Source organism: Schistocerca americana, chromosome X (genome assembly GCF_021461395.2).
Source record: "Schistocerca americana isolate TAMUIC-IGC-003095 chromosome X, iqSchAmer2.1, whole genome shotgun sequence".
Taxonomy (NCBI): domain Eukaryota; kingdom Metazoa; phylum Arthropoda; class Insecta; order Orthoptera; family Acrididae; genus Schistocerca; species Schistocerca americana.
Genome location: NC_060130.1, coordinates 784,546,869 through 784,768,061, shown reverse-complemented (window position 1 = coordinate 784,768,061; position 221,193 = coordinate 784,546,869). Strand labels below are relative to the sequence as shown.

At 43.6% G+C, this 221,193-nt stretch overlaps 1 protein-coding gene across 1 annotated transcript; it reads right to left on the bottom strand.

Moving 5' to 3' along the window:
• Positions 1 to 21,317: 21,317 nt before the first annotated feature.
• LOC124556318 (voltage-dependent calcium channel gamma-7 subunit-like) lies at positions 21,318 to 219,883 on the bottom strand. Its single transcript, XM_047130290.1, has 7 exons — positions 219,673 to 219,883; positions 192,873 to 192,878; positions 135,586 to 135,703; positions 39,789 to 39,913; positions 28,136 to 28,443; positions 27,681 to 27,790; positions 21,318 to 21,336 (listed from the first exon to the last, which is right to left on the bottom strand). The coding sequence occupies exons 1-7, from the start codon at positions 219,881 to 219,883 to the stop codon at positions 21,318 to 21,320; spliced, it is 897 nt and encodes a 298-aa protein (XP_046986246.1).
• Positions 219,884 to 221,193: the final 1,310 nt, after the last annotated feature.

The following is a 221,193-nucleotide window of genomic DNA, read 5'->3' as shown; positions in this document are numbered from 1 at the left end:
AGAGATAAAGTGAGGCATGTAAGGGACAGTACCTCTATGAATAGAGAAATAATTACATAACAAAGAAGAATGTTGCATGTGTAGTTACAAAACTTAACAGTTGATTTAGATCCGTGTTAGCTCAAAACAACAAAAATGAAGTAATCTTGATCAAACATTGCAGCACTACCATAAATGTATACTCAACAGCAACTCAGGCAGCAAAGGCAATGGAACTTTTGAAACTTTAATATATCAGCAGTGTGTGTGTGTGTGTGTGTGTGTGTGTGTGTGTGTGTGTGTGTGTGTGTGTGTGTGTCCGTCCATCAACACTTGTAAACTCAGGTGCAATTATGCACAATTTTATATAAGACGGTTTAGGAAATATGCTAAATTTAAAGGAATAAACTATGTTATCAGTTAGTAACAACAATTTTATAAAAGTGAACTGGCTTGATCTACCTATTACTTTAAAATGTCCCAAAATACATTAGCTGAACACAGAGTAGCTCTTATGGATATTTGACAGAGGTATGATCTTAACAGATTTTTATATTTAATAAAAATATTTACCAAGTCAACAGACATTACAAAACAATAAAATTATGAGTCATTCTCTCATCCAGTTTCCATTGTAACTGACATCAAAGAGACGCATCACTTCATTAGGCGTGGGATGCATTTTAGGAGAATAGAAAGATGCTGCATAAGCCAAATTTTTCTGCATCACTGGGAGTATTCGATCCAAGAGGTCAGTCAAGAGAAATTGTTGGCATAGTACTTACTTTGAGAGAGACAATGTTAACAGTGACCTGCTTGCTGCTTTGAATTCAAACAAATATGCAGTTGGTGAAGGCCGGTGAAGAATGGTCAAGGAAGAAGAAGAAGAAGAAATTCAGTGTTTGTTGAAGCTGAAAACTGCGTAAAAAAACATTTTTGAGTATGTGAACTACCAACATAGATTCATTTGCTGTCTATGTTATACTTTATAATATTTATGATAATTATCACAGAAAGGAGTATCTGATGCTCAGCAAATTATTGGTTACCCTTAAGGAAAATGGCCTTTTCCAATATAGTCGCACCTCATTATCACATTCCTGCACGTGTGGGCATTTCTGTGTCCACAAACTGTTAGTGGAGAGAGAAGGTGGTGATTCCAAATACTCAGGCAGATGTATGACATTTATGATATGGTGTGTCCTGATGCAACATAGGTCAATGCTTGCCACATTCACAAGTAGTGCTCTTCAGGTGACAAAAACAAATGGGGCAAGAGAGGCAGACTTATTATTTTACATGCAAGCACATCACAAGGTTTTTCCCCAAACAATCTCCTGCTCTTTAAATTAAAGAATACAAGGAATTATCTTGAGAAATGAATCATGGTGTGTTTACTAAGTTATTAAAAAAAATTGGCTCTGAGCACTATGGGACTTAACTTCTGAGGTCATCAATCGCCTAGAACTTAGAACTAATTAAACCTAACTAACCTAAGGACATCACACACGTCCATGCCCGAGGCAGGATTCGAACCTGCGACCGTAGTGGTCGCTCGGTTCCAGACTGTAGCGCCCAGAACCGCACGGCCACTCCGGCCGGCAGTTATTCAAAAACTCACTAATACTAAATCTTGGCAAACCATCAACAATGTTTTTGATCATGCTCCTTATCAATCTGTTGTTACTGACATCTATCATGACAAAGCAAAAGAAGGACATGATCAGTTCCAGCATTGCAACATTGGAGGTAGTTAAATATCTCTCCATAAATAATGGTTCACCAAATACAAAATCAAAGAACAGGCAAAAACATTGGGGCATACTTTCATCAGGCTGCTGCTTTGTCTCTGCCATTTAAACATAGCATAATTAGTATGGTCCAAAATTAAAGGTTATGCTTGAACATTTCACCCCATCTGCAGTGAATGCACTCACAAATGTAGCTATTAGGAAAGTCACATCTGAAGATAGGAAGAAAGCTGTCAATCATGTGCAGTACATTGTAGAAGAAGAGTGACACCATGAAGCTCTTTTGGAAAATCAAGAGGAAGATATGAATATTTTACTAAATAATGACAGGAACAGCAATTTTTCAGAACTCTATGATACTGAGTGGAATTTTTCTTGTCACCACAGAAATGATTGGATTTTAATAAGGCCATTATCAGTCACTGTTTTTTGTAATGCTGTTCTTCTTACTCCTAATACCAGAAGGCTAACATTAAAGGTAAGCATTCTCAGCTAGATCAACTTTTATTTTACTTAGAAATAAATAGCCTTATCAGGAAATGTAGTAATAGATTAATTTTAAATGTAGAAATGACTTTCTCACAACAAAACTGAAAAGGCCATTGCTTAATTCTTGATATGTGAGTGAAGCGTTATGTGTCACATATAACATAAATTGTTTATAATGTTAGAAATCTCTTGACAGAGCTCCCAGCACTTCACACTTTTTTTAAAGATCAAGTTAGCTTCTGATTATTGATTGTGATGAGACAGTACAAAATTTGTCAAAACAAAAAGCAAGGAAAGCTACATAAGTGTATTTACATTTTTATTCAACATAATTTTATAATTTTTGTTCAAATTTCTGCTATAACTTCTATGACACTAACACACTTCTATAGCTTTCACATAGAAAGCAGGAGGTTGTGGAGAGATTACATAAAAGAAGATGTAGTTAAGGAAGTTTACCTGCTCGTTATGGGAATATTCAACTTACGTACAATCATGTTGGTATCCCATCAGTCCCAGCTGTCTTTCACGTGTTGTGTTTACATGTATCCCATGGTCAGTTTTTTTGATATGAACTTTTGATATTCATCCAACGATTGGAAGGAGGAACTGAAATAAAATCTGCAGTCATTTTTACAAAATGCAGTTTAGTATTTCAGTCTTATCTTGGTCATCCTGCATTTTGGTACCATCATCATCATGAAGTGACTGGTAGATTGCTTTTATTAACTTACTGTCTGCCCCCTTAGCTGACTGGTCAGCACGTCCGATTGCCATGCAGTGGGTCCAAGTACAATTCCCTGCTGGGTCAGAGATTTTCTCTGCTCGTGGAATCGATGTTGTGTTGTCCTCATCATTCTTTTTATCATTATCAATACACACAAGTTGCTCAATGTGGCGTCAACTGAAAAGGCTTGCAACTCAGTGGCTGAACTTGACCGGGTGGAGACTCCCAGCCATCAATGCCATATGATCGTTTCATTTAGTTAATTACTGACTCATTGTAAGTCCAAAACTTCATAGGATTTATTGTCTAACCGGTAGATAGAATTTTATTTTTTAATTAATTTAAAGCTTCATGGATAGCTCCCCGTGTACCTATTTTGGCTTTGTTCAGTTTTTATTTGTCAACCAGACTTTGGTTTTGATTATTCTCTACTGAAGTTCCCTTTATTTTTGGAGCAACATGGCTGTTGAACTAAGGCAGATCTTTACAATCCATCACAACTTTGCTTGGCATAAGCTGCCTGTGGTCATCAAACTCCTTTGTTCAAGGGCCAATACTGATACTGTGAGGAGGCACCATGGGACACATATATACTGGTCTCATTATTAAAACGTTTCTTTTCATATTTCTCACAGTGTGATGGTGGTTGTATTCAAACACCTGAGGCTACTATTTTAATACACTGATCTCATACTAAAGCAAATACAAATTGTGCGATATCTCATTTGGTCAGAGAGATCTCTCTTTGAAGGGTCACAGAAAATAATTATATTCACAGCTGTCCTTTGTGCCTAGCTGATAGGTAAATACATTATACATAATTGTTTGGCTGGTAGCATAATTTGAAGGTGATTAAGGCTGAACGACTTGCTGTTCAATCTCATTTGCCGTTCACGAGGATCATGTTAGCAGCAGTGCTATTATAGACTAAAAAATGGACCTTTTTGCTACTTTCAAAGTAAAGGGTTCAACATGAGTCTGTCCTTCACTAAATGAGTGTATTGGTGTTCAAAAGTGCAAAGAGTTGCCAAAGAGATAATACATGGACATTTTCATGGAACATCAAAATCGAGTGTATTTACTGTATTTGCAGCTATTTGTTGTATTCTCTTCATACTGTTTCATACGGAACGATTAAGTTACTTTCTTTTACCTCCAGCAGGCTCCCATTCAATAACATATTTGCTGCTACGACTTCGTATTGGAAGCTATATGAAACTCAATGACGTTTGTTTGTCCCAACGATCAGTTGCATCAAATAATAAAATCCATGAATTCATCAGTACTACACTATGCAGAATGCCTCTGTAACATTAATGCTGACTGGTTACATATTATGAATCAGAGCACTGTTTGGCACATTTTTTATGACTGATGATGTAATTACTATGTGACAATAGTAACAAATTTGTGGATTTTATTATTTAACACAGTTCATTTTATAACACCCAATATGATGTAATTGTTCTACAAACCTGATGATATTCCTTGGACCAAAACTAGTTGATCAACAAAGAATATTTATCACTAACTTTTGGCAGTAAAGGTTCACATTTTTCAAACTGTGGGGAGTGCTGGATTCAGCTGCAATAATATGTAGCCTAACCGCAATCGTATTTCCTTATTCATTCTTAGACTGGTTGCCATAATATCACTCCTGTTGCTAACAGACCAGACGTACTTGCATGAATTACTGATGTGTTTCTCTACATGTAACGCAATCTTTCCATGCTCGACTGAAACAGTCAATGAGCATGTGATGATACTCATGGAAGTTGATACATGTGTTTTGATCTTCTTTGAATACCTTTTCCTTAAAATGTAATTTGTACACAGTTTTTAGTATTTATCCGTGAGGTTCTGGGAATGGGGCCAAACCACTTCGCCTCCTGTGGTGTTTCGGCTGTGATCGTCTAGCCACCTTCAGACTGAACCCGTGCGCGTGCACGCACACACACACAGACACACACACACACACACACACACACACACACACACACACACACACACACGCACACACGCACACACACACACACACACACACTCACACAGATATATTGATTGTTACAGAATTTTTACTCTGCAGTGGAGCGTGTGCTGATTAAACTTATTGGCAGATTAAGACTGTAAGAAAGGATCAACTAAGTCTTTTACAGTTGTAGAAGATGCTGGGAGGGCGTGATTCCTTGTATGGCCTCTTATAAGGTTACTAATTTTTGCCTACTGAGGTCAGGGGATGTTGGAGGCCGAAGTACAGGTTCTGTTTGACCTATGCATCTTGGATCGTATTGGCGCATTCACCGTTGTCTTACATCAGTACAAACATGTGCCGGTTCTCTATTATGTGTGTAACAGTAGTCCTCAAACTTACTTTCTCAAGAGCCATTACTAACATTGCAGAGTGGTGTCTCGAACTGCAAATTTAAGGATGTTATTATTAATTAGTAACCCACATAAATTAGTAGATATGTAATTGTTATGAGGCCCCAATAGACTAACTTAGCTGCTGCCCCCCCCCCCCCTCCCCCAAGTACTGATCGTTGAAAATCGGCACCATTCGGAGCACTTCGTGTCGGCTGTTCTCTACTTCAGATTGCTGCACCACTCAGCGACCCTAAAGCTGTGACACTGTTAAGTACCTGACGATGTGTTGATGAGTTGTCTGTGTTAGCGGATGATTGATTAATAATAGCAACTACACTTATACTTAAATGCATTATACAATAGGATGCACGATCACAAATATTTACTAGATGTTGCTGAGTGACATTCGTCTTCTACCTGCTGCTTTGTACTACAGCAGCCTTAATTTAATTTCATACTCTTTGCTACAAATATGTACCGTGTTTGATGATGACCGTCTCTGTAATGCACCCTCACGGATCCATATTAATTCCGTTCGGAATTCATACCATAGCAGCTGATCAGTTCGAGGCACACGCGCCCGTGAGTTGTCAGCACTGGAAGACAAACAAGGAAACCTTCCCCCTATGAAGCCCTTTACCCTGCAATGACAAATCCATCTGCCCCTGCACCCAGCTTCGTCCCTGAGGTGCCCAGTCAACTTTCCTCACTCCTACTATATTTCCTGCAGTATATTTTTGATTCGACCACTGAGTCACATACAGCAAACAATTGGAAGTGGTAAGTACTACTTCTGCCAACGGCCTTGCCTCAGTGGTAACACCGGTTCCCGTCAGATCACTGAAGTTAATCTAGGGCTGGGCTAGCACTTGGGTGGGTGACCATCCGGTCTGTCGAGCACTCTTGGCAAGCGGGTTGCACTCAGCCCCTGTGAGACAAACTGAGGAGATACTTGATTGAGAAGTAGCGGCTCCGGACTCGGAAACAGACATACGGCCGGGAGAGCGGTATGCTCACCACATGCCCCTCCATATCCGCATCCAATGACGCCTGTGGTCTGAGGATGACACGGCGGCCAGTCGGTACCTTTGGGACTTCATAGCCTGTGCGGGAGAAGTTTAGTTTAGTTTTAATTACTATTTCTTTAACGGTAAATTTAAGAATTAAAATTATTTAATTAATGTGTCTTGCGATGAATTTTTTTGGCTTTCTCGTCCACATTTGCACCTATTCAAATGCGTACAATCTATATTACGTCTTCTAAATGCAGAATCTTTGACTATCATGCGAGACAGGAGTCTCATTATAGTGGGATGGACTGTTGGGGATAAAAAAAGAAAAAATTACCTGCAAACCAACGAAAGGGACGCACTGCATTAGCACCTGCAGCGGTGCACCGATAGTTTTAATAGAGCGCATGCCGGTCGGATGTCAACTATGCAGAGTAAGTATGCTACACTGCAAGATGGGATTGGCCCAATCAGATATCGGCAACATGTGCTCTTAACTGTCAAGTGCAATATAATATTAAGTGCACTGCAGTTGCAATTAACATCTACAACGCGTTGGGTAAACTTATGTCCGTGCTAAGTCATTTACGCGATGATAAATGTATCGAGAAAACTTGAAATAAAACGTCGTCCTCACAAGTCTCCGTAATTTGAAGAGCGAAAATTGCACTTCTATAATTATTGGTCACTTTTGTTACTGACAGTATTGTTCTACAGTAGACACGCGAGAAGCTGACTGGCAACCCCAAAGTACTGATCGCTACATGTCGGTACTATTCTGAACATTTCTTGTCGATTGTGATCTGTTTTACATTGCTGCCAGTCTGAGCAGTCGAACAGTTGTGACACTATCGTTACGTGGTGAAGTGGTGTTGATTTCACCATGTGTGCGGATGACTTGGATTAATACAAATATCTGTCCTTATAAGTTTGATAAACTAAACACTAGTTTTCTTCTACTCACCGAATTGTATTACAACAACCTTAAATAATTTGATGTTATTTGCTACAGGAAAGTTTAAGTGCCCGTTTTCCCCACGCGCCGTTCGGGAGTGGAACGGTAGGGAGACAGCATGTGTAACGCACATTAATTAATCCGTGTTACGTCCGTGTCAAAATTTATACAATAGTAGCTGGTCGATACGAGCCGCGCATGCCCGTGAGTTGCAAGACTAATAACTAATAGAACAACATTCTCTGTCTCACATCCCGTAATACCGCAGTGACCATGCGAGTGACTCCTCTGCCTCCGGGGAAGGGGACCAATTTTACTTATCTGACGGTCGAATTCACCAGCGTCAATTAAAATTAGGTCTAAGCACGTCTTAAAATATTACTGTCTCTGTAAGTATTTTTGTTAGTGAGCAGGAAAACTGCACTCTTAAGAAGCTCTTAACGTTAGTTTTTTATTTTATTTTATTTTATTTTATTTTTAATTGTGCTGTGGACGAGTGGTTCTAGGCGCTTCAGTCCGGAACCGCACTGCTGCTACGGTCGCAGATGCGAATCCTGCCTCGGGCATGGATATGTGTGATTTCCTTAGGTTAGTTAGATTTAAGTAGTTCTAAGTCTAGGGGACTGATGACCTCAGATGTTAAGTCCCGTAGTGCTTAGAGCCATTTGAACCATTTTTTGTTCGCTGCTAAGTACATACTGTTATAAAATACGGCTGAGAACCGCGGTCCGCACGAATACTTAATTCAGGCTGCATGCTGCCAGCGGGTCACAGTTTTACGACTACCGATCTAAGGCTTTCGTACAGTTCTGTTTAATTTTGTTCGTTTGTTCTCATTACTCAACGTTCTTGGCTCTGAGCACTATGGGACTTAACATCTGTGGTCATCAGTCCCCTAGAACTTAGAACTACTTAAACCTAACTAACCTAAGGACATCACACACATCCATGCCCGAGGCAGGATTCGAACCTGCGACCGTAGCAGAGTAAGAACGTTGAGTGCCGGCCGCGGTGGTCTAACGGTTCTAGGCGCGCAGTCCGGAACCGCGCGGCTGCTACGGTCGCAGGTTCGAATCCTGCCTCGGGCATGGATGTGTGTGATGTCCTTAGGTTAGTTAGGTTTAAGTAGTTCTAAGTTCTAGGGGACTGATGACCACAGATGTTAAGTCCCATAGTGCTCAGAGCCAAGAACGTTGAGTAATGAGAACAAACGATCAAAATTCAACAGAACTGTACGAAAGCCTTAGATCGGTAGTCGTAAAACTGTGAGCTCACGTAATCTGAAATCTGTTTTTTTGTCACACTTACATATCTTTCTTAACATTTCTATTAACACCCAATGTTAGCAACGATCTCTGATACCTTCCTCTACATGAACTAACTCAACATGTTTGGTCTGTTTGTAACCAGGAGATCTAAGGAGTTATCCTCACGGGCTATTTCAGTGACTAATTGCTCAAGGTAAATTGTACAAAAAGCATTTAGAACAAAATCACACGACTCTCTCTATACCTACTACCCACCCTAATCACTTCCATTCAGTAGCTGTTGTGTTGAAATCTCTCACTAATACTGTAATACGATCAAGAAATAAACATGCAACCTTTTCCAAATTTAAGTTTTTGAGGACAGCCACAAATCACACACTCAGTACTTCTATTGTCCAGTTTCACTCGCAAGGGAAGGCCACGACGCTGGTATCAGATTTATTTAAAACTCTGTAAACCTTTAGTAGGCCATTGAAACAACATAATGTGCAAGTTGTCAAGATGCACTACTCTGGCAATTCCGACAAAATCAGGAGAGAAATTTCACCCGTCTCTTATGTGGCTTATGTATCTCTGAATAGGTGACTGACATCGTCAGGTGAGGACATCGAAAAAGTTCAAAGAAGGGCTGCTCGTTATATATTATCGCGAAATAGGGGAGATAGTGCCACAGACATGATACGTGAATTGGTGTGGCAATCATTTAAACAAATGCGTCTTTCGTTGCGACGAGATCTTATCACGAAATTCCAATCACAAGTTTTCTCCTCCGATTGCGAAAACATTCTGTTGGCACCCAGCTACATAGGGAGAAATGATCATCACGATAAAATAAGAGAAATCAGGGCTAGCACAGAAAAGTTTAAGTGCTCGTTTTCCCCACGCGCCGTTTGAGAGTGGAACGGTAGAGAGACAGCATGAAGGTGGTTCATTGAACCCTCTGCCAGCCACTTTATTGTGCATACCAGAGTTGTCACGTAGACGCAGACGTAGGCGGTAGAGTTCATGGTGGTTAAGTGGAAGCCGGCACAGTAGTTCAGCGAGTTGGGTCAGAGGATCAGCTGCACTCTGTAATAAAAACCTGAGTGAAGGAATCAACGATGAACTAATTTTTAATCTATAATGTCGGCAGGGAGAGAAATTTTTCAAAATGTCACCGAGGTGTGTTTTCCCTTGGAAATGAACATTCCCTACAAATGCCGCGAAACTGTATTCATTCGATGCAGTAGATGTCGTTTCAATTTATGTCTTCCATGTCTGTATGACAAATACCATCCTGCAACGTTTCATGTCGAGAGCACATCCGACGAGTAATTGTACGTTACTCTTGTGGTCTGGCACTGTGATTTACTATATTACTGAAAAACGTCATTCGCATAATTATTTATCTAGATTTTATTTGAATTTTGCAAGCCTGTCCCTCGTCCATAAAAACTGAATTAAAAATAGTAAGCAGACAAATAACATGAAATTCACTAAAACTTCATGAAAATGTGCGTGGTTTTTTTTCGTTATATTACCCCTTCAATGTCATATAAATTAAATAATGTGACCAGTGATGAAGAAATATTGGCTGAAAAATTTATGTTACCAAGATTCTAACCGTCGCCTCTTCCACGACCCTCTTCCTATGCGCAATCGCTAACCACTTTTTTTCGTGGACCTATCTTTTTAGTTAGCTAACTTCAATCACCAAAAATCAGTTCTGTCCTTACTTGGCTCCGCCACTTAAAATCTACGAAGAAAAAAAAGGAAATGAACCATCCCTCTTTAGGCGTTGCCCCTAACTATTCACAAAAAACGCTTGCCCAGAATGACTTCTTACAGCCTGCATCATCGCACAGATTCATCAGTTACGTAATGGGTGCGTAAAACTTCTCCTGCGATTTTCTCGAAATTGGCGTAGTAGTGCAACTTACTGCTTGCACGTTATGTTGTTTTAATGGCCTACTAGGTGTACAAAGTTTGAAGTAAATCCGTGATCTCAACGTCGTGGCCTCTCCTTGACAGTTTAATTAGCCATCTACCTTGAATTGTACACTCCACAGTTTCTGTTGATGCTCTTGTTAAACCGAGTGTAACCGGTCAATAAAAAGTACTGAGTGCAACTTGTGGCTGTTCTGAAAAACTTAATCTCAACAGTCACTAATTCCCCAGCAGGCAATGCTTGTTCTCAATAAATTTTCCAAGTTTTCCCTGAAATATTTCGTCTCTACATTGAGGTAGGGAGTCTATAGGAGTAACCCATTACCATATTTGATCCATTTTTAATACTTATCTTCAGCCAAATTACTTTGCATACACAGTCTGTACTAATTACACGCAAGATGGCGCCGATAAGAAAGTGTAGTGATATTTCACTCTCGTTAAAAAGGCAAAAAATAAACAGTTATTCGCGTAGAGAATGTGAAAGGCGCATGATCAAAGGTGTTTTAGGCGTAAAAGTGCAACTTATGGTTACACGAAGAATGCGAAAAAGTTAATATGAAATTCATCAGTGATGATTTTTCCCTGGACATGCCACGGCTGTTTACGTCACGAAACGGACAATCGTCTTAAGTGCAGTGGATTCGAGAAACGAAATTATAAATCTACAACAAAGTGACATTGAAACAATAAAAACAGATATATTGACTATAAAGAAAGAAAATGATAGATTAATGTGTAAAAATCAGTCCTATGTGTGCGAAATAAATCAAACGGAAAAGCAAGACCGGGAAAATACATGTGCGCCTACGAACCCTACAAACAACACAACCAGCGTTTCCGATGTCACGATAAACTCAGCAAGCCAAAAACTTGTAGATAAATATAAGTGGAGGATGAAGGCCTACAGTAAAAGAAAAGGCTGCAGTTATGCAAGGGGATGTAAATGAGTTTCTAATAATTTGCGATTCGTTGCTGAAAAATATCGCTGTCCCCAACTGCAAAATCGACGTCAGATCGAGAATTAGAATGCAACAACTTGGCAAACATTTTAATAATATGGTAAATTCAAAACAAACGAATACAAAACCCGATTCTTAAACCAAGACTAATTACAGTGCTGTCTTTATAAACGTTGGAACAAATTTAAGAAGCAGCAGCGAAGAAGAAATTATTAACGAAAGACGAAATATGATTCGTTCGGCAAGAAGTATCTATAAGGGATTCCGGCGGTACTTAGCGGAATCATTAAAAGGTCAGTGAGTGCAAATATACCTCTAAAATAAATTATACTGTCAAAGAACAGTGTTATCATCTTGGGGCAGTTTTCATAGACCCAAACAAATTTCTATGTGAAAACTGCCTGGGGAAAGATGGCATGCATTTAAACAGAATAGGATCTGTAACTGTTTACAGATGTCTGCAAATTAATCAGAAGTAAGGGAAACTTAATATGGCCTGATGGGGATGAAAAATCAATTGCTGCAGCTGAAAAAAAATATAAGCACCACACAAAAAAGGAGGCACTGCAGAATATGCACTCAGAACGCAGCCCAGAACACGTAAGACAGCAAAAGGAAAGTTGCATTAAAGCACTACATCAGAAATCCAATATATTGGTAACAAGAAACTGGAAGCAGAAGTAGTCCTAGGTGACATACAACCAGACATACTTTGTATCAGTGAACATGGTCTAACTGAAGGTCAGATCGTTAACTTGACAATAAAGGTCTATATCTTATCCAGTTACTTCTGTAGATCTAAACATGAAGGTGGTGGAGATTCCATATCTAATAAAAGAGTTAAGTCCCTAAAAACTGCAAACAGTAAAGGTGTGGGATTACTCACACCTAGAGAAAAAGACTTTGAAATTACAGGTGTTGTGATGTAGTGACTGATGATTTTAGATTTTTTTCTGTGTACAGATCACCAAGTGGCAAGATTAACATATTTCTGAAAAAAATTGGTAACTTACTAAGAAAGAATATGAAGAAAAACATCGTAATATGTGGAGACTCCAAAACTGATATGGGAAAACAATTGAAACCAAGACAAGATTTTGAAGAATTGTTAATCCAATACAATATTAAGACGCCAATATCCGCACTAACAAGAGTGACTTCTCAAAGTCAGACAGTTATTGCCAACATCATTACCAATATCAGTAGGTGTAGCTATGAGATATATGTAGTACAAACAGAAATATCTGATCGTCATGGACAGCTGATCTGCTTCCACATTAATAAAGACATAATATAAGAACCAAAACAAACAACCAAAGAAATCAGGAACATCAGTGAGCAAAATATTAATATATTTAGAACAATATTAAGCAGGGAAACCTGGAACGAAACCCTACAGGTGCAGAATGCAAATGCAAAGTATAATTCATTTGCTAAATTTTATGTAGCATTCGCCAAAGTAAAGAGACGAGAAAAGATGCAGGATCAGACAATGTGGATAACCAGTCTCATAACAGAACTGCAAAGAAAGCTGCAGGATCTGAGATGGGGGGGGGAAGATGAAAATTACAAAATGCTACGAATAAATTATAGAAAAATAGTAAGAGACGTAAAAGCAAGAGCAGTTAATGCCACCATAATGAACTCAAAAAACAGGCAGCTTGGAATTAATGGTGAACGAAATGAAAAAGCTTGATTGAGAAAATGAAAGAGATATCAGGTCAATGAAAATTGACAACATAGTGGTTACAGGCGGTAGAGAAATAGCTAACATACGAAATGATAACTATATAAATGTGATAGAGAACTTAAAATTTGAATGGAATAGTCCAATAAAGAAGGTTAGTTATCAAAAAAGCAAACAGAACCATGTTCTTGAAACCAGTCACAGAAGATGAATTGAAGAAAACTACACAAAAGCTGAAGTCTAAGGAATCAGCTCGTGTTGACGAAATATCTAATCATAGAATAAAACAAGTAAGTGAGGAAATAATCTCACAAATGCTGGATATGGCAAACAGGTCTTTTAGAGATGGAATATTTCCAGAGAAACTGAAGATAAGTAGCGTGGTACCAGTGTACAAGAAAGGGGATAAGAATGACCCCAACAACTACAGGCCAGTTTATATGATACCAGGTTCCCCATAAATCCTGGATATACTTATGTATAACAGATTAGTTGATTATCTGGACAAATACAACATTCTTATACCATCACAGAATGGTTTCAGAAAGAGTAAATCTACAGAATCAGCGATTGCTAGACTGACAGAATATATTATAGAGTCCTTAGACGAAAAACAAGTTGTATCTGCAATGTTTCTGGATCTCTCCTGAAATACTGATAAGAAAGTTGGAAAACTATGGTATCCGAAGGCAAGCAGGCGAGTGGGTAGAATTATACTCTTGCAACAGGAAACAACATGTAACAATAGGGAATGCATATCAGTCAGAAACCAAAGCCATCAAATATGGGGTGCCGCAAGGATCCCCAATCGGGCCATTGCTGTTTAATCTGCTTGTTAATGACATAGGTGTTGAAGAGAGAGAGAAGAAAATATTGTATGCAGATAACATGACAATACTGAACAGTGATCAAAATGTGGTACAGCTTGAGAGAAGAGCACACTTGTCTGCAAACACCACAGCTCAGTGGCTCCTTGAAAATGGACTTGTTACAACCTAAAAAAAGATTATGTATGCAGTGTTTAGAAATAAAGAGAAGGCTGTGCACATAGGTTAGAGGTGGATGAAATGAGTCTGGAAGAAGCATAATACGCTAGACTCTTAGGTATTACTGTGGATAACGAACTGAAATGGAAACAACATATTAATTCTGGCTGTAATAAACTCAGCTCCGTCATATTCATAATGAGCCAGCTATCACAATATACAAACAGCTTCTGTGCAGTATACCAAGGACTCTTCGAACCATACCTGTAGTATGGAGTGATAATGTTGGGAAAATGAAACATTCAAGAAATAAAAAGGTGTTCACATTACAAAGAAAAAGCAATCAGGAGCATATTAAGAAGAAAATGTCCAATGTAGCTTTGGACGAAACATCAGGGATAGAAGAGTTCCATGGACCATGGTCATACAACCCGGAAGAATTCTCTGCAGTTGTTACTTATAATCAGTGGTGTTAGAATGTAAGGATAATGATTAGGAAGTATGTGATAATAAATGTCTTCTATTTTTGACGTGTCATGTATTATATGTACACTCACTGTACGCTATGTAATCCTATCAAATAAAATTCAATTCAATTCAATTCAAGATTATCACACTAGATATTGACATATTATTTACAGCTATAAACATCCCTCCGGGCCGGCCGCGGTGGTCTCGCGGTTCTAGGGGCGCAGTCCGGAACCGTGCGACTGCTACGGTCGCAGGTTCGAATCCTGCCTCGGGCATGGATGTGTGTGATGTCCTTAGGCTAGTTAGGTTTAAGTAGTTCTAAGTTCTAGGGGACTGATGACCGCAGCAGTTGAGTCCCATAGTGCTCAGAGCCATTTGAACCATTTTTGAGCCATCCCTCCACCACCTGGATCAAACCCATTTTGTAACTTACATTCCAGTCAGAAATAAAAATGTCAGTGCTGTTTACTTCCAGTTTAACCCAGCTTTCTATTCCTAGTACTGGCATTACGAATATCAGAGTTTATAAGCAAGACTTTCTTGAGACCTCTCCATGGACTCTCCTGCAATTATCCGATTCTCTCATCTGAAATAATTCAGTAGTAAACGGGGTGAAATGCTCTCCTATTCAAAACCAGTAACTAATTTTTTATTGTGGCTGAGGAGTGGTTACTCTTTCACAAGAATCCATGTGTGTACACCATACATATTTGGCTACCATTGTAACCACTTCCTGTCTTTAGAGTGAATATAAGCTGTTGGGGGAGGGGAGGTTCTATAGGTTTCCATTTTGTAGTGGATGTTGAGAAATCCTCCTGTAAGGCATTAAAGAATCATCTGACCTCTTATTTAAGCCCTGAACTCAGCTACAAACCAGACGACCACGATCAGTTTTAGAAACAATGCTGCATAGTGCTAACTCAGCTTACAATTCACATGCAAAATGCAAAGTTACCTGATTTTACCAGTTCAGCCAGCTAATTGTAAGAATCAAGAATGGCCTCCGATTCCAGATGTTGGGCATTATTCGTGCCAGTGTGAGCCATGATTTGCAGTCAGCTGCACCCTGTACATTCAGACTTCTCCAGATCTTAGATTACACCCCCCCCCCCCACCACCAATAAATATATCAAATAGGCAACTGCCTTTCCCTGAGAAATTCCATCACAAACCTAATGCTGCCGGCCGGAGTGGCCGTGCGGTTCTAGGCGCTACAGTCTGGAACCGCGTGACCGCTACGGTCGCAGGTTCGAATCCTGCCTCGGGCATGGATGTGTGTGATGTCCTTAGGTTAGTTAGGTTTAAGTAGTTCTAAGTTCTAGGGGACTGATGACCACAGCAGTTAAGTCCCATAGTGCTCAGAACCAACCAACCTAATGCTGAAGGTCTCAGTGACTAGCAACCATACCTCTTTGTTGTCCAGAGCTTCCAAGGTAATCGCCCTCAGTCCTAACGCTCAAACGTATTCTCAGCAATAGGTATGACTTCAAATTTGGTTTTAAGGCGTAACGGAATAGCTATGCAGCCAGGACCCACTTTCACTTTCTACCCAGAGATTCACAATACTGTCACTTTTCATCATTCACATTGATTCATAGCAATGAACAGTCCTATCCCACTATCATACGTTTTCAAGATACTACACCCTACTAAAAAGCAGAGCAATATATTAAATCAAAAGGGAACTAGCATTGTTTGTGTGAAATCAACAAATTTCTGAAAATACATGAGTCATAATGGATATACAACAAGAATGATGCACCCAAAAGGAATTGATGGATTATTGTTGAGTTATGGAAGGGATTTGAGTGAAAAATGGTCAGGTGTAAGATGTCAACTGTTAGATAGCTATTCTAGCATAAGAGCTTTTCTTGTATGGGCACAAAGATTATATGTGGGAAAATGAAATATTGGCGTGATGTCCAGGCCATTACTGAGACTCATGGAGGAAGTGTGGTAAACAGTTCACTATATCAGCACTATTACTTCTTAAATTTTCAGTCATCTCATGTTATGGCTATTTGTAATAGATTCTAACTATCCAATACTTGATATTACATTTAGCTCTTCAGCACTGACTAATATTTCTCTTTATGGCAGCGGCAGAAGAGGTATAAATTACTAAAAGCGTCTTCAGAGGTATGAGACATATTTAGGTTATTTGAAGGATTGAACGCCGTGTGTTGAAACTTAAATGTGAGTTTATCTCTCTATCTGTCAGAAAAGTCACTGATCGTAGTAACTGATGGAAAGTCATCGAGTAAAACAAGTAATGTCTGGTGTTCGTCAGGGAAGTGCTATACGCCCTCTGCTGCTCGTGATCTACATACATGACATACGAGACAATCTGAGCTGCCTACTTGGATTGTTTGTTGATGATGTTGTCGTTTGCCATATTTTAAAATTGTTAGATCAATAAAACCAATCGCAAAATGATTTAGACAAGATATCGGTATGGGCGAAAAGTGGCAATTGACTCTAAATAATGAAAACTGTGAAGTTATCCACATGAGTACTGAAAGACACCTGCTAGATTTCGGTTACATGATAAATTACACAGATCCAAAGATTCTAAACTCAACTAAGTACTTAAGGATTACGATTGCAAATAGCTTTAGCTGGAATGATCACCTAGATAATGTTGTAGGTAAGCAGACCGAAGACTGCGAGTTACTGACAGAACACTTTGAAAATGCAACATATCTACTAAGAAGACTGTTTACATTACGCTTGTCCGCCCTCTGCTGGAGCATTATCACTGCGCGGTGTGGGACCCGCATCAGATGAGGCTGATGGAGAACATGGAAACAGTTCAAAGAAGGGCAGTTCGTTTCGTATTATCACGAAATAGGGGAAAGGGTGCCAAGGACATGATACGTGACCTGGGGTGGCAATCATTAAAATAACGGCGTTTTTCATTGCGACAGGATCTTATTGTGAAATTTCCGTCAGCAACTTTCTCCTCCGATTGCGAAAGTTGCGCTCACCCATGTAGGGAGAAATGATTATCATGATAAAAAAAGATAAATCAGAGCTCGCATAGAAAGCTCGTTTTCTCTTGCTCTCCGTTCATGTGTGGAACGGTAGAGAAATACCTCAAAGCTGGTTCAGTGAACCCTCTGCCTGGAATTTAATTGTGAATTACAGAATAATCAAGTAGATATTATGTGGATCTGGCATATGCTTTTAGTTTACTACAGTATGTCATTTTCAGTGTGAATTCGTGCAGAGCTTAACTTGTACCTGCAGTTTACTTCACTTTTATTTAGAATCAAATAACAGTTGCAAATAAGTTTTTACCTCTTTATTTCAGTCAACTTGAGCCATTTTGTGTGTACAAATGGAAGAAAATAGTAAGCTTAAAAATATCTTAAAGCACTAGCGTTGGGGGAGTTCTCAGTCATGCTATGAAACACTACTGTATGCTGACAGCTTGCCAACAAGCTTCAAAACATTGTAAACATCCAATCATTTTCATTTTATACATCACTGGAGTTTTCTGGATTATAAATGTCCAGAGCAGTTACTGTAAAATACTTACACAAATAGTCTTAATCTTTAAGCCACATTTACTGCATAACACAGTTTTTGAATGTGAAGTGTCCATTACTTGCTGTTTTTATATACAGCTTAGAGACATTTGTTTTTATAGTAATGTTTCAAGAAGTCTTTCATGATTATACTTGCAAAGATGATAGAAAACCACAGTACAACATTGTCTACTTATTGAATAATGCGACTAGAATACAGATAAAAGTAAATTCAACTACTACATTTGAAATACATACACATCATTCACAAACATTTTTATAGAAATAGTGAAGTATTTAGAAAATTCTAATATATATTTGATAGGTGTCTCATGTATAGTTAAGTATCAGAGAGTCATTGTAGGATGACTGACGCTATTCAAATGCCATATGAAAATCTTTTGTGATCCAATGGAGTCATTATCAGAGTTTCAACTTTCATGTCCAGTGATTTGGAAAATCTTATATTTGCCAATGCTAAACAATATTGTTTCAATAACATTTGACATTCAAGCATGATAATAAACTTACAGTGCTGGATATAATAACAAGTACTAGTCTTGGTGTGATATAGTTATTCACGCAACTGTGAATTTTTCAAATTATAATTTCTGTAAAAAATAAATAAATATTCATATCCAACAATGTGTAATAAAGGCTGAGTCCAGTATACCTGGTTGTCAGCATTATTCATTTAAATGAATGTTGTTATATTGTCTGAAGTCATTGGCTACACATTAATGAATAAGCCAATTCATTATCTAAAACAATAATTTTTTCCAGACCTCTTCTCCAGCACCTGATATAATATTCTCAAAAGGGTAACACTGAAAGAAACAAATTTTGAAATAGAAAATACTTTCACCTGATGATTATGTTGAAAGTAGCATTTATGAAGAAATTTTGTCAAGTACGTTATAATGATAAGAAATAATTGCTTCTATATGATGAAGTAGGTTGGTCACAAAAGCACTGTATGTAATATAAAAAAGAAAGGAGACAATCCTATAGTTATTTCTGTAATGCAGTGTGATGAAGTGCTTTTCACATAGACTCAGAATCCTTTACCGCAAATCAGTACTGGTCCAATGTTACTGGATACAAAATGCGAGAAACAGAAGATCAGGCCAGGTGCTAAATGATTTATGAATGTCAGGAAAGTAGAACTCATATGAGGTCATAGTTTTCAAATCTGAATGGTCTATATGTATGGAAGAAACTGGAAACTGACTGCAAACTGTACCTAATTGAAAGTAAAGGCTATGAAATAACAGATAGTATGCAGCAGATTATTGGTATTCATTCTTGTCAAATACACTGATCAGCCAAAACATAATGACCGCTGCTCACCGCGGTGGTGCTACAGGCACGTGACTTGGCAACAGAACTGGAACAGACACGGACTTAGATCACCCTAGCGAAGATATGGGTTGCAAATGTGGAAATCCACTGTATAAGCGACTTTGACAAAGGAAGATTATTATTACGCTGATCCTGCGAACTAGTATCTCGGAAACAGTGAAGTTGATCGAATGTTCACATGCTACTGCCGTGAGCATCTACGGAATGAGGTAGGGGGACAGTGAAACTACCAGTAGGCGCTAATAGGTTGGACTTTCACGACTCTTCGCAGAATGTAGGATAAATGGCGATTTGTGGCATCTCTGCCGAAAGAGCACAATGCTGGTGCACGCACAAGTGTTTCGGAGCACACACTTTATCGTACATTGTTGATCATGGAGCTCCGCAATGGTCCACCTCTACATGTTCACATTTTGACCAAACAATATCGTCAATTACGATTGCACTGGGCACGGGACCATCGGAATTGGACAGTCGATCAATGGAAAGGTGTCGGCTGTTCAAGTGAATCACAGTTTTGCTACACTGGGTCGCAGGTCGTCTCCACAATCGCCGTCATCAAGGTGAACGGTGGCTCGTAGCTTGCAGCGCGCCAAGGATGTAGACTTGGGAGCGGTATTATGCTATGAGAAACATTATCCTGGGCTTGCATGGGACATGTGGTGGTACTCGAAGACACGCCGATAGCTGCAAACTACCTGTATCTCTTCATGCTTGATGTCTTCCCCGACGACGAGGTCAGCTTTCAGCAGTATAATTATCCGTATCTAGGAGTCAGAACCATGCTACAGTAATTTAAACAGCATTATAGTGAGCTCACGCTGATGTCTCGGCCACCAAATTCGCTTGATGTAAATCCTATAGAACCCATCTGGGTCCATATCGGGCACCATCACCGCGTACGCAAATCAGCGGTCCGTTATTTACGAGAATTACGTGACCTGTGCGTAGATATCTAGCGCCATATACCACCACAAGCCTACCAACAAACCGTCGAATCTCTAGTACGCAGATTCTGTGATGTATTTCGTTCCAAAGACTGTCAAACAAGCTATTTCGCAGGTGGTCATAATGTTTTGGCTCATCAGCGTATGTTCTTCCACTATTGTAACAATATTGCAACATATTTTGGCACCATAGCAGTTATGTAGAATATTATCAATTCTTCTGACGAATTTTATGTGGAAACATTCATTCACATACTTTTAAAAATGTCAGTGACATACTTCTTCTTACAATCCAAATTTGGTATCTCATAAATAATTAAACACACAATAAAATATTAATGGAGGAACTGTTTCACCAGAGCATGAGTCTAAGTGGCAACTTGTAAAGAATACAGTATCAAAAAATGAGAGCCAGATACATGTTGTTTGTATATGACAAACATATTATGACTGCAGACTGTATGAGTTAGTAACGTAATTTCAGTGTTATACATTATCTAAAACAATGGATACTAGGGAAACCATTGTAGTAATGGTAAAGAATTTGATTGACAGAACAAGTAAAAGATCAAGAAAGGTATCATTCCAGTATGAAATCAGTGAATATGAGCTTGGAATGATATTTTGTAAGTCATTCAAGAGTAGATTGTGGACTTTTCATGTTTAACAGATGACTTAACTTCATTATACTTCTCAATTATTCCCTTTATTGACTTAGAGGTATCATTTTATTATGCATATGCAGTAGAGATCACAGAATTCAACCTTTCAGTTTCAAACATTCTATAAAATCATCCCTTTAAGTACAAAGTATTAGGCTAGGGTGAATTCTGTAACTGGTCTACAGTTAGCAACACCTTTATTATGCTCATCATCTCTTCCATTTGGCAAACGGTTATCCTTTCACATGCCACTGTCTAAACTGTAAAGAGATTTCCATTATGGTATGTGACAAAAAATATATGTGCCATAACTGTCACATACAACTCGGAACTACGATGTTTAAATTTTAATAAACTGTACTTTTGAATGGTTGGTTACGAAACTGCCTGAATTTTTTTGTAATATCAGGTGCGTGATGAATCAGATAAAGAATGAAAGCACTTTAACTGAGTCACTTTCATGGTAATCACTGAATGGTGATAACTGGTAGGAAGTACTTATGTACGTTATGTTGAGCAATTTTATTTTTCAGAGTAGATTGTCTTGAGGGTACTGTGGCAAGGTTTATGATTTATACTTAATTAGAATTACAGTGCAAGAACCACATTAGGTTTAAGGTTCATCAGATAAAGTCAATAAAGTTGCAAAAAAAAAAAAAAAGAAATTCTGTTACCCGAGTACGTGGACCCATTTATTAGAAACTTCTTGTCATTTTAGTCAAAGCCATAACCGTGCCTCTACTATCAATTTTTGATCTCATTGAAAGTAAGCTCATGACCAGACATTTTTTCCAATCATGAAACTCATACAAATCAAACATGGACCATTTGAGATTACAGCACTATGTGCAAAGATGTCCTAGTTCAGTAGAACACAAGAAATTCGAAACTTCCAAGAAGATTAAGATCACATATGGATTCAAGGCTCAAACCCGCACCTTTCGCAGGCAATGCTAACAAAAAGCTGGGTTCAATGTCCAATCTGGTACACAGTGCTAAAACTGTTAGGAAGTTTCACAACTAAGTACACTCCTAAGTAGAGTGAAAGTTTGATTCTTTAGACAAGGAATGCTCATTTACAGTCTAGCATTAGTAAGAATGAAGGTAATAGGTCTCATAAAGAAGCCTTTCCTGATGGGCTTTATCGGTTTCAAGAATATAACGAAGTTATTGATGTAATAATTACTGGCAGATCAAACAGACACGTAAAATTTTAAACAAATAGTGTTACATTTATGAAAGCACTTGGTCGTACATAGCTAAAATATGCTGAAATACTCTGTTGAATACATTTAGCTATAACATTGTTTTGGTCCGTACGATATCCATATGTTTAGCAGCGTGAATAAAAAATCGGAGATGGGCTCTGCTGAATAGAGTAGTAGACAGTAGAGAACATCACTGAATCACGACATAGTCACCTAAAATTTCTTCGGTTAACTAGCCGTGATATGGTGTTCATGTGAAGATGTAGAGTTATAATGAGATTAGACAAGAGTGTACCCTGGACCTAGGAATCTGAGTTGGAAGGAGGGGGGGGGGGGGGGTGGCAACTCGTATTAGTGAATGCCAAAGTAGTTTTGATATTTCACAACAAATAGTTCTGGGTGCATTTGCTACTATCGTTTTCCACTACATGCTGCTCTTTCTTCAAATTGATCTCAATTACGAAAGAAATTTCAGACATTTAGCTGCAGTGGGGCACTGAGCGAACTCTAGGGTCGCGGATGAAAATTTGTGTCTGATCGGGAGTGCAACCCGTATTTACCGCTTTACACGAGAGATCGCCTTAACCACATCGGCTACCCGAGCGCGTTCTCCGTTATCACACGCTACAGAATAGCGCCCCCTATCCATTACTCCACTTGTTCGCAGCCCAGCTGTCTTCCTGCAAGGCTTCAGATACTCGTGTGCATGTGCACTGAAACACCGCAACGCCGTTTGGTGTACGTATTATATATGAATGGTGTGTGTTCTTTCGGCCAAGCATCTGCACATGTAGCTGCACTGAAATATTGCAACGCCGTCTGGCGTATACTTTCTCTGTAATTGGTGTCTGTTTTTTCGAACATGCATGTCCGAAGCAACAGACATCATTCACATATAATATATATGCCAGACGATGTTTCGATATTTCAGCGGAGATGCACACCAGTATCCGAATTCTTGCGGAAATACAGATAAGCTGCGGGCGAGTGAAATACTGTAGCGTGTGGCACGTGGAGATCTGGATCGGACGAGAGACGTGCTCGGATAGCTGAGGCGGTTAAGGCAACCACTCGCATAAAGCGGGAAATCCGGGTTACACTCCTGGGATGGCAGAAATTTTCATGTGTCGCATTAAGTTCACTGAGTGGCCCACTGCAGCTAAATGTCTGAAATTTCTATCGTAATTCAGTATCAGTTTGAAGAAAGGTGGAGCAAGTAGTGGAGAAAGATAGTAGCAAGTGCACCCAGAACTATTTGTTGTGAAATCTCAAAAGTATTTTGCCACTCACCAATGTGAGTTGCCACCCCCCTCCCCTCCTTGCAGCTCAGATTCTCGGGTCCTGGGTACACTCTTGACCACTCTCATTGTAACACTACAGTTTCACAGGAAAGCCAGATTATGGATGCTTACCTGAATAAATTTTGGGTGACTATGTCGAGGTTGCCTTCACCCCCCCTCCCCCCTCCCCCATGGACTTTCCGACGATGGGGTGGCTTGCGTGCCTCAGCGATACAAATTGTCGTACCGTAGGTGCAGCAATTTCGGAGGAGTATCTGTTGAGAGGCCAGACATACGTGTGGCTTGTGAAGAAGGGTAGCGGCCTTTCCAGTAGTTGCAGGGACAGTAGTCTAGATGATTGACTGATCTGTGCAGGTACTGCAAAGAAATGAAAGCAAGTGGAAACTACAGCCGTAATTTTTCCCGTGGACATGCAGTTCTGCTGTATGTTTAAATGATGATGGTAACCTCCTGGGTAAAATATTCCGGAGGTGAAATAGTTCCACATTCGGATCTCTGGGCGGGGACTACTTAGGAGGATGTCGTCATCAAGAGAAAGAAAAACCGACATTCTACGTATCTGAGCGTGGAATGTTAGATCCTTTAACCGGGCAGCTAGGTTAGAAAGTTTAAACAGGCAAATGGACAGACTGGAACTAAACATAATGGGGATTAGTAAAGTTCGGTGGCAGGAGGAACACGACTTCTGCCCAGAAGAATACGGGGTTACAAATACAAAGTCAGATAGTATAATGCAGGAGCGGGGAAATGCGGGTAAGGTGCTATGAACAGCATAGTGAACGCATTTTCGTAGCCAAGATAAACACGAAGCCCGCGCCTACCACAGTAGCGCAAGTTTACATGTCAAGTAGCTCCGCAGGTGGTGAAGAGATTGAAGAAGTGTAGGTGAGATAAAAGAAATTATTGAGGTTGTTGAAGGAGACGAAAATTTAATAGTGATGGGGGACTGGAATTCGACAGTAGAAAAAGGAAGAGAAGGAAAAAAGTAGAGGAATCCGCCTGGTAGAATTTTGCACAGAACATAATTTAATCACCGCTGACACTTGGTTTGAGAATAATAAAAGAAGACTGTATACGTGGAAGAAATCTGGAGATGCCGGAAGTTTCAAACTGATTATAAAACAGCTAGATTTAGCAACCAGATTTTAAATTGTAAGATATTTACAGGGCCAGACGTGGACTCCGACCACAATTTATTGGTTGTGAACTGTAGAGAAAACCTGAAGAAATTGGAAAAAGATACGAAATTAAGGAGATGGGACCTGGATAAGTTGAAAGAACCAGAGGTTGCTGAGAGCTTCAGAGGGAGCTGTAGACAATGGTTGATTAGAACAGAGGAAAGGAAACCAGTAGAAGACGATTGGGTAGCTTTAAGACATATAAATAGTGAAGGTAGCAGAGGATGAAATAGGTAAAAAGACAAAGACTAATGGAAATACTTGGATAACACAAGAGATACTGAATATAATTGACGAAAGGTGAAAATTTAAAAATGCAGCAAAAGAAGTAGGCGAAATGGAATACAAACGTTTAAAAGATGAGACTGACAGGAAGTGCAAAATTTCTAAGCAGGAATGGTTAGAGGACAACTGTAAGGATTTAGAAGAATATTTCACTACGTTAAAAATAGATACTGCCTTCGCGAAAATTAAACAGGCCTTTGGGGAAAAGATGAGCAGCTATATTAATATCAAGAGCTCAGATGGGAAAGCTAATAGGTAGTAGAAGTATATGGACTCTCTATACAAGGGAGATGAACTTAAAAGCAATACTATAGAAAGAAGTGGACATAGATGAAGATGAGGAGGAGGGTCTGTCAAAGCTCTGAAAAATCTAAGTCGAAACAAAGCCCCAGGATTAAACGATATTCTGTCAGAACTGCTGATATCCTTACGAAAGCCGGCCGTGACAAAACTCTTCCACCGCGTGTGTGAGATGTATGAGACAGGCGAAATACCCTCAGACCTCAAGAAGAATGTATTAATTCCAATTCCAAGGAAATCATTTGCTGAAAGGTTTGAAAATGACCGAACAACCAGTTTAATAAGTCTTGGTTGCAAAATACTAACATGAATCCTTTACAGAAGAATGGGGAAACTGGTAGAAGCAGACCTCGGGGAAGATCAATTTATCAATTTGGGTTCCAGAGAAATATATGAGCAAGCGAGTAAATACTGGCCCTACGACTTATCTTAGAACAGAGTTTAAGGAAAGGCAAACCTACAGTTACAGCATTTGTAAAATGAAATTCTGAAGGTAGCAGGGGTAAAATACAGAGAGTAAAGGCTATTTATAGCTTGTACAGAGATGAGACGGCAGTTGTAAGAGTCGAGCGGCATGAAAGCGAGGCAGTGATTGAAAATAGAGTGAGACGGGATTGTAGCCTATCCCCGATGTTATTCAATATGTACACTGAACAAGTAGTAAAGGAAATCAAAGAAAAATTTCGAGTAGGAGTTAAAGTTCAGGGAAAAGAAATAAAACTTTTGAGGCTACCAATGAAATAGTAATTCCGTCAGAGACAGCAAAGGAAGAACAATTGAACGGAATGGACAGTGTCTTGGAAGGACAATATAAGATGAACATCGACAAAAGCAAAACAAGGATAATGGAATGTAGTCGAATTAACTCAAGTGATGCTGAGGGGCCCACATTAGGAAAGGAGACACTTAACGTAGTAGATGATTTTTGCCATCTGGGCAGCAAAACAACTGATGATGGACGAAGTAGAGGATATAAAATGTAGACTGGCAACTGCAAGAAAAGCATTTCTGAGGAAGAGAAATTTGCTAACGTCGATTATAGATTTAAGTTTTAGGAAGTCTTTTCTCTGGGTATTTGTCTGAAGTGTAGCCATGTATGGAAGTGAAACACGGACGATAAACAGTTTAAATAAAAAGATAATAGAGCTTCCGAAATGGGGTGCTACAGAAGAATGCTGAAAATTAGATGGGTCGATAACGTAACTAATGAAGAAGTTCTGAACAGAGGCAAGAAATTTGTGCCACAACTTGATCAAATGAAAGGATTATTTGACAGGGCACATTTTGAGACATCAGGGGATCACAAATTCAGTATTGGGGGGAAACGTGGGAGCTAAAAATCGTAGAGGAAGATCAAGACATGAATACAGCAAGCAGATTCAGAAAGATGTAGTTTGCAGAAGTTATTCGGAGATGAAGAGGTCAGGGTATAGTAACATGGAGAGCTGCATCAAAATAGTGTTCGCACTGAAGGCCAGAACAACACATGTCGAGGTTCAGTGATGTTCTGTACTGCCTGCTTCTCTATCCAGCAGTGCCCATCTCCAAAAAAATGTTCAAATGTGTGTGAAATCTTATGGGACTTAACTGCTAAGATCATCAGTCCCTAAGCTTACACACTACTTAACCTAAATTATCCTAAGGACAAACACAGGCACCCATGCCCGAGGGAGGACTCGAACCTCCGCCGGGATCAGCCGCACAGTCCACGACTGCAGCGCCTGAGACCGCTCGGCTAATCCCGCGCGGCTGCCCATCTCCGACTTTTTATTCACCTTTCTAAACACATTGACATCGTATGAGTCAAAAAAATGCTATAGTTAAATGTGTCGAAAAGAGCTTTTCGGCCCATTCTTAGTTATGAACGACTAAGTGCTTTCATAAATGTAACACTATTTGTTTGAGTTGTTTGATCTAATAATGATTATCACATCAATAATTTCATTATGTTCTTGGAACTGGATATTTAGGGAATACGCTTCGAAAACAGTCTGGTTTGAATGAACCACTGTGAACCTGAACGTAGGCCTAGAAGCGTCGGCTGGTCCAGTTTAGTCGAACGATCACACAATGGCAGCGAAGGAGCTAGGAGCACACTGCTGCCATCTACGAACGAGACGGAGGACGTGTGCTACTCTAGCACAGTCAGTAAGGACGATTTTCACTCAGTACGTTTATAGGAAGACGAGGAGCGCTGGAGAGCTGGGCGTTCCGAGACTATAGCCTCGTCTCGGCCTCGAGCAGAGGCTAGGCGCGCTCCTGCGGCTGCTGCAGCGGCGGCGCGCGCCACAGGTCGGCTCCGGCGGCGCCCCAGCCGCGCGGCGTGTCGTACTGCTCCAGAGAGCTGAACGTGCTCACGTTCACCGCCTTCTTCTTGGCGGGCGGCCGCAGCGTCTCGTAGCGGCCGGGGCGGAACGACTGTCCTCCGAACTGTTGCTGCAGCTGCTCCGCGAACAGGAACGGAGTGGGCGTCGGCGTCGCCGTCGCCGAGGGCTGCGCGCCCGCCGCGGCGGTGTCTTCGAGGCGCTCCGGCGCCTTCTGCTGGGGGCCCATCAGTTTGATCGGCACGGTGACGGCGGCCGACGCCAGCTCGTAATCGGCGACGGCGTCCGCGACGACGGCGGCGTCTGGCTGCGCGACGGGCGGGGCGCGCGAGGCCAGCGGCCGCTCGGCGTCGCCGTCGGCGGCGTCGGCGTCGCGGCGCGGCTGCGGGCTTCCCGCCGCCTCCTTGGCGGGGTTGGAGGAGCAGACGTCGGGCGCGGCGGCGGCGCCGGCCCCGGAGGCGGCGGCGGGCAGCAGCAGCGGCCGCTTGGCGTACAGGCCGCGCGGGCTCGTCCACAGGTTGCGCACCAACCGCTCGGCGCCGGGCACCGCGGCGCTCACCATCTCCTCGACGGACGGGAAGCGGCGCAGGTAGGCCGTCACCGACAGCAGCGCCGCCAGCTCCGACATCAGGAAGGAGGCGCACGCCACGAAGAACGACCAGCCGTAGCGGTAGTCGAACAGCGCCGCCTGCTGGGTGCCGCGGGGGCGCTCCAGGTAGGCGTCGCTCAGCACCGACGCGAACACCACCAAGCCCCCGCCCAGCGACAGACCTGAACACCGACAAATTGTGTCCCGTTTCCTCTTTCCAAGGAAAAGTCTCTCTTACAACGGGAGACGATTAGGTTTGTTTATAAATAAATAAATCTTCTGCTACCAGTCACGATTTTTTCTTTATTTTACTATTCGCACGACGCTTTTCGAGAAATAATTCCCATTTTCAAGTGCGTTTTTTGGTGTGTATTAAGCCATTTCTTTTGATGTTGTCAGTGTGTGGGATTCTGCTTCATTTTGTTGACTTTTACTGTAATACATAAGAAACACGCGATTTTTAGTTGGGTATCAATTCTTTTTGCTCTGATGAGTGGAACGGGGAATTGTATCTATGCTTTATAGATCTAGAAAAGGCATATGACCGGGTTCCTAGGAGGAAGTTATTGTCTGTTCTACGAGATTATGGAATAGGAGGCAAACTTTTGCAAGCAATTAAAGGTCTTTACATAGATAGTCAGGCAGCAGTTAGAGTTGACGGTAAATTGAGTTCATGGTTCAGAGAAGTTTCAGGGGTGAGACAAGGCTGCAACCTGTCTCCACTGTTGGTCATATTATTTATGGATCATATGTTGAAAACAATAGACTGGCTGGGTGAGATTAAGATATGTGAACACAAAATAAGCAGTCTTGCATATGCGGATGACTTAGTTGTGATGGCAGATTCGATTGAAAGTTTGCAAAGTAATATTTCAGAGCTAGATCAGAAATTTAAGGACTATGGTATGAAGATTAGCATCTCCAAAACGAAAGTAATGTCAGTGGGAAAGAGATATAAACGGATTGAGTGAAAAATAGGACGAACAAAGTTAGAACAGGTGGACGGTTTTAAGTACTTAGGATGCATATTCTCACAGCATTGCAACATAGTGAAAGAACTGAAGCGAGGAGTAGCAAAGCTAATGCAGTGAGTGCTCAGCTACGATCTACTCTCTTCTGTAAGAAGGAAGTCAGTACCAAGACCAAGTTATCTGTGCACCGTTCAATCTTTCGACCAACTTTGTTGTATGGGAGCGAAAGTTGGGTGGATTCAGGTTACCTTATCAATAAGGTTGAGGTTACGGATATTAAAGTAGCTAGGATGATTGCAGGTACTAGTAGATGGGAACAATGGCAGGAGGGTGTCCACAATGAGGAAATCAAAGAAAAACTGGGAATGAACTCTATAGATGTACCAGTCAGGGCGAACAGGCTTAGATGGTGGGGTCATGTTACACGCATGGGAGAAGCAAGGTTACCCAAGAGACTCATGGGTTCAGCAGTAGAGGGTAGGAGGAGTCGGGGCAGACCAAGGGGAAGGTACCTGGATTCGGTTAAGAATGATTTTGAAGTAATAGGCTTAACATCAGAAGAGGCACCAATATTAGCACTGAATAGGGGATCATGGAGGAATTTTATAAGGGGGACTATGCTCCAGACTGAACGCTGAAAGGCATAATCAGTCTTAAATGATGACGATGATGATCAACTCTTTTTGTGAGGTTAGTGGTTAAAATTTAGAAGAATTTGTACTTACAGTTTTCTAATGGTCCATTTCTATAGAGTCTCACACACACTTAACATCACACACAACTAGTTGTACACTTTACACATCGAAAATATCTTATATAAACAAAACAGTTACAAAGATCTTCTTACAGGTACAATTAAAGAACACACATTTCCTGTTGACAGAAACTGAAAAGAAATACGTTACATGTATGAATCCAAAAGCACCACGCCTAAGAGCACAGCCAAAATTTAAACTGTGGACTACCTGTAAGAAGATCTTTGTAACTGTTTTGTTTATATAAGATATTTTCGATGTGTAAAGTGTACAACAAGTTGTGTGTGATGTTAAGTGTGTGTGAGACTCTATACAAATGGACCATTAGAAAACTGTAAGCACAAATTGTTCTCAAACTTTAGCCACTAACCTAAAAAAAAATTGATACCCAACTAAAAATCGCGTGTTTCTTATGTATTACAGTAAAAGTCAACAAAATGAAGCAGACTCACACACACTGACAACATCAAAAGAAATGGCTTAATACACACCAAAAAACGCACTTGAAAATGGGAATTATTTCTCGAAACGCGTCGTGCGAATAGTAAAATAAAGAAAAAATCGTGACTGGTGGCAGAAGATTGTATCTACAGTCGCAGGCTTTCAAAAACCAATTATAATGGATCAAATCAGGGAGACGATTAGGCAGTGCTTGTCTGCGGGCTTAGGGAACAACGAGAATTAGTAAACGCAGACATCACCCGCGGGGGGGACAGTAATTAAAGTACAGAACGCACCACAGGTCGCGTATTATTTGGTTTACTTTGTTGGTTTTGTTAGCCACACGCGAACATCTTAAGATATTCGCTGAGCTAGTGGCAATATGTTACAAGTCAAAAGCACCTCTTTGTACCTGGTGAAATGGGTTCTGCCTGAAACCAAATACACTACTATCCATTAAAATTACTACACCAAGAAGAAATGCAGATGATAAACGGGTATTCATTGGACAAATATATTATACTAGAACTGACATGTGATTACATTTTCACGCAATTTGGGTGCATATTCCTAAGACATCAGTACCCAGAATAACCACCTCTGGCCGTAATAACGGCCTTCATACGCCTGGGAATTGAGTCAAACAGAACTTGGATGGCGTATACAGGTACAGCTGCCCCTGCAGCTTCAACACGATACCACGGTTCATAAAGAGTAGTGACTAGCGTATGTGACGAGCCAGTTGCTCGGCCACCATTGACCAGACATTTTCAATTGGTGAGAGATCTGGAGAATGTGCTGGCCAGGGCAGCAGTCGAACATTTTCTGTATCCAGAAAAGCCCATACAGGACCTGCAACATGCGGTCGTGCATTATCCTGTTGAAATATAGAGTTTCGCAGGGATCGAATGAAGGGTAGAGCCACGGGTCGTAACACATCTGAAATGTAACGTCCATTGTTCAAAGTGCTGTCAGTGCGAACAAGAGGTGACCGAGACGTGTAACCAATGGCACCCCATACCATCACGCTGGGTGATACACCAGTATGGCGATGACGAATACACGCTTCCAATGTGCGTTCACCGCGATGTCACCAAACACGGATGCGACCATCGTGATGCTGTAAACAGAACCTGGATTCATCCGAAAAAATGACGTTTTGCCATTCGTGCACCCAGGTTCGTCGCTGAGTACACCATCGCAGGCGCTCCTGTCTGTGATGCAGCGTCTAGGGTAACCGCAACCATGGTCTCCGAGCTGATAGTCCATGCTGCTGCAAATGTCGTCGAACTGTTCGTGCAGATGGTTGTTATCTTGCAAACGTCCTCATCTGTTGACTCAGGGATCGAGACGTGGCTGCACGATCCGTTACAGCCATGCGGATAAGATGCCTGTCATCTCGATTGCTAGTGACACGAGGCTGTTGGGATCCAGCACGGCGTTCCGTATTACCCTCCTGAAACCACCGATTCCATATTGTGCTAACAGTCATTGGATCTCGACCAACGCGAGCAGCAATGTCGCGATACGATAAATCGCAATCGCGATAGGCTACAATCCGACCTTTATCAAAGTCGGAAACGCGATGGTACGCATTTCTCCTCCTTACACGAGGCATCACAACAACGTTTCCCCAGGCAACGCCGGTCAACTGCTGTTTGTGTATGAGAAATCGGTTGGAAACTTTCCTCATGTCAGCACGTTGTAGGTGTCGCCCCCAGCGCCAACCTTGTGTGAATGCTCTGAAAAGCTAATCATTTGCATATCACAGCATCTTCTGCCTGTAGGTCAAATTTCGCGTCTATAGCACGTCATCTTCGTGGTGTAGCAATTTTAATGGCCAGCAGTGTAAAATAAAAAAAAAGCACCACTCGGTAGTCGTCAACATAAAGTAGGGGGAATGCCGGTGTCTGACGATGGAAACCAGTCAAAATAAATCAAATAATACGTGACCTGCTAGTGTGTCCTGTACATTAAAGAGAAATTATTTGATTAAATTTTACGGGAGTTATTTAGAAAGTTAGGTCCGATCGGTCGCGAAATGGAAACCACAGTGAAAATACTATTATCTTTGCATAGATGGGTTGGATAGTGCCTCCAGTATGCCTGTCGATCGCATCAAGTCGCCCTTTTCATGTCTGAGATCACAGTGAGCACATACAAATGCCTAGAAAATAGCGTCTCCCATTAAGTGTTAGTGCCTATGAGAGATTTCGCCTGATTTCATGCATCCCACACAACGTAACTGCCGTGCATTTCCTTCTTTGTGACAATTCCCTACCGCACTCTGCAGGGGCAATGTGAACGCTCCTGCAGCGTTTTCTGCATCTACATCTACATTTATACTCCGCAAGTCACCCAACGGTGTGTGGCGGAGGGCACTTTACGTGCTACTGTCATTACCTCCCTTTCCTGTTCCAGTCGCGTATGGTTCGCGGGAAGAACAACTGCTGGAAAGCCTCTGTACGCGCTCGAATCTCTGTAATTTTATATTCATGACCTCCTCGGGAGGTATAAGTAGGGGAAAGCAATATATTCGATACCTCATTCAGAAATGCACTCTCTCGAAACCTGGACAGTAAACTACACCACAACGCAGAGCGCCTCTCTTGCAGAGACTGCCACTTGAATTTGCTAAACAGCTCCGTAATGCTATCACGCTTACTAAATAACCCTGTGACGAAATGCGCCGCTCTTCTTTGGATCCTCTCTATCTCCTCTGTCAACCTGACCTGGTATGGATCCCACACTGATGAGCAATACTCAAGTATAGGTCGAACGATTGTTTTGTAAGCCACCTCCTTTGTTGATGGACTACATTTTCTAAGGGCCCTCCCAATGAATCTCAACCTCGCACCCGCCTTACCAACAATTAATTTTATATGATCATTCTACTTAAAATCGTTCCGTGCACATACTCCCACATATTTTACAGAAGTATCTGCTACCAGTGTTTGTTCTGCTATCATATAATCATACATTTCGATGGGAAATGTTTGATAAACCACCATACAGCCCGGACTTGGCTCCGTCTGATTTTCATCTCTGGCCACATGAACTACTGGCTATGAAGACAACATTTTAACACAGAAAAAAAGCTGCATATCAGCGTAGAGAATTGCCAGAAAGCACAGGCGGCTGTCTTCTATGATAAGGGTAGTGGGAAGTCGGTACAATGCTAGGACAATTGCCTCAGTCGGAGCGGTGACTATGTAGAAAAGTAGAGAAGCAGCTGGAAGTTGTAGCCAACTGTTGTAAATACAACATTTCTGATTTTCACTGTAGCTTCCATTTCGTGAGCGATCGGGTCTTACTTTCCGTATAGCTCTTGTAGTTTATATATAAACTGGTTATTTTAAATGGTATAAAAGCAGAAATAAAAACGAAAAATTAGTTCAAATGGTTCAAATGGCTCTAAGCACTATGTTACTTAACATGTAGGTCATCAGTCCCCTAGTCTTAGAACTACTTAAACCTAACTAACCTAAGGACACCACACACATCCATGTCCGACGCAGGATTCGAACCTGCGACCGTAGCAGCAGTGTGGTTCCGGACTGAAGCGCCTAGAACCGCTCGGCCACAGAGCCCGGCGAAAAATTATTAATATGAGCAGTGTAAGTAACGTGAAACTGTTTCCACAAAACATACGATTCCTTTTTAAGGGTGTTAGGACGTCAAACGGGACGACTTGGAGTAGGAGAGACACCACAGGAATTTTTAATTTCCACTGTCTATACTTTTAAAAATAAATTCATAAAACTTTGTTAGAATGACCAGAAAGGATTCAGGATTTACACTTATAGTGGTGGAAGTTCAAAAATATAAGAAAATAATTTATTTTTTTACATTTGTATTTCACTTACCATTGGCTGCATTTGTTGCAATAGGTACACTTTTCTTCATAAGTGAGGGAGATTCTTCGCGGAATTTTGTACAGCATACAAACCATACGTGCAGGTGTATGAAACTCGAGAATTTTCCAAATCTAATAAAAACTGCGGTAAAAATTGAGATAATTAACTACAAAATTTGAGTTTTTTCTAAACATGAAGTTTAAAATGTAACAGCAAATTAATTGTTTCATAAATTAAATAATTTCTAGGGTTTAATACACCTGTAAGTATGGTTTGTACGCTGTACAAAATTTATCAAAGAATCTCTCTTACTTATGAAGAAAAGTGTACCTATAGCAACAAACGCAGCCAACAGAAGTGAAAAAATGATGAACTTCCACCTGTAAAAAAAAATATTTTGTTATTTTTTTGAACTTACATTGCTATGATTGTGATTCCTTAATCCTTCCTGGTCATGCTGACAAAGTTTTATGAATTTATTCGTAAAAGTATAGACAGTGGAAAATAAAATGTCCTGTGGTGTCTCTCCTGCTCCAAGACGGTCCGTTTGAAGTCTTACTCCCCTTAATGAAAATAGTTGACGAAATATTGATAATACGTAGAACTGCTGTAGGTGGTGCTTGGGTAAGAGCTATGAGCAGTACTTCATCTTCGAAAAAAGAAAAGGAAGGAAGATTAGTGTTTAACGTCCAGTCGACATAGAGGTTATTAGAGACGGAGCTGAAGCTCGAATTGATTCAAGGATGAAGCCGTCCTGGAATTCACCTGGAGCGATTTTGGGAAACCACTATAAACCTAAATCAGGGTGGCCGGACGCGCGTTTGAACAGTCATCCTCCCAAATGAGAGTCTAGTGTGTTACCTACCGCGGCACCTCATTGGCCTCTTCATCTTTGATACTGTGAAATAAATTTCTTCTTTTGGAATCTCTTCGCTTTCCATATTTTGAGAGGTGGTTGTATGGACCAGAAAAGAACAAAATGTCCAGTGAATATGGGCTCTAAATTGAATTCCTTAAGAGCTGTGAGCACTTGTTCACCTTCGCTACCGTGAAACACATCTTTTCTACTGAACAAGTGCTCATCGATCTTTAGGTATGCATTTGAGACCGCATGTTTACTAGACGATTGTTTCTTGTATACTTGACTTTCTTGGATCGAATGATGGTTCCTGTCACATCACCGAAGATTGATCTTTCCTCTTGGGACATCCTATATAGTATAGTGGAAAGAATACACGATAAAACTTGTATGTGATTTGGCAGTACACGAGGTTCGAAATTTAGTGCACTGTGCAGCCATCTGGCCTTGGATCGCGTCAAACTGAGCTTCAGTGACAGATGCGTGCGCCTCATTCCGTGCTGCTTCAACTCTATACCAGAATTCTTCAATCAGACGATTGCCAGTGGTTGCGCGGCAGTCTCATGGCAACCCATATCCAAATGTTTTCAACGGATGAGAGATTTGGATCAGGTGCTGTCCAGGGAAACAGTCGAACACCCTCTCTATTGAGGTAGATGAGGACAGCACATGCAACGTGCAATATTGTGTGGTCTTGTTGAAAGATAATATCACTGAGATGTAGAAGATAACGCACAGCCATCGGCCTTTACACACAGGAAATGTAACGCCGCTGTCCAAATTACTGGTTAATCAGACCTGGTCAAGCAACGCTCCGCGAGCGAGAGACTCCGTCTGCACTGCTGCTTAGTGCTCCGAGAACAGCGGAGAGAGGAGCTCAGGTATTAGGAGGAACAGGGAAATGAAGGTTGCAGCCAGAAGCGACTAAAGCAAATCACTCGCCTTGTCACTTGCCAAGCAGTTCGCTAACAGTACTACTTGCGTTAAATGAAATTAACCTTCTGCATTTGCAATACTACGGTGTCTACGCCCTTGTCTAAGAAAGATAAAGTAGAGAAGCCACATCGTTAAGCTCCGAATGGGAATTGCCTTACTTTCTGCATAGTTTAAAGGCCATGCAAAGTACTTAATATACCATTATGAGCTTGAGAAACACTTCTTGCAACATCATTACAACACCAGCCACAAAGGCGATATGATGCAACTTGTCTTCTGACGAACGACAGTAAATGTTGGCTGAACTGAAGACGGCCATTAGAAAAAAACTGGGTGAAGAGAAAGTAGAGTGGTGACAAAATCCCTTATGGTCGACATCATCAGTTATTCGTACTCATGGAGAATCATTTGGTAACAGACATTGCAGACAAGATTGATGCTGTCAAATAAAAAAGTAATCCTATGGAAAAATCAGCTTCAAGTTCGTGATGTGGAACATTTCCCGTAACTCAAGGCAGTCATTTGTGGACCATACATGAGTGACTACGTTTCAGGAATTGAAAGATTTCATCATGAATGCTCAAAGAGATGCCAAGACATTGCACGACTGAAGACCGATTTTGATTTATTTGTCAGACCGTTCTCGCTTTTAGCTGCTAATGAACTTCATTACTTCCAACTTGATCTGATAGTCGTACAGTGTAGCGACCAACTCAACGATCTGTTTGTCCAATCCAGGAATTTATAAGACTTTTATAAAATGTTACGCCAAGAGCAACATCAGTGAGTTCAGCTCACTGTACTAGCCCTATATAATGTACTTATTTAATCAAGTAATAAAAGTTATTTCTTTAGCCAAAAAATAAAAAGTTGAAAATAAAAATACGTGACAAAATCCTGCTTGTAAAAGTACGCTGCAATAATCGCCTCTTATAAATAGTTCCACTATGTTTGCAAAGACGTCTTGAAAAGCTTCTGGCGCGTGCAGCCTTCACATATACCCGTCTTACTTACACACCTGATCGGAATAGCGCAGTGGTAGGCGAAGCAGGAGTGCCGAGCACACTCGGCTGCAATCGCAGAGTGCGAGCGCAAATCTTGGCCAGGCATGATCTAAGCGAACTAGAGGCTTAGTGTACTCATACCATCACGCCTGGTGCTGGACCCGTACGACGGTGACGAAGGAAATGTGTCAACGTTCGTTTTCCACGGAACCTCCACACATGGGTATGTCCTTCGTGACGTCGTTATATTATCCTCATCGGAAGGAGACCTGTATTTAACACCCAGTCGACAATGAGATCATTAGAGACGGATCGCAAGCTCGGATTAGTGAAGGAATGGAAAGGATGTCAGCCGCCTCTTTCAATGTAACTATTCCCCGGAATTTGCCTTAAGCGATTTCGGGAAATTACGCAAAAAGCAAAATCTCGACGGCTGGGCTGGGATTTGAATGGTTGTCCTTCCGAACGCGGGTACAGTGCGCTATCAACTACGCCACCTCTCTCGGTATATCAGAATGGATGCCTGTCTTGTGCAAACAAGTCCATTTCCTGATCCAAAGTACAGGACATGTTTGTGAGATCCTGAATAGCCGAGCGAATAATACGTCTGTCCTCTCGGGAGCTAGTTGCACAAGGCCACTGCGATCCTGCATGGCTTTGAGTACGTCCCTCCTGTAATAATCCATTTCATCATACTCACATGACAGTCGTGTGACCCCTAGCACCGCGAGCAGCAGTATCGTGGAATGATACGCTGCAGTTTCGATAGACCTCGTTGCTACCTCCGTCGAACTCCGACACGTGCTGCTAAACGTATCTCCTCCTTACACGAGGCATAATACGATCTTATCACAAACAAACAACATTCAAATGGTATTTATGATGAGAAACCCGTTGTGTAATTCTTTTTACACACGACGCAGATGGCGTTATTCCTACGCACATTGTACAGTTGAGGTGAAATGCTAATAATTTGTATGTCGTCTTCATTGCATTACAATTTTTATGGCTAGCAGGGTAGTTTCCGTCTAATAGACGAACAGAGTAAGAGCAAGAATGAAAGTAATCGAAAGGGGTCAGTTTTCTGAACTGGTTATCTCCAAAAGTGGGACCATTACCTACGAAACCTCTGAGACTAATAGTCTAAAATTCACATTTTAACTTTAGAATATAATGTCGACTCCAAAACTCCCTAAACTACTTTTATAACACACGTGAAAAGGACTACAGCTTGTTCGTAAGTGGAGGAATGAAGTGAATTGTAAGGGGCAGTGAAATGAAAACGAAACAGATGTAAAAAAAAAAGAAACAAAAACCGTAAGTACAGTGTTTATTATTTCAAAAGTGTTCGCCTAACTGTTAACACATTTATCCCACTGTGAGACAAGACGGTGGGTGCTTTCATGGGAAAATGTTTGTGGTGCCAAGGCGTGCACTACTTCCCCAGAAGCCGCGCGGTGTTCAAAAATGTTCAAATGTTTGTGAAATCCTATAGGACTTAACTGCTAAGGTCATCAGTCGCTAAGCTTACACACTACTTAATCTAAATTATCCTAAGGACAAACACACACACCCATGCCCGAGGGAGGACTCGAACCACCGCCGGGACCAGCCGCACAGTCTATGACTGCAGCGCCTTGGACCGCTCGGCTAATCCAGAGCGGCCGAAGCCGCGCTGTCCGGGGCGTCTTCTCACGGTCTGCGCGGTTCCCTCCGTCGGAGGTTCGAGTCCTCACTCGGGCATGTGTGTGTGTGTGTGTTGTCCATAGAGTAAGTTAATTTAAGGTAGATCAAGTAGTGTGTAAGCTTAGGGACCGATGACCTAAGCAGTTTGGTCCCATAAGATCTTACCACAAATTTACAATTTTTTTTTTTCTTCGCCAGAAACAAATCGACGACCACGAATGTCTTTCTTCAGAGCTGGAAAAATATGGAAATCGCACGGGGAGAGATCGGGATTGTATGGAGGATGTGTAAGGGCTTCCCAGCGAAACTTCTGTACCGTGGGCGGATCCACATTTTGCCAAGGTTGTTTCGACTACGCTGCACAAGTTTCTCAGGAAAGCTCTTACACATCGTGTATACAGTCCTGATCTCATGCCATTTCCGTATTTTTAGAGCTCTGAGGAAAGATTTCAATGGGTATCAATTTGCTTTGGACGAAGAGGTGCACACCTGGGTGCTATCATGATTCCGTGCGCGGGGTAGGCGCGCGGCCTAAGGTGCATTGCGACGGTCCTGGTTTGAGCGGTTCATCGCGTCGGAGGTTCGAGTCCTCCCTCGGGCATGGGTTTGCGTGTTGTCTTTAGCGTAAGTTAGTTTAAGTCAGATTAAGTAGTATGCAAGCCTAGGGACCGATGACCTCAGCAGTTTAGTCCCATGGGAACTTACCACAATTTTTCACATTTCCATGGTTCCGTAAGCAACCAGAAACATTTTTCCATGAAGACACTGGCCGTCTTGTCTCACAGTGCGATGAATGTGTTAACAATTATGGCGATTACTTTTGGAATAATGGACGGTTTACTTACTTCATATCCATCCGTCTCGTGTTGATTTGACTGCTCCCTATAATTAACAATGATACTTACCTATGAGCCTAGTTCATAAATCGTTCCTGTGCCTATACCGACTATAAATTGCAATCGGACGACCAGAACAAGGAACATGGGCTTCTTTGGCGACATATTAAATTGTTACATACCTCCGAGGATGTAGAGTCCACATGCGATGAGCATCTTGTGGTCACAGCTGCAGTGTCCCATCACGGCGAACAGCGTGGCGATTAGGATGAGTAGCAGACCCACAGCTTCAAACGGCATTGAAAGCCTGAAGAAAGCCAAAGAGAAAGTGTATATAGAGAGCCATATCACAAAAGACTGCTTCAATTTATATGTAAACTAGTAGTGGTGCTTCTTAACTATAACTTGGAAATACCTCAGTGTAACAATTTTCCACTACCAATGTATTCCACACGACGAATCTTCTGAGACGATTCTCACACAACGTGAGTAAAAACAGCTAGTTAAATTTCTGTGTTGCTTTCATCTTAATTGAAATTTGTAGAATTATGACTTGGGATGTTACTTTATGATATATTACTCGCTAGCTGTTTGCGAACTGTGTAAATTTAAATACAGCTCGAATAAAAACATGAATAACTTTGAAAATTCAGCGTAAACAATATTTTGTCCAGATATCGCAGAAAATAGTAGCCAGCGAATCGTTTTTTTTAAAAGATCTTGTTGTTTCGTTCAAGGACTGGACCCTTGACCGTTTCGATTAAAGAAAATAGTAACGTATATTATCTGAATTTACTCTACTAGCAGCCAAGTCCTCTGTTTCCATTGTTTCATATTTTATCCTGCTTGATATATTATGTGACATTTCTTCGAATGTACAGATGTGGACGAAAATAATAAAACGCCAAACCCACGAGACATCACCATCCCTAATACGGTGTTGGAAAGCCGTTGGCATTGAAAACAATTTCCAGTCGTCGTCGAATTGATAAATACATGTCCTGTATGGCTTTTAAGGGAATCTTATACCATTCTTCCAGCAAAATAGAGACAAGTTCAGATAACGATGATGGAGGTGAATAGCGATCACGCACCCGTCTCTCCAAAGTAGACCAAAAAGGCTCAATAATATTGTAATCTGGCGCCTGTGGTGGACAGAGAAAATGTGACACTTCATCCTCTGCTCACAAAATCAATCCTGGATGATGCGAGCTGTGTGAACAGGCGCCCTGTCGTCTTGGAACACAGCACCACCATTGGTAAACAAACATTGTACCATGGGACTGACTTCATCAGCGAAACTGGTCACACAGTCTCTGACAGTAATGCGACCTTGCAGAACAACCATGGAACCTCTGGAATACCACCATATGACTACCCAGATGATCATCAAACTTCTGTCATGTTTCACTCTCAGGACGTAAACTCGGCCAGAAGTTGGAAACGCTGGGGACAAAACTCAATCGAGTAAATGGCTTTCCTCCATTGCTCCATAGCCCAGGCTTTAAGGCATTGGTGCCAAGTTTTGCTGTTACGGGCATGTGCATCATTAATGAGTAGCTTGGAATTCTAGCTCGACCTGCAGTTCCCTGCTTATGGACTACTTTCCTGTTCTTTTGGTAGTGACAGGGTTCGCGACTGCGACATCCAGCTCTGCAGTGACTTTCACACCTGTCGTTCGCATATTTTTCGACACAGTCCTCTTCAACGACCGTCGGACTCGATGTACTTAGACCGTTGATGACTTGCAGCCGTCTAGAACGAAATTAGAACTAATTTAATACCTTCAGCTGCTGACGGACGTTGATATATATCAACGGGGACAGGTGAAAATGTGTGCCTCGACCGGGACTCGAACCAGGGATCTCCTGCTTACATGGCAGACGCTCTATGCATCTGAGCCACCGAGGGCACAGAGGATAGTACGACTCGCGTACGCCTCCTGCGAGACCCACATTCTCATCTGGTATGTCCACACACTACATTCGTAGTGTCCCACCCCAACACACTCATTACTCGTGGAAGACATTGTTACCAAGTCCCGTAAGAGTTCGGGGAATATGTGTGAATCCGCACTGAAGAAGGTCATGGCCGGTATTGCCAGAACTATATACTTATATGGATATGGTGTCTGTTCTTTCGGACATATCCGAAAGAACAGACACCATTAATGACCTGCAGCCGTCAGCCGGTACGGTAGCTCAGCGTGTCCGGTCAGAGGGTTAGCTGCCCTCTGTAATAAAAAATAAAAAAAAAACTGTGTTAATGGATCAACGCTAAACTTGAACAAGTGTCACAGGACACCCGCCCCGGATAAATACAACGATCCCTTATGAACAAAATGAGATAAAAAAGAAAGAGAGAGATGGATAGAGCGTCTGCCATGTAAGCAGGAGATCCCGGGTTCGAGTCCCAGTCGGGGACCATACGAGCATCAACAGTTCGCTCACGTTCGATTTCACTTAGCTCCGACATAATGCACTCACAACTACACAGAACATTTTTGTGACAACGGCTGACAGTTGCAAATTACTGAGGACATTGCACATGTGCTGTTCGTGGCCAAATACAACAGCGCAACTTTAATGCTCTGCTAGCGTCTGCATTTATGTCCAAGCATGCATTTCTCGCTTACATTTTTGTCCAAAAACCTGTACGTTAATCACGAGAATGTTACGAACTTCGAATGATTGTTTGTTTAGTAATATTCTACGAAAAACTGATCTATAGTCACTGTCTGTTTCACTTACTACAAGCTGAAACGATGAAGTACCGTGAATGGTACGTTTCTGAAATAGTAAGGCCGGCTTCGTAGAGAAACTAAAACAATCAAAACAAATACAGGAGAAGCTTCAAGGAAGATTTCCTGTCCACATTACAAATAAATATTTCTAAAGGGCACTTACATCTTCGTCCTTTTGCCTGCGACAAACTCTCGTGTGTTTTACCTAAAACGAACTAGTTTAAGTAAAGAAAATCACATAGCCCTCCAAAGTAGTAACTTTTGCAGAACTCGTCTTAAGATTCCAAAATGACGCTGAAGTCAGGTTAGCGAGGTGCTTTCAGCTAGTGTTGTGAGGAACACTTTTGCCAGTTAAAAGAATTAGGTCGTGTAAAATTTTAGGGATCGATGCATTCCCTTGGTCTCAGTTTTATTAGCTGACAGACTATTGGATTGATTCTTTGCGTCTAGGTCATCATCGGAGATAAAGTGAATCACTAACAAGCTATTCTGATTTGACAATAGCACTGGGGCGGGGGGATGAATATAGGGAGAAGAGAGCTTCATTACACTTCGCAGATCCGCCTTCCTCTCTGGAGATGCTTGATTGTGCCATTGAGGCGCTCTTTAACTGCTGATTCATTAATATGAAGAGTGTAGCAGATATAAAACCAAGTTTCAAGAGGAAGCTAATTTTGCTCTCCTTCTTCCGCCCAGGAAGTGATTTTAACTACAAGTGATTGTATAGTGCAATAACAACGGAATAGAGCAACATTCGTAATGACTTATGAGATCCACGTATTATTTTATGTTCTTAAATATACGTGTCCAGCACGTACATTCGTGTCTACATATGACAAGATTTTGAGAAAACTTATATGATCCACATCTTCGTGTCCCCCGTGGCTGGCAAAAGTGTACTGGTCGCTTGAGTTTTTAAGCAGGATCTGGCAGATAATATTGCAGAGTCAAGGGACATACAAGGATTGGACAAAAATACGGAAAAAACACGAGAAATGCATGCTTGAAAGTAAATGCAGATGCTAGCCAGCCCCGCAAGTTCTGCTGTTGCATTTGACATTGAACGACACCCGTGCAATGTCCTCAATACGTTACAAGTGTCAGTGTTTGTGTAGTTGTGAGTGCATTATGTCGGAGCTAAGTGAATTCGAGCGTGGCCAAATTGCTGGTGCACCTATTGTGGGTGCTTCTGTAAAGAAGGTAGACGAAGTGTTCGGTTATCAAGAGGAACCGTATCGACGGCTTATATTGCATAAAGGGAAAGTGGAAATACATAATTTCCCCTACAATTTCCTGCTTATGGAGCTGCCTTCCTGTTGTTTTGGTGCTGCCAGGGTTCCTGCAATGTCTTCTAAGTCATTTTTTAATGCTCACAATTAATAAAACCGTAAAAACTGTTTAATAGCATGGTATGCAAAGAAAATAAGTCTAAAACAGTTACTGTAGGGCTGTCCGCTAAGAACATCTACATAATTATCGAGTTCACCTTTCCTCAAAATATCGATGTATCTTGAAAAATATTAGCATTGTTTAATTTTTTAGACAAATGGTTCAAATGGCTCTGAGCACTATGGGACTTAACTTCTGAGGTCATCAGTCCCCTAGAACTTAGAAGTACTTAAACCTAACTAACCTAAGGACATCACACACAACCATGCCCGAGGCAGGATTCGAACCTGCGACCGTAGCGGTCGCGCGGTTCCAGACTGTAGCGCCTAGATCCGCTCGGCCACCCCGGCCGGCAATTTTTTAAACAAGTACTTTTTTGGCTTACCGCGGGCTATACTTACAGTAAATGTTAAGAATGCGAACGTGAGTGTTAACCAGTTATAGAGAACCAAATTATTAACGGTCTTTTCGATAGGTCTCGAAACGAAATAAAGAGTCGGTGATTACAAAAAAGATCAACAAGAACCTCTCGATATATCTTTTTAAACCCTACTACTTTCTCAGTGAACCTTTTTCGACCGGTGCTATAGCTTTTTACATATTTAAGAAAAACCGTGTTTTATAGTTTTGCGGATTTTTTGGACTATTTTCGTCATTGTTGATAGAGTTTCATGCAAAAGAAACTCGATTTAAAATTTAATTTATTTCACGCTCATGTATTTTGTTTTCAGGGAATAATTTTTGCAACTTCGCCATAATGCTTGGAATATGGTGCAAGCACGAGTTTCGAAGCACTGCGTTGCAAATTTAACATTATGCTATCGCAGAATACTTGGACTACCAGTGTTGTACTTTGTTGTGAGATTTGCCACAGATCTCCGCTTACTTTTCTTTACAGAGTGGGCAAGGATCCTACTTCAACTTTCTGTCATAAGCCGTGGACTTGCAACACCTTGTCGCCTATTCGTCGTCTCACTTCTTCCAACAACTTTCCACAGATGCTCACGACAGTAGTACGCGAACAGCCGATAAGCTTCGCTGTTTCCCAGATGTTCGTTCCCTGGTACCGCGTCATAACAGTCTGCCCCTTGTGTAAAAGTCTCTTATGTCAGCGGATATCCCTGTTGCAGCTAGTATCGTTATTAGAATGATTCCCCATTCGTCTCTGCTCCGCCTTTTACATGCATTTCTTACCGCGTCACATGCCCGCAACGCCACTTGGCCTTATTCAGTCTCGCGGGGAGCATATGTCATAATGTTTTTGCTTATCATTGAAGACATGTATGTTGTATACAGTAAGGGCGCGCCATTATAAAAGTGCTGAAAATTGCTGCATTTGTGACTGGATTAAGAATCTTTTCGTAGGGAGAATACAACACGTTATTTTGCCTGGAGAATCATCAATTGTTCAAATGTGTGAGAATTTCTAAGGGGCACTACTTAAACTAACTTATGGTAAGAACAACACACACACACACATGTCCGCGGGAGGACTCGAACCTCCGACGGGAGGGGCCGCGCAGTCAGTGACATGGCGGAGAATCATCGAGCGATGTGGAAGTATTATGTTGATGCATAAGTTCGTGGCGTTTTTCGTTTGTATTTTGGTATTCCGGTTGCTGTGTGTTTATTTATCGATTGTTATTTTTTATTTGTAGTTCGCTGTTGCTATTTGAGTTTACATATTCTCATTTTGTCATTTGGAGATAAGTGAGTGGAGCTGTGGACGCTGGGAAACGTAGTGACAAGTGGAGAAATCGGAACATTTACGACATATTCATCTATTTTAAGTCAATAGAGGGCTGACAGCAGCGGAGGCAGCCAGAAACGTTTGCAGCCGGCCGCGGTGGCCAAGCGGTTCTAGGCGCTTCAGTCCGAAACCGTGCGACTGCTACGGTCGCAGGTTCGAATCCTGCCTCGGGCATGGTAGTGTGTGATGTCCTTAGGTTAGTTAGGTTTAAGTAGTTCTAAGTTCTAGGGGACTGATGACCTCCAATGTTAAGTCCCATAGTGCTCAGAGCCATTTGAGCCAAACGTTTGCGCCCTGTATGGGAATAATGCCATTGGACAGAGCACGGCTAGAAAATCGTTTTCTCTTTTTAAGGAGGATCGTTTTGACAGTGACTCTCCACGGTCAGAAAGACCTTCGGGGTTTGACGAAGATGGTTTAAAAGGCATTAATGCACAATGAACCGCGTCAGTGTACTCGAGAACTGGCAAATGTGATCATTCCACCATCGTGTGACGTTTGCATGCAATAGGGAAGGTTCAAAAATAGGGTGTATGGATACCGCATGCTCTAAGCCAAAATCACAAAAATCAGCGGGTAGCCATACGTGCATCTCTGCTCGCTCGTCATCAGGTGGCTCGTGAACAACACCGAATATTCATATCCTGTATCGTTAATAACGACGTCTTTATGCTAACATAAGGAAAAGAAGGGACTGGATGAGCCCAAACAAGTACAAAGACCTGCAAACATCCACAAAGATAATGTTATGCGTGGGATGGTGGGGCAGCGACGGTGTGGTATACTACGCGTTGTTTCTCCGAAGTGTAGCCAGCCCTGCTGAGTCATTATCAACAACTGAAACGTCAAACAGACGCAGTCCGAGAACAACAAGGAAGACTGCGTGACGTCATGCTACTCCACGATAACGCCCGCCCGCATTCTTCTAGACTGACAAAAAACACGATACAGGAGTTGGCTTGGGAAGCCATCCGGCACTCCCCTTATTCACCTGAACTTGCGCCCTCAGATTTACACCTTTTCTGCTCTCTATCGAACAACCTCTAAGGAACTTCCTTTCCCGATGAAAATGCGCTCTGAAACTGGCTCGATGAGTTCTTTGCCTCAAATCCACTTGATGTCTATAGTAGCGGAATCGAAGTTACCCCAGAGTTGTCAGACTGTTGTCAGTAGTGACGGAGACTAAAGTTTCTATTTCGTGTACCTGTTGCGTTTATTGAACTTACGGAAAAACGCTATGAACCTGTGCGCCAACCCAACAACTTCGAGTGTGCCCCACTGAACTCTGTTGTGACTTTTGCTGTTCATGCTATGTGTTAATGGCCCTGCGGACACTGTCAGTAGTAACCTCTGACTTTTCGCAGATGACGCAGTTATCTATAATGAAGTACTATCTGGAAGAAGTTGGGTCTAGCGGCTCTAGGCGCGCAGTCCGGAACCGCGCGACTGCTACGGTCGCAGGTTCGAATCCTGCCTCGGGCATGGATGTGTGTGAAGTCCTTAGGTTAGTTAGGTTTAAGTAGTTCTAAGTTCTAGGGGACTGATGACCACAGATGTTAAGTCCCATAGTGCTCAGAGCCATTTGAACCATTTTTTTAAGAAGTTGTAAAAATATTCAGTCAGATCTTGATAGGATTTAAAAGTGGTGCAAAGATTGGTAACTTATTTTAAATCAGTCCACTCAGACAAATACCTGAGTGTAAAAAATTGTAGGAATATGAAATGGAACGATCAGATAGTCTCAATCGTAGATTAAGCAGGTGGCACACTGCGATTCATTGGCAGAATACAAGGGAAAAGCAATTAGTCTACAGAGCAGACTGGATACAAAACACTTGTGCGACCCATCCCTGTACCAAACATGACTAACAGAGGTACAAAGAAGGGCGGCACGAATGGTCGTAGGTTTGTTCCATCGATGGGAGACTGTCACAGAGATGCTGGAAGAAGTAAAACAGCAGACGCTTGAAGATAGACGCAAGGTAGCCTATGAAATTCAACTTAGAAAATTTCTGGAACTAACTTTAGGTGATGAATCAAAGAATACGTTGCAAGCCCCTGTCTCACTCACAGAGACAGCGAAGACAAAATTAAACTAATTACAGCGCTCACAGAGGATTTGAGCAACGATTCTCCCCGCGCTCCATAGGTGAATGGAGCGGGGAAAAGCCATAATAAATGTTACAGTGGGTAGTACCCTCTGCCACGCACTTCACAGTGGTTTACAGAGTGCGGACGTGGATGTCGCTGTAGATGTACAACTGCAGGTGACCAACTGCAGTGTGGGTAGCTGTCCTCGAACGAAAAAAGTTAACTGAAAACTGAACGTTGTTTGATTACACTAGCAGCAATCAATCACAGGAGTCAGTCACAGCAGTTAAATATATAAAGGTATCCACGCAGAGAGATTTAAAGTGAAATGGCCTTACACACACATCAAAATGGTTCAAATGGCTCTGAGCACTATGCGACTTAACTTCTGAGGTCATCAGTCGCCTAGAACTTAGAACTAATTAAACCTAACTAACCTAAGGACATCACACACATCCATGCCCGAGGCAGGATTCGAACCTGCGACCGTAGCGGTCACGCGGTTCCAGACTGAAGCGCCTTTAACCGCACGGTCACACCGGCCGGCCTACACACACATCAAAAAATGTTTTGCATCAAGCGGGTTTCCAGAACTCCTGACGATAGACGTTGACTGTGGATATTGTATCACAGACACAGTCGCTTTGACTGTTCAGAGATGTTACTAAATCCGCCCAAAGATGTAAACAACCATGCATGAGCAGCGCCTATTAGACGGAGCCGATCAGTTCCAGTTATTCCACTTATTCCAGGAAGGAGGTACACTGCACCTGTCGTCAGTAGTCCAACCATCCCTAGACGGTCGATGCCGCGGTTCCAGCGCGCCCGCATTGTTACTTTGTGCCAGGAAGGCCTCTCAACAAGTTAAGTGTTCGGGCGTCTCGGAGTAAACCACAGCGATGTTGTTCGGACATGGAGGAGATACAGAGAGACAGGAACTGTCGATGGCATGCCTCGCTCAGGCCGCCCAAGGGCTACTACTACAGTGGATGACCGCTACCTACGGATTGTGGCTCGGAGGAACCCTGACAGCAACGCCGCGATGTTGAATAATGCTTTTCGTGCAGCCAAAGGACGTCGTGTTACGACTCAAACTGTGCGCAATAGTCTGCAGGATGCGTAACTTCACTCCCGACGTCCATGGCGAGGTCCATCTTTGCAACCAAGACACCATGCAGCGTGGTACAGATGGGCCCAACGACATGCCGAATGGACCCCTCAGGATTGGCTCAAAAATGGCTCTGAGCACTATGGGACTTAACTTCTGAGGTCATCAGTCCCCTAGAACTTAGAACTACAAGGACATCACACACATCCATGCCCGAGGCAGGATTCGAACCTGCGACCGTAGCGGTCGCGTGGTTCCAGACTGTAGCGCCTAGAACATCTCGGCCACTCCGGCCGGCATCGGTATGCAGGGGGATCGTCTTATTAGCCAATAAACAGAGTGTAATAATACTTAGAAAGTTTATTTCTTGTGCAAACATACACTTTTTTAAATGAAGAATGCCTATTGACATTAACAAACTAAAGGAAGGGCAAATTAGAATGTCAGTGGTGTTTGTTGCAGGACTCTATGGGGAGTCGTTTACGAGATATCTGATTTTGAAAAGTCCCCACACTGACACTTGTTTGTGGCATTCAACCTGCGTCGTTGCTAGGCATGATGTTGTTATGTTTGCTTACAGTGTGCTTGTGTGTGCCTCGAGTGCACTGATACTTGCTGGACATTTAGTGTGTGACAGTCCAAGCGGCATGTCTTGAGTCGAAGATGGGATTTGCCAATGCAGAAAAAGCCGACATGCTCGTGATATATGGAGAGCGTGGGAAGAATGCAGTTCGTTGTTGTACGGTGTATTCGGCAAGATATCCCAATACACGTCGCTCATGACGCCTATTATTTATCAACCTTTTCAACTAGTTACATGAAAGTGGTAGTGTAACACCTAGACGTCCTTAGGTTAGTTAGGTTTAAGTTTTTCTAAGTTCTGGGGGACTGATGACCATAGATGTTAAGTCCCATAGTGCTCAGAGCCATTTGAACCATTTTTTTGTAACACCTAGAGAACGTAAAAGAAGGAAACAAGTGACGACAGAAGAGGGGGAATTAATGTTCTTGCTGCTGCTGCAGTTTATTCAAAATTTAGCTTTCGCGCTATCGCACGAGGAATTGACAAGAGTCAGGCAAGCCTCCTATGCATTCTCCTTAGGCACAGATTCTGTCCCTATCACATCTCTCTCCATCAAGAGCTGCATGGAAATTATCATGGGAACCGTGTTAGCTTTTGTACATGGGGGTTAAGACAGGATATTCCAGATGTATCAGGTATCTTGTTTAGTGATGAAGCCACATTTACCAATCATGGTCAGCTAAAAAGCCGAAACAAGCATTATTGGTCTGCTGAATTGCCCCGCTGGCTTCCTCAGATGGAACGTCAGCGTTCATGGAGTGTAAACGTGTGGTGTGGGATAGTGAACCATCAGATCATAGGCCCGTTTCTCATATACGGCACACTGAACGCTCACTAGTATCGCAGCCTCCTAACAGATCACCTTCCATGGATGCTAGGAGACGATCCTCTGCAGACTAGGAGGAAGCTGTGGACCAACAGGATGGCTATCCAGTCCATAGTGCACGAAGTACTGCAGCATGTCTTCACGAATTCTTTCCAAATCGTTGGACGGACGCTAATGACCTGTACCTGGGCCGGCCCGTTCCCCGGATTTGGCGCTTGTAAACTTTTTTCTATGGAGAAATTTGAAAGACGCCATCTACAAGGACACACCAACAACATCAGATGATATGCGACGACGTATTACTGCAACCTGCTCGAACATCTCGCTGAAATGCTAGCACATGTTAAGCAGTCGTTCCATACCAGACTGGTAATGTGTATTGCCGCTGCCGGTGGTCATTCTGAACACAACCTGCGATGGTCAGTTATCTCATTACTGGTCAGAATCCACATACGTACTGTATGCACTTGTGTTGTTCCTTAGTGTGTGCTACCACAGGTATTGTAAAAGTGTCGTGTGGGAACTTTTCAAAATACGATATCTCGTAAACGACTCGCACTAAAATCCTGCAACAAACTCCTTGACATCTAATTTGCCTGACTTTTAGTATGGTAGTGCGAACAGGCATTTTTACATTTTAAAAAGTTTATATCTACACAAAAAATACACTTGGTAAGTACTATTATAATCTAGGCGAAAACTGAACGTCGGCGACGAATCAGCTTTGCGAAGCCCTTTCACTTTGCAACCAGAAAGAAAATGTTAAATTAAATGAGCTGAATTATACACTAATAATAATGATAAACAAATTTTATTATTGTAATATACAAGGAATATACAAGGATTATTACGATGACAAAGTTACATTAAACACACACACATTAAAATGAACGAAACTTCCACATATTCGCCACACTGAGTTCTTTTAAGATTACGTCGTAGTTAATATCAGCCGCTATTTTCGCTTCACTTGATACTACTGACAAAGCAGATAGTCTTCCTTGGCTCATAGTGCTTCTTAAGTATATCTTAATCAATTTGATTTTGAGAAACTTCTCTCGGCAGAAGCTGTGCTGACCTGAACTGTGAGCATTATTCTGATTGTTATGTAAAGATTTGGATATACTACTTTCAAATCATTTTCTAATACGTACTGAGTAAGTTGTTTTGCGTCTTTGGCTGAGTCCTGTAGGTTGTATTTTAAAAGTTTGAGTTCCTCATAAAGTTAGAAAGGCTCTATGTCGCTATTTTCGCCTTCTCGAAGTATTATACCTAAATCATTACAATTTTTGCGAAGGTTGTCCTTGGATAACGATTTCAAATAATTAATATCGTAAATAAAACCAAATCGTTCAAAATATTCGTCGAGCACTTTCAATCGACATTCAGTATAGACTGTTATAGCGTCTACAAAAAGCTAACTCTGTATTGCATTTCAGCAATTTTTATAGGTTCAAATAATGGTTCAAATGGCTCTGAGCACTATGGGACTCAACTGCTGTGGTCATCAGTCCCCTAGAACTTAGAACTACTTAAACCTAAATAACCTAAGGACATCACACACACCCATGCCCGAGGCAGGATTCGAACCTGCGACCGTAGCAGCAGCGCGGCTCCGGACTGGAGCGCCTAGAACCGCACGGCCACCACGGCCGGCTTTTATAGGTTCATCAATATGTTCGTAACCGAACACTCGTTTTTCCTGTGATATTATTTTTTTTTTTAAATTGAAACTGAATTTCGTAACTACTTTTTTCTACAAACAATCGAGTTTCTGCAAAGCTTGTTTCAAATCCTTTGTTACGGAATTCTTGTATCCAGTCACGAAATGAACGTAAACTATCAATAGCGACTTTCAAGGTCACTGGAACCGATTGCCATAGTTTACTTTTATAGTTGACACGTACTAAAATCTCAAAAAAAAAAAAAAAAAAAGGTTCAAATGGCTCTGAGCACTATGGGACTTAACATCTGTGGTCATCAGTCCCCTAGAACTTAGAACTACTTAAACCTAACTAACCTAAGGACATCACACACATCCATGCCCGAGGCAGGATTCGAACCTGCGACCGCAGCAGCCGCGCGATTCCGGACTGTGCGTCTAGAACCGCTAGACCACCGCGGCCGGCACTAAAATCTCATACCACACGTGTATTGCAACAATAATCTCAGAAGTTAACATTTTTCTCATGACTCCTTCACAGTCGCTAAGAGTTTCAGAATCATCAGTTCTACTTTTCAGGTCACTCACACTTTCGATGGCATCATCAAATTCCAGAAATATTGGTTGTATAGCTCAGATTCTACTTTCCCATCGTGTTTCAGACAGTTTCTATGCAAATTTCAGTTTACTTATTATACGGCCCCTACGCTTGCTCGATTTTGTAAAACGCACAAACTTCATTGACGAAGCCGAAAAACGTTTTAGCTGTTGTAGAAGTGTTAGCGGAATCTACCAAAAGCAAATTCCAACAATGGTATCCGCACGACGTGAACAAAGCTAGTGGATTAATACTGAATATTCCTGTTCTAACACCTTTTGATAATGCCAACCACATTGGCACCGTTATCATATCCCTGTCCTCGACAGTTCTGAATGTCTAGGCCATTGTTTGCTAGCTCCTTTAAAATAGCAATTGATAAATACTCTCCCGTTGTTTCTGTGACGGCAGTAAGCCCAACGAAATGTTCCTTTAACTCTCCAGTTGAGGAATTACAAAACCTTAATATTATTGACACTTGTTCCACTTGTCTGCTCTCCTTCCCCAAACCAACCAACCAACCAACCAACTTGTTCCACGCCCGCCGGTGTGGCCGAGCGGTTCTAGGCGCTACAATCTGGAACCGAGCGACCGCTACGGTCGCAGGTTCGAATCCTGCCTCGGGCATGGATGTGTGTGATCTCCTTAGGTTAGTTAGGTTTAAGTAGTTCTAAGTTCTAGGGGACTGATGACCTCAGAAGTTAAGTCCCATAGTGCTCAGAGCCATTTGTTCCACACGGCTCGAATCCCTGGTACACTCGAGCATGAGCAGTTTGCTTGTTTGACTCTATTTACAATTTCGTTGATAACAGATATTGACATTATTGTAATTAATTCATTTTGCGTGTCGTGGCTTAGCTAATGCTGACAAAGTTGCTTTTCGTTAATACGTTGCAAGTGCTCTTTTAGTGTTAGATCGTATTTGGGTAACAATATAAATAGGTCTATAACATTTCCACTGTTTCCGCTATCATTCAGGTTAAGGGATTCTCGATGCCTTCTAAACCCCAGAGTGTGTGAAGTTAAGTATTTTATAATATCGATGAACCTTTCAAACAAATTATGCCAGTAATTTTGTCATTCCATAATCAGTCTCTGGTTTTCCTTATCTATTATTTTTCCGTATTTGATTCCTTTACAGAATTCCATCCATCTAATCATGCACTCCATGTGTCCTTGTCTTTGTTCATGCCTTTTCAATATACTACTCAGATCTTTGCAGTCACAACATACTTCTTTTACCATCTGTGTCTGCAAATGTGAAAAAAGTCGACATGGAAAGCAATAAGCTTTATCTTGAGATATGGAGTAAGCTAACCATCTGCGATGTTGCTTTCAACCGTTGCTCAATGTTCTAGTACAATGAAATTTAGTAAAATGTACTTTATTTGCGTCTTTGGGGTAACTTTCAGCAGGTTTCTCTAGGGTTTGTTGGGAACCATTTTGAATTAAATCATGACACAGCGAATCTGTTACTGGAAATACCCACTTTCCCAGATCTAATTCTATAAATGACTCTCTTATGTGAACGCTTTGCTCTTCATTATCACTTCTGAAGTCTTTCTTTGGCTCAGAATCTCGGATCACAGCAGTTTCATCAAACTCTGATGCTGTATCAGAAAGGGTAACAGATTCAGTCGACCCTGAAGCTGGTCCTGTTTTAGAAACTAAAGACACTTGGATAAGAGCTTCATTGTAGGCCTCTGGAGCAATTACAACTGAAGTTTTCTTGCGAAATTTCATCATACTTGAACTCGTAGCTTGGTTGATATAATCGTCTCGGCCTTTCTGTATGTTTTTGATGCACGGGATTCCCACTTTCTCCCTACGTCTCTAACTCTTGAGGGTCTTCCAGACATGATGATCTAAAAAACATATTGTGCTAAGTACGTTGATAAGTACAGTAGGGCGCTTAAAATACTCAGTGTCATAGAATAGAGCGAATAGGCTGTGCGATTTTCACACATGACAGAATATCTTTTTTTTCTGTCATGTATGACAGTAGCCAAATAAATACGCCAAGAAATGTATTTGTATTCTAACTTACCATAGGATGGGGTTCTTTTTAGTATGTATGGCTGAAATTGATATAACCACACCTTCAGAAATAAAAGACTTGTTCACTTGTTCCAGTTCAATAACTTGAAAAAAGAGTGAAGTGTCACTTGGTAGGATTGGTTTCAGAGACAATGGCCACTACAATGCTCCTGCCTGTACTCTCTCTTCCACTCAGCATTGTTGCATTTGCTTGTTGTTGGATCGAAGTGGCAACTTGGAAAAACTGTTCATACCAAGCGGACTGTGAATATGGTATTGTGGGGCGGCGGGTGGAATGAATGTAGTTACATAATGTTTGGTTTGTAATGTAGAAAAGATGCATTTCCCGGCCGTTTCACCATATGTGGGGCGACGGGTGGAATTATTATTTGTTTATATAAAATTTTGAATGTTTTTCCCGGCCGATTAGCAACATATGTGGGGCGGCCGGTGGAAAATTTACTGTTGTATAAATGTTTGAATGTAGAAACACTGCAGTTTCCAGGCCGATTAAGCATATGTGGGGCGGCGGGTGGAATTAATTGTTTTATATTTAAATGTTCCTATTATTTATGCTGTCTTTTGCCGTTCTCAACACTGGCTCTCTAACTACAATTTTGGCAACCAGAAAGTGATTAGCAAAACGTGAAGCCTGTAATTAGAATTCCTAGTGCCCACTTCATCTGAGAAATACACTATTAGCTACAGCTTATAGCTCTGAGGAATTAGGAGATTGTCTGGGATTCATAATCAAAAACTATCGTGAAAAAACGTTCGCTATATTCTGAAAGTCACAGATGAAAAAAAGGAATCCACACAATCCAATTACCAGAGCAGTTCAGAGTCTAATGCGCTGATGCAACTATAACTGTTCAAATTAAAGGTTTAAGTGAATGCTCGCCATAATTTGATGATAATGTTCATCAAACGCCACGCTAAATAATGGTAGAATGTTTGTCCCGCGGCGGCACGTGAAAATACGACATACGCAAACTGAAGATATATCATTAAAGTCATCCCAGAATTAACACTTCACTCGAAAATGATTTCATGGTTACGCGTATCCCGATTAACTTTATACGGCATCCGAGGCTGTTTATAGTAGACTTGGCTACTGTTTCTATGTTTCGGAGCAGTATATCGATACGTGGAACTGTTTCAGTGTTTCGAAACGGCTATGTTTCACTGTTTCGAAACAGTGGTGTTTCATTCCGCTCTGTGTCGGATAACGGGACCTGATTCGATCTCGAGCCAGCCACAGAAACTGTATCGTTGTTTCAAAATAACGCTGTTTCAGTCCACTTGTGCTTGGAACGGACTAACTGTATCGAAACAGTGATGTTTCATTTTGCTTTGTCTCGGACGAGATTCGGGCACGGCACAGATACGGAAATACGTTTAATATACTACTTCATCGAACTTTTTCAAGAGTGTCGAAATCCTTTTGACACACAACAGCATGAAGCTTAAGATTTCCGAAAATAAAGCTTCGTTTCTAATTGATTGCTCTATTCCGAAATGGCGTAATATACACTTTATAAACACTAACAAGCAATAAAATAAAGCACACTATTCGCATTCAAAATAATAAAAGTGTCAAAAACATTCAGTTAAATTACACATCTCCTATAACATATGCTTATCTGTTGATGTACAGTAATCATATTAAAAAACTCAAGTAAACCTACAACATTTTGAATTAGAAAAGGCGTAGAGTGGCAATTTTTAAACATATACGTAAATTGGATGCACTTGAAAAGCAATATGATTGACGGATCATTGATGATGTAATGGTGAACGGGAAGGGCTGAGAAGCATGGTGGATTTATAGTAATGATTCGAAACACCTTAAGGGACAAAAAAATTTTTCTCTTATATTTTGTCATTTATTCGAATTATGTGGCTTTATTTGTGAGTCTATAGTCAATGTGCCTATTCTCCACAATGATTTCTTTTGTGTGCATGGATTTTAGCAGGCCGGGTATATATTATCCATACTAACGAAATGTGGGATTCCCAGTAGCGTATCCATTGTTTCTGCAGTTTTTTCCCGCCTCCAGTACAGTTCGTGTTGGTTCTTCTGTCTTCAGCTATGGCGTTACGAAGTCCGGTGTGGGATTATGTTAAGAAGATAAATCCTGAGAAAATTAAATGTAACTTGTGCTCGGCAGTGTTGTCGTTTAAAAGTAGTTCAACTTCTTGCTTAAACAGACACTTGCGACATAAGTATCCAACAGTTAATTTAAGTGAAACTCGTTCGAAATCAGTCTTTATGAATCTGGGCAGTGACGAAACCAGTTCAGTTTCCACAGCAACTGTTCAGGAATCTGCCATTCCAGTGCCTGTGCGTCAAGATGAACAATCTGTGCAAGAAATACCTAGCACTTCCACCAGTTCAGTTCTGGGTAGGTGTGGTAAACAAACAAAGATTACTGGATTTGCATCAAGACCAATGCCTTCATCCAAACGAGCCAAAATAGACGAACAGATTTTAAGACTTGTTGTTAAAGAATACCTTCCATTTAATGTAGTTGAGAGTGTAGAGTTTAGAAAGATGACTTATTTATTAAATGAAAACTATGTACCACCAAGTAGAAAAACACTCTCCCACAGTTTACTCTCTCAAGTTTTCGACAGCACACTAGTGCGAGTAAGATCTGCAGTGCAAGCTGCATCCTACATCTGCATTACAACTGAATGATGGACATCTGTGAAAAATGAGAATTGTATTGCAGCGACTGCTCACTTCATTGATGAAAACTACAATCGGAAGTCATATTTGTAATCTAGTTTTAAATTCCGTGACAAGCATACAGCAGAAAACATTTCCAATGAATTACAAAAGCCGGCCGCGGTGGCCGCGCGGTTCTGGCGCTGCAGTCCGGAACCGCGGGACTGCTACGGTCGCAGGTTCGAATCCTGCCTCGGGCATGGGTGTGTGTGATGTCCTTAGGTTAGTTAGGTTTAAGTAGTTCTAAGTTCTAGGGGACTTATGACCTAAGATGTTGAGTCCCATAGTGCTCAGAGCCATTTGAACCATTTTTGAATTACAAAATGTGACTTCAACTTGGGGTATCACCAATAAAATTGTAGCTTGCACTACAGATAACGCACCTAATATGGTGAAGGCAGTGATGATGTGCAAATGGTGGCATGTACCTTGTTTTGCACATACACTGAATTTAATCGTGCAAGCAAGCTTTGAACCAATTACAGACACAAGGGCAAAGGTGAAGTCAATAGTGGAATTTTTCAAAAGAAGTCCTCAAGCACTTGAGAAATTACACAATATTCAGAAGCAAATGGGCGTTCCTATTTTAACACCGAAACAAGATTGCCCTACGAGATGGAATTCCACATATGAAATGTTTGACAGGCTTTAGAAAATCAAAGAGCCTTTGCAAAGCACCCTTGCCATCCTCAGTGTGGATTCACAAACAAAACTGTCCAATGAAGACTGGTTAGTTATTGAAAAATCTTGTGAAATACTATCTCCTTTTGAACAAGTCACAACAGAAATTAGCAGTGAAAGAAATGTAACCTTGTCAAAAGTTGTCTTATTAAGCAAAGGTTTACAAAGTCATTGCCCGAGACTAAAAAACTCAGATCACAGCAATGAAGCCACTAATACAGTAATTGCTAAACTTGAGGACGGAATCTGTACCCGCCTCGTTCAAAAGTTTGCAGATAAAGCAATTGCTTGTGAGGCAACATTACTGGATCCTCGCTTCAGGGAGCATGGTTTTCCAAAAACTGGGCATCGATTAAAAGAAACAAAAGATGCCATAATTAACAAGTGCTGTGCAATACGACAGAAACCCACTCGGTGTTCTACAGAAAATCCGCCACCAGCCAAACCAGTTTATGTGAGCACATTCACTTCTAGCAGTGGCAACATTTGGCAAGATTTTGACCAAGCTGTAGGTGGCTTGATCCAAAGTGTAGACAATCCACGTGCTGCAAGTATAGTTGAGCTTGATAAATATATGAAGATGCCACTGATACACAGATCACAAGATCCATTGCTGTGGTGGAAAGAAAATCATGTGTTGTTTCCTACACCGTTTGAAATAATGAAACGACGTCTTTGTATTATGGCCACCTCTGTTCCATGTGAGCGCAATTTTCAAAGCAGGGGCAAACAATAACAGACAGACAATCCCGTCTTTCAAGCGAAAAAGTATCAAAAATGATATTTCTAAACTACAACTTAGAATAGGCACAGCAGATCTACTCAGAAATGAAACAGGAAAATTTCAATTGATTTTGTTCTTCTCTGGACAGAGTGCACTGAATTTATATTTGATTGTATTTTGTTTAGTCCACTAAACTGTGCATGTAGCTACCTTACAAGAACATTTTTCTCAAATTTGTTGCACACAGAAGACACGTTTTTGCTCACCATTCAGTGAGTTTAATTTTTTTTAGTATGTTATTTATTCATTTATGTGTTTGAGAATAATTATCTGATTTGTGTATGTATATGTTTGTGTGTATATTTTTGTGAATGTGCTGTGTTTGGTTATTACACTATATGCATCTTGATACTTGTGTATGACAAAAAATTCTCAGGCAAATCAACAATTGTACTTCGATACTTTTGTTTTTGGCGTTCAGATACTGTGATAAAAATTGCATTTCTACAACAACGTAATTTCATCTCTGATTTCCTGGGCAAGTATACAATAAAATGGTAATACATCTGCTTGCTGTGACTACTTGAGGGAACTCCATGTACCCGTACCTCAAACAAACTTCTTTAGCAAGAACTATAAGTGGTGTAGAGGCAGATTTGCCATGATACAGGTATCACAAAGGCATTACACTGTAGGAACTGCTTTCAATTTTCGTCTGGATTTTATACTTCAAAGAAACATACGAATCTCTGCATTTCAGTTACCTTGAAATGTTTTCCTATTCTATCAAGTGTACTTACTATGAGATGTATCCAGCTAACTTGTGAATGTTTGATGAGAAACTGCCATACCTGACCATTGCGCTATATCCTCCAGTCTGTTACGGTAATTTTTTGATCTGTGTGTATCAGTCACTTTGCATCCTGCTCTGTGTGACAAACAATGGAAAATTTATCTGCGGGTAGTAAAAGTGTGAGAGGGATATTCATAAATGTTAATTCAGTGCCTCGCTTCCAGGATGCTATCTCAATAAATTATATCTCATGATATGCCTTTTCAAGAGCACATACAGATTATCACTCATAAAACCTATCAAAATTATGCACTAGAATACAGGGAAACGAGTTTGGCAAAATCTGTTATGTCAAACATATTAAGTCTGACCTCGGCCAATTGGAAAGTATTAAAGTCACATGACACGAAAGCAGTGCATTTGATGCTACACGAAATATGGAACTGCAAAAACGCCTAAGTGAAAGTTTCACACTTTCTGCGATATGATTGGCGGTCTCGCACCTGATTTGTGTTTTTATGACAATATTTATACAGTAGACACTCAAGATTATATAATGTGACGGCCTATACTATTATAAGACACAAACTGTTTCAGCCGGCCGAAGTGGCCGTGCGGTTAAAGGCGCTGCAGTCTGGAACTGCAAGACCGCTACGGTCGCAGGTTTGAATCCTGCCCCGGGCATGGATGTTTGTGATGTCCTTAGGTTAGTTAGGTTTAACTAGTTCTAAGTTCTAGGGGACTAATGACCTCAGCAGTTGAGTCCCATAGTGCTCAGAGCCATTTGAACCACAAACTGTTTCACTGTTTCGAAACATTACATTGTACTGTTTCATTTGTTTCGAAACAGTTAGGTGTTTCAGTTTGCCAATCTCTAGTTTATTGTAATGATAACGACACGACGAGACTCCCGACACAGGTGGTGTGCTATTCAGCGTCTGGAGAGAACTGGGGCCATTTATCCTCGCGCAGCGTTTTTATATATAAAGCCGCAGTGCGGACGCCTAAGGGAACGCCTGATCAAATCGGCTCTCCCGACTAGCCGCTGGGCTAGTAATGCACCACTTTAAGTTATTGAATAAATCATCGCTTCCTTTGCTGATGGCCGATGAAGCTCTCAATTTAAATGTGCATTCAACACACAGGTAAGTAATCATAATAAAAGTCTGACGTGGCTAAGTAAAATATTTTGGGCGAGAGAAATAATTTAATTACACTACACGCAGTAGACGAGCTCTGAACTTTCCCTTTGGAGATACGCTATCGCTATAGTTTTATAGTTATTCAGTTGAAACTTCTCACATCTTTATGATTATAGCGGATCTCCATTCTACTTAAATTTAAACATCGTAGCCTTATTTATTCGCCTACTTAATCTATCTTGCTTCCTTAATTTTTAAGACAAAAACCAGAAAATCATGAATTTCAACTAAAGTTTTAATTTGTAGGATCTAGAATACTGTTTCTACTAAATTATTATGAAAAAGGAATCTAAATATAAATTTTTAAGTCTCTAGCTCTTTTCTGCTGCGCCAATGATTTTTACAGAAAAACGTCCAAATTTCGAAAATGGTTAAAGTTATTGAACTGACATTCAACACATGTTGATTTAGTATTACTCCTGACATGCTAGAAACGTTTCAGGTTATTTGCTTGATTTTTAAAGTATTGCGCAACATTTATGAAGTCAGAGCTAGTTACAGCGGACTAGGCTGGCACACAATGGAAAGACGGATGTGAATTTTATACAGCGTGAGTAGGCTGCTTCCCTACAGTATAAAGAAAGCTAAGTGTTTTTTCCGTTTAACATGCATCTTTATTTAATATGGCAATCAGCTTCCTCTCTAAGTATGTAATTTAATAATTTATTTTGTAAAATTTTTTTGGTCTATATGAACGACTTTGCAAAAAAATAGTCTCCTTCGAGTTCCATGCGTTACTGCCGTCTAGTGAGCATGCGCCGATTCGCGACAGGTATATCCAGCGCGAATCGTTTATTGTAATAGGCCTGCCAGAACCAGCCTGCAGTCCCAAAGTTGTACGATTGGAGCGCTGGCGCAGAGGTGTGCGCCTTAGATGCGTCTTGTAATGGGGCTTAATGTTGCCAGACGATCCTTGATAAATAATATTACATTCGTACGGAAATTGAGACGCACAACTAAGTACCTAAAATTTTTACAGCTTCAACAACTTTTATGCGAGGCCTGCACAGGCGCGAGGCCGTCAGCGGGCGCCGACGTTGGCGATTTCTAATACCGCCGCTGACTACCAATATATTCTGCGAATACCACACATCAGTAGCACTTTACATTGCCGAAATATCTGCGGTGCAAGTCTTAGGTGATTCACCTCGTATATCTAGGTGCAGGGAAGGCAGATGTGGGGAAGAAAATTATGGAAATGTTTTTCAACCACTAAGGAAACCACGTCAGATTATTCGCCTGAGCGATATTTGTGCACTGGTCATCAATATGTGACCTTTACAAAGTTTTCTTATGGAAACAGAAAAAAGAAAATTTAAATCAAAAGAAAAAAGAACTGGACGATTTTGACACAGATTGTTGAGGTAAACGTGAGAGCTTGAAAGAATACTCAATAATCTCCAGAGGGAGGTGCTGTAGTGAAGACGTTGTGTATCACATAATGACATACTCTTGAAATACTTAAAGTGGTCGTTTCACGAGGAGTCAAGAAATGCACCGCTTCGCGCCAAATAATCTCACTAGAGGTGCAGACTTACACGGAAATGTATCGACTGTCTGTCTTCTCGCACTCCATCAACAAATGCATATGGAAATGGAAATGAGCGTTTGGCGTCATTGGCCGGGAGGCCCCTTGCGGGGCAAGTCCGGCGGCCTTGGTGCAGATCTTATTACATTCGACGCCACATTGGGCGACCTGCTCGCCGGATGGGGATGAAATGATGATGAAGACAACACAACACCCAGTCTCTGAGCGGAGAAAATCCCTGACCCAGCCGCGAATCGAATCCTGGCCCGTAGGACGGCAATCCGTTACGCTGACCACTTCTTTTTTTTTTGTCGTTGTGTTTGGTCGTTGCGGACGTCGCAACACATCCTGTCCCAGTTCGGTGGTTGATCCTTCCACTCAGTTTTTTATTACAGAGGCCAACCGGCTCTCTGACGGAACACGCTGAGCTACCGTGCCGGCTGTCCACTCAGCTATCGGGGCGGACAACAAAGGCATGTAAAATAATACTAGTATACTGTGTATCTTTCGTTACACTCCGTATGATGGCTTGCGGAGTACAGATTTTCGTGGCTCGTGAACATTATCTTTGCAACAAGGGGAAAGAAAAGTGTAGCCTCAATCGCTAGTTCCGTTGAAACGAGAGCAAGAACTCAACTAGGCTCTGAGCACTATGGGACTCAACATCTTAGGTCATAAGTCCCCTAGAACTTAGAACTACTTAAACGTAACTAACCTAAGGACATCACACACACCCATGCCCGAGGCAGGATTCGAACCTGCGACAGTAGCAGTCCCGCGGTTCCGGACTGCAGCGCCAGAACCGCACGTCCACCGCGGCAGGCAGGCCGCAATTACTGGGAACGCTATTGGTATATTTAAATTAAGGTAAGTACAGTGACTAGATAGTGTCTTAAATCTTTTTCGACAGCATATACGAAAATAAGGTGTCCATGCCATTATTATTTGCATCAGGCCAATAAGAAAAAGCAAAAAGCTGTGAGAGGCAACGAAGACTTCACCGACTTTCGATAATTATATAGGTGAGCGTGCAGTTATTACGTAATCAACTACAAAAACTCCTTTGTGATCGAGAAAACATAATTAGTAATACATCTGAAAATTTTCTATTTTTTCTCATCAATATAGTTGTAACGATAATGATTAAAGAACAAAAACTCTTGTATGTCATAGGATAGACACTACTGTTGCGGAGGAGAGCATTTACTGACTCTTGCTTGCTGATGAGTATCCATAATACAGTAAAACGAAATCGACAATCTTCGAGGGGTCCTAATGCTGTTTCTAGGAACAGTTTGGAGTTAGCCGGCCGCAGGGGCCGAGTGGTTCTAGGCGCTTCAGTCTGGAAGCGCGCGACGGCTACGGTCGCAGGTTCGAATCGTGCCTCGGGCATGGATGTGTGTGATGTCCTTAGGTTAGTTAGGTTTAAGTAGTTCTAAGTTCTAGGGGACTGATGACCTCAGACGTTAAGTCCCATAGTACTCAGAGACATTTAGTTTGGAGTTAGAAACCATGTCCGGAAACAGTGTCCGACGAAGCTGCAGGGCATCTAATTTATAGTGGCCAACGCCCGATAACCCATTTGGTAGCGAAATTTGTGTAAGCTCACGCATTGGTTATTAATTGATATCCTCAGCTGCCGACAGGTGCTGTTGATATACCTCGATGGGGTCCCAACCGGGACCCGAACCCGGGATCTCCCGCTTACATGGCATCTGAGCCACCGAGGACACAGATGAATATCGCGATTGCACGGACTTATCCCTTGCACACTTCCCGTGAGACCCACCTTCCCAACTGTCGACAATCTACATACGTAATGTCCCGGTCGGGGCACACATTTTCAGCTGTCCTCATCGAGGTATATCAACAGCACCTGTCGGCAGCTGAGGGTTTCAATTAATTATCATTTATTCTAGAGAAGCTGCACCGTCATCAATGATATCTGTTCTTTCGAGAATCTTCATATATACTCAGCGTTGGTGTTTTGACAGGCGTGGACGTGTTTGACACCTTTTAACGCCATGAATGCTGTCAGGCCGTTTGCGAGAAGTTCCGTTTGCAGCACCTCAGGGTACTACCTCACGTTTACTGTCGAAGTTGTAGTCTAATGACAGGCTCTGGTCCCTAAACCTCGATGCCCGTTGGTGTCTTTGGATGACGTTGCCGGAAATAGGCTCCTACCACAATTTGCCCAGAAAGACGCCATCTATCAACCCTCGAACTTTGTTGCAAATTTTTGTTGCATCTTGTATATTTCTAATAGTGGCAAGCCATCACTCGATCTTTCCTTCAGGTAAAACAGACAGAAAGACTCAGTATTGTATGATTACAACAAAATTGCAGAACAGTCATTGGAAGCAATTATTTCCGTAAAAATCTAAGAGTCTGTGTAGGGAGCGATGTGATGTGGAACAACAACACAAAATTAATAACGAGTAAGCCAGATGCCAGACTGAGACTCATTGGTAGAATCCTCAGGAACTGTAGTCAATGAACAAAGGAAGTAGCTTACAAAACATTCATTCGACCAATCCTTGAATATTACTCGCCAGTGTGGGATCCCTACCAGATAGGACTGTTAGAGGAAATGGAGAAGATCAAAAGAAGAGCAGCACGTTTCTTTACTTGTTCATTTAAAGAGATGGTCAGCCAACTCCAGTGGCAGACGCTGCAAGAGAAGTGTTTTGCATCACGTTGTGGTTTATCGTTAAAGTTCCGAGAGCGTACATTCCTAGAAGAGTCAAGCAATATAATGCTTACTCCTAAGTGAAAAGACCATGAAGATAAATTAGGAAGATTCGAGCCCACACGGAGACTAGACAACAATCGATCTTTACGCGAACCACACGCTAATGGCGCAGGAAAAGGGGGGAAGCGAAACTGATACACAAAGGACCCTCCGCCTCACTCCGTAAAGTGGCTTGCAGAGTATAGTTGTAGATGATGTAATTAGCACTGGTATTACGGGGTCACCATAAAGTCGCATAGTCATTTAAAAAAAATCATCACTTGCAAAGTATCCAAGATTGAGCATCAAATTTGGTTGTAAAACGTTTACCAGGTCTCAAAGATTTTATCTGTTATGCGACAATACTAATGTGTGACTTACTAGTGGATCGTAGAACATCAATGCGATATTCGAGTTCTGCCCACTCACAGGTCATCGTTGCAGCATCGATAGTTCTGATTCCTTCATTCATTCGTGCAAGAAGGCTAGCATTGTCATTGTGCTGTGTACACGTGATACTTGACATAATCCACAAAAAGAAATGTAATGGCTTGACACAGGGAGCGCACGGGGGCCATGCGCTGCGACCATCACGCCCCTTTTGTCTCTCAGGAAATGTGTCATTCAGCACATCACGCACGTTTCAAACTCCAGTGTGGGGTTGCATCATCATCCTGTACGATGATGCACCGTAGCAGATCTTTCATCTGTGTTGGCAGGAACTGTTCGAGCATGTCTAAGGAACATTTCCTGTTACGACTTTCTCAAGGACCAAATTGGACCTATAAGCCTATAATGCATTATACCCCCTAAGCCTTAGACTACTGTGTCCGTGTGTGTTGTGTGGGTTTCGGGGCATCAAATCCTACTGTTCTTGTCTCTTCAAATGACCAAAAATGTGGCACGTTGCTTCTTCTGAAAATAGCCACTTATTCAGTAAGTAGTTTTCAGCATCTATGGCGGTCAGCATGGAACACGCGAGTGCATACAGCAGAAAACGGTCGTTTGGCTGCAATGCTTGGACCATTTGCACTTTGTATGCAAAAGTTGATCATGCTTCCTGCAGTTCACGTGATGCACAATGAATTGACTTCCTGGGGGCTGTGTCTAAACGCAGCTTGCACTCTGTTAACACGTGTTTCAGGTACAGGGTAACGTCTACTTCGAGGAAGGTCTTCGACGAGGCCAGTCTCTTTAAAGTTTTTGAACCACCACATTATGCTTGTTTTTACTCGTGGTGACCTCCCATACTGTGTCGATAATACCACAGTATCTTCATCACAGATTTGGATTCTGCATAACAGATGACGCATTGCTCCTTCTCCTGGTCTGTCGCCGTTTTGATGGAGTGCAAGTAAAATCCGCAAGTAAGGACAAATGAAAAAAATCTTTGAGAGTTGCTAAACGATTTACAGCAAACCAAAATTCTCTAACAGTTCCCAAGTTATGAGTTTCTGGAGTGATAGCGGGACTTCATGGATGTTTTTTGGTTTATTCAGCACCAAGAGAAGTGACGAAAGACTGGGGAATTTTCGCCTTATACTATATGTTTGGACAACAGCCCCGTTAGGGTTTACCAGTGCATATGACTGAATGCTTCCTCACCAATGACACTCTATTGGTGTTGCTATCTCCTGCTGCGGTACGAGTCTGTCCATCGTCCAATTCCATGTATGCCAAACTTTACCTTCTAGTTTCTGTTGTCTTTATACAAACAGCGTTTACTACACATTTCCAGCAGCGAAATCTGCGCAATTTCGCAGCGTAGCCTAAATAAAAATATCGAAACTGTTACTTTCTTCTTCAGCCTACTCATCTAAGGAAATAAGAGAAATGTTGGAGAGGATATAAGTTAACTGTAAGCTCGGAGAAAGGGAAACCGAGAGTAAATATGCCGATTATATTGGGGAAACGAGGAATTCAGAAAAGCCTAATTAAATCATTTCTATGAGTGTGTGGCGTCTATTCTTTCGGACACAACACATTCGTGTAATTGACTCGCCCCAATGGACAATCAATCCACAACTTTCAGTGCGGTTGCACATTTACATCCGACCTCCTGAGAGAATCTAAAATTAGAGAGCTTGGAGGACATGGACAGGGACTGCGAACAATTGGCGCTGGATGAGAATGTGGGTTGGCAAGGGAGCGTAGCCAGATAGTCTGAGCAGTTGCGCTAAACACTGAGTTCGGATGGGCCAGTTGTTAACACAGCTGCCTGGTAAACAGGATATCCCGGGTTCCAGTCCCAGTCTGGCACATATTGTCACTCCACGCTGCTGATTCCTCATGAAGTCCTGATGCAGCTGATATCATGATTCACCTACCTTGGACTCACCACTGACCGTCACCTCACCCAGATCCCTCATCTCAGCTCTATCCAATCCAAAGTCCACAACCCCCTCTGTCTCCTAAACTCCTCTCTGGCTGGACATGGGGGTTGAACCCCTCTACCATTCTCCACACCTACAAATCCATAATCTGCCCCATCCTCTGATATGCCAGTCCCTCCTGGATATCAGCCCCCCCCCCCCCAAATTCGGTAAGTCCCCCCAGATCCTCCAGTACCACGCACTCCGCCTCGCCTTCTGTATATGCCTCCCATCCCCCACTTGGATCCTCTATGACCTGGTGCATTTCCCTCACCTGCTCCTTTTCCTCGAACATGTCTGCATCCTCTACACCTCCTGCTGACGTGATTCCCCTCATCCCCTGGTTACTCCTCTCCTCTCCAACCCCCACCTGTTGCCATGCCTTCACTGTTGTGTCCCCCTACCCTCCACCTCTACACCCTTCATCTTCTTTCCCAAGGTGGCTTCCATCAACTCCCTCTCCTGGATGATGTCCTCTCTCCCTTCATTTATCCCTCGTATCAACTATGATCCTCACCTCCCCCTCCCACCCGCTGTCCTTTCCCCAACTTCCTCCCCCCCTTCCATCTTGTTTTTTCTCCACCTTCCCACTCTTTGACTCCATTCTCTCCCCTTGGTCCTTTTTCTTTCCTATCCATTGCCTTCCCCACTCCTTCTCGCATTCGCCCTGCCCCCCTTTACCTGTGCCCTCTCCCTCCATTGGCTCCCTCCTTTTTTCCTTTCCTCTCCTCCCCCCCCCTTTTTCTCCTCATCAGTCCCGGTACTCCCCCCCCTCCATCTGCCGCCGTGTCTCCTCTACAGTGCTGTTTTAAGTGCATGTTCAGTGTTGTGCATCCCCCATCAGTGCTGCCAACGGAAAACATACTGTCGCTAGGTGTGTTTTCAAACTGCTGCGAACAGAAACCAACTGTCGCTGTGTTTTTTAATTGTGCCTGTTTATTTACTACGTGTTTTAATCAGTATCACCGACCGTTTGTTTTTATATTCTTCGCAATTTCTCGCCTTGTTCCATATTTAATCATTCATAGTTTTATCGCCTGTATTTATTTTTATGATATCTCCTAATTTTGTTTTTAACTTTTCTGTAGGTTGCTGAGCGCCATATTACGCTGCTGCAAGCCGCAACCCCCCCCCCCCCCCCCAACCCTCGGGGGGGGGGGGAAATCGAAATCCAATAACCAATAAAGGAAAAAAACGGAACTTTCTTGTTCCTGATAGTTATCTTTCCGTCTGCTACTTAAGAATAAACATTATTTGTTGCAAAACTGAAATTATCAATGTTTAATTCCGTTTGCAGGTTGCAGTAAAAATGAAGAAAACAATACAGATTTATCATAGAGCCTTAGAAAACACAATTCCCTGAACATAAAGGTACAATAAAAAAAACGCAAAACAAAAGCATATCAAACATCGCTTCAATACTTCGTCGAACTTACATAAAACGTGTTTCTGTTATTCATAAACAACTTTCGCATTTACCAGTAAATACAGGAAGCACTTGTCTATCCTCACGATGAAGAACGTTCTACTGAGTACGAAATAACAACAATAATTATACATATTTTTTATGTTTGTCGATGTAAACTGTACTTACTTTAGAAGTTACTGCTTCGGTTACATAAAAGCGCAGAAGTTATGCGAACGGCTAATTTTTATTACTTATAAAACTCATCTTATATTCTGCAACGACATAAAATACACACTGGACTAACACCGAATGATATGCGGTTCTAATTATGTGCAGAACATCATACTACCATTTACTGTGCCATTTATGTAATTTACAAAAACTACCGAACCGTAGTTTTGGTAGAGCTTAAATCTGCTGTTTACCGATATATACCGCATCCCCGCGATTCCAACAGCCCATCGCTAGTTTCTGAAGCTGTAAGGTGTCGGCACGTGGGACGAGACAGGTAAAGTTGGAGTGGCGCTCTGCGAGTTTCGTGTCGTTACTTCCTGCTGTTTCACGTTGAGGAAACATTTCGTTGCTTGAAAAACAAAATAAGTTCTGCGTTATTTAGATAACGTGCCACGTAAATAGAACTAATAACAGACAAGAACATTCCCTCAAGTAGAAAGCGAGATATGCCATATTGTAATTGTAGTGTTCAGTAGATGTCCATATTCGGTGGATTTTATGTTATCTTTACAACCTGCGAATATACGCTGTTTCTAAGGAACCGCACATTGAATGTCTTAAGGACGAATCGTTATTGGCACGATTTGTTGTAAAAAATTATGGGAAATGTCATATTGGTAGTCACCGAATTTTCGTGTTTAGTTATTTTCGCGTTATAGCTTGCGTGTTATGAAAACAAGTTGTTTTAAGGCAACAGCACATCGAAGATTTATGAAAAACGTGTCGTTGTTTTTAGGATTAGTTATAAATGTCACTTATTAATATTCAGGCTATTAAAGCATTTAGGAGACTGTATAGCAAAATACAAGGTCACTTAGCCGGCCGAAGTGGCCTAGCGGATCTAGGCGCTTCAGTCTGGAACCGCGAGACCGCTACGGTCGCAGGTTCGAATCCTGCCTTGGGCATGGACGTGTGTGATGTCCTTAGGTTAGTTAGGTTTAAGTAGTTCTAAGTTCTAGGGGACTGATAACCTCAGATGTTAAGTCCCATAGTGCTCAGAGCCATTTGAACCATTTTTACACGGTCACTTATTGCAGACAAGTAGCCTTACAGGTCGGGCTACCACAGCTAAAGAACTTGTACATAATGTGGAGGACAATCAAACAATTCAGAAACAAAGATGGTAAAATAGTCTATATTAAGCTGAGGAAAGTCCAAATATGCAATAACTGTTTATTGTGTTGACCCCTGTATGACGACCGGTTTCATACCCTGAAGGTATGTCTTCATGTCATATAAAATTAATACTTCATGTTCCACGACTTCCGAGGTGCAAGTGCTCGTAAAAACATGTCACTCCACGGTGAAACCATGGATGAAACGGCAGATGGGCATCCGATCAAAATCGAGCATGATGGGACTATTTTACCATCTCTGATTCTAAATTGTTTGGTTGTCCTTAACAGTACGTATTTATTGCAGAGAGCAGTTAGTAAAAGCACCACTTACGGAACGGAGGGTAGAGCGGTAGAGGGTTCACGTCTCGTTGTATCAAAAATTACACACACCCCCTTGCGATGTCTAAATTGCTGTGGGACTTTCTTGTGATGTTAATAGAAATAATTTCTGCAACGTTTGTTGATGTGTAAATTTAAAATGCTCAAATGTGTGTGAATGCCTAAGGGACCAAACTGCTGAGGTCATCGGTCCCTAGGATTACACACTACTTAAACTATCTTTAACTAAATAACGCTAACAACAACACGAACACTGTCGTGTACATAGTTCCGCGTACACAACTTTCCCACTAGAGCGCGCCCCGCTAAGCACAACAGCGCAGGCGCAGCGCTCTCGTCCGTCTGCGCACTACGAGATGGCGCTGTCTTAGAGACGGACCAAATTCTGCTTCCGCCGATCCTCGTATTAATATGTAACGCAGCCAATGAGATTTCTGCTAACGTAGAACCTTTTCTCCTCGCGGATCACACTCGCGCAGTGATACCTGAACGCTCGAGGTATTATAACGAGTGTACAGACCTCTGATTAGTCTGTCTGCATTAGTATGCATTTGTCTGTACCAGTCTACAGTCAAGTTTCAGTCTGTGCCTAATAAGATTATCATATTCCTGTACATAGCCATGGAGAGAAATGTATAGACACTTTGTCATGTATCATAGATATGTGAGAATAAGATTAACATACCAAGGCCAAAGGAACTACAGATTGTCAATTGTAAATAGCATCCAGAATCAAGTTAAGTACGGTTTATGATTGTTATTATTTTAATAAATGTGTGTGAAAATTAATCAAGTTCTGTTTAAAGTTGGTCACCGTCAATCTGCTACTCTAAGCGTGCAAGTGGCTTTTCTATCGTCTGACCTAACGGCAGAAGATAAACACGCCACGATAAGACCACGAGACATATTGCTGACACTCGCCTACTTCCTTAGAGCGACAAGTCAAATAATCTGATGGTGTGTGTACCGAAGGTCTTACAGTACGCACACCACACACACCCATGCCCGAGGGAGGACTCGAACCTCCGGCGGGAGGGGCCGCGCAATCCGTGACATGACGTCTCAAACCGCGCGGCCACTAGGCCCGGGGTGTAAATTTAAGTGCGCTCCCTGTCAGAAGTGAGTTTGTTCGATTTGGTGAACATTACTATGCTGATGTTACTGACTGAACATGCATGTTTCCTTTTTGAAATCTTCGTTTATGTATACCACAGACAGAACAATATGACTAGCATATAGACAAGGGAGGAAACATGCATTTTAATAGAGCTACCGTAGGAGTTTACGCTCATCTGTTTTCGTGAACAAACTGTATCGTTTGCGAACCAAATAAAGCCCACAACAGCCACTGGAGAGCGCTAACACACGTTAACCAGTTCGTCCCGTGGGCTGACGGAGCTGTCTCGTGACGTTTGGCACCCGCTCAGCGTACACGTCAACGTTAGCTGCCTCGTCCCACGTGCTGACCGCTTTACGCATAGTATTGGATAGCAGAGTATTTTGACCTTGCCTGATTAACGTTTTGTCATTTGAACGTTTCGCTGGACTGTGGTATATGCTTAGATGACTCGGCTACGATCTGGACCTGGATAGTTTTTCACCCCGTGATCTTCTCTGTCAGTCACCACTGGAACCACCACTTTCGTTCCGCCGGTTTCCTCGTCACCATCAGTGCGAGTAATCATGATCTGTGTTTCTGCTTTCGCAAAGTAGGATAGATAATTTAATGTGCCCCCTGAATGCTCGAATGAATTAATTGCTTGTGCTCTTGCTCAACACGGTGTAGTCCTATCAGTGGCAAATGAGAAATGGTCTGGTGCCTACAGATACAAAGATAACAATGGCGAGACATGTGTTCGCGTAACCTGAAGAAACACATCCCCTTATACGTCAACACTAGCGGACGTCGAGCTCAGACCACGTACGTTGGTCAAACCCGAATCTGCCGGAGCCGGCCTTGGTGGCCGTGCGGTTCTAGGCGCTACAGTCTGGAACCGAGCGACCGCTACGGTCGCAGGTTCGAATCCTGCCTCGGGCATGGATGTGTGTGATGTCCTTAGGTTAGTTAGGTTTAATTAGTTCTAAGTTCTAGGCGACTGATGACCTCAGAAGTTAAGTCGCATAGTGCTCAGAGCCATTTGAGCCAGCCATTCTACGGAACACTTAAGGATGGACTCTACCCGTAGACCCCGCTGCAGCTTCCTTGTGAGCGTGTTGTGGGCCGTGGTAGCACTCTTGTTCCGTTATTGATGAGGAGAACACGACAAGTGGCACATCCCGATTTCCCAGTAACCTCGCTCAGTGGAAAATGAGCCAAAATAAGCGATCAGTACCTCGAAATGTCCGTAGATTTCTGTGATAACGACGTTCAGTGTTTTCATGGTACTTTATGTGCCTTATAGCGAGCAATAAGTTGAACCGAAGAGTTGGAACAGGTGCTAGCGTCGCAGCCTCGAAGTTTTCCGCCTGGTGTTCGAAAGCCGATTATTAGTTTCACTTTTGTTTTTCATTTTTCTACCCATATCCGTAGAAGATTACTACACACATGTTTCCAGCGTATGTTAAAATAACGTTGTCCTTATTTATCTACTAAGTGTATGTCTGGTGAATGAATTAAAATAATAAATAAATTAATATAAAAATTATTTGAAATTGTTTCCGGTGAAATTCTTGCAGTATATCTTTCATTCATAATAAGCCGAAAGCACCAGTTTTTGGTAAAGTGATCCGTTATGCGTGGTTTATGGCGAAGTTATTGTCAACTCATGAAATCTTCAGCACTGTTAACGACGTTTCTTTCCTGGATGAGATTCATACGAAGAAATATCACTGTGGCAAACCTGCCCTCGTGCGATGCTCCTGGTGATCGTAATTTTTATGTTTCGAATGTTTTTACGATCTATATCGTCTAAGGAAATGCACCAAATCTTCCTCAAGAATAAACATAAGAACAAAATGTAAGAAGTAATATAAGAATTGATATAAGAATGAAATATAAGAGCCGGGCGTTGGGGCCGAGCGGTTCTAGGCGCTTCAGTCTGGAACCGCGCGACCGCTACGGTCGCAGGTTCGAATCCTGCCTCGGGCATGGATGTGTGTGATGTCCTTCGGTTAGTTAGCTTTAAGTAGTTCTAAGTTCCAGGGGACTGATGACCTCAGATGTTAAGTCCCAAAGTGCTCAGAGCCATTTGAACCATTTTTGAAATATAAGAATATGAAAATTTAAAAAGATTGTGAACTCTGAAAATACTATACGCGTGTCTCTTATATGAAAAACGTGGGACACTTAGTGTGAAACACAGTTGTAATCTTACAATTAATAAGACTCTCTTCTATCCCATAACCTGACGACAAACGTTCGGGTACTAACCTTCTAGAGACAAGGGCAGGTAAATGAAAAAAATAAATAAATAAAAACAATAATCGGGTTTCGAACACAAGGCGCAAAACTGAGAAGCCCCGACGCTAGGCACTGTGGCATCATCTCGACTTAACGTATCGTGCGGTAAAAGGCAGATAAAGTGTACCTCGAAAATTTTGACCGTTGTTTTCTCAGAAACGGTAGAGTATGTACGGATAAGCCGAAATGGCTCTGAGCACTATGGGACTCAACATCTTAGGTCATAAGTCCCCTAGAACTTAGAACTACTTAAACCTAACTAACCTAAGGACATCACACACACCCATGCCCGAGGCAGGATTCGAACCTGCGACCGTAGCAGTCCCGTGGTGGATAAGCCGAGACAAGTGTTCGTTTATTTTGATTCTCCTTCCACTGACCGTAGTTCTTGGGAACTATGGCATTTGCCGCCCTCTCCTCGCGAGATATTCGCGGGCACGATAGCACAACCCAACAAACTGCACAAGTAGACGAAATGAAAGCTCCTGTTTCTTTACACACCGTCACTAGTGAGACAGGAACAGATGGAGGTAACTCCGGCTCCTTAACCCTCTTCGGAACAGTTACAGGGTGCACACCAGGAAGCACCGGTTGAAGTGGAAAGCACTCCGAGTGAGTTTCCGGAAGAAATGGAGGCCTCTTTACCTCCGCCGCTCTCACCGGAAAAGGTTCCGGTGGACAACAAAAAATCATGCAGGAGGAGGAGCAGAGGTAATAGTGGCAAAGAACAGAACACGGATACTTTGCTGAACATCCCTGAATCGGAAAGCAGAAGTGAAAGAGAAAGTCAATCCTCGTGTGTTACGCATGACGAGAGCGTCATTTCGTCAAGTCCGGATCCGTGAACAAAACGAACACTGGAACATTCATCTTAACACGGCAAAAGTGCAGGATACGGCACCCGATAAGCGGAGAAACGAGGAGAGTGGCGAGTAGCTGCTACAGCGCACATTCGATGGCAGTTTCTAGCAAAGAAATTCTTAGTAAAGCGACACACGGACCCAAATAACGTGGCGATCAGGATAATCCAGCAGCTACCACAGGTCCTGTACCAAGAAAGATGGCATACTCATAAAACTCCTCTTCTAGAAACTACCATCAGCTCCAAGCATTATTACCATTACTACCGCGACACAACGATGTACCAGAATTAAGCCGCCTGTACGACCTAGCTTCTTTGGGAAACAAGGTATACTCAAAAACTTGTCACACGCCGCACCACGAAGGAATTATCAGAATGGCACGAAATCTGTAGATGTAATGTAAATATACAGACAAATAAATGATTATAATTTCAGAAAAATTGGATGATTTATTTAAGGAGAAGAGCTTCACAAATTGAGCAAGTCAGTAACACGTTGGTCCACCTTTGGACATTATGCAAGCAATTATTAGGCTTGGCATTGATTGCTAGAGTTGTTGGATGGCCTGATGATGGATATCGTGCCAAATTCTGCATCCCACCGATGTCCAGAGCGTCTTTGTTAGTCATCGAGGCTCAGTTCGAAGCGGTACTCACCCACTGGGCTACATATTGGTAATGGTCGGTTCTTTTCACGTTTAGGGTCCAGTTTAGTTTGCAAAAAGATAGAGGTTTCTATTTGCCGAGTTGCTGCAAGCCGTCACCATATATCAAGCATTAAAACTAAATGAATGCCTACGGACCGCTGTACTCTTCGGCGGTCACACCTAACTTGTATTTCGTTTGAAAACGACACGGCCGTCCTCCTTGCCCATCGTCCACGAATCCGAACTTGGGTTCCGTCCCTAACGACCTCGTCATCGACGGGATGTTAAATCCTAATCCCCTTTCATTTTTCTTTCCATATGGAATACTGTGGCTCCGTAACTCAGTAACTATGAAATCTTGATGAATATGTACAGTCTTACGGTAGCGCAGGACGCGGCAATTTTATCCAAAATTATGGTGAGTGACTCGCAGGACGCACAGCCAGCTATTCAGTGCATGGAACCACTAGCTCAAAATCTCGGTCTCATTATCAAGGACCTCCTCAAGAGACCCTCTACGAAAAAACTGGACTTTACTCCCAATTGAGCTCACATTCACCAACACTAACAGCATCACACGTAGTTGCATGTTCTCTGTTGCTGTTTGGTATAAATATTCTCCGATTTGAAGTTACTTGCGTTATGCTAAACTGGCAATCTATTTTGTACAATTAATGTATGTATCGAATTCTCACATTACTTTTTCTGTTTTGTTTGTGTTGCGTTTTCATGTTTTCGTCGAAATTTAATAGTGACGGTAGACTGATACTTGATTTGTGGAAACGAGTGTATACAGCATGTTTCTGAAGAAACCGGTTTTAAAGACTGATAGTATAAACAGTTATGAAGTGCAAAAAAGTGTTTGACCTGCTCTCAAACGCTTGTAACATACAGTAGTTTCGAACTGTCTGGAATGGGAGCGGTGCAGGGGATCAAAAACAACAGACTTATTATGTTGTATTATCAGTTTCACTTTACAACTCGTGTTCAAAAGTGCCAATGATAACTTCAGGGTGCTCGTACTTTAGCGCTCGCGTAGGCAGATACAGTAACGCAAATCCGGTGTTGGTGCTATGTTCTTTCACACAAGCACAACGTTTGAATCTCAGACAAGAAATTCCTTTCTTCTGTACAGTTTTTGCCTGCAGAATACACACTTTAATCAACTTCGTAAGCAACCTAGAGGACTGGCATGAAATTTATGTGCATACAATACCACCATGATCATACCAGAGGTCAGCCTACTCTTCGTTTTGTAATGTGGTACTAATTCTTGCGTTATGTTGGAAGTACACTTTAGTCCACATTTTAGTCCATGGTTGCCAAATAAACATTATTCAGATACTCCAACATGAGATTATTCGGGAATTTCAGCTGCCTTGTTTTGTAAAGATGACTGCATACGCCGGCCGCTGTGGCCGAGCGGTTCTAGGTGCTTCAGCACGGAACCCCACTGGTGCTACGGTCGCAGATTCAAATACTGCCTGTCCTTAGGTTAGTTAGGTTTAAGTAGTTTTAAGTCTAGGGGACTGATGACCTCAGATGTTAAGTCCCTTAGTGCTCAAAGCCATTTGATTTTTGACTGCATACAATAACTGAACCACTCAGTTTCTCATCAACCATGCTCCGTCATCCCATCCTTTTACACAAGAATTTAGTATATGTGTATCTCAAAGGCGTTGAGAGTAGAGCATCTATGTACGTTATGAGGTCTTCCTTTAAAGTGGCCCATACTTCATCATTTAACGTGGGTCAGATTCCTCCTCAAACATCCTGCTAGTTTTTTCGTTTATGTGGCTGCCTGTGGTGTTTCTGACGCGAAAATACGAAATACCGAACTCATTGCCATATATATCAGATACTGTGTCGGTATCAGTGTGAACCAAGAAAATAAAAGTCGTCTAGACTGTGATGTAAACGACGAAGTAAGAAAGTGAGAAAGATATACCTAACAAATATTCTGTCTGGCATTAAAAAGTCAAGGAACTATTGGATTTAAAATAAAGTACAACACTGCAGTCTGGCAGCTGTTAATTAAAAAAAATGGTTCAAATGGCTCTGAGCACTATGGGACTTAACATCTATGGTCAGCAGTCCCCTAGTACTTAGAGCTACTTAAACCTAACTAACCTAAGGACATCACACAACACCCAGTCATCACGAGGCAGAGAATGTTAATCAGACATTATTGTTTGTCAAGAGGGTAATGTTTGAATCCTTAGGGAGTACCCTAACAATGCTATCATAGGAACTATCACCAAACACTTTTAAAGTGGTTGATGTCATTTTATTGCTCATTGCTATCAGTTTTTTAAGTCTCCTTAACTGTTTCTTAAATGATAGTAAACCACAAAAAATACTTCTGGTGGATATAAACATCAAGATGTTACAAATCAACTGGTTAGACATTTACAACAACAGTGTTCATACAGTGTCTGTATATCACTGCAGTCAATTAAGAAAGAACTCCCCAAGTGCGATTGTGCTTTCGCATCAGCTGCTGAATATTTTCGAACAAATGAAAATTTCTGCCGAACCGGGACTTGAACACGAATTTTCCGCTTGTCGCGAGCAATCGCCTTTACAAATTCGCCTATCTGAGCAGGCTTCCAGGAGCGCCAGAGGAGTAGGCACAACCACAAATGTATTTCCTGCTTATCGCAGGTGGTTGCCTTTACCATTTCATTTTATTTATATGTTGGGTTCATGTTTCTGTGTACACTCGGATGCTGGAATTGTGGTGGTAGGAAGCAAAATGCCTCTTTTGCTCCGTAACAATAGAAAACTGAAGGAAATTTAACATTTTTAAAATTTCCTTCTGAGAAAAGCAACGAACTCCTCTTCCTCGCAGAGTAAGGTGTTCATCTTCAGTTGTAACCAAAGTATGTTTTCTTTTTCAAAATTTGAAACATTTCAGCATCTAATTTGAAATTAATCCTTCCTTGGAAGCAGTGAACGGCTCTGTTGCGTTTAAAATTGAAATTGTTGATTCTTCCTGACAGAAATGAGCCACTTTACCAACACATAAATTAAGAAACGAAAGAAGAAGAAATAAAATCATGTTACAACAGCTGGGAATGAAAAAATATTTGCCTTCTGCAAGCCAAAGGAAGCTCCAATAAGAACTGGCTAAACTCCTCTTGTGATAAAAAACGTGAAATGATAACGTCCAGTCCAAAACCTAGCAAAAGTGTTCCGCAAAACAAAAACACTCCTCTTCAGAGCACTAGAACTAGTCCACACTTAGCATAGCTCCAGGGCAACAAAGTAAAATCTAGTAGATTCCATCCCTGAAAGCTGATACCTGGATCAAGTATGAAGAGCCTTCTTATAACCACACCGTAGGACAGCCGACAAAAAGATGGCAAAGAATTCTCGATATATGTCAAACTTTTTAACTTTCAGTTAGTGTTCCTATAAGTACACCAAGAAAGAAACAGCATCACTAGTTTGAACGTCTATGACGGCATAGACCGCGTGGCCGAGCAACCGCAATTTCGTATTACGCTTCGCCTTTGGATAGAGTTTAATATCGGGCAGGATAACACTGCTGTCGGTCGCATTTTCAGGAATGGTCCGTCGACGAATGCCGCCATGATTCGGCAGAGTTCTCTCACTGCTTTGACAAAGCGACGGTGAAATCAGTGTTCCTCTGTGTCGGGGTCACCACACCTTCCACTTGCAGTTGATGCCCGTAGACTGAAGTCCACGAGTCGCTGCTTTGTTGTATTATTCACTACTTTGTCCCACAGCACCCGAATATCTGGTGGAAGCGCTGGGTGACAGATGATCTTGCACGTCTACTGCCAGTTCGCTGTAGGCAATCGAACTTGCAGCTTGTGGACTTGTGATCAACTGAGAATGGCAGCATAAAGTCGCCGAACCGTCATATGCCTGTCGTGGCCGTCCATAAAATGTAAATACTGGCGCGGAAGTACTCCCGTGCAAAAGACATGTGGGTACGGGATGCCCGACGCTGACACTAGAGCTCGCTCTAACTGCGGCCAATAGCTGGCCGGAAGTCCTGCCGTCGATCCATCCGAGTTGCCGGCTTGCCATGTGGCTGCGCGGTGGACGATCTGCGCCGCGCACTTGCGTTTCAAGTCGCCCTGTACGAGGCCCCCAAGTGACAAGGACCCCGCACTAACTTCAAAAATCTTCTGCCTCCAGGGTAGCCGCTGTACAACCTGCGAGACTGACCTGCTGAGAAGCTTTGGTACACCTAGGGATTGAGCAATGTGCTAGAGCTTGGACAGGATGAACTTAATTAGTGTCACGTTTCGAAGCAGGTTCTACATCTACATCTACATCTACATTGATACTCCGCAAGCCACCCAACGGTGTGTGGCGGAGGGCACTTTACGTGCCACTGTCATTACCTCCCTTTCCTGTTCCAGTCGCGTATGGTTCGCGGGAAGAACGACTGTCTGAAACCCTCCGTGCGCGCTCTAATCTCTCTAATTTTACATTCGTGATCTCCTCGGGAAGTATAAGTAGGGGGAAGCAATATATTCGATACCTCATCCAGAAACGCACCCTCTCGAAACCTGGCGAGCAAGCTACACCGCGATGCAGAGCGCCTCTCTTGCAGAGTCTGCCACTTGAGTTTATTAAACATCTCCGTAACGCTATCACGGTTACCAAATAACCCAGTGACAAAACGCGCCGCTCTTCTTTGGATCTTCTCTATCTCCTCCGTCAACCCGACCTGGTACGGATCCCACACTGATGAGCAATACTCAAGTATAGGTCGAACGAGTGTTTTGTAAGCCACCTCCTTTGTTGATGGACTACATTTTCTAAGCACTCTCCCAATGAATCTCAACCTGGTACCCGCCTTACCAACAATTAATTTTATATGATCATTCCACTTCAAATCGTTCCGTACGCATACTCCCAGATATTTTACAGAAGTAACTGCTACCAGTGTTTGTTCCGCTATCATATAATCATACAATAAAGGATCCTTCTTTCTATGTATTCGCAATACATTACATTTGTCTATGTTAAGGGTCAATTGCCACTCCCTGCACCAAGTGCCTATCCGCTGCAGATCTTCCTGTATTTCGCTACAATTTTCTAACGCTGCAACTTCTTGCTTCGTATTTGCGTGGATTCTGCAAAGATCCTTTGTAGTAACAAGGATTTGTAGCCCGGTTCGTGCCTGCATTTGTTGCAGACATGCAGTGACGTCATTTCCCATTATCGTGTGCTCTCGTACGACACAGCACTAAGATCGTTCGTAGTCAGTTCCATGCTCGCCAGTTTGGAGGAGGACTATTTTATGACGATTGAGTGCTGCACCCGAAGGGCGTTCTTACTCTCTGAGTTACTGTCGAAATCACATCGGGAACGGTTGCGGACCAGGATCCCTTTCGCCTGATGGATGCGAAGGACGTTTATTTTAATTTTACTGAGACGCGGGTGGAGGGTGGCATCGTGACATGCAAGGGTGCCGGGTGTATCTTGGAGACATTGTTGATAAAATGCAAACGCAAGCCTTTCCCAGAAAGATACTTCGCGACTGTAACTCAAAGCAGCAATCCTCAACTGTGGCTCTGCAAGGTTGGTCCATCACACGAGGATGGAGCTATAACTGCCCGCTTTTTGTATGCAGTGTTGCAACACAAGATGTACCTCCGCGTGGAGACCGGCTGCTACAAGATGACTTGTACTGAATTTTCAGAAACACTGAACTGTCAAGGAACTATCACCCTCCAGTTTCATTCAACATGCAAATCCACAGTGGTCACTGAAAGCCACAGGGTGCACTGCAACACTTCGCAAATCGTCTTTGAGCCACTTTGAGACGTAGTGATGTGTCGACAGAAGTGCCGACACAGTGTTAATTTGAGGGGGCCGATAGGCACGCTATCTAACGCAGACGGGCGTGAATTCTGGAACAGGATAACTATTGAATGGTAGCAAGAAAAGTACGTAGCTGCTTTATACTTAACTTTAATGACTCCTTGTGATACATCTCTCTTGACTATACAAATGCGACTCGTAATATACATGCACTGTTACAATTGGCGCCTTGCTAGGTCGTAGCCATGGACTTAGCAGAAGGCTATTCTAACTGACTCTCGGCAAATGAGAGGAAGGCTTCGTCCGTATTGTCGCTAGCAATGTCGTCCGTACAACTGGGGCGAGTGCTCTATCGTATATCGAGACCTGCCTTGTGGTGGCGCTAGGTCTGCGATCACACAGTGGCGACACGCGGGTCCGACATGTACTAAATGGACCGCGGCCGATTTAAGCTACCACCTAGCAAGTGTGGTGTCTGGCGGTGACACCACACATAGATCCTGTCGATCCTACTGGCACCACTATTAAAGATATGCGTGAACAGGAAGTTGGATGAAAGAGACGCAATGTGTCCGATAGTTCTCTAGTATCCAAGGTCTCCACGGGTTCGGGACATTTAGTAGGCATAGGATGCTGGTCGGCCGAGGCTGTGACAGAGTTGAATCGCCGCCGATTACTGTTGGCTGGGTCGTGGCCTAAAAGGGACAGGAGCCTTAATAATAAAAAAAAGGCTCATCTGGCACGTCTGTTATCTGCGCCAGACGGCACATAAATATTGAGAAATTGAACCACCCTGATACACGATTCCACATTCCATAAAAGTTGGATGTCTATTGGAGCAATCGCGTCTTTATAAAGAATTGCGGTTCCACATTTAGTGCTGAGGTTAATACTGAGGACAGCTTCATAGCAGTTATACTATCAAAACTCTTAGCAGTCACTTCTTGAAGTAAAATTATTTGTTTATTTATTGCTTAGTTAGCCTGACCAAATTAGGGTCTTAAGGCCCTCTTTCACATTTGACCAAGAACAACACATACGAAGAAAATTTACGTAAAAGTCGCAATAATAAATTGCAGTGTTAATAAAAATAATAATAATTGGCAGTAGTTATATTAATAGTAACACTAACAATGGTGATAAAATAATGGAGGAATTAAGAATGATATTAATTAGTTATTACATAAAAAACTCAATAATTTTCATTATTAACAAAAGTAATAATTTGCAGTAATAATAATAACAGCGACAATAATAACAACAAAATAATGGAGGCAGTGAGAGTGATATCGATTAGTTTAGCACTTTCGAAGCCTTTCTTGCTATTGAAGAAGTGGAAGGGATAATGAAAGAGGAGAGAACTGAAATGAAAGTGACGATGGTTGCTAGAAAAGAAGACAATTTCGATAGAGAACTCTGCAGGCAAGGGAAGGGAAAAGTGGTGGGGGAGAGGGGGGGGGGGGGGTTGACGAGAATGAGCTACAAGAAGGAACAGCTATTATGATAGAAGGTAGGCTATTAGTTGCCTTTTCAATTTTGAAAGGATTTTAATTTCTTTAATATTTGGAGAAAGATTGTTCCAAAGTCGAGTTCCTGATACAAAAACTGATTTGAGAATATGGCAGTGTTATGTAGTGGTACAGAGAGGTAAATTACTATGAAATCGCCGTACTATAAAAATTAATAAAAGATACTATTTTATACAGAGTTGAAATTGCATTAATGTTAAGTGTTAAGTGGAAAACACTTCGAACTATATGTTATTAAAGGCATATAACGTTGTGCACTCAGTATATGGCGTAAAGAAACAATCATTTGCTTCTATAAGTAAAACCGGCGTAAAAAAACAAAACTAGCGTAAAATTAAAAACTAGCTTAAAATTATTGCTTTGTAGAAAACTCACATGATACACTGGTTTGCAAAATTAACAGAGCCGGCCGGTGTGGCCGAGCGGTTCTAGGCGCTTCAGTCTGGAAGCGCGCGACCGCTACGTCGCACGTTCGAATCCTGCCTCGGGCATGGATGTGTGTGATGTCCTTTGGTTAGTTAGGTTTAAGTAAGTTATAGGGGACTGATGACCTCCAATGTTAAGTCCCATAGTGCTCAGAGCCATTTGAAATTGACAACTAACAGACACTGTAAGAATACCGAAAACAGGTCACTACTTTATTGCTAGGCCTTTGTGTAAACTTGAAGACATTTCTTCCGCGACAGACGACGACGGGGCATGTTTTCCTCCTCCTGCCGGGTCCACGGCCCGCGGCCGTCGACGTAACGTGCTGATGACGCGCTATCCTGCCCACCACCGTCCCCTGTCGCGTCGCTCGAGTGGCCGCTTCCGCCTGGCCGCCGCTAGGGGTGGAGCGCGTCACTGCGTAGTCGAATATACACGTGTGCGCTGTACAGCTACTCGCCACTCTCTTCGTTTCTCCGCTTATCGGGTGCCGTAGCCTGCACTTTTGCCGTGTTAAGATGAATATTCAAGTGTTCGTCTTCTTCTACAAAGACTGCACTGATCAATGATTTTTTCCTAGCTCCCAAATACTTTCTCATAGCTCTGTACTGTAGTTTGGCCAATCCATCTAAAACATTATTTGGCGCATTTCCGTAGCATGTACACTGGGTCGAGCCACGCACATCTGCTTTATTGCTCCACAGCTAATTCGCTGCTAATAATAACTTGTCGCTGTGATTCTGCGGTCAAACAATGTACGCGTTGTACAGAATTGCGAGTCAATGAAACACACAGAAACACAAAATAAAAGTCGAACCACATCTGAAATAAACGTGAAGCGGTCCTACGAGATTCAGTTAAAACAGACAGAAAATACCATTGTCAAATGGAATAATGTTACGTTGAGAGCGTTACGAGAATGATAGCTTAATCCCCAAACTAAATTTTAATCAAAGATAAGCGAAAATTAAGTCCATTTCGTAATCAGAATACACGAAATATTCACCAGCTCAAAATAGTTCAGAGTTCAACACGATTATTTACAGATTAACACTCGAGAGATAACTCATACTCTGTCTATCCTCAGCTCCGTAATACAAACGGGAAAAGTCAAGAATCCTATTCTGGAAAATATTCAGACCTCTCGAGATATAAAATTCGTTCGGAAGTTTAAGTATGGTAATGGCCGTTCTCCACCTAGAATCAATCTCCTAGACGACCGAATCACGCACGTTGCTGTAGACAGGTCTACCTTATTCCAGAACTCTCGTGAAAGTGTCAAGAACAGCTCCCTTGAGCTCTTCACCTGAAAAGACCCAGTCTCCACTTAACTCCCATAGTGTCTGCTTTTCCACTGGCTAAGGACCGACCCCACCAAAATACATTGTTCTTACGTGCTACAGACATGATTTCACTTATCTTGACCACTTTCCCTCAATAAAATAATAAATTACAACAATAGTTAAATAAAGAAATGTTATAAACATTCGGTCACACTCAGACCATTTATGATAAATATAAAGGTTTGTCCATGAATAAATAAGCCAGTATTCTTGAGCAAATGTGCTCACTATAAATGAAAACAGATTGTCGTTAAATATTTAAACAAGTATTCAGGTCTGCTTGTCTGAAGTATCTCTTGGCACTTTTTTTTACAAAGGTGGTGTCAGTTTAAAAAAACGATTGATGATTTTATATTGTTGTTGTTATTGTCGTTGTTGTTGTTGTTCTGGTCTTCAGTCCGAAGACTAGTTTGATGCAGCTCTGCTCTATCTTGTGCTAGCATCTTCACCTCTGAGTAACTACTGCAACCTACACGCTTCTGGCTCTGTTTAACGTATTCACCTCTTGGTCTCCTCTACGATTTTTTTACCCCCTCCCCTTCCCTCCAGTACTAAATTGGTGATCCCTTCATACCACAGAATGTGTCCTATCAACCGATCCCTTCTTTTAGTGAGGGTGTTCCACAAATTTCTCTCCTCTCCAGTTCTATTCAGTACCTCCTCATTAGTCATATGATCTACCCATCTAATATTCAGCATTCTTCTGTAGCACCGCAATTCAAAAGCTTTTATTCTCTTCTTGTCTAAGCTGTTTATCGTCCATGTTTCACTCCCATACATGGCTACAGTCCATACAAATACTTTCAGGAAGGACATCCTGACACTTAAATCTATACTCGATGTTAATAAATTTCTCGTCTTCAGAAACGCTTTTCTTGCCATTGCCAGTCTACATTTTATATCCTCCCTTCTTCGACCATTATCAGTTATTTTGCTTCGCAAACAGCAAAACTCATCTACTACTTGAACTGTCTAATTTCCTAATCTTATTCCGTCAGCATTCGACTACATTCCATTATTCTTGTTTTGCTTCTGTTCAAAAATGGCTCTGAGCACTATGGGACTTAACTTCTAAGGTCATCAGTCTCCTAGAACTTACAAGGGAACCTCCCCATCGCACCCCCCTCAGATTTAGTTATAAATTTACACAGTGGATAGGCCTTGAAAAACTGAACACAGATCAATCGAGAAAACAGGAAGAAGTTGTGTGGAACTATGAAAAAATAAGCAAAATATACAAACTGAGTAGTCCATGAGACAGATAGGCAACATTATGGACACGGTGAGCTGAGGAGCGCCGTGGTCCCGTGGTGAGAATGAGCAGCTGAGGAACCAGAGCGAAAATTTTAATTTCTTTATTTTCGCAAAGTTACGATCTGTCCGTTCATTCATTGACGCATCTGTTCACTGTAATAAGTTTAGCGTCGGTGTTTTGCGACCGCACCGCAAAACCGTGCGATTAGTAGACGAAAGGACGTGCCTCTCCAATAGGACCCGAAAACATTTGATCGCAAGGTCATAGGTCAACCGATTCGTCCACGGGAAAACACGTCTGATATATTCTATACGACACTGGTGACGGCATGTGCGTCACATGACAGGAATATGTTGTCGACCCACCTAACTTGCACACTTGGCGAATGGGTAAAAAGATTCTTCTACCTTGCCCGATTTAGGTTTTCTTGTGGATGTGATAATCACTCCCAAAAAAGTGATGAAAACATAAGGGTTTGTGACATAAACTGCAACAAATGAATGCAAAAGTTTCACAGTCGCACAGTTGTCCCTGTGCCCTGTCAAAACATATGTTTTTTACGTTTTTCAAATGTTTCCATGTGTAGACCGTCAAATCCTGCATATGTCCAAGCAAATCTGAACATGTGCTGAAATTTTGGATAGCGAAGTTGATTATGTGTGAGTACCTGAACTTTGATAACTGTCTGAAAATAAAAAATTAAACTTTTCACTCGAGACAGGACTTAAACCAAGGACCTCTCGTTCCGCAGCTGCTCACGCTAACCACGGGACCACGGCGCTCGTAAGCTCACAGACTTCTTGATGTTGCCTACCTTGCGCATGGACTACTCAGTTTGTATATTTTGCTTATTTTTTTCATAGTTCCACACGACTTCTTCCTGTTTTCTCGGTGGATCTGTGTTCAGTTTTTCAAGGCCTATTCCTGTGCCAACTTATAACTAAATCTGAGGAGGGTGCGATGGGGAGGTTCCCTTGTTAGAACTACTTAAACCTAACTAACCTAAAGACATCACACACATCCATGCCCGAGGCAGGATTCGAACCTGCGACCGCAGCAGTCGTGCGGTTCCAGACTGTAGCGCCTTTAATCGCTTGGCCACTCCGGCCGGCGCTTCTGTTGATGTTCATCTTATATCCTCCTTTGAAGACACTGTCCATTCCGTTCATCTGCTCTTTCAAGTCCTTTGCTGTCTCTGAGAGAATTAAAATGTCATCGGTAAACCTCAAAGTTTTTATTTCTTCCTCCTGGACTTTAATTCCTACTCCAGTCCCTTCTCAACCACTGCTTTCCTTTCGTGCCCCTCTACTCTTATAACTGCCGTCTGCTTTCTGTACAAATTGTAAATAGCCTTTCGCTCCCTGTATTTTACCCCTGTCGCCTTTACAAAGCTGAAAGAGAGTCTATCAGTCAACATTGTCAAAAGCTTTCTCTAAGTCCACAAATGCTATAAACGCAGGTTCGCCTTTCCTTAACCAATCTTCCATGAGAAGTCGTAGGCTCAGCATTGCCTCGCGGGTTCCTACATTTCTCCGGAATCCAAACTTATCTTTCCAGAGGATAGTTTCTACCAGTTTTTTCATTCTTCTGTAAAGGCTTCGTGGCAGTATTTCGCAACTGTGACTTGTTAAATTGATAGTTCGGAAATTTTCACACCTGTCAGACCCTGCTTTCTTTGGAATTGGTATTATTATATTCTTCGTGAGGTCTGAGGATATTTCGCCTGTCTCATGCATCTTCTTCACCAAGTGGAAGAGTTTTGTCATGGCTAGCTCTCCCCAGGCTATCAGTAGCTCTGACGGAATGTTGACTAGTCCAGGGGCCTTGTTTCGGCTTACGTCTTTTAGTGTTTTGTCAAATTCTTCACGCAGTATCATATCTCACTTCTCATCTTCATCTACGTCCCCTTCCATAGCCATAATACTACCCTCAAGGTTATCTTCCTTGCACAGACCGTCTGCATACTCCTTCCACCTACTTTCCCTTATTGGATTAGAACTGATTTCCATCTGGCCTCCAGATATTCATACAGGTGGTTTTCTCTGCCACCATGCTTAGCCATTTTGCATTTCCTGTCAATTTCATCTTTTATTCGTTTGTATTCCTTTTCGCCTGCTTTATTTACAGCATTTTTATATTTACTCCTTTCATCGGTTAAATTGAATATCTCATGTGTTACCCAAGGATTTCTACTAGCCCACGTCTTTTTACCTACTTGATTCTCTGCTGCCTTCACTATTTCATCTCTCAAGGCTACCCATTCTTCTGCTAGTGCATTCCTTTCCCCTGTTCTCGTCAATCGTTCCCTAATGCTCCCTCTGAAATTTTCTACGATTTCTATTTCTTTCAGTTTATCCAGTTTCCATCTCCTTAAATTCTCACCTTTTTGCAGTTTCTTCAGTTTTAATCTGCAGTTCATAATCAATAAATTGGGGTCATAGTCCGCATCTGCCCCTGAAAATGTCTTACAATTTAAAACCTGGTTCCGAAACCTCTGTCTTAACATTATATAATAAATCTGAAACCTTCTGGTCTCTCCAGGTCTCTTCCACGTATACAACCTTCCTCCATGATTCTTAAACCAAGTGTTAGCTATGATTAAATTATACTCTGTGCAAAATTTCTACAAGGCGGCTTCCTCTTTCATTCCTTTCCCCCAGTCCATATTCACCTGCTACTTTTCCTTCTCTTCCATTTCCTGTTATCGAATTACAGTCCCCCATGACTATTAAATTCTCGTCTCCCTTAACTACTCGAATAATTTTTTTATCTCATCACACGTTTCCTCAACCTCCTCCTCATCTGCAGAGGTAGTTGGCACATACATTTGTACCACTTTGGTGGGTGTGAGCTTCGTGTCTATCTTAGCTACAATAATGCATTTACTGTCTGTTCGTAGTAGCTTATCCGCATTCCTACTATTTTAATTCATTATTAAACCTACTCCTGCATTACCCCTATTTGATTTTGTATTTATAACCCTGTGTTCACCTGACCGAAAGTCGGATTCATCCTGCCACCGAACTTCACTAATTCCTACAATACCTAATTTTAACCTAGCCATTTCCCTTTTTAAATTATCACACCTACGTGCCCGATTGAGGGATCTGACACTCCACGCTCCGATCCGTAGAACGCCAGTTTTGTTTCTTCTGATAACGACGTCCTTCTAAGTAGTCCCCGCCCAGAGATCCGAATGGGCGACTATTTAACTTCTGAATATTTTACGCAAGAGAATGCCATCCTCATTCAACGGTACAGTAGAGCTGCATACCCTCGGGAAAAATTACGACTGTAGTTTCCCCTTGCTATCAGCCGTTCACAGTACCAGCACAGCAAGGCTATTTTGGTTGTTACAAGGCCAGATCAATCAATCATCCAGACTGTTGCCCCTGCAACTACTGAAAAGGCTGCTGCTCCTCTTCAGGAACCACACGTTTGTCCGACCTCTCAACATTTACCCTCTATTGTGATTGCACCTACAGTACGGCTGTTTGTATCTCGCCGGCCGCGGTGGCCGTGGGGTTCTAGGCACTTCAGTCCGGAACCGCGTGACTGCTACGGTCGCAGGTTCGAATTCTGCCTCGGGCATGGATGTGTGCGATGTCCTTAGGTTAGTTAGGTGTAAGTAGTTCTAAGTTCTAGGGGACTGATGACCTCAGATGTTGAGTCCCATAGTGCTCAGAACCAATTTTTGTTTGTATCGCACAGGCACGCAAGCCTCCCCACCAACGACAAGGTCCATGGTTCATGGGACAATTGTATTTAATATTTACATAAAGTTACCGGAAAATTAGTAAACTGTTCGTTAAATAAATATGCAAGTATGGCAAAAGGTGAGATACTCATAGGTCAATAAAGAAAACGGATACAGATGAGTGGCTTTCTGGGATGATAATTATCATGCAATGTTATCATCTGATATACTGTTTGTTGAAATCGCATGAAGAGTTTCAAAGCAGTTATTTCAGAAGTTAATTATGAAGATGTTTATTCGCTGCGAAATATTAACTTCTGTAGTCTTAAAGATAGTGGAATACCGTTGTCTCGCAGGATGCGGTTCATTTTTCTGAGATCGCAGAAGTATTCAGTTTTACTTTATTGTTTAACTGTGAATTATTATAGATTCTTGAAGAGCTGTAAAAACCATCTTTCAGCTTGTCTGACACTCCACCATTGTCTGTCCTGTTAAACACCAAAATTCACTGTACCATCCTTTTCCCCACATCCGGCCCTTTGCTGACGCCCTTGCCCGTACCGGTTGCTGTGGCTTGCCCAGCAGCAGCGCTTTGGCAGGAGCGGCGAAGCCGCTCCCTAAGCACCAGGCCCCCACAAGAAAATTCACTATATCTCATGCAAACTCAAAGCAGCCAAATCCTCGTCTACATAGGCGTAACGTTACAGCGTTCAATAAGTAATGCAGCACATTTCTTTTCTCGGCCACTCTCGGTTGAAGAAGTGCGGAGTTTTTGTGGGGCATCGTGGAAAATTCCCGCTTGAGTCCCTATGGCTTCATGAAATTCCGATAGGTGGCCTTGCTATGCTTAACCTTCAAAATGTCGCATGTAACAGAGGTGCGTTCCAGGCAGAGAGCTGTCATTGAGTTTATTTTGGTGGAAAACCAAATCATCGCAGATATTTGTAAATGCTTAAAGACTGTCTACGGAGACGTGGTGAAAGGTCTCTGTTGGATTCCTTTCATGTTATTTCTTAAAACTGTTGTCATTTACGGCATACATTCCACTTCTAAATTTACTGTGGTGTTTCTGACTATCTTGGAGGAGACTGAGCAGTGGAACGTGTTACTTTTACACATAAACAAGAACGATCTGCCACACTACTACACTTTAAATCACAGTTTATATGTAATTCATGTCACACAGTCTCATACGGAACCTACATCCGCTTTCTTTTATATACTGTATATGATAAGATACTGTCATCCCCCTTCCCGTCTGTGTGAGAGGATGAATGAGCAAATGTATTTCTAGTTGCGTTCTTGATGGTAGCAGACAAGCCTGTCTGCTAGAGAACAGTAGGACCAACGTCGGAACAGGTAGCTACGCTTTCTAAAAGCAGAGAGGTTTCTATTCTTAGTATGGTCCTGTCCGTCCCTTGTCATGTTCGTATAGGAAGCTGCTTCTCTGGTCACTTCCGTTTGTATCTGTTAAGCACCCTCGGTAGGGGCCCAGGCAGTTTGTCCACAGCGAGCGTCTGAAGCGGTAAGATCTCCGGCTAAGCGCGTCTCTGCTAAGTCTGTAGGACAATGGATTTCTTAAGTTCAGCCTAACTGAAAATTTAATCACCTTTATTTCAGGTTTAGATCAAAAAGATCTAATGTTATCTTAAATTGCAACGCAGTGTAATTCGAGTGTGAAGTTCAGAATATCTTGCAGTAGTTGCTTTGTCACTACTTTGTGAGTAAAGTGGAACCACGTGTGGATGATCCATAACTCTAAGATCATCAATCTTAAATGTGAATGTGCGTGATATTATAACGTCTCGTCTTGACAATATTTTTCAATATAGCAACTTTTCTTTATGTTCAACCCACGTGGGGTGTACTTTGTGAGACCAAGTAACACGTGCTTATACAATAGTTTGACCCATCAGGTTAATAGTAAGACGATAGTAACCAGTTCGAGGTTTTCTTTTGTAATTTATGTTTCGATGTAATTTATTTTAATTATCAAAATTATTGTGGAGTTACACTCTTTGTGTAAACCAAGTTGACCACATGAAGCATGTAGTGTAATCATCAAAGTAGCCCTCAGCTATTCTTTTCGGGAAGATTTCACAGAGAGTTAGTATGAATTTAGTATACCAGTGTGTGGTAATTTCATGACGGACAGGATTGCGCTATGAACGTAACTTCTCTGGGTGAAAATTGAATCGGTTGGTTGTGGTTAATTTCCTCTTGCATATGTTTCAACGTTCTTCGTGTGTTATTTTATGAATGTAGTGTTGTATGCAGTCTCCCAATCTTGGCTTCCTATTTGATGTGTTCCGTAAGATTACGAACTCACATTTTCACAATCCTGAATAAGGCACCAGTTTAGTTATGAATCAAGTTTAATATGCTGAAATTTTAACAGAACAATGATCAATGTTAAAATAAATGTCCAAATATAAACTGATTTATTTCTTTTTATTTAAATTGTCTTTTCATATATATATCACCGGTTATCGTAAGATGACTACTAAAAGATTATAATTAATGTTAGTCTGGTTGGGAATTTGGTAAGCTAGACTGGATACCTGGTGAAACAGTTGCTCAGTAATGCAAGGTTAACTTCCCCAGATTGCTCACAGCTTTTAACTCGCTTTTATTGTCTTGAATATCAGCACCGCTTTCAGAACAAATTAATGCATCAACATTACAGTGGCAGTTATCAAAAGCACGGTGAGTCGTTGGGTGTGGCGTCTTTCGTCATCGCAGCAAAGTCACGCATACCTGTCCGATCTGCCGGCCGCGGTGGCCATGCGGTTCTCGGCGCTGTAGTCCGGAACCGCGCGACTGCTACGGTCGCAGGTTCGAATCCTGCCTCGGGCATGGATGTGTGTGATGTCCTTAGGTTAGTTGGGTTTAAGTAGTTCTAAGTTCTAGGGGACTGATGACCTCAGATGTTAAGTCCCATAGTGCTCAGAGCCATATTTTTAAACCTGTCCGATCTCCTGCATGCCAGCCGGCCACACACAGTTGTGACTGCTGCCGTGTTGGAATCTGCGAACACTCTTATTCGAGATGATCGACGAATCAGAATCAAATACCTCGCAGCTCATCTGGACGTCTCTATTGGTAGTGCCTACATAACTACACTGGACTGTTCTTCCTCATCCACTCTACAGCCTGGATCTCGCAACTTCCAGCTACCATCTGTTTGGCCCAATGGGCGGACGCACTCTGAGGGAAGCAGTACGTGGATGATGGGGAGGCTATTGATGCAAGGAGACGTTGGCTGCGACGTCGATTAGTAGAGTGGTACCATGCGGGCATACAAGCTCTTCATCAGGATTATCTCGCTGTTACCATACGTTCTGCTTACTCGTACATTGAGGAACGCCGCTGCCAGAGATCCTTGTTCTAGAAATTTACGTTCTATGTCGCGTTTTAGGATAACAAGATCTTTTCTTTCCTAAAAATAAACTGTGTCTGTGGTAACAAGGTGTGTTTTTTCTAACCATCATTCTAAACGTACTTTTACAAATTTTCAAACTTCTGACAGATTCAGAACGACAGAGAGATGGTTAGCGAAGAATAGACCTTGCAAGGATCCTTTCCTGGTTTCGGGATAGGAATTAGTGTGAGTGTACTCTGCTCTGTCGGAAATGTACTGTTACACCACAGTACAAAATAAATTCCGATGAGCGTTTTCTTAGCAGAGTTCAGGAGTCGAGAAATCATTGAATAAGTTATGTAGTCGAATACTGCTGCTGTATTAGTCCTTAACTTCATCGCCAGTTCCATCTGAGCTGTCGCAAATGGTTTTTCCAGTATCGGTACTGGATTTCCGTGGGTGTTGGAGGGTCCAAATGTAGGCCGGCCACTTATAGACGGCCATTGCGGGCGCGGCGCGACTCTGTCCGCGAATTCCTCAATCCATCATCTCTCAGAACGATGTTTATTTGGTTTCTTCTTCAGATAAAACGTCTGACAAAGCAATGTCTTTACTGATATTTTGACAAAAATCGTGCCAACTACACTACCAGGAAAAAAATTAGTACATCCTTTTAGAGATTTGCAGTTCACTCAATATTTATTGTTGCAACAGTGCATATGGAGTGCATGAAATGATTACATTTACGGATCTATAGCACAGGTGGCTCTGATGTACCAGGTATCGACACATGCTAAACCCTCATATTAATACGTAGTATAACCTCCGCGGGCGGCAATGCAGGCACCGAATCTGACATCCAGTCCATAGTACAGATGGCGAATATTGTCTTGGAATACGTTGTGCCACACCTGCTCGACCAGTTCACGTTGTTCTGTAAAAATTGTTGGTTGACGACTTGCACGAGTTACTTCTCCTCCCATCATATTCCACACATACTCAACTGGAGGCAAGGCCGGAGATCGTGCCGGCCACGGAAGTTGCTGTACGTCTTGCAAAGCACGTTGAGTGTGTGGGCGACCGTTATCCTGCTGGTACATCACCTTCCTGTCGCAAGAACGACAATAAAGCATGTCTAACAACATTCTGCATGTGCTGAGTACTGGTTAGCGTCCCCTCTAGAAACGCCAAAGGTGAACGAGAGTTGAGGCTTATCGCAACCGAGACCATAAGGCCTAGGGTGGGGCCAGTATGACTTGAACGAATACTGTCTATGAGACAACGCTCATTAGGTCTACGTCATAGCGCAGACGACCATCACTTAACGTGCATGAAAAATCTGCTCTCATTGCCGAAGACCACAGCAAGCCATTCCATCTTCCAAATGATCCTCTGACGGCACCAGTCGAGCCGTGCACGTCATTGCTGTGGTGTGAGTGGAGGACAGGCTAGAGGGGTGCGTGCCCGTAGCCCCACTGCTAATAACATTTCAGATGTTTTACGACCCGTGGCTCTACCCTCCATTCGATCCCGGCGAAACCCTACATTTCAGCAGGATAATGCACGACTGCATGTTGCAGGTCCTGTATGGGCATTTCTGGATATAGAAAATGTTCCAGTGCTGCCCTGGCAAGCACAATCTCTAGATCTCTCACCAACTGAAAACGTCTGGTCAATGGTGGCCGAGCAACTGGCTCGCCACAATATGCCAGTCACTACTCTTGATGAACTGTGGTATCGTGTTGAAGCTGCATGGGCAGCTGTACCTGTACACGCCACCCAAGCTCTGTTTGACTGAATGCCCACGCGTATCAAGGCCGTTATTACGGCCAGAGGTGGTTGTTCTGGGTACTGATTTCTCAGGACCTATGCACCCAAATTGCGTGAAAATGTAATCACATGTCTAGTATAATATATTTGTCCAATGAATACCCGTTCATCATCTGCATTTCTTTACGTTTCCTTATGATGACCTCAGAAGTTAAGTCGCATAGTGCTCAGAGGCATTTGAGCCATTTTTTCCTTATGACTGAGATGCAGTCTTTATTTCAACAATGTTTCGATGGTTCTTTCGGTGAGTAGACTGGATTAGTTGCAGAAAATGACACAGTCGTTGTGTCACTGATAATACAATGCTAAAAAATATCGTAGTAGCTTTCTAATGGTGACGATTTTGATTTTAGCCTCTTACTCCGTTCCTCTTGTATTCCTTAATATTTCACGCATTACGTTTTGTTAACTTTCCACTTAATTGATGCGTTGGTGCGAATCCGAGGATAATCTCGAGTTGTTCATATTTCTATTGTACAGTGATCTGATTCCATGGGATACTCGAGGATAATCCGCAAGAGATCTGTAGCAATGTTTGGTGAACACATAGCTACGTCGGTAGCGGGCAGGCGTCTTCCTGGTTTCGAAATCCATCATTCAAAACATCTCTAATCTATGAAGACCGAAGTCATCTTCAATTTTAAGTAAAGCTGCTCCGTAACTTTCTTGATAGTGACATCACCGAGCATGACTGCGGGCATTAAAATCTCCGCACATAATTCATAGTGATTTTATGTATCTCATGAAATTGTGCAATTTCTTTCTTGGATAACTGGTCTCATTGGGCAATACAAGGACACTGTCATTATATCTTTGTCAATTATTCCGGACCTAATGGCCACATCCGTTAGATCACTAATATTCGAGAAATCCATTTTTATTTCATCAAAAGTAAAATGTGAATATAGTAATATAATTACTCCTCTTCTTGCATTTTCCCGATCACATCTAAACAAACTGCCTATTGGCCTCTGTCTCCGATTCTTCAACCGACGTTCTTCTAATGATTTTACTGACGTTTCGCCAGCACGAGTGGCTGGCATTGTCAAAGCTTCACCCTACACTGCCGGTGGTGAACTGCAGCCGAGCTCGCGGGCGCAGACTATGCGTACCTGGCGCACCAACGTCCGAGGGCTTCTCCGAGGTCATTTCCGGTGCGGTTCTCCTCTTGCTACCTGCGACATGTCACACACAGTGGTCAACCTCACTGAACAACAGATGGCCGAAGAGGAAGTGTCTGTTCTTCAAAAAGGAGGGAATTTCGCTATCATCCCGAGAACTATACCTATGGAGGACATCATTGCCAACACCGAAGCAGCCATTCGGATCCTTCCTTGTGAAACGGCAGAGGAAATACGCACTGAAACAGCCAGGATACTGCGCCGAGCAAAACCACCAGCTTGCAACCTGAAGAAAGAAGAGGTACAAGCCATTAAGAATCTCAACGCCGACAAGAGTATATTGTTACTGCCTGCCGATAAGGGGAATGCGACCGTCGTAATGAAGACCGAAGATTATGAGGAAAAGATCCGAGACCTATTAGATCCGACGACGTACCGAAAACTAAGCGCAGATACGACGCAGCGTGTCACACGGAATACGAATTGATTAATCAAGGCGTCTTCTCTGCCGGCGGACATACAGAGAAACCTGCGCAACACTGAAGCCTACCGCCTCGGCTGTATGGATTACCCAAGATCCATAAGAACAACGTTCCACTGAGACCGATCGTTAGCGCTCCTGGCTCACCGACGTATAAACTGGCAAAACACTTGGCCTCTCTGTTCCAGCCACACGTGGTGAAGACCGACACATACATAAAGGACTCAGGACATTTCATTGAGAAGCTGAAGAAACTGAAACTTGCACCAAACGACATCCTGGTCAGCTTTTATGTTGTTTCGTTGTTCACGAAAGTGCCACTCAGTGACGCTCTGGAGCACATCGGTTCCTATTTTCCCGCAAGACATCAAAAAGCTCTTCCGTATATGTCTCACCACGAGCTATATCACGTGGAATGGCGATTTTTACGAACAGCTGGAAGGCGTCGCCATGGGTAGTCCTCTTAGTCCAAATCAAATGGCTCTGAGTAGTATGGGACTTAACTTCTAAGGTCAGTAGTCCCCTAGAACTTAGAACTACTTAAACCCAACTAACCTAAGGACATCACACACATCCATAGCCGAGGCAGGATTCGAACCTGCGACCGTAGCGGTCGCGCGGTTCCGGACTGTAGCACCTAGAACCGCTCGGTCACCCCGGCCGGCCTCTTAGTCCAGTGGTGGCCAACTTCTTTATGGAACAATTAGAAGCAGAGCCACTGGAATTGGCTACTTGCAAACCTAAGGTGCGGTACAGATACGTCGATGATACTTTCGTGGTGTGGAGCCATGGTGAAGAACAGCTCGGTGACTTCCTAAGACACTTGAACAGCCTCCACGCCAACATAAAATTTACCATGGAAGTAGAAAAGGACAAGAAACTGCCATTTCAGGATGTGCTGGTCACAAGGGACGGCGGAAACCTGGGACACAGCGTGTATCGAAAACCAACACACACGGACCGGTACCTGCACAAACTATCAATCCACCACCCGAGCCAGAAAAGAGATGTGATTAATACGCTAGTAACGCGAGCAGGACGAATATGTGAGCCGCAGCACCTCAGACGAGAAATGCAACACCTGGAAAGTGTTCTGAGGAGCAATAGGTACTCCACAAATTATATTAGTAGTGTAACAGAACCAAACACTCGGCGAAGTAAGGAATCAGAAAAAGAAATGTCGGTTACGGCCTTTCTGCCATACATTCCCAGAGTGAGGGACAGAATCGGCCGTATATTGCGCAAACATGGCGTAAAGACGATTTTCAAACCGACAAGGAAGATCAAAGAATGTCTTAGATCGGGAAAGGAGAAAAGGGACCCACTTGCAATGTCGGGAATATACCGTACACCATGCACATGCGGAAAAGTTTATGTCGGAATGACCGGACGATCAATTAACACCAGGATCAAAGAGCATAAGCGACATTGCAGGTTGGGGCAGGTGGAGAAATCGGTCGTGGCAGAGCACGCACTGAGTGAGACCGATCACGTCATAAAAATCGCCGACACGGAAGTTCTGGCTGTAGAGATGCACTATCACACGTGCTGTTCAGAGAAGCTGTAGAAATACAAAAACAAGCGAACAGTTCCAACAAGAAAGAGGAAAGCCTTAAGGTAAACGGATACTGGCTTCCCGTACTGCAGCGAACGACCGTCGCAGGCAGCAAGAGGAGAACCGCACCGGAAATGACCTCGGAGAAGCCCTCGGACGTTGGTGCGCCAGGTACGTATAGTCTGCGGCCGCGAGCTCGGCTCGAGTTCACAACCGGCAATGGAGGGTGAAGCTTTGACAGTGCCAGCCACTCGTGCTGGCGAAACGTCAGTAAAACCATTAGATGAACGTCGGCCGAAGAACCCGAGACAAAAGCCAATAGGCAGTTTGTCAACAAGTGGCCACGAAAGCCTCAACAATTTCTCATCTAAATACATAAAACGAACATTCCACTGTAGAGTGTGTTTTTCATACCTAATATGTTACATTTTTACTCTTAGATCGACTGTAGATGAATGGCCCCTGATGGTACTAACTTAGCTTCTTCAGTTATGTTTATTATAAATTCAATGATTTTTTCTGTTAATAACCGGTTCCCACTTATTGAGATCGTGAGACTAAGAGGTTGTGGTTGGTATCGGTCATGTAAGACAGGGGTTATGGGAAGACATTGCGTCATAAATATTTCTAGATTCATCTGTGCGTAATCCTGTTAGCATTCACCGTTACAGTTGCGTGATTTAAGCTGACTCCTAGGGTTTAATGGTAGGCTCGATCGCTCCAGCGACCGTTCTCAGTACTGTTGTTGCCCTGGGTGTCGTACTGGATGCTTTATTTGCTATTAATGTTGTTGTCCCCGTTGTTGCTTTGGTAATGGTTGCGCTACATCAGTTCGTCAGTCTTGAGAAACAGGTGCTCTTATTGACTGGCAGATTCATGTCTTAGTGGTGAAAATTACGTATAAGTATTATATGCGGGGGATTTCTTCACGATTTTTGCATTTTGTTCAGCGGCAAGAAAGCTGACGAGTCAAAAGACGGCAGTTTTTAGTTTTTGTCACTGAAAAATACGTGTGAAGTGCCTCAACGTGCATTAAGAACTTCACATCTCTATCTTGCGATTTGTCCGCTTCAGGGCAGTTTTGTCAATTTTGCTTCAGGCTAGTTCATGATTCGCCAAAACAAGAACAGCGTCACCTCACCGTTCCTACTGGCAGGTGCGCATGCATCATTCAAGATGAGCGACGCGCTCTGACTTCTGACACTTTTCGCGTATTAAGTAAGTTGAATGTCGTTTTCAATATTGTATCATTGATTATTACAATATCTGATTTATAATATGTCCCCTATCTTACACTACAGCGTCCTTCAGACATGCATGCACTGACAGTGCTTTGACCATTACAGTTGTTGTAATATTAATAAATTTCGTGCCTTGCAGCGTACAAGAAGAAAAGGAAATTTATGCTATAAAGAAAGTTTATATTGAATCCCTTTTCTTGGATAAAAGTATTCCTACATTATGTAAGCCCATTTATGCTTCCATTTTTTCGTAAACTGTGTTTCTCAAATTATATGTAACTGATGTTGTTTTTAAACTGTATTAATTTTCATAAAATGTTCAAATGTGTGTGGATTCCTAAGGGACCAAACTACTGCGGTCATCGGTCCCTAGACTTACACACTACTTAAACTAACTTATGCTAAGAACAACACACACACCCGTGCCCGAGGAAGACTCGAACCTCCGGCGGGAGGGGTCGCGCAATCCCTGACATGGCGCCTCTAACCACGCGGCTAATTTTCATAAATCACAATTTTGCGCGTAATTTTCTAATACAACAATTTCAAATCTATTTTGACTTCAGTGGTAAGTTTGCCTTATTGAGGTTCGAAGGTATTATATGACATTAAGTAAAAAAAAAAGTATATTATTTGGAGTGGAATAGTAGCAAAAGTATTACATAAGGTGTCATAAAAACAGTTTTTAGAAAATCGAGAAAAGTGATGCAACTAAAAGAATTAATAATAATTACCTGATAGCACTTTACATTCGGCGAGAACAGAATTACATGTCCATATTGCTGTTATATAGACTGTAATGGAATTTACTTCTGAAATTACTTACTTGAAATTTAAAGGACGCTTGCACTATTTCAATAAGTTTTATAGCATTCTTCAAGTCAATTTTTCTTAATTATTGCATTTTTGAGTTGTGTCATTTCTTTCCGGGGTGCGATATGTGGTCTGTTGTTGGGATGGATTTCTCATCATCTTTGCTATCATACCGCGTTTTGTTTCTCGTTGGCGTTTATACGCTTGACGTATCTTGTCGGTGTTTTTTTCCTTGCAAACATCTATTGAACGCGGTCCGCCGCATTTATTGTATTTATTTTAGCTTCTTCACTGCGGGTTGAGTTGTGTCATAAATAATTCCGGCATTGTATAAGTAGGGCAAAATATGGTTCTACAGAACCTCGTACCAAAAATTTTAAAGTAGTGCGATAGAATTTGTGGCCTAAACGCAATCTTTCAGACCGAGAGCGGCACATTCCATTCTAGGTTTATACCAACTTTCCACGTAACGCCAATAAATAGGTATTCACTCCGTATTTCCGTTTTATTTCTTTATCTGTTAGATTTGTATCAACGTCATATATGATCTCGTGTTAACGTAGCAGAAATTAGGGATATCCTCATTCAAGTTTTTAAAAATATGGATAGCTTTTGTAGTGTATTCGCAGTCATAGCTGATTTCACTCTGTTCCTGGGTGTCGGACTCATGTTTGTGATATATTTTTTTAATTGGGTGCTGTACGAATACCTCAATTTCCCAATGGATAAGGGATATGAATCTCCAGTGTTATTGTATAGGCTTTCAATGAACACAAAGAAAGACCCCAGGCCCGTTCTCCTGTACTTGTTGTTATTACTCCTACGTTCATGCATATTTTACACTGGAGGAGATTGCTGGCTCCTCACCTGATTACTGACTTCTTGAACTGATACTGTAAACGAGCTACTTTCAACGGAAGGTATCTACTGTCTTTACTGTGTCAACATATCCATTATATTCTGCGTTGGATTCAGTACAAACGCATTTATGTTGTGATTCAGTACGTTCTTGGATTATAGAAGTTGCACCTGCATTCGACAATAAGCTTATGCTACTTCCATGGTGCTTAAGGTTTTCTGAAATTAACATCATCTGACCTTTTGCTCCATGTTGTGTTGTGGTCCTAGCACACTAGCGTTGCTCATGTCGCTGTTACAGTAGTTCGTGCTGATGTAGCTCCTGTTGTTACTGATGTAGAATCTGCTGTTGCCGGCACTGCCGAAATTGTTTCCCGTGATGGTGTGTTGTCGCTGTTGGAGAGTGTGCTTTGGAGATTTTTGCCCCTGTTGTAATACCACCGTTGGCTGCAGTGTACAATGTTGTACAGGAGTATGGTAAAAGGCTTCTGTCGCTGCCTGTATAATCTGACCCGTGTCTGGTGGAACCACCATGTCTTCTGTATATAACACACTGTTAGGCACACTTCAATAAAACTGAATGTCGCACTCGCTTGCTGGAGGAAAGTAATTCTCTACCTCGTGGAGCGCACTGAATAACACGTCCTTATTGCGCGAGAGTTTGCACATTGACGGACAGTTTGCGGAACTCCTGGCAGTGGGCCTTATAGTAATGAGTGCGTTGGATGGCGTCTGTTGGGTTTACGTCTGTCACAACACTTTAGAGAGTACAAGATCACTGCAATTGCCGAAGTGATGGCATAGCGCAGACGTTTGCCTCTGTAATTTCAACACTCTGTAGCGAAATTTGATGACTTATCCGGACATGGAGCTCCAATCTTCAGTTTTCTCCTTATAACACGTTCTATAATCCATGACAGTTTGTCGTTATCGGTTCGTTTCACTCTAAAACGTAAATCATCGATTATTGGCTTGAGACGCAGCCATGAACTGATCCTTGTGGTTGGAGAACGTGTAACTAGAAATTGTGTCTGCTGTTTGTAATAACAGAACAACGAATATTTAAGCGTCTAGAAACCTTAGAATTTGAGCTACCTAAAATCTCCCCTTGTTACGAACGTTTATGCAGCTTGCGGGGATTATGGCTCTGAGCACTATGGGACTTAACATCTATGGTCATCAGTCCCCTAGAACTTAGAACTACTTAAACCTAACTAACCTAAGGACATCACACAACACCCAGTCATCACGAGGCAGAGAAAATCCCTGAACCCGCCGGGAATCGAACGCGGAGATTATGTCTGACTGAAGAACCAATATGTCTCTTAAAAAATCTCGCTGTTGACTCCCGACCTAAGTAAAGATGATGGGATAATGATAACTTCTGCACTGGAGTATGTGCGGGGCCTAAGGATTACGTTGCAGGGGAGGCTTATGTTAACAAGCTCTACTTTATTATGCCAATAGCTGTGTTTGTGCTTGATCCACAGCGGCATCAAATTTTTTGAGAAAATTTTTGTTGCGTGAGGGTGTTTTTTACTTGAATCAAACATTTTATTTAATTGGGGATTAGCTAATTCCATCTCTTTCGGTATTAAAAGCAACATCTACATTTAAATGACTACCACTTTTTATTTATTTATTTTTATTTCATTTATTTATTGAGTTATTTAACCTGGTAAGATTAGGACCATCAGGCCTCTCTTACATCTAACCAGGCATTCTACTTATTTTGCTTTCATATGTTTTAGTAGGCATGTTAAGCTACATCCAGTACAAAAAGTGAAATAAACAATTACAAAGGTACACTTGGAAAAATACATACACATACAGTTTATATTCGTAGATGATAAGTACTGGTATAATTAGACATTATGATAGAGATACATTTTAGATAGGAGTACTAGCAGCAGGTGGTATAAGGGAAACTGATGGTGGAGGGTGGAGAAGAATAGGGATATGATGAAACACAGTTAACGAAATATAAAGGAAAAGAAGATTGTGTGGCTGATGGAGACAGGTGAAAAGGAAGAAGAGAAAGGAGCAAGATAGGAGACACTAGCTTTGCTATTTGACAGAGGGGAGGATTGGACTTGTACATTAATTTTGTGGAAAACGTTATCAGGATGATAGTAGGAAATGCTTCAACTTCTTGTTAAAAGTAGAAGGGGACTGAATTTTGCGCAAGGTAAGGGGCAGTTTGTTCCAGAGGCGAACAGCGGCAACAGAGGAGTTTGCAAATGTTTTTGTTTTGTGAGTGGGCACAGTTAGGATGCCAAATAACAGTGACCTCGTATTTCGATTATGATGGCATGAAAGATGTTTAATCTCTGAAGCAAGATACTGGGGTGCTTGCGTGACAAGGAGCCGGTGAAGTAGACACAGAGTGTGGTAGTCATGCAATTTTTCTGGCCGTAGGCACCCTAGCTGGGAGTATGAAGCATTAACATGATCATATCGGCGAATGTTTCAGGTGTAATGCACACAGGCATTCATTATTACTTCTAACCGTCTTTTGTTTTCACTACTCATGCCTTGCTAAATTACATCACAACAATGGAGGTTCAGTAGAACGAGTGCTCGCACGAGCTGGCGTTTCACGTCCTGTGCAAATACGTTCCGAAACTTTTTGAGATCATAGAGGTAAGCGGACGTCTCCCGTCACACTGCGACTGTATTCTCTGCCCAGTTGAGATGCTCATCAAAAGTTACTCCCAAGTTCTCAGCTGTTTTCTGGTGTGGTATTAGAATACCGTCGAGAAGAATAGAGACCAACCGATCGCGGAAATCTGAACTTATTAATTTCTGATGAGCTATTAAGATTACTTGTGTCTTTTTTCCGTTTAGTTTACGCCCCAGGTTTTTCGCCCATGTCACCACTGAAGACAGATCATTATTTATCTGAGCGATTGCAGTGTTTATATCTTCAGGTCTGACGCTTAGGTAAAGCTGGAGGTCGTCGGCATAGAAATGACATTTACAGGAGGACAGAACCGAGGAAATATCATTGACATATAAGGAAAACATAAGTGGTCCTAAGACTGATCCTTGTGGCACTCTTGAGGAGACATGTTTCCAGGAAGAGTTTTCATTTACACAGACAACACATTGCTGTCTGTCTTTTAAATAGCTTTCAAACCACCTCACTGCAGCCATCGCATTTTTCTGAGCAATATGTCGAAGTTAACAGTGTCAAAAGCCTTGCTGAAGTCTAGTAGGGTGAATATTGTTACCTTTCGGCTATCGATGGCATATTTCAGGTGATCAGTTATTTTAATTAGAGCAGTGTTTGTGCTGTGGTGTTTACGGAAACCGGATTGAAGTTTGTCATATAGGTTGAGTGCATTCAGGTATTCAGTGATTTGATCATGAACAATATATTTAAGTGCTTTGGAAACAGCAGGCAGTATGCTAATTTGTCGGTAATCACTAGACACTTGAGGGTTTTCGATGTTAGGGATGGGTCGCATGATGCTTCTTTTCCATGCAGTGCGGTATATTCCGTTCACGAGGGAAAAATTAAATATGTCAGTTAAGACAGGTACTAAGACACCAGCAACATTTTTAATCACGGTTATACTGGTACTGTCATTGCTTATTGCATCAGAAGAGATTCTCATTATTTCTTTTCTTGCCGTATTTATTGTCATGTGTTTTAGATGGAAGGTATCGTGGTTTGTTATCCAGTTAGGGGATTCTTCTGGACGGTAATTATCAGCCGTATGGATATTCAGATGTGCAGAGAAGAATTCATTTAATTCGTTAGCTGAGACATGAAAAGCAGTTTCCGATTTTGCCTTTCCGACCCCCAAGCTACGGAGATTCTTCCACAGAGTCGTGGGCGTCAGATCGCTGCATACAAGGGAGTGAGCGTGCCTGATTTTAGCATTACGAATGCATTGCTTCACTCTGTTCTGTAGCTTTCTATACTCCACGAAACGATCGGGTTTCGGATCTGCCTTGAAACGCCTGTGGGCAGCATCCCTATTATTCATCATTTGACGTAATTCAGTTGTCAGGCATGGAGCAGAAGATTTTCTAACACGGATTGTGCGTACAGGTGCATGTTTGTCATAAAGGGCAGTGAATTTATCATCAAGGTCGTTAATTTTGCCATCGATTGTAGGTTCTCTGATTATTTGATGCTATAAGATTTCTGAGCAATCGGCTGTTAGTGCGTCAAGAATACGTTTCATATTCCTACAAGTTACGTAACACAACGGATGCTAATGGGAAGAGATCTGAAGGCGAAAAGCCTTCTTTGCCAGTGACGAATACCATTCTTCGACTGTTTCCGTTTATAGCTCCACACAGCAGTAACTGTCAGTGTATATTGGCTTATTAAAAGTATCCAGATATCCCTAAGTACCACAGAATTGACCACTAGATGTCACGAAGAAGTGCAGACATGCCAGCTATAAAGTGAAGCGGGGAGTAGTGTGTTGTCAATAGAGAAGCAGTATCAGCATAATACGAGGTGCTACAATAAAGTAATGAGACTGATTTTCTTTGGAAGATGTGGCAACCCTGCAGGTTTGTGTAGGCACAATATCTTTGACCTTGGTCTATAAGCTGCTTCTAGTCCAAGCGGCACATCGATGCAACTGCTCAGTTGTGAGTTTTGCTATAATAAGTTAATACGTGTTTGTGTCTCTCGTCATGGAAATGGAACCGAACAATATTGCGGAACGGTATGCCATTTCTTTTTGCGTTAAATTGAGTGAAAACGCGACGACAACTTACGGTAAGCTTCAGAATGCTTTTAGAGAGGAGGTTATGTCAAGAGCTCAAGTTTTTCGTTGGCATAAAATGTTTAGCGAAGGCAGAACGAATGTTGAAAATGAAGACCGCACTGGGCGACCATGCATGCTTGTGTGCTTTCTTGATTTCAAGGGAATCCTTCTGGACAAACAGTTAACCAGTATTACTACATACAAATTTTAGAAAGACTTCGTAAAAGAGTTCTTCGTGTCCATGCCAACATTGCTAATAATTGGATTCTGCATCACGACAATGCGCCATCCCATACTGCTCTGTAAGTACAGCCATTTTTAACCTCAAAACAAATTTCAGTACTACCACAGCCACCTTATTCACCAGATATTGCCCCGTGCGAGTTTTTTTCTATTTCCAAGAGACAAAATGGCGGTCAAGGGACACCATTTTCAAACAACACAAGATGTCCAAAAAGCTGTGACGAGGGTCTTGGAGGATATTACACAAGATGAGTTCCAGAAAGGTTACCATCAACGGCAGAAGCGCTGGAAAAAGTGTGTGCAATCAGAAGTGAAATGCTTTGAAGGAGACAACACTAAACTTGACTAAAACGGTAAGCAACATTTTTTTCACATCAGTCTCACTATTTTATTGTCGCACCTCATAGGCCGGTCAGGAGAGCTCAGTGACTTTGAATGTGGACTAATCAATGGATGCCAAATGAGCAACAGTTCCATCAGGGACGATTAAACCCTTCTAAGGCTGCTCAAGTCGACTATTGGTGATGCGATTATAAAGTGGAAACGCGAAGGAACAATCGCAATTAAACAAAGACCAGGCAGACCTCATGTACTGGTAGACAGAGACCATCGAGCACTGCGAGGGTGGTTTTAAAAAATCGCATGAAATCAGCATGAAGGAATCACTACTGAGTTCCAAAGTGGTACCAGCAGGCTAACTAGCACAATGACTGTGCGTAGGTAGTTAAAAGAAATGGGGCACAGTGGTCTTGCACCTCCTCACAAGCCACACATTTCTGTAAACGACGGCTGAGTTGGTGTAAAGAGTGACGCCACTGGACGGACTGGACGATTTGAAACAGGTGATTTAGAGTGATGAATCACGCTATATCCAGTGTCAATCCAATGGAAGGGTTTGAGATTGGCGAATGCCAGGAGAACGTTACCTGCCATAATGTGTAGTGCAAACAGTGAAGAACAGAGGGGGTCGTGTTACGGTATTTGGGTGATTTTCGTGGTTGTGGTGTCATCCATTTATTGTGCTTAAGAGAATGCTAAATGCGGACGGATATGAACTTGTATCAGTATGACAATGCACCCGATCATAAACCAGCATCTGTGAGGCAATCGTTTGTGAACAATAACGTTCCTGAAATTGCCTGGCGTCCTTCAAGTCCCGATCAGAACCTAATGGAACACCTATAGGGTGGATTAAAACACTGACTTCACTCCAGTCCCAAGCGTATGTCACTACCATGTCTGGTTTCGGCTCCTGAGAAAGAATAGGCTACCAACCGTTCACAGACATTCAGACGCCTAATCGAGACTGTGCTAAGCAGAGTTTAAGCCGTCATAAAGGCGAACGAGGGAGATTGGGACACTCCATAGTAATGTCCACTAAGCCCGCCCGGCTAGGCGCACGGTGTAACGCGCTGCTTCCCGAGCGGGAAGGCGTGCAGGTTCCCGGCACGATTCCGCCCGGCAGATTAGTGTCGAGGTCCAGTCTGCTGGCCAGCCTGTGGATGGTTTTTAAGGCGGTTTTCCATCTGCCTCGGCGCATGCGGGCTGGTTTCCCTTATTCCGCTTCAGTTACACTATGTCGGCGATTGCTGCACAAACACTGTCTCCACGTACGCGTACACCATAATTACTCTACCACGCAAACATTTGGGGCTACATTCGTCTACAATAACCATGAGTTCGGTGTGGGGCGACGGTGGGGTGGGTGGACTGCTGTTGCCTGTTGTGGTGTTGTGAAGTACTGAGGGCTACGGCGGGCAAAATGACCACTAAAACGTGTCCGAATACTTTTGATCAGATAGTATACGTACCTACGTTAGCTTTCCCCTTGTTGCATGAAGCCCTATGAGAAGAGGTTCTCACCAGTAATGAGATGGAGTTTCTCATAAGTTTAGAGATGACCAGCTTGCTGAGAACCGGACCGTAATTAAATAAAAATTGAAGTAGCCAGCAGTTCATTTATTCATGTTTTCTGAAATAATTAATTTCAACCTAATAGCAATCTATCTTGGTAACAAAGCGATAAAATTAACTTTTGATGACGTGGGTCCATAGTAAAAGAAACCATTTTTCGTCTTTGGCTGTAACTGTTTTTATTGTTCTATTGAAATTTCAGTTTATGTGCCATTGTTAACCTCAAGGCTGGACGTCATATTATGGCATATAACTAAGTTAAAAATAGGAACGTCCTAGTAGGGCTGCCACCGCTGACGGTAATATAGTCAAGTGTGATACACCACTGCAATGCCTTTGTTATTTTAACCTGTCTCTATGCCGTAATGTGACGTCGAGTCTTATGGTTGACAGAGGGAAAATGGTGTCATTTAAAGTGAAAAAAGATGATTGTACGGCACTGACGAATACTGAATTCTTAGGGTCGATGTACACGGGCGATATATTGTCGTTAGCTCTCAGCGTCATTTCCTCACATGTTTTAGCAGTACGTGTGACACAATGGAACCATGCGAACGGCGGTAGTGAAAGTACGAACTCACAGAGAGCATGCTTCTAGAGATTTGTGCTCACCAATCACAGCTCCTTAGCGATCTCGGCACCGTTCTTTACTGGAGCAGTTCTTAACGATGTCGCACATAGGTTATAATGAATCCAGTTGTGTCGGATCTTTTGCTTGTTTACAGAAAGCTACGATACCGTCTGAATGTTGTCCCAATTTTAACACATTATAATTTGTAAATTATGTAACCCACATTTGAGAATGATTACTGATTTTTATGGTTTTAAAAACATGTCCCTGTTTATATTTTTATTTATTTACTGTCCATGTGTAATCGATATTGCAACATGACAGGAAGTTTCCCATTTTAATATTTAATATCTATAAATTTTGTAACCTTTGTTATCAGCTATTGATACTAAAAATCTTGACTTAAATACATATCTTCAGACATTCAGTACACTAGATCTAATTCACAATTTAAAAAAGGAGGTCACTTTAGCAATATTTTGAGCCATCGAAAACAAAGTACGTAAATTACATTATACGTCTGTTTTGCGTCAGTTGAGGCAGTCTTAGGTAAGACTCGCCTTAGATAAGTTCGTACCAAAAGGTTCGAATGGCTCTGAGCACTATGGGACTCAACTGCTGAGGTCATTAGTCCCCTAGAACTTAGAACTAGTTAAACCTAACTAACCTAAGGACAACACACACATCCATGCCCGAGGCAGGATTCGAACCTCCGACCGTAGCGGTCTCGCGGTTCCAGACTGCAGCGCCAGAACCGCGCGGCCACTTCGGCCGGCTAAGTTCGTACCGACTAAGGTCCAAAGCGAGGGGAAAGATCCACCGTGGTATAACAATCATGTACGAAAGGTACTACGGAAACAAAGAAAGCTTCATCATAGGTTTAAGAGTAGTCGAATCATAGCTGATAAGGAAAAGCTGAACGAAGCGAAAAAGAGCGTAAAGAGAGCAATGAGAGAAGCATTCAACGAATTCGAACATAAAACATTGGCAAACAATCTAAACAAGAACCCTAAAAAGTTTTGGTCATATGTAAAATCGGTAAGCGGATCTAAATCCCCTATTCAGTCACTCGTTGACCACGATGGCACCGAAACAGAGGACGACCGAAGAAAGGCAGAAATACTGAATTCAGTGTTCCGAAACTGTTTCACTGCGGAAAATCGTAACACGGTCCCTGACTTCAGCCGTCGCACGGACGCCAAAATGGAAAATATTGAAATAAACGATATCGGAATTGAAAAACAACTGCTATCACTTAGTAGCGGAAAAGCATCCGGACCAGACGAGATACCCTTAAGATTCTACAGTGATTATGCTAAAGAACTTGCCCCCTTTCTATCAGCAATTTATCGTAGATCGCTGGAAGAACGTAAAGTACCTAGCGACTGGAAGAAAGCGCAGGTCGTTCCCATTTTCAAGAAGGGTCATAAATAAGATGCGAATAATTATAGGCCTATTTCGCTTACGTCAATCTGTTGTAGAATAATGGAACATGTTTTGTGTTCTCGTATTATGACGTTCTTAGATAATACAAATCTCCTTCATCATAGCCAACATGGATTCCGCAAACAGAGATCATGCGAAACTCAGCTCGCCCTATTTGCCCAAGAAATTCACAGTGCCGTAGACACTGGCGAGCAGATTGATGCCGTATTCCTGGACTTCAGGAAGGCATTTGATACGGTTCCGCACTTACGTTTAGTGAAAAAAATACGAGCTTACGGAATATCGGACCAGGTTTGTGATTGGATTCAGGATTTCCTAGAAGAAAGAACACAACATGTCATTCTTAACGGTTCAAAATCTGCAGATGTAGAGGTAATTTCGGGAGTACCGCAGGGAAGCGTGATAGGACCTTCATTGTTTACAATATACATAAATGACTTAGTTGACAACATCGGTAGCTCCGTGAGGCTATTTGCAGATGACACGGTTGTCTACAAGAAAGTAGCAACATCAGAAGACTCGTACGTACTCCAGGAGGACCTGCAGAGGATTAATGCATGGTGCGACAGCTGGCAGCTTTCCTTAAACGTAGATAAATGTAATATAATGCGCATACATAGGGGCAGAAATCCATTCCAGTACGATTATGCCATAGGTGGTAAATCATTGGAAGCGGTAACGACCGTAAAATACTTAGGAGTTACTATCCGGAGCGATCTGAAGTGGAATGATCACATAAAACAAATAGTGGGAAAAGCAGGCGCCAGGTTGAGATTCATAGGAAGAATTCTAAGAAAATGTGACTCATCGACGAAAGAAGTAGCTTACAAAACGCTTGTTCGTCCGATTCTTGAGTATTGCTCATCAGTATGGGACCCTTACCAGGTTGGATTAATAGAAGAGATAGACATGATCCAGCGAAAAGCAGCGCGATTCGTCATGGGGACATTTAGTCAGCGCGAGAGCGTTACGGAGATGCTGAACAAGCTCCAGTGGCGGACACTTCAAGAAAGGCGTTAAGCAATACGGAGAGGTTTATTATCGAAATTACGAGAGAGCACATTCCGGGAAGAGATGGGCAACATATTACTACCGCCCACATATATCTCGCGTAATGATCACAACGAAAAGATCCGAGAAATTAGAGCAAATACGGAGACTTACAAGCAGTCGTTCTTCCCACGCACAATTCGTGAATGGAACAGGGAAGGGGGGATCAGATAGTGGTACAATAAGTACCCTCCGCCACACTCCGTAAGGTGGCTCGCGGAGTATAGATGTAGATGTAGATACTGTTTTTGACGTGGCTTGAGTTAACATATAGAGAGACACTTTGGAATGTGTGATGTGCTCTAAGTTTTATGTTCCGATATTTACCTGTGGCGTTGTGAAAGTACGTTTGAAATGTTATGTGGAATGATGAATAAATCACACTTTGAAACAAAATGGTTCAAAGGGCTCTTAGCACTGTTGGACTTAACTTCCAAGGTCATCAGTCCCCTAGAACTTAGAACTACTTAAACCTAACTAACCTAATGACATCACACACATCCATGCCCGAGGCAGGATTCGAACCTGCGACCGTAGCGGTCGCGCGGTTTCAGACTGTTGCGCCTAGAACCGCTCGGCCACCCCGGCCGGCACTTTGAAACAGAAGAACTATTTTTTCCATGGCGTTTCATTTGACATATTGGATCTCATATATGATTTTACGCAACGTTTCATTGTTTCTGGGTACTGATGCCACCTTAAGCTACAGGGCGACAATTATTAACCTATATGAAATAAAATCGTCATAACTTCTGAACGGTTTGCGTTAGGACGTTCGTATTGCACGGTAGGCTGCTGGGCACAGTGGGAATTAGTGTGTGAATATGTTTTGGTTTAGCGACCAAGACCACTTTTTGTTTGCATGGGTTCGTCAATACGCAAACTTGGTGCATTTGGGGGACTGAGAATCCACATTAGGTGATCGAGAAGTCTCTTAATCCTCAACGGATGAAGATACTGTGTGGTGTGCAATGTCCAGTCACGGAAAAATCGGTGCGATATTGCTTGATGGCACGGTGACTATCGAACGGAACGTGAAGGTTTTGGAAGATGATTTCATCCCCATTATACAAAGCGACCCTGTCTCTGGAGTACCCAGAGGCCACTGGCATGGGCCTCGATTGGCCACCATATTTTCCGGATCTGATAAAAAAAAAAAAAAAAAAAACATGGCTCTGAGCACTATGCGACTTAACTTCTGACGTCATCAGTTGCCTAGAACTTAGAATTAATTAAACCTAACTAACCTAAGGACATCACACACATCCATGCCCGAAACAGGATTCGAACCTGCGACCGTAGCGGTCGCTCGGCTCCAGACTGTAGCGCCTAGAACCGCTCGGCCACTCCGGCCGGCGGATCTGAACACACGCGACTTCTTTTTGTGGGGCTATATTAAATATAAGGTGTACAACAATAACCCCAAAACCATTCCTGAACTGGAAACAGCCATTCAGGGTGTCATCGACAGCATCGAAGTTCCCACACTTCAGCGGGTCATGCAGGATTTCGCTAATTAGTTTGCGCCACATAAACGCCAATGATGACAGGCATATAGAACATATCATGACCTAAATCCGAATATCTGTTGGTGACGTTCACGTGGTGAATAAAGTGTATGCACGCCGTAGTTTGTGACTAATTTATATTTTTTCATGTAGTTAAATAATTGTCACCCTGTAAGTGAACATTTTTCTACTTTTTAATGTCACCTTCCTTGGGCTTGAATATACATTGCCAATTATACAGTAAATGTTTTTGAGCAATGTCGACGTGAATTGTAATCGTAAAATTATTTAACAATAGCATAGGAGGTGCGTCATAAGGTGCACTTGGTTTGACGAAACTAGTGTCTTTTACACGCTGACCATTTCGTAAAATTCTTGTGATTCCTCTGCCATTACTTACGGAATGTATACAGATACCACAGTTTCTTTTTCGTAGCTCCTCAGTTTATTATTTATCTCCACCGCTGTTATTCCGTTCTTAGTACGCTTTGAAATGGTGAATACCTGAGGTCAAAGCCAGCCGGTGTGGCCGAGCGGTTCTAGGAGCTTCAGTCTGGAATCGCGCGTCCGCTACGGTCGCAGGTTCGAAGCCTGCCTCGGGCATGGGTGTGTGTGCTGTCCTTAGGTTAGTTAGGTTTAAGTAGTTCTAAGTTCTAGGGGACTGATGACCTCAGATGTTAATTCCCATAGTGCTCAGAGCCATTTTTGAACCTGAGTTCAAAAGTTCGTATCTTTTACTCTGCAGCACATGATAGTTCATCAGTTTCGGCGTAGGAAGTAAAGCCTTTTGCACCCAATGAACTCTGACGACTCATCACTTGTTGACTCCACAGAAAACTGATTAACATACCTTAACGAATCTTCAAGTATCTTAACGTTATTTTTGGAGTTCTTTGATTCACTGAGGAGCGATTCTGTCACAACTTCGATACACATTTGAACTGCTGATTCACGACCGCTACATTTTAGTTTGCAATTACGTGCTTTTTCTACTTAGTGACTTACACGAAACATTCAGAATGATACCATTTCTGAAGCGTTGAGCATATCCGGTCACAATTTATCGGGTTTTCACGACACAAAAGATACATAGTGGAGATAAAGTAATAGTGCAAAACAATAGTCACGGCAGGATTGAGCAGTGCACATGTGTTTGCAACCCTAATGACAACTCACATCAGCCTGCCATGGATGCAGCCGGTTTGCATTTGGAACACTTATCTAAGAGGTCAACATACCACGAAATATGGGACAAATCTCGCAAGGAGTGCCATGATTATATTAAGAAGAGAACCGCGTGGTTTCAAAAGTGTGAAAAGTTTTGTGAGGTTATTGCTGCGAAACTGGATCAGGAGACAAATATGTAGGCAAAAATTATTCCATTTCACCTTGGCGTGTTGGTACAGCAAGCTTATGATTGCTGATATTTAAAAAACGGTCATAGATTTCCCAATGGGCAAGAATGACGCCTTTCGCCTGGATAGTGCATCATCAGGTTATCTGTCCATTCTCACATGAATCATTGTCAATGATTTCCCGTTCTCTTCCACGCGGATATACACTCCTGGAAATTGAAATAAGAACACCGTGAATTCATTGTTCCAGGAAGGGGAAACTTTATTGACACATTACTGGGGTCATATACATCACATGATCACACTGACAGAACCACAGGCACATAGACACAGGCAACAGAGCATGCACAATGTCGGCACTAGTACAGTGTATATCCACATTTCGCAGCAATGCAGGCTGCTATTCTCCCATGGAGACGATCGTAGAGATGCTGGATGTAGTCCTGTGGAACGGCTTGCCATGCCATTTCCACCTGGCGCCTCAGTTGGACCAGCGTTCGTGCTGGACGTGCAGACCGCGTGAGACGACGCTTCATCCAGTCCCAAACATGCTCAATGGGGGACAGATCCGGAGATCTTGCTGGCCAGGGTAGTTGACTTACACCTTCTAGAGCACGTTGGGTGGCACGGGATACATGCGGACGTGCATTGTCCTGTTGGAACAGCAAGTTCCCTTGCCGGTCTAGGAATGGTAGAACGATGGGTTCGATGACGGTTTGGATGTACCGTGCACTATTCAGTGTCCCCTCGACGATCACCAGTGGTGTACGGCCAATGTAGGAGATCGCTCCCCACACCATGATGCCGGGTGTTGGCCCTGTGTGCCTCGGTCGTATGCAGTCCTGACTGTGGCGCTCACCTGCACGGCGCCAAACACGCATACGACCATCATTGGCACCAAGGCAGAAGCGACTCTCATCGCTGAAGACGACACGTCTCCATTCGTCCCTCCATTCACGCCTGTCGCGACACCACTGGAGGCGGGCTGCACGATGTTGGGGCGTGAGCGGAAGACGGCCTAACGGTGTGCGGGACCGTAGCCCAGCTTCATGGAGACGGTTGCGAATGGTCCTCGCCGATTCCCCAGGAGCAACAGTGTCCCTAATTTGCTGGGAAGTGGCGGTGCGGTCCCCTACGGCACTGCGTAGGATCCTACGGTCTTGGCGTGCATCCGTGCGTCGCTGCGGTCCGGTCCCAGGTCGACGGGCACGTGCACCTTCTGCCGACCACTGGTGACAACATCGATGTACTGTGGAGACCTCACGCCCCACGTGTTGAGCAATTCGGCGGTACGTCCACCCGGCCTCCCGCATGCCCACTATACGCCCTCGCTCAAAGTCCGTCAACTGCACATACGGTTCACGTCCACGCTGTCGCGGCATGCTACCAGTGTTAAAGACTGCGATGGAGCTCCGTATGCCACGGCAAACTGGCTGACACTGACGGCGGCGGTGCACAAATGCTGCGCAGCTAGCGCCATTCGACGGCCAACACCGCGGTTCCTGGTGTGTCCGCTGTGCCGTGCGTGTGATCATTGCTTGTACAGCCCTCTCGCAGTGTCCGGAGCAAGTATGGTGGGTCTGACACACCGGTGTCAATGTGTTCTTTTTTCCATTTCCAGGAGTGTAGATTTATTCTTTCTCTGCAAAGTTATCTAGTGCGATAACTCCTCCAACAGAATACAATACATCGTTGCCCATAATATACGGAGTATTTCCTTTTATTGCAGTCTGTAAGCCCAGAACTAGATGTGGATGAAATATACTACTGCAATGGCTGCTGCCAGTTTTCATCCACATCTTGTTCTGGGGTTATTTTTTGGAAATACTGGAATAAAAAGAAATGCTCACCATATTAATGGCGATGATGTATTGTATCCCGTTGGAGTAGTTGTCGCACTACGTAACTTTGAAGAGAAAGAAGAAAGCTATATACTCTAAGAAGAAAACGAGAAATCTTTGACATTGATCAATGTGAGCATGGACAGATAACCTGATGAAGCCCTCTCCGGACGAAATGCGTCGTTCTTGAGTTAATAAAGAACATTTTTCAACTGTTTTTAAATATTAATATAGACAAGTATCACTCTTTAACAATTTGTGTTTCTGTTCTAGTGGTAACGGTTTTGCTCCAATGTGACCAATCAGAACCTGAGACAGTCCTAACCAACAAACGTTTCGCTTTCGGGCGAGAGTCTTTCCATCTAAAAGTGGAAATCTTTATACCATGATAAAAGTTCAAAATACATTTTGTTATTTCGGCCGGTTCACTGTAATCACTGCTTTCTTGTATAACAGCCATACTGCCTGCTTTCTCTTGCCTGTGTTCACAGCGGTTGCCTTCCAGTTTAGTATACTGCTGCTCGTTCATCGCTGCGGTGTCGTCGTCTGTGTACTGAACGATTTCTGACGCTGCGAACTCGATGCGAGCACGCGCATTTGTTACTCGCTCGTGTGTATCGGGCCATACAGAGGCTTCCGTAGCACATGTGAGACATTTATTGCCGCCAGTAGAATGAACTTTTGGAAGCTTCCGTACGAACTAATCTAAGCGGGATGCAGTGAAAATGTCCCCTTTTGTGCAACCGAGTCTGCCATGTTTCCGTCAGACTTTGTGCACGGTCATGTTAAAGTTTGGTAACTATTAAGTCGCATTAGTATTCAGCTTTGTGGTCGTTCTGGCAGAAGAGCGAGAAGGAGCGCAGTTAGGTGTTAACAGAGACTGCGACCAAAGAACTTGTTGACTCGGTGGTGGGGCGGTCGGGCTGACAGAAGCGTGGGGAATCCGTGCAAGAACCCGCAGCCGCAGCCCGGCGCATTCCCTGCAACGCGCCGTTATTGATCTTGCATCCGGCGCAGCACTCACCACAGCCTGTTTACTTCGACAGTCCCGGCTCTTCCCGTCTTCCCGCTGCCCGACTGATACTTTCACTAGCGGTCCATCCAAAGTGAAACAGTGTGGCGCACTTCGAGGACTGTGTTGAATTAGTGACTATGAGGTTCGATATTCTTCCAGTGAACTACTACTTGGAACCAGTTAAAAGCCTTTAATGTCATCATATTCATAAAGGCTTGAAATATACAAGAAAAATGCAGACGAAGAGAAGAAAAATGGAATTTATTAAGTAGGCTTAACACAGAATCAAGTCGCTACGGTCGCAGGTTCGAATCCTGCCTCGGGCATGGATGTGTGTGCTGTCCTTAGGTTAGTTAGGTTTATGTAGTTCTAAGTTCTAGGGGACTGATGACCTCAGATGTTAAGTCCCATAGCGCTCAGAGCCATTTTTGAACAGAATCAAGTTCTGACACTTCTGCCTCATTTCGACTGGAGCTTTTACAACATCGCCTTCATTTACGCACAGTGGCAACAATAATTACTGGCACGGACGCCTTTTCGCATGTAATAAAAAATGTATAAATACTAGGAACATTATTGTATACCATTAACTCTAATTCAGTATAGGAAATAATTTGTATATTAAAATATTTTCCCAACACAACAGAAACACGTGTAATTAATTGAATGTGGGTTTTTCTCATATTGGAAAAGTTTTGAAACATTGTACGACGTTTGTTATTGTGCTTGACACACAGAGCCGCAAGTACAATATTTGTGCGATTGGAGTAGATAAACAGTTCAGTCGCTTGCCTGACGACCATTATAAGGGACATTCACTAGTCACGATGAGTCCGTAGGGGAAGCGGCAGTCCCTGTCGTTCCGCAAGAAGGCAGTTTTATTGCATTCGCAGGTTAGAAGTTACTGTGAGATTGGTAAAGAACTTTCTTAAGACACAAAACAGTTACAGACATTGCGAGTGAGCATTGACTTGAATAAATGGGGAAAGTTGAAAATTTGTGCCGGACCGAGATTCGAACCCGGGTCTCCGGTTTACTAGACAGATGCTCTGACAAATTTTTTTGTTTTTTTTTTTCTTTTTCAGTCTGTTCGTTATTATTCGTTGCGTTTGGCTAGGGTGTTTGGTGGAAGCCACATGACATCCGTTCAAGTCCATCGTTGATTTCTTAACTCAGTTTTTTTTTTTTTTTTTTTTTTTCACACAGAGCAGGAAGCCCCAAGACCGAACACGCTGAGCTACCGTGCCGGCTAGCCATTTGGACACAGTTCTCATCGCACCTGCACGGGCTACCATAGCACACCTCCACCTCCGGTCAGACGCAAATTCTCAACTTAAGCACACACTATAGTTGTAGTGCCCCTTGCCAGCTAGCCTCATAACTCGCTGCATTTCGCCGATTCTCGTAAGAGTTCCAGCCTGGTTTGCTTCCGCACTGAAGAGATCATCCTCGTCTTAATTATGTATATAAGATGTATGTTCTATCGGACATGTCCGAAAGAACAGACAACACATATGTGAAGGACTTCATGTTAATTATATAACAGTGCGGGTAATCATAAAGAAGTTTGAAGAGACTGGTACAACACACAATAAACTCAGATGCCGACGTCCAGGAGGGCTTAAATGTAGGGAGCGTCGAAGGATATTTCGTCTTGCACAAAAAGAGGCCATTAAAAGTGCAGTCGACGTTCAACAAACGGGTCAGTGCTCAAACTATTAGGAATGTTTTGAACGCAGCTGATATTCAAAGCAGATGTTCCAGAAAGAAATCATTTATTTCGGGAGTTAACCGAAGAAAACGCTTGCAGTTGGACAAACATTATGACAATAAATCGATTGAATTTTGGGAAACTCTGCTATTTCTGACAAATCCAAGTTTAACTTGTTTCGGTCTGATGGAAAGGGAAAAGTAAGGCGCAAACCAAATACAGAGCTCCAATTACAACATATCCAACCTACAGTATAACATGGGGGAGGAAGCATAACGTTTTGGAGATGCATGGCAGCTTCTGGGGCCGGTGACTTGGCAATCATTGAAGGTGTCTTGGATCATCAGAAATATATCGATGTGTTGCGAGGCCAATTATGTAGCAGTCCACAGAAAGTGGGTCTTTTACTTTCAACAAGACAACGACTCTAAACATACGGCTCTAAGAATTCGGGAGTGGTTATTATATAATGCTCCGGGATTAAACCGTCGTCCTCCCGAATGCGAGTCCAGTGTGCTAATCACAGCGTCACCTCTCTCGGTCTAGAATTTGAGTTACATGAATTAGGGAGAGACTAACCTAATTTTTAAGTTGCCGTACCAAAACTTCTTGATGAGTAGAGCAATAGATTTCATTTTGTAAACTAATATTTTTGTTGTGAAAAACCAATTATGCTAGAAGAATCTTGTGTTTACTACTGTACATTTAAATGAATATAACATTGTCTTGGCACCACCTTTATTTGTTTGTAATGTATACACTTATATAATAGTATGTGTAACAATACTTTGTGGTGCCGCTTTAAGCCTGTAGTGTCCCTATATCTACAATTGTACTTACTTTTCTATTTTCTCTTTGTCCTGGGAATGCTCTTATGAAGGAAACATTCAGTTGCAACATAGCAGTCCCTCTGTCCTCTTCACACACTAAATGGAAATGCCGTGTGACTAGGACCTCCCGTCGGGTAGACCGTTCGCCTGGTGCAAGTCTTTCGAATTGACGCCACTTCGGCGACTTGCGTGTCAATGGGGTTGAAAGGATGATGATAAGGACAACACAACACCCAGTCCCTGAGCGGAGAAAATCTCCGACCCATCGGGGAATCGAACGTGTGCCGTTAGGTATGACATTCTATCGCGCTGACCACTCAGCTACCAGGGGCGGACTTCATACATTTATTAAGGGTATAAAACCAGCCTATCTTGCACTTCTGAAATACGTATTTGCATACGTGCAAATTAATGTCATTTCGCTACCGTATTACATTGTCGTGCAAAGTTGGTACTCTGATGCTATGTACCGGGATGTACATGATTGGGAGTAGGATGCATGCATATCGTAATACCGTTTATTTTACGAACGAGATGAGCGGGAATTTTTTGGGCTGGGAGGAGGCCAACTGCTCACAATAGTAGAACCAATACATATAACTGAAGTTATACGAGGATTATTACAAAAGCATGTTTAATTTAATTACCTGCATATCGATTTTTTATTCCTGTTAATTCATAAGAGTAGTTTTAGAAGTACATGGTGACGGGTAGCATGGGATGCCCGATTTCGTTAATGATAAATACTACTTAAAGTTAGTCCTAGAAGGAAGCCACCCATCCATTCACTTCTAAGTCCTTTACTTGCGCAAGTTAGTAATTGATATACTACTTATGGCAAACCATAGGATAAAGCTGCCTATCTTGTTCATTGTTAGTTATCTGTGAGTATAGAAATTAGATTATCATTGTCTAATGTTAGGGTGTTCCTTTTTGCATCTAAAAGAGTGAGAAATACTGAGGTCCATAGTACTTTCATTCACTTGCATATATTTTTAAGAGTTGTGGACTACGCAGTGTTGTACAGTAATCCACAATGGGGCTCGAGAAGCGACGAAGCGCGGCACGGTACGCGAGCGGTCGACAGAGATGTGATCTGGACGGAGAGAATAGCTGAGCAGCTGACTGATGCGCGGAGCGAGGACGGAGACATTCCCCGAGAGATCAGGGTGGCATAATCCCCGGCCGCTACATTGGCTGTAGGCGAGAAGGTGTAGTGGATATGGGCGTGGGACTGTTCACAGACACAGGTCGCTCCAGACACGGTAGCGCCACAGTCCGCCAAGTGGGCCTGGCACGCTTCACTGATTCGAGACTGCTGATCTCCCCAGGGGAGGCAGGCAAGAAGGGGCTGACGCGACACGCGCGGGGGTAGGCAGCCTGTAGCAGCCAACGAACCACGCCCGCCTGTTGACACTGGCCTGGAACTGGCATCTGGCTCATGGGAGAGGACTGAACTGAGGCAATGAACTTCTACATCTAGATGGATACTCTGCAAATCACATTTAAGTGCCTGGCAGAGGGTTCATCGAACCACCTTCACAATTCTCTATTATTCCACTCTCGTAGGGCGCGCGGAAAGAACGAACATCTACATCTTTCCGTACGAGCTCTGATTTCCCTTATTTTATAGTGGTGATCGTTGCTCCCTACGTAGGTCGGCATCAAAAAAATATTTTCGCATTGGGAGGAGAAAGTTGGTTATTGGAATTTGGTGAGAAGATTCCGTCGCAACGAATAACGCCTTTCTTTTAATGATGTCCAGTCCAAATCATGTATCATGCAGTAGAGTCGGCCAAAGTATGCCACGCTACCCAGCTCTTTCACATGACTAATAGGCTAATAGTGTACCACATGGGGAACGCACACGGCTTCGTGTGGTGCAGCAGTAGCGGGCAACTTGTTCTGCAATACCTCGGCATCAAAGAGCTATCCAATGGGCGCCTGACGAGAGTCTGTGCAGTTGACAGCTGCACTGCCCCAAATGCTCTCCAGCGGTCGTGGTGCATGTGACCGCACCATTTGCAATCATCTCTCCCTCTCTCGCCACACGCTCAACATGATTCCACCCACCTTTTACTTGGACAAACCACGCTACATTCTAGACACTGCGTGTGATAAATGTTTTGTGTTGAGGTGTGCACGTGGAACTTTCTTTACATTACAGTCATTATCGCTGTTTGATTGGTTGTTGTTGTTGTTGTTGTGGTCTTCAGTCCTGAGCCTGGTTTGATTCAGCTCTCCATGCTACTCTATCATGTGCAACCTTCTTCATCTCCCAGTACCTACTGCAGCCTACATCCTTCTGAATCTGCTTAGTGTATTCATCTCTTGGTCTCCCTCTAAGATTTTTACCCTCCACGCTGCCCTCCAGTACTGAATTGGTGATCCCTTGATGCCTCAGAACATGTCCTACCAACCGATCCCTTCTTCTATTCAAGTTGTGCTACAAACTCCTCTTCTCCCCAATTCTATTCAATACCTCCTCATTAGTTATGTGCTCTAGCCATCTAATCTTCAGCGTTCTTCTGTAGCACCACATCTCAAAAGCTTCTATTCTCTTCTTTTCCAAACTATTTATCGTCCATGTTTCACTTCCGTACATGGCTACACTCCATACAAATACTTTCAGAAAGGACTTCCTGACATTTAAATCTATACTCGATGTTAACAAATTTTTCTTCTTCAGAAACGCTTTCCTTGGCATTGCCAGTCTAAATTTTATATCCTCTCTACTTCGACCATCAGTTATTTTGCTCCCCAAATAGCAAAACTCTATGTACGTTATCCTCTGTTCACTAAGAGCTACGTTGCTTTCGTCAATTATGCATTTTATTATCTTACATAGCCCTCCTTTTGTGATGTGGATGATAGGATTTGACTCTTGCTCTACACGTGTTTTTTAAATGCATGAACATGATTGGACATTAGGTCAACTTTAATGGATTATGTACTAAACTTTTGTTGTCCAGGGACACATGTTTGTGTGTGGTACTTTCATTAGTTGGTCTCCATACTTTTTCTTTGCGGATGTCTGAGGTGTTTTCTTAATGATACACATAGACATTTTGATTATTGTAGTTTGTTATTTGTACACATGAATTGTAATTACCTTGGTCAGATCTGGCACATTCTCTTCAAATATCTTGGGTAGCAGCCTGGTGTTCGGTTCTCTGATTGTGTGAGGTAAACAGAGAGTAGGTTTGGTGTCCCAGAGGATGCCTCCATGTTGTCTGTTTTTGTTGTGATGAATGTATACAAGGTTGGTAATTCTTAACCTCTGTTACTCCATTGAAACCTTTGGTTCCTTTTGGAATGCTGTGAAACGTTCGAGTTAGGTGCAATTTTTTGTTGGTATTGTGCCACACTATCCTCGTTTTTGAAGTGTGAGATACACACTCACACACGATACAAAAAGAAATCTATGAGGTGCATTCAAGTTCTAAGGCCTCCGATTTTTTTCCTAATTAACTACTCACCCGAAATCGATGAAACTGGCGTTACTTCTCGACGTAATCGCCCTGCAGACGTACACATTTTTCACAACGCTGACGCCATGATTCCATGGCAGGGGCGAAGGCTTCTTTAGGAGTCTGTTTTGACCACTGGAAAATCGCTAAGGCAAAAGCAGCACGGTTGGTGAATGTGCGGCCACGGCGAGTGTCTTTCATTGTTGGAAAAAGCCAAAAGTCACTAGGAGCCAGGTCAGGTGAGTAGGGAGCATGAGGAATCACTTCAAAGTTGTTATCACGAAGAAACTGTTGCGCAACGTTAGCTCGATATGCGGTTGCGTTGTCTTGGTGAAACAGCACACGCGCAGCCGTTCCCGGACGTTTTTGTTGCAGTGCATAAAGGAATTTGTTCTTCAAAACATTTTCGTAGAATGCACCTGTTACCATAGTGCCCTTTGGAACGCAATGGGTAAGGATTACGCCCTCGCTGTCCCAGAATATGGACACCATCATTTTTTCAGCACTGGCGGTTACCCAAAATTTTTTTGGTGGCGGTGAATCTGTGTGCTTCCATTGAGCTGACTGGCGCTTTGTTTCTGGATTGAAAAATGGCATCCACGTCTCATCCATTGTCACAACCGACGAAAAGAAAGTCCCATTCATGCTGTCATTGCGTGTCAACATTGCTTGGCAACATGCCACATGGGCAGCCATGTGGTCATCCGTTAGCATTCGTGGCATCCACCTGGATGACACTTTTCGCATTTTCAGATCGTCATGCAGGATTGTGTGCACAGAACCCACAGAAATGCCGACTCTTGAGGCGATCTGTTTAACAGTCATTCGGCGATCCCCCAAAACAATTCTCTCCACTTTCTTGATCATGTCGTCAGACCGGCTTGTGCGAGCCGGAGGTTGTTTCGGTTTGTTGTCACATGATGTTCTGCCTTCATTAAACTGTCGCACCCATGAACGCACTTTAGACACATCCATAACTCCATCACCACATGTCTCCTTCAACTGTCGATGAATTTCAATTGGTTTCACACCACGCAAATTCAGAAAACGGATGTTTGCACGCTGTTCAAGTAAGGAAAACGTCGCCATTTTAAGTATTTAAAACAGTTCTCATTCTCGCCGCTGGCGGTAAAATTCCATCTGCCGTACGGTGCTGCCATCTCTGGGACGTATTGACAATGAACGTGGCCTCATTTTAAAACAATGCGCATGTTTCTATCTCTTTCCAGTCCGGAGAGAAAAAAATCGGGGACCTTAGAACTTGAATCCACCTCGTAGCGTGAGCGGCGGAGTAATGCAGTATGACAGACTTTCTGGCCTCTTCCCACACTTATTATGGGGCATTAAACCAACCTTTAATTTCTGAAATCTGAATTGCCATACATGCAAATTAATGTCATTTCACTGTCATATTACACTGTCACGCAACGCAGGTAATCGGGTGCTATGTATCGGCGTGCACATAATCGGGGGCAGAATGCATGCATATCACAATTCTGTTCAGTTCACGTAGGAGATGAGCGAGATCTTTCGGCGGCCAACCGTTCACAGTATCAGGACGTGGGGGGACTACCGACCCTGGCTGGCGACTTTCTCTGTTGATGTCAGATCTCAGGAGCCAGAGCGACTGATGCTCGCTATTTTTACAATTGCTGGGGGCGGTTTTCACGTGAAGAATTTGGATTTGTGCAGCTCGGGACCACAGCTGTGCTAATATTTTGGACATTTCGGAAATTTTGGAACACGTATTATGTTCGAGTATAATGACATTTCTGAAGCCTAGAAATCTACTCTGTAGGAATCAGCATGGGTTTCGAAAAAGACGGTCATGTGAAACCCAGCTCACGATATTCGTCCACGAGACTCAGAGGGGCATAGACACGGGTTCACAGGTAGATGCCGTGTTTCTTGACTTCCGCAAAGCGTTCGATACAGTTCACCATAGTCATTTAATGAACAAAGTAAGAGCATATGGACTATCAGACCAATTGTGTGGTTGGATTGAAGGGTTCCTAGATAACAGAACGCAGCATGTTATTCTCAATGGAGAGAAGTCTTCCGAAGTAAGAGTGATTTCAGGTGTGCCGCAGGGGAGTGTCGTAGGACTGTTGCTATTCACAATATATATAAATGACCTTGTGGATGACATCGGAAGTTCACTGAGGCTTTTTGCGGATGATGCTGTGGTATATAGACAGGTTGTAACAATGGAAAATTGTACTGAAATGCAGGAGGATCTGCAGCGAATTGACGCATGGTGCAGGGAATGGCAACTGAATCTCAATGTAGACAAGTGTAATGTGCTGCGAATACATAGAAAGATAGATCCCTTATCATTTAGCTACAATATAGCAGGTCAGCAAGTGGAAGCAGTTAATTCCATAAATTATCTGGGAGTACGCATTAGGAGTGATTTAAAATGGAGTGATCATATAATGTTGATCGTTGGTAAAGCAGATGCCAGACTGAGATTCATTGGAAGAATCCTAAGGAAATGCAATCCGAAAACAAAGGAAGTAGGTTACAGTACGCTTGTTCGTCCACTGCTTGAATACTGCTCAGCAGTGTGGGATCCATACCAGATAGGGTTGATAGAAGAGATACAGAAGATCCAACGGAGAGCAGCGCGCTTCGTTACAGGATCATTTAGTAATCGCGAAAGCGTTACGGAGATGATAGATAAACTCCAGTGGAAGACTCTGCAGGAGAGACGCTCGGTAGCTCGGTACGGGCTTTTGTTGAAGTTTCGAGAACATACCTTCACCGAGGAGTCAAGCAGTATATTGCTCCCTCCTACGTATATATCGCGAAGAGACTACGAGGATAAAATCAGAGAGATTAGAGCCCACACAGAGGCATACCGACAATCCTTCTTTCCACAAACAATACGAGACTGGAATAGAAGGGAGAACCGATAGAGGTACTCAAGGTACCCTCCGCCACACACCGTCAGGTGGCTTGCGGAGTATGGATGTAGATGTAGATGTAGATGTAGAAATGGTCGCCGAGCTCCACGGGATAGCTGACAGAACGGCGCCCCGCGTAACACCCAAATTATAATCCGTCGGCAGCCATTGCCGGTAAGCTTTCCTTGCAAAGTGCTGGCGGAGGATATCATAGGCTGCTCGAATGTTACGTCAGCACACGTTTGCAGTCACCATCGTGATTTGTTGGGAAGGAATGGTATTGCCGGCCGGAGTGGCCGTGCTGTTCTAGGCGCTACAGTCTGGAACCGAGCGACCGCTACGGTCCCACGTTCAAATACTGCGTCGGGCATGGATGTGTGTGATGTCCTTAGGTTAGTTAGATTTAATTAGTTCTAAGTTCTAGGCGACTGATGACCTCAGAAGTTAAGTCGCACAGTGCTCAGAGCCATTTGAACCAAGGAATGCTATTGGCGCCTAGCTTGATGGAGAAGGGCAGAGGGAGTCTAGACGGATTTCTTCTAAGGCAATAATTGGTGAATGCTTCGTTTATCAGCGACGATTGGCCGAGTTCTGGCACGGTGGATCGGTCGCTCTGTGGGCTCGGTGCGGAAAATAATTTTGAGAAGAGTTGGTTCCTGCTTGCCGCAGGTGCTGGTCGCGTACTTTGCCGTCCTTGCTGCAGAGTAATTTCATTCGCAGTTTCACTTGTCCGTCCACCCGGACAAACACTTAAGTCTTCTCGCGCTCGCGCTTCGATCGGTCTCCAAGGCGGTGCCCATCTTCAAGCAGCGGCGCCGACCACGAGTAGCAGCTGTCATCAACACGGCTCCTTCCGCCATATTGCGGATTTCAGTTGATTTTTCAGCTGCCCAAAATTCGAAGTGTGGTTTTTCAGCGATGGTATCTGTAGAATCACTTTGCCTCCTTACGTCATATCGTGGTACTGGATCCGATTACCCACTTGTTTATCGTTATTAACCTTTTCACCTATTCTCTTGGCTCATCCTTCTCGTAGTAGAGAAGCACAGCATATTCAATGCAGTGTCGTTTGTACTAGGTTATTCCCAACACCTCTGTCAAGTGAAGACTACATACATGTTTGATTTACGTTGATATAAATGACTGTTCCTTCTACAAATTCATGATCAATTTTGTGTTAGATTTAAAGAAAATGGCAACGGCCTTGCCACAGTGGCTACACCGGTTCCCGTGAGATCACCGAAATTAAGCGCTGTCGGGCGTGGTCGGCACTTGGATGGGTGACCATCCATGCCGCCATGCGCTGTTGCCATTTTTCGGGGTGCACTCAGCCTCGTGATGCCAATTGAGGAGCTACTCGACCGAACGACCGAATAGTCAAGAATACCACCATGACGACCGAGAGAGCGGTGTGCTGACCTCATGCCCCTCCTATCCGCATCCTCCTCGGAGGATGACACGGCGGTCGGATGGTTCCGATGGGCCAGTTGTGGCCTGTACAAGGAATGGTTTTTCTTTAAAGAAAATAAATGTAAATTTGTAGGACGGTGTTTATCTGTCAAACAATCACACTCACCAGAATCCTTCCCCATCATCATTTTGGAGGAGAGCTTTGATCAGTTAATTTAATGAAAAAATTACATTAGAGGCTAGCCACCCCAAGCAGGATTTATATCAGGGCCATTATAAGATTGCGTTACACACGTTGTGCAGATTCAGTGTAAACACACTTGGGCGTGATTTGCATAATATTGTGATTCTCCCCCAACTTGCATATCCCACGATAGCAAAAATGCATCTAGTTTCCATAGTTTCCATTGTTTGTTTATTTTTACAAATCACACATTCTCGTTCATGCGATGGCTACCACAAGCTGCTCATCGTACTCAACAGACGAAAGGTAGGCTGTATATAAATTCCAAAAGTGTTATCTAATAATTATTATTACAGTAGCAAAGAACAACAAACTCTCATGAAAGCATTATAACAAATATCGTTTTACCTAAGGTTCGTCATTTTTGTATCCAGCGTTAGACCCTGAACGCAAATAAAGAGGATAGGATAAGCATACTAGTAATTCAATTACTGAACAAATCATTGTGGCATTATCATAATTCAAGACGACTGGGGAGATTTCCGAGCTCATGCCCTCCCAAAAATCGATCATAGTATCTCGATCACTGCGACCGAGCGAGGCTACGCAGCGGCTATATTACCAGACTGATATTTGCGGGGTTGTGTTTGAGATTCCCATCTTACAACACAGATACAGGTTTTAAGCCGATTTCATAAAGAACTGCAGAGTGGCTGCCGCGATGGTTGCTTTAGAAAAGTCGCCTATTGAGTCCCTGTCCCATCCTTTCCCAATCCGAGTCAGATTCGAATCCAGTTTCGGGTGGGCGTGGGGGGATGAAAGGAGTGGTCATGGGGATTGTGCCCCCCCCCCCCTCCCACCTAACGTCAATTTTATTATAAGCGTTCATATTTTTCACCATCATCATCGTCACCGTCATCATCATCTTCTGAGTATTCTACTGCTAACGTGGCTTCTCGCTTCCCGATTTCCACTTCTTCAGACCATGCCAGTCTCCCTGAAGCCCTCTCGCATCTATCACGTCCCTGACGTCTCGACTCCAACTCCTCCTAGGTCGCCCGCGGTTTCTTCTTTTCGCTGTGGAACAACTGCCAGACCTTCTCTGGCCATCGGCTATCGTCCATCTTTTCCAGATGTCCATACCATTTTACACGTTTCAACTCCGTGGTGTCCATTATTTATTTGTCGACACTCAGAGCCTCTCTTATGTTGGTATTTGGTACTCTGTCCTTCAAGGAAATGCCACAACGTCGTCTCTAAAAGTCAATCGCTAGTGCAAGCAACTTGTTTCTATGACGCTTGTTTATTACACACTTTCTGTCCCTTACATTGCAATTTTTCAACAACTGAACGACGTATTACCGTTATAATTAGTTCTTAGTTGGTCCCCCTTTCCTGTTTATGATCTCTTGCATTCTCCTTAGCACGAGCTTCACAATAAATTCGGGTATTTGCACTGTAATTTTACGCTGTGCTTAAATCGACTTCCGTCAGTAAGTATAACCTTCTCCCAGAAATCAAACCCACTGGATTTATGTTCTCTTGAAAATGCAACTCCCTTCCTTCTGTTGATTTTACTGATACATGGTTTTCTCCGGGCTGTTCAGTCTCCTTACGTACCTTCTAAAGCACATTTATTACAGTTTGTGCTAAAACATACTTTCGTGTATGCATCTGAACTGTAGTAGCAAGTTTTAGAGCGCTTAGTTTTGAATTTTTCTTGACTGCTTTAAGTAGCTGTCGCTTTCCCGCCTCTGATAGAACTGCAGGGCGACCTCTTCGTGACACGTTTTCGTACGTTTTTTTCTGTTTAAACCAGTATATAATACGCTTGGCTGTACTGGCAGGGCTGACAGTGGTTTCTCCAATTTATTGAATTATATATTAGATTGCATACCACTATTTTTCAAACTCGATGCATGTTAGTTCCCTGTTGTTCGGGCGTCAGTCACAGATCTTTGAATACTCCTGTATAAAGAAGGTAGGCTGTGTGGAGAACACATCGATTGGTTGTATGGCGCCCTCTATACGAACTACGTGTATAACGTTTGAAGGAAAGTAAAAAGCTTCAAATTTGCACGGGAATTACATGAAATAAAACATATGTAAAATTCATTGCATTGCTGTCCGACTTATCTCACATTTGCCAATAAACATAGAAAATACAAGAAAATTTCCAGGTTCACTCTTTGTAAGTCACTTGTTTTATTCTTTAAAAACATATGTAACGTCAATGGGTAAAACCTTTTTTAATTTTATTTATAAGGCACAAGGAGGCACATGCTATATTCAACTGTTAGAATTGATCTGATTTAAATATTCTTATCTTTGTATTATTTTTTCTTTATTTAAACATCATGAAGGGTAAGTTGTTCCTCTTTACTGAATAGTTCATAGATAGCGCCAAATGTCAGCCACATGGATGGTTGGTGTGACTTGGCATTCCGTTACAGATGTAGAGAGTATTATTCTCTGTGTCACTTCAAACAGATTTTACTTATATAAGTACAATAACACCAATACACTGAATTGCACTTATTAACAGTGTACATGCCTCTAAGCTAAGGTACCATGGAGAAAGTTCTGTAGGTTCAATGTAATAACCATCATACTCGTACAGAATTATGCTAATAGCTGCTACATATTGGCAAGACGGTAGGAGCTACTCCAATGCCTACTGGGATACCCTCTCTACCCAGGTCGATAGCCACCCCCTCACCTACCACCACCCTGATGATATAACCCGTGCCGCCTCCTTTCTCCAACAGACCTTGTCTGAGGCCGTGGAGGCCCACGTCCCTTCTGTTGCCATCCACCCCCACCGTCCTACTTTACCCCCACAGGCTGTCCCCCTCTTCCGTCAATCCCGCCGTCTCTACCACGCCTTCCTTCACACGCGTGACCAGGACACACTACGACGCCATAAGCAACTACAACGACACATCAGAAACTTGCTCGCGGCTAAGAAACGCCGGGACTGGCGACAGACATGCACCCACCTTAATGCTACACTTCCTATCAACTCGTCCAAGTACTGGTCAGCCTTCCGCCACCTTACCGGATCTAAGCCCCCTCCCTACTACCCTCTCCTTCATGATAATCAACCCTTCCCTGACAACCTTAGTAAGGCCAACCACTTTGCCTCCTACCTCTCTGATGTCTTTACCATCGCCGACGATCCCCAGTTCGATAACTCCCTCTTCCCAGACGTCCGCGATCGAACTGACACCTCTGTCCCTCCCCTCGCCCCTGGATTCCAGTACTTGGACAACATTGCACACACCGAACTCAATGCCCCCATCACTACTCAGGATCTCATCACTACACTCCGCACGAAACGTAACACCGCTCCCGGTCACAATCGTGTCACTTATTGCCACCTTCGTGAAGCTCCTGCCTCCTTCCTCTCCAGTCTGGCCGGGCTCTATAATGTAGTCCTGTCCACCGGCTACTACCCCGACCTGTTGAAAACCTACCGCATCCTGATGTTCCTTAAACCCGACAAACCACCGTCCGCTGTCTCCTCCTACCGTCCCATCAGCCTTACCTCAGTCTTCAGCAAGATCCTGGAATCCCATCCTTACCCGACGCATCCACCAGCATCTCCGCCAGCACCGCCTCCTTCCCGTTACCCAGTGTGGCTTTCGGCCGTCCCTCTCTACTGATGACCTTCTCCTTCACCTCACTCATCTCCTCTCTGAACAGCTTAATTCCCGTCGCTCCGCTATCTTCCTCTCCCTCGACCTCGAACGCGCCTATGACCGTTTGTGGCATTCCGGTCTCCTCTTCAAGCTCCAAACCTTCGCCCTTCCTATTAACTACATCCGTCTGATTGGGTCCTTTCTTTCCCAATGTCCTTCCTATGTCACCATTCATAACACGGATTCCTACACCTTCTTCCTCTATGCCGGTGTACCCCAAGGTTCCGTCCTCTCCCCTCCTCTTTACCTTTTGTATACGGCGGACATGCCGCCGCCTTCACCCCCCATCCACCTTCTCCAGTACGCCGATGACACCGCCTTCCTTGCTCTCGCCCCCACCCTGCAGCGCTCCCAACACCTTCTCCAGTCCCATTTGACAGATTCCCCACTTGGTGCAACCAGTGGTTGCTTAAGGTCAATCCTTCCAAAAACCAGGCGATCATTGTAGGCAAAACCACCCCTTGCTTCTGCCTCCTCTGCTTCTATGTCATCGTCTATGGCCGTCCCATTGCCCTCACCCCCACCCTTAAGTATCTTGGCGTCACCCTTGACCATCGCCTCTCCTTGACCCCCCACCTCCGGACAATCCAAGCCAAGGCACACTTCTGACTCCGTCTCCTCAAGCTCCTTTCTGGCCGTACGTGGGATCTGGACCCCTCCACCATCCTCCGCACCTATAAATCCCTCATCTGCCCTATCCTCTGCTACGCCCTCCCTGCCTGGATCTCCGCTCCTCCTCCCTTTCACAAATCCCTTCTGATCCTTGAACGCCATGCTCTTTGCCTCGCCTATCGCATCCGTCTCCCCTCCCCCACGTGGATCCTGTACGACCTTATTCCGTTCCCCCACCGCCTCCTTTTCCTTGAACGGATACGGATGCTCTACACCTCCCGTAAACTCGATCCTCCTCACCCGCTTGTCTCTCCCATCCTCTCCCACCCCCACCCACTGCCGCACCTGTATTTCCACATCTCCATCTCTCCACTCTCCTTACCCTCTCCCAAGGTGGTTTCCGCCAGCTCCCCCTCTCTGATGATGCCCTCCTGCCATCCATCTTCCCCTCCTACCAACTTTAATACTCCCCTCCCACTTCCTGTGTTTGTTCCTTTGGGCACCCTCTCTCCCTTCTCTCCCCATTCCCTCCCACCTCCCTTTTTCCCCCTCCTCCCCTGGGCTTCCCCTACACCCATACCTTCATTCCTCCCACCATCTCCTCTGCCACTGGCATCTTTGCTCTCTCCTATCCCTCCCCCACCACCTTCTTCCCCTCTTGGCAGGTCCCCGGACTCGCACACGTTAAGTGGACATTCACACGCCGGAGATCATCGCCATCAGTTTCTCGTGTGTGTGCCATCGTGTTTGTGATTTAGAGTTTTTCGCCGCCACGCTCCTTCGTTGACTTGTACCGTCAAAGTCATCAGTGTTTGTGTGCAGTGCCGACAGTTTTTCGTGTTTTTTCGTCGAGTGTGAACGGCTTCGTGTTTTTTTTTAATTTTTGTATCTACTGTTTTTTAACCACCAATCTGTTACTTTTCTGTCTTCCTTGTCTCTTTTATTGTAATACTTGTGGCTGAAGTGCGGAGTAGATTCATCCGCTGCCAGCCCACCTTTGTATTAGGTGAAAAATAACAATACAGATAAAAAAAGGGGCTACTCCGTTCCCCCTGGGTGAAACCTTACACTGTGTTCTAACAACAAGTTCTTCATGACGGCTTGATCATTAATCAGGTTGTTGCCGGCATTCTTGTGATGGCAGCAAATCTCTAGCTCTTCTCGCATTAAAGCAGAAACCTTACATTAGATGTCAAAGTCGGCACCTTATGTTTCGTTGTAGGTAAATGAGCAGCCGTACGCGATTTCTCTGTGGTATGTTTTCTGCCCAATGCGACATGTTCCCCAATCCTAATTTCCAGCCTCCTTCCTGTTTGGCCAATATAACAGGCCTTATAGTCTGGGCAATCAATCTTATAAACTCCAGAAGCGTGAAATATGTTCTTTGCATCTACAAAGTGTTGCAAAATACATCCTAAGCTATTTTTGGTTCCAAAAGACACTGTTACATTGTACTTTCTAAAGATAGCTTCTATCCTTGTACTCATTTTTAGAAGCATGTACATTGTTAATAACAGCAATTCAGTGTATTGGTTTTATTGTACTTATAAGTAAAATCTGTTTGAAGTGACACACAGACTAGTACTCTCTACATCTGCAACGGAATGCCAAGTCACACCAACCATCCATGTGGCTGACATTTGGCGCCACTATTCACTAAAATAAGAGAAACAACATACCCGTCATGATTTTTAAATAAAGAAAAAATATTACAAAGATAAAAACATTTAAATCAGATCAATTCTAATAGTTGCATATAGCATGTGCCTGCCTCTTTGTGTCTTATAAATAAAATTAAAAAAGGTTTTACTCATCTGATGTTACATATGAGTTTAAAGAATAAAACAACTGACTCACAAGAAGTCAACCCGAAAATTTTCTAAATTTTCTACGTTTACTGGAAAATATGAAATAAATCGGGCAGCAATGTAAAGAATTGTACTTATGTTTTACTTTATGTCATTCCCATGCAAATTTGAAGCTTTTTAATTTCCTTTAAATGTTATATACGCAGCTCATAAAGAGGGCGCCATACAACCAATCGATGTGTTCTCCACACATCCTACCTTCTCTATACGTAAGGATTCAAAGAACTGTGACTGATGCCCGAACAACAGGGGACTAACATTTATCGATTTTAAAAAATAGTGGTATGTAATCTAATATGTAAGCCATATAGGTTATTCCCAGAGCTGTAAATTTTTATTGTATCGCCTGACCATGCACTTCTTATATTTTTAGTATTGATAATGGCTAAGCACTAGCCAAAATCTGGATTTGCGTAATAAAACCTGCAAAAAAAGGGCGACTGATTGCTGGGCTCTATCATTTATAAACCTGTACATTATCCTGTCACCTTAATCTTCTGAATCAAAAATTGAAAGTCGTTACACTGAATCGTGAAGCAGAACCAACAGGCAAAGATACATAAAGACTGAAGTCCGAATCGGTCGAATCCCAAAAATAATGACTCTGGGAACTGAACTGCTCGTTTCTAATAAAATAAGATTATATTCAAACAGTTTTATTTGAGCGACAATTTCCTTAAGACGGATTCTTCACAGACAATGACGTGTAAACGAAGATGTCAATGCTCTACATCCATTTATCCGATTGAGATAGGCATCAGTTCCATGGAACACAGTAATAAATAAATTTAAAAAAAGAAAAACGAGGAACAAAATTGAGTCCGAGTATCCGCTTAAGGTTAAAAAGAGACACTTAGTTGAAGAATAAGTTTTTTTAAATAATATGTAGTTTTCTCATCATATCCGCCTCACACTCTTAGGAAAAAACAGGTTTGTAGGTTATATTATTAAAGTCAATGCAGTAGTATTGTATTAATTATTAAGTGGAAGATAATAAAGTTACGTCCGAACAATATTTTTTGAAATAAAAGGTAAAACTATTTTATATCATTCTGCGACTTTTCGTATGAGAAGGCATCTCTTCCCCTTTTCCTGCGAATCCGAAATAACGAACAATTCATTTTTTGTGCAAAGATAGCAAACTGGAGCAGCATGGGGAAAAAAGCAAAGTTGAAAATTAAGAGGCACCCCTAGTCTGATGTTTTATTTTTGGAAGAAATGTGAAAATCGTAAGTTTTAAGTAAAATTTCTTACACTACAATCAAATAAATGATATAAAGTTAGCTTGAAAACTAGTCGTTAAATCAAGCAGATGAAACCTAAAAAATTGACAAATAACAAAAAATAAGAAGAAACAACAACTTGCCTTGTGATAAATATGTGTTCTACAGTTGATCTAAACGACGAAGAGATAGTAGAGACATCCTGTACATAGATTTGGGGAATCTTTATTAAAACGACATTACAGATTCACAATGCGTTTTTATTGAGGAGAAATCTCGTCGTTTAATACTAGATAATGCTTTACGTTACATTTTTTTCAGAGAATGATTGCGTACATTGACATACACTACGTTACAGTCATTACAGCTTTCCAGACGTTTTTGTCTATCACTGTAAATTCCTCGTCGAACGTACCTATAATGTTTACGCTCTTGACGCGTGATACGAAGAACAAAGATTTTTACCGTTCCTATTATTTTATGTGTGCATGTGTTATTGTCGTGGGATGATCCGTAAGACAATGTGGTTCATTAAACATCCATCTTTTAGAGAAATTCTCTGGATTCTGACATCGTTTCAGGAACGTGTCAACTGAAAATTATTCTGGATAGTAAACTAGAAGATCATATTTCACTGAACAGTAAGGTCATTATTCGGCGAAATATGAACTTCTTCAAAAGTAGTCAGCTGTGATATAAACAGACGCAGGCTTTTCGATGTAACTAACACAAAAGTGACTCAGTTCTTATCTTAGGAACTTGTTTTAACTGTTTTAATTAGGTGCTAGGTCCAATTATACTTAAGCATTACTTGTCGTTAGATCACTTTTTGTTGTAGGGCATCAACACGCTAAGGAACATTCTCCACAACGACAGTTAGTTAACATCACTTGTACTAAATAAGTTATATATAAATTTAAACGTAAACAGTCGGCTTATTATGAACCTGTCGGTTCGAAACCGAAAAGAAAGCAGTCCCTCTTTCTGGTGGGCAAGAATAATATACTAGTTCAAATGCAGAACAGGTCTGTGTACGTTGAAAATTTTGAGAACTGGATTCATATTATGTATGTGATCTCCAGACACATAAACGCTGAGTTGACTATAACTGTGATGTGTGTAAATTTAAGTATTATTAATGTATCCAAAAGCTGTAAAGGAACCTTACCGCAAATGTACTCGTTAAATGTTGGAAGTTAAACTGTCCCCTACTTGGAAAAAAAGTTTATTTCATTTACTGCATGAGGGTTTTGAAGTGGACAGTTACTTTCCTTCTCTCGAAGAGTATTCCAGCCTTGCATATGTGCTTGCATTCAACCAGACGTGCTTTCTAAAAAGTAGTGTTATTACATCCTGCTTCTTCCTGTTTGTCAATCACGACGAAAACTCTGTGTAATAAAAATGACATCACGACTACTTATTGAAATGTTTGTTATGTGGTAATAACACAGAGTTGCTAGGACAAAAGCTAAAGAAAGGAGGAAAGAAGTAGTTTTAAATATTTCGTCTCACCTCATGCGCGTGACGAAGATGGGCGTGAAGTGTAGCGGCGCCCACAAGCCCAGGTCGGAGTGCTTCACCTCGTCCCAAGACGAATACTTAACGAGCGAACACGCCGGCGACGCCACCGCTGCAATCAAAACACCCCCACACATTAACAGCAGCCACTTCTAAATTATACACATAGCTATTTAAAGACCACATCTGACAAGATTCAAGAATTTAAATAGCGTTCTTGAATAATATAAAGGCAATTTGGTATTGTTTTTACATGTTCGAATAATTAGTCAGTGGAAACGTTAAACTGAATCTACAAACTGTTTCCATGTTCCTATAAAAATATTTTAACACAGAAGTATTATTCAATCCCTTTTGCATCCAGATGTATAACTGAGAGTATGCCATTGCAAATAATAAAATACATTTTGCAGTACAGAGCCTATACAACATTTTCTACAAAATGACAAAATAATCTGCTAATGTTTACTTCTCATTCCCAATGCTTTACACCAGTTTGGGAAATACATATGTGTAGACAACGAGCTCTGAAGAGCCGTGATTTAATTAATTTGAAGAATCCTATCTTCACCTATGCTGTTAATTGTTAGGTTTAAAGATTTATCAAGTTTTATGTGACTAAATACACGGTAAGTGCACACAGTCGAGTGCTTTGGCGTTTGACAAATTTTAGCTGTGATTCGCGAAATTTAAAAAAAGATAATATGAGCTAACCTGTTTTGAGGATATGATTTCGACAGCATTCTAATTGTTTATAAAATTTCAGTACTAATTTATTACAGATAATATGTTGGATTTGCTTCTTCCTGGGTGACATATCAAGATGCACCAATGTAAAGCTTATTTTAATATGTGAAACACGTAAATATGGAGAACTAGAACTTCACCGACAACATTTCAGAGATTGTTCGAGGACGTTTTCGAAGTGTTTTGATACGAGGAAGCTGGGATGTCGCAAAGCCCGTTACAGAGTACTTGCATTTCTTTTAATTCCTATTTCCATTTATCTTTATATCTGTATAGCACTGAAAATAACTGCACGAGCCGACCACTGTGGCCGAGCGGTTCCAGGCGCTTCAGTCCGCAACCGCGCTGCTGCTACGGTCCCAGGTTCGAATCCTGCCTCGGGCTTGGATGTGTGTGATGTCCTTAGGTTAGTTAGGTTCAAGTAATTCTAAGTCTAGGGGACTGATGACCTCAGATGTTAAGTCCCATAGTGCTTACAGCCATTTTTTTGAACTGAACGAGAGTAGATGTCAACACAATATACGCTGTCCTATTTGTAAACAAACTTGATTCAATCATTCACGGTACTATTCATCCACGTTGCTATTGCACTTGGGCGTTATCGAAAACAGGCGGTGACATTACAGCAAACAAGCATAGTGGTGACTAAAGGAAACGTATCGCACTGTCAATGCTTTCCAGTCAGTTGTGCTTATACGAGGGCTATTCAGAAAATAAGGTCCCATCGGTCACGAAATGGAAACCACAACGAAAACCAAAAATGTTTCATTTGTTTCAGTTAGCTACACATTCCAGCTACTTCTCTCGATAGTGGCCTGTCAAACTGAGGCATTTGTCCTAGGATTGTACCGACTTTCAGTGTCCTCGTAAATGGACGTTCATGCCACGTTTGTGACCTTCGTTGACCTTCAAAGACATTACTGTTCACATCACTGGATTCGTCTCGATAGCTGCTATCAGAAAATAGGTGCCAAACTATAGCATCCTATTAAAAAAAAAAAAAAAACAAAGCTGACCTTCATATTACCGAAGCGACCTCACCTAGCAACAAAATACCAATGTATATTACGGCCCCCATTGTCCCATGCAACTTTTGTCCCACAAACTTTTCAGCTCATATCATACTTTCGGAGTTATTCTTGGAGGCAATAATTAGTGACTCACCCTATATATTGCGAATTTCTTTGGCGAATATGTGCATTGTGGTGGTGCAGATAAAATACCTAACTCCTTGAAGAGGCACGTACATGACGACTGATAGTGACAACCATTGTCGAGCGGCCCCTTATCATTTAGAAAGCCTGCACAACAGACAAGCAAGGTGGGCTGCTGACCTCCCTTCAAGAACTCATATCAGAGATCTACCAATTGGAACTAATGTGGCTAACCATAGCATTCCGCAGAATCGGTGTTAATAAGCACGCCAGCAGAGTGAGACTGGTAGCGTGTACCTATAGCTAGGACAGCTCCAGCCAGTATCTACACTGGCTCTGGCCCAGTACACACTCGCCATAGTCTTCTGTAGAAATTTGTATCTTGTTGGACCTAACACCACTTTGGAATCGTGTAGCATACTATTTTGATTGTTACTATTTCTTTTCATTGTGTTGTAACTTTTATCTGGCTTTAGACTGTTGGATGACATACTCACACGTCTTGCGGGTTCAACAGTTTTTGCCAAAATTAATTTGCTCGATGCTTATTTGTAGCTGCCGTTGGATGAGGAATCGCAGCAGATCCTAGTCATCAATACACCATGCGATCTTTTCCGGTACAACCGCTCCCCGTTTGGCATTTCCAGCGCCCCCACCACTTTCCAACGTTATTTAGAACACCTCACAAGTCAGGTGCCCACTGCGGCAAACTATCTGGACGATGTCATCGTTGGTGGCTCGTCAGCGGTGGACCTCGCGGACAAGTTGGTTAGGCTGTTTCAGGTTTTTTCCAAGGGTAACCTACGTTGCTGGAAAGAAAAGAGTGACTTTTTTGCGAATGAGCTCAGTTTACTTGGGTTCACAACTGATGCTCGCAGCCTCCACACCTCTAAGGAACATATCGAGGTGATTCAAAAGCTGCCTCCTCCCACCAACGTGGAGCAACTGCAATTCATCCTCGGTCAAATTAACTATTATCGGTGTTGCATACCCCACACAGCCGAGAATTCGTCGCCCCTGACTGGGTTGTTGCACAAGGGTGTGCATTGGCTTTTGGATGTGGCGTGTGAGTAGGCTTTCACAAGTCTCAAGTCAGCTATCTCCTCACCTCCTTGTCTGGCTGCATACGACCCTTCGTGTCCGTCATCGTCGCCGCCGATGCAGTCCTTGCAGAACTAGCACTGCTGAAAGAAAGGAGTTCGAGTCTCGGTGCGGCACACAGTTCTAATCTGCCAGGAAGTTTCATATCAGCGCACACTCCGCTGCGTAGTGAAAATCTCATTCTGGAAATATCCTCCAGGCTGTGGCTAGCCATGTCTCCACAACATCCTTTCTTTCAGGAGTGCCAGTTCTGCAAGGTACGCAGGAGAGCTTCTGTAAAGTTTGGAAGGTAGGAGACGAGGTACAGGCAGAAGTAAAGCTGTGAGGACGGGACGTGAGTCGTGCTTGGGTAGCTCAGATGGTAGAGCACTTGCCCGCGAAAGGCAAAGGTTTCGAGTTCGAGTCTCGGTCCGGCACACAGTATTAATCTGCCAGGAAGATTCATATCAGCGCCCACTCCGCTGCAGAGTGAAATTCTCATTCTGATAAAGTTTAATATGTAAGACAATGCCTGGACTGCACTTAGAATATAGCAAGTGTAAGTGAAATAGTGGAGAAATAAAATTACTGCTATCTGAACGTTCCGATATGTATTTTTCTGACAGTACAGCAATAGCCTGATGTCTATTGTCTTATGAGAACTAATAGTAAATTGAATGCATGTTAAATAGGGCATACTCTGAAATGTCGCTTGTACATCTTGAGGGAAAATCAGAATACTAACACAGTGGATCATAAGGTCCCGAACCTGCCTATAAAATATGGAATGTGATGAACATTTGTCTCTCTCTGAAAAAGGCAAAGAAACACTTCAGACATATCTTTCATCCCGAAGACAGAATGGAAACAGTGCAGCAGCTCTGCAGAAAGTTTTGTGGAAATCAAAACAGAAAACTTTCTTCCTACTAAAGCCATGTTGCCATAGCAAAGCATTATTAAAGACACAGAAGGATACAAGGTACAACGCAGGAATAACAGGTGATCTGAATCAGCAAGGAAAATTCTCTAACAGTGTAGCTCAGGTATTCACTAAACCATGGTCTTTAGTTTACTGAAGCGGATTTTAGGAAGTCCAGTATTGGTTCGCTGTCAGTACTATTTCTGCAGCCTTCGCATTAAGATGAGTTTGAAATAAAGTTCGAGAAATTAAGGAAAAAAAGAAACTTCAGGAGATGAACTGGAACACTCCATTTTATTTCCATATACCGTATCATGAATGCTGCGAAGGAAGATCATTCTTCAAGAGATACCACAGAAGGAAATGATTATGATTCTTTACACAGTGACTGTAGGGGATTATACAAAGTGACTATGTATAATGTGTTGGAACAACCCCAACATATTTTCGTTTTTGTATTTTAATTTTAGTTGCTATTTATCTATTTTTTCAGCTTCTTATATTAATTTCGCTTTCATTATTCTCATATCGTCGTTTTATAATGAACGTGTCAGTACTATATGCATCACATGTGTTGTAGCAAAAAATCTTCAAAATATAGCACAGTAGATAAAATGATTTTGCACTTGTAACCATTTTACTCTAAAGCGTTTTAAGACGCAAAGAGTACAGGTATTTTTAATTTACAATAAAAAATAGCCGGCCGATGTGGCCGAGCGGTTCTACGCGCTTCAGTCTTGAACCGCGCGACCGCTACGGTCGCAGGTTCGAATCCTTCCTCGGGCTTGGATGTGTGTGATGTCATTAGGTTAGTTAGGTTTAAGTAGTTCTAAGTTCTAGGGGACTGATGACCTCAGATGTTAAGTCCCATAGTGCTCACAGCCATTTGAACCATTTGAACCAATAAAAAATGATACAGGGACACTAAAATCTCTAAGTATACCTACGACTACATACAGACTAACTGACCATTAGGAAAGAATATCTGCTGTTTCAATAGTAACTCGCGTAATTTATAAATAACCATTAAACTTTGACAGTCACACATTCAGTTTTCTTCAGCAAACACATGGACCACTTGTACCCTCACCTCTCAACTATTATCAGTGGCGGCCGGTAGTTTCCGAAGCTAGGTGTCGCACCGTAGTTTCGATGCTGCATTTTTATATGAGACGGTTACAAATGTGAAAATTTATCTCGGCGCCTGGCTTCCTAATATTCGTTGCGATGTCCACACATCTAGAATTCATGGTGTATGAAGGCACAAAATTCATTTTTTTAAATTCCAATTCACAATCCTGCGGAATATTACAGATACGCGGTCTAGTCACATTAATGTGACCACCGCCTGTGTTCGACATCAACATGCTGTAACCACTTACAAACGGCAAGTGGCAACACTAGCAGTGGAGGGTATATAAAGGGTGTCAGGGGGACAATGCAGTCGTTGTCGTCATGCGGAAACGGAGCGATTTATCCGACGTCCAAAGGGCATGATCATTGGCTTTCCGGTCAAGGTTCAAAATGTCTCTGAGCACAATGGGACTTAACATCTGAAGTCATCAGTCCCCTAGAACTTAGAACTACTTAAACCTAACTAACCCAAGGACAGCACACACATCCATGCCCGAGGCAGGATTCGAACCTGCGACCGTAGCAGCAGCGCGGTTCTGGGCTGAAGCGCCTAGAACCGCTCGACCACAAAGGCCGGCTCCGGTCAGGGGCGGAAGCTTTTCCGAAAAGGTTATCTTTGTAAACTGTTCGCGTGCCGCCATAGTTCAAGTATTCTGTGCCTGGCAAAATGGGGCTATCCAAAATCGGCGCCGAGGCTACTGTGGTGCAACATGGGTCATAAGTGACAGGGGTGGACAACGGCTGGGAGATGTGTACGGTCGAACTAGCGTGCAAATGTTGAGCAACTGAACTTCCAGATGAACGAAGCGACTACCAGAAGTGTCTCCTCAACGACCGTTCACCGAACGTTGCTGCGTATATGCCTCCGCAGCAGATGCCTGAATCATGCTCACTGCTGTTCGTTGTCGACGAAGGTTGGTATACCGCAACCTGACGTCCATTGAGTGGTGACAGGTGGCCTTTTCAGATGAATCACGGTTTATGCTCCATGGGTGTGGTACGTTTTAAAGCAAATAACAATCGACGGGGGAGTCCATGCCAGATGAGGGAGTGTTATGTTCTGGGGAATGTTTTCGTGGCATTCCCTAGGTGATCCTGTCATTCTGCAAGGCACAATGGATCAACACAAGTGTGCATCTATTCTTGGGGACCATGTTCAACCCTGCATATAGTTTTTTTTCCTCGAGACGATGACATCTACCAGAAGGACAATGCAACGTGGCACGCAGCTCGCGGTGTACGTGCGTAGTTCGAACAGAACCAGGACGATTTTGCCATATTCCCCTGGCCATCAATCACCCAGGATTTAAAGCCAATCGAGAATCTGTGGGACCACGTCGATCGGGCTGTTCGCACCGTGGAACCTCAGACGAGAAATGTAACTCAGCTGGCCACGACACTGGAGGAGGAGGAGATTAGTGTTTAACGTCCCCTTGACAACGAGGTCAGCCGCCGATGTGGCCGAGCGGTTCTAGGCTCTTCAGTTTGGAACCGCGCGACCGCTACGTTCGCAGGTTCGAATCCTGCCTCAGGCATGGACGTGTGTGATGTCCTTAGGTTAGTTAGGTTTAAGTAGTTCGAATTTCTAGGGGACTGATGACCTCAGATGTTAAGTCCCATAGTGCTCAGAGCCATTTTTTTTTCTTTTTTATTTTTATTTTTTTATTTTTTTATTTTTTTTTTACAACGAGGTCATTAGACACGGATCACAGGCTGGGGCTAGGGAGGGATTGGGAAGGAAATCGGCCGTGCGCTTTCGAAGGAATCATCAGGGCATTTGCCTGAAGCGATATAGGGAAATCATGGAAAACTTAAATCAGGATGGCCGGTCGGGGGTTTGAACCGTCGTCTTCCCGAATGCAAGTCAAGTGTGCTAACCGCTGCGCCACCACGCTAGGTGCCACGACACTGGAGTCAGCATGGCTGCACATTCCAGTGTACTTTCCAGAACCTTATTGACTCTTCTCCTGCACGTCTCGCAGCGTACCGCCCAGGCTTCTGACAGGGGATCACATTAATGCGACGGGACAGTGTATATCTATGACAGAAAAATATCTGTGGCAAAGAGCATGCTACGATTTGTCGATCCCGGTAGAAACGAAATACATTCGCCATTTAAAAGACTGGAAGTAAGGGGCCAACTACACGTTGTAAGTGCACTTATTCTTACCTTACTCATATTGGTTACCTGCGGTAATATATCTTATCGATGGTAATTTGCCAGTCACCCGGTGATTGAATTCTGCCATCTCCTCACGAGATCTCTTTCAATAGAAAGCGCAGCCAAGACCAACAATCTTTCTTGGCTCAGGGTGAGAATGCTTTTATTCTTTTAAAAGTTGAAAAGCACGATTTTGCTTCGGTCGACGTGATGGGAATTGAGAGAATTACATTCAACAGTTTAGAGCATTCAGTGAACGTCTTCTGTAGGTTCTTGATTATCATAAAGTTTGTCATGTTGATTAATCGGGTTTCTGCCGGTTATTCGTGTCTTTCTTGCACGATATTTCAACTGCCTTCAGGTGCAGTCTTCAGTATCAGACAACGCCTAGCCGGGAAAGCATGAAGAATTACATTATAAACTTTGCTAGACCTACAGCACCAGACAATGATTAAAGTTCTTGCGCTAGGTGGATAGAAGATAGTTCACGACATAGCTTCACCTTATCCAAAAACTTGTACACTGAACACACTTCCTTTGAGGTATCTTCGGGAAACTTAGAACAGTACCAGTGCAATTTTTTTGGAAGAGTGGTTACAGCATGTTGATGTCGAACACAGGCGGTGGTCACATTAATGTGACTGGACCGCATATCTGCAATATTCCGCAGGATTGTGAATTGGATTTTAAAAAATCTTCCAAATCTACAAGACGACCTGAGAAACTAAAATGATCTTTAGCATCAGAAATTGTCACATCGTACAACTCCTTTGCTTCTCTTTTCCACTCAGTCTTGTCCAACCTCCTTTTCTTCAATGAGCAATCAGCTGGTTCATTACCATTGGTGATGTCAGTTTCTTCTCGGAACTCGATAATATTTATTTTAAATGCTGATATGGCATTATGACCAGAGCACGCAATACTATCGCTACTTCAGAGGGCTCCAATGACAACCGAGTGATTATAGCACAATGAAACTTTTTGGAAACGTTTGTAAGTACATGCAGAAGAGAGACAACAAATAAAGCACTGACAGAAACACATTTTAACTTCCAATTAAGAGTGAAACCTTTGTTAACTGAGTACCATGTTTACGTTCCAGGTTCAAAATGGCTCAAATGGCTGTGAGCACTATGGCACTTAACATCTGAGGTTATCAGTCCCCTAGAACTTAGAACTACTTAAACCTAATTAACCTAAGGACATCACACACATCCATGCCCGAGGCAGGATTCGAACCTGCGACCGTAGCAGTCACGCGGTTCCAGACTGAAGCGCCTAGAACCGCACGGCCACCGCGGCCGGCGTTCCAGGTTCCAAATGTGACGATCATCTGCTTCCTTAACAATCTCGAACTCCACCAGAGGTTGCTCTAATGCTGCCGGAAACAGTGATGGACCATGGAATTTTCAGTTGTTCTGAAAGAGCTCGTGCGCTACTTGGAGATCGCACATTGCGTTCAGCATTCCCAGCCATGGCAACAATTGCTTCTTCAACAATTTGTAGCGTATCAGCCGCCGGCCTCTCCCAGCTGCAATTCCCAAATGCCCAGTTAATTCCAACTTCCCAGTCATGTTCTTAAGCCGCGGTGACGAAAGAGGGCCTCACCGTATTCCTTTGACGCGTCGATACTAGCGAAGAGCAGCAGCGCTGTTGCTGTACTTTTAGTAAGGCAACTTTATGAGTAAATCCCTGCTCACCTGTCCAGACGCATGATGACTGCCTGCAACTGTAGTGCACACAGACGCCGACGTTTCAGACCTACGTCGCCGTACCAGTACCGGCACCCAACCGCAAGTCCTGACGCAAACACTACTAACAACGTAAATCCTGCAGCGCACAGTGTGAACATCATTTCTATAAAGATGAGCACCCATACGGTAAACAGTTTTCCGTCCCCAGTGGCTGAAGTAGCGTACGTTTAATCGTAACTACGTTGAACTCCATTTTTCCCGTTTCTTACACACATGCTATAAAGGAAGAATATAAACTGCAATTGGAAAAAAAGTTGCTACTGCAAATTCACAAGCAAGATTACGCATTGGAGTAACACTAGAACAGCGGAAAGGGTCAAATTGACCCCTGTCATAATATTTTCTTAAATGTCAGATCCATTTTTTTATTCGTTCGTTAAATCATGTGACTTTCTATTTTCTTCTCTTATTTACTATGATGTATTAGAATTTACAAAACATTATGTTTTCTTCCACATTTCACTCGATATTCCTAGAACGGCGGAAGGAGCCAATTTGACATCGTTGTAATCTGTCTTCTGAAAATAAGCAGATAATCCAACAACGAAGTGAGAACAGTCAGCTGTCATGCAGAGTTGTTGCTGCTCATTGTTGCATCTTGGCACGTGCACAATCCAGTCTGCCACAGTTTTTATCGTGTCATTCAGATAATATCCTTGGACCGTGGAAGACATTTTCGAACATGCATCGTCAGAGTCTGATGAAGATCTGTTACGTCTCTTAGAGAATTCCGACGTTGAATCGGAAACTGGCTTAGATTTTTTACCACAGCCAAATGAATATAAAGATGAAGACATGAATGAAAAGGGATTAGTGGAAGATACTGACCTACGCCAAACTTTACCTTATCCATCACTACAGACCAAGGTGAATGGCTCTACAAAGATGGTCGCCAGGGATGGAATCGAAGACGATATAGCCAGTTTTTCATGTTCTGGCGGAATATCGGCTGTGAACGTTCTAAAGGAGAGGGGTGGTTCTACTACATACGCTTGTCAACGGTAGACGACTCTGTTATCAGTTCTTTCCGTCTTGTTTTTGACGAACCAGTTCCGCGTCTCATCAAGAAACACACCCAATCAAATGCTCGGAAAGCATTAAAAAATGACTGGAACGTCTTACTTGATAGCTAGCATGTATGCTCGGAGTGTCATATATACAGAAGGTATCTTTGCGGATGTAATCTGGTCGCATTCTTGGGGGTTTACTTTCATGAAGGACATTATGGCAAAGGACAGATTTCAGTAGCTTCTCAGATTTCTCTGTTTCAATAAAAATCAATTCGAGCTGAGCGCATGCCAGCCAACACATTCGCTCTTGTATCCGAAATTTGGGGAAATTAATTCTAAACAGTATTCGTTCTTACCGCCCTAGAGAAAATATAACCATAGACGAGCAACTCTTACGAAGAAAAGTAAGTTGCATGTTGATTCAGTTCATACTAGACGAAGCAGACAATATGCTCTCAAATTGTCGATTGCTGTCGAAGTATCGACGAATTATAAATGTAATGCTTTTCCATACGTCGGAAGAGCGACACAAATAGAGAGAAGAAGTAACTCAGACTACGTCGTTCTGCGTCTCATGGGACGGTTTCTGAAGCGAGGAAGAAACGTGACGAAGGAAACTTCTTCACGTCTCTTCAACTTGCTCAGAAGCTGAAAGAAAACTTAGAAAACATCATTAGGTAGTACAATGGACAAGATCTGTCGTGAAAACCCTAATGAGGCAAAGAAGCCAAATTCTGAATCACAATCCACCACCATCCCGCGCCAGACTGCTCTATGTCAGTATACCAAAGATAGAAGAATAAAAATGTCAGTTTTCTAAGTACGCGGCATGCTGAAGTATCAATAAGAAGGAAAGAAGAAACCTGAAACCATAACATTTTACAATGCAGCAGTATATGCGGTGAACGTGACTGATCAAACAGCCCTAAAACATGTTACAAATGTTGCATGTCTTCAAAAACATCTTGGACATGGTGGCAATAAATGCATGGGACATCTACAAAATAGTAACAACCTGAAAGTTAGAAAGGAAAAAGTTCATACTACAGGTGGCGAATGAGCTCAAGGGACCGAAAGAGCAAGAAGAAGGAAGTAAAAAGGACGAGGATACTGGTCCAAAATCATCTGTAAAGCGGAAGAAATGCCAGATCAGCTGCTGCAAAGGAAACGAGGGCAACGACAGCTGTGAAGCTCCATGAAGCCGTGTGCGGAAAATGCGTACGTAAAATAGAAATCACCTATGGTAAGTGCGCCTAGCTGTGTCTAATGGCTTGATTTAAAAGTGGAACAAAGCCACCTGTAGAGCATTTGAGTGTAATATGGACCATACAACTAAGTGTGTCTAGAACGTTCTATATATAGTTTAGTCCACTATTTGGGAAACTTGTTAGCATTACCAATAATACATTTTTAAGATTTTATTGCCGAGATAAATAAATAATATATTAATTACCGTGTTAAATAATTATTCTTATAACTCGAAAAAAAGGTAGGGATTAACACAAACTGAAATAAAGTATGTGTTTGAGTCAAATATGAAAATATTTTATGTGGAGTCAAAAGGCCCATTTCCGCTCTTTACGGAATGTCAGAAACTTTGTCACTCTACTGTTAAATAGGATATGGAGAACTTTGCTTCCGCACCTCGAAACGCCATCACGCAATCATACTGTTTGTCGGATCCAACCTTTCAACGGCGCGGGCATGCGTAATTTCGGTAATTGGAATCACGCCGCGGTGTTCACGTTATTTAAAGTGCAGCGTATGCAGTATTCACAGCTTCCTGGAAGTGAGCCTGGGGGTAGTCGGCCATTGATATTCATGCTAAACAGGTCATGTGCACTCTGGCCCGGTGGCGCAGAACATGGAGTCTAGCATAAAGAGTACACGTTCCAGATGGGTTGTGTGCATCAGTTGCATATTAAATGATTGTTATTTTATTCACTGAAATATAGCAGCAGGCTGCCATGAGCCGTTTCCGCTTCCAGTATCGTATGACCATGTAGAACTTCATAACAATTTTTATAAACAAATTACCGTTAAAAGCTGTTATTCCGTCGGTTTTAAACTCTGCAAACGATTTTTGTGTTGCTAGGTGTGTAACATCCAGATCGCATTTAGATGAAATGTTACCATCCGTTTTAAGCAGATAGAGATTTGAATGGAAGTTTATAAACAGCTCTTTCGTGCGCCCCTTAATGCAATAAATGGTCTGGGTTCTTACATTTTCAACCAGAACTCCAACGTATGGCTACTTACTAACGCTGTTTACAGTAAATCGTGTATTTCCCAGTTGTAGTCACAAAAATTTGGAAATTTGTGGTTAGGTCTTATGGGACCAAACTGCAGAAGTTCAAAAATGGTTCAAATGGCTCTGAGCACTATGGGACTTAACTGCTGTGGTCATCAGTCCCCTAGAACTTAGAACTACTTAAACCTAACTAACCTAAGGACATCACACACATCCATGCCCGAGGCAGGATTCGAACCTGCGACCGTAGCGGTCTTGCGGTTCCGGACTGCAGCGCCTAGAACCGCAAGACCACCGCGGCCGGCTACTGCAGAAGTCATCGGTCCCTAAGCTTGCACACTACTTCATCTAACTTAAACTAACTTACGCTAAGGACGAAACGCACACCCATGCTCGAGGGAGGACTCGACCCTCTAACGGGGGAAGCCGCACGGACCGTGACAAGACGCCCCAGAACCGCTCGGCTTCCCCGCGCGGCTGTAGTCACATTTCTCCATATTTAAAGCGATATGTAAACCTTGTTTGCGCGTTTGAAACAGCTTCTTTCTGCAGTTGCAGCTTATATTCTTCCTTTGTGATATTTGTCTAAGCCATATACACCAATTTTTCGGCCGGCCGAGGTGACCGAGCGGTTCTAGGCGCTAAAGTCTGGAACCGCGCGACCGCTACGGTCGCAGGTTCGAATCCTGCCTCGGGCATGGATGTTTGTGATGTCCTTATGTTAGTTAGGTTTAAGTAGTTCGAAGTTCTAGGGGACTGATGACCTCAGAAGTTAAGTCTCATAGTACTCAGAACCATTTGAACCATTTTTGCACCAATTTTTCGTTTCTTGACTTTTATGTCCTCCGTTCCAGTTTTCTTTTTCATACGCCTAACACATTCACCGTGCTTAGGAGCATATTACCGAAGTAGACCAACTGCACAACACTATTAACCACACACCAGCTGTTCCATAAGTTATTTCTTAATTGATACTACATGGAAATGACTGGTACAGGTTACGGTGAAGAATGTTGAAAATATTGTTTGCTGGCCTTTGCTCATGGTCAAACACATGATCTACTCTTTTCCCAACTATAGGGTGGCACTCAAAAACCAGCCCCGAATAGTGGACTGCTCATTGTTTCCTGCTAATTGTTACGGACTGTTTCGAAGCTGTTGCGACTATGTTTTGTATTGTCAGTATTATCATATAATTATTACATAGGAAACGAGGTACTGGCAGAAGTAAAGCTGTGAGCACGGGGCGTGAGTCGTGCTTGGGTAGCTCAGCGGTAGAAAAAAAAAAAAGTGGTAGAGCACTTGCCCGCGAAAGGCAAAGGTCCTGGGTTCGAGTCTCGGTCCGGCACACTGTTTTAATCTGCCAGAAAGTTTAACAATTATTATTGTTGTTGTATCTGCTCATGGGGGCAACAATTAGTGCGTAATTGGATAGCGGTTTGCACTCTGGACCGATTTTTCATGCAGCACCCTGTATAACTTTGGCGTAAAGTGGTAGGCATCCATTTATTTGCGTAGGACTAGGTGTAAGACATCTAGAAAGCTACAGTTAGATGAACTGTAACCACGCCGTTTAAAGCAGATCCATATCCGAATGACGCTTTGTAAACAGATTTTTCGTGTGTCACTTAATGCAGTAAACAGTTACTATTCTGACATTTACAACCAGTACTCCAACATATAGATATTTTTGGTTATTATGGCTGACAAAACAACCACCCTCCCATGGGTTTTCTTTGTTAGACTTAAAAATGACGACAGAATCTAGTAAGAGTCATTGTCTCCAAGACAGTCATTATGGGAATGCAAAGAATACCTATACACCTATTAAGAGCTTGGATTAATAGATGTGGGGCCGGCCGGTGTGGCCGAGCGGTTCGAGGAGCTACAGTCTGGAACCGCGCGACCGCTACGGTCGCAGGTTCGAATCCTACCTCGGGCTTGGATATGTGTGATGTCCTTAGGTTAGTTAGGTTTAAGTAGTTCTAAGTTCTAGGGGACTGATGACCTCAGAAGTTCAGTCCCATAGTGCTCAGAGCCATTTGAACCAATAGATGTGGGGTGTAATTATCATAGGAAAAATATGATGGACGCCTATTTTACCGTGGAGATGGTAAAACAGTCCCAGTGTTTACATGTACATATAACCGAAGAGCTGTCAGACTGAAACGCTAGCCAATTCTGCACACATTTCGCAGATTTAATTGTGGTTATGTGAGTTGTGATGCAGCATATTACGAATTAGTCTTCAGCATTTTCTACGTGTGTCTAAGGCTTTCCAATTCGAGCATTGGATTTAGTTGTCATATAAATATCCCAATACTTACAGTTTATGTGATTTATCTGATATAATTTAGTGCCGATTGTTGTCATCCAAATACGCATGATAAGCCGTACTTTCAAATGATGATTCACAGAATTCTTAAAGTACAATTGAAAATAAACCGAAATTGAAAGCGATATTAATGTACTAAAGCCAATAGCAAAAATCAACAATTTTAAAACTGAAACCGTAGATTCATTATTGATGGACGTACAGGAAACATATGTTAATACCAAACATAATGAGTGAAATACACAAGTATAATGTACAGGCTGTAGGTATCATAAAAAGTACCGGTAAGTAGATTATGCAAAAACACAGATTTCACTGGCCTTTACTGTTGACAGTATTTTACAAAAAAAAATGGTTCAAATGGCTCTGAGCACTATGGGACTTAACTGCTGTGGTCATCAGTCCCCTAGAACTTAGAACTACTTAAACCTAACTAACCTAAGGACATCACACACATCCATGCCCGAGGCAGGATTCGAACCTGCGACCGTAGCGGTCGCGCGGTTCCAGACTGTAGCGCCCAGAACCGCTCGGCCACTCTGGCCGGCAGTATTTTACAGAATGAACTAAAACACACAATAAAGAAATGTCATAACATATATTTGAAATCTGAAGTTTATGAAGTAATATGCAATACTTGAGACAAACAATACATCGAACAAACAAGACGTAACTCCAGCATCACATTTCGTGAACACACAGTAGGTACAGCTAGCAGCAAATCGTAATTTGGACAGCTTCTAATGCAGAACAAACACTTTCACGGATCTACTGAAGTTAATCTTCAAATTTTGCACAATGTCCCTGAAGTTCTATAAGAAAATACAATAAGAGAAATTTAAATTTTCATGCAGAACAAAAATATCGCTAACTATTACTCAGTAAACAAACAGATCTCAAAGACAGATATATTTTGATCTGTTTGATGACCTGCTATAAGAAAAAAATGCTTGCGCCTTTTATATTTTGCTATATACTGAAAATCACGTATTGTGTGAAATAAGATGAATTTACACTTTTCAAACAGCTATTTGTAATTAAGTTCAAGATAGCGCTTACATAGCGCTTTGTACGTATAATAAAGGTGGATATATATATTACAGGTAATGCTGGACAATGTTTACGCATGTTTTCTACAGGTTCGAACACGTCAAGCACCAAGCAATGTTAACACTCAGCGCTGTAGGACGACTTGTAACCAATGCGAATATGAAGACCATTCGACGTCAAATCTAAAGCTGTACAGTAGCGGCATAGAATCCATGATCACTGTCGATAAGCCGCTCATGTCATTAGGTAACCAGCGGCGTCCTGCAGCCTATATTTGGTGTACACAAAGTCCTCGAGAGAGCAGTCCATTAAGGTGTTAACTGATTCCATTGGCTGGTCTATTACACTTTTAAACAGTATGATATGTAAATATTTATTTAGAGATAACTTACGATAGTACCAAACATTTGCTAAGGTTTATATTCATGCTGTCTGACAAGTATAGCATATGTTATATTCTTCTGGCTGAAGATGATGTAGGGTGACAGGCAAGGGGTAGAGCATCTTCTGCTGAACTCCATGACACCGCCACAAAGTGGTCAATATCAGCGGGTGGTATTCACAGTTCCTGCTCTGTGCCGCCATCTCCACACGGTCTCACTGGGCATAACATCAGAAGAGTCAGAGGCATGAGCGGTAGTGGAAACACTGATGACAATAAAGAATGATTTTATTTAACTCCGGCACATGAAGTGTCGCAGTTCAGAGAGGGAAATGTGCCTCCATGTTATGACTCTGGCCAGAGCTGATATGTGGGTCCTGGCTTCTGCCCTGGTTGCTGAGATGGGACTGACGGCATACATTTGGTATGGCCATTGATGTAAGATCTGCATTATTTCTCTCAGCAGCATGGAGTCGTGGCGTCACCATCGCAGTGTGGGGTACGACTCGCTGCCCTCTGACAGGAGTCAGATGGAGGCTGTTGGTGAGGAACCAAGTCCGGCTAGGAATTCAGTATCTGCAGCAGCAGGCATGAACGGCAGGTCGTTGGTCTGTGGCACCAAGTCCCATGAAGCACTTAGTGCTGGTGGCAGGTGCAGTCCTGTCTGGAACTCATGGTTGCTGCTGGTGGTGCCCAGTTGTCTCGCTGTCCGGTGTAGCTCTGGCACTGTGGTAGTGCTGCTGGTCTCCGACGACAAGTGATCACTGCCTCAAAATTCTGACTTATTTATATGCCTCTGGTACGTATTTGTTTCACTAAAACCCAGCACCTAATGAAGTCATCTATAACAAGATACTTAGTCTGGTGTAGTGACATCACCGTGGTTACTATGCAGTTACCGCTGCAAGGTGCAGTTTACTGCTGCACTCTGCTATCCTTGCCTCAAAATTCACTGTGTGTGTCATTGCGACCCACATGATGCCACACTGCCACCTACTGGCCAGCAGCTGCTACTGTAATACTGGCTTTCTGCCTACATCTTATTACTTTTGTTGAAGACTTGTAGCTTTTGTTCAAAGACTGTGTAGCAACACTCAAGTGCCTCACTCAATAGAGAAGACTCAGTCCGTCGGCTCTTGCTGTGGTACAGTACTCTACTGTAATCACCTTTACCCATAATCTGTAAAACAAGTGCATAATACTTAATCGACTACTCATAACTACGAACCAATTACTATATTAATTCGCAGTTTCATAAATATATCTTTCATCCCTCGCTTGGCAGGTCCAGTCTTTGGGAAACTGAATTACCCCTGGATCAGGGCTAGACAAAGCAAACGCCCCCTCTCTGTCTCTTTTCTGGCTAGTCATGTTGAAGGACGACAGCATCTTCTTCCAGTACACCCCGAATGGTGTGCATTAATGTAATAACTAAGCATATTTACAGTTGTTTAATGAACTCTTTCCGTCCTTCCGTTAAGCTTGTGGGTGAAGTGGACTAGTTCGCAGCTTTTACTATCAACAGCCGATACAAATCTTTCATCGGGTCTGATGAAGTTCGTCCCTTGGTCCGTAAGTATTGTCTCCAGCATCTCGAACTTCAGTATCCACATAGTAACTAATGCGAACTGCTTGTTGGGCCGGCATCGGCACCATCTCTGTGTAATGACAAAAATGGTGTATTACGGTCTGCACAAAACTATTTCCTTCTGGTGTTCCGTTCAGTTGTTCTATAACACGTCTACCTTAAAGAAACTTAATTGTTCCGTTGCTTCTGGCAGTCACTGTAACAGTACCTGCTTCCGATTTGAATCCGCTTGCTGTGCAGAACCCAAGCAATTTGTGACATACTGATCGACATCATTCTTCCTTCCCTTCCACCAGTACTTTTCTACCACTCTCCGATTCGTCGCTCTGCGTCCTTCATGGCCCGGCTGATAGCACAACTCATGGTCCTAATTTGTTTTTTCTATGCAATAACCAGTCATGCATGCTACACCGCTGTTGGTTGCTATATGTCTAAACCCTTCGTTTGCGCTCTGAGCTGCTTGCCACCCCCCAAGGTCCTGACCTAGTGCTTGTAGTACTGCTATTTTTCTGCTTAACCCGTCTGCATTTCTTTGCTTCTTCCCTGGTTTGTAGATTACTTCGTACCCAAATTCACTAAGTTTTAATGCGTATCTACTCAATCTACTGGATGGGATTCAAACCTAGTAATCCCTTCAAAGCAACATAGTCTCTCAATTCCTTGAACTCACTTCCATACAGATAAAACCAGAAGTATGTTATCCCGTACACCAAGCTAAGCTTTTCCCTCTCCGTCACAGAATAATTCTTCTCTATTGCATTCAATTGATGCAAATGCAACAGTGTGTTCCTGACCATCGACCTCCTAGCTCAACGCGAATCCAAGAGCGTTGTTCGATGCATCACATGACAATATGAACTCGTTCTGAATGTCTGGAAACACCATCATCAGACTCGATGTTAAAACCCTTTTCAGTTCCTCCAATGACACAAGCTTAACCCCCTTCTTTAACAACTGCGTAAGCGGTCTTGCAGTTTCTGAAAGCCTCGTCATGAACTTCCTATAATAACTTGCAAGACCCAGAAAAGATTGTAATTCATTTGGTCGTTCCTGGTATTGGAAAATCTTACACCACTTGCACTAACACAGTATAAGATCAGTTCTTACACCATCCTTACTAATCACATGCCCTAAATAGTTGACTTCTTCTAGGACAAAATGACATTTCTCCATAGTTAGTGTCAAAGGAGCTGCTCGTAATCTCCTAAACACTTCCATCAGTCGCTGCTTATGCTCCTGCATATTCTTTGAAAAGACTAATATGTCATCGAGATACATCAGACACTGACGCAGTTTTACTCCTTTCAGCATTCAATCCAGTAAACGCTGCATTTTTAACCAAAAAGTCATCCTTATCTATAGACAGTGTTCTCAAGGTGCTGCAAATGCCGTTTCCGGTCTATCATTCGGAGAAAATTCTAACTGATGGTTCCCACTCCTCAAGTCCATTGTCGAGAAATACTGGCGTTGCCCTAGATTATCTGTCGTTTCAATGAAGTTCGGAACCGGGCAGGCATCTATTGCAGTCCTACTATTCAAATGGCGGTAATCTCAACAAAAGTAACACTGCTTCAAGCCATGCATAGACTTTTTGGGTACAATCACAATTCCCGTACCCCAGGGACTACTACTTTCCCCTAATACCCCATCAGCCAATTGCTCATTTATAAATTCTTCCAAAACTGGTTGCAATGATCATTGTATTCTGTACAGTCATCCATATACCGTTGCTTCATTCCGTGTCAGAATCCTGTGCTGTGTTACTAGTGAAACAAGTAATGGGCCTTATGGAAAAACAGATCCAGAAATTCTAGCAACAGGTCCTCCTTCTGTGTCCTTTCTATTCCCTTTAAATTCTTCAGTTTCTCACAAAATGCAATCGTAGCAATCCTCCTCATCCGGATTCTCGAATGTAGCCAACAATGTTCTCTTCAACAACTTAACCTCCTCGGTACTACCTTGCCTCCATCCCTCTTTTTTACGCGTACTATACTACATTTCACCGAACAACATGCTGCAACCAATACCTCACTACCCTCCACCGGTCCCACGACACGAAACATTTCACTTGGTAAGCCAGGATCCACATTCACACCTAGCGACTTTCTGGTGCCATTTAACACATAGACATGCGAATTAAGCCTTAATGCCATTGTTCACGGTCTAACTGGATTGTTGGGCACAGTAAACAGATCAACATTGACAACAACTTCCTCTAGCCGCAATTCCTTGCCACTAAGCTCCATTGTACATCGTCAGAAGTCAATTATGGCATAATGTGGAAGCAGAAAATCTGACCCTAGGATCATGCTGTAGCCCTCGCTAACCTGAGGCACCACTCCCACACACTGCTTAAACTTGTGAGCAATGCAACTTACATGTTGGTGGGAGGGGGCGGGGTGCTGATGGTTCCGTCTGAGATGGCGTCGACACGTAGCACTTTCTCCATTTTTCCCCGTTGGTCATCGTGGCCTTCCTCCTCCGTACGGTCCAACTGACGTTTCTGCGAGGGCTGCAGGACTTTTGTTGTAGGTGCATCGATAGGTGGAACATGTTGGTGCGTGTCTGCATTAGGTCATGCGATGAATACAAAAAATGTTCAAATGTGTGTGAAATCTTATGGGACTTAACTGCTAAGGTCATCAGTCCCTAAGCTTGCACACTACTTAACCTAAAGTATCCTAAGGATAAACACACACCCATGCCCGAGTGAGGACTCGAACCTCCGCCGGGACCAGCCGCACAGTCCATGACTGCAGCGCCTGAGACCGCTCGGTTAATGCCGCGCGGCGATGAATACATTTCTATCACTCCACTGATGGGTGAATGAAGAGGATCAGTATCCACTGGGACACTGTGCGGCTGGTTTTGCAAAGTTCGTGTAGCAGGAAAGCTGCAATTTCCACTTTCCATGGTGTAGATCGCAGTGTAGCAAACATTTTAGCGATTTGGCAGAGCCTATGGAAGTATATCAAATATCGGTACGAGTTATCACTGTTTACACTGATTGAGTACTAGCCAGGCAGGAAGTGTTTACACCGTCGTAGCGCACTGATATTCTGTCTTACGCGACTCGGAGCGAACTGAATGAGCAAAGTTCTGGATAGGCTTATGTCCACACTGAGCTCTTTCGGAGCCAACATTGCAGGTCAATTTTGTGGCGCTTCATTCTGATCACCTTGCCACTACATTATGAATTAAGATAAATAAACTCTACCACGTCCGGTCGTTCTCGATAATCACTTTCGTTTCTTCTTTCATAGTTCCTGTAAGTCAGTGTCGAACGACTGTGCTGCGACTGTTTATTCCACCTGGCAGCGCTTTGCCTCAGAGGATTCGTGGCTCCTCAGTTGTAATCATCAAGTTCTTGCCTTTCCGGCAGAAAATTACTGTGCACAAAATGCACTAGTTGCCTTGGCTCTGCATACCGACCGTAGCCCAATTCTTGCAACAAACCCTGAAAGGTTTTCACATCTTGCATGTTCCTTTCTGCTATTGTAATCTCACGCTACAGCCAATACGGTAATATCATAAGGCAAATTCGTACAAGCTGCAGTCAATCGTATGGCACATCCAAGAATCGATTGCGATGGACCATCTTCTTAAAATATTGTATAGGATACCTGGAGTTACCATACGTTTCTAACGTAAGTATCTGTAATTTCAGTTGATCTTGGCTCGCTTTTGACCAATATTCGGCCACAAAAGCTCACCTGAATTCGTCACAGATCTTAAATACTCCCATAATTATACTCATGTCTGCCACGGCTTCGTCACACATATGCCACCACACAAAATTAATTTTTAGTGCTTCCAACCATGATATCTGCAATAAGTCATGTAATTAACCGATTCACATCTGCCTCGGGCATGGATGTTGAGTCCCATAGTGCTCAAGCCATATATAGCCAACCTTCCCCCTCCCCCTTCCCCCTCCCTGATACAAGCACACCTTTGATATCAGAGTAATTGACTAATTAATTAAACTGATAAATTAACTAACCCCTACCCCTCTGGTTAATCTCCCCAGCATTTCCCTCCCAACCCCCTCCTCTCTCTTCCTCTCCCCAATTGTAAATTGGTGGGAAAAGGACTCAGTCTGTGCTAGAGAGGAAGGATCTCACGACAGGAAATTCAATTATTTATAAAATGCAATTTTCAGGGATTTGATCTCTCTTGCTAATTATTCTCTGCTGTTAGGGAAGAACTAATTAAATAGATTGCTTTTTTCCGATCGCGCAAAGAATACCGTCACGAAATCAACGTCAACATAGCTCACTGCACGAAATTACACTGCTATTAAGCTTTCACACTAACCGCAGTGCACAGCGCGCCCATATCCTGACCACTTTGCCAGGCTACACCTCATACTGGTGTCCAAGAGACAGCACTATGCCCGCTCGGGCCCAGCGACAATTGTCGGCTACCGTACCGCCAGCCAGCTCATGCAGCACGCTGACCAGAAGTCACGCTAATCCTCACACAAAGCGTTAGGTGACGGCAAACCTTTAATACTGATACCTGAGAAATTCAAGTCAAAACACTCCCTCTTCCTCTATCAGGTGGCTACTTAACTCACAGTGGGCGTCTGTTACGTGCCACACTAACCACTCCTTTTTCCTGGACAAAGTACTGGATATCTGGCAAATCCCCAGTCATGGCTGTCTTGGAAATATTCCCTATCTCTGTCAGACTGACTGATTAATTAATTAAATCGATATCCTTTGTGTGCGGACGGTTTTTCTTCGCATCCTATTGATGCGCTATGGGACTTAACTTCTCAGGTCATCAGTCCCCTAGAACTTAGAACTACTTAAACCTAACTAACCTACGGACATCACACACATCCGTGCCCGAGGCAGGATTCGAACCTGCGACCGTAGTGGTCGCGCGGTTCCAGACTGAAGCGCCTAGAACCGCTCGGCCACTCCGGCCGGCCATGGATACTAGGACTGATATATGCAGATAGATTTGATTCTGGAACTGCCTGGTTTCCACACACTCCCAGATTTTTTCTTTTTTTCCCCTGGCCTCCTGTTGGTGGATAATGGCACAGACAGGTCATCTGGAAGGAGGTTCATCATGCTGGAGGTAGCTGAGAATTTCAAATTTCAACTCAGTTGTATGCTATGTCCTGAAACAATCTGTGGAGGGGTCAGATTGATGTGTGTGCTCTCAGTACTGCTATTGGAAACAAGAAATTGACCAATCGGGGATTTGACACCTCAATTGTAAGCGGTGCTGTATAAAATTATAGTTTGAATTTCAAATTCCAGCATTGATTTATACGGTCACGATTGTGGGATTCCCATCCACTGCAGATCTCCTAAGTGTATTTTATAAAGCAGTGCAGAATTCCTAAGTTCATTCTCTCAACTACAGCAGGACGAAGAACGAAGAGGAAAGGGTCTAACACATGATAGGATAGTAATAACAACAAATACCACTACAAGAGAGAGTGTACAGCAATGTAATGAGAAGCACTAAACCACATAGTTGCCAATACCCTTTGTTAAGTAGGAATATCTGAAGTAATCCACGCCGAATTCTGTGCGGAAAAATTAACATCCAGGTAGACAGTGAACAACAAGTTTATTATCAATAACATAAATTCATTCTTCTTCGTTTTGGAGCATAAATCCATAAGGACACCAAAACTAAAAGGGTAGGCTGAAAAGTATTGCACAAGGCGACCTAAATTACACACACACGCCAGATGGCATGTGGAAGATTACTTCGCCCTCTATAGGCATGCGCAGTTTGAACGCGTTGCGTTCGTCCAGTGTACTTTGAGCAGCGAAAGTACGGAGACGTGGTGTGACACTATGTCAACACGAGTTAAACGGAGTGCTGTTATCGAATTTTAGCTGCTGTAGAAGTGACTAGTATCGAGGTTCATCGTCGTTTGAAAGCTCTGTGACGGGGCCATGGGAAATCAATGGTGCGGGATAGCACAGAACGTTGGAGAGAGTCCGTTACTTGTCTCGGATAGGCGCATATGTGAAGGGGTTAAGATGTGCTTGGTAAACAGTACGGCAATCCTCCAATGTGGCTGTCAGATGTGTCGATCCGAACCTTGACGACGGGCATACGAGCCCTCAAGTTTCCATGGAGTCCAAAATCGCAATTGTCCAAAAATCTGGATGTTGCACGATTGGATTAGTTGACAGAATCGAGACCCCCAATGACGCCCTTTAGAATTCCATTCAGTGGCAGTTAGTCTACAAAATAGCATATCTTTACACCCAGTAAACTTCTATGTTAAGAAACTAAAGTTAGGTAACCCATTATACTTGAATGATGTTTCATCTAACTGAGTAGTTCGTGTTTATTAAGCGATTAGTGTTTATCACAGATGACACATGAAGCTAATTTTCATATATTTGTGCTACTTCATACCCGGCAAAGTGAACTCCGATTGCAGTATATTTTGACTTAGTACCAGGAATCGTAGTTAGAGACTAATTTCGAAGATCGAAATCGTTTCACATCTGCTGGTGAATTAAGACAGTATAGTGGCAACGAAACACTCTTACCAAAGTTCATGAAGTAAAATTTTCTTGGCATCTCCCCAGAATCTGGTGTTTCCAGGTTGTCGCTGTCCAGACGCAGTCTATGTTGTGAGGCCATATATGTGAGGATATCCGACAAGAACTGAATTTTAAAGCAGAAAAGTTTTTCTTACGTAGTTTTAGTTGATGGCTTCAACAGCAGTTAGCATGTCTGGACTTCAGCCATCATTATATTTCTACCATCGTTCTGTCTACCCCTTCCGGTGTTTTTTCTCACTACAAAATTTAAATGCCGTAGATCTGTGCACTGATATTCTGCCTGAAGCTACCGTTTCTCACCTGCTCTGCTAATGTTGCTACGAACAGTGGCTTACAATAGCTACGCTTTAAGCACGGAGTCGTCGGCGGCTGGAAGTTATTCTCATTTGCTGGGTGCCGGTAATAATCTGATATTCAACGCTATCTGATTCAGGATGAAGAATGGTTCAAATGGCTCTAAGCACTATAGGACTTAACATCTGGGGTCATCTGTTCCCTAGACTTCGAATTACTTAAACCTAACTAACCTAAGGACATCACACACATCCATGCACGAGGCAGTATTCGGACCTGCGACCGTAGCAGCAGCGCGGTTCCGGACTGAAGCGCCTAGAACCGCTCGGCCACAGCAGCCGGTCAGGATGAAGAATATACTAAACAGGCTGTTATTCTTATATAGTGGCAAATATACAAACTTTTACTACCGACATCCATAATTTTTAATTTTTAGATGATTTGTTGGGTGCATGTCAAGTTCTTTAAACTGTTGTTGCTAATGTAGATTGATATCAAGAACATTCCTGTGGGCCTAAAACAGCTTTTGCAGCTATTATAATACAGTGTGGAGCACAGTAGGCTCACTATGCGAGAGCTGTTTTGCTAGATAAAACCTTTCGTGCAACTTCACTGTTAAAAGTCTGCAACCTTGTTATCTACAAAAAAATCCTAAAAATTCTAAACAAAATAAATCATGCAAGTTGTTTTTTACTACCATTAATTCATTTTCAATACTTTCGCAATAAAGAACTGTTGGTTCCACTAAATTTACGACCTTCGACTGGTGTAACTGTCGCTGTTGCCTACAGGATTACTGACTACTGAACGCAGACAACGAAATGACGGTTAAACTGTTGGTTTATTAGGAGTAGTGGTCGTAACAGCCTGAATGTATAAGTGATGTAATATACACACAGGATAGAGCCGTGTAGTGGACGTCCAATCGATCACAATCCATCAGACGGAAATGCGACATTATGTAGCTACATCTATAAAGCGGCAGCAAAACAGCGACAAGCGAACCAAAGTGAATGAGTTTAAGCTAGCTTGTCCCAGCTAATTCCTGTTACGCTAAAGAGCGCAATTACAGGTTAAACAGCTTACGCTGAGTGTTTAAACCGTACAGTCAGATGCTGGAAAATTCCAGTATACAGCTGGTTTCGTCAAAAAGGTCAAGCTTTGCGGGTGGTTCACAGTTGTCAGCGTATCTTCGAATACTTCCACAGGTCCCATGTAACGCAGGAGAATGTCTCCCACAGCAAAATACTGCTCTCACCAGCCAGTATCCGTGGCGCGCTGCACGTTTCGAGCCGACATTCACCTCGATGAAGGTGTTTGTGGGCAGGACCATCAACGTAATGTGGCAAAAATGTGTTTCACCTGAAGAGTCAACACGTGTCCATTGATCAACAGTCGAATCTCGATGGTCCCGCGCTCACTGCAATCTTATTTGACGATGTCGTTGGATCAATAACTGAACGCTTAGGGGTGGTCTGCTGCGGAGCTCCATGTTCAACAATGTACGATAAATGGTGCGGCGTGCTCTGGAAAACTTCTGCGTGCACCACCAGTGTGCTCTTTCGGCAGAGAGCTACAGATCATCATTTAAAAAAACATCTACATCTACATTTATACTCCGCAAGCCACCCAACGGTGTGTGGCGAAGGGCACTTTACGTGCCACTGTCATTGCCTCCCTTTCCTGTTCCAGTCGCGTATGGTTCGCGGGAAGAACGACTGCCGGAAAGCCTCCGTGCGCGCTCGAATCTCTCTGATTTTACATTCGTGATCTCCTCGGGAGGTATAAGTAGGGGGCAGCAATATATTCGTTACCTCATCCAGAAACGCACCCTCTCGAAACCTGTACAGGAAGCTACACCGCGATGCAGAGCGCCTCTCTTGCAGAGTATGCCACTTGAGTTTGCTAAACATCTCCGTAACGCTATCACGCTTTCCAAATAACCCTGTGACGAAACGCGCCGCTCTTCTTTGAATCTTCTCTATCTACTTTGTCAACCCGACCTGGTACGGATCCCACACTGATGAGCAATACTCAAGTATAGGTCGAACGAGTGTTTTGTAAGCCACCTCCTTTGTTGATGGACTACATTTTCTAAGGACTCTCCCAGTGAATCTCAACCTGGCACCCGCCTTACCAACAATTAATTTTATATGATCATTCCACTTCAAATCGTTCCGCACGCATACTCCCAGATATTTTACAGAAGTAACTGCTACCAGTTTCGTTCCGCTATCATATAATCATACAATAAAGGATCCTTCTTTCTATGTATTCGCAATACATTACATGTTCAAATGTTCAGATGTGTGTGAAATCTTGTGGGACTTAACTGCTAAGGTCATCAGTCCCTAAGCTTACACACTAATTAACCTAAATTATCCTAAGGACAAACACACACACCCATGCCCGAGGAAGGACTCGAACCTCCACCGGGACCAGCCGCAAAGTCCATGACTGCAGCGCCGAAGACCGCTCGGCTAATCCCGCGCGGCATCATCATCTATCCTACTTTACAGAGCAGACAAGCCTTCGAACCCCGCGTCCTGTGAAGAGTCGTGGACGTTCAAACATGTAACGCCTAGTGATAGTTTCACTGCCTTCTACCATTTCCTGCAGATGATCACGCCAGTAGCGCGTGAACATTCGAGCAGCCTCGTCGTTTTCGAGATACTCGTTCACAGGCTCTGCGAAATAATAATCTGCTCTTTGACAAAGTCGCTTATCGCAATGGATTTCCCCATTTGCAGCCCATACCTTCGCTAAGGTGATCCCCCGTCCGCGTCTGATCCGCTTACATACTGTTGTTACCGCGTAGCGTGCCCCAACGCCACAAGACGGCACCCAACGTCGCGGTGTGCAGTGGTCATAATGTTTTGGCTTATCAGTGTAGTCACTGGATGTCAACTGAGTAACAAAACCATCAGAGACATTTCAAACCTTCTACAGCTGCCCAAGTAGACTCTTGGTGAAGTGACTGGGAAGTGGAATCGCGAAGTAATGGTCAAAGCTAAACCAGGACGAGGCAGACCTCATGTACTCATGGACAGGGACCGACGAGCATTACTGTGGGTCTTTGTAAGAAATCGTGTGAAATTAGGGAAAGGAAGCGCTCTCGAGTTCCATATTCCTACCAGCAGTCCAGTTAGTACAATGACTGTGCGCAGTGAGTTACACTACTGGCCATTAAAATTGCTACACCAAGAAGAAATGCAGATGATAAACGGGTATTCACTGGACAAATATATTATACTAGAACTGACATGTGATTACATTTTCACGCAATTTGGGTACATAGATTAGCCGGCCGGGGTGACCGTGCAGTTCTGGGCGCTTCAGTCAGGAACCGCGTGACTGCTACGGTTGCAGGTTCGAATCCTGCCTCGGGCATGGATGTGTGTGATGTCCTTAGGTTGGTTAGGTTTAATTAGTTCTAAGTTCTAGGGGACTGATGAACTCAGATGTTCAGTCCCATAGTGCTTTTTTTTTTGTGCATAGATCCTGAGAAATCCGTACCCAGAACAACCACCTCTGGCCGTAATAACGGCCTTGATACACCTGGGCGTTGAGTCAAACAGAGCTTGGATGGCGTGTACAGGTACAGATGCCCATGCTTCAACACGATACCACAGTTCATCAAGAGTAGTGACTGGCTGGCGTATTGTGATGAGCGGACGTTTTTGATTGGTGAGAGATCTGGAGAATGTGCTGGCCAGGGCAACAGTCGAACATTTTCTGTATCCAGAAAGTCCCGTACAGGACCTGCAACATGTGGTCATGCATTATCCTGCTGAAATGTAGGGTTTCGCAGGGATCGAATGAAGGGCAGAGCCACGGGTCGTAACACATCTGAAATGTAACGTTCACTGTTCAAAGTGCCGTCAATGCGAACAAGAGGTGACCGAGACATGTAACCAATGGAACCCCATACCATCTCGCAGGGTGATACGCCAGTATGGCGATGACGAATACACACTACCAATGTGCATTCACTGTGATGTCGCCAAACACGGATGCGACCCTCATGATGCCGTAAACAGAACCTGGATTCATACGAAAAAATGACGTTTTGCCATTCGGGCACCCAGGTTCGTCATTGAGTACACCATCGCAGACGCTCCTGTCTGTGATGCAGTGTCAAGTGTAACCGCAGCCATGGTCTCCGAGCTGATAGTCCATGCTGCTGCAAACGTCGTCGAACTGTTCGTGCAGGTGGTTATTGTCTTGCAAACGTCCCCATCTGTTGACTCAGGGATCGAGACGTGGCTGCACGATCCGTTACAGCCATGCGGATAAGATGCCTGTCATCTCGACATCTAGTGATACGAGGCCGTTGGGATCCAGCAGGGCGTTCCGTATTACCCTCCTGAACCCACCGATTCCATATTCTGCTGACAGTCATTGGGTCCTGACCAACGCGAACAGCAATGTCGCGATACGATAAACCGCAATCGCACTAGGCTACAATCCGACCTTTATCATAGTCGGAAACGTGATGGTACGCATTTCTCCTCCTTATACGAGGCATCACAACAATGTTTCACCAGGCACCGCCTGTCAACTGCTGTTTGAGTATGAGAAATCGGTTGGAAACTTTCCTCATGTCAGCACGTTGTAGGTGTCGCCACCGGTGCCAACTTTGTGTGAATGCTCTGAAAAGCTAATCATTTGCATATCACAGCATCTTCTTGCTGTCGGTTAAATTTCGCGCCTGTAGCACGTCATCTTCGTAGTGTAGCAATTTTAATGGCCAGTAGTGTATGTCGTATGAGGTTCAATGGTTCAACAGTTCTCAATAATCCACAAATTTCTATGGTCAATGCCAAGCGACGTTTGAGGTGGTCTAAAGAGCTATGTCACTGGACAGCCGATTAACGGAACCAAGCGATCTGGAGTGACGCATACCGCCATATTTTGTGACAATCCGATGGACGCTTTTGGGTTTGCGTATCTCAGGAGAACATTTCCTGCCATTATGCGTTGTGCCAACAGTGGAGTATGGAGGAGATGGTGCTACGGTAAGAAGGTGTTTTCCGTGCTTAGGCTGTGATCCCTCTACGGCGCTCAAAAAACGCTAAATGCGGAAGGATATAAACACATTTCAGAGCATTGTGTAATGCGTGCAGTAGAGGTCTATGATCTTTTGCATCATTTCGCTCACAAAGCAGCATCTGTGACGCGATGGTTTGTGGACTGCGACATTCCTGTCATGGACTGGGCTGCTCCGCGCCTTGACTTGAACCTATGGGAGGAGTTTTAGAACGTGTTACAACATCGACTCCGCTCAAAACCCCATCATTCAATATCACTGTCTTCTCTAGTTTGGGTTTTCGAAGAAGGCGGGCTGCTGCCATTCCCCTACATACATTCAGACACGTCATTGAAAGTGTCCTCAAAAGCGTTCAAGCTGTCACAAAGGCGAGAGATGGATGTACCCAATATTAAAGGCCAGTAATTGGTGACCATATACTTTTGATAAGACAGCAGATATGACCTCATCTTCGTCAGGACCTTAAACCCTGATCTTCCTTGGTTCAAATGGCTCTGAGCACTATGGGACTTAACTTCTGAGGTCATCAGTCCCCTAGAACTTAGAACTACTTAAACCTAACTAACCTAAGGACATCACACACATCCATGCCCGAGGCAGGATTCGAACCTGCGACCGTAGCGGTCGCGCGGTTCCAGACTGAAGCGCCTAGAACCGCTCGGCCACTCCGGCCGGCCTGATCTTCCTTCCTTTGTATAAATTACATTGGTAGATAATAAAGAAGACCAGTAGAGTCAGTTGCTAGTAATATGTATAGTATCGAATACACTAAAACAGGGCCGGCCATGGCATGCTAAATTTCATACATGCAGCGTGCGCGGGCCGCGTGGGGGGCAAAGCCTGGCCTGTCACACGGCTTTGCTCGATCCTACTCTGAAGAATACGGAATAGCGTCAAATTTAATTTAGCGTTGCGGTACGGGATTTTTCTGTCGGCACAACTCTCTGAATTCTGCAGAATAGCGCTGTTTACCCTTCGCTATTTGTTTATGATACGAAGGACGTTCACGGGTCCAGTAACTGTTTGCTCAAAAACAGGCAATACAGCGATCTATTGTCTCAATCCTTTAAAATGAATGGGAATGACAGAAGGGAAGGATGAGATTCTCAGTTCGCATTGCCGACGGGTACAGCATTTTTGATATGAAATGACATTACAGTACAATGCAGAAGGAATTTAAAGATGTAGTGGACAATGAAAGAGCAGAAAATTGCAACGACGACAGATGGGATTCATTGTTCTGTACAACAAGAAGCACTTCGTACTAAATTGCAGGCATTTTTCCATCGTCAGTTTTAACAGTTTTCAATGGAACTGAACAAAGAGTTGGAGACTGCATATATTACTACGAAGTACATTGGTTAAGTCAAGGGACATGTTTGGAACGATTTTTCGATTTGGAGCTCGCTATTGTTGAAATTAGTGAACGCTTTGACTTTAATAAACGTGTGAAGCAAGGGGATTATCTCTCCACTGTCCTATTCAATACAGCCCTGCATAGTGCAGTAAATAAAATCAACAAAAGAGGCACCATATTTATGAAAAATAGCCAAATATGTGCATACGCTGATGACATTGCTATAGTAGGAAGAAATAGCAATACACTCCTAGAAATATACTGGGCATTGGAAACAGTAACCTTAAAAATTGGCCTCATAGTAAACGAAAACAAAATATATGGTAATATCACAATCTGAGGCCAGAAGAACCCCTAAAAACCTAAACATCAATTGGAAATGCTTCAATGGGTTGTCCTCTTTTAACTACCCTAATAACAAATGATAACAGTATTGGAAAGGCTATAAGGGAAAGAATACAAGCAGGAAACAGAGCTTACTTTGGAAATATGCAACTTTTCAAAAATAGCCTTGTTACAAGAAAAACTAAACTGCTAATATATAATTCCCTAGTCCGCCCAGTTATCACATACGGCTCAGAGGTATGGACGTTGACAGAACACGATAAAAATGCACTAAGAACCATTGAGCGGAAAGTACTGCGCAAAATCTGTCGGCCAGCAAGGGAGGAAGAAGGCTGGAAAATACGCTACAATACCGAATTACAAGAGTTAATACAAGGCAGGGACATAGTAACATTTGTGAAATTACAGCGAATACGATCGCTAGGACACTTGGAGAGAATGGCAGAGGATAGAATTCCAAAGAAAATGATGAAAGGTATGATCCATTCAGTTAGGCGAAAAGGGAGACCTAGAAGGCGATGGCTCGACGAGGTAATAATGGATATCACCAGTATGGGAGTCCGGGGATGGAAAAGAGCAGCAAATAACCGAGAAGTCTGGAGGAAGATTGTTGAAGAAGCCAAGGCACACCAAGGGCTGTAGCGCTACTGAAGAAGAAGAAGATTGTTGAAATTATGAAGGGAAAAGGAGTGCACGAACAAAAATTAGAACATCCGGAATAGATTGCAGACTTCACATTTTAAGTGGGCTTGACGGCACATTGCCCACAGTAAGACTTTGCAAGGTAACATCTTTCTGATTTAATGGGGACACAAGAACACTTCTCTAAATGTTCTGAGGACACTGTCAATCTTACATGTTTTCGAAACCGTTTGCCATTTCAGTTGAAAGCGCTCCTGTGGATATGCAGATATAACTGATTGACATTCAAGGTAATTCCGGTTTTAATGACAAATTTTTAACTTAAAATTGTCTAGGACATGTACATTGCTTTCCTCGGGTAGAGTTTCCAAATCTCCGTAATGAGGCTGAGGAAGTGCTATAATATTTCGACCGAATAATTAAGTCACGATTATGTGGCGACGTGAGTGCGAAACTCTGAAACTGTCTGCGTCTGTCCGTCTAAGAACAGTTTGTACCAGATAAGAACTATATTATGTCTTCAGCGCCCCGAAAATAATTAAATAATGAAAATTTGTTTTGTGATCTATATTGTTGAGAAACGTGAACGATGAAACCAAGTTGTACGCAATGCGACTGCACTGCCATTTGAATGCAGCAATATCGTAGTTTCCCCCTTTTCCCCTCCCAGCGTGGTGCGGTGGTGGGGAAACGTGCAACAAGGCTGGGCGCCTTGGCACTCGGGCTTGGGCATGGCCTGCAAGCCGAAACCTTAAGCCGCACCTGCACAAGAGGCAAAATCCAAGGCCGATGCCAATGTCACTTACATCGAACCCTGGGGTACAGGGAATTCGTAGACATATTCAAACAACTTTTTTGGTGACCTGCTCCAAGTGTGTTGTAAGCAATTACTAAGTGTGCAATAGTTTGTTCTTAGCCAAACCAACTTGTGTAGTACTCGCTGCTAGAGACTATTTAATAGCTGTACACTACTGGCCACTAAAATCGTTACACCACGATGACGTCCTACAGACGCGAAATTTAACCGACAGGAAGAAGATGCTGTGATACGCAAATGATTAGCTTTTCACAGCATCCACACAAGGTTGGCGCCGGTGGCGACACCTACAACGTGCTGACATGAGGAAAGTTTCCAACCGATTTCTCATACACAAACAGCAGTTGACCGGCGTTGCCTGGTGAAACGTTGTTGTGATGCCTCGTATAAGGAGGAGAAATGCGTACCATAACGTTTCCGACTTTGATAAAGGTCGGATTGTAGCCTATCGCGATTACGGTTTATCGTATCGCGACATTGCTGTTCGCGTTGATCGGGATCCAATGACTGTTAGCAAAATATGGAATCGGTGGGTTCAGGAGGGTAATACGGAACGCCCTGCTGGATCCCAACGGCCTCGTATCAGTCGAGATGACAGGCATCTTGTCCGCCTAGTTGTAACGGATCGTGCAGCCATGTCTCGCTCCCTGAGTCAACAGATGGGGATGTCTGCAACACTACAACCATTTGTACGAACAGTTCGACGACGTTTGCAGTAGCATGGACTATCAGCTCGGAGACCATGGCGGCGTTTACCCTTGATGCTGCATGGTGTACTCAACGACGAACCTGGGTGCACGAATGGCAAAACGTCATTTTATCGGATGAATCCAGGTTCTGTTTACAGCATCGTGATGGTCGCATCCGTGTTTGGCGACATCGCGGTGAAAGCACATTGGAAGCGTGTATTCGTCACCACCATACTGGCGTATCACCCGGCGTGAAGGTGTGGGGTGCCATTGGTTACACGTCTCGGTCACCTCTTGTTCGCATTGACGGCACTTTGAACAGTGGACGTTACATTCCAGATGTGTTACGACTCGTGGCTTTACCCTTCATTCGATCCCTGCGAAACCCTACATTTCAGCAGGATAATGCACGACCGCATGTTGCAGGTCCTGTACGGCCTTTCTGGATACAGAAAATGTTCGACTGTTGCCCTGGCCAGCACATTCTCCAGATCCCTCACCAAACAAAAACGTCTGGTCAATGGTGGCCGAGCAACTGGTTAGTCACAATACGCCAGTCACTACTCTTGATACACTGTGGTATCGTGTTGATGCTGCATGGGCAGGTGTACCTGTACACGTAATCCAAGCTCTGTTTGACTGAATGCCCAGGCGTATCAAGGTCGTTATTACGGCCAGAGGTGGTTGTTCTGGGTACTGATTTCTCATGATCTATGCACCCAAATTGCGTGAAAATGTAATTACATGTCAGTTCTAGCATTATATATTTTTCCAATGAATACCCGTTTATCATCTGCATTTCTTCCTGATGTAGCAATTTTAATGGGCAGCAGTGTATTTATCACTCACATTAATAATGTGTCGTGTACATAAAAATCCTGAATCACTGATCAGCAGAATGTTTATTCTCAAAGTAAAGTAGTCTTTTCATTTTTAAGTTTACACTGTGAAAGAATTATTTTTTATGTATAGTGGTGCGAGAGGGGGGGGGGGGGGGGATGTCTATCAGGGCGACATGCCTAAAGCTGCCATTTCCGACAGGTGGTGATGGATGTCAACAACATCGTGTAGGGCACACGCTAACTGTAGTGTCACGGGAATGCAACTGCGTATCACTGTTTATTGTTTCTCCTCTTTTAAATGGCTCTGAGGACTATGGTACTTAACTGCTAAGGTCATCAGTCACCTAGAACTTAGAACTACTTAAACCTAACTAACCTAAGGACATCACACACATCCATGCCCGAGGCAGGATTCGAACCTGCGACTGCAGCGGTTTTGCGGTTCAAGACTGTAGCCCCTAGAACCGCTCGGCTACATCGGCCGGCCCGCTTTTAAACCAACAAATACAAGGTAAGAGCTAATCTGATGACTTCTTAATGATGCACAGATATTTACAAGTCCTTACGAGCATGTGAATAAAGCAGAAGAGGCCAATCCTAGGCATGTTCAGCATAGTGGCTACTTTGTAGTGTATGTTCCCATCCGCGGTTTCCATGTGGTGGACGTACTGTGCTAGTTATGGAAAGTGACATCGCAACCCGTTACTCGGGAGAGATGCCACTGTTTTTTTGGGGTAAGATGACGAATTTTATTCCTTTATATAGATATTATTTTCATATCAAATGCCTCGAAAGTACGTAAGAATATCAAATAAGGGTGAGTGGTCTGAAGAACTCTTACAAATAGCTATGGAGCATGCAAGGACTGGTGGAATGAATTGTTTTAGCGATTCCCAAGAATATAGCATCCCATACAGAATACTGAAACAACGTCTGACGGAGAACGATGAAAAGAAGCTGAAATCCTCACAGAACTAGTCTAACTGAAGAGGTAAGAGCAAGGTCACAGCAAATTAAGTTTAAAAGCAATCTAGGATCAGCGAAACAGGCAGGCCACAAAATGACAATGATTATTGTGCTCATTGTGCAATGAATTCCTACGATAAGAATGGACTACAGGTAGACCTATTCAGTATCTCATGTGCAAAAAGGGTTGCATTAAACCTGTACAGAAGAAGAAAACGTGCAATAACTGTGCAAAGAAACTGATTTAATGTTGAAACAGTTCTGTTATTTGTTGGTTTCTTAAATCCATTTACGAGGGCAGTTCAATAAGTAATGCAACACATTTTTTTTATCGGACAATTTTGGTTGAAAAAACCGGAAATTTCTTGTGGAATATTTTCAAACATTCCCGCTTCGTCTCGTATAGTTTCATTGACTTCCGACAGGTGGCAGCGCTGTACGGAGCTGTTAAAATGGCGTCTGTAACGGATGTGCGTTGCAAACAACGGGCAGTGATCGAGTTTCTTTTGGCGGAAAACCAGGGCATCTCAGATATTCATAGGCGCTTGCAGAATGTCTATGGTGATCTGGCAGTGGACAAAAGCACGGTGAGTCGTTGGGCAAAGCGTGTGTCATCATCGCCGCAAGGTCAAGCAAGACTGTCTGATCTCCCGCGTGCGGGCCGGCCGTGCACAGCTGTGACTCCTGCAATGGCAGAGCGTACGAACACACTCGTTCGAGATGATCGACGGATCACCATCAAACAACTCAGTGCTCAACTTGACATCTCTGTTGGTAGTGCTGTCACAATTGTTCACCAGTTGGGATATTCAAAGGTTTGTTCCTGCTGGGTCCCTCGTTGTCTAACGGAACACCATAAAGAGCAAAGGAGAACCATCTGTGCGGAATTGCTTTCTCGTCATGTGGCTGAGGGTGACAATTTCTTGTCAAAGATTGTTACAGGCGATGAAACATGGATTCATCACTTCGAACCTGAAACAAAACGGCAATCAATGGAGTGGCGCCACACCCACTCCCCTACCAAGAAAAAGTTTAAAGCCATACCCTCAGCCGGTAAAGTCATGGTTACAGTCTTCTGGGACGCTGAAGGGGTTATTCTGTTCGATGTCCTTCCCCATGGTCAAACGATTTCTGGTGGAAATGCGTTATCTTTAGATTTTACTAAATTATGGTTCCACGTTCCTCTTCTTTTGTCTGCATGTGAAAGCTAATCTCAGGAATTAATGATGGAATTTTGATACGGTTCTCACTAGCATAAGGAGCAATGGTATTAAAAAGAGACAGATGGAATAAAAGTAAGGAAACTTTATTTTTTCAAAAAGTAATTACTGTAAATGTTAATACATTTATTCCGCGGTGAGACAAGACGGCCAGTGCCTTCATGGAAAGCTGTTCGAGGTTTCCAAGGAACCAGCTTTCCGTCCGAAGCAAATCGACGACCATGGATGTCTTTCTGCAGGGTTACAAAAATATGGAAATCGCATGGGGAGACATCGGGGCTGTATGGAAGATATGTAAGGACATCCCAGCGAAACTTCTGCAGCACAGTTGAACCAACCTTGGCAACATGTGGAACTGCATTATCCTGCAAAAGAATGATACCGTCCATCAACGTTCCTAGGCGTTTGACTTTAAGGGCGCTCTTCAATTTTTGCAAAGTGTCTACGCACCGCTGTGGAGTAATTGTGGCACAGTGTTCCAGAGAGCCAATGAGCAGCGTTCCCTTGTAGTCAAAGAAAATGGTCATGAGGACTTACCGGAGCTGGCGTGCCTGTATCGACTACGCTGCAGAATTGTCGCTGGAAAGCCCTTACACATCATTCATACAACCCCAATCTCTCCCCACGCGATTTCCACATTTTTGTAGCTCTGAAGAAAGACATTTGTGGCCGTTGAATTGCTTCGGATGAAGAAGTGCACACGTGGATGCAATGATGGCTTCGAAGGCAACAGCAAACATTTTTCCATGAAGGCACTGGCCGTCTTGGCACACAGTGGGACAAATGTATTAACAGTTATGGTGATTACATTTGAAGTAATAAACGGTTTATTAAATTTTTTTCTGTGTGTCTTTTTCATGTTACTGCCCTTTGTAGACAGCCTAATTCATGAGGAAAGAATGTGTACATAATCTGTAAATATTTCGTGCAGATTGACCGAACTGTGATAAATTAATATTCCCATCGCTTATTTCTGTCTGTTTGTGAAGGCTACAGTGGGATGAATGCGTTAACGATTACGGCGATTGCTTTTAAAATAATGAATAGTTAACTTACTTTTCTTCCATCTGTCTCGTTTTCGTATTAATGCCCCTTATACTAGTGAAAACAGTATCTGAATTACTGTAGGGCTTTTCGGACGGTTTTCACTAATAGACTGATTCACGAGAAAGCTTTGCGTATGTAGGGTGTCTCAAGAGGAATGATGAGTATTCAGGGAGATGACAGGAACGATCATTCGAATCAAAATAATCTATTGAACATGGCCTCTAAAATGCATAACTTTAAGGGCTATGAGCACTTCATCTTCAATGCGGTGAAACAAATACCTTTTACTGCAAGCTTTTTGCTTCCCATGTTTTGAGACGTGGTAGTATGGACCAAAATAAGAAAAAACGCAGACTGAATATTAGCTGTAATGTGGATATGATAAGAGCTACGAGCCCTTCATCTTCGTTACTGTGAAACACAGCTCTTCTATTTAAGAAGTGCCCATAGCTCTTAAGGCAAGCATTTTAGAGCCCCTCTTGGGACATCCTTTCTAATGTATTACCACTGCGCTGTAAAGTCATCCGGCCGAACATACAGGGTACTTAAAAATAAACCTCCGCTACTTTCGATGGCTCCCATGACAAACTTGTGGTTATAGGACAATGAAACTCATTGGAAACATTTGCAAGGACATGCGGAAGACAGATAAGGGCCGGCCGCGGTGGTCGTGCGGTTCTAGGCGCTCCAGTCCGGAGCCGCGCTGCTGCTACGGTCACAGGTTCGAATCCTGCCTCGGGCATGGATGTGTGTAATGTCCTTAGGTTAGTTAGGTTTAAGTAGTTCTAAGTTCTAGGGGACTGATGACCACAGCAGTTGAGTCCCATAGTGTTCAGAGCCATTTGAACCATTTTTTGAACAGATAAGGAGTAAACCACTGACCGACATTTTAGTTTCTACATAAGAGGGAAACAATTGTTAACTGAGTATCGTGTTTACGTTCCAGGATACAAACGTTGCTCAATGTGACGACCATCTACATCCACGACAGCCTGGAACAGCACTAGGCATTTCTCTAATGCTGCCCGAAGTAGTAGTGGACCAAGGAAGGTTCGGTTGTTGTGACTCAGCTCGCGCACAAGTTTAAGGTCGTACATTGCTTCCAGCATTTCAGCCATGGCAAAAGTAACTTCTTCAACAACTCGTGGAGCCGTCGGCTTCACACAGGAGCAGTTCGCAAACGACCAGTTAGTTTGAACTTCCGAATCATGTTAAACATCGGTAAGGAAAGAGGACCTCTCCGTATTCTTTTAATGCGTCGATACTCGCGAAGAGCAGGAGCACTGTTGCTGTTTTACCAAAACAGCTTTACGAGTAAAGCCCTGCTCACCTTGTCGGTTCAGTCCGGAACCGCGCTGCTACTACGGTCGCAGGTTCGAATCCTGCCTCGGGCATGGATGTCTGTGATGTCCTTAGGTTAGTCAGGTTTAAGTAGTTCTGAGTTCTAGGGGACTGATGACCTCAGATGTTAGGTCCCATAGTGCTTAGAGCCATTTGAACCATCACCTTGTCGAGATCCATGTTGACTGTCTGTAACCTTAATTCACACTCATGCTTGTTTCAGCCCTATGTCGCCGTACCAGTACTGATGGTTAACGCCAAAACATAACAATAACACTACTAACAACGCGAATCCTGCAGCATATAGTCTGAACATAATTTCTGTTGAGCTGGGTACTCACACTGTAAACAATTTTCCACCTACACTGTTTCAAGTAGCGAAAGTTTAATTATAACCACTCTGTACTTGGTTCTACCCGAGCGAAGCCGGTGTGGATTGTTAGTTACGTGATGGAAAGCACATGGGTAAATGGTGCATTGAGTCGAATCTTTTTTTAGCAATGTAGAGCTGTTGAACCAGCATCACCTCGGCAGGATCTCAGCGATATTCTCACAGAGTGATGCAGATAATGGTAGCGGATAACCACGACTTTGTGCAACTGTCTTTCATCCAGCGGCACGTGCAGGTGCGATTAAGGCGGCGCAGTTGCACGAATGTCACTCAACACTCTATACTTTACGCGGGATTATCATTGAGGTAAGTGCTTTCTCGACAAGAACACATACTAAATAATTCGCACGTTGTTTCTTATTAATGCTTCGGTGGAGCGCATGCATCGTCGAACGATACTAGACAATAATCCCGAAAAGCTTTGGATGAAGGATTAACTCCTTGTGCTTCTCCTACGGTTTTTTGTGTAATTTTCCCATTTATGCACACTGCTGGCCATTAAAATTGCTACACCACGAAGATGACGTGCTACAGGCGCGAAATTTAACCGACAGGAAGAAGATGCTGTGATATGCAAATGATTAGCTTTTCAGAGCATTCACGCGCCGGTGGCGACACCTACAACGCGCTGACATGAGGAAAGTTTCCAACCGATTTCTCATAAACAAGCAGCATTTCACCGGCGTTGCCTTGTGAAACGTTGTTGTGATGCCTCGTGTAAGGAGGAGAAATGCGTACCATCACGATTCCGACTTTGATAAAGGTCGGATTGTAGCCTATCGCGATTGCGGTTTATCGTATCGCGACATTGCTGCTTCCGTTGGTCGAGATCCAATGACTGTTAGCAGAATATGGAATCGGTGGATTCAGGAGGGTAATACGGAACGCCGTGCAGGATCCCAATGGCCTCGTATCACTAGCACTCGAGATCACAGGCATCTTATCCGCATGGCTGTAACGGATCGTGCAGCCACGTCTCGATCCCTGAGTCAACAGATGGGGACGTTTGCAAGACAACAACCATCTGCACAAACATTTCGACGACGGTTGCAACAGCATGTACTATCAGCTCGGAGACCATCTAGGCGCTACAGTCTGGAACCGCGTGACCGCTACGGTCGCAGGTTCGAATCCTGCCTCGGGCATGGATGCGTGTTATGTCCTTAGGTTAGTTAGGTTTAAGTAGTTCTAGGTTCTAGGGAACTGATAACCTCAGAAGTTAAGTCCCATAGTGTTCAGAGCCATTTGAACCAACAGACAGGAGCGCCTGCGATGGTGTATTCAACGACGAACCTGGGTGCACGACTGGCAAAACGTCATTTTTTCGGATGAATCCAGGTTCTGTTTACAGCATCATAATGGTCGCATCCGTGTTTGGCGACATCGCGGTGAACGCATATTGGAAGCGCGTATTGGTCATCGCCATACTGGCGTATCACCCGGCGTGATGGTATGGGGTGCCTTTGGTTACACGTTTCGGTCACCTCTTGCTCGGACTGACGGCACTTTGAACAGTGGACGTTACATTCCAGATGTGTTACGACCCGTGGTTCTACTTAATTCGATCCCTGCGAAACCCTACATTTCAGCAGGTTAATGCACGACCGCATGTTGCAGGTCCTGTACGGCCTTTCTGGATACAGAAAATGTTTCACTGCTGCCCTGGCCAACACATTCTCCAGATCTCTCACCAACTGAAAACGTCTGGTCAATGGCGGCCGAGCAACTTGCTCGTCACATTACGCCAGTCACTACTCTTGATGATCTGTGGTATCGTGTACCTGTACACGCCATCCAAGCTCTGTTTGACTCAATGCCCAGAAGTATTACGGCCAGAGGTAATTGTTCTGGGTACTGATTTCTCAGGATCTATGCACCCGCATTGCGTGAAAATGCAATCACATGTCAGTTCTAGTATAATATATTTGTCCAATGAATACCCGTTTATCATCTGAATTTCTTCTTGGTGTATCAATTTTAATGGCCAGTAGTGTACCATTTCCTTCCTTAGAGAGACAAAGTCTGCGATCTTTAGATAACGTTAATCACTGAAAGGTAGTGGAGAAATGTGACAGAAAACGAAAGTAAACAGAAGTAAGACCGGAGTCTTCAAGCGGTAACTTCCCACTTGATGTAATGCTCCCTGATACCCACTCACTCTCATTTTCTAACCCCCCACCCGTCTCTCTCTCTCTCTCTCACTCTCTCTCTCTCTCTCTCCCTCTCTTGGTTAGCCACTGAAACAACTCTTGCACAGATCACAATTAAATGGAAACAGTGTGTTTTCTATCTAAAACCACACGTTTTTACCAGCACATTTACGGTCTGACATCCGCACTGCACCTTCAACGCACATCAAGGAAATTTAACTTCCAAATGATATATTGTGTGACCGATGTAAGTGTAATAGTAGGGAAAATAAGGATTCCTATTTGGTAATCGGGAAGACTAAGTCTAAGCATGGTGTAGCAATCCTGATTGCTGTAGGTTTCCTCTGGTTCATTCAAATCACTCTAATCGAAAATCCTCGTATAAAAAATTTCCTGACAGATTAAAACTGTGTACCGGACCGAGACTCTAGGAACTTAGCAACTAACTCGTCACAGCTTTACTTTAGACAGCACCTCGTCTCCTACCTTCCAAACTTCACAGAATTTCTCCTGCTAAAGTTGCAAAACCAGCACTCCTGGAATTAAGGATACTGCGGAGAATGAAATTTTCAATCGGCAGCGGAGTGTGCGCTCATCTGAAACTTCCTACAACTGAATTAAATTAATTATTGCCGATGGAAAGTGGCATTACGTATTAGTTCACCCATACCTGCTAAAGTGAAAGAGCAGTCAACTGCCTACACCCCGCTTTCCACAAAGCTTTAAAAAAAATCGTGTAACTCTGCGGTATGAGGAAATATGTTATATCCATACTAACACCGCTAGTTGACTAGATGTCATTTAAAGTTTCGTGGAGAAGACGAAAGATAAAATAATAATGTCTGTTTCTAACTGCTGATAGGTAAAATGTATAGATATTAAGACTCAGAAGAGAAGGAGAATATGGTACTTTACGAAAAACGAAAAGCCTATAACACAAAATTAACACATGTAAACGACAAACTTGGAGTTTCTCGTCTCTACACTAGGCAATGTCACAGCTACCATGTGTAACGTATAGAAAGGAAGCTACCTCGCGAGAAGAAATTAAGAGAAAGACTTGTGTTAAAGCCATATTAAAAAAAGTAAGAGGTTCGGATCAGGATAATACGTTACCAAACTACGAAAAAAGCAACTGATGATACGTACTAATGGTGAAACGTCAAGCCTTACATAGTAAAGGCACTGTCATTACAAACTAACACTCTGACTTGCGGTGGAGAGCGCAAAAATGCTTGCTGTGTAGAAATTACTTTACTGCGTTATCACACACAAGAAAAGACACACATACATTAAAATACAAAAACAGTTCATACAGTGGGAAGTGTATTATTTCTTCTAATGGTAGAGCCGAAGTTGAATAAAGCAGGCAGGGAGACGGGGGGACACAGAACGAGAATATTTAAGGCGTCGGTTATACACCGGCCACTGGAAGTGGGGTTAGTAAGGTCAAGTGCCAAACAAGACCTCAAGTTGGACAGAGGTCGCTGACACACCGCTCCGATGGGACTTCTTTCTAGGAGAATGCATTTGAGTGTCTGCGTTAGGCGTGTGACAAATCTCTGGCGCGTATATAATGAACAGTTAATTCACAAATGGTTAAATGGAAACTATAGACTCGTTGAAAGTATGGAATTCTAATTCAGTAGTGTCAGTGGACTGCAGCGACGAACAATTGAATTAGAGAGAGCTGCCATGTTTCAGAATGATCTTTTCCATCACCTCGTCCCAAGAACGTTACGACAGTGTTTTCTGGATGAGTGATAATCGAGCAAATAATGAGTAAGGCACCTGGCCGGACAGCAGAGTGTGTTAACCCGCCGCTACCGTGACACGGGAAGAAGAGCCTGATCCGGACTGAATGCGCGTCTCTGATTAACGACGATGGCTGGTGAGCTATCGTCCGTCGCGCGTTTTTTCTATAATGGTCTACTGAAAGATCGAGCGAATCTCACTGTTGTTCACTTGAATGCTAAACAAATAATCACACCCTGGCTTCCGAAACACAGTCAGGGTAATTAGATTACCACTTCGCGAACGTACGGGAATTTGTCTCGCCTTCGGGATCTCATATCTTCAGCCCTGTTGATTACGTAAAGGGGCTGGCAAGATCTGGGGGGGAGGGGCGGGGGGGATGGGGAAGGAAACTACAAATCATCAACCGTTGTTGCTGTAGGATCGCTAACAGAAGTTAGATGCCAATGAATCAAATACCAGAAGCGGACTACAAGTTAGGTGAACATGCAGGTTAAGGCACAGTTTTATGCATCATTCTTAGCAGAAGACTTGCACTGCACATTCATCCCAATATGTATCCGAGGACAGTAATAAACTTAAATCTAACAGCTACATATTCGATTTAAATTAAAGAAAATGACTAAATCATTTGAAGGGAGGATAAAGGACTTCACCTTTGTTGATGCTGTTGCTCAGAAAATTTTGAATGGTTTTCCCAAATTCAGTTTCTCAAGTCACCAGTGAACACTGGGCAGGTGTTGAAGCCTTTCTCCTAATTATTGTAGATCTGAGGGGAAACGCAGTTTCTACGAAACACTGCAGAAATTCCCCATCTGTTAGGAAAGAAGCACACATGAATACCAAATGTGGAGTCCCTCCAAGCTATACCGTATCTGTAGACCGTGTCTTTACAAAATCCCCAATCCCTAAAGCAGTCAGGCAGCTCAAGGAACGGAATTACATCGCGTGGCGGTACGTCAAAGAAGAAACTGAGGGATTCCTGCGGAACACTTTCTCCGGACATTTCTTCCCCATGGCGACGCTACTAGTGACAATGTAGATGATACTCGCTTTCGAAATGAAATGCATATTGCCTAAATTAACAATGTGGTTGTACTTCCTTTTACAGACGAGGAGAGATCCTCTGTCACCTACAAGATGAGGAAAGGAAATGCTTCAGGTCTTGACAACATATCATTAGACAGCTTGTAGCAAACAGCTCCACAGATAATGCCTTCTTTAACACATATTCTTACTGTCTCACTATGACGTATTTCATAGATCTAAAAAACAACAAGAGCAGTAATTATTAAAAAACTGAAGTGATGAAGACTCATTAAATCGGAAGAGCCATAGAATACTACAGCTGAAGTCCAGGAAAAGCTCCACTGTGACCGTTTTCAGGTGCATAGAGATTCACGGGCTACACACAGTTAGTTTAAACCTAGAAACTGAGACTCTATTGCTGACATATGATACATTAAAAGGAATGCGCGCTTGGTGTGTGGCACCGCTTGGAAATAATAGTGGCTGCGATTGTGGACATGGCTGACACCTTTGATAATCTGCAATTTTTATTCGGCTAAAATATTTCTAAACCCAGAAATGCCTTTATATTTTGCAAGGGACTGATGTAGTGGACGTTCTCGCTTCCCACGCCCGGGTTCCCGGGTTCGATTCCCGGCGGGGTCAGGGATTTTCTCTGCCTCGTGATGGCTGGGTGTTGTGTGATGTCCTTAGGTTAGTTAGGTTTAAGTAGTTCTAAGTTCTAGGGGACTGATGACCATAGATGTTAAGTCCCATAGTGCTCAGAGCCATTTGAACCATTTTTGATGTAGTGGAAGGACTTTTGAGTGGCAAGCTGGTAGGTGAAGGTTATTAAACTCATTACTAAACACTGCCTACGGTGTTCTATCTGCTGGACGCTTTGTGGGAACTTAGTCGTCGAGCCCTTGCTAGCCAGTTTATATTGAGAGGATGTCTCAGACGATGTTATCTCATACGCAGACGACGTTCAGACAGATGTCTCTGAATATTCGAGGTGAAAGCTGGAGAAAAAAGAAAAATTTTTCTGTTTGATGCAGCAATGGTGTGAAAAGAATACTCAAAATCTGTCCATAAGACAACCTTTTTATTGATGAGGGATAGATTATCTCTAACTAGAAATCCTAACATCAAATAATATGGAATTTCCATTCAGTGGAGTCAGATGTGCAGTTATTTAGGCTAATACTTGCAAGGAAAACGAAATTCTTCAGCTCACCGCAAGGGAATCACTCAAAAGGTAGCTCGAGTTGACACTATGACCCACAAATTACTATTACGAGCAGTGGGGCCATACCATGGTGCCATCTTTACAGTCACTGCCGGATTCGCAGCAAACAGTGGGGCCATCTGTTGCACTACCACTGTGAGAAAGCATATGACGTATACAGAAAGGGATACTTTAAGATTAAAATTAACATCTAGTAAAACACCAGTAGAAGCACCGTTAGCTATTTCAGGTAGTGGGCTGCACGGTATTGGTAGCGGAAACGGGACATTGGGAAGATGAGGCAGATCACTGGCGACCAGATCTACGAACAAAATTCAGTTCAGTTCCTAGAGAACCAGAATAACACAAAGGAACTGGGACAATAAACACTGACGGTCGTTATACGGTTCGCTCCCAGACAGTGGCCAAAGAAAAAAAGTAGAGGCATGATACATTTCATGAACTCACCTGTCGTAACAAAATCCGCAAAAACAATTGGACAGATATGAATGTTTGTAGGTCGGTGTATGTTGTGTGGTGTTAATGTGTCCTCTAAATTCTGATATTAGAGACAACAACGCTGTAACAGTTCGCCTTCACTATACAATAGGAAACTGATTTCTGGACAGCTATAACATTTCCAATCAAATATCCCAAAGGGAACTGTTGAGGTTCAGGACACAAAGGAATATAAGTAGCTGATGCGTCAAGCACTTCTTAGGTGTCCTCGCATTTTCAGACACTGATGACAGGTATTGTCACCTAATACACTGAAGCGCCAAAGGAACTGCTATAGGCATGTATATTCAAATATAGAAATATGTGAACAGGCAGAATACGGCGCTGCGATCTGCAATGCCTATATAAGACAACAAGTGTCTGGCGCAGTTGTCATATCTACTACAATGGAAGGTAATCAAGATTTAAGTTTAAAATGGTTCAAATTGCTCTGAGCACTATGGGACTGAACATCTGAGGTCATCAGTCCCCTAGAACTTAGAACTAATTAAACCTAACCAACCTAAGGACATCACACACATCCATGCCCGAGGCAGGATCGAACCTGCGACCGTAGCAGTCGCGCGGTTCCGGACTGAAGCTCCTAGAACCGCTCGGCCACCGTGGCCGGTAAGATTTAAGTGACTTTGAACGTGGTGTTAGCCGGCGCACGAGCGATGGGACACAGCATGTTGTAGAACAAGTAGCCATGTAACACGGCGTAAGAAGAACGGTCGTTAAGAGATCCTAAGAGAGAGACCGGTGGCGAGTGTCACACCTTGTCAATAACAGTCGGTCTCAAACCCGACAAGAAGTGTTGCTGTCAATGCATACAGGTCCGTCTCAGCCAGTTTCCGAGCTAACATTGTTAAGGAAACCGCATGCAATGGACATTTGGGGTCGGGTATTTTACAGAAAGAAGGTTGTTCCAAAATAGCTCTCCACACGAGTGACATCATTTGGCGCCCATTACCTTCTTATGCGACCGTTTTTTTCCGAATTTTAACTTATGTAAAACTCGAAAGAAAGACTTAAATCAAATCGGTATGAATTAATCTCCATCATAAAATGAAATATTAATCAGTACCAGTGAATACCAACACTTAAAAGGTCAATGATGTTTAGGGCATTCGGCGCCCCGCATACTGTCTACCACGCAACCACAATATTGGCTGTTAATGGCAATAGCGGGTTCAAATGGCTCTGAGCACTATGGGACTTAACAGCTGTGGTCATCAGTCCCCTAGAACTTAGAACTACTTAAACCTAACTAACCTAAGGACATCACACACATCCATGCCCGAGGCAGGATTCGAACCTGCGACCGTAGCAGTCGCGCGGTTCCGGACTGCGCGCCTAGAACCGCGAGACCACCGCGGCCGGCGGCAATAGCGGGCGGGACTGCATGTATCCAATGGTGAGCACAGCATGAGGCTACGGAACGTTGTTGAACCGCTTAGTCGACGAGTAACTCACAACAATGCTACTGGTATTGATACGAAGCAGAGCAGTGGCAGCGATAAACAAAGCAAACAAACGCTTTCAATGGCCTAAGCACTATGGGACTTACTACTGAAACCTAACTATGAAGGACATCACACACATCCATGCCCGAGGGAGGATTCGAACGTGCGACCATAGCAGCAGCGCGGCTCCGGACTGAAACGCCTAGAACTGCTCGGTCACCGCGGCCGGCACAAAGCAAACATTGCGTTATATCTACAACAACAGTTGCCTAAGTTGACATTTCGTCAGAAAGGAACCCAAGGAATTTCATACAGAGAAAGAAGTGCCAGTTGAAATACAAGCGTTTGTGGAATATGAGTCAGTGGAATGTGTGTTGTGGTATATGCTGGACTGCGCAGACAATGTATATTAGGAGTACTGTGATGGAGATACGTGCTTAACAAGTGAAAATGATATTAAAACAGATGTTGAGTCAAGCATTACATCATCCTTGTCGGACAGGGAGCCACAAATCCAGTCTCCAGTGCAACGTAGTAAAGGACAGTCGTCGTCCAAGGAGCGGGTGCTAAGCAGTTACGTACCTGGAAGATCATTCGCAGCATAGCACAAAAACAGTTATGAACTTATCTGAATTAAGTCCGCAGCAACATGACCGTGTAGTGAATAAGAAAAACTACATAAATTCAAGGGAGTACAAGGCGTACTTTTTATAAAAACTGGTATTTGTGCGTTTCAAAAATGCTCGATACAATTAACAGGACGTGCCTAATAGTGACCTATTACGTTATGCACATCAAACTGCGCCTGATATAGATTACAGTCATTTCAAGGGAAGCAGTGGATTGTCGCATAACTTCAGACAGTGTTACAGAACTGGAAGACGTAAGATGATAAAATTTCGAACAAAGCATCAACTTGACGATGCCAGCAAACTGCATAATCGGCCCGAAAATTTGATACAAACTTATTCCACCATTCAGTAAGGAATTTATAGAACTCCGACAATAGGGATTTGAAGAGGAAATGCATGTGAAAGGCACCGTGGAAATTAGAGGTACCATGAGAGTTGTCTCAAGATCAACATCAGTGCCTTAACGCATTCGTATACAATTATGTCAACTGTTAATCTGGATGGCAAATTTGTTGGAAAGCTATTTGTTGTGCTGCGATAAGTTGGAGATACTCTTCCCCGTACGATTCTTTCTCGTGTGTGTGGTCTTGCAGGGCAGTAGGGAGTATTTACCTCACAGCCAGCAAGAGTGGGAAAATAGTCGTAAGAGAACTAAAGCTATGGTATGAGCAGTGCTTTTGGCCAATAGCTGGTCAAAATAACTTCCTTTTGCTTGATTCCTGGTCTGCGTATAAAAATTTTACTCCTTCAGAGCAAAATATCCCTCCTGAAAAATGTGTAACATTGCAGTTCATACCACCTGGAACCAATGTACAAATTCAGCCTCTGGATGGTTTTTTTTTTTTTTTTTTTTTTTTTCGTGCCACTACTGTACAGCTACAATACTGATGACAAACAGCTGGAGACATCGTCTGCCGTAAAATATCTAGGTGTAACTATCCAGAGCGAGCTTAAGTGGAATGACCATATAAAACAGATAGTGGGAAAAGCAGGCACCAAACTCAGATTAACCGGAAGAATCTTAAGGAAATGTAACTCACCCACGAAAGAAGTGGCTTATAAGGCACTTGTTCGCCCGATTCTTGAGTACTGTTCATCTATCTCGAATCCCTATCAGGTAGGACTGATAGAGGAGATAGAGCAGATCCAACGAAGAGCGGCGCGTTTCGTCACTGGATCGTCTAGCTGGCGAGAGAGCGTTACGGCGATGCTAAACAAACTCTACAGACAGACGTTACAAGAGAAGCGTTGTGCGTCAGGGAGAGATTTACTATTGAAATTTCGGGACAGCTCTTTTCAGGAGAAGTCGGACAACATATTACTTTCCCCTCCCCTCCACCCCCCCCCCCCCCCCCCCATACATCTCGCGTGTTGACCACGAGGAGAAAATTCGAGAAATTAGGGCCAATACGAAGGCTTACCGACAATCGTTATTCCCGCGCACATTCCAAATCCTTGTCCAGATTTGCAAAGGTATTACCTTATTACAGTTATTATTTTCAATGACTGTTGCATTATTCCTTTTCATTTTACATGTAATAAAGTAAGTTAATTGAGATCCTTGTCTAATTTCCCAGTCAGGTGATTTCCTATATCAGTGATAAGGTTTGTAATGATTTGCTTACGTTAGATATACAGGGTCAGATTAAAATATTCGATTAAAGATTCAATTAGAGCCCCCCACCACAGTCTCCTCACAGCAACAACAACAACAACACGCTTCCCACACCCGGGTTCCCGGGTTCGATTCCCGGCGGGGTCAGGGATTTTCTCTGCCTCGTGCTGACTGGGTGTTGTGTGATGTCCTTAGGTTAGTTAGGTTTAAGTAGTTCTCAGTTCTAGGGGACTGATGACCATAGATGTTGAGTCCCATAGTGCTCAGAGCCATTTGAACCATTTGAGCCAACAACAACAACAACTGACAGGTTACATCCCATTTTCCCTACCTCCCTCACACGTTACTTGCCGCCCCTTGGACTTTGGTAAGACCTTCAAATAGTAATTCTAACGAACGCAGAAATGGGTTGTTATCACTATTAATTGTGAGTGATCCTGTGTACACATTTTGTACCTCCTCAGATTGGCACCCCGGGAGGCTGCTTGTGTGGCTAGGGTCTTAAACCAACCCTGCACAGATAGTCACTGCCCAAGGCAGCACTTACACTGAGCTGACAAAGGTCCGGAGCTGTCATTTGTACTCAGGTGATTCATGTTAAGAGGTTTCCCATGGCCGTACGACAGCAATTAACGAACTTTGAACGCGGAATGATATTTGGAGCTACATCCTTGGGACATTCCTTTGCGAAAATCGTTAGGGAATCCAATATTCCAAGACCTACTGTGTCAATAGTGTGCCCAGAATACACATTTCAGGCATTAGCTCTCACCACGGTCCTCACTTAAAGACAGTGAGCAGCGGCGTTTGTGTAGAGTTGCCAATCCTAACGGATAAGCAACACTCCGTGAAATAACCGCAGAAATCAATATAGGACGTACGAGGAACGTATCCACTAGGACAGTGTGACGAAATTTGGCATTAATGGGATTTGGCAGCAGACGACCGACGTGAGTGCCTTCACTAAGAGCACAACACTGCCTGCAGCGTGTCTCCTGAGCTCGTGACTGTACCGTTTGGACCCTAGACGACTGGAAAACCTTGGCCTGGTTAGATGAGTCTCGATTTCAGTTGGTAAAGGCTGATGGTAGGGTTCGAGTGTGACGCAGACCGAATGAAGTTATGGACCGAAGTTGTCATCGAGGCACTGACCAAGCTTGTGGTGGTTCTATAATGGTGTGGGCTGTGTTTGCGTGGATATGACTGGGTTCTGATTATGTTCGGCTACTTTGAGACCATTTGCAGCCGCCATTCATTGACTTTATGTTCCCGAACAATGATGGAAGTTTTATGGCTTGCAATGCGCCGTGTCACAGGGTTCAAATGGCTCTGAGCACTATGGGACTTAAAATCTGAGGTCATCAGCTCTCTAGAACTTAGAACTACTGAAACCTAACTAACTTAAGGACATCACACACATCCATGCCCAATGCAGGATTCGAACCTGCGACCGTAGCAGTCGCGCGGTTCCGGACTAAAGCGTCTAGAACTGCTCGGCCGCCGCGGCTGGCTGTCACAGGGCCACAGCTGTTCGCGATTTGTTTGAAGAACATTCTGGAGAATTCGAGCGAATGATTTGTCCACCCAGATCGCCCGAAATAAAACCCGTCGAACATTTGCGAAACATAATCGAGAGATCAGTTCGTGAAAAAAATTCTGCGCTGGTAACACCTTGGCAATTATGGACAGCCGTAGAGGCAATATGGCACAATATTTCTGCATGTGTCTGTAACACGCCCGGGGGTACAAATGGCTGGGGTACCTTTAACTGGTTCTCGCTTCGCGTTTCTTGACCGTGCGCCCTGTCCACGCCACGTACCTGATAATCCCGCGGCGGTCGTACTGTTATGCTCCACACTACTGCTGGCTTGCCTGAAATTATCTATCGAAATATGCAAGTGGATTTAGGGGAGCCACTCAAGATTAAACACAACACTGTCCTACGTCTGGCATGAACAACTACACTCCTGGAAATTGAAATAAGAACACCGTGAATTCATTGTCCCAGGAAGGGGAAACTTTATTGACACATTCCTGGGGTCAGATACATCACATGATCACACTGACAGAACCACAGGCACATAGACACAGGCAACAGAGCATGCACAATGTCGGCACTAGTACAGTGTATATCCACCTTTCGCAGCAATGCAGGCTGCTATTCTCCCATGGAGACGATCGTAGAGATGCTGGATGTAGTCCTGTGGAACGGCTTGCCATGCCATTTCCACCTGGCGCCTCAGTTGGACCAGCGTTCGAGCTGGACGTGCAGACCGCGTGAGACGACGCTTCATCCAGTCCCAAACATGCTCAATGGGGGACAGATCCGGAGATCTTGCTGGCCAGGGTAGTTGACTTACACCTTCCAGAGCACGTTGGGTGGCACGGGATACATGCGGACGTGCATTGTCCTGTTGGAACAGCAAGTTCCCTTGCCGGTCTAGGAATGGTAGAACGATGGGTTCGATGACGGTTTGGATGTACCGTGCACTGTTCAGTGTCCCCTCGACGATCACCAGTGGTGTACGGCCAGTGTAGGAGATCGCTCCCCACACCATGATGCCGGGTGTTGGCCCTGTGTGCCTCGGTCGTATGCTGTCCTGATTGTGGCGCTCACCTGCACGGCGCCAAACACGCATACGACCATCACTGGCACCAAGGCAGAAGCGACTCTCATCGCTGAAGGCGACACGTCTCCATTCGTCCCTCCATTCACGCCTGTCGCGACACCACTGGAGGCGGGCTGCACGATGTTGGGGCGTGAGCGGAAGACGGCCTAACGGTGTGCGGGACCGTAGCCCAGCTTCATGGAGACGGTTGCGAATGGTCCTCGCCGATACCCCAGGAGCAACAGTGTCCCTAATTTGCTGGGAAGTGGCGGTGCGGTCCCCTACGGCACTGCGTAGGATCCTACGGTCTTGGCGTGCATCCGTGCGTCGCTGCGGTCCGGTCCCAGGTCGACGGGCACGTGCACCTTCCACCGACCACTGGCGACAACATCGATGTACTGTGGAGACCGCACGCCCCACGTGTTGAGCAATTCGGCGGTACGTCCACCCGGCCTCCCGCATGCCCACTATACGCCCTCGCTCAAAGTCCGTCAACTGCACATACGGTTCACGTCCACGCTGTCGCGGCATGCTACCAGTGTTAAAGACTGCGATGGAGCTCCGTATGCCACGGCAAACTGGCTGACACTGACGGCGGCGGTGCACAAATGCTGCGCAGCTAGCGCCATTCGACGGCCAACACCGCGGTTCCTGGTGTGTCCGCTGTGCCGTGCGTGTGATCATTGCTTGTACAGCCCTCTCGCAGTGTCCGGAGCAAGTATGGTGGGTCTGACACACCGGTGTCAATGTGTTCTTTTTTCCATTTCCAGGAGTGTATATTCTGAGACGATAAGAAAGTCGTAGGTTGCACTGTTTACATTCTAAGTCATAAGCGTTTATCCTAATTAGCATTCTTTGTTGGTTATCTGTCCACAATATCACTTGGACGAGCGTACGCGTAACGGGCGCGAAGCGGGTGATTATTGAAGATGCGGAGGCCGAATGATCGAACGAAAGTTCTTACGCTCGTCACGCATACACAGATATTTAGTATCATTCCTCATTGACAATAGTAATGATCTAACACTGTTCATAAAGTTAATGTTTCTCAGTTCTCACTTGTACGAGCGTGCGCGTAACCGTCGCGACGCGGCTCATTGTTGATGATGCGGAACGCAATGACCGAACGCACGTTCTCACGCTCACTACAAGACACTGGCACTTGAATGCTTTCTTTCGTGGTAAACTATATTGCTGATTGACATTAGCTCATTCTGAGAGGCCGAACACGGCGCGGATGGTTGATGTACGGTGCGACACGCTACGAGAGGATACACAAATACGTTATCGGCCGCACTGCTCAATTTTAAGTACATCATTACCCAGTTTCATCTGAATCACTTCCATATTTCATCACTTTACTCTTTTTAGCATTTCTAGCAACCCTCGAACTTCCATAATAACGGTGCCTCTCACATGCAGAACTACCCGCAAGACAGTATAACAATTCCGTGTCCCGTGCTCGACTCTGCAAACGCGCTGCCCGCAAAGATACTCCGCAACTAAGCCAGCGATATGACAATACGCTTACAGGTGTTCCAACGACTTGTTGAGCCCATACCACGTTGAGTTGCTGTACTACGCTGGGCTAAAGAAGGTGCGACATGATATGAGGAGGTATTCAATGACATTTGTCACCTCAGTGGAAACCAGCTCTTCAATAGGCTAAACACAGAAACTTGACAGTAGGTAACTGGAGGGGTGGTGTGCGATCCGACAATTTTCGCTGCTGCCAATGAGGTGTTTACCCACAGTGTGAGGACCGTGTAGTGCACGTCAGAGCTGGCTCTGTAATGCTTTAAGGGCGTTTTTGTACAATGACAAGAACCCAGTCACTCAGGTTACAACGAGCGTGAACGAAGATTTTTATTTCGACATCACCTGTGACCAAGTGTTATACTTTCTGCTGCATCTTTATGAGTATGCTATGGACACTCCCGTCGTCCAAGATGACAGCTGAGTGTGAAGGGCTGCACGCGTACATTCCTGGTGACGAGAAGTCAGACCCCCACGGTGAGAAATCCGGGAACACCGTGAGAAATGCATATGCTAGCATAAATGCAGACGATAACGAAGCCTGCAGGTTGCGCTGTTGTATTTGACAGCGAACGCCACCTGATCTATATCCTCAACGTGTTACAAGTGTCAGTCGTGTTCAGAGTACTTTGCGTAGTTGCGAGGACATTATGTTGGAGTTACGTGAATTCGAACGCGGTGCGTGCATCCGTAAACAAGGCAGCCGAAGTATTCGGTGATTAACAGGCACCTTATCGAAGATTTATACCTCACACAGAGAAAGCGGAAAGACCTTACCCGCAAAGTCACAACGCGGACGAAACTGCGAACTGAGTGATGGTGACAGACGGTTATTTAATAGGATTGTGACGAGAAGACCTTCAAAAGTCACTGCAGAACTGAGCGTCGCGCTGTCAGTACCAAAATACGAAGGGAGCTCGGTAAGCTAGGAATTGGGCGAGGTGGAATTCCAGAGCCACTCATTAATGATGCAAATGTCCGTAACGGAAAAATTTTGTGCCGAAGCTATAAAACCTAGACTTTGGAGCAATGACAGATTGTCATTTGGACATAGGAGTCTCGTTTCACACTTATCAACTTCTGGCCGAGGTTACGTCCTACGAGTGAAACATGGCGGGGGTTCGGTGATGATTTGGGCAGCCATATCATGGTATTCCATTGGCCACACAGTAACCCCCAAGGTCGCATTACTGCCTAGGATTTGTGACCATTTTGGTGTTCTGTCCTCCGCTGAGGAGTGATGAAACACACTTTCACAACAACTGTTTATTACAGTAACTAAAGAAATATCTTAACTTGATAAATGTAACTGTCTATCCTGGACAATATCTCGAGGAACAAGGAGGAGACGGTAGCACGGTTCTATAAGACGAGGAGCTCTGAAGACAGCACAACTCGGCGGGCAGCGGGAGCGGCAGCGGTCACCACAGGAGAGGTCCGTTGCGGAGACTTTAAGCAGATCCTGATCCGTCAGAGTCCGGGACGTTTCTGACCACCTCTGGGCTCAGAACAAACCTACGACGGCTATTGGGAAAGTAAGGAACGATCGGTAGCGAAATGGAAACCACAGTGAAAATACGAGGAAGCTCTGCACGCATATGTTGGGCATTGTCTCTAGTATGTCCGTAGATAGTGTCACCGAGTGTGCAGTCCAGACGAAGATTTTCGCCTGATTTCATGCAACCCACATAACCTAATTGTCATGAGTTTCGTTCCTCATGACCATTCTCGGCCGCATAATGCAGGTGCAACGAAGACTGTCCGGCACCGTTTTACATGGGAAGTGTTTGAGCTCCCTCTGATTTTTATCTCTGCTCAATGAACCAATGGCTATGAAGACAAAATCTTGGCACAGACAACGAGCTGCAGTTCAGCATAAAATATTGTCGGAAAGCAGAGGAAGCTGCCTTCTACAACGAGGGCATTGGAAAGACGGTACAAAGCTACGACAGAAGTCTAAGTCAGTGCGGTGACTACATAGAGAACGTGTAACTAACTGTTGCAAATAAAACATTTGATTTTCCATGTAGCTTCTATTTTGCCACCGATCGTTCCTTCCTCTCCATGTATGCCTCGTATGTAGCCGCCTGTGGAGAGATACGGCGCGGTGCCATGTAACAACGTGACCTCACGAACATAAAATAGTGTCCGCCGATCGCAGCGCTGCGTGCTGCAACTCTCACGCCATGTAGTGTATGCAGTGCCTTCCCTCGTCTGTTTACTAACAACCTCGTAGGTGATGCAGGGCCGTACCTGGCCCGCTAAACAGACTGCGCTGTGGTGGACGGACTATACAGACGGAAGCCCTTCAACATTATTTGGTTGATTACGTAAGGAATGAATGAAGGGCTGAAGACCGTGATCAACCTCTCGTCGACATCGAGGTCATGAGATACGGAGCACAAGCTCAGATTATGTCAAGGATGGGGAAGGTAATCCGCCATGTTCTTTCGAAGAAACCATCCCGGCACTTGCCGGGAGTGATTTAGGGAAATCACGGAAAACCTAAATCTGGATGGTCGACATGGGTTTGAACCGTCGTCCTCTCTTTCATCCCAAAGTACAGTGTGTGTTCCCAAAGGTGATACTGAGTTCCAAGGCGACAATACCCCTGTTTACACAGCTCGCGTCGTCAACAACTGGTGTTGTGGGCAGGAGGATGAATGTGACATCTCCCACAGACACTAGGTCTCAATAATATTGAACCTTTGTGGTCCACTGTGAAGAGAAAGGTTCATGATCACTATCCACCTCCAACGTTACCTGAACTTATCACTATTTTGCAGGAAGAATGGTATACGAATCCCTTGAAAAAAAAAAAGTTTTGCATCACCTCGGTTCCGAGAGTTCCGGAACCTGTATTTAAAATTGGAACAGAGATCAACATAAACACAATTTCCGCCCTTTTCATTGCTTATGAAAACCACACATTGCATGTTGTACCACTATACAACGAATACAACGAGACCTTCAGAAAAAAATGGTTCAAATGGCTCTGAGCACTATGGGACTTAACTACTGAGGTCATCAGTCCCCTAGAACTTAGAACTACTTAAACCTAACTAACCTAAGGACATCACACACATCCATGCCCGAGGCAGGATTCGAACCTGCGACCGTAGCGGTCACGCGGTTCCAAACTGACGCGCTTAGAACCGCACGGAGACCTTCAGAGGTGGTGGTCCAGATTGTTGTACACTCCGGTACCTCTAATACCCAGTAGCACGTCCTCTTGCATTGATGCATGACTGCATTCGTCGTGCAGTACTATCCATTAGTTCATCAAGGCACTGTTGGTCCAGATTGTCCCACTCCTCAACGGCGATTCGGCTTAGATCCCTTAGAGTGGTAGGTGGGTCACGTTGTCCATAAACAGGCCTTTTCAATCTACCCCAGGCATGTTCGATAGGGTTCATGTCTGGAGAAGATGCTGGCCACTCTAGTCGAGCGATGTCGTTATGCTGCCGATATGGTTGCACTGTCGGCCGGAGGATGGCATTCACGTATCGTACAGCCGTAACGGCTCCTTCCATGACCACCAGCGGCGTATGTCGGCCCCACTTAATACCACCCCAAAACAGCAGGGAACCTTCACCTTGCTGCATTCGCTGGACAGCGTGTCTAAGGCGTTCAGCCTGATCGGGTTGCCTCAAAACACGTCTCCGACGATTGTCTGGTTGAAGGTTATGCGACACTCATCGGTGAAGAGAACGTGATGCCAGTCCTGAGAGGTCCATTCGGTCAGTTGTTGGGCCCATCTGTACCGCGGTGCATGGTGTCGTGGTTGCAAAGATGGACCTCGCCGTGGACGTCGGAAGTGAAGTTGCGCATCATGCCGCATACTGCGCACAGTTTGAGTCGTAACACAACGTCCTGCCGCTGCACAAAAGCATTATTCAACATGGTGGCGTTGTTGTCAGGGTTCCTCCGAGCCATAATCCGTAGGTAGCGGTCATCCATTGCAGTAGTAGCCCTTTGGCGGCCTGAGCGAGGCATATCATCGACAGTTCCTGTCTCTCTGTATCTCCTCCATGTCCAAACAACATCGCTTTGGTACACTCTGAGACACCTGGACACTTCCCTTGTTGAGAGCCTTTCCTGGCACAAAGTAACAATGCAGACGCGATCGAACCGCGGCATTGACCGTCTAGGCATGGTTGAACTACAGACAACACGAGCCCTGTACCTCCTTCCTGGTGGTATGACTGGAACTGATCGGCCGTCGGACCCTCTCAATCTAATAGGCGCTGCTCATGCATGCTTGTTTACATATTTGGGTTTGTTTAGTGGCATCTTTGAACAGTCAAAGGGACTGTGTCTGTGGTACAATATCCGTAGTCAACGTCTATCTTCAGGAGTTCTTGGAACCAGCGTGATGCAAAACGTTTTTTGTTGTGTGCATATAGAACCTGTCTATCCACTGCAAGGCGACATGAAGCTCTTTTGAATGTCAACTAGTTACCTACACCGTATTAGTAACGATAATATGTTTTTTTGTATGTCCATATTGTGGTGTCACCGCCAGACACCACACTTGCTAGGTGGTAGCCTTTTAAATCAGCCGCGGTCCGGTAGTATACGTCGGACCCGCGTGTCGCCACTGTCAGTGATAGCAGACCGAGCGCCACCACACGGCAGGTCTAGAGAGACGTTCTGGCACTCGCCCCAGTTGTACAGCCGACTTTGCTAAGAAAGGTTCACTGACAAATACGCTCTCATTAGCCGAGACGATAGTTAGCATAGCCTTCAGCTACGTCATTTGCTACGACCTAGCAAGGTGCCATAATCCTTTGCTATATATATATACTGTGATGCCTGTACCGTCAGACCAATGTTCTCCAATTGTGGATTAAAGTTAAGTATTACATCAACTACGTACTTTATTTGCTACTATTAATTCCCTTAACTGTTCCAGACCTCACGCCAGTCAGCGTGTAATTAAACGCATGCATTTTGGCCTCCTCTAGCCACACAGTGTTGGCTCTTCTGCCAACACTACATATTGGCGACGAGTAAAATCGCGTTTGCACCAATTGATTTTGCCTTAATTTACTTGTGTCATGGCTTCGCCACAATCTCCAGATGTACTGTCCGAATTTTATCGCTTGCAGAATCAGCAGACGCAGGCGTTATTGGATGCCCTTGGACAGCTCGTCCAGGGTCAACGTGCAATGCAAAACGATGCGGCAGCCGCCGCTTCACTGCTACCGCAACCACACCACGCAGTTGCACCACCTTATCGTCATTTTGATGCGGCACTGGAAAGCTGGACGGAGTGGTCACACCAATTTGGATTCCATCTCGCCGCCTACAGAATTCAAGGTAATGAGCGGCAGCCTTTTTTGTTAGCATCTGTCGGGGTGCACACGTACCGAGTGATAGTGACATTGTTTCCCCGATGCGACGTAGCAACTCTGTCCTACGAAGAAACTTTGTCGGCATTAGATGCATATTTCAAGGAATCAGTCAATGTCATTGCAAAAAGGTATACGTTCTTTCGTACAAAACGTATGGCCGGTCAAACTAATTGGGACTGGGTTGCAACCTTGCAAGGCCTTACTAGGGATTGTGCTTTTGAGTGCAAATGTGGACTCCCTTATTCAGATACTATGGTGCGTGATGCAATTGCACAGAACATTTCTGATGTTCGTATATGGGAACAAATTTTGAAACTAGTCAATCCCTCCCTTCAATAAGTGATGGACATATTGGATCGGCAGGACACTCTTGACTTTGCTCAGGAATCATTTGAAACTTTGCCGGCTGTGTGTCACATTAACTGGCCCGCCGGGCGAGCTGCACGGAACAGTAAACAGCTCTCGCCCCCGTCCGCGCAGCCGCGTGTGCCGCGTAAGCAGGCAAATGCAGTGCTAAAATCATGCCCGCGGTGTGCTACTAGACATTCGCATGAGAAATGCCCATCACGCCACGCTATTTGCTTTTTCTGTAATAAAAAAGGCCATGTTCAAAGTGTTTGCCAGAAAAAGCTCAGAACGGACACTCACAACCATTCCAGGCCCTTTGCTTCGCGCCGGAATCGAACCAAGAATACTCAGGCTCGTGAACCTTCGCCCATGGAAATTCAAGTAGTTCATTCCACTCCGCCCAGTGCCACTCTCTCTAACAGTGACTGTGTTCGTCCCACAAATAGTGTGCGTCGACGTCGACGGAAATCCCGTCAAATCGCAAGTGCTTCTGTACCAGTGTCTGTTCACGTTGCACGAGACAGTCGCTCTTGTCGTCAGCAGGACAATAAACTTTTTGTAGATTTAGACATTCATGGCAAGGTCATACCATTCCAGCTCGATACCGGAGCTGCAGTTTCATTGATCAATAAAGACACGTACAAACAACTGGGCACACCTCCGTTGCGTGCCGCAAATGTTACGTTAAGTAGTTATTCCGGTCAGAATATCCCTGTGCTGGACAGTGCAGCCTTCTTGCAACATACAAGGGACAAACAAAACTTGTGTCATTTTACGTACTTCGTTCTTCTTCTGCAGTAAACTTGTTTGGTTTAGATTTATTTCAGTTGTTTAACTTGTCTATAGTAAATCAGGTCCTCTCAGTGAACCAGACTGTGCCTTCAGCCAGTGTTTCTCGTCTATGTGAAGAGTTTGCAGACATTTTTGCACCGGGCCTTGGTTGCGCTAAGAACTATAAAGCACATTTGGAACTGAAAGTAAATGCGCAACCGAAATTTTTCAGAGCCGCAATGTTCCCCACGCATTGCGTGATGAGGTCGCAAGAACATTAAATGATTTGGAATCACAAGGTGTGATTGAACGTGTGCAGGCTTCTCTCTGGGCCTCACCCTTAGTAATTTTGCCAAAACCTTTCAGAAAATTGAGACTTTGTGTGGACTTCAAGGCAACAGTGAATCCACAATTAGTGATTGCAACTTATCCTTTACCCTGCCTGGAAGATGTTTTTGACACACTGTGCCCGGGTAAATATTTTTCGAAGTTGGACCTAGCAGATGCGTACTTGCAAATACCGGTGGACGAAGAATCCCAGCGCGTTTTGGTGGTTAACACGCATCTTGGTTTGTACCGATTCAAAAGACTGCCGTTCGGGTGTGCATCCGCCCCTGCATTGTTTCAGCAATATCTGCAAACTGTTTGTGCGTCAGTCCCTACTGCAGCAAACTATCTGGACGATATTGTGATCTCCGGACAGACAGAAGAAGAACATTTAGCCAATCTCAGGACATTATTTCAGGTCTTGCGACAAAATGGTCTTCGCTTGCGGAAAGACAAATGTGTGTTTTTTGCTCGGGACTTACCCTACCTGGGACATGTAATCAATGCCCAGGGCATACATCCCAGTCCAGAGCACCTCCGTGCCATACACGACTTGCCTTCGCCGCAGAATTTGAAGCAGCTACAGAGTGTGCTGGGAAAAATTAATTATTACAACAAATATGTTCCCCATGCCTCTTCCATTTCAGCTCCGCTTCATCGCTTACGCCATAAAGGTGTTCCGTTCGTCTGAACGACGGAATGCGAACCCGCTTTTCGCCAGTTGCAATCGGCGTTGCTTTCCACTACTTGCCTTACGCCATTCGATCCCCAGAAACCCCTTTTGTTGATGGTAGATGCATCGGAATTCGGGATCGGTGCTGTGCTTGCGCACAAAGATGGCTCGCATGATCGCCCTATTGCCTTTGCGTCCAAATTGCTCTCGTCTGCGCAGAGAAATTATTCACAGATCGAGAAAGAAGCTTTGGCTCTCATATTTGGTGTTACAAAGTTTCATGATTTCTTGTATTGTCGTCATTTTACCATCATCACAGACCACAAACCTTTGACATCGCTTTTTCATCCGAACAAGCCTGTACCTCCACGTACAGCGCAGAAATTCATTCGCTGGTCAATTTTCCTCTCGCAGTACCACTACGATATCTTGTATCGGTCCACTGCTAAGCACGGAAACGCCGATGCGTTGTCCCGTTTGCCTGTTGCTGAGGATAGAGCGTTCGATTCTTCCGAACTTGCTTGCATGTTCATTGATTCGGAAACCGATGACGTGGTCGAATCGTTTCCGATTGATTTTCGTCGTGTAGCTACAGCCACAGCTGCTGACCCTGTCCTTGCTACCGTTTTGCGTTTTGTTGCTACGCAATGGCCTTTGTCAAAGTCACGGATCGAGGATCCGTTGGTTCGCCGATTTTTTGCTCACAAGGAGAGACTTTTTGTTCGACGTGGTGTTTTGCTGTTGCGTTCTGATAATGATTAGTCCCGGGTCGTGGTCCCACGTTCGTTACAGTCCTCTGTCTTACAGCTTCTCCACCAAGGACATTGGGGTATAGTGCGAACGAAACAACTTACTCGTCAGCACTGTACTTGGTTTGGAATCGATGCTGCGATTACGAAAATGTGTTCTTCTTGCATGGCGTGTGCCGAACAACAATCCGCACCACCGCGGAAATTCTTTGCATGGCCGAAAGCCACTTCCCCTTGGCAACGCTTACACAGCGATTTTGCTGGTCCATTCTGGAATGCTCGATGGTTGGTTGTGGTAGATTCATTCAGTAATTTTCCTTTTGTTGTACGGATGTCTTCCACGACGTCATCTGCCACCATCCAAGCGTTATCTGCTATCTTTTGTATTGAAGGTCTTCCGCAGACTATTGTTTCCGACAATGGCCCACAATTCATGTCCACAGAATTTCAGTCATTCTGCAAGGCCAATGGTATTCAACATCTGACATCCGCGCCGTTTTCGCCTCAGTCAAACGGTGCCGCTGAACGATTGGTCCGGACTTTCAAGTCACAGATGTTGAAGTTGAAAGAGTCGCATTCTCGGGAGGACGCGTTATTGCTCTTCTTGTCTTCGTATCGCTCTCAGCCCCGAGATGGTCGCTCGCCGACTGAGTTGCACCACGGTCGTCCTCATCGAACCTTGATGTCTTTGCTACATCCGCCGCATCAGGTTTCTGTGCAGCGGCAGCCACCTGCTTTTGCTCCAGGCGACGTTGTATACTATCGCAACTATCGAGGTTCACAGCATTGGCTCGCAGGGCGCATTCTTCGCTGCCTCGGCCGCGCTATGTACACTCTTGGAAATGGAAAAAAGAACACATTGACACCGGTGTGTCAGACCCACCATACTTGCTCCGGACACTGCGAGAGGGCTGTACAAGCAATGATCACACGCACGGCACAGCGGACACACCAAGAACCGCGGTGTTGGCCGTCGATTGGCGCTAGCTGCGCAGCATTTGTGCACCGCCGCCGTCAGTGTCAGCCAGTTTGCCGTGGCATACGGAGCTCCATCGCAGTCTTTAACACTGGTAGCATGCCGCAACAGCGTGGACGTGAACCGTATGTGCAGTTGACGGACTTTGAGCGAGGGCGTATAGTGGGCATGCGAGAGGCCGGGTGGACTTACCGCCGAATTGCTCAACACGTGGGGCGTGAGGTCTCCACAGTACATCGATGTTGTCGCCAGTGGTCGGCGGAAGGTGCACGTGCCCGTCGACCTGGGACCGGACCGCAGCGACGCACGGATGCACGCCAAGACCGTAGGATCCTACGCAGTGCCGTAGCGGACCGCACCGCCACTTCCCAGCAAATTAGGGACACTGTTGCTCCTGGGGTATCGGCGAGGACCATTCGCAACCGTCTCCATGAAGCTGGGCTACGGTCCCGCACACCGTTAGGCCGTCTTCCGCTCACGCCCCAACATCGTGCAGCCCGCCTCCAGTGGTGTCGCGACAGGCGTGAATGGAAGGACGAATCGAGACGTGTCGTCTTCAGCGATGAGAGTCGCTTCTGCGTTGGTGCCAATGATGGTCGTATGCGTGTTTGGCGCCGTGCAGGTGAGCGCCACAATCAGGACTGCATACGACCGAGGCACACAGGGCCAACACCCGGCATCATGGTGTGGGGAGCGATCTCCTACACTGGCCGTACACCACTGGTGATCGTCGAGGGGACACTGAATAGTGCACGGTACATCCAAACCGTCATCGAACCCATCGTTCTACCATTCCTAGACCGGCAAGGGAACTTGCTGTTCCAACAGGACAATGCACGTCCGCATGTATCCCGTGCCACCCAACGTGTTCTTGAAGGTGTAAGTCAACTACCCTGGCCAGCAAGATCTCCGGATCTGTCCCCCATTGAGCATGTTTGGGACTGGATGAAGCGTCGTCTCACGCGGTCTGCACGTCCAGCACGAACGCTGGTCCAACTGAGGCGCCAGGTGGAAATGGCATGGCAAGCCGTTCCGCAGGACTACATCCAGCATCTCTACGATCGTCTCCATGGGAGAATAGCAGCCTGCATTGCTGCGAAAGGTGGATATACACTGTACTAGTGCCGACATTGTGCATGCTCTGTTGCCTGTGTCTATGTGCCTGTTGGTCTGTCAGTGTGATCATGTGATGTATCTGACCCCAGGAATGTGTCAATAAAGTTTCCCCTTCCTGGGACAATGAATTCACGGTGTTCTTATTTCAATTTCCAGGAGTGTATCTGGTTTTGGGGGCCACTGGTGAAGTGCGTCGGCATCTCAATCAGCTGCGCCTCTGTCGTCGCACGGGTTCTGCCGCTCCCCGTCTGCTTCCAGCGACGGTGCCGTCCGGTCAGCGCCCTGGGGACCCATCTACTGGCTCGCCTCATCCCCAGGTGTTACCGACGCTGCCTTCCATTTTGCCCCATGGCGACGCGCCGCCGCCGCCGCCGCCGCCGCCTGTTCTCCAGCCGGCGACGCCCGCAGTGGACGCTTCGCTGCAGCCGCCATGCGCCTCCCTGGGTCACGCGCCGCCGATCGCTTCCCGTGACCAGCTGTCCTCCGACTTGGAACTCTTGCCGGCTCCGGACCAGATGTCGTCTTCGCCCGTCGGCTGCCCCGACCAGATGGAGGTCGAATCTTCGGCCCCTCCTGTCTCTTTCCGGGCGCATACACCGCATGTTGGCGTGCACCCTGGACTAGGTTTTCAGGCGTTTCCTTTCTCTCCTCGGACCGAATGGCCGGGTGCGGGTGGCACAGCCTCGCCTGTAGTTAGGCTCCCCACCTCGTCGTATACGTCAACATGGGGTCCTCTCCACGGCGGGCGGAAGCCTTATAACACAACCGTACGCCGATTTGCGGGGGAGGAATGTGGTGTCACCGCCAGACACCACACTTGCTAGGTGGTAGCCTTTTAAATCGGCCGCGGTCCGGTAGTATACGTCGGACCCGCGTGTCGCCACTGTCAGTGATAGTAGACCGAGCGCCACCACACGGCAGGTCTAGAGAGACGTCCTGGCACTCGCCCGAGTTGTACAGCCGACTTTGCTAAGAAAGGTTCACTGACAAATACGCTCTCATTAGCCGAGACGATAGTTAGCATAGCCTTCAGCTACGTCATTTGCTACGACCTAGCAAGGCGCCGTAATCCTTTGCTATATATATATTGTGATGCCTGTACCGTCAGACCAATGTTCTCCAATTGTGGATTAAAGTTAAGTATTACATCAACTACGTACTTTATTTGCTACTATTAATTCCCTTAACTGTTCCAGACCTCACGCCAGTCAGCGTGTAATTAAACGCGTGCATTTCGGCCACCTCTAGCCACACAGTGTTGGCTCTTCTGCCAACACTACACATATTTTTGTTCAACTCCTGTAGCCAGACCCGCTAAGCCGGCCGGGGTGGCCGAGCGGTTCTAGGCGCGACCGCTACGGTTGCAGGTTCGAATCCTGCCTCGGCTGTGTTGTCCATAGGTTAGTTAGGTTTAAGTAGTTATAAGTTCTAGGGGACTGATGACCTCAGATGTTAAGTCCCATAGTGCTCACAGCCAGACCCGCTAAGTCATCCGATTTGATCCCATATAAAATGAATGCGACTATTTTGAACAACATCACAGCAGTATGGTACCTCCACGGGATCTAATCATCGATGAATGGCTTTAGCTGGATATGGCATTCCTGAAGTACTTCCTCGCCTTACAGAGCCCATTATCGAGGATAGAGGCGGTGGTAAATGGTGTTTGCGTGATGTGTCTTATGGCTGACTCATTTTTGGTCCGTTGTGGCTAGCATTAGATGGAAAACCGCCTCAAAAACCATCCACAGACTAGCCTGCTCACCGGACCTCGACAGTAATCCGCCGGGCGAATTCGTGCCGGGGACTGGCACGCCTTCCCGCCCGGAAAGCAGCCCGTTAGACCGCACGGCTAACCGGGCAGGCGGATGGTACTGAGTACAATATCATCCAGTAAATCTGGAGAATATTTTCAAACCTGTAATGTTGTGTATGGATCTAGATTGATTGCCGAAGCTCCCAGTGGTGAGGGTAGCTGTAAGTGCTGCTCGTAAGATGCACCAGAAAACGCTGATCTCGATATTCTCGATATTCTGTAGTGTCGTTCGATGTGGTTTCTGATTATGGATTCATTTCCTTAACTTATTCTCCTAGACACCCTATGGAAATACTGTAAATTTTTTCAGCATACTTTTCAATCACTCAGTACAGTGAGTGAATCACTAAGACCACTCCAAATACATCCAGAACAAATAATATATCGACGTAGCGTATTTGGTAAGTTATATGAGACGTGTGTCGAGTTTTGTGACGTCTGCAACTACCCCATTACTATACCGACACTGGTTCTTTTAAAACCATCACTAGAGTGGAGTGCCAAACTTAAGCACGAAAGTAATGTTCGCATAATGTGTCACTGCCAAGAAAGATCGTTGAAACTTGGAGCACACATAGAAACAACTGCTGCAGTGTAGTACAGAAGGTACCGAAGAAATACACAATGAGACGAACAGAAATGACACTGTCGTTCAGAGATAATAATTACACTGAAACCACCGCGATTAATGATGGCCCCATTCACATTACGAAATGAGAGACTTCATTCTTCATAGGGTGTGTGATGATCACGGGCGGCAGAGCACGCTCTGCAGTGAGCTCCCATGCTGGCCACAAGGTTGATAAGAAGTCCTTGTGGTAGATTGTTCCATCCTTCCATCAGCGAGGTTGACAACTGCTGGATGGTCGATGCTGTATGTTGACTGGCTGCAACAGTCTCCCTAACGAATTCCAAATGTGCTGGCATTGAACGCCCTACCACGAAAACCCCTTACCAACCTGGTGGCCAGCATGACAGCACTTTGCAGAGCATACATTACTGTTCGTGGTGATCACAACCCCTATTAAGGACCATGTCACGCCTTTCGTAATTTCCAGGGGACCAATATTAATCGCGTTGAGTCTTTGTATGAAAGTGCAATTTATGTTCGTCTTATTATGTATTTTTTTAGTTATCTTCTGTGCTATACTGCAGCAGTTGTTTCTTGTATGGTCCAAGTTTTATCGAGTTATGTTACTCCGCTGTGACATCATGGGAACGTCATTTTCGTCTTTAAGTTTTGCTCACGTGGTATTTACTATTCCAGGATATATTTGGGGTGGGCTGTTTTAACTGCCTCACACTAATCGCTAATGGTTCTTTTGTATCCCGCCTGGAAGGCGGCGAGTGGGTCTGCTCCTGTAAACTGAAGGGTAGGCCGAATGTAGTAAGTGAGTAGGAGCAGGAAAAGGTGAAAATCTCTCGGTACTGCTCTTAGAAACGGTTTTACTATATCACAATATTAACTGAATACATAATAATCTGTATACCTAACTTTGCACTGAGGAGCACGTAGATGCGAAGACTTAGACCCGTCGTAAGCAGTGCAAAGTCTCTATATGAAGCGAAACTGAAGCGAAGTGTCCCGGCCGTCTGCTTTTGATCAAGTGGGTGGAATCTGCAGCGGCGCCCGTAGAGCTGAACAACGCCTGCTAGAGGGCGCTCTGTCGTCGGTGTCGGTGTCGTAGTGCCAACCTATGAACTTGCGCCTACGCCGTGGCATCGTAGCTATCGATACCACAGCTCCCTTTTCGGTTTGTGAATAGGTAACGTGGATCGAGTTAGCGTCTTTCAAACGCAATGGACGCTGTATTCCAGTTTGGTCTTTGTGTGGCAGAACTGCATAACTACTGTAATTTGAAGCACGTGTTACGAGAGGTAGGATTTTCCCTGGGGAAAATGTGACGAGAGAAGGAGCTTAACGAACTTTATGTTTTAGGCTTCTGAAGGTTTTGTCCCAGTTTACGGACCATGTCGACACCACGTCTTTCTTCGGCAATGTGTTTAATGATTTAAAGCTCTGGATTACGTTTCAGATGAGGTGACCATAGTATTAACTAATCCTAAGAACGCTTTCAGTTCTTTAAAATTCTGGGGACGTATCATCTCGTCTGTTGCTTTCATATACTGTTTCGTGGTTAGCACTCTGTTCTTCGGAAAAGCAAACCATAGGAATTGGACTGATTCTTTAAAATTCATCACTTTTTAAGGTTTCACGCCAATTCGGCCGTTTGTATTCTCAGTATGCTGTCACATATTTATGCCCATGTCAATAGAGGCGTTGAGATAACGTGATGAAATGCTGCTGATTAATTCTTTTGAAAATCTCTGAAAAAATCAAAATGTCGATGTGGATATTTGTAGAGGCCAGAAGGATTGTTCAACACTAGGAACTTTTGAGATACTTCGTCTAAGGGTAACTGGAGATATCCGTGCGATAGTTCTAACCCAGCTACACATTTACTACCATACCTTGGAATTCACAGCTTTAAAGTCACCACACAAGCAGATAGACACGATGTATTTCCTTACCACAACCTATGGAGAAGTCCAAGAACGTCTATGAAAGGCATCATTATGTTTTGCTACTGCAATACTATTGAGATCTACTTTAACGGATTCGCTCAACACAAGAAAGATCGGGATCATCTGTATATACATGTGTGTCTTTCGGTTAACCTAAACCTGACAAGAAGAAATCAGCGAATGTGACAAAGAGACTTTCTATTGGTTTTTCTGTTGGGATTCTATGATCACCACCGAGTAAATGCTCTATTTTTGTCTCTAAGGGAGGTGATCTTAACAGGGTATAGATATTCCAGTAAAGCAGGGAAGCTCAGGCACCTGTGCCCACTAGACAAGTAACCCTGTACTAACCGGCTAGAAAATATTAACAGATGCTGTGGAGAGCGTGTAACTATTCCACATAGTTATTATCTTATTTAAATGTTAACATTTCCGTACCTTTGCTTTTTTAGATCTGTAAACACTGTTTCCCCATACTCCGCACTGAAAAAAATGCATCTCTAAAAACGCTCGGTGGACCAGTTGTTAACACACTCGACACTCATTCGGGAGAACGACGGCTCAAACCCGCGTCCGGCCATCTTGATTTAGGTGCAAATGGTGCAAATGGCTCTAGCACTATGGGACTCAACATCTGAGGTCATCAGCCCCCTAGAACTTAGAACTACTTAAACCTAACTAACCTAAGGACGTCACACACATCCATGCCCGAGGCAGGATTCGAGCCTGCGACCGTTGCGGCCGGCCGCGGTGGCCGTGCGGTTCTAGGCGCTTCAGTCCGGAGCCGCACTGCTGCTACGGTTGCAGGTTCGAATCCTGCCTCGGGCATGGGTCTGTGTGATGTCCTTAGGTTAGTTAGGTTTAAGTAGTTCTAAGTTCTAGGGGACTGATGACCTCAGATGTTAAGTCCCATTGTGCTCAGAGCCATTTGAACCATTTTTTTGCGACCGTTGCGGTCGCGCAGTTCCAGACTGAGGCGCCTAGAACCGCTCGGCCACACTGGTCGGCCCCTGATTTAGGTTTTCCGTGAATTCCCTAAATCGTTTCAGGTAAATGCCGGCATGGTTCCTTTGAAAGGGCACGGCCGATTTCCTTCTCATCCCTTCTCTAATACGATGGGACCGACGACCTCGCTGTTTGGTCATATTCCTCAAATCAACCAATCAATCTAAAACTGCACTGCAAACGTGTTTTTGACAACAGTGAAAGACATGAGGATAATCTAGCTACTTTCTTTTGTGAGAGTGAGTGACAATGAGGACGAATAATCTTAAAGCTTTATTCTCACCGGACACTGCCAGAGGGAAGTGCTTTCTTGCTGCTCGTCACGTAAGTTCCGCAATCGGAGCTGGCTCGTCGTAAGAGAAAATTCAAGACACATAGACTTATTTCGACTGACTTATATTCAGTTTGAAAACTCAAAACGCATGTTGTGTCTCGATAATTTGCATTGTTGCCCGTCAGACATGAATAATAAAGACCACTTTGTGTGAATGTGAAAGCATCAAGAACAAAATTAATGTTATTCATTCGAAAAAGACGGGAACAAATGCTTTCGGGTGGTCATTCCCAGGCAACTCACCTGTAAATCAACATACCATGTATTTTGATAAAACCATCCAAGCCATCTGACGAATGTGAGAATTCTAAACAATTAACCGTGCTTTTCGAATAGAGGGAGACAGAGAGAGACAAAACCAAACTGCAGCTGTTTCTCCTGTGTCCTATAAACATTCAGTAGTCTAGAACATTCACTTTCGTCTTCTTTAATATCCTGCTTACTCTTACAGAAATGTCGGCACGTGCAAGGCAGAAAATGATATTTGTAGAAATGGTTCACGGGCGGGACGTAAGATGTTGTGAAATTACCTCAATATCTCATCGGCGCAGCTGATCGTTATCTGCAGGTGCCGCAAACACACTCCTGAACTGTGACTGAAGTCTCGTTTGCGTGGCATATGCAAGAGGCTTCTGTCACAGCTCAGAAGTGTGTTCGTCGCACTTGAGCTATCGATCAGTTACGCCGATGAAATATTGTATGAAATTCACAACATTCGACGTCTCGCCCGAGGACCATTTCTACAACTAGTCCGTTGGGAAAGCCTCAAGCAATCCAAGTTGATATTTGTACTAAAATTCCGTGAACAGGCCGAGAACGCCACGCAATTCCGGTTAACGGACGAGTCGTGCTATGCCTACGGTCTCAGTAGACGTTAGTATGGAGATGCACGTAGCCATAACATTGTACATCTGCTTCAAGTAACACATCAGCTGTACTCATGACGCTGAGGTACATCGCTCTAGTACTCCCACAAAGGAAAACACGTACAAGACAAAAATCTTAGACGGATGCACTCCGCGGTATTCAGACACGCTGACTGCTCGGCTGCAGAAAGTTCCACAATCATAATCATCGTCATCATCATCGTCATCATCATCATCATCTCATCATCATCATCATCAGTATTACTATTATTATTGTCGAACAAAGAGCAGGAGAGCGTCTCCGATGAATGTATAGCCAACAAAGGCCTGCATTCTGTCTATAAGCGACATGGTTCATGTTTCGTTGCCTACTATAAAATTCGCTGGTTGGTTATAAAAGTTGTCACAAAGAAGGAAAATACGAGTAATACGTGTATACACGTAATTTACTCACCTTACACTGTCAGGGACGTTGTGACAGGAATTATTCACCAGGATTAAAATATCACTCTACTCCCCGAGTATACGCTGTAACTAACTTCAAACAGGTCATCACTTTGCGTCACGTAGTAAATCAAACATAGAGCGCTTACAAAGTAAATATCTGGATTAGAGTTAGGTCCAGTACACAGTTTTCATCTTTCAGGGAGTTCCATGAATTACTCTGATGGGAAAAGATCTCAACAGTAAAAAGTAATGTCCAGTAATGAAATTTCGGGAACAGATTAGTCTAGGAAACATATTTAAGTTATTAACATTGCAAGATCACAGGTTAATTCAAACGAGAGAAGCCATTGCAAATGTGGAGTGATGGTACGTTAATAAACGATGTAATCGCCGGAATTTTTAATGCAAGCATGCAAACGTGCATGCATTGTGTTGTACAGCTGCCGGTAGTCAGTTTAAGGGATGGAGTTCCATGTCTGTTGCATTTGGTAGGTCAATACAGGGACGGTTAATGCTGTTTGTGGATGACGCTGGAGTTGTCGCCCGATACAGTCCCGTATGTTCTCGATTGGAGACACATCTGGTGATCTAACAGGCCAAGACATGTCGACACTCTGTAGAGCATGTTGGGCTAGAACAGCGGTTTGCGGGCGAGTGTTATCACATTGGAAAACACCCCCTGGAATACTGAGTGGCAGCACAGCAGGTCGAATCACCAGACTGACGTATGAATTTGAGATCAGGGAGCGTGGGATAACCACAAGAGTGCTCCTACTATGATACGAACTCGCAGCCCAGACCATAACTCCAGGTGTAGGTTCAGTGTACCTAGCACGCAGACAGGCTGGTTGCAACCCCTCAACTGGCATCTTCAGTCTGGAACCGGGCGACCGCTACGGTCGCAGGTTCGAATCCTGCCTCGCGTATGGATGTGTATGATGTTCATAGGTTAGTTAGGTTTAATTAGTTCTAAGTTCTAGGGGACTGATGACCTCAGATGTTAAGTCCCATTGTGCTCAGAGCCATTTGAACCATTCAACTGGCCTCCTCCTAACCTTCACACGGCCATCAATGGCGCCAAGGCAGAACCAGTTCATCAGAATACACAACAGACCTTCACCATGCCCTCCAGTGAGCTCGCGCTTGACACCACCGGACTCACAAATGGCGATGGTTTGGGGTCAGTGGAATGCACGTTACTTGGCGTCTGGCACGGAGCTGTTCATGAAGTAACCGATTTGTAACAGTTCGTTTGTCACTCTGGTGCCAACTGCTGCTCAAGTTTCTGCTGAAGATGCAGTACGATGCTCCAGAAACATACGCCGAACACGACGGTCTTACCTCTCGGTAGTGCCACGTGGCTGTCCAGAGTACGGTCATCTTGCGATCGTACAATCTCGTGACTATCGCTGCCAGCCATCATATACAGTGGCTACATTCCCTCCAAGTCTTCCTGCAATATCACAGAAGGAACTTCCAGCTTCTGGTAGCCCTATTACACTCCTGGAAATTGAAATAAGAACACCGTGAATTCATTGTCCCAGGAAGGGGAAACTTTATTGACACATTCCTGGGGTCAGATACATCACATGATCACACTGACTGAACCACAGGCACATAGACACAGGCAACAGAGCATGCACAATGTCGGCACTAGTACAGTGTACATCCACCTTTCGCAGCAATGCAGGCTGCTATTCTCCCATGGAGACGATCGTAGAGATGCTGGATGTAGTCCTGTGGAACGGCTTGCCATGCCATTTCCACCTGGCGCCTCAGTTGGACCAGCGTTCGTGCTGGACGTGCAGACCGCGTGAGACGACGCTTTATCCAGTCCCAAACATGCTCAATGGGGGACAGATCCGGAGATCTTGCTGGCCAGGGTAGTTGACTTACACCTTCTAGAGCACGTTGGGTGGCACGGGATACATGCGGACGTGCATTGTCCTGTTGGAACAGCAAGTTCCCTTGCCGGTCTAGGAATGGTAGAACGATGGGTTCGATGACGGTTTGGATGTACCGTGCACTATTCAGTGTCCCCTCGACGATCACCAGTGGTGTACGGCCAGTGTAGGAGATCGCTCCCCACACCATGATGCCGGGTGTTGGCCCTGTGTGCCTCGGTCGTATGCAGTCCTGATTGTGGCGCTCACCTGCACGGCGCCAAACACGCATACGACCATCATTGGCACCAAGGCAGAAGCGACTCTCATCGCTGAAGACGACACGTCTCCATTCGTCCCTCCATTCACGCCTGTCGCGACACCACTGGAGGCGGGCTGCACCATGTTGGGGCGTGAGCGGAAGACGGCCTAACGGTGTGCGGGACCATAGCCCAGCTTCATGGAGACGGTTGCGAATGGTCCTCGCCGATACCCCAGGAGCAACAGTGTCCCTAATTTGCTGGGAAGTGGCGGTGCGGTCCCCTACGGCACTGCGTAGGATCCTACGGTCTTGGCGTGCATCCGTGCGTCGCTGCGGTCCGGTCCCAGGTCGACGGGCACGTGCACCTTCCGCCGACCACTGGCGACAACATCGATGTACTGTGGAGACCTCACGCCCCACGTGTTGAGTAATTCGGCGGTACGTCCACCCGGCCTCCCGCATGCCCACTATACGCCCTCGCTCAAAGTCCGTCAACTGCACATACGGTACACGTCCACGCTGTCGCGGCATGCTACCAGTGTTAAAGACTGCGATGGAGCTCCGTATGCCACGGCAAACTGGCTGACACTGACGGCGGCGGTGCACAAATGCTGCGCAGCTAGCGCCATTCGACTGCCAACACCGCGGTTCCTGGTGTGTCCGCTGTGCCGTGCGTGTGATCATTGCTTGTACAGCCCTCTCGCAGTGTCCGGAGCAAGTATGGTGGGTCTGACACACCGGTGTCAATGTGTTCTTTTTTCCATTTCCAGGAGTGTACATGACCTTTTTCAAACTCAGGTGTTGGTAATGGCGTCTTCGTCGCCGTAAAGGCATTCTTGACATCAACAAATCACCACGTCCAATCTCAGAGGTAACTAACGCTCACGACCGTTACGTGAATTCAAATCAAACCTGCTTTGCATCATCATAGTGGCGCTAGTAGTGCCGCTCTTATGAGACAGGCACTAATATATACAGCTTTCGGATGTAGATACAGGCCTTTTTTCCTTCAGTGCACATATATAAAGAAATGGTGTATCATATTAATTTAAATTAGACGTCTAAATGCCGATCAAATCCTCGTTCAGCCTTCTTCATTTAGATTTGTGTAGTGTCCTGAAATCACTTAATGCAACTGCTAGGCTAACCCCTTAAACATATCGCGGCTGCTTGCTTCCAGTATTTTTTGAGCATCAAGAAGTTTGCTTAGTGGTAGCTTATGATGGAAGCACTGTAAATGAGATCACCGAACAAAAAATAAGTCATCCTTTTAAAAGAGAGGGCTGCTCACTTTGGGGCACTGTAGATGGCGTAAGACGGGTAGTGGGTGGTAGTGTGACGCTCCACCGCTGACGTAAGTTATTATCAATGAAGTGGTGCGTTTGGGCCAGTGAGTTGTATGGACTCAGCGCAGTAAGACAGGTTGGTGTGGAGACGTGACAGTGACTGATATGAACTATATTATTTGGACGTGTCTATGACCACACCGTGAATCAAGTTGCCCAATTTACTGTTGCACCATCGCGGACTATTCATCAAACAATGTGTGTACAAGGAATGGTGTAACATTCGCATCCATGTAAAGTGGCGTGAAAACAATTGTGATTAGATCCTAAAAGCCAGAGACTGGAAACTAGTATTACTGTTCGTTTCAAACACAACAGGAATTGCCGTGAATGCAGGTGTTCCTCAACCAGTTTCCGAGCGAATATTACGAATGGAACTGTATGTAATGGATACTTCACAGAAGTCTATTCTCACAGAGTGACATGAAGGTGCACGTCATCAATGGACCAAGAAAAACCAAACAATTGCTAACAAGGGCGTGTAATATGGTTCGACAAAACCATTTTGTCTCTATACATGGAGGGACGGGCCAGTGAGACTTTTAGGCTGCGGTGTACGTAGGCTGTAGATCGGATGGAAGTAATTCCGTTATGTTTTGAGGACGTTTTCCTTCCCGTGACCTGGAACACGCATATTACCACGAACGTGAATCTGGATGCTTATTTCGTCACTCTTTGTGACCAAGCGCTGCCCTTTGTTTTACACCTTCTTGACGAATATGCTGTGGACACTCCAGTCTTCCATGGTGAAAACATCCGTGTTTTAACGACAACACATTTGACTATACCCTGTCGCACCTAGACTGGCCTATTAAATCACCCTGACTTAATCTCATAGAAAATCTCTGGCGTTATTTGGAACAGCAGACGAAGCATAGCTATCAACATACTCGCAATTTGCTGTCTCTACAGTGACTTCCGGTAAATGTAACATACCTACAGAAATTTTTAGTGTGATCTACGCCAAATTGAATCCATTCTCAAGGCTAGACTTTACACTGCTATGTGTCCTGGACCTGCCAGTATTTTTTTTTTTCCTGGTGTGCTTAGGCAACTTGGCTTAACTGGACTCTTTGGGATGTCCTACCACACATTCTTGTGTGTGTTAAACATTATCTTATTTAGTTATTTGTGGCTAATAAGTAAAAGTTGAAACATTCCGACAATCTAAACTTCTTTCTTTCCTGACGATATTAACCGAATGAGATGGCGTAATGCTGAAGATAGTAGATTAGCATTATATAAGGGGCGTTCAAAAAGGACCGAGCTGGGGGCATAATTACGGAAACCAGAACCTGTATGTTAGAAGTATTGACTCTGGCTGTTGAGACACTTGTCCCACTGTGACACAAGGTGGTGAAAGGCTGTCTCATAAAATTTCCGGGGCTGCGATATTAACCAGTTAGGCACGTACAGCTGGACATCGCCGTCCACACGAGTGCAGCAAAGGTTATGCTGCCGTTCTTCTTTGGCCAAGATTCACTTCCTGCAGCACGGGACAACAGTGAATGCCCAGCGCTACTCGCAAACCTTGACCACCCTTAGCCAAGCGATCAAATTAAATTGACCAGGCCATCTCACCCTTGGGGTCGTTATGCTCCACGACAATGCAAAGCCTCATACTGTCAACACAGTCGCGACACTCCTGCAGAAATTCATATGGGAGGTTCTCGGCCACCCTCTATATAGTCCAGACGTGTCTCCCTGTGATTACCCCATGTTTGGTCCCCTTAAAAAGGCTCTGAGGGGCAAACGATTCACCTCGGGCGACGACATCCAGGTGTACGAGCGGAACTTCAAATGGTTCAAATGGCTCTGAGCACTATGGGACTTAACATCTGAGGTCATCAGTCCCCTAGACTTAGAACTACTTAAACCCAACTAACCTAAGGACATCACACACATCCATGCCCAAGGCAGGATTCGAACTTTCGACCGTAGCAGCAGCGCGGTAACGGACTGAAGCGCCTAGAACCGTTCGGCCACAGAGGCCGGCTACGACCAGAACTGGTTAACATGGCAGCCCCGGGAATTCTACGAGACAGCCATTCACCGCCTTGTGTCACAGTGGGACAAGTGTCTCAACAGCCAGGGTCAATACTTCTAACATACAGGTACTGGTTTCTGTAATTATGCTTCCGGCTTGTTTCTTTTTTAACGCCCCTTATAGAATAATAGCGTTCAAAACCCTATGAAGTCCGTCGGATGTTTAATTTTCGTTTTTTCTATAGATTACTTCAAGATAATGCAAGATGTGTTCTTTTCTACATGTTTCACTCGGGTTTCTCCCCATTCTTCTCCGAGAAAGCCGCTGTTTTCTAAACAGCTCGACATCTACATGGTGTTACACCCAACTCTTCCTTTGTTCCTGTCACAACGTCATCATCTGCCTGTCAGCGAGAGATTTAAACTGTTTCATGTTTGTGGATGTTTTCATTGGTTTGTGAGAGTATTTTTGAAGTGGTGACATATCGAACCTGACATTTGTAAAGCATCTCTGGAGCATGTACAAGTTCAACAGTGGTTTTGTTTGTTATGGAATAACATTTGCTGCTACCAGTAAGGTATCTTCCTTATTCTCTGCACGATACATTTCAGGAAATACGAGAGCGTGCTGAAAAGCAATGCCTCCAAATTTTTATGCGTAAAGTCTTAAAACTTTTTACATAAAACAAACGTTATTAACATTCTACATCTTTAATGCTTCATGTCTATATATTTGCAGTCCTCTGCCGCTAGATGACTTCGAATTGTAGCGTGTTACATTTCGGTTTGGAACGTAACTATGTCGGTGCGCGAGATAGCGTGCCGTAATCGAGTTTCGAATTGGAAGAGTTCGTCCACACATGGAGTATCCTCTCCTTCAGCATGACAATGCCAGACCACACAGGAGCACTGCGACAGCTGCAACAATCCGACGCCTTGGGTTCACTGTCATCCATCATCTTCCATCAGTCCCGACTTGGCCCCATGCGATTTTCATCTGAGTCCAAAACTTGAAGAATACTTTCGAGGAATTCGCTCTGCCAGTGACGAAGCGTACAAGCAGAGGTGAGATTGTGGCGCCTTGAACAAAGCAAAATATCCTACACCGACAGTATCAACAAGCTGGTCTATCGTACAGAGAAATTTATTCGTGGCCAGGGTGCCTATGTTGAGAAATGTCAATAACATTCGTTTTATTTAAAAACGGTTAACAGTTTTCAAGTAAAAACTTAGGAGGAATTACTTTTCAGCACGCCATCTTAGTTTCCACTATCGAATGAGTTTTTAGTGCGCTATGAAATTTTTAGGAGTTACGTTTGCCATGTGCGAGCTGCCACATTATTCTGATAACTGTACTGTAATGTGAAAATGTGTAATTTATACACTACTTGACATTAAAATTGCTACACCACGAAGATGACGTGCTACAGACGCGAAATTTAACCGACAGGAAGAAGATGCTGTGATATGCAAATGATTAGCTTTTCAGAGCATTCACACAAGGTTGGCGCCGGTGGCGACACCTACAACGTGCTGACATGAGGAAAGTTGACAACCGTTTTCTCATACGTTGTTGTGAGGCGTCGTGTAAGGAGGAGAAATGCGTACCATCACGTTTCCGACTTTCATAATGGACGGATTGTAGCCTATCGCGATTGCGGTTTATCGTATCGCGACATTGCTGCTCGCGTTGGTCGAGATCCAATGACTGTTAGCAGAATATGGAATCGGTGGGCTCAGAAGAGTAATACTGAACGCCGTGCTGGATCCCAACGGCCTTGTATCACTAGCAGTCGAGATGACAGGCATCTTATCCGCATGACTGTAACGGATCGTGCAGCCACATATCGATCCCTGAGTCAACAGATGGGGACGTTTGCAAGACAACAACCATCTGCACGAACAGTTCGACGACGTTTGCAGCAGCATGGACTATCAGCTCGGAGACCGTGGCTGCGGTTACCCTTGATGCTGCGTCATAGACAGGAGCGCCTGCTATGGTGTAATCAGTAACCAACCTGGGTGCACGAATGGCAAAACATCATTTTTTCGGATGAATCCAGGTTCTGTTTACAGCATCATGATGGTCGCATCCGTGTTTGGCAACATGGCGGTGAACGCACATTGGAAACGTGTATTCGTCATCGCCATACTGGCGTATCACCCGGTGTGATTGTATGGGGTGCCATTGGTTACACGTCTCGGTCACCTCTTGTTCGCATTGACGGCACTTTGAACACTGGACGTTACATTTCAGATGTGTTACGACCCGTGGCTCTACCCTTCATTCGATCCCTGCGAAACCCTACATTTCAGCAGGATAATGCACGACAGCATGTTGCAGGTCGTGTACGGGCCTTTCTGGACACAGAAAATGTTCGACTGCTGCCCTGGCCAGCACATTCTCCAGATCTCTCACCAACTGAGAACTTCTGGTCAATGGTGGCCGAGCAACTGGCTCGTCACAATACGCCAGTCACTACTCTTGATGAACCATGTTATCGTGTTGAAGCTGCATAGGCAGCTGTACCTGTACACGCCATCCAAGCTCTGTTTGACTCAATGCCCAGGCGTATCAAGGCCGTTATTACGGCCAGAGGTGGTTGTTCTGGTTACTGATTTCTCAGGACCCATGCACCCAAATTGCGTGAAAATGTAATCACATGTCAGTTCTACTATAATATATTTGCCCGAAGAATACCCGTTTATCATCTGCATTTCTTCTTGGCGTAGGAATTTTAATGGCCAGTAGTGTAATTAGTGGTGTAGATAGTGACGAATTTGGAAACAGCTTTTACTTACGGATTTATTGTTGACGTGTTATGTAGAAAGTCAGATTATACATCATTTACACAATTCAGAGCCTACAGGACACAAAAACTGACACATACATAACCGATCGCAAACATATTGTGACAGTTATATTATATTACAGATCGGCCGCAGAGAATACATGATATTCTCTAATGTACAAGCCATTTTGCGTATATAATCTAAAACCGTAATTTTCTTAGATGTCAGCCACAAGGGTGTTTAGTTTTAAGTATTACTGTTTTAATATGCCTATTGTATGCGTAGGAATAAATGTCCTTGTAGTTGTACAAACACTTAAGAAAATGCTGCCTGCACTAAGGAACAGCATAAATTGTCTGCAAAGCATCTTTAACATCGTATCTCTTGACAATATGCAACATCTCTTTATAGCTTTTTGTTTTTACTGGGTAGTCAGAAACATTCTAAAGCTTGTAAGTGTCTTCTATGATAGGCTGTGCCGAGAAATAATTGTTGTGAAAAAAATTCGACACGTTGCGCCGTCTCTGAGTTCATTAGCATTGGAGATGGGCAATCAGGCAGACGTGCGAGCCAATTCAAGAGGCTCGCCATATACAATAATTGTCCGTTGTTCTCATGTTGTCGATGATACAGCAGGAAACAGCTCAGCCTCTGGGTCGGGTTCGATCCTTACTACCGTCCCATTTCCAATTTTTATGCTGCTTTCTCGTTCGGTTTTAGAAGCCGGAAGAAAAATGCGTTTGGCTAAACCGTCTCTGGCGGGCGGCTTGAATTTTCGCGTGCAACGGCCTGATTGGCTAACTTCAACGCTAATAAACTCGGAAACGGCGCCGCAATACCATTAGAAGCTTTTAAGACTGTTTCTGACCATCCTGTGTCGGAGTGTTTTTAACCTGTACTATGGATGAACTGAAATGTGTAAGTACTATATAAAAAATCTGGACTTGTTAGTAAGAGGCCATCAAGAAATGCGTAATCAGAAGCTGATTTCGAATTATCTGGTAGCTTTTTAAAAAGCTACATCAGTAATTATGAAATCCCGCCTGTTTACCTTACAGTAAAGTCAACAGAATAATTTAGCAACTCACACATCGAAATATCGTGCGTAATAGTGTCATAGCATACGCACTCGATAATGGGAAATATTTCCCGAAACGCATCGTGCAGCAGCACTAAAAGTGCCTGTGCAAGAAACAAAACCATTGCCTGTAGTCACAGACACTAAGCACCATTTCTTCTTCTTTCATCACGGTATAGGTCTTACGTACGTTCCATCTTCTTTTGCTTAGTCTGCCCAAGGATCTTTTACTTGAAGGTCTCAAATTTAAGGTATGTTTTGGTAGCCTCGAACCACATTCTTCGTAGATGTTATAGTCAGCTTTGTCGATTAAACTTTATCTTATTTCTAGAATATATCCAATGTCTTCGTTTCCTTGTCTATATAATCTTGCATAGCCCTTCACGTCTCTTAGAAATGTCATTTCTGCCGTTTCGATTCTTCTTTCTTGCTTTTTAGTAGTTGCCCAAGATTCATTTGGAAATTACCACATAAAACTTTATTTTTGTGCCTTTCGTAACTTTATTCCTCCATGTTCTATTGACTGTTCCGCATTCGTTTAAGGGGAGTAGGACGTCAAACGGGCCGACTTGGAGCAGGGAAATTTTAATTTCCAGTGTGTATAATTTTACAAATAAATTCATAAAACTTTGTCAGGAACACCAGAGAAGTGGAAGTTCGAAAACATAACAAAATAATTTTTTTTACGTGCGAAATTTCATCTTTTTGCACTTACTAATGGCTGCATTTGTTGCTATAGGTACACTTTTCTTCATAAGTTAGAGAGAGTCTTCGATGAATTTTGCACAGCATACATACCATACTCACAGGTGTATGCAACTCTAGAATTTATTTAATTTATGAAACAACGAATAAACTGTTATATTTTAAACTTCATGTTTAGAAAAAACACAAATTTTATAGTTAATTACCACAATTTTTACCACAATTTTTAATATATTTGGAAAATTCTAGAGTTCCATACACCTTTAAGTATGGTTTGTATGCTGTGCAAAATTCATCGAAGAAACTTTCTTACTTATGATGAAAAGTGTGCCTATAGCAACAAATACTGCCATTAGCAAGTGTAAAAATGATGAAATTTCACATGTAAAAAAAAAAAAATCATTTCGTTATGTTTTCGAACTTCCACTCCTATGAGTGTGAATTCTGAATCCTTCCTGATCATGCTGACAAAGTTCTATGAATTTATTTGTAAAAGAATAGACAGTGGAAATTAAAATGTCCTGTGGTGCCTCTCCTGCTCCAAGTCGGCCCGTTTGTCGTCCTACCCCCCTTACTACCTCTGCCGTCTGTTGTCAACCTAGAGTTCATTCAGACAGCTTATAATATTACCAGGTAACTAAAGAGACGAACAAGTGCCATTGTTTTGTTTCCTATTATGATATTAGTTATCAGCGATTTCGTCCCTTTGAAAAACATCACTTTTGTTTTTGTAATGGATATTTTAATATTACGTTGCTTAGAAATTTAGTGAAGTATGTAGATGGATATATTTGCAACGAAGTTTCGCTATCCTGTACGATTGTAAGGTCGTCTGCAGAAAGAACTGTATTTGCAATTTCCCATGTGATAATTCTGGTATCGATAGCTACGATTCCACGGCGTAGGTGCAAGTTCTTAGGATGGCACCGTCAACAGCGTCCTCTAGCCGCTCCAGATTCAGCCTATTAGATCAAGAGCAGACGGCCTAGACACTTCGCTTCAGCTTCGCTTCATATAGAGACTTTGCTCTGCTTACGACTGGTCTAAGGCTTCGCAACTACGTACAAAGTTATGTATGCCTCTGTATACATTCATGCACCAGTAAACCACTTTTACTTACTTGCAGTACCGACGTGTTTTACCTCACCTGCTCCTACTCGCTTCCTTCAGTCGGCCAACCTTTCAGTTTTCAGGAGCAGACCCACGCGCCGTCTTCCAGGCGGATACAAAAATAATCTTACTCCAGGATCTATTTAACGAACTTCGATTCCGTAACGAACCGTTGGGTACAGCGGCTGTACATTAAGGAAGGATAGGAACAGCAATCAGTGGCAATCCCACTGGTGTTTTATTATTGTTGCATATACAGATTTCAGTTATAGCCATCGTCAGTGCTAAAATACAAGGAAATTGATTTCTGTGTCCCTATCCTTCCTGGATCAATTTGTTGTTTCCATGTCTACGTCATTTCGTCAATGTATATGTTATAAAGTGTGAGTGCTAAACGACGACCTTCTCGGGTCCCTTGGCTTATAAAAATGTTTTCTGATACAGCGTGATTAGTCTCTAGTATTTTGGGGCCATTTCATTGCGGATAAAAAAGTTCAACAATCAAAGTGAGAGTCATTCTCTATCCCGGTATCTTTTAGAATCGCAGACAACTATCCAACCATACTACTGGCCATTAAGATTGCTACATCAAGAGAAATGCAGATGATAAACCGGTATTCATTGGACAAATATATTATACGAGAACTGACATGTGATTACATTTTCACGCAATTTGGGTGCATAGATCCTGAGAAATCAGTACCCAAAACAACCACCTCTGGCCGTAATAATGGCCTTGATACGCCTGGGCATTGAGTCAAACAGAGCTTGGATGGCGTGTACAGGTACAGCTGCCTATGCAGCTTCAACACGATACCACAGTTCATCACGAATAGTGACTGGCGTATTGAGCGAGCCAGTTGCTCGGCCACCATTGACCAGACGTTTTCAATTGGTGAGAGATCTGGAGAATATGCTGGCCAGGGCAGCAGTCGAACATTTTCTGTATCCAGAAAGACCCGTACACGACCTGCAACAAGCAGTCGTCCATTATCCTGCTGAAATGTAGGGTTTCGCAGGGATCGAATGAAGGGTAGAGCCACGGGTCGTAACACATCTGAAATGTAGCGTCCAGTGTTCAAAGTGCCGTCAATGCGAACAAGAGGTGACCGAGACGTATAACCAATGGCACCCCATACCATCACGCCGGGTGATACGCCAGTATGGCAATGACGAATACACGCTTCCAATGTGCGTTCACCACGATGTCGCCAAACACGGATGCGACCATCATGATGCTGTAAACAGAACTTGGATTCACCCGAAAAAATGACGTTTTGCCATTCGTGCACCGAGGTTCATCGTCGAGTACAACAACGCGGGCGCTCCTGTCTGTGATGCAGCGTCAAGGGTAACCGCAGCCATAGTCTCCGAGCTGACAGTCCATGCTGCTGCAAATGTCGTCGAACTGTTCGTGCAGATGGTTGTTGTCTTGCAAACGTCCCAATGTGTCGATTCAGGGATCGAGATGTGGCTGCACGATCCGTTACAGCCATACGGATAAGATGCCTGTCGTCTCGACTGCTAGTGATACGAGGCCGTTCCGTATTACCCTCCTGAGCCCACCGATTCCATATTCTGCTAACAGTCATTGGATCTCGACCAACGCGAGCAGCAATGTCGCGATACGATAAACCGCAATCTCGATAGGCTACAATTCGACCATTATCAAAGTCGGAAACGTGACGGTACGCATTTCTCCTCCTTACACGGGGCATCAAAACAACGTTTCATCAGTCAACGCCGGTCAACTGCTGTTTGTGTATGAGAAATCGGTTGGAAACTTTCCTCGTGTCAGCACGTTGTAGGTGTCGCCACCGGCGCCAACCTTGTGTGAATGCTCTGAAAAGCTAATCATTTGCTTATCACAGCATCTTCGTCCTGTCGATTAAATTTCGCGTCTGTAGCAGGTCTTCTTTGTCGTGTAGCAATTTTAATGGCCAGTAGTGTATTTTAAACCTAAGGATAAGAATAACGCGTGGCAGGCACTCACGCTGGGAGGAGTTGTCACGCCAGACGGTGGGGCAGACGTGCCAGAGGCCGATGCGGAAGGTGACGGTGGCCGTGGCGGCCGAGTTGAGCGGCTCCCAGGTCCAGAGCCAGCCGCTGGTGACGAAGGCGGTGAGCACCGTGGCCAGCGCCAGCAGGCCCCAGGCCACCGCCAGCCGCGACACCGCCGCCGTGCTGCCGCTCGAGCACGTCATTGTCCTGCGGACACGCATACACACACCGTACTACTAGCGGCATCGTTGTGGGGGAAAGGTAAAGGTTCCCGGTCTAACAAAGAAACGGCGCACACATACATATTAATGGAGATTTACAGCGTGCTTCAAAAAGAATTTTCCGATTTCGAAACTCCGTATTTATTAACAAAAAAAAGGTTCAAATGGCTCTGAGCACTATGGGACTTAACTTCTGAGGTCATCAGTCCCATAGAACTTTGAACTACTTAAACCTAACTAACCTAAGGACATCATACACATCCGTGCCCGAGGCAGGATTCGAACCTGCGACCGTGGCGGTCGCGCGGTTCCAGACTGTAGCGCCTAGAACCGCTCGGCCACGCCGTCCGGCATTTTTTAACATGCTGTAAACATGGAATGAATTGCAAAACACTCAAAAATATCTCAAAGTTTTAGCTGTGCTGTTACAAATGCTCTATTGTCCAACAGCAGCAGCACTAACAACGTCTAGATGACAGCTAAATACGTCAAACTTTACACAATGTATCTGCGTTTACAGAAGTTATGGCGGCTGTTATTCTGTTCTTCACGTAACGAAGTAAATGGGAGATGAACACTTTCCTTCACATATCCCCACAAGGAAAAAGTTGCACATGATCATGTCTGGCGATCTTGGAGGCCAAGATTGTAAGGCTGTGTCACGGGGTTCCATGCGTCCTGTCCAACGTTGAGCTACATCTACATCTACATCTACATCTACATCCATACTCCGCAAGCCACCTGACGGTGTGTGGCGAGTACCTCTATCGGTTCTCCCTTCTATTCCAGTCTCGTATTGTTCGTGGAAAGAAAGATTGTCGATATGCCTCTGTGTGAACTCTAATCTCTCTGATTTTATCCTCATGGTCTCTTCGCGAGATGTACTTAGGAGGGAGCAATATACTGCTTGACTCCTCGGTGAAGGTATGTTCTCGAAACTTCAACAAAAGCCCGTACCGAGCTACCGAGCGTCTCTCCTGCAGAGTCTTCCACTGGAGTTTATCTATCATCTCCGTAACGCTTTCGCGATTACTAAATGATCCTGTAACGAAGCGCGCTGCTTTCCGTTGGATCTTCTCTATCTCTTCTATCAACCCTACCTGGTACGGATCCCACACTGCTGAGAAGTATTTAAGCAGTGGACGAACAAGCGTACTGTAACCTACTTCCTTCGTTTTCGGATTGCATTTCCTTAGGATTCCTCCAATGAATCTCAGTCTGGCATCTGCTTTAGCGACGATCAACTTTATATGATCATTCCATTTTAAATCACTCTTAATGCCTACTCCCAG

Excerpts from the sequence above, each read along its gene's own strand:
- LOC124556318 (XM_047130290.1), bottom strand. The coding sequence starts at position 219,883 with ATGACGTGCTCGAGCGGCAGCACGGCGGCGGTGTCGCGGCTGGCGGTG. Across the intron at positions 39,914-135,585 it reads ATCTTCGTCACGCGCATGAG|GCTTTCAATGCCGTTTGAAG; the intron begins GTGAGACGAAAT and ends GGCTTTCTTCAG. Across the intron at positions 28,444-39,788 it reads TGGACTCTACATCCTCGGAG|GTCTGTCGCTGGGCGGGGGC; the intron begins GTATGTAACAAT and ends GTCGGTGTTCAG.